The sequence below is a fragment of the Heliconius melpomene genome, chromosome 7 (assembly GCF_056956725.1).
Source record: "Heliconius melpomene rosina isolate 202511_hmr_F chromosome 7, ASM5695672v1, whole genome shotgun sequence".
Lineage (NCBI taxonomy): Eukaryota > Metazoa > Arthropoda > Insecta > Lepidoptera > Nymphalidae > Heliconius > Heliconius melpomene.
This window is the reverse complement of record NC_140395.1, coordinates 9,728,359-9,934,273: the sequence shown is the minus strand read 5'-3', so window position 1 is coordinate 9,934,273 and position 205,915 is coordinate 9,728,359. Positions and strand designations below refer to the sequence as shown.

The window sequence follows — 205,915 nt, the reverse complement described above, 5'->3', positions numbered from 1 at the left end:
ACTGATTACTTATATATATTTATTATAGGTGCATCAAAAATGTATAATTAGATAGACTGTTATAAATTATTACAGCAGGTCTACTGCTTTGTACTTTAAGTCACCAAAACTACTTAGCAGAACAAGAGTAGAGTATGTGGAAATATTATAGAGACCACTGCTATTATCAAAGTTACAATAACAAGGATAAGAAGAAGGTTAAGAAAATGAAATAAATGCCTATATTTTCAGAATTTTATTTCTATCACAGGTAATGTGTATCTACTTGTTAATTCTCAATTGACTTAACAGATAAATTTGAACTAAATAACAAATACATTTTATCTTTACGTATTAATTATAAAGTTATAATTATACTAAAATCGTCTGTTGTTACGGAACTTATTCCATTTTCTATTTGGATTCCAGCTGTTGTTAGTCCTCTGTGAATATTTCGTGTGTTTTTCTTGTATTTTCATATCTTTAAAATCTTTCGCCAACTGTTGTAGTTCCGTTGGGATTTCCTGAAAATAAACGTAATTTACAATTCAGTAGCCAAGTCTATTTCTCAGTAATGTCAATAGAAAGAATAAAATGGTATGACAATAATGTAATAGTTAACAAAAAGTTTAGTGAAACTGTAGGAATACAAATAAGAAATATATATATATTTTTTTTTACGCAACACCTAATAAAAAAGTCATAAATGTATATGCAATGCGGTGACACAACAGCCAAGTAGTATAATTAAGTCTATGCACAGCGGCATGGTGTCTAGCCGTAATTTCAATGTTTGTGTGTTTGATTCCCAAACAATGGAATGAATTATTTTTATTTTCTCACTATTTCCAAAAAACAAAGGGTTATGTTGAGTTACTCCACTCAGTACAACACACATTATAAGCCCAAAAAAATAGCTAATCTATATATATAAAAGGACATGTTCCCACTGACTGAGGTAAGACGCACGCACAGCCGTAACCGCTGATGATAGAAACGTAAAATTTGGTCAGATGTTTACTTTCGTAATCTGGACATCCACTAAGAAGGGATTTTGAAAAATTTTAATCCTAAAGGCATAAAATAGAGGTTGAAAGTTTGTATGTAATTTTTTTTAAATTGCCACCGATTTTTATAAAAATCCAATGAAATCAATTTTGTTGATTTATTTTCTATATACATATTATTTTAAATGTTTTACTTATATTTTGGTATATAATATATCTTAATTCAAATAATGTAGCTTTTTCTGTCTGATTGTGGTAGTTTGTTTTCACTTCTCATAAATCATGTTGTTGAATTGTTTTCTGTACACATATTATTATAAATGTTTTATTACCTATTTTGTTCATAATTATATTTTGATATAAAATCTATCTTAGTTTAAATAATGTAGCTTTTTCTATTTATGTCTAATTGTGTGATAAATCTTCATTTATTTAAATAAATTTACTATTTATTAATTATTCAACTTAGAACCTTAATTGACAGGCACAGTTTATTGTTTTTGTTATTTTTATTTTTACTCATGTAATATTGACAGTTGACTATTGGTGTCGGTTACAGATGACAAATTAATTTAATTACATAGACACTATTGTTTTATGTAATCATAATTGTTGATTTTTTTTTTCTCCTAGTGTATATAATATAGTATGTAAATTTCAGTTATAATATATATATTTTTATCGATGATCTTATGTAGTTTTGGTGTACTTATTCTTCAGTTGTTATGTTTCATTTTTACCACAGTCAATATATATATATATATATATATATATATATTTTAACTTTCTAGTGATTTTTGTTATAGAGTATAGAGTGTAGATACGAAGTACCGTTATTAGTTTTGTCCTTTTTTTTTATTATAGTTTTCTTTTTTTTTCTGTTTGTGTATGTAGTCTGTGATTGTAAGGTTTTTTATTATTACTGGTGTCTCTTGTAAGGTATATTGTATGTAATCTCCTACCGCTTTATTATTATTTTTTTTTGGTTACTGCTGGTGGTGAAGGGTGAATAATGTGATCTTTGCACATTTTTTTTTATATATATATATTTTTTATTTGGTACATTTATTATATTATATAAATTAGTATTTATATTTATTTTATATTTTTTTTTTATTATTTATTTTATTTAATTGTATATGTAATATGTTTGTTTATAATGCTTCATCTAACTCAAACGACGATTCATTTTGTTCTTTATCATCTTCATCTGTAAGTAGTTTTCATAGTACTTCCGTTCCTCTTTCCAATCTACTTGTCGACACATTTTCCAATTTTCCCAAGAATTTCAATGTCCTACATATTAATGCCCAATCCGTTCCTGCACATTATCCTGACTTATTAGCCTCCTTTGATTGCGCCAACGTGCACGCGATTTTAATTTCTGAAACATTCCTTAAACCCTGCCTTCCTTCCTCCTCCTTCTCTATACCTAATTTCCATCTCATACGTAATGACCGTACAGGTAAAGGTGGTGGTGGTGTAGCCATCTATATTCGCAACCACTTACCTTTCACAATTGTTAGTAAGTCTCCATCGCAATACTCTGAAACTGCTGAACATATTTTTATAGAAATTTTACTTGGTCGATTAAAGCTATTACTTGGGGTTTTTTACAGCCCTTCGCTACATATAGATTATTTTCACACTTTGGAGACCTTATTGGAGAAACATGTGCCAAGCGTTGATCACACCATAATTCTTGGAGACTTTAATACCTGTATTATTAAAAATGATTTACGAGCAAAACAACTCCTTAACATCATTAATAGCTCAAATTTAAAATTACTTCCTTCGAATCCTACACATTTTTTTCCGAACTGTGCCCCATCCCAACTCGATCTTATGATTGTTTCCTCCGTTGACCATGTTATGATCCATGGTCAACTTCCTGCTGACGCCTTTTCCTACCATGATTTAATGTATTTGTCTTATAATGTTCGTCCCCCTAAGCCCAAGCCATCTGTCGTCATGCGACGCAGTTTTAAAAAATTTAATAATGACGAGTTCTTGGTTGATCTCAATGACATCGACTGGAACGTCATTTTTAACACAACAACTATCGATGACAAGTTGGAGATATTTAATTCTATTTTAACTGAGTTCTATGACAAGCACGCTCCTTTTCGGCCAATTAAATTAAAACACTTACCCGCTCCATGGCTTACGCCAGATATTAGGTCACTGATGACTAAAAGAAATGTGGCGAAATCCAAATATAAGCATAATCCCACCGATCAGAATCTTTTAAGGTATAAGAGCTTGCGTAACCGATGTAGCAGAGTTTGCAGGGACGCGCAACGTAACTATATTGACTTGAGCTTACAAAACTTAAGCCCACGTAAGTTGTGGAAATTTCTGGAATCGCTAGGCATTGGCCGGCAACGTAAGGATTTGAATTGCAATCTAGACGTTGATGCCTTGAATAAACACTTTGCCTCAATAACACCTATGGACAACACAATTAAGGCAAATACATTGAATTATATCAACTCCTTGCCGTCTCCCACAATCGTTCCTTTTAACTTTGCTCCTATAACCCCATCCCAGGTAAGAAACAGTATCCTAGCCATCAAATCTGATGCTTCTGGTTATGATGGCATCAACCGCAAAATGATTATTTTGCCCTTGGAAGTCTTAGCTCCAGTCATTACCCATATTCTAAATTTTTCTATTTCCCATAACACTTTTCCCAGTTTGTGGCGCATTGCCCGCGTTATCCCCATACCCAAAACCAAATATCCAAAATCCTTCTCTCACTACCGTCCTATCTCCATCCTTCCTTTCTTGTCAAAGGTCTTGGAACGTATTGTTTTTCAGCAACTAAATCAATATCTATTTGACAACCATATATTATCCGAGTTCCAGTCTGGATTCCGTCACGGGCATAGCACAGTCACTACTTTGATTAAAGTTTGTGACGATATCAGACTTAGCATGGACAAACAAAATCTTACAGTCATTGCTTTGCTGGACTTTAGCAACGCCTTTAATTCTGTTGATACTGATCTCTTGGTTGCTGTTCTGCGTTCAATAAATATCTCTCCTGAAGCCACTGAGTGGTTCAGAAGCTATTTATGTGATCGGCAACAGTACGTTCAAGCCAATGACAAGTCATCTTCCCTTTGCTCTCTTTTTGCCGGTGTTCCCCAAGGTGGTGTCCCTCTCCTCTCCTTTTCTCCATTTTTATTAATTCAGTTTCCCAAAATCTATGCTCTTCCTTTCATCTATATGCTGACGACCTTCAAATTTACTTAGCCGCCCCGTTTGATGATGTTAGTGAGGCTATTCATAAGCTTAACGAAGATCTGCGGAATGTTAGTAGGTGGAGCAAATCTTTTGGCTTAACTGTCAATCCTGCCAAGTCACAGGTCAGTATTATTGGTGGCCCTAAGCAACTAAAAAAACTTGACCAGAATAGCCTCCCTGCTATACAGTTTGGCGGCGTCGATTTGAGCCTGAGTCCATCTATTAAGAACCTTGGTATTATTATAGACAATTCCCTATCTTGGTCAGTACAGATAGCTGAGGTTAGCCGTAAATTATTTGCCACTATCGGATCGCTCAAACGATGGAAATATTTCCTACCTATAAAGACCAAAACTGCTCTAGCTCATTCACTACTGTTACCGATTTTAGACTATGCTGATTCGTGTTACCCAGACTTATCTGAGGAACAACTAAATAAACTAGAGCGGTTACAAAATCTATGTATTAGATTTATCTTCGGTTTACGTAAATTTGATCATGTTTCTGATCATCGTCGTCAGCTTGGATGGCTTCCTATCCGACATCGCCGAAATTTCCGCATGCTGACTCTCCTCTATTCTATCCTGTACAACTCTCTCTCTCCCTCCTACTTAAAAGATCGATTTTGTTTCCTAGGTGCCGATTCACTTCTTCACCTCCACCTTAGATCCCGTTGTGATAATCTCCTTAAATTACCAACTTCCCATACCCTATTTTATTCCAAGTCTTTTACTATGAAATCTGCAATTCTTTGGAATGAACTTCCTACAGAAGTTCGACATTCCAAATCTCTATACAGTTTTAAAAATCGTCTAAAAGAGTACTTATTTAATTTAGTATAATAGTTTATCTTTATTTATTTTTTTAATATTATGTATATATTTTTGAACACGTTTTATGTATGTATGTATATATGTGTAAGTATATATTATTTTTCAATATTTGTATGTATGTATGTGTAAAGTATATAAATATTAAACACATTTTATGTAAGTTTATTTTATATTATTGACTTAGTTTATTATATATTATATAATAATTAATTATATTTCATAAGATTTGCACTGAGACGTTGTCCCCTTTCTCCTCATTACAATTTTTCCGTAATGTTTCAAAGGTTGTCTGGTGGAGATTGCTTAAAGCAATAAGACCGCCTTTGCATACGTGTTTTTCTTTAAATTTTATTTGTGTTGTTCTTTCTATATATTTCTTTTATGTGTGCAATAAAGTATATTCTATTCTATTCTATTCTATCATTGGACACGTGTTTCACGGTTTATCAGAATATACCCCCTAAACTGAAAATAATTTCATAAATATATTTAATAAATATTCGTATGATTCAAGCTGGCGAAGCCGCGCGCGTCCGCTAGTAAAATATAAAGTTAAACAAACCTGTTTAGCTTCTTTCAACACAGATATAAGGCTCCTGGCTTGGCGTGCATTGTCTTCAGTGAGTATAGTGTGTGCTACACCCTTGTTTTCACGACGACCGGTTCTTCCAATTCTATGTATGTAATCCTCCGAAGTATTTGGATAATCATAGTTAACTACGTGTGTGATGCCATCAACATCTAAAAAAATAATAATAATAGATTAAAACAAGAAGCAAGTATTAGAGTATTGTATTCTCATTAAATTAAAAGAAAACATTTAAATAAAAATAATGATATGATTTTATATCTTTATAAATTGTATTTTATAAAAAAAAAGTGTTTGTATTTAAATACATAATATGTATATGTATTATTTCTGTTATAATGGTTATTTCGTTAATATTTATTTTTATCTTTTCTTTATACTGGAACCTGTCACCAATATGAAACAATCACCAGAAGGCCTATTTTAAGGGAATATTCTGATTTCACTGCAGTATATCTTAGGGAATCTTTCCGTAAGATATACTGCAGTCTGCAGATATACAGATGGGTCCAAAAAGCTGAGGATCGAGTGTGGTGGCGAGAATTGGGGAAGGCCTATGTCCAACACTGGGCAAAAGATGGCTGTTGATGATGATATCTTAGGGAACAAGTCGGCACTCACATTTTCTATCCTTAAGTTTCTCAGTGAGTGCATAAAATTAATGTTTAAAGGTATTTTTTACTACTAAATTAAACTTATCTAAGCAGACATTAAAGAGAAAATATTTAATTACTTCTATAAAAAAAAAATCACATCTATCTCTTACCTAAACCTCTGGCAGCAACATCTGTTGCAACAAGGATATTAGTTCTACCATTTTTAAACTTATTTATGACAGTGTCTCTTTGCAATTGAGTTTTGTCCCCATGTATTCCGACAGCTGGCCAACCATTTCTTTTAAGAGTAATTGTCAAACTGTCCACAAATCTCTTAGTATTAGTAAATACAAGTATTTTACCAAAACCTTGCCCTGATATATCATGCATTATCGTTTTGAATCTGAAATAAAAGTTCAAAGAGCTAATAAGAATAAATTTTTTTAAGTTAATATAATTATTATTTGCCAGAGGCTTTTGTGACACATTAGGTCAGCATCTAACACAATGGTTGCGGGTTTGATCCTTGATCAAAAGACTAGCAATACAAATCGATGGGTTGAGTCGAATTAGTGTGTAAAGCAGTGAAGAGTGACACTTTTTTAAATAATGGTCATTAACGGTTAGGTCACTCCATTTTCTATTTATCTGTTAAAATAGTAGGAACCAATGATGAAGTACAAGTTTTACACAGAGTACTGTCTATGTTAAAAGTATAATAAGGAATATTTCCTTAAGTGAAGAATACAAACAAATAGCCATAGTACCACAAATAAATTAATAATAGCATATAAACAGAATCTAGCAAATTTAGGAATATGAAAATAGCAAATTACTTGTCCATTTTTTCTTCTTGATCACACACATGTATGTGTTGTTGAATGTTGTGGTTTGCCGATAGTTCTGTAGATCCTACATTCACTTGTACAAATTTACCAAGATAGTCTTTGGCCAGTTCCTGCACTTCCTGAGGCCAAGTTGCAGAAAACATCAATATTTGTCTTTCGAGTGGTACCCCTTCCAAAGCCTCACGTATTTGTGGCTCAAAACCCATATCCAACATTCTGTCTGCTTCATCTAACACCACATATTGACATTTGCTAAGATTTGTTATTTTGCTAACAATAAAATCATTTAATCTACCTGGTGTAGCTATTAGTATATCAACTCCTTCATTCAATTTTGCCGCTTGCGCTGTTCTACTGACACCCCCATATATACACAAACATCTTAAATCAAATAACCTTTCAAAATCTTTTGCAACTTCTTCAATTTGTCTTGCTAGCTCTCTGGTGGGAGCGAGAATTAAGACTCTTGGACCTCTACCTCGTCTTGCTTGTCTTTCTTTTAACTGGACTACAGCAGGCAACAGATATGCTAGAGTCTTTCCAGTGCCTGTCTGAGCAATACCAACAAAATTTTTGCCAGATAGAGCAATAGGCCATCCCTGGGCTTGGATAACTGTGGGTTTTGTAAAGCCTTGTGTATCTAAAAACCTTTTTATGTAATCAGGAAATTCACTATTATGAATATCTCTTAATGGTCTTGGTATGTCTTTACCAATTATAGTAATTTTATTTTCTATACAGTAATCTTCATCAGTGTCTTGTGCCGTTTGGGTTGCATAAAATCTTTTGTGACTGAATTTTTCAAAATGTAATTTCAAATTAATATTATCAGAAACGTAAGTACTATAGTCCACTTTAGTACTAATTAATCCAATAAGATATTGTTTTCCTTGTGAAATTTGCTTTCCATCTTTATTTATTCTAAAATATAAAATTAATTTAAAGACTAACCTTAAAAATGTGTAACTAAAGCAAGAAATATATAGTTAACTTACAATTTTACGAGGCCGGGCCGACGTAGAGAGTTTTTAAAGATATTAAGGGCCATATCTTATGCATATAGTGCACTTTAACCTGAATAATACGAAATAAATCACTTATATACTTAATATTACAATCCCGTGTTCATAACTTACTTCATAAAATAATAACCAAAACTATAACCACAGAACACATTTACTCATACTTTTGACTATAACCTAGGAATTAGGAATGTCCGATGAACATCGATCTTAGCTGAACGTCGATGTTAGCAGATAAAAAAATGATGTTGCATTAAATAAAACATAATTGAAATTTAGTCTAAATTTCAAAATTATTATTTTTACAGTCTATAATATTGGGACATATAATGCGTTTGTTTTAATTAAAATTTTATGTAATATTACAGTGCAAAAAAATATCGATGCTGACCGACCTCGATGTTTTTCTAACATCATCATCCCTACCATTACCACAGAGAACATTGCAATAGTCCATAATCTGGATTATTTACATATTGTTAAAAAAAATATTATCTGCATAACAAGTTAACAAGTTAGGCTGGTGTGGCGCAGGGGCACAAGACAAGGTGTGACTTAAATGGGATGGTTGTGGGTTCGACCTACTCAAGAAAATGATTTATTATTTCTTGATATTTTCATTTTCAATTCAAGTGGAGAACGGGGTGTCTTAACTTAACGGTTCCCTCTACCTACCCTGTTGTGCGCGGAATACAGCACGTAGCTGGTTTTTTTTTATGGACAAGTGGAGTTTTTGGTAGGTTCTTTATTTTACATAATCTATATATATAAAAGGACTTGTCCTCACTGACTGAGGTAAGACGCACGCACAGCCGTAACCGCTGATGGTAGAAACGTAACATTTGGACAGATGGTTACTTTCGGAATCTGGACATCCACTAAGAAGGGATTTTGAAAAATTTTAACCCTAAAGGGGTGAAATAGGGGTTGAAAGTTTGTATGGAAAAAAAATTAAATCGGCATCGATTTTCATAAAATTTTAAATTTAGATTTTCAAAAGTATTTAATTGAACACGTGTTTCATCGTTTTCTAGAATTCTCCCCCTAAGGGTGCAAATAAGGGGTTGAAAGTTTGTATGGAAAAATCTTTAAATCGCCACCGATTTTTATAAAATTAGAAATTTAGACTTAAAAATATTTCATTGAACACACGTTTCGTGGTTTCTTAGAATTCACCCCTAAATAAGTAAGCGAAGCTGCGCGCGTCCGCTAGTATGGTAATAAGAACAATCCCATTTCCCTCCGATCAGTCAACAGCTGTCACACCTGTTTTTTATATCAACATGTATAAAAAATAATCTACTGAGTACGCACATAAATAAAACTACTGAATAACTGCGTCAGATTTTACGTCGAAATATTATCAATAATGTGTGTGCATAAGCGTGTTTTTTAACTTTTGTTTGTTTAGACTACTGAAAAAAAGGTAATATCAACGTCAAGTAAAGTAATGACATTATCGACTGATTTTGACGTGCTAACAAATGCTCATTCGGCTCAAAGTACTCGATACCGTGCCCCTGGATGGTATCCGGGCGAAGTTGTAATTTAACACTAAGAACTTTGTTTTTTATCATTTTTATGGTGAAAACATGAATTCAAATAATGGTTCAATTTATTTTTCCATACAGAATTGATATTAAAAATGTCTTCAATTCCAATGTTTTAATAGTATTTTGCACAAATGATATGCATACTACACAATTCTTTCCCAGAGTAATCAAATAAAACCACGTTATATAGTAATGTTAGGTTCATTTTATTTTCAAATACAGATCAAACTGAATTGGAATGAATCACATTTTGGGGCATGAACATGCTAAGCTGTAGGATATGCATATATATATATATAAATCATAAATAAAAAAATTAGGACAGGGTACAACTCTTAACCTTTAGCTAATCCTCACTAAAATATCACAGTAAAAATTAAATTAATAACAGAGTCCACTCAGTTTCAAATAAATTGAAAATCAGAAATAAATACAAGATCAAGATATTTTAATGTATCAGTGATTAACTATTTCTCTAACACCAACAAAGAGACATAGCTCTTATCATTCATACACTTATTAAGTATTCCCATGAGGATTTGCTTAAATCTTTTAAATTAAATTATACTATTCAATATTCATTAAATCTCTTGTGTCCGCCTCCGCCATGTCCATTGCCCCTGCCAAAGTTTGATCCTCTCTTGAATGAGCCGCCTCCACGGCCACCTCCGTACCTGTTTCTATTCCATCCACCGCCACCACCACCACAACGGTCAGCCATTCCCTGTAGCTGAGGACTAATCACCTACAATACAAAAGAAGATATAAAAATTTGCATCTTATTGTAAAATATAAGTCTTTGTATAAAATAGGAATGTAATGATTGTCACAGCATCTGAGGATGGGATCCAGATAAATAATATGTGGACACCGAAGGCATGTAGCTGTTTTAATGTACCTCATACTTGCATTCATGTCACGTCACTGATAGGCGTACCCATGCCAAAGGTATGAGGAAATCTTACTTATCAAATGAATTAACAGAATGTCTATAATACATAATATGTCATTAAACTAACCTGGTTAGCTTCCTGTAATACTGATACAAGGTCCTTAGCCTGTCGTGAATTTGAAGGGGTGAAAAAGGCATATGATGTTCCTTTTGATTTTGACCGTCCAGTTCTACCAATGCGGTGAATATAATCCTCAGATGAATTAGGATAATCAAAGTTTATAACATATTTAATTCCATCCACATCTAAAAGGAAGCTAAGTATTAATGTATATAGTAATAATAAAGTTCATTTGAAAATTATTTTTGATCAAAGATTGTTATGAGCAAGAACCACCATATTACCAATCATTTTCAAAAAAAATTTTGTTTACACAAAGGTAACTCAGCATTACTTACATGAATGAGTTACACACATGAATCAATCATATAACAAATTTTGCCTCTCACTCAGAACCCTGGAGTCTTGCAAAGGGCGTTAATTTTAACAGATTGTACAATAATAGTCATTGCCCGCTTGAAAACTCCAATTTGGCCGAAACAGAAAACCCTTGACCGAAATAGATCATCTCAACTTGTGGTCAAGTTTTTCAACAATGCACTCCCTTATGTACTCAATCAATTCTTATAAACTTTTCAATGTAACGGTATTCAAGTGCATCACCAGGTTTTCAACACTTTCAAGTGTATCCGAAAATGACGGACATACTTTCCAGCTTTCCGGCCGAGGTTCCAGTTATAGTGAAAGGCACATTGAGGCACCATAAATATGACGAGTTATTGCATTCTCCAAAAGAAATACCACTGCATTAGTTTATCAACAAATCCAGTGCAGCTTGTTCAATATTTGGAAATAGTATTCAAATAGAACACAATAACTTTCCGCCAGTGCCTCTGAAATTATAAAACAAATTATCATTTTATTAAGTTACTTTGCATTATATAAATGGAAAAATATATATTCAATGTAACTTAATTTTCTATTTTTAAGTAGGCTTACCTAGTCCTCTAGCTGCAACATCTGTTGCAACAAGTATACTAGCACGACCTTGCTTAAATTGATATAAAACATCATCCCGTTCTTGCTGTGTTTTGTCACCGTGCATACATACAGCTGGCCATCCGTATCGTCTAATGTTTCTGGTTATGTTTTCTACTTTCCTTTTTGTTTCAACAAATATAATGGTCTTTGCACCTGGATCTTGACTTTGACCAATTTCTTGAAGCAGCACATTCAATCTAAGAATAAAAAAATATTAATAAAAATATTTGAAATATTTTACTGTATGTGTCTTCATTTAAATTAATATGTTCAGATCTTCTTAGAGGTAATTTTGTGCTATAATCAATGTTAAATTATTACTATTAAAAATCATCATACTAAAAGCAAATATAAAGAAATAAAATAATAAATAAAAATACATACTTGTTTTCCTTTTCATGTTCTTGGCACACATCTACAATCTGTAGGATATTGTGATTAGCAGACAGCTGCATGGATCCAATATTAATTTGTACATAGTCTCCCAAGTAGTCTTCCGCTAATTTCCTCACTTCTTTAGGCCATGTGGCAGACCACATCAAAGTTTGTCTGTCAGGACGAATTTGTTCTATAATTTTTCTTATCTGTGGTTCAAAACCCATGTCCAACATACGATCAGCTTCATCCAAAACTAAATAGGTACACCTTTGCAAATTAGTTGTTCCTTTTTCTAAGAAGTCAATTAATCTTCCCGGTGTAGCTATTACAATCTCAACACCCCTTTCTAAATCACGTGCCTGTTCTCTTTTCGGTGCACCTCCAAATATACAAGTGTTACGAACATAAGCTGCATTTCCAAAGTCACTAGCAACTTGTTGGATCTGCTGTGCTAATTCTCTGGTAGGCGCTAAGACTAGAGCTACAGGTCCATCGCCTCGTCTTACTGGCGGCTGGTTATTAATGTGTACAATAGCAGGTAGAATGTAAGCTAAGGTTTTCCCAGAGCCTGTTTGTGCAATACCAACTAGGTTCTTACCAGACATAGCAATTGGCCAGCCTTGAGCTTGAATCGGAGTAGGTTCATTGTAACCCATGCCTTTGATAGATGACATGACATAGTCAGGAAAATTTCCTTCTTCAAAGTGCTGGATGGGATTAGGGACCTCTACTCCACTGCTAGTAATTTCATGTTCATTTCTGTACTCTTCTACTTCATAAGGTGATCTACTGAGAACTGATTCTGGTGGATTATAAAAGTCTTTGTTGAATGGTTGCAATGACATGGAGTCCCAGTTAGGTCTTTTCATATTTTGACCACCTGAAAACTCTTTCTTTCCGCCATATCCACCACCTCCACCGAATTTAGATCCACCGTTTCCAAATCTTGATGTTCCATGTCCGCCGAACTTGCCACCTCCGCCGAATTTGGAACCACCGCTTCCGCCGCGGCTATTGTTCCAGTTACCGCCAGACCTTTAAGAAATAAGTTCATGTTAATTATTGAATGAAAACATCTCAAAAATACGAGTAAAATTATAATTTAAATAGTTCTGCATACCAATACATAATTTGAGATATTAATTTAACTTAAAAATTCTTTCGACAAGTCACCCACGTGTTATTTTGTTGGTATAAAGTTTTTAATAAGCAATGGAATGAATGAAAGTCTATTCATTTAAATATTATAGAGAGATAATTTAAAGATAGCATTTCCTGCGCAACATTATTGATTAAATTTATAGGCGTAGCGTCAAAAGTCGAGACATGCGTAATGCATTCGGACATTTTATCGATTTGGGTAATCCCAGTTTCATGTTAAAAGAATATCAAGAACATACAAGAAACATGAATTTTAGAGTATAACACGACTTTCAGATTAATATATGGTAAATAATAGAAATTTCAATATAGCATTAGTAATCACCGTAACAAATTACAAAATGGCCGAATCAGATTTTGGCATATAGATGTTAACCATAAGTCATAAAATAGTATTAATGTATACTACATTAACGTATTTAGAATAAATGCAGCAATTAAATACTTTCCACGTGTATAGGAACTTACAATAAGCATGTAAGTTGATATGCATGCAGTATTGATTTTTGGTCGGCATGAAGTGAAATTATGAAAAAAAAACAATACATGAGAAAAATATTAATAAATAAATAAAAATTATACACATTTCATAGTACTTACATATTTAAATTACAATATTGTCTGGTGATGATTTTGATTTCTTGAGATTTTAATTAGCAGGGTCCGTCTGAAAAAAATGAATACAATTCATATAAAATATAACAAAAATAGGTAATATTACAAAAATCACATTTTAAAATTAAATTTAAGTCAAAGTAAAATGTATTTAACATACATTTAAGGTAATTAGAAAGGAAAGGAAAGGAAATTAACTTAAAACTACACAGCACTGAACACGTCTCACCTCGACCACTGCTTTTACAAGAGAGATAAAATGGCCGACATACAATTACGTCTGCAGTTGAATGAACTACCAAATGAGATTGTGGTTCAGTTATTCCAGTCTTTCTTTTATTAAATTTTAGCTGTAGTCAATACCACATTTTACATTACATGATGTTTTAAATGTCTACACGCGAAGGAAGAATATAATTTTCTTCAAATAATTATTTTTAACAAAAATACTGATTAAAAAAATGTTGAATGTGTATGTAACAATAAATATTTTTTTGTTTATTTATTTATGCAAGTAAACATAATATATTTTATTTATTAACATGTAAAGAGTTTATTAAATAATATTGTACAAATAAAAAAATACAAATATTTTTAAATTAAGTAATGTAAGTAATGAATGAGGCTGCCGTGGCCCCAGGCTGTGACTGAAACGCGACCGTTATAGGTTCGATCCCCACTTGAGAGAATGAATTATTATTCATTAATATTTCTGCGCTCTGGCACCAAGACAAAAGTCCGATGTTGAGTTCCGCTACTTAACACTCAATGTCTCGAACGGAACGGAGTGTCTTAATACTACCTACCTCTGACCACCCTGCTGTGTGCGGGTGTATCCCGCATAAAGCTAATTTATGCGGGTAATAATAATAATAGCCATGAATTGTTACAATATAACAAAACATGCTTTATTTTATTATATAGAATTTCTCACTGTCTTTATGACGCCTGCTTGCTGTCTTACTAGACACTTCATTAAAATATTTCCATTCACCACTTACCTCTGAATACTGCAGGCATTGCGTGTTGAGTTGAGTTTCCTCGAGTAAGATCGAACTCAAAACCTGTATTGTACACGCTTAGTCACACGTTTGTATTCCTGCGAAAAGATTGGTCTCACAGAAAGTCTTTACTGTATCGTAGTATGTGATCGTTTCTGCAAAGTATCAAAAACGTCAGATTTTCTATTATCAAAGCTTAAGCGATTAATTGATTAAAATATTTCTTAAATTTGGTAGAACGTATACATACACTCACATACATTTGTACAATTTTTATACATTTTGTTTCATTTCTGTAATGAACGCTTAATTGTTTCGTACACTTAGATTTTTTATCTGTATCGGCCTGGTCTTTCCCCCCCTCTTCTTCCGTAATGAATGAATGTAGTTTTCCAAGTTCGAGTCAAAGAAAGTAAACGCTCACATTTCAATTCTTTGATTAAAAATAAAAATTAAATATCTACAGTGTTTTTAACCATAGTTTCTTTGTAACTTAAATTATCTTTCAAATAACTATGGCTATGCAACCACATAGCAAGAAAAGAGTGTGTTATTACTATGATAGTAAGTATAACAAAGTTTGTTGACCGCCAAATAATTAATCTCCTTGATAACTTCATTTCTTATTAGTCTTTTTGCAAGTTTGTCATATATATTTTATAACAGTATATGCGAGTCATTTATATGAAGTAATATCTCGGTGTTAAACTATCAGATCCATCTTAATAATTTTAGTGAATTGTGTGATTTGTCATTCGAAGGCGTCTGTAGTTCATACTGCAACGCTATTGGTCGATGCGAATTTGCTGTACACAGTACAGACTCGAATATGTCAAGCCTTATAATGGAACAAGTAACAGTTGACTAAAAAGTTAAAATTAATATTTATATAATCTTACCTTTTTATAAATTAAAATTATATTGTAGGTGACATCGGTAACTACTATTATGGTCAAGGTCATCCTATGAAGCCGCACCGTATACGTATGACCCACAATTTGTTGCTAAATTATGGTCTTTACAGAAAGATGGAAATATATGTAAGTTTTTCAGTATTTTTATATTTATTGTGTGGTTTGTGACTATATATGATTAAAAACAATTGAAAATTATAATAATTAAATAAAATCGTATATTATATATTTTTTTCAGAGACCACACAAGGCAACAGCTGATGAAATGACAAAATTCCACTCGGATGATTACATACGATTTCTGAGGTCTATAAGACCTGACAATATGTCAGAATATAACAAACAAATGCAAAGATGTAAGTTTACTATTTTTGTCAATGTAGCTAAATTTGCATACATTTTCTTTGCCTGCTTTATATATTTTTTTATATTTTCTGTTAAGTGGTAAAGGATACAGAATAAAATATTTTTCTTTTTACAGTTAATGTGGGTGAAGATTGTCCAGTGTTTGATGGTTTATATGAGTTCTGTCAATTATCAGCAGGTGGTTCAGTAGCTGCAGCAGTTAAATTAAATAAACAGGTAAGATATTGCAGAGTAACATATCTTATATGCTCTTAATAATATTTTTACGTTACATTAATGAAAGGCAGCTATTTTAAAAAAGGAAGTTATGTTTAAACTTATCATGTTAATTTACAAATGTATTTTTTTTATTCTTACTAATCATTCCATACTTTTGTTCAAATCTTTCTAAAATATAAACTAGGATATCTCTAGATATTTTATTCTTAACATGTTAAACACAGAAATAAATATGCATCTTCCCATTCAGGCCATGTTTGTCAGTGATAGTTGACAATTAGACTTTCTGTTTGGGCAATTTCAGTCAGTACTGACTCCGGTATTCTAGTATCTTTGATTCATTCATACACCTTAGGGCACTGCTATCAAACTTAAAGCCATATTTAAGTACCACTAAAAACTCCAAATAGAGATGCTTTTTGAAAAATGTAAAAGTCTTAGAAAAATGAATGTCCCTGTATAAAAGCAAATGAATGAATTAACATCAAAACATTTGCTTTGAATTTGGGTAGAATTGTAATTTTTGCTTGGCCTTAAGGAATAGTATGCTGTTAGTTAGCACTCAATGTGTTCATAGAATTTAGATATTTGCCCAGATTATTATTTCTATGTACATATCTTAATGAATGTTATTTTATAACTATTACAATCTCACAATATTTATATAATATTTAGACAAAATGTTGTATAATTACTTAACTTATTTTTCAGGCATCAGAAATCTGTATCAATTGGGGTGGTGGCCTTCATCACGCAAAGAAATCTGAGGCATCAGGTTTTTGCTATGTGAATGATATTGTGTTGGGTATTCTGGAGCTCTTGAAGTATCATCAGAGAGTATTGTATATAGATATTGATGTACATCATGGTGATGGTGTTGAAGAAGCTTTCTACACTACAGACAGAGTGATGACCGTTTCTTTTCATAAATATGGAGAATATTTCCCAGGAACAGGTAAAAAAGATGATTTCTTAAGCTCTATATTTTATTTCACGTATAGCAATTAGATATAGAAAACCCTAGAAATCAAGACATTATGTTCTCCTTCTGCCCAAATTTGAGCAATTGTGTGGTGTAGGCAAGCAATTTCTTTTTCCTTTTTTAAAATCTGCCTTCAACTTTCTAGCCATTATCAATAATAGATGTTTTGTCGTTATTCTTATTGCAGAAAGTACTTCCGTAAATATTTTCCTCCCTTCTTCAGTATAGTTTACCCAGAGTTTAGTGTCTCTGGTCACAGTATTCGCCATCATTTAAGTCTTGTCATAATTTCACAAACAAAAACCTCACACCAAAACACCGACTGGCCCTGTGTAAGGCCCAGGTTCGGCATCATATAGAGTATTGTTCTCATCTCTGGATTGGTGCATCCCAGTATTAGCTTGAACCATTTGATCTCGAACAATATAGATCTATTCGAATCATTGCAATAATCTGGGAAAGAATTGATACTTTGGCCTTGCGTAGATATGTCCTTGCTTTGCGTTCTCTACCGCATTTATCAAGGGGAGTGTTCTGGAGAACTATTTGACTTGTTATCTGCTGACAATTTTTCTAACATTATGTTACCATTTCAAATATCACACACACTATCTGGATTCATTCCATGGCCAGTGGCACTCCACTACTGTGCGGTTTCGTAGGAACTTCTCTCCACGCTACGCAACTGTGAAGTGGCCTACCTCCAGCAGTGTTTCCAGGTCGATAAGACATGGGTACCTTCAAAAAGCAGCAGCGTTTATCTCCCTCCACCTTATCGGCCGCCAACGCACCTGTAGCTCCTCTGGTGTTGCAGGGGGTCGTGGGCGGCGGTGATCTTGACTTACCATCAGGTGACCCGTACACTCGTTTACATTGTCCTTTCTATAATAAAGCCCCAATTTTAATGTATGTACTTAAAATATAAATATCTTTATATCTTAGATCTTGAGGCTTGTAAGTTATTAATTATTGTTTCTGTATTTTGTAGGTGATTTAAGAGATATAGGTGCTGGTAAAGGTAAATACTATGCAGTGAACATACCGTTGCGTGATGGCATGGATGATGATTCGTATGAATCAATATTTGTGCCCATAATATCTAAAGTTATGGAGACTTTCCAACCCAGTGCTGTGGTCTTGCAATGTGGAGCTGATTCATTAACAGGTATAATATGTTTTTAATACTGTAATTTATGTAGTTACTAATTTTATTTGAAGTTATTTATTAAAAGATATTATAATTTATTTTACAACACCACCTACAATCTTTTAAATGGTTGTTAATTTAGTATTAATGACATATTTAATCTAAAATTAAGATATTTTTTAAAATGAGTTTTATATTCATGATTATATAAGATATATCAACGATTTTCTCTTATTTTTATATTATTAAAAAGGACATATTTTGTTTAAAAGGTGACAGGCTAGGGTGCTTTAACTTGACTGTACGTGGTCATGGTCGTTGTGTGGAGCTCGTGAAGAGATTTGGTCTTCCATTCCTACTGGTTGGAGGTGGCGGGTATGTAAATATATAAAGATAATTATTATGCTTATGATCTTATTAATATTATGCTACTTACGTTTTTACTATGTAAAACTTGGCAGTTTTATATTTATGATATGATGCCTCATATATTGTGTTTTAATTTTGAATTTGACATAATATATAAATTAGAGTGAAACTGAAACTGGCTAAAAATAGATTTCAGTAAAATCAATTTTTAAGTTAGTTAGTTCTAGTTAAGTTGAGTTTCTTAACCTCTGACTTCTAAAAATTGTTTTATTCATAAAATTTATTTTTTAAAAAAATCATTGATTAGTTCTCATTAAATTTTATATTTATGTATGTTTAATGTTTATTTCAGATACACGATTCGTAATGTATCTCGTTGTTGGACTTACGAGACGTCAGTAGCTCTTGGAGTAGAAATTGCAAATGAGCTTCCATACAATGACTATTTTGAATACTTTGGACCAGACTTCAAACTACATATATCTCCTAGCAACATGTCTAATCAAAATACACCCGAATATTTAGAAAAAATAAAGAATAGATTATTCGAGAATCTTCGTATGCTGCCACACGCACCCGGAGTACAAGTTAGTGTTTTTTTTATATTGTCTTTATGTTCTCAAAAGTAACTTTATTTACTACTTTTTTTAGCTTCACACTGAATGTAACAGGGTAGCCGGAGGAAATGTTTTGCTAAAATACTCTGTTTTCCATGCACCCAATTTTTAGTGCACTAGGATTGAAGTGTTTTCGCCTACCCTGCTATATACAGGTTAAAAAAATATTCAAAAATTAAATATTAATTATTATTTTTAGGTACAAGCCATTCCTGAAGATGCAGTCAATGATGAGTCCGAGGATGAAGACAAAGTTGACAAAGATGAGCGACTTCCGCAAAGTGAAAAGGTGTGAAATATTTACTTTTTTTAGTGAGCCGAAAACAGCCTTTATTTTTTTATATTACTGTGTGACCTGAAACTGAACTGATTTAAACAATGAAATTGTTTTGGACTTGAATTGTTTAATATCACAATATTTGTCACCCCTGCTACATTTCATCAGGAAGAAAATAATCAAAAGTAAAAAAAAACAAATCAAATCTGCTCAACCATCTACAGCTAATTTCAAAGCTATGTTTCGTTGACTGTTACTTTACATATAGAGATAAAAAAATATACTATTATTCCAGGATAAACGCATAACTGGTGACGGAGAGCTCTCCGACTCGGAGGACGAGGGCGAGGGCCGCCGCGACAACCGCTCCTACCGCGCGCCGCAGCGCAAGCGCCCGCGCCTCGACAAGGACGCCACGCCTGCTAAGGATGATGTTAAATGTATGTATTTTTACTAATGGCTAGTTAAATGTATGTACTTTTTAATATGTATGAAAATTTGTAAAATTACAGAAGTCATTGTGGCGTAATAGAATATCGTGTGACTAAACACAATGGTCGTTCGTTCAACTCCCACTTGGAGGGGGGGAATGCATTATTTTCATTACCTTGCTCTAGTAACAAGATAAAGCGCGGCGTTTCGCCACTACGTAAAGTCTCAAAGATTGAGCGGTCCGAAGGGAAAGGAGTGTCTTGACTCCAGATTTCTTCTGCTTACCTTGCTGTATGGGAGATTCAGTGTGCAGCTAAAAAACACAATAAAAAAAATAAAAAACAATATGTTCCTAAATAAGTTGGATTATAGTGTGATAAAAATCAAGGACTGGAAGTATTTGTCTGACAAACTACAAAGGCATGTTTTTTGTCACGAAAGGTTAAATTAATAATTTGATTTAAAAACAAAAATATTATTAAAAAATATTCTGTAATAAAATTTTACTTTACATAAATTGGCAAAAATAATGCCCTCTTGACAAATTGTTTTTTAAAATTATATTTCGTGGTAGGTTCACGTTTTTACTATCGTCATAATCCTCGTCATCTTTAAGGGAAGAAAAGCATTAAAACAATTATCAATAAAATGTAGAACGTAAATAATAGTGTAATAATATAGGTAAATTTGATTAAAAAATGTTGCTATCATAATTATTTTATTGCAGCCGAAGATATCAAAGACGATGTCAAAAACGTAAGCAACTTGGAAGAACCAAAGAAAGAAGTGACTCCAAATGCCTGATCCGCGCGGTAGATGTTGCTATACTAGTGGCTTCATCCAAACTGCATCATACAAAGCAAATAAACGGTATTTACATGGATAAAGGAAGGGGGAGTGCAGTGCTCACTCCAGGATAGTCCCCTCAAAATTTGGAAATTTTACTGAATTGGATATTTTTATTTTGAAGTAAAAAAAAAACAAACCAAGTCTGAAAACATTGATGTCACATGACGTTGTTGATTATTACACAGACCCTCAGCACCCCTTACTCCCTCTCGCCCATGGAAAATATGCCTAGACTACTAGTGTATAGCAAAGAAGAGAAAATCACAATCGTTAATTTAAAATGAATTAGAAGATAAAAAAAAGTGAACCAGAAATGGAGGAAATGAAATCTACTAGTAACTCTTCAGAATGCTTTACATGTGTAAGTAAGGTCTTTGTACATAGTATAATTAAATTACTTTCGCGTATTTTTGTATTGTATTGAAATAAGTTAGTTGTAATAAGATGAATTTGGGTAAAAGATCTCAAGGTGATATGAATGTATTTGTACTCACGAAAGACGAAGTCTGCATTTAGTTTCTGATGTTTAACATATAACATTTGTTTATAAACTTCACGTTAGGTTATCAGAGAGAACCTTGTGTTAAGACACTGATGATGATGATACCCCAATGTTACCCTGATGTTACCCCACACCGTTCAGTTTTCGAGTCATTGCGTGTTGAGTGGTGGAACTTAACACCGCGATGGTTCTTACAACTGGGGAAATGAAAATAATTTATTCCTCTGAGTAAGGCTCACCATCGCATATTTTTTATCGTTAGATACTAAAAGTTAACGATAAGAAATGTATGTAATGTTAATTAAATACACAACTTGAACAATATTTAAAAGCGCAGATTCTACTCTTGTTGCCTTCAATATTATTTTATACACAGTTTTATAACATTTAAATACCTTTTCTATTGATGGTCATTGGTCATTTATAATGAAATACATTGCAAAAATTTTAATACAATTATCTGGCAAGAATCTCTCAGAAGGATAGCCTCTGCTTTTGCTTTTAAAATCGAACAACAAATTACTCTGTTCTAAACTTTCCGCCTATTTAGTGACATTGTGTGTAAATAAACACTTATATGAAATGGTCTACATTTCAAATATTTCTTTAAAAAAACCCTTGCACCCACATTTATCGACAATACTATTTACAATTGCACATGTGCATTACAATGTTTTAAAAATAAATTTAATAGATTACTTCGTCACATAATATTTCGAAATGTTAAATTAAGTAAATAAGTAATAATTAGTTCCTTGAGTAATATAATGTAACACCTTTGTACTTGGGCTCTGTAACTCATTTAAATTAGTGTTTTACAAACAGCCTTTTAATCTTATAGCCCAAAGAGACTGTTTTTAAAATTTAAACATTTTTAAAAATATTTTCAGTAGGATATTTTGTATATTTAAGTTTTTAATAAAACTGAGAGGATTTTAAAGGCTCTTTTAAAATACTATTATTTTCATTATGACATTTTATACAACTAAGTTTTTATCTTAATCTTAGTAATAATTCCAATTATTAAGTAGAGAAAGAAGATGTTAAATAAGTTTTATTTTTGTATTTAGAAATAAAATTATAATTAAAATTTTTTCCTAATATAGAAATAACAATGTGTTTCAAAACGAATTTTATATTAGGATTTTATTTTTTTTCAATTTTCAACAAAAATATTCATAAGTTATTGTCAGTATGAAAACTACTCAAAAATATACAAATATCTATACGAGATATAATTTATTTATATTGTAATAAAATATTTTTCTAATTGTAGATGTTTTATGTTTATATTTTACAGACCTTCAAATGAATCATTTAATTAATTTTTTTTAGTCTTATATAAAATATTAAGTTAATTATTTCATATTTTCTTTAATTGTTTTAATTATTCTTTAAATAAGTCTGGTAAACTCATACATCATATTTTGATATTACATTGACTACAGGAGAGTTGAATGTTAGTACTGGATTATTTATATTTTTACACAGTGACTGGCATTTTCTATACAATTATAATGTGAAATATTTTTGTTCAAATAAACATGTAAGTTAAGATTGTAAATATATTTCTATTTGTTGATTAAATTAATGTGTCGTAAAAGGAAATTTGTGTTTTTATCATTTACTAAAAGTAATTAAATTAATGAAACAGGTAAAGGGTATAGGTGTAAGTGAAACACAAACTAGTTGTATAGGTAATATATTGTAATTTAAAACAGATTATCACAACGCTCTAGACATAAATTGCACCGTAAAATAAAAGTACCTAAAATCAGTCTGGTACCAAAGAGCTACGAAACCGAATAAATTGGAATGAATATAAAAATACTATGAAATAATTTAGGAATAGTATAATATCGTACATCTACATTTGATTTTCAGTAACTTTACGTGAAAATTCAATAAAATACAGCCTTATGTTCAAAAATTTAAATGAATAATAATTGTTTTAATAGTTTACTCTAATGAACACTTAAAAAGTTACGGGGGCGAGTTTCTACATACGTTTACTAAAAAATCGTAAATTTAACTCTTACGCGAATGAAAATCTAAACCACTCGCCGTTTGAACATTCGTTATAAAATCACACGATCGATCCGAATTAGTCGACTATAATCTGTACACAAAGGAATGTAAAATTGGAAGATATCATGAAAGATTCGAAGAAATATTAAATATCCGTAATTCTACAATATTATATTTGTAAAACAAATTTGTGCGTAATTCGTAGGCCTTTATTATATTATGACTAGTAAGACCAATTAGAGGTTGGTGTCGGCGGCGCGTATGGCACACATTCCCGTGGCACCGTTTGCATGAACAATAACAAGCTATCAAACATCAGTAACAAGAAAGCTTATAAAATAATTCACAAATTGATTTCTGGAAGTCGATGTCTTTACAAAGGTACTCGAGTTACAACTGCACTAATTTAAAAAGTGTAAAGAAAACATTCAATAAAATATTTGGTACATATAAATGCGATAGAAGCAAAAAGCTGTCATGTTTTTAATTTATGACGGAGTTCGATTTGATAGGGAGTGTACCCCAAAAATTAAACTAATGTTAAATATACATAGATAATATGGTGAATAAAATAATGTTTAATCTATGCAAATTAAATAATACTAACTCATCACAGTGAATACAAAACGATTACAGGCTTGACTGGCTTACCTAGCGGTTACTTGGAGTTATTATAAAATATAACTAATGTTAGCAGATGTCGATAGACGCATTTTGAACAGTGTTTATAATAGTCTTGTATATTATAATAAAATTAAATTAAATCAACATCACGCTGTATCCCGCATATAGCAGAATACGCAGAAGGAACCTAGTGTTAAGACACTCCCTTCCCCACTTTTACGCTAAATGATTCGAGGCAATGCATATTAAATGACGTAGCTCAACGCCGGGCTTTTGCCTTGGTGCCACACCGAAGAAATTAAGATATTAATACAAGATAATTCATTCCCCGCAATGGCCATCGAATCCACAAGTCGACGCGTTAGTCATACCCTTGTGCCCTGCGCTACAACGGCCTCGAGTAACCATCTCTTTCGAAAAATATTTTAGTTTTAAAGTAATCGAGCGAACGTTTTCTCTAGTTTATCTTAATTATATTCATAAGGAATGCATTACATACACAAAAATGTAAATATAAATCCCGTACTAATTGACGTCAATATGGTTCAAATAGCTTCAAACAAAGTCCTTTGTCAACCACAATTCTTAGTACATCCATTAAATAAATATCATCAATATTTAAAGAAAAAAACGTAGGTACATATATAAACTACGGTTTCCCAGCTATCAATCCCGTTACTAAGTTTTCATTAGTTTCCTATGAATATTTTTCAAAAGTTACAGTGGATTAACTCTGAAAAAATTAAAATAATCAACCACCAACAGACATATAACATTAATTGTTTCGTAAGTAAAAAAATGCGTCTATCGCAATAAATACAAAACGTACAATAATACAAATCGCAATTCGCAATAAAGGAAAGGTCGATGTGAACTACAACTGTATGTATCGGTACAGTCTACTATGTCTAACTGGCACAATAGTGAGCACGAGAGTAAAGTCCGTGGTGACCCTGCTCATCTTATCACGGGGGCTTCATCACACACACTTGTGCTTCGTTCAGGCCTCTGTGCCTTCTGTAACAATATAGCTAAATTCATATATTTATCATGTATACATGTATATTTGGACTTAATGTATAATTAACGCTGGACTTCAATATTCCAGCTCATAATTTGTTAAAAGTTTTTTTTATTTTCATACCGAAACGGACGTTTTCCAAAATTGGTGACCAAATTACGTTAATTTCTTCTCCATTTTATTCTATTTCTATTATTCACTCTCTACAATGCTGATTAGCCAATAGTTTTGTCTAGCAAACACTAATTGTTTTTTTTATAAATTGAAAACGTTAATAAGTTTTCACATCATACTAATATTTGAAAATACAATAAACAAAAAATATATATAATTAGAAATTATAGTTTTCTACTAACCGGGAGTTAACGGATGATCACGCATCATTGAACCTGTAATATTTAATATTTTATTTATTTATAATATTTTTTTGGTTTCCATAAATGACATCAATTATCTTATTTAATAAGGATAAATATGTCATCAAAGGATTTAGGGCTACACCAAATATCATGCAGTTAAAAATGTAAATTAAAAAATATATTTGGCTTTTGAATTTTTTTTTTTTAATAACTAAACATTAATGTTGCTATGTGGTTTAAATACTGTCAAAAATCGATATTGCAGCTAATGTGACTATTAAGTAATTTTTATGAAGTGATCCGGTGCATTTAATTTTTCAAAAACCAAGTTAACTTTTACTGACATGCTCAGTTATCATTACTGATAATGTTATAATGACTATGGCTTTAGGAAATTATACGTCATGCATGTAAATTTTATTAATTGCATTACCAATACATTTTTATTACAATTATAAATTTAAGTTGAAATATATAATAATTATTATATTTTTTTTATTGTTTTTTCATGCATCATTCATACATAAAAGTTTGTTATAAATTATTCTGAACTATAAAGTCTTATATGTTATGGCTCAAGTCTCACATCAATACATACAATGAAAAGCGCCATAATTATGCCATACTTTAAATTATCACTTTTAATGCATAGTTATATCATTAACGAAAATTAACATATTAATTATAAAGAAAAAATTAAAATTAATATACAAGATTCATATTTCATATTTACATTATTGATCATAAGCAAAACATATAAAGCAGCAAGCATACCTAAGGCTTCAGTTACACTGCAACAACGCTATACAAAGCTATACAATACAATGCTAGTAAATAGCGTGTGACATGTTACTGGTTAGTGCGGCGCCGGGGGTGATGCCCACGATGCTGCCGCCCACGCACGCCTCCACGCCCTCTGTCGACCACCACCGAGATTAGACACTAGTGTTGTGTTTACATGCTTTACACGATATCTTCGTCATCGAATGAACATAAAGCTACCACTAGATCGGAAGGTAGTTCTAAATAAAAATATCGAAACATTCTTTATTTAAATAGACTTTTGCAAGCAATATGAATGAAAGACAAACATTTCGCTACTGGATACAAGGAAGGCAGTTCTGCTGAGAAGAGCCTTTCAACAGTTGCTTTTCTCCATACAAAATAGTATAATGGTAGCTATCCTGCATGAAATTTAAATGATCTTAATTCTACATATTTATATTATTTACTCACAGCTCCATTGATCCTTACATTTAATTATAATTGGATTAATTTTGTATATCTATTAGTTGGAGCTGTAGAAGGTATTATAGTAACTTAATTACAGTTTATGACGCCACTATCATTTATGGCGAATAAAATACAAATAAGAAGTTTGATGTTTTCCTGTTATTCATAAAATTTGTTTTGTACTATTATATTGTATGAAATGAGTTCGAAGTACTTTTAAAAAAGTATCATATTCAAATTATAATATCCATATGATTTATAAATACAATTATTTGTATGGACAACACATCAGATAAACGATTATTGAATCAAAACTACATATGCATTGTTGAGAAGTAATTTTCAATCTTTAAACAGATTCTTTAAAATGGATACTTTCCACATTTATTTATTCATATTAAAAATGTCATACAATATTAAGTTTTAGTCACGAATCTTATTTTAAATATGTCACAAGAATGAACATTCAAATTATTTAATTTAATAAATTCTGAAACAAATAAGTGCAGTTTTGACATTGAGCGTTTAAATTAATAATCTGTGACACACAAGTGTCAAGTGCGACACGTGCATGCAAGCGTGTAGGTGTATATACCTGTAGTGCAGAGCGCGGCGCTGTCCGCGTTGCCGCCGGCGACCGACCACGGCCGCGCCTTGCCGCCGGTGCGCGCGCACCCGTTGCCTGTTACACACGCCACATTCAACACGAACATGTATACAGACTATATAACCAATTATATATATAAAACATATATAATCTATATATTTACATAAAGAGAATGTTGGTTGTATGTATGTATTAAGAATTGTCTGTATACATAAACGTAAGGCTCGCTATACGCACACAATTAGCTAAGCGATATAGATCTAAAACTTTGTGTTACTTTAAATCACTCAAACGATCAAAGAATATACGGGGAAATTGAAGTGCCGACAGATGGAGGAGCGAAAGATCTTTTCCTTAATAAGTACCTAAGAAAAAAGCAAATTAAATTTTCTATTTGCGAGCGTAGAAAGAGCTTCTTTCACTTAATACAAAAGTTTAATCATTTAATCTGCTGTGAAAGGAAACAAGCATTTGTAAAGCAAAGTACTAAAGCTAATTGGAAATTTATTACATTTTAGCTGTGTTAAGGTATCTATTTATATTTCAGAATTTGTGTAAGGAAATGCGTTCAAAAACGAGTAAATATTATTGCAATACTTTCAATTAGAGCTTTTCTCATACATTTACTGAACACCTATGTTATATATTTTACGCTTTTTGGACTACAATAGTACAAAGTCGACGTGAGTACAAGCTGAGCGCACAGTGGTTGAGCAATCACTCCTAGCATATTCACACTTACAACACAATCACAACCCCATAAATACCGGCATAAGACACGTTGGTTATAACAATTATAATTCTATTTTGATAATTTTGGTTAAATTTATTAAATTATTGAACATGTAATTTTTTGGGGAAGTAGAATTAAAAATTAATATGTTTTTGTAATAACCTTTTTAATTTCAATATTTACTTACATATTTCGAGCAAACAATTTAATTTTTGATTTTATAATATTAAAAATATTATCTTAATATTTAATGTGCAATTGTGTATGCGTGTATATAAATTAGAAATAAGTAAGAAAGTATGTATGTGCAAAAACTAAATAAAATTCAATACAAATCAATAATGTCTTGTGCCGGTACTCATATACTTAGTGTATAATTATGAACAATAAAAGAAATAAATGTAGTTACCCATAGTATTAACGTTGTCCGACGACCGCGATGGCGGCGGCGTGGCGGGTGCAGTCTTAGTGCCCACATTATCGGAAGACTTGCATCGTGATACTTCTGTTATAAAATGTTAATAGATAGTATGTTAAAAAATAATAATAATAAGTAATGGTTGGTTATATGAAATCAGGTCTATATTCTGCAATGAGACAGGTAATACTAATAATAGTAAGAGTTCAGATTATTGTTCAATATAAGAATATTAAAAATTTATAACTTACCACATTCTAAAAGCACTGGAGTACTCTCTCCTGATGTCACACTATACCTGTAAAATCAAAAATGCATATTGGTATTGCAAAACATTTTGTGCTGAGCAGTGGAACCAAGTGGAAGTCTTAGAAAATTCTATAAAACAATGAATTTCCGTTGGATTGTTTCATTTCTCCGCTTTAGTAACTAAACAAACATGCAATAATTTTGAAGTACTGTCGTGACACTAGATGAGGTAGATGAAGCCTACCCTGGTATATATAATATAAAACAGAAAGAAGTAGTACATGGTGTCGTCGCGCCTCAGCGTGGGCGAGTGGCGCAGAGGCGAGGGCGAGGCGGGCGAGGCGGAGGCGGACAGCGACGACAGCGAGTGCAGCGAGCGCGAGGTGAGCGGCGTGCGCGCCGAAAGCGACGCCTCTTCGCTGCCCGGCGGCGTGCGGCACGTGCGCCAGAACTCGTCCAGCCCTGCGCACCAAAGAACACATACTACTGTTACACTATATACGTCTCACCGTCACGCGACCCGGTGGCCACGACTCGTCAACTGTAGTGTAGCATTCCATGGATTAAATCCACATATGATGTGGCAGGATGTGGAGTTCAGAGCAGTGCGTGGGAGTTGCGACCCAAAGGTTCCATTAGGGACCCATAGAATTAAATGCACATTAACACATAACTTCAGTGTCCAAGCACCTTTCTTTGCCAAACAAAATAAGAAAGATATTTGAAACGAAGCAGGATTTAAAATCACATACATTGGAATTCGTCCAAGTGCTATGAGATTAAAATTTTGCTACATTAGTATATAATTCTATACATTGATAACCATGAATTACGAAAAAATGTTCATGTTCAATAAATATTCATTATTTCCAAATGTTAAGAAACTGCTTTTATTGGTTTTATTATTTTTATAAATTCGTCTCAGAATGTATTTAAGTAATTGTAACATACCTTCATCTATGTCTTGTGACTGATCAGTAACTGGACGCGACGGTGCTCTTGTCTTTACTCTTCTTGGTCGACCTACAAAATAAAAATACAATCGATTATTTAGTACTTTTTCCTAATTTTGAACTGTTAGTTCTCACTTCTAATCTAAACTCATAACTCTAAAATAAAAATAATATATAAAATTTTAATATATAAATTCAAAATTTTCGTTTTACAAAACACATCACACAACAGACTAATGAAATTTCTATAATTTTCTTATGTACCTTTAACAAGATGCCGAAGTGTATGCGCGGGCAGGTCGGCCAGTGCGTCCGCAGCCTCCGCGTGCAGAGGCGGCAGCGACAGCATCTCATTGCTGCTGCACTGCTGCTGCTCCGCCACCGACTTGGGGCGCACTCGACGCCCGCGCTCGCGACGACGACAGCCGAGTGGCGTCGCCTGTAACCCGTGATACAGTGTTAGAGGCCTTTAAGGAGGATAGGGGGTGGGACAAGGGGGTCCAAAATTCGTGACATCACATGTTAAAATAAAATTTACTAACATAATTTCGGAGATGCTGTTTTATTTTACGACTCCTTGGTGTAAAACGCAAAATATGTGACTTCACAAAATTAGGGGTGTGTCTCGCAAATGTAACAAGTGGATCTGACAGAATAGGAGTGATCTTAAAATTAGTGTGACGTAAAATATGGATGGACTCTTATGGTTTTTGTTTATCATGAATATTATTATTGTTAGATTCACGACAAAGCAGAGGGAGAGTTAAAACACTTCGTTATCCAAATACCGCCCGATTTTCGAGACGTTGCGTGTTAATTAGCGGAACTCAACGCGTTGTCTTATTAACGTTATATTCTGTCATGTACAATGACAGACATGATATTGTTATGTACAATGTTAATTTGTTTAATATTTAAAGAAATATATTATGTATAGTTATTCCTTTTCCAACATTTTATTATTACGTCATATGTAAAATATAAGTATATCCAATAATATTTCCTTACCAAATTTAAATAATCCAATTTCTGTGATTGCATGAAAATCGAGTAATCTATTAATATTAACGGAAGGAAAAGACTAATAGCTTACGGCAAGCGAACACGTGAAGCAAGCAATAAGCACTGTGCAAGCATAATTTAAAATAACGCAAATGTCTTTTTGTTTGAAAGAATTAATGAAATTAATATTTTCACGCTTCGATTAATACGAGAATTATGTGAATTTAATTTGGCACCAAAAAAAGATGTAAAAATATAATTTTGTTTATACAAATGCAATTCAAATATAGCGGAGAATAAACATACAATAACAAGTAATTTACCCCAGAATGTGATATAGGTGATAGTAAGTCGGGCATGTCAGGGTCGGCGATGGGCCCTCGATCTGTGTCGGCACTTTCTACGCTCTCGCACGCTGATAGTGCTAGCCGTTCTACTGCTTCACTGAAATAATTAAATTGAAATATTAATATTTTTAGTTTTTTATATTTCTAATGTTATAAAAATACCAAAAAGAAATTAAAAATACTAAAGACCGAGGCTATTGTGGAACAGCAAGTGACAGTAAATGGGATGATTATATATCAATTATTTTCACCTTCATCATTTATTTTCCCTCCGTTTCCAGTTTCCGAGAAATTTTGACTAAAGTCCCGCCACTTACAGAACGACTGAAGTGTCTTAACGCTAAGTTCTCTCTGCCTACCCTGCTATATGCAGAAAAAAGATTGATGCTACTTTTATTATTAGCTTAAAATAAGCAAAATAAATTTATCCCATTTGTATCCACTGACAGTACACACAATAATATAGAATGCTACAATTCCTTACCAAGGTTAGGTCTTGGTTAGCTGTTAGCAATTCTGCCAATCACCACCCAGCATACAAAAATGAAATATGTAGTTTTTTCCTTAATGTGAAATAACACTTAAAAGTTAAAAATATTTAATAAATAGCATAATCTGTACTTTTTGCCAAAATATCATTCTTAGCAGAGTAGTTGAAATGATCATTGGGTAGTTGAATTTTGTAAAAATCTCTACAGAAATGCAAACAAAATATTTTCGATTTCGAATTGTGACGTAGTTTTCAAAGAACATGCGACTTGGTGATGAGTGCGTTCGGACGATAAGAAAAAGGCATGGGTTCGAGTCCTGCTACGTCAAAATTTTTATACATTTTCTTAAATATTTCGATATATGGTATATTTCACCTTACTTTAAAAAAATTAAAAATATAAAAATGTTTTACTTAAGCAAATCCTGCAGCGTGATATTACAGGGCGCCATGGCGTCACGTACTGCTTGTAACGTTACTAGTTCGCCGCTACCGTTGCCGCCCATAGCCGCGAACACTTCGCTGCATCTCTAAAAATACATTATTATTAAATTAGAAAAATAAAAATTGAGTGAATGGCTTTATTATAAAACCTTACGTAGGTTAGGATATAGATGTAAAATATGTATTATTAGATATTTTTATTTCGCTAAAAATGACATGGTTACCTTTAATAGTTTTATTTAAGTAATTTTGCATAATAATTAATTTATAACTTAAATTACATATATCTTGCAAGACCTTACTATATATGTACTTTAATTACATATTTAAATTACATATATGACCCGCTGTTGGTTTGTGGACGACTGCCGAGTCTTGCCAAGCGAATATATACACTATTACATGTAGAGTGCAGCAAGAAATTGACAAATAATACTTGTAGATACTGATGCAAGAGGTGGTGCGCGGCGGCGGCGGCGCGTTCGGTGGCGGCGGGCAGAGGGGGCGGGGGTAGCGCGGCCGCCGCCTGTGCCGCTAGCGCCGCCGCCGCTTCTCCACCCGCCCACGCGCGCTCCAACGCCAGCGCGCGCACTCGCCCGCCCTGCCCCAGCGAGTTGTTTGTGGCTAGCCTGTAACCACTCGATATCATTTAATAACAATACAAAAAGCAGCCGATAAATGTATCTTTTCTTATTTTCACACATCTCAAGAAAATACAAGGTAGGCAAAGTAGAGAAAGCTAGCGATCTTCAGACCCTAGTAGGCGTGCATTACTTCAAATAGAACTCCAACGGATAAATGTGGTTAATTCGACCACATTTGACTCCACAATGTGCCTAACCGACTCCCACTGCCGGGATTCACAAATATCTGGGTTATGGTCTTATCACTTGTTTTCATCATCACTTTTAATATTTTCTTCATGTTAATTTTAAAAAATCTTAAATATAGAACATATTTAACATACATATTTTTTATTTTGATATTCACACCACGTGCCCCATAATTTTCGGTTCCTTATTTTCCCATCCTATTTTAAAGTAATTGCGTTTTAAATGACGCTGCACACTGTCTTGTTACCAGAACGAGAAAATGCAAAATGAATCATTCCTCTGAATGGGAGTTGAGTCCCACAGACAAACACCACAGTATACAGTCAGGCGGTCGATGGCGACGGCCTACCTCTCATGCAAGTCGCGCCACAAGGCGGCGACGCGCTCGGAGGCGCCGCGCCCGCCCGCCGCCGCGTCGCAGCCCGGGAACTCCACGCGCCGCACTGACACGGAGCGACGCAGCGCGGTCGCTATGTCTGTTAGTCCTGTATCATACAAATATATATATAAAACTGTTAATGTATGTATTCACTTTTAAAATTCTCATAAATATTTTTTCAGCTTCACGCTGTAAAAGACATTCTTTCATAAATACGTAGGTAAAAAAAGTATATTTATTACTTGGTTTCTTGTGTTTTCAATTTATTCGGCAAAGAATTTAATGATCATTTTTGATACATTATAATATTTTTTTATCTTCACACTGTATCCGAAATATCTGCTACATGTGTGATACAGCATGCACAGCAGCAAGCTGTTCTTCTGCTGCCACCGAAATTAGACATTTTTTAAGGTTCAAAATATTATTCAATTAGATCATTACAAGCACTTTTGAATCGTCAATACACATACATAAAAATGTCGATAGAGTCACTCAGGAAGGTACGACAGGTTCAGAAGGCAGTTCTGCTTTGTTTTTTGGCGACATGTGGTGGAAAACTGTCTTAACACTAGTACCTGTACTGTACCTCTGAAACCCTCCAATAAATGTTACCTTACCTTGTAAACTAAAAGCGTTCCGGTCGATGTAGAGCGTGTGCAGCGTGCAATTGCACTGCAGCGCCTTGGCAAGCAGGCGAGCGCCCGCGTCACCCGCCAGGTTGCCGCCCACGTCCAGCACGCGTACGCGCCGCGCGCCGCCCAGCGCGTTCAACAGACCGTACAGGTCACTCTGCCAACACATATTAGTTACAGTAGCTGCCCTGAAATTAGCTATAGACGACTGCTCTGACTTCGTTTTAGTATTATTTCGTAGTTTTGATTATTTTCTCCCCAAGTGAAAAATGCAGAAAAGTTCAGAAAACTTTACTTCAGGGCTACGACGACTCGTCAAACGTACAGCATTATTTTCTTTAATTTTTTAAATGTTATTCCACACTAATGATAGCCAGATATTTTAGGGACCGTATAAAATTTTAGCTTAGCAGAAACCGAACTGGCTTATCTTTTACATAATAAAAAAATATATAAAATTGTTATAAAAAGAATATAATTTCTATAATTTTACCTTAAGCTTACAATCACTGAGATCTAAAGTAGTTAACGCCGTATCTGGCTCCTGGAGCACGTGCACTAACGCCTACGAACAACATTATTTTATATCTATTATTTTATGCTTACTTAATAATTAGAGGATTAGAAGCCGTCATGGCGCAATGGAAATGCTTGTTACTGTGACACAACGGCTGTAGGTTCGATTCCTAGTTGGTGGAATGAAATATTTCATTTTCTACTAGTGAGTTCTATCCCGAACTCACAATAACTCGCGTTTACAGTCACGCACTTGTGCCTCTGTGCCACAAGTGGCATAACAGTGTGATGCTATAAAAAAAATTATTATATATTTAGACAAACAACACACAAAACTAATATGATGATATAATACTTGACATAATGAAGAATATTTTACCTGTATTAAAGGTGGCGCATACGACCTTTTGCCTGTTAGTTTGCTTAACGATAGCTGTGTTATGGAGTGATTTTTTCCTATTGCACGAACTATACCAGATAATTCAAATTCCATACCTGTTGACAATAGGATTGTATTTAGTAAATTATAATATTATAATATACATAATTTGTTTTAACTGTAAGAAATCTATTATATTAATGATTATGTTTAAATATACGATAAGAGCGCTAGCCGTGAAAAGTTGCTTACATACTTGTTTCTTTTTTGATTTGAAACTGTTTAGACTGTACACATTCGGTCTGTACCGTTTTTCTTAAAACTATTTACATAATTTTACAACATTTTTTTTTAAATAATAACATTTATTAATTAACTTTGTATTATTATTTACTATAACTATGCTTCTTAATGAACATAATATTTATATATACTGACTGTTATCAGACAGATCCAACGCCTGCAAACATCTCACACCATGTATGCAGGATTCTAGAACATGCGCCGCTTGCGATGATGCCAATACGCCAGCCAGATTTAGTTTCACGCCAGCTGCACTCTCGTTGCACGCCAGTCCCAGAAGAAGGCTCCTGAACGTTGATAGCATTTACAAATACTTTAATTTTGTTCTAGCTTTACGCTTTTTCGCGCAAAACAGGATAGACAGAGGGAAACTGTTGTTAGGGCACTATTTTTTTAACATTGCGACCAATTTCGAGAATTTACGTGTGAAAGAACTCAATGCCATGCTGTATTTTACCGAGGCGGAGAAATGCAAATAGATTTTAATATGAGCAGGTATTGAACCTATACTAACTAAAATATATATAGTCGTTTATTTTTAGCTAGACGTTGTATCCTACGTATCACACATTGTAGGTAGAACTACACATAGTAACAACTTGAAACTACATAACAAGACACTCTATTCTCAAAGTTGGAGGCACTGTGTCTAGAATGATACATACTTTATCCTATCAGAATGGTGAAATAAAAAACATATTTAACTTCCACAGGTAGGGATTGAGTTCATATAATACGATAGTGCGCACAAAGTAGTAGACCCACTTAAGCGCGTCGGGCGGCATCTTGCAGTAGGAGAAATCGAGATCGGCGAGCGCGAGCGCGGCCGTGAAGAACTGCCGGAAGGAGGGCGGCGGATCGCGCGCGCGCCGCCCCGCGTACCACGGGTTGCGTCCCACCAGCAGCGTGGCCAGCCGCGCCGCGCACCCGCGCAGCAGCGCGCCCCACATCTGCCACAGAACAACAATACTTATGTTATTCCATTAAAGATTATTTATTATTGAAATTATTTATTTCCTTGACTGGGAATCGAACTCACAACTGGTTGCGTTTACACATGCTTGAGCCCCTAGGCCACAACTGGCCTCAAGTTACATACATACATATGCAATATTTAGAAATGATAGATAATGGTCTTTATCCGGTCATTGTGCCAATTAGGAAGATTGTATCGCAGCTATAATAATCATTTGAATCACTTATAAATGGACTTGAGCCATATAGGGATCGTTTTGTCAATCATCATAATCCTTGACTGCTATCGTACAAAGTGACAGTGACATTATGAACCTACTTTCAGAGTATTTAAGTAAATTTGCAAGTTAGTCATATAAATTATACCGGATCTGTAAATATATAAGAAAAAATGTATTTGGCGGCATTTAATTACGTAATAGAACTGTTTGTCTGTGCGCGTGTTTACACTAATCTCAAAATTGGCTTAACCGATTTAACCTGTGCCTACTCTGCTGTGTGCGGGCTACAGCGTGAATAATAATATATGAATAAAAAAGATATACCTTTTTAAAGAATGTTGATCGACAAAATTACTATAAATAGCTGTCTCATTGCATTGGCTGAAACTTTTCAATATACAGTGGGTAAAAAAAGTATTTGCACACCTAATTTTTTTGAAGTTACACCTAGAAAAACACAGAATGATTTCAGTTAATTATTGTATTTAATAGCTTAATCTATATATATTTAGAATTGATTATTAAAAATTCTTAGAAAACAGAAATAAAAAAATTAGATGGTAATAACACCTTTTTTTAAGTCAAATAAGTATTTGCACACCAACCATTCCCTAGATACAATGTTATTCCCGCAACATTTTGTCACTTTAGGTAAAATGTGAACATTGTATGTATACATGTGAACATCGGGAAACGTATTCTAATAACGAGACATTTGTTTAGTGTTCAGAAAAAATCTTGAAGCCAACATGCCGAAAGAATTTGAACTGTCGTTATCGACGCGTGAAGAAATTATTTTACTCCGTAATGAAGGTTGAAGTTATCGCCAAATCGGGTCAAATGTAAAGTTAAATTACTCGACTGTGTAGTAAATTATAAAAAACCGAGAAGAAATGGGTAGTGTTGAAAATAAGGAAAGGTCCGTTCTTCCGAAGAAGCTCAGTACGAGAGAAAGGCGACAAATTTTAAAATCGGTACAAAATAAACCATTTACAAGCGCTCAAAGCTTAGCAAATGATATCGCATCAAGTTCAGGTAAGGTTGTCTGTGCCCAAACTGTAAGAAACGTACTGGGTAATGGTGGTCTTCGTAGCAGAACAGCGAGGAAAAGTTCTTTCATAAGTGAGGCCAATATAGCAAAAAGACTAACTTTCGCGAAAGAATACTTAAATACCCCTTTAGAATTTTGGTACAATTTTATTTTTTTCTGGCGAAGGCAAATTTTATCTTTTTGGAACGGACAGACAAACATTTGTATGGCGCAAGCCAAATACTAAAATTCAGGCGAAACATGTGCATAGTACAGTCAAACACGGCGGTGGTCTTGTGATGGTTTGAGGCTGCATGACAGCAAATGGTGTGGGAAACTTGGCTTTTATCGAAGGAATAATGAAAGCAGTAGATTACGGTAAAGTGTTCCGCGATATTTTGTCTTGCAACGCATCAAAATTAGGCGTAAGTGAGACATACTACTTTCAGTAGGACAATGATCCTAAGCATACAGCTATGAAAACCTAAGGAATGGGTGATGTACAATGTTCGTAGAATGCTGAAAACTCCGCCATAAACGCCAGATATCCACCCAATTGAAAATTCATGGCATCTGCTGGATTAAAATTTGAGGAAAATGAAATTTTTAAATAAAAATGATTTGAAGGGTGCTTTGGTGGAGAAATGGGCTCAAATCTCGATTTAAACAACGTCCAAATTATTGGAATCGATGCCAGGGAGATTGCAAGCCATCACTGATGCTAATGGAATGCACACAAAATATTAAGTGTCTTTTCTTTCATTTATTATTGATTTTTTTTACAAAATACGTACAAGCCGGTTGGTGTGCAAATACTTATTTGACTTTAAAATATGTGTTTATACCGTCTCATTCTCTAATTTCTATTTTCTGAGAAATTTTATTAACCAATTCGAAATATATATAGATTAAGCTATTAAATACAATAATTAACTAAAAGCATTCTGTTTTTTTGTAGATGTAACATCAAAAAATTAGGGTGTGCAAATACTTTTTTTACCCACTGTAGGTATATTGAAAATTGTTTTAAAAATGATATTACTATTAGAAAGCGAAAGTAATGCAGATTAGTACATTAATTATTATATATTACAATCGGGCAAAGTCGCGAGCGGGTCTCTAAAAATAATATTTATGATTTACTTACGTTTTCAAGAGTTGTTTCTGTGTTAACCAAATTAAGATGTGTCAACACATTGGGTTGCGCTAGAAAATTATACAGGTTCTGTAACAATTAAAAACGATATCTTCAACGAGTTTTAATATACATTTTTTTAGATGTATAATTAATTCAATATTGAAAATTAAATTAGTAAAGTAAATTAAAAAAAAAATAAAGTAAATTTTAATAACTAGTCAAATGTAAATATTAATAATAATATTAGTACACGCGATGAAATGTCTTCTGCCACTGCTAGATTACGCTGATGTTTGTTATCCTGATGCTAATGAAGAGGTTCTCGACAAACTTGACCGACTTCAGAATATGTGTATTCGCTTTATCTTCGGATTACGCAAATTTGACCACGTGTCTGATTTCCGTCGACAACTGAATTGGCTTCCTGTGCGTTTACGTCGTAACCTGCACATTCTCACTTTGCTTTTTAACATTTTAAAGTCATCCTCTCCTCCTTACTTAAGGGAGCGTTTTCAACTGACACTTCCAAGTGAAAGACCTGTACGCTCATGTGTAACTCAAAGAAAGCTTGAGTACCCTATATGTAATACCTTTTTCTATGAAAAATCCTTCACAGTTCAAGCAGTGCACTTATGGAACTCACTACCTAACTCTATACTGTCGGGCAATCCATCTCTAAATACTTTTAAAATCAAACAAAAACAACATTTTCTTCATCTTAATTAGAATCTTTAGTAGTCGCTTTGTCTTTTTCTTTATTAATTTTCTTTTTCTGTTTCAACTCTTTTATGTCATTGTATATATTTATATGTTTGTATGTGTGTATGTTTGTAAAAGTATATTTATGTAGGTATAGGAATATTGATTAATATTATGTATATTTGTATGTAGGTTTATTATTATTATTATTATTAACATAACATTAAAATACCGCACCCGAATTATTTCTTATAACATCTCCTACATTCAAGGGTTTCTGGTAGAGATCTCTATTAGAGATAAGTTATCCTTTGTACACTTTTTTACCTGTTGTTTTAAGTTTTCTGTACATTCTATCACGTGTGGTACATAAATAAATGAAAAAAAAAAAAAAAAATGTCTTCAAATAACATTAAAAAAACATTTATAATGTATAGGTCTGTTCATTATTTTCAAAACGAGCCAAGATTAGATATAAGATTTAGAATTAGATTAAAATATAACCAATATATTATGTCAATGGTATTATTACTTACATGTACGTCGTCCTTTAGATTGTTATGCGACAAGTCGAGGTGTGACAGCGTGGACAGGTGGCACGAGGTGTCGTTGAGCATGACGGCGAGGTGCAGCACGCTCTTGCCGGTGAGGCCGCACTGCGACAGCGCGAGGTGCCGCAGCCCCTCCGGATTGTTGCACAGGCCCGTCAGCACACTTATTGCACCTGGGTACCAAAATTAATTTCAAAGTTCTTTACTTAAAGTATGAATAATATTTGAAGCGATTTGGGTATATTTTTTAATATGCCAGATTTATAATTTTTCCTTGTCATTAAAATGTAATAATAACACAAACTGTATCTAGACATATATAGCACCTTTGTCCTCAATATGGTTCTGCGACAGATCGACAGTGTGCATGGCAGGCGGGGCGCGCGCGCGGGCCATGGCGTGGCCAAGGCGCGTGGCATGGTCGTGGCGCAGGGCGGCGGCGCGCCACGAGAGGCGGCGCGGCGGCGGCGAGGCGGAGCGCAGCAGGCGCGCCACCGCCTCCCACGCCTCGCCGCCCACGCGCACGCCGTCTCCGCACACGCCCTCGAACCACGTGTTGTGCTGCAGCGCCATCACTAACGGGATTAGGTCTCTGCAAGCAAAACAAACATTGTCCCACTTGGAGCAGAAGAAGATATTCCGTTCATGCACCTCTTGCTATTTGCCGCGCCTTGTCTCATGTAATTCATTTCCTGAAGTGGGAATCAAACCTACAACCGTAACATTTACAGTCAGGTGATGTGCCTTTGACCACAAATGTATATATTCAAATAATCTCTGCGTCGTTGAAAAACAACACATTTTAATTATTACCTTTAACACATAAGTTACATTATAGCAGTGTTGATAAACAAATATTTAAAATTTCGTAAAGAAGCATACTTTTATATTTTACTATACCTCTGATCCAAGTGGTCAAAATCTTTTAAATGTAGCATCCTGATGTCATGCGCCAAGTATATCGTATCTATATCCCACGCAACTTCAGCTCTGAGGAAAACCATTCAAACTAGAACACACCTAATTGTATATGATATATACTTTATTATATATTATTTTTACCGTTGTATATTATATTATTTCGTTCATCCAATAAAAGGTAATTAATTGGCTCAAATAAAATGCCCTAATCTTATTTTGACGCTAAAAGATGCAACGTTTTGCACCTAATTATTGAAATTTTTTTTTTAGCTTGACGCTGTATCCCGCACATAGCAGAGTAGGTAGAGAAAGCCTGAGAACCTAGTGTTAAGATACTTTCATTCCCCGATTTACGCCTAATTTTTCTAGCATTGTGTATTGAATTCAACGCAGTGCTTCGCCTCGGCTGCCAAGACCGATCGACCTTTCTACACATCCCGAAACTAAACAACTTATGAAATTACTCATAGGTTTAGCATATATGTATTATCAGGATATGGTCAGATTCAGATCGAGTATCAGACTTTCCTAAATTTCGACATAACGATATGGATGATGGATGGATGGATGGATAAAAATAATGGTTAGTAGTATCTGTTCTAAATATACACGTACACATGTTTATCAGTTTACATGTTATCTCATTCAAAATTAAATTTTGGATATGATAACATGTACTACGAATTTTAAATAAAACATAATTTTAAGCATGACTCATAATATTTTCTAACAGATTAATATTTACTGTTAGTGTTAGTGAATATGGTTGAATAATATTGCCGAATCTTCATGATTCGACAATATTATCGATTTGATTTTTAGGATTCAAAATGGGTATGATTCAAATACACAATTTTCTATACAAACAACATATACAAAATATAGATACAAATCAATTTTTAAACACGCTTTACCATGCATAGCAGGATGGGCAGAAAGAACCTAGTGTCTAGACACTCCATTCTCGACTTTCCGTCCGAATCCATGTTTATGTGGTAAATGATGTAACTTACGCCACGATAGTCATAATCACGTAATAATATTATTCGATCTTCTAATTTAAATTCTTCAAGTTTATCGCTTGCAAGTGTGAATTTATTTTATTCTCACTACGCTCAATGTGTATTTTTTTAACTAAATCTAGTTCTGGTGGCCGTGAAAATTTAGTTCATGAAAAGACTTGTTGACTTGATTAACTCTAGATTACGACTTTTACATTTTAAAAATAAAGAAAATTAATTAATTGAAAACATTTTATCAATAAAAAAACCTCACCTAAAAGGAGTTTGACAAAGATCACACATTGCAGCATATTGGTTGGAAAAATCTCCACACGTTGAATGTTTCCTCGTACCGCTGACGTGTTGTAATGGAAACGGTAAATTTACCTGAAATTGACATAAAATCATTTCTCATATAACTATTTACAGTGAAATGATGTCGAAATCATGATGTTTAGAAATTTAAAGCCTCATTAAATAACGGTACTAATATTAATTGGTAAGTAACAAATAGGATTACAAAAGAATTTAGTACTAACCAATTTTTATGTAGCTCACGTCAAATATTTTATATGAATTAATGAAGTGAAACAGCACGCATATTTCCCATTACTAGATTTTGTCGATATTTTGGTTCAATAAGGTTACATATACTTTTACGACATATTTACATAATTTACAGTTACGAAAGCTAAAATTCGTGATTATATAAGTAAATATGTAATATTACCTAATTTTTTTAAATATCATTATGGAATAGGCGCGAAAGTCGTAACTATTGCAGTAATGTTTGTACCCATATCATTTGAGAAAATCTCGTTTGGAAATTGGGTATTAAAATTATTTTTTGAACTCAAAAGACTACTAACATACTATTAAAATACTTTTTGATCATAATGTTTACATAATCATATTAATAAACATGAAAGATTTTTTTAGCATTTAATGTACCTAAGGATCAAAACAAAAGTACTAATAAATAATAATTAAGAGGCACATGTTATTTTCATTGTACGACATACTTATTTTTTTATTGTTAACCAAACAGCATATAGTGCGGCAACTCAAACATACTAGGTATGGTATAATTAATAGTAATTAAAATAATCATGATGGAAGTGGAGTTAACGAACTAATTAAGTAAATTTAAATTACCACGGCGTAATGAAACGAAACTGTTAAAAAATTAGAAATTATATATTTTTTTCAACTTCACGCTGTATCCCGCATGTAGCATGATAAGCAGAGGGAGCTTAGTGTAAAAACGCTCCGCTCCCCACTTTTCGCCGACTTTTGGAGTCTCACTTTGCCTCGACACGAGAGCGGAAAAATAAAAATATTTCCTTTCCTCGAATGGGAATCGAACCCACAGCCTGACGCGTTTACAATAATACTGAGCAAACCTTTAAAACGATGTCCTCCATGGGCACATTAGGAAACAAGTCGTCAAACGCGGCTATCAAAGCGTGGATAGCATTTATAACACCTTCCGAAGAGCCTTCTTCGCCTGAAATTCGATATGTAATAGTTACTTAAGTATGCTGTTGCGTACGTTGTTTTCTTTTTTTTATACTTTCATTAGTTACGTCACAATAAAATGCTATAATATAATACGAGGATATAATATAAACAAAAAAGGTTTATCAATATCCACCGCATGATGATTCAGAGTTTAAAGTATGGTTTATCAAATATTGACCGGTCCTAACCGTTTAACAAGTAATTTTATTTCGTGAATATTATAAGTACCAGAGAGAGAGTTATTACAGAACCAGTTTAAGCATATTTACGTATCTATATATATAAAAGGACTTGTCCTCACTGACTGAGGTAAGATGCACGCACAGCCGTAACCGCTGTGCGTAGAAACGTGGAATTTGGACAAAAGTTTACTTTCGTAATCTGGACATCCACTAAGAAGGGATTTTGAAAAATTTTAACCCTAAAGGGGTGAAATAGGGGCAAAGTTTGTATGGAAAAAATTTAAATCGGCACCGATTTTTATAAAATTTGAAATTTAGATTTTTAAAAGTATTTAATTGAACACGTATTTCATCGTTTTCCAGAATTCTCCCCCTAAGGGTGCAAATAAGGGGTTGAAAGTTTGTGTAGGTTTTTTTAAATTGTCACCAATTTTCATAAAATTTGAAATTCAGACTCTTAAACGTATATAATTAAATACATGTTTCATGGTTTTCTAGAATTCACCCCCTAAGGGTGCAAATAAGGGGTTGAAAGTTTGTATGGAAAAATCTTTAAATCGCCACCGATTTTTATAAAATTTGAAATTTAGACTTAAAAATATTTCATTGAACACATGTTTCATGGGTTATTAGAATTCACCCTTAAATAGGCAAATTATGTTGCGGGCGCTTAAAAAGGAATAACGAACCGCAATTCGAAAATTCACCATTAATTAAGAACCTAATATAAATATAATTGGATGAATCATCTATAAAATACGAAAAAGAGACCAGCCGTGGCGCAGCGGCCTAAGCGTGCAACTGTAAACGCAACAGGTTGTTGGTTCAATTCCCACTCGAGAAAACTAAATATTTAATAATTTCATTTTCCCCGCTCTGGTAACGGGGCAAAACGCGGCGTTGAGTTTCGCTTTTATTTCAACGCTTTATATAGAAATGTAAAAAACCAAATATCAAAATTAGCGTAACACTATTCTAAAACAGATATTTAAAGGAAAATCCGGTATAATCAATTGCATGTAACAAATATGGGTGTTAATTAGCAAACAATAGTCAATTAATGTCTTACCTATAAGAATCGACACCGGCTTGTGTTCGTGTATGAGCGTTATGGACAGATGATTCGCCTTCTTACTCTCTAACGCTTCTATTTCCATTAAATGAAATCCATTGTCAATCTGTACACACAATCATTACAATATAAAGTATGATTATAAACATTTTATTGTTTTAATACAATAATAGCTGTGTTCATTCTTTTGAAGATATTTTATATTTTTTTATTGAATTTGTTTGCGTGCACATTTTTTGCTGTTTAGTTTACATAAAATATTTACATGAAGCAAAGCAAGGATAGTTAATAGTATTACAATTATTGTAAGTATAATGATAACTATTGGGAGTAATCTATACATATAATAAAAATGTAACTTATCGCTGTCTGCATATAAAAGTTAATTATATAGAAAAAAATGTCATTTGATTCGATCAAAGTAAATAAAAATAAATAATTAGGTTGTGCATGCTGATCTAAGGTAAAGGAAAAGGTTTAATATTTTAAGAAACATTTTGCTTTCAATTTAAGAGTAAAAAATTTATTAGGTTGATAATCTTTAAGTTGACTGCAAAAGTAAAGTAGGAGGAGAATGCAGGTTGTGGGATCAATTCCTACTCGAGAAAATTAAATATTTAATATTTTCATTTCTTCATTCTGGTTGAAGTTTGTTTGTGTTTAGTTCAACCACTGAACACACCTCCACATTTTGTTGGGGAGCAAAGTACCATAACATTAGGATGCTGCTTACCCTCCCTCATGGAGGATACAGCATGAAGCTATTATATTTCTTCATCATTAATTATTAATTTCTAAGCTATCATAGAAAAAAGTCTGGCATGTGTCATTAAAAAACATGTTAATAATGTCAATATCATTAGTTTATCCATATTGTAAATGTACAAGTAAATATAATTAATGAATACTCACTCTGGTTGGTACTTTTGTAGTTGTTATGAAAACCCTAAATGAAGTTACAACCTGAAAATAAAATGGAATATAATGATGTGCGATGTATAGTAACAATATATGATTATAAAAATAATTTATATAAAAAATTAAATATGTCAAGGAAGAGCTAATAAGTTATATCAACATAGAAGCATTCAATAATCCCACAGCATCCAAATTTAAGCTTTCTAAGCAATAAAAAAAATTACAGATTTCAATTAGGGATTTTAAACTTAAAGTTAAGAATGATATATTTTTGAATAAATCATTAGATGTATTAAAAAACTAAATGACTTGTACATTTTTTTTTAAATATATATATTTATATAGAAAAATTATGGTTAAGACAAAGTATCTTAAAATAGCAACATTGATGCGATGTGGGTGTAAGCTCCATAGGGACTACACATACAAACAACTAGTACATAGATATGAGACACACCTTAGTGACTCATGCTATTGTCCAGAAAATTGATCAGTTACACTGGTTAAAATTTATCATGTAGCATTGTGTATTACTATTTTATACAATTTTTTTATGCAACAATAAAAATGTTCAAATATTATATTAACGTGCTTAGTTAGTTAGTTGCTAATATAATGATACGGTGGAGTAATCACATAAGTAAATAAACACATTTCTCATTTTTTACATAACAGTATTACAAAATTTATCTTGATCACATTTTTATTATTTACGTAGTAATATTTATATACTTAAAATTAAATTAAACTTACCAATACACGATTATCCACTTTATCTCCTCTTGATTCCATACGAATAAGCGATTTATAAAGTATTTTAACATTTTTTCCTAAAACATTGCCGATGCTCTCTAAAACAAATAAAGATTCGATAAAAATAATATTTAGTAAGAGATACTGATACCGCGACATATTTGTCAACATATTTTTGTTACTAATATTTCATCTGATATTATTTGATTTTATAAATATACATACCGCTTAATTCATTAGATATTTGGGATTTTGTTGACATTTTCGCTATTTTCTTTAATGTCATCACTTTAACGAAAAATATATTTTCTTATAACTAACAACACCCATAATCGTTAGTAAAGTTATGAGTAAATATTACGAATAACTTAAGTTTAAATTAAAATATATCATTTAAGGAAAGAAAAATACATTTCAATTTATTAACTTATGATTTTAGTATTGACTAAAATTCACAACACCAATCACCATACACTCCAACTCACAGAATAAAAATTCTGCAAGTACGAACTACGACCTTTCAATTAAGTTACGGTATAGAGCATAGATATTACATACTGTACCATATTCACGTAAGGCTATAATAAATATATATTTTTAACAATATTGATATTTCAGAACTTTTTATTTTAGAAATCAATTTATATAAATAGATACATTAATTTTGTCTCTTAATTAACATGTCGATACCGTACACAAAATTCTTAAAAAATATCTACACTTCAAAATATTTATACGGTAAATAAATAACGTAAAAATATTTTTTTACCAATATTTAAATTACCGGCAATCTATATAAGTTAGGTATTCTATATAATATATAGAACACCGCAGGAGTCCAGGCAATGTATCTAATTCTATATAAACTTTCCTTTGTGCCGCCGGCAATATGTTAAATAAGTAGATCTTGGTCTATACTCATGTATTCGAGTTATAGATTCAGCAGTTTTTGAATATAAATATGTAGGTTAAAAACTTTTACACTTAAAAAATACTAAGCTTGCTTCTACACTTAAAACCCGCTTAATCTGTAGCTGCGGAAGCATTTGTATATATTTAAGTAACAATAAAAATCGGCATGAAATGCAAGCAAGTAAACAAGTCGGATCATGCTTATTGCTTATGCCTGCCTGCCAAATCTACTCCCCGACTGCACATTCAGTATTATATAGAATATTTCGTACAATATCTACACGCATTAGGTATTCTATACAATGGCGAGGTATTGTATAGAATACCGAATTATATAGACAACCGGTAATTTTACATGTATTATAATTTACTAGTCAATACAGATGCAGTGGTAACGTACGGTACAGTTCGTTACCGTTGTTGTGCGATGTAAATTATAATAAAACAAAATCATTACAATTACTAAATACAATCTGTGGAAGGTATGTTATAGTCAAAGTCATAATTAATCTGTCTCAGTTATAATAAAATAATCTTTGACGGAAATCTAAACAATAAACTGCGAAAAACAAATATACCTGCGTTCAACTGGTGGATATCATCTTCAGCAATTACTTTCATCTGTGGTAAATTTATACATGCACCACAGATTTTACTTTATGTAATATGTATATTATCTACAATATTTAGTATATGGTTTCTACAATTCTTATCTATATTTAACATTACATTGTTAGATATTAGAAAAAATCATATTATGTACCTCCCTACCTATTGGAGTCCAAGTTAATCATAAACTTATAAGATTATACTATAAGTTGGCTACGTAAAGGTATTAGAAATGAATAAAAATTATGAAAGATGTACTCATTGCAATCGGCGTAAATGGCTTGCGACAGGCTGTCTCAGAAAATGGTTGAAGCCAATGGAATGTAAACACTTGCAAAGAACTATTGACACTAAAAGAGATTTTAGCAATACAAACTTAGCAAACTCTGCAATTTTACCTGAAAGAAAATCTCCTGTCAACACGAACAAATTTGTAAAATTTTGGAAAAATAAACTTTTAATAACAGGTAGTGTTAGATCATTACAGAGATACTTTGGTAACAAGAACACCAGTGATGAATATTTGTGCAATTATAGTAAGAGAACTGATGTATCAACATCTGAAAAACAAATAATACATTTAAAAAGTGAATCAAAAAAAGATATTGATTTAGAAAATATGCATATGAAATGTCAACATTCTGAGGGCCATTCAGTACTTAGAGGACATCATCAGCATGCCTCTGTTGAGAGTTGTGCCATATACTGCCAACTGTCTAAGTAAGTCATATAATTTTTAATTTACATACATGTGAAATGTTATAATAGACAATATAAAAATATTGTCTATTATAACATTTCATTATATTGAATATATCAAATTTGATCAAGATCTCTTTATATTATTTTTTATTTTAATTCATGAAACATTGTTGTTTAAGACATGGTTGGTATTGGGGTGGAATAACATCAAGTGAAGCAGAAGAGCTTTTAGCAGGGCAACATGACAATGTGTTCCTAGTTCGCGACTCTTATGATTCAAGGCACATTTTATGTGTTTCATTTCGCTGTGTAGGACGTACTTTACATGCTCGCTTAAGACATGCAAATGGTCTTTTCTCATTGAACAATGAAACATTTGTGCCAGCAAATAGAATATCAGAACATTGTGCTACGGTAGATGTAAAATCTAAATTATTTGAAATGCCAGTAAAACTAGCAAGACCTTTGAACAGGTAAGAATACTAAAATGAAAAATACAATATTTTTTTCTTATATTTTTTCCAGCTTCACGCTATATCCAGCACACACCAGAGTAGGCAGGGAGAACCTGGGAACCTAATGATAAGACACTCCATTTCCCTATAAGACATTTCTGTTCTCCACTTTCCACTGATTTTTTCAAGCAATGAGTGTTGAGTGGCAGAACTCAATGCTATGCTTTGCCTCATTACCAGAGCAAGCAAATGAAAATACAGTAGAAACTCCAACTTACTGTTATTGATAATCAAATGTATAAATAAAAGCTTGTTTTGTGCATATGTAGCACAAAATTGCAACAAATACATATTAATGAAAATCAGCATTTATTAAAAAACACCTGCATAAATTACTTACTCATATACATCCATATATACATTTTCTTAGGTTTCATTGTATAAAATAATTAGCACAGTTGATAGTCAGGATTATCACGAAGCTGTAAAACTTAGGTCCAGGTAATCAAGTTGTTACTGTTAAATTATTAACTCCCCAAGTAGAAATTAAATCAAACCTACAACCATTGTGTTTATATAAATGCACATGTTTACCACCAGGCCATGATGGCCTCCTTTATATGATACTAGTTATTATTATATTTTATTTATTATTGTATGTTCTTTAGAAAATAATGTTAATGCCTTTTTCCAGATTTGCAAGATTAGATTCATTACAAAAGATATGCAGATTTGTAATAAGGCAGACTGTTTCAGAAGATTTATGGAGTAAATTACCACTTCCACCAAATTTAATAGCTTATGTCTCTCTCGGTAGTGACTACATAGCCACATTATAAAAATATAATTATTTAAAAATATATATAAATGTGCCTTAAACTTGTAGTGCACTTTTTGTATGTTAATCATTTTGTATTTGTGTAAGACATATCCTTTATGACTATGTAAAATGTTTATAAATTTTATACATAAAGTCTATTTTCAATATAATAAATGACTGTACTGTGATTAAAATCTTATATTTTATTTATAGCTAAAATAAAACAAAGATGTAAAAGGAAAAAATATATTATTGATACTATTGCAGAATAATACTATTGTTCACGCTACTGCCTCTTTGTCATAGTTACTTCATTGTATTCATACCTAACATATTTTTTGCCTGTAACAAAATTTAAATTGATCACTATGATTATATAGTCAAGAAAACATTTAATATGTGATTTTAAACATATAATATTTAATTATTTAAACAAATTTAAATGTTAATTCTTTAATAATATGTATTTATGAGAAAAGTTATGGGAAGGAATCAAGACATGCGCCAGCGTATCCAGTCAATTTAAAAAGTAGAAATTATAGTCAAGTTAAATGTTAAGTAAAGTGTGGGTTCCTTCACCGATAAAAGAATGGTAGATCTATTAGGGGGCCGAGTTCGCTCGTCATAAAGTTCAAGATTTAAATTTGACTTCATAGTTTTATACCACTAGGCACCAAACCAAATATCAACCTAATTGTCCAGTACAAGCTGGAAGAGTACTCTAACTTGCAAACATAATAAAACCTTAACTAACAAAAATTGTTAACAGTAAAATTTAAGAGGTTGAATATTATTCCGAGTGAAGGCAGTAACCCCTATAAATGTCCCATTCACATTAAACTTGATTTATTTTACATTTATAATTTTGATTACCGTGACGAAAGCTGCAGTTAAAGTTTGCGGTGCAACTGCAACTGGATTCATATTTAAAGCTATTTGAATCAATTCTGCATCTCTAATTCGTGATTTAACAAAACTTCTAGTTCCGGTACAGTTTTGTGAGGCATCAGTGAGGTAAAATAATTCTGATGCTTTATATATACCAGCCAAGCCCACTCGTCTAATGTACCAATTGAACTAAAAGAAAAAAAAATATATTTTTTATTTTTACAATAAAGGATGTTGTTATTAATATAATTTTATTAAAAATGTTTTCAATATAAAAATTCTTACGTCTACGCTGCGGTCGCCTGTATGATAGCAGATATCATCAACAAGGGAAAGTAGTGTTGCTAAACAATTAGGAACATTGTTTGGGAGAGCTTGTATTGCCATAGCTTTCGGCCATGTGCTCCTTGAATTAAAATATAATATTATAAAATATAGAACAAAATGTTTCATAAAAATTTGCGTCTCAACCATAATCTTACTTGTATGGGTCAATCATCAGAAGCCTTGTCATTATTGCGTTTTCAATTTCTTGAGCTGGTACTTTTGATCCTTTCAAATCTTCCCTTGGCCACTAGAAAACAAAATGTTTAAGTTCAACAATATTTCTTAAAATATATAGGTACCTACTTAACAAAGAATTTGAATATGATAATCATATAAAAGTACTTATATGAAAAATATATAAAATTGAGGCCGGCCTTGGTGCACAAAGTCTGACTGTAAATGCGACTGATTGTGGGTTGGTTCCCCACTCAAGAAAATGAAATATCCATTAAATTTGTATTTCCATTTCATCGCTCTGGTGTCGTGGCGTTGAGTTCCACCACTCAGCAATTGACCCAGATTTTTTTATTTATCTAAAAATATATGAAGTTGTCTCCATAATATTTTATTTTGTTAATTATTATCTATTCTACATTGAACCTAAAATTATCTACAGCATGTACAGTCAAGTTTTCCAACTGCAACAATTGTCTATTGAAAGAAATTTCATATTCATAACATTCTATCTTTACAACTTACGGTTTCCATTTCATCCACTAGTCTTTTATTACATGTGATATTAAAATAGTGCACTAAATCACCCCCTCCATTTGGAAATAACCCGTGAGCAATACCAGGGTAGCCTGCGGCTTCTGCTCCTTGTGCCAAGGCATCTATTGACCAACCACTTTTTGGTACAAACTCTAAAGCTTTGGTTAAAATACGGTTCTTCACATCTTCTTCATATTGTTTATCCTCTTGGTCAGTGGTAATGGTTTGCAAAACAATTTCTTTACTTGTCTGCACTTGGCAATATTTCCTAATATTTTTTTGGAAATTATTCACAGGAACTATTGTTATTGGAATAATTAATCTACAATTCGTTCTTAATGCTACAACAATAAAAATTAAATTAGTATGATGAGCAATATGTTTTTGTAAAAAAAATGATTAGCTTTTAAATTCAATAATTAAAAATTATTTAAATTAGCTTTTAAATAATTTTAATATCAGTAAGGAGGAGGCAAAATAAAACAAGTGATGCAATATATTTCTTAATTTTATTAAGAATAATGAATGTATGCATGATTAACTACAAGTTATTACTTTTGTTAACAGTAATACACTCAGACAAACGAGCAACTAAACCTTCTATCAAATGAAAGGCATTTAATGCAGAATGTATAATTTGTTTTTTATTCTCAATAGGTATTTTGTCCAATACATTTCCACCAACATTAATTGAGATTTCTGCTTGTTCTCTGGGCGATCTTTTGGCATCTTCTATATCTCTCAACTTTACTTCATAATGTGCTTTTGACATATTTAAACCAGTTCTTAAGTTTTTTAAGTAATCATTTTCTATGATGGCAAAATGACCCCTAATTCCAGTTTTGTTTAAGGTGTCCTTCAATGCTAAATATCTTAGAAAGTTCAAAGCAGATATGATTTGATCTGCTAGTTCAACTAAATCTGATTCAGCTCCATGAGGTAAATAACAGACTTTTTTCACTATACTAATAAGTTGGACGCCAGTAAAGCATTCTGGTAACTCTGATTCTTGAAAAGCTTTATCTATAGAATTCTTTAGCAAAGTTATTACAAAACCTATTATACCGGAATGGTTAGCTGTATCAAAAATAAATTTGATAAGAATACATCGACCCTTGTAATCAAATCTGTTAATATGAATTTCAATAAGTTTAACTGCCTCCTTCCGTAAATAATCATAACTTGAATAAACAGATATATTAACTAAATTTTTACATAAGCTATAATGCACTGAATTTGACAAAACTGTATGATTATTATCATTGGGGGAGGTGCTTAATATTTTTTTACATAAGGCTATACCCTTAGCAAGAGGACCATATTGTACAAAACTTAAAAGATGTACAACACAAAGTAGTGTAGTATCTGTCACATATGTACTAGAGTAGACTAATGGTATGGCAAAATCTGGAACTGAAAAGTGCCCTGATAACATAACATAGTACAGGCCTGATAATGTTGTCATATTAATTTTCTCTTTATGTTCATAAGGTGAGAGTTCCTCATCTGGAGAAACTTTGGCAGATTTTTCTTTTCCCATTTCTTTAAAATGAAGTTCTACATAGTTTAAAAATTTATATATATTTCTAATCAATGTTGAAATATTTTGTACAATTGTGTTAGCAGATGATCTGGCTTCACTATTTGCATTGGAATCTGGATCTAAATCTATATGAATTAATGGTGCACCAAGAAGACTTATTAGAAATGCAGCTAGTACTTCCTTTGTTCTCTGATTCGTATCTAATATAGTAACTCCATTCACAATTGGATTAAGAAATGCTGATAACAGAGAGTAGATTTTAATAATACGCCTAATATTATTATCACTGTCCAGTAACAATCTTTCTTTCTCTTCCAGTTGATGTTCTGGTATTGGAATATTTTCAACATAAGTACTAATAGAGTTCAAGCACCATTCTAATGATCTACCTCTCTTAGCTAATAGTTTAAGAAGCAGCTGTTGTAGTGGTTCTAGTAAAATACCAAATTGTGCATCATTTTTAGCGACTTCTATTTGTTCTATAAATTCTAGAAGAGCTTCTTCTGGTGTTGATTTATGGACTATGAGTGATAACAATTCCTCGCATGTTCCATATAATGATGGTTTTATTATCATTGTTTCATCTTGAATTTTACTAATTACCACAGATATTAAGTCCCAACAATTGTCTCTAAAGCAAGTAGCATATTTTTCTTCAACAGGTACAGCAAGGACTTCCTTATATTTACCAGAATCCAAAAGAGATGAAACTAAGTCGACAACATCTACATTTTGTTCCATGATGAAAGACGTGGAAAGAAAGCTTGTAATTCCAAACTTTTGGCCTCTGAAATTAAGTACGTTTGATGTTATACTTTATGTAAGAACAGCTAATTGGTCATGTTAAGTTCCAATGTTAGGATGTACAATCTTTGCTTGTCCACGATAAACAACGGTTTTTTTTCATCTCATATTTTTTTAACAAACACATACACAATGGTACAAAAAGTTTAAAATGTCGTTGAACTAAACATAATGATTCATAGAATAGCGGGAATAAAACAATAAATTATAAAACTTACAGCACATAACCCTCGGCAACTTATTCATTGTTATAATATTTATTCACTTAATATAAATTATAAAATAATGCCGATTTTTTATGTTTTGACTGAATATTGGATAACCTTCACAATTGACAATATTACAAAATACAAATATATATATAAGTATTTTCATATGACATTATAAAGGTATCGAGTTAAATATCGATTATTATTTATTGTTGAAATTTTCTTCGTAATCGTGTGCCTGGCACAGACCTTTAAGTAATAATTATTGTAATGATTAATTAGTAGCACTTTATAAAATATAAAAAATATATGAATTAACTGTGTGGATATATAAAAGATAACATTTATTGATTAGAAAGTAAAAAATTGATTAAATATATACTTAAATGTACTATTTTTTTGCACTACTTGACGTTGTAACTTATATTACATAAAACGACTCCATTTTTATTCAATAATGTAAAAACGTGCCTAATTTTGTGTATAATCATTCTGTTTTATCTTTCTTGTATTAGTATTACCGACACGACATGAGTAGCGAAACGCCACTTCTTGCCTCCACACCAGAGCGAAAAAATGGAAATATACGAATGTTAATAAATATTTCATGTGAGTATCGAACCCACAACCAGTCGATGTTACAGTCACACTGTCTCCTTGCGTTACGACTGGCCTGTTAACTTAAGTACTTTTAACAAATATTTTATGATGTACTTTGTTTTGAACTTCTTAAATTAGTGGTAGACTCTAGTAGTACTTTTATTAAATGCGCCTATTGCACTAAGCTATTTGTTATTTATTTAAATAAAATAAATATTCATATATAAGTAAAAATTACAAAAATCTAACTTAAAAGTTTTAAATAGAGTTTTAAGTTTATTTAGGTATGTATGAATCCATCGATTTTATTTTAAATTATAATCTTTAAAATATAAATGTCTATTGACCCCATTCGATTTTTTTATTTTATTGGAATTTTCGCCTACCTATTCAATAATTATTTATGAAAAAAAGAAGCTTGAAAACTTGAAATTGACTGCTTGACTTTGATTTGACATTTGACATGACGTTTGTAAATTAACAAGAGTCAAGAACATTGATAATTTATATTTACTTATGTTTAATTCTTTTCTTTAAAATGTTTTAAAAGTAAAACGCGGATCTTCGGTATAATATATAATATTCTTATCAATTTTATCATATATCTATGATAATAATAAATTTATTGTAACAATACTTAAATACACAGTTAAATATTTTAAATGTCAATAACAATCAAGTGTTAAATACCTACAATACTTTAGTTTTTATGTATAATAATGGCCACAAAACAAAGAAATATTTTTTCTAGAACAAAACCTATATTAAACATTTACAGTAATGTTGATCAAGAAGGCAAAGAGGTATTCTTGCTCATATTTATATTCCTTAATAATTGCTTATTTAAGTATTCTTACAAATTTATATTGTTATTGTTAGGTTGAAGTGAGAGAAGATGCTGAACAACTCGTAAAATGGCATGAAATATCTGATGCACTAGTAGCTGCAGGATATTATAGAGCCCAATTACAAGGTCTATCTGCATTTGATAAAATTGTTGGTGGTTTAAGTTGGTGTATTGAATTATGTGATATTGATATGGACATAAGCCTATTATTTGAAGAGAATCTCACTATTGGTAGAAAAATGTATGAACTAATAGATCTTATTTAATTTCTTACTTGAGTAGATTTGTCTCATAAAAACATTTTATTTTGTAGAGCTTTAACAGAAAAAATTGTAAAAGTCCTACCTAGTATGAAGTGCCCTTATATTATAGAACCTCATCAAATACAAGGTCTTGATTTTATCAATATTTACCCTTTGATACAATGGCTTATTAAATACTCAAGTGAATTTAGAGATGCTAAAGAAGATGAATTAAGGAAATTTGCAGTAATGCAATATGATAAAGATCACATTTTTGAATCAGACCGTATCCATTATATTCAGAATGAGAAAATGTTGAAGAATCTAATTGCAGTACAGGTAATATTAAAAAAATATTGTGATTTTTAAATAAGCTTATATATATAGTCACAACAGCATTCTGAAGACAATCACAACCCAATTAGATTGTTCTATCCAGTAACATTGTATAGAAATGATAATGGGCCAAATTAAATAATATATGTATAAATAACATGACTAACATAATTAATAAGTAAAATTGTTACTAACGCACTAACACTATATAGATATTAATCTGAAATAAATTATATTTATTTTATTTATTTTATTTATTTAATAAAGATTTTGTATTTTAGAATCTATATAAGCCTTCTAGAGTTAGGAAAAGGAAAGGAGGTTTACCATCAAATGAACTTGAACAAGTTAATTCAGTTTTATCAGAATATGATCAGCGAATGCTGATGCATGTACCTAACAATAAAGATGATAATCAACAGGATGAAAGCTTAGATTTTCTGGTAAGTTTCTTATGTATTTTTCAATTTATGTTGTTATATATCATTTTAATATTTTAAATTAATTTTTCAGTATGATTATGAAAAGAACTTAGCAGATCCATCAAATCATACTACTGAAGTAAGTTAAATATACCCTACATTGGTACAAACATGTATGTGTATACAAATTTAAAAATAAACAAACTTTACAGGCAGAGATACTTCCAAAAGATAAAGAAGATGAGAATGTTTCAGATACAAAAATACATTATGCTGTATTACAATCTGAACTGACTGGTGATTTGCCCAAAGAGTTGGAGCAAAGAGAAAAGGCAAAATATTCTGAAGATATAAATAGATTAAGCAACATTATAAACAATATGGAAAAAGACATAGATGAAGTAAGAAAAGACCATGAAAGCAGGATGGAAAGTGCAAAATCTAAATACACAGATATTATTCATAAGTTGCAAAAAATTACTAGAAAGTTGATGAAAACAGATGATTATAGGTAAAAAAAATATGTTTTTATTATATCTATTGCATTGAGTGTTGAGACACTTGAGGCATTGAGTGTTGAGTGGCAGAACTCAATGCTGCACTTTACCTTGTTATGAGAACAAAGAAATGAAAACATTGGATATTTCATTTCCTCCAGTGAGAATTGAACCCATAACCTTGCGTATATAGTTGCATGCTTATGCCCCTTCCCCCATACTGCCTTCTATAAAAAATATGTTTTTTTTCTCAATTTTGCACTGTATCCTGACTATAGTAGGCAGAGGGTATCTAGTGTTGAGTGTGTAGCTAACCCACCACCGTCACATTTACTGGCACACATGCACGATCCACTGCAGTACGCCAACCAAAAAATATGTTTGTGTGTAGTATTAATTCCATTCTTCACAAAGTATATTGTATTATAATATAAACCCTGAGAATTATTGCATGAGCAATGTCACAGGTTGTGAGTTCAAGTCCACTTGTGGGAATGAATTATTTTCTTTTATCCAAATATTGATCTGAATTTTTTGACAGTGATAAGAATGTTAAAGATTTTTATAAGTCACTAAAAGAATTGGCAAAAGAGAGAAACGAAGTCATGAAAGTCATAGAACATCATGGAAAAGAACACAATAAACTGGAAGAAGAGTTGAGGTAAGATTTATAAAAATTTTGACTCTTTTGATATTTTTTGTATTTTGAAATATGTTTCACTACTTCGATTTTTTTTGTAAGTTATAGCATAGATAAGTTACTAATATGTGCATAGTATAAATAATTTTGGTAGGTGTCAATTCATGAGGTGGAATATAAAAGCGCCATCAAAAAATTAACTTCATTTTTTTTTACAATTAATTTTTACAAATGGATCGGGCCATTTATGATGAATATCAATATAAGCAAACAGACTCGATAAAATAATCTCGTTTATTCACTTACTTTATAAATTTTATTAGTATCTTCTTAAATTCTACGCAAAAGTAATACTAGAAATATGTGTAAATAAAATTTCTTATTCAAAGAAACAATAGAATTCCACAATAAGCGTGTCTTGCGTTTACTTTGAGGCCATTTTGGATGTTTGCGTAGTGTGTTGTTATTGAGTTCAAAGATATTTTTTTTATAAAGTTTTAATTCTAAAACTTATGCTATCTTTAAGAAAAGACTTGTTTAGCTTCACGCCATACTTAGGTAGGTAGAGGGAACCTAGACTAAGACACTCCATTACCTCCTTACCGCCGAGTTCTGGACCCATTGCGTGTTTAGTGGCGGAACTAAACGCCGCGCTTTTCCTCGACACCATAGCGAAGAAATGAAAATAGAAATTTAAATAAATATTTCATTTCCTCGAGTGAGGATTGAACCCACGACCAGTCAATTTTACGGTTATACGTTGTGACCCGGCGCCACAACTGGTATAATCTTGTATTAAACTACTTATTAGAAAAAAAAAGTAATTAAAAAATAATTATCAAATTGCTTGGAATAATTCAAGAAAAGCGGACCATCACTGTCGCTGCGTTTTGGGCTAAAAATCTCGGAAAAAATCGGGACGTCTGGCTCCGGTGCAATCTAGTATTAGGACACTTCCGTTCCTCATCTTCCGTCAAATTCCAGACGCGCCTGGTGCTGAGTGGCGAACTCAACGCCACGCGCCAAAGGAAATAGGCGTTTATTTAGAACCATAGTACATCAGCTAAACTATAAGAAGTAGTAATATACAGCCTTCATAAAAAATGTTAATCGTGATAAGAATTTTTCATTGACATAAAAATAAACATAATCTGGAACAGCTGAAGAAGAACCATTATAGCATTTAATATAAATATAATTAATTATGATAGGCAGTTTTTGTTGACAAGCAAACAAGATGTTGAGAATTGAAGCCGTCGTGGCGCAGTGGCACAGCGTCCGACTGTAAAATAAATCGTTATAAGTTTGATTTCCGCTCGGAGGTGTGATGATTATATTTGATTGTATTGGAGAAATTATATTATATAAATAAAGATATACTAAGTAAAGCGTGGCTTTAAGTATTTCTTCTTTTTTTCCAAGCCTTAGGCCTTTCAGTTCACAATGTAGGGAAAAAAGAGTCAATGAAACATCCAGAATTTAGCAGAAAGTCGAGAACAGAAGTATAATAATACGAATGGGTACCCAGATTCCCTCTGGGCTACAGCGTGAAAAATAAATAATATATAAAACATTTGAGAATCTACTCTATTAATTCTCAGAACGGCTAAAGAACCGAAAGCACCGGTAGAAGAACAGCCTCTAACTCCAGCGGAATTGAAAGAGTTCCAAGAGAGAGAGAAAAAGTTAAAAGATTTCATAAGAAGTGTAAGAGTAGAGTTGGGACACTTAAACCGACAAGTGTTGAGATACTCTGTGGCCATCGATGAAGTGCCCGGAACAGCTGAACTGTTGCAATACGAGAAGAGATTTGTGGAGCTGTATAATCAAGGTAACAATATTTATTTTTTTAATATAATTATTTTTTTACTATGATTATAATATTTAGATAATATTGAAATTACTAGTAGTATACTAAATGTTTAAAAAGATAATCAGGCCCATTAAAAATTGCAATTGTACTAACGTCAATTGTCAGGAATTATATAAAATAATTATATTTTCATGTATATGTATGTATTATATTAATCATTATCATTATTATTTCAAATATACGTATTTGAAAGTGAAGTGATTTTTTTTGGCTAAATGGGATCGTAACTGCTATGACCACCTAATTAGTATTTCGCCTTTACATATTACTACGTACCTTATTTTATTTTTATAATAATTTTGTTCACTTTTGTTGCAGTGGCATCTAAACACAAGGAAACGAAACAGTATTATATATTTTACAACACTCTGTATGAAGTTAAACTTTATACATCTAAAGAACTAAGTTTACTTAATTCTATACTAGACAATTATGAAGAGTAAGTGTGGCCCTATTTTTTTGTGTTTTTTTCTAGGGTTAAATATATTTATTTCTTTACCACCTATTTTGGAGATATTGCGTAGAGGAACTCGGTAAGGCGCGGTGTTTGATTCCGTCTCGGTACACAATGTTGATCATTCCCTATATAATGAACAACAACAACAACAACATAGCTTCACGCTTTATCCCTAGCGTGGTAGTCAGAGACAACGGAGCACCAAACGCTACGGTCTCTACATACCTCTTTCGCCTCGCCCACTGTCACCAACCTCTTCATACATGCCCTCCGGGGGATCCTCATGCTTTTTACGTGACTTTCCTCCAGTATCATTGAAACAATGAAAAATTATCTAAATATATATTTTTTTAAATTAAACATATTATTTCCCTGAAAGAGGGTGAAAATCACAACTATCGTTTGAATGTCTGGGATTTTTTATCTCTTATTTGAAATTCAAAAAATCGTGTAATCCATACCTATATTATAAATTCGAAAGTAACTCTGTCTGTCTGTCTGTCTTTTACGCAATCAGGGCCAAACCGCTAATTTAATTGTGATTAAATACTCATATAGAGATACTTGAGGGTCTCGGGATGAACATAGGATACTTTTTTTCTCATATTTGTAATATTTTCGATATATACCAATATATTAAAATACTTATTAATTTCACATGTAATTTATTCCGCCATATTAATAACAACCGTCGTTGCTAAGCAACGACTTGCAAAGTTTGTTGTTAGAAAACGTCACCCAAAATGAGCTTGCTTAACGCATCCCTCTATTGAAAATAATTTCATAAATATATTTAATAAATATTCGTATAGTTCAAGCGGGCGTAGCCGCGTTCGGGTCCACTAGTTTTTTAAATAATCCGTCGAAGCGCAGCGTTAACGCGACGATTGTGAGATCGATGAACAAAACATAGCGCGGCATTGAGTTCCGTAAATCAACATGCACGGGGAATCAACATGCATGAACGGAGTATCTTAACATTGATTCCCTCTGGCTTATCTGGAGATCCCTTTTTATGGGATGTACGCGTACGCGAAACTAAGAAATACAAAAGAACATTATTTTTGTAGCATGTATAAATTTATTATTAAGATTGCATCATCCAATGATTCATGGTAACTGTTACGATAAGTATTAGTCATAATATTTAAGAATGAAAATAGTAAAAAAAAATAATTACTATAAAAATATAATATCGCTAATAATATTTTTATATTTTTTTGGGATATTCGTGTTGAGTGCTCATCTCATAATTACATGAAATGAAAATAATTCCTTGCGAGGAATAGAAATCGAACCCAAACAGTCAAACTCTGTGCTCTGCTTATTGGGGTATTTAATATTTTTTTTTATAAATATTTTAGAGTCATGTCTTCAACACGAAAGAGAGAAGAATTTATGTCTCAATTCGAATCTATAGTTGAATGGGTGAACCAAACTGTACGTAAAGTTGAGCAAAAGTTTAAGTCCGAAAAGGAACAAAAAGTAGCTTTACACGCAGAATATTCTAGATTAATGGACGTCCAACGACAATACGCAGCGGCATTGAAGAAATTGGCTGAAAAACATAAGTTTGGCAGACATGAGGATCAATGAATATGTATGTTAGCATGTTAAAATATTTGTAAATAGCTATTATATGGTAACTAAGCCTTGGATTCGTTACCTTATAGTAGATATTTACGAATATGCTTTCTTTCCAGAAATTTCCAAAATAGTGGCAAAAGAAACAAACAACTTTAAACTAATATTGTATTTTAAAGAATTAAAATGATACCTTTTTGACACCGATTGGCCAGTTCTTAAGACTCGACAGGGAACACTTTTTGTATACCAATACCTATTTAAAACAGTTTATATAAATGCATGTTTCAATTCAAATGTTAATTTAGATTTTAATCAATTATAAAATTTATTTATTTATTTATTATAGAAGTGAATGCACATAAAAATATTAATTCGAAAAAGCAATGAAAATGATAGAATAGGTATGACATCAGTTGTATGGTAAAGTTATTTATTAAGACAAGCTTATTGCTTTATAATTGTTAGCTCTTGAGGAAGTGTTTATTCTTGTATATGCAGTGGACACAGTGACGTCACTGAAGGGACCGCGTTATTGAGAGTTGTCGTTAAATGAAGAGAAGAAAAAGTACATATTGTGTTTCTATCATATCTTGATTAAATTTTTGTAACTTGTTAATTTCATACTTAGAAATTTCAAACATGCCAAACGCCCTGAAGTTAGGCTTTCTGTTCTTTTGCGCATTGTTCATGTGGGGATAATATGATAGAAAATAAGACAAGTCCTAAAATTCACACAAGGGTACAATAGGGTAACAAAAGTATGTATACAGTTGCAGTTGTTATTGATTTTGGCAACTTACAAAATGTAATATTATTTTTATTATTTTCTTAACAATGATAAATGTGAATTGTATGGAAAATAAGTTTAATCAACGATCACCAGGGATTTCCACGCTTCAGGAAGTTATCGTTAAATGAAGTAACGTTCCATGAAGTTTACATTTTATGTGTTTTATCACTATTGTATCTTTGTAATTCATTTGCTTGATTGCTTTCGAGATTTAATAAAGTTTTTTTAAATACGAATGTAGAGAAATATTGGTCATTATATTAAATTTCCTTATTAGTATATCTGGTCGCTATAGATTACTTTTGAAAAACAGCATTATAATGAACAGAATGTTTGATGCCCCAGCCACAAATATGTTAGACAAAAACTTCAAGGTGACCTTGAAATCTCAATAAGTACTAAGTTAGGTGTATTTTTTGCTAACAGCGTGATTCGGCTTTGAATGATTGAAACAATATTATAATTACTTGATCCATCTCAATTTAGGTACAGTGTTCCAGGATTTCTACAAAAAGCTCTGCCTACTTTTACATGAAATCCGTTTTACAACACAAACGACTGATAAGTGTTTTTAATATTATTTGTTAATTTTATATGGGAAATCAAATAAAATGTTTATAATTAAAAATATTTTTTTTATTTCAATAATACTAATTACATATATACATACAATAGAAACCGTTTGATCACAAATAATTATCATCGCTCGATCGCGACGCTAACTTAAAACATTGAAACCGACTATCGGCCTGCAGTTGCAATACAGACGTATGACAAAACATGAGCATGTCACGAGTCGCGACTAACAATGGACCATTATCAAAGGGTGACCACACTGCTGTGTGAATGGCTTTTGTGCGAACTGCTGTGACCGTGACTGTGGGATTGATGGGAATTACTACTGGTTTTCTTGTACATGGTGAAAGATATCAGCTCCCGGTTGGCGTTGGTCATGGCCATGGCGTGGGAGACCACGTCGTAGCCCAGCAAACCGTGGATCCGGTTGACCACCACCAGGGTTAGACCTTTTTGTGTAACGCGAACTGTTCTCTCCAAGTCCGATGATGTAGCTATCACCATGCCAAATGATGAGTTTAATTCCTGGAATTATTTTTTTTGTAATAATTAAATGTATAGTAAATGACGTCTATTTTACAGTTGTTTATAGAGAAAGATTGATGTGTCATTTAAATAAAATTATTCGTTTAAAAATGATAAATAAAATATTAGAAATATTTTTCATATTTCTTTATATTAGTGGACACTATAATACGGACGTCATACAAATCCTACCTATATAGGTAGGTACTGTATTTTATCACAGATTTTATTTTAAATTGATTACTCATGCGATGTAAACGGGAAATAGAAACGATCTTTCTTTTGTTATCCTCCAATTTTTATTTTTTAAAAATAAATAAACTTAAAAGCAAAAACACACCCTAACTAGCGCTGTCCGCTCTTCACTTTTCAGGCCGTAGACCGTAGCACCTTCATCCTTGGACAGATGCGGTGCGCTGAGGCTGCCCATAACCATTATATACGGCATACTTGTTAATGTCTTTATTTGAACACTCACAACACCACCGACGGCTCCGTTCGAATTAAAATTGTAACTATAAAAAATATGGTCGACTAGCAAAGTTCATTGTAGCAATGTTTAATGTTTTTTACGGCGTTTAATTAAATATGTGAGTCGAGTGAGGAGAGAGCTCTGAGCAGTGAGCAGTGGGCACAGCGACCGCGGCTCGACAGGTTGTGGACTCGTGTGTGAGTGAACTCTGCAGGCACTCCGGCCGGGCCTGGCGCTGTGTGTGTACCACGTACGTGACCGCTGACGTCGCCGCGTGGCCTTCACGGGTGCTTGACTGCTTACACGGCTCGGACTCGCTACTAACTTAAGCGAGTATTTATACATCTCTCTCAATTCTGAGATCTATCATCAGATGCTGCTTATATTCACAGATATGTAATTTACCAATGAAAACTGCGTCTTAAGAACTATCTTAATATTTGAGAGTGGTTTATAAATTGCCTTAGTAATGTTAGCAGTAAGCTGCCGTGCCGGTACGAAATCATGACGGCAATCCAACATGTCGTTATTTATTCCATGCATGCGGGGAGTACCTGCGTTATGCAAGATTGTATGTTTTATTTATAAATTCAGCGTAAAATATCTTATTACGTATGTATTTAGTTCGTATGAATTTTTAATATAGTCAAAACGTAATACTGTGTACTCTCTGTTGAATTGTTTAGCAATAAGAAATAGCTATGTGCGACAAATCGTTTAAAGTAGCTATAGAGATGTACAAATGTCATATACTTATTTAATTTTAAATATTTAAGTATATCAATTGAATTAATAAAAAAAAGATAGAGACAACAGAGTGAAAAACAAAATAAGTAGGTACAGGTGCGTAAAATTTGATTACATAGCTGAATAAGAAAAATAATGACAGCTTCATATGTCGTTAGTAACTTCAAAACACTGCTTTACAATTATTACCATTTGTTTGATTTTTTGAATTGTAGAGTTTGTATACTTACAATGAGTCATTCTATGAGCAGTCCGCGAAACATTCAGTTAAGTATGGAATGTTTATAAAACTTATTTAATTTTATGTAGACTGGGTAAGTAACGTCACTATATTAAATCTATAACTTTTATTTAGTTTTCGAGACCTACCAGAAAGCTCGGCTGGTGTTTGTCCAGTCGATGGCTGAACTGGCGACGAGATCGACTAATGTCAAATGCCTGGAGAGCGCTGGGGTTTTAGGTAATAAATTGTTAAAATAAAATTTCTGTAACTATCAATTTAGAGCAACATTTTGAGTTGACGCTATTGTGATATGAAGATGAACAGTTTGGATTTTAATATTCGTTCGGAGAAAAGAAATAATAAAAATTACTTTTCTACAAATACTTACATGAAAAGTAAACCTAAAGTAATAGTGTTTTATTACAAAAATATCTATTAATAACTTGTTGCCGAAAAACTCACTCGAAGAAATGAAGTATTTTTTTAAATTTATATTTCCATTTCATCGCTCTGATGTCGAGGCAAAACGCGGTGTTGTGTTCCGCCACTAAACGGAATTCATCGGGAAGTGGGGAACGAAGTGTTTTAACACTAGGTTCCCTCTACCTACCCTGCTATGTAAGGGATACAGTGTGAAGCTGATTTAATTTGATTTAGGATAGAACTAATTTCTACAAATCAATTTTTTTATAAGTCGTAGACGTAATTAAAAGTAAATATGTTCGTAGAGTTGCTCCGTCCCCTAGTCTCTGACACGTGCAGCACGGTGCGGCAGTGCGCGGTGGTGGCGGCGGCGCGCCTAGCGGAGCACGACGAGGGCGTCGCGCAGAAGGTGCTCGACGGAGGCATGCTGACCATCACTCTTGAAAATTTACATAAGTATAACGTACGGTTATGTTGTACTTACTTATGTAATTTGTGTGTAATGGTCTTTTTTTAACGTTACGCTATAACTGTATCCCGCACTCAGCAGGGTACGCAGGGGTAACCTAGTGTTAAGACACTCCACCTCGACACCAGAACGAAGAAATGAAAATATATGAAATATTTCATTTCCTCATTTAATATGTAATACCTACTTAATGCAACTATGGAGAAGTTCAGTGGTAAATAAAGCTATCTATAATTAGATCTACCGGCATTACATAATAGTTAATTTTACAATATAACTGCATGCTATTTGTAAAGATAATCTTTTTGTATCTTTTTAACGGAGTAGGCAAATAGGACCTAGACTTAAGACATCTATCTCTCATCCCTATTTTTTGGCGTTTTATAGACTTTATATGTTTGTTAATTTGGCGGCAAAAGTCAAAACCCAACGTCTCGCTTTATCTAACCGTTCCGGGGATATAAATATATATATTTTTTTAAATTTAGCCGCATCGCCAATATTTTTTTTATATTTATTATAGAACTATTTTCTGCATTATAGGTTTACTACAAACGATCTGCCCTGTATCTCATCAGATCCATAGCGAAGTAAGTGTTCCTTAGAAAACTACTCTTAGAAAATATAATATTTTAATGTGAAAAAGAAAAAAATACTTATGCATATATTACAGACATAACGAGGAATTAGCTTCTACTATTGTCAGACTTGGGGCACTAGAACACATTGTTTCGTGCTTAGAGGATTTTGATACCCAAGTAGGTATATTTACATCACTATATATAATAGTATGTACCTAATGTAGGTCTGTCGTAATATATTTTATAACAAAATTCTAATTTTGTTTTTATATAGGTTAAAGAAAATGCAGCGTGGGCATTGGGTTACATTGGAAAACATAGCGAGTATATGGCAGGACTTGTTGTCGATGCGGGAGCTTTGCCGTTATTAGTTTTAGCTTTTCAAGAACCTGAAATTAGTTTAAAACAGGTGTTTCTGCAGTTTAACTAATGTAAAATTACTAATGTAAACTAGGAATATATGTAAGTGTAAATAATATTTTCTTTTTCAGCTTCGCGCTGTATCCCGCACGTAACAGAGTAGGCAGAGGTAGCCTAGTGTTAAGACAATGCATCCCCCAATTTCCGTCGAATTCTGGACATCAGGGCGAAGAAATGAAAATGTTAAATATTTCATTTCCTCGAGTGGGGATCAGACCCACAACTTGTCACGTTTACCGTCACATGCTTGTGCCCCTGTGCCGTTCGACTGGCCTCAATAACAGTATTTTTTTACATCTCTAGATAGTAGCGGGTGCTTTGGTCGATTTAGCGCAGCACAAACCTGAAGCGGTGGTAGACGCGGGTGCAATTTGTCATTTAGTGCGCTCCCTCGAAAATCAAGATCCAAAGCTAAAGGTTTTTAAATTAATGTACTTAAATAGTTAAAAATATCAGTAAATCATATGTAAATTTATTCTTAAAAAAAGTAGATGAATGAAAATTTAGATACTTCGACACAAATATGTAGTGTCACTACACTGCGTTTCACTCTTTGTTAAAGTATCAGAACTCCTACGTCTAAGATTTTTTTAAAAATGATATTTTTTATTTGAGACCGTCCTGACACAGTGGCATCGTGTGACTTTAAAAGCGAAGGTTTTGGTTTCAATTCCCATTCGAGCGATTGAATTATTTTTATTCTCATTTTCTCGCTCGATTTTCGTCTCGAAAATTAGAGAATGGAGTAGGGTTTTAACAATAGGTTCAGGATGCCGGCTTATAGGCAGGATACAGCGGAAGCTAAAAATATATATATTTATCATATTATAGCGCAGTACCCTATGCGCACTAAGCGCGATAGCGAGCGCGCGGCCCGAGCTGGCGGAGGCGGCGGTGGCGGGTGGCGCGCTGCCCCCCGCGCTGCTGCACACCGGCCACGACGCCGCGCCCGTGCGCCGCGCCGCCGCCTGCGCCATACGGGATGTCGTCAAGCATTCTGTTGAAGTTAGATTGTATTCGTTTTTACCGTAACGACAATTTTTTCTTGTTCCATACGTGCCTTTTTGGATTCACTTTTTTTTTTGTAAATATACTTTCAATGAAACATAATGACACTTGGGACTCATGCCTCGGTCCTCGGCTTTACGAGAACCCTAGTCTTTAAAAATAAATAAATATATATATATATATATATATATTTACCATTTAAGTAAGACTAGAAGTAGAATTCAAAAAAATTAACAAATGGTTCCTCCGAGTGTATGTCACTAATTATCAATTATTTTAAACTGCGGTCGACAATTAGATTGTACTTGTATAAGTATGTCCACTTTACTCATTACTCAATTATAAAAAAAGATGTATGCATGTACCATATTTGTTTTCTTTTTTTTTTCATGCAACAAATATGACTGAATAATTAATTTATCAGATGAATGCTAAAAGTGCAATTTCGTCTTCTGACTTAATATTTCATTTATAATTCTAGTTAGCACAATTAGTTGTTAATACTGGTGGATGTGGGCCTTTGGTTGAACTGCTATCAGAAAGCACTGGAGCTCGAGTGCCTGCGTGCATGGCTTTAGGCTACATTGCTGGACAATCTGATCAGTTAGCAATGGCTGTCATAGAATCAAAGGTTATTATATAGATCGATTCTGTCTATAACGAAATAGTCATTCAAAAATAAAGTGAGATGTAAAAAAAAAGAGAACATAAGAGTTAACACACTCACACTTCTCCACATTTTGTCTATCAGAGCATGGAACTTGATATAAATATTAATTTAAGTCAAGGATCCCTCTTTGCTTACCTTGACATTGTGGAATAGTAGCTTCACACTGTCGTATAACACGTGAAACTGTAAACAGGTGGAATTGTCACCGAACGATTTACGGAAACAGCATATATGGTAAAATATTTCAAACCCATACCTAAAGAAATGAATCAAGATGCCTCAATAGTTTGGACTTAGTATTTTGTTTTCATTTTACGATTTTTATCCATACCTGTATTTCGAGTGACGCAATTACGCGTAGATAGCAATTACGTAAACACTTACGACTACAAAAATACTGCTAAACGTTAAAAAAAAACTTTAATCTTTAAGAACTTTATCGCCAATTCCTACGACTCGATTTCGGAATGAGGCGTTCGCGGCGATGTCGATGCGTGCGATGTGAAAAAAGTTTTTTTTTATTTTTAGGAGAATTTTTTGAAATTGTATTAGGCTTTTATAGTTAACACAGTGGTTTCATTTAATGTATCGCTAACACTTCCACACTGTAGAATATAACATTTCCCTCAGCTGAGTGGGAATTAAACCCACAACCATTGCATAATGTCAGATGCTGTCCTACTGCAATACAACACTCATTGTAGTTCTGAGTAATTAATAAAATATTACTTATTATTTAGAATCTATTAATTATTATATTACATATTTTTATATTAAGTCAGCATTATAAATTGACTCAGGCAGTGATAGTGTTGGTAGAAATACTCCAGAATACCGAAGCAGAGGATGCCGAATTGTGTGCTGTAGCATGGACTTTAGGACATATAGCAAAGCACTCACCACAACATAGTCTTGCCATCGCTGTTGCTAATGCTCTTCCAAGATTGTTACAAGTACATAATTAATTATTATTATATTAGCAATAGATAAATATATTGTGTGCCTATAATTTTATTTTCTCATATCACATAACAATATTTTAGTCCCTACAATACACCACACTATTACAGTGAACTAACTGTACAGACTATCTGGATATCTCCATATAGGGAATCCTAGGCTCTAACTATAATATTCTAGGATTTCGTAGGTTTATGCCGTATCATGCCGTACCCCACATGTAATGGTAGGCAGAGGGTACCTAGTTTAATGTTTTTTTATTAAATAAAAATATAAATAATAGATTTCTTACATTTAGTTATACACAAATCCAAAATCATCTGGAGAAGTGAAGGCTAGAGCATTATGTGCTTTAAAACAATCATTACAATGTTGTTTGCATCGGCCAGCCCTGGAACCATTATTACATGCTGCCCCAGCATGTATTCTTAAGTATGTTTTAGCACAATATGCAAAGGTATGCAAATTAAGTATTATGAAGTGTCTAATTTTATTTTTTGATATTAATAAGAGAAATAGGAAATATCACAGATCCTTAATATAAAATATTTGTTAGGTTTAATATACAGGTCCATCATCTAAGTTATCATCTTCATCTTCATAATCTTCACCATTGTCAAAGTAGTTGTTAGCATAATCAGTTCCGTCATCTATCTCTTCTTCCTGTTCTTGTTCATCTTCAAGTTCTTCATCATTATCTTCATTTTCTTTTTTCACTTCTTCAGTTTCATTACTTTCCATTACATCATTCGTATTATCTTGCGATTCTTTATTTTCTAAAGTTTGTAGTCTCTTAGCTATATCGACAGGGTCATTTAATTTTCGCTTTCGGGCTATAGTTCTAGATCGTCCTGCGTGTGGTCGCAGCTCTGGTGGCATATTAGCCCACACACAATCTAATGTTTTTCCTTTCTTTGCGTCTAAAACAAGAAGTTTATACTTATCAGAATATCGTTCAATGCCATCAGTTTGCGTATTTGCTTTGACATATGCCGGAGACTCGTGTAAATATTCTATAAATTGATCCCTTACTATCACCATGTAGTCAGTGGCTGCATCACAATTTAATGGTAACGGTTTCGCTTCTAACTTTGGAAATAGAGGTGGTGGAGCTAGAATTTGTGGATTGTTATCCCCTCTGTTTATGCCGAGAGTTTGCATCTGCTCGTGCGTTAATGATCTATTGTTACTGCCTCTGCCCCTACCTCTTCCTGCCATTTTAGTATATTATTATATATTTTTTTTATTTATAATGAAGTATTAAATTTACTTTGAAAGTTAAGAATTAGGTTAGATTTGTGTTGTCGTTTTCGCTATATTTTTATTGTTAGTTGTCACTTGTCAAACATGACAGTGACTGCTGAGCACAGACCACGTGACACTGGCGAAGTGATTTTGTGTTCAACTGGCACGCTCGGAACGCCATAATAGAAAGAACAGAACAGAGCACAGACCACATTTACTGCTGAGAGGCAACATTCATAAATTCACGTTTATAGTTTGTGGCAATTGTTAAGTGCTATAATTTTATTCGAATTTCTTTACTCTTGACAGATACTACCAAATGACGCTAGAGCAAGGAGAATGTTCGTAACAACTGGTGCTTTAAAGAGAGTTCAAGAAATCGATACAGTCCCAGGGACTTCTTTAAAAGAATATATAAATATGATAAACAGTTGCTTTCCCGAAGAAATTGTTCGGTATGTTGTATGTCTTGACGAAGACGATTAACACAACGTTTTTGACTTCCTCTTAAATAATTTGTATATAAATGGTGAAATCTAGTCGATAGTCAATTAGCATATACAACTAATCGATAAAATAAATGAAATTTAATGAGTACTTTTATTTAAAGGTACTATACACCTGGATATTCGGATTCTCTTTTGGACAGAGTAGAAGCGTACACTCCTCAGGTTAATACTTTTGTTGATAATGTTAAGAATTATATTAAAAATTTATAAGACAGAAAGGTTCTTAATACTACTTTAATAAATTCAATTATTTTATATATACTTATAGAATATAATGCTAGTATATAACATGATTATGTAAACCAACTTTTAATTTTACAGATTCCAGAATTATTTACAGATAGAGTACCAAGCGATTGTCAAAGCGAGTTATCTGTAGACAATGAAAAATGAAATAAGCTATTGTTTATCATTAATTTATAAATTACACAGTTGTTGTTTATAAATTACACAGTTTTCTTGATCATTGTCCAAACTAGTTTTTGAACTCTAACAGTTCTTCCTCCTATAGCAGTTGTTTCTATGGCCATTGACTGACTGATGACACTGTAACTAATATACAATTATTTTCTAAATAAATTTAAATCTTGTTCATTCAAAAGAAAACACATAAATAATTAATTTGCTTACTTGAAATCTGTTTCACATAAAAAATTTAAAAGCCGCACGCCTGGAATATCAGCTTCAAAAGAATCCCCTAAATTATTGCATCGTGTATTTTTTCCAATTAACTTAATAAGTAATTGATGAACATCGGTTAACGGCAAGCCCTATAAATATTGTTATTACGTTGTATAAATATGTATATTTTATAATCAATATAACACATGTTTGCAATTTTACTCTTTATTGTTATTTTCTTTTAAAAATGAATCAAAGAAATTTTAATTTTATGATGGACTTTTTTCTTTTTATATTAAAATGTGATTGTATTGAGAAATATTTTTTTAAGTAAAAAAAATGTATTACCATTATTTTACATGTACTTTCTTCAGGTGACTCAAATTCGGTAACAACAATATAATGCATCGTGAATAAACTACAACTATTATTTCTAAAACTATGTTATGAGATTTTTGAAACAATATATACTAAAAAACAACGGATGTGGTCATATTATGGTTAACGTTTTCTGATATGAAAATAACCACTGACATACATACCAAGTATTATTGACTTCATTTTAACTACTTTATTTTTAAACTTCTCAAGATATTAAGATTCGTATGATGTGCAGAAATATGACAACATTCAATTTACATCCTACCCTACGCTTCTGTGTGCGGGATACAGTGTGAAGCTGAATTTAAACAATGCTAAATTTTTCATACAAAGTGTTCAAACTCGTTCAAAATATCTGAATTTATTGTTTTTTTTTTTTATTACTGGAAAAAGGACGTTTAAAGGGTTTTAAAAAATAAATATAAAACGAAATTTATGGCAATAAATATATTAAGTTTTATTAATTCTATTATATTTGATGTATAGTGGTCGTTACTATAGACATTGCTCTGTTCAAATGCTTTACAACAAACATTAGACTCGGAAAATTGTTACCTGAAAAGAAAACAACTAATTAAGACTAAGAAATGAGCATATTAAATGATTTTGTATTTTAAAGATTTATCAGTTTTATAATATCTTCAAGAGATTGTTCTAGATATATGCTTGTCATATAAATCATCATTTGAGAATCGTTATTTAATTATGAGATACAGTCGCCGAAACCAATTAGTGCTAAATTGATAGAAAGTTTTAAATTCATAACTACAAAATCACTATTAAAAATATAACGATTGGGGACTTCTATTTTGGTGTAATAACACCAACACTACTTATTAGTAGCTGTTGTTTAATCCTGCGAAGCAGATCGACAAAAGACCTCGTATTAATAATAATACTTTACTATTAATAATAAATATTACTTTACTTTCTGCCAGAATTAGACGTTGGATGTAAAGTGGCGGAACTGGCGATGCGCTTTTTTACGTTAGAGTGAGGAAATGAAAATAATTCACTCTTCAGCCAATTCTCTATTGTAGCCAACTTAATTATGGTAATAATAAAGGGGCTTGCAAATTTGTTTTACATTTACATTTAAATATTTTACCTAAATCACCATATTTTGTGACCCTTGACAATTTTTTTTGCTTGTGATGAACATCAGGAAATGGTTAATTGATCTGTAACAAAAAAAAGAACATTATTAAAAACAAATCTTATGTAGTTTGACATGATATTTCATTGGAATATTTCAGATATTACCATACCATATTTTCCCCATGATTCAGTGAGACAGGGATAACTTAGTAATTCATCAGATAAAAATTAATTTTATTATATAATCCACATCTCCTTTTTAATAACAAAACAATATTTTTATATAAATTGAATGAATCTAATAACAAACATATGCCAATATGCTTGTTGCATCAGATTTTTCATTTTGTATATTATTGTCATGTAGGAAATAACATGCAATTTTAAGTAGAAAATATTGTTTGTAGTTTTTATTTGGATAATAATTATCAAATTTGATCTTAAAGCATAACTCTTAGATATGTCTAGATAAGCAGTAAAGGAGACGATATTTATACACACTTACCATATTAAAATGATGTGTACACATGCCAATATATTACATGTGATGTGTGATTAACAATCATGTAGGCCATTTCCTTTAAAGTAAAAATAATTAATAGATAATTTAGCTAAATGCAAAATATTTTCGAATCAATGTTTTTAGTCAATTATTCAGTTGTTACCATACCATATTTTCCCCACGATTCAGTGAGACAGGGATAACAGTAATTCATCATTTTAATTAAAATTATTTAGGTAAATATGTATTATTATCGATATTTAAAACAAATTTTATAGTTTAATATTTAAAAAAATATATATACTTACCATTTATTGTGATTACAGTCGACTGGAATTGATCTAGAAAGAAAAGAATACTGATATAAGTTTTAAAATTAATTCCACATATAATAAATATACAAAATCCATATAATCAGCAAAAATAATACATCAACAATTATTATGATATATGCTTGTTAAAGTCACCATCATTTAATAGCTTCAAAACAAAGATATTTTTTTATTTCAAAAATAATACAATTATTATATACCTTATTAAAATATACCATGCTTTATAAATATGGAAGTCACTTTAAATGATTTAATATATCTGAAACAATAAAATATTAAATCAGTAAGCAATGAAGCTTAAAACGGCAAAAAAATAAAATGGTGTAAATATATCAGAAAAATTAATCAACATCAGTTCAGAAGACTAGGGCAAAATAATTGTCATCATTGAATTAAAGATTTTAGAAAATGGGTAAAGTAGTAGCATTATAATTATTAACTTTACATATGATTTCATACAAAGACAATGCAAAAATGTACTAAACAAATAATAAATTATGAACATGACTAGCTGGAAAATTTTAAAAAAAATATTTGTTTATTATTAATTTTGTTATTATTCAATAAAATTTTACATTTCTAGTAATATAATAAAGTTGTATAGTTTATTTGTGTTATAAAACTAATCTCTGACAATACCAGATGAGTTTAAAAAAAAGATATGTTTTTATATGACTATAGCCTCTCTACTCTTACATTACACTAAAGATTTTGGTAATTAAAGATTGAATAATTAGACAATAAAAAATATTGATACATATTTATTAATTATGTCAAATAATAAGACCCCTAAAGTTCTCGTAAACAAAGTTACAGATACAAGTAGTGATTTTTGTAAAAGCTCAAACTCTCCTCCCCTCAAAAAAAAAACGATATTGAATTAATAAAAATGTATTAACATACCATGTTAGAGTTAGTTATTCTTTGTTTTTCAAAGAAATAACGTTTATTTTTATCTGAATATATCTGAAACAATAAAAGTACAATTTAATATGCAAGTACAGATTATAATTGCTGGTTAACTCAATTGTAGTGTAAAATAGAATCAGAAAAATCAATCAACAGCAGTTCAGACTGGGGCAATATAATATTCATCATAATAGTAATATGCAAATAGAAGTGATTTTTGTAAAAGCTCAAACTCTCCTCCTCTCAAAAAAAAAAAACGATATTGAATTAATAAAAATGTATTAACATACCATGTTAGAGTTAGTTATTCTTTGTTTTTCAAAGAAATAACGTTTATTTTTATCTGAATATATCTGAAACAATAAAAGTACAATTTAATATACAAGTACAGATTGCTGGTTAACTCAATTGTAGTGTAAAATAGAATCAGAAAAATCAATCAACAGCAGTTCAGACTGGGGCGATATAATATTCATCATAATAGTAATATGCAAATAGAAGAAGTGATTTATGTAGAAATAATGACATTAAAATTTTCAGTCTTGTTTGTTTCATACTGCATCTATCTTACAATATGGTAGGCAGTATCTATCAAAACACTATTCTAAACATCCCATCTAAATTTTTATTTTCCCACTTTTGTCAGGTAGAACAAGAGTAGCAAAATGAAAATAATTTATTTCTATGAGTGATCTATGAATGATCAAACCATCAATCTTTAAAGTTTTAATATTATCATAAATTTCTTATCCTATGTAACTTTCACTAAGCAAATATATGTTTCATTTACATTTTTTACTCACCTTTAATGAGTTTTTTTTCAACCACCATTTTTACCTAAAAAAAAAAACGTATAAGTTAGCCATTGCAAATACATGTCACTAAAAATTTCTTAAGATAAATTAAAATCAGAAAAATCAATCAACATCTGTTCAGACTGGGGCGATATAATAATCATCATTCAATTAAAACTTAACACAAAATTGGAAAGATAAAAAAATATATATATTAATATATTTTCAAATATTATTTTTAATGAATAACACCAGTTATCTATGTATTTTTTTATTTATATTTCTGATTAAATTATCGTCAAAAAATACCTTAACATGTTAAATTGGTTGCAAGCTGATGAACAACTCCACAATCCATTTTAGAATCTGTAACAAGTAATAGTTTTAGTAAGCTTATTGTGGTTTGATTTGAAAAGATTGCATACTTAAAATACTATTTGTAACATTCAAACCCTTGGATTTTTAGCTATAAAGCCAAAGATCTTACACAGAATGTGTTAATGTTCCTAGCCAGAGTCAAGCATGCCAGTTGATATCTGTGCACACATCGGCTTTGGTAGGGTAAAAAAAAGCAATAAACAAACAACAAAATAAAGTTTTAAATGACTAGGTTAAAATTTAAATATTACATAAATATTGACATAATGTCTAATCTAGAATTATAAAGCAAGTATTTGTTCACCTTCTCTTTAATACAGGTTTTAATAATGGCTTCCTTATATTTCATTGAAGATTAATTCACCAGGACCTGAATATAACAAAAACAATATAAGAGGAAAAAGAACATGGAAAGGTAATTTTTAAAGTGAATAAATATAATTTCAGTACTGATCAATCATCAGAAATCAGCTAGGGGCGATACAATTTTACATCATATATTTTTTAATGAAAAATAAGCTAATCTTGTCTGTCCGTTGTTGTGTTACTACTAGACTAGGTACATGTAGACATGTAAAATCTTTATTTAACGAAGTGGTTTCATTTAAAGTGGTGATGACAAAAACACTCTGTATATTATATAAAAAAATAATTTCTATTAAATATTATGAACTTACCAAAAAAATAATTATGATCCATGATAGGCTTCGAGTTCCATAAAGTTGATAATTATGATGATTAGTTATCTAAAATAAAAAAAATGTATTTATCCAGTGTTCAATTTTAAATGCCATATTATTGTTTGAAACTTTTAATAATGTAACCCTCAACCCTTAGATATACAATTATAAAAAATATATATCTTACACGGAGTGTAAATACTGTTCCTATCCAGAGTCAAGCATGTTAGATTTTGGCTAAACATACATCGGCTTTGGTAGGGTAAAATCCTTAGGTTAGTAAACAATAAATTTTTCAGATTATTGGTAATTTTGATAACTAAAACAGTCACAAATGTGACTAATAAAACCATCACTGAAGTTTGATAAATAGAAAGAATAATTATGTGTAATGACTGTCATTGTTTGATATATTTGCAGTGTTTATGCTAACAACAAATACCAATAGTGTCATAATTAGCCTCTAAAAAATTATAATATGAATATTTATTTACCTTATGTTATTCACAACTTCATTATTGGTGTAGCTCGACAAATACTTTATGAAGTATGTGAACACTGGCACGAGTCAATCTCGCGCATGTACAGTCGTGTGAATAATGTTAAGTATGCAAAGTGCATTTCACTGTATTTTAGTGTTGTGATTGGGCTCGCGGGGCAGCGGTGCGGTGTGAGCGGGCACGTCCACGTGTAGGTAAGTGTCCGCGCGTACCTCCCATGATTCATAAACGTCTTGTCGATCTATAGTTGCTGTGTTGCTTCAGGAGTCTGTAAATAAATGTATTGTTTTATATATGGACAAAATTTCGCTTTTAAAAAATATATATATTTTTTAAAATATAATCAGTGATTTTGGTATTTTTGTAATCATAAGTTCATACGAACGAGACTATTTATATTCATCATTTTAGAGCAATAATTAATATTTATTTAATCTTATATGTATTGTAGAACTGACCTCAAAAAACTTTTAAGCACTGTAATTTTCACAAAACATTTTTTATCAGCTTCATGCTGTATCCCGCACACATCAAGGTGGGCAGAGGGAACCTAGTATTAAGACACTTCATTCTTCACTACACATACTTTAATATATTACATCTCAATTCAATTGTTTAATTTATAATTTTCGATGGGTAATTTGAGAATAAGTTTCAAAATATTATGTATTTGAGAATAAATCATCAGTTTTCTTAAATGTACAATTAAAATACATTACATTAGTAACGTTTGAGTGATTCATTTATCAAGTACAGATTCAGATCTTGACTTGATACATTTAAAATTTCATTTAACATATGTTACTTGGAATTTGTAAATTTATGCTTACCTTTTAATAATTTATTAGATCTTTAAACTGATACATCAAGTGGTGAGCTGATACCTTAAAATAAGGAGATTTATATTAGTAGAATTGAAGGAAAAAACATTTAGGTTATCATTGCTAAGTAATTTTTCAGTTGTTACCATACCATATGTTCCCCATGATTTAGTGAGACAGGGATAACTATAGTATTCATCATTACAATTTATTAAAAAACATTCATTTATTGACATCCTATTATAGAATATTATGAACCAAAAGTTGCATACTAGACGATAATAATATTCTAAAAAAAAAAAATACATAATGATATAAAAAGATAATATGTATATAATAGATATAAATATTAAACATCTATTACTACACTGTTAAGGTTAATCAAGTCTTAGCAAAATAGAACAACACTTTGCAAAATAGGCTGATAAATTATTATTTTCTATGTTCATATTATATATAAAAAAAATCTATTACATATATTAAAACTTACCAAAAAATAAACATGTTCCTTGATTGACTTCCGAGTTCCATAAGGTTGATGAAGATGATTAGTTGACTAAAATAAAAATTTTGATTATCCATTGTTCAATTTTACATGGCATATTATTAATTCAATTTTTTAATAATGTAACCCTCAACCCTTAGATATACAATTATAAAAATAATATATCTTACACGGAGTGTAACTACTGTTCCTATCCAGAGTCAAGCATGTTAGATTTTGGCTAAACATACATCGGCTTTGGCAGGGTAAAATCTATACTGTTATAAAACAGTTTACTTTTGCCTGTTAAATAATGCAGAAACTCAGTGTATGAACCTATGATATTATTAATTATAGGCTTGACAGATTTAAGTGAAACTTTTTACATAAGGCCCAGACAAGATATAAATAATTTTGAAGACATACACAAGATATACATCTGATGTAGAACTGTAATAGTTCTTCTTAACTATAAGAAATAAAGTTTGCTTAAAGAACAATATTTTATTTAAAACAGAATTATTTTGATACTCACATTGTACATCAATTGTATCTTGATATTGCCGAAATAAATTTTCATGTATTCTAAAACAATAATAAATAGTTAATAAATGTTGTATTGTTATTCTTAATGTTAGTAAGCAATAAACTTTTCAGAATATTGGTATTTGTAAAATCATTTAATTCATACGAACGAGACTAATAAAATCATCATTTAAGTTTGATAAATTGTAAGAATAATTATGTGTAACCATTGTAATTGATATATTTAGTTATCGCACAGCATTTGATTAATTGTTTGTGGGTTCAATTCTCACTTGGAGGAATATATTATATTAATTTCTTCCCACTGACAACAAGACTGCACTGCCTTGAGTTCTGCCACTCAACACTTACTCCCTTAGCAGACTGCTAAATATAGAATATAGTGAGGACCAAAAAATATATATTTGGAGCATTTATACTATTAAAAAATAGGCAAGTGACATAATTAGTCATTCTATCTCCAAAAAATTAACTAATATGAATATTTATTTACCTTATTATATTATTAACATCATCATTATCGGTAGCTGCCCTGCTTCTGAAGGCTGTAAATAAATGTATTGTTTTATATATGGATAAAATTTAGCTTTTGAAAAATAAAAATTAAATTATCAGTATTTTCGGTATTTTTGTAATCATAAGTTCATACGAACGAGACTATTTATATTCATCATTTTAGAGCAAATATTAATATTTAGTTAATTTAATATTATAGAACTAACCTCAATAAGTTGTCTTTTCCATTTTTTTCTTACATCAACCTGAAAAATAAAAAAGATTAAGTAAAGAACAAACGACTTTGCTCTAAAATAGCCAAGTAACTCACCTTAAATAACTGCAAAGGTTTTTGATTGCAATTAACAGTTAAAACAATAATACATAAAAAATGTAGCTTAAAGTATTTCTTTATTTTGATTTGTCCTATAAATTACACTTTTTTCAGACACAAAACAAGAATTACTTCTTTGCTGGTTTCTTGGCAGCTGGGGACTTCTTGGTGCGTTGTTTCTTGGCTGGAGTTTTGGGTACTTTCCTCTTGCCAAAGACACCACCGCGCGCCGCTTTAACTTTCAGACTCTTGAACACTGCTGTTCTCGCACGGTTTCTCTTACCCCGCGCGGCATTTAACTTAAATCTATCAAAGTCTGACATATCGGCGCGTTTTTCTTTGTTGGCCAAATTCTTTGCCCATTGACTGTCTGCCCATTTTTCGTTAAGTTTAGCGTCTGACCAAGCTTTCCTGACAACACGTGTAGGTGCAGTGAATGGATACTTAAGGCGGAACTTGGTAAGATGGAGTTGGTTAAGACGAATTTGTTGTCGGGGTACACCGCTACCGGGTCCGTCGACCAGTGCTCGTGTTTGATCGATCACATCGACCACACTCACCAACTTTCCCTTCAGGGAACCTTCAGCAACCAGGGCAACTCGCCCCGGTTCAACGTAGCGCTGGAATGGCATGACGTCCTGAAAAACGAGTAAAAACTATTCATATCTAAAACATTCACTGAACTTTATGCTAAGAAATCACAATCAAAATATAAAATCGGAAAGCGGTTGCAATACGATTGGGTTGTTTATAGTTAGACAAATATAAATCACAATGTGAGATATTTGGATATTAACTCTAAACAAAGCTATGACACGTTTAGAACACTTTGTTGATATTGTATTGATAATATTGAATATAAAAATATTTTAATGAATGCTAAGATTCATATGGATTTAAAATTTCTAACCTTACAACGTCCTAACAAACACGAATCACTTGAAAGAAAGACTTGTGCTACAGACTATGAGAAAATGTTTCATTGCTTGTCAAAACATTGTGGGTTGATACAGATAATAAATATATCGCTGATAGTATATTTTTATAAAAAAATTGTGTATATTTTAAATATCATAATACATTTAAGATAATATATTTTTTTACATACAATAATTTAAATATACAAAATACACTTCCAATTGAATTATCAAAACAGTTTAATGTTAAATAAAAAATAACAACATAATTATATAACTCATATTGTGTTCGTCAACTTTTTGAGCAGAATATTAATATAAAATATGTAAATTTTATATTTTATTTCCACATCATGTTGTAATATTTTACTCATATAATTTTTACAAAATAATCTAAATATTGTAAGCTAATTAATATTTTGTTGCTTAGCAACGTCATTGGCATACAAAGAAACATTGAAGACAACAATATATTGTTATTCATACTAAACTATGCGTTTAAAATATTATAAAACAATTTTTGAGGCGCAAGTACGGTTTTTTTATATATATTATTTATTGTTAATTTTATAATGTAAAATATTGAATATTAATTTTAATTTTACTATTGTGTGTTATGTAGGCAACCGATAGCCCTGTGGCAGATATTAGTTGGTCTCCAAACAATGTTAAGTTTGCTGTAGCTACCGCGGATCGCCTAGTATTATTATTTGATCTAGATGGAGCACGACGTGACAAATTTAGTACGAAACCTGCAGATCCAGCTGCAGGAAAGAAATCTTATGTTATAACAAGTAAATATTTTCATTTTTATTCTAATACTTTCTTTTTAGGGTTCTGCACCTTATTAGTTAAAAACCCTTATAGGATCACTTTGTTATCAGTCTATCAAGATATCCCTGTGATCACCTGGAGGTGTCAAGCTGAAAATAATAATAAGCGGTGAATCAGTACTTCTGATATTTCTTTATAGATTTTGATAGAGATTCAGTTTACAAGAGTACACGATACGAAATCAACTCGAAATGCGTTTTCCCACCCTCCGGACAATGAAACGTCAATTGTCAATGTCAGCATAGGCGGGCTCGGCTATATGGAGGACATGAATGACTCATGACTGGCTTGGCTGTTGGCTGGCATGGCTTTGGCTGACATACGCGGCTTAACGTTACACTTGTTAAGGAAATATTCAGTTGTACATTGGTATTTTATATCGATTAAGTATAATAAAACATTTTTTTCACCCATTTAATTTATCAAATGGAATAAAAGACTGTGACTTAAGAATGATTGATTATTCATTAGTATTTATAATTGTTACAATTAAATATACTTATTCAATGTATTATATATTTTGAATAGAAATAAATAACATTAATCCTTTGGATTCTATTTCTTCTTATTTATTGGATTTAACTTTTACATAGATGCTTTTCTATAATTTTCATTACTTTATTTTTTGTTTAATAATAAGTAATATAGATGATATATATTACCGTGGCCGTAACGCGTGGCGTGACGCCGTAGTGGCCGCATTAATAAAAACGCTACGTAGAGTTCTGCCACTCAAGACGTAATGTCTCAAAAATTCGGTGGAAAGTGGACAACGAAATATCTTAATATCCGTCTGTCTATATTGCTATATGAATTACTTTACAAATAGGTTTGGCGTTTAGTGAGAATTCAGAACTACTCGGCGTAGCGCAAAGCGATAACATGGTTTTTGTATATCGAGTTGGTGCGGATTGGAGCGGCAAGAAAGTTATATGCAACAAGTTTCCTCTCACTGGCGCCCCATTACAGCTGTTGCCGGGAGAGAATGGCTTTTATACTGGGACAAGTGACGGTAAAATAAGGTATAAAGGGAGACATTTCTTCAACCCAAGTTCTACGAAACATTTTAGAATTTATGTTTCACATATTTATTATTTAGATAAAAAATAGGACTCAAACCCGCGTCTTTTGCTTTTCTTGAACTTCGAAGTGCAAGTTCGAATCTTGCTATGTTAATTTTCTTTACGTCTATTAAAAGTGCTATTTATAATTATTGTTGTTATTTATAAATAATCGTCGTCGTCGGGGCAAAGCGCGGCGTTCTGCCACTCAAAATTCAATGTCTCCAGAATCCGCCGGAAGGTGGAGTGTTTTAGCACTAGGCTCCCTCTGCCCACCCTGCTACGGGATACAGTGAGAAGCTGAAAAAACATATTCGTAAATTTAGTCATAAAGACGTTAAAAGTAAACTTAAGCTTTGTACTTTGCACTTTTAGTAATAGTTATTGTACCTAAATAATTGCTTGTAATTTAAATATTTTTTCATATTACTAGGTTATTAGATTGCAAAACAAACAAAAGTTCAAGCTTATGGTCAGTGGGAACGTGTTGCGTGTCTTTGGCGAGGAGCAATGGTGGTGAGACGACGTTGGCATCTGGCCACGTGGACGGCACCCTGTACCTCAATGGCCGTTTGTTGTTGCGATATGCTTTACCTCCAACCGCTTTAGTTTTAATACCGCCATATGTGAGTTGTCATTTTTCAAATATATTCATAGGTAAGGTATACCTATATAAAGTTAAGTCTAAGTCAAATCGGTGACAGTTATGGGGCAAGGGCATAAGCGTGTGCCTCTAAACACAACAGATTGTGAGTTCAATTTCTACTCGTGGAAATAAAAGCACTGACGAAAGACATTGAGTTCCGCCACTCAACACGCAATGCCTACAGAATTGAAATATCGACGGAAAGTAAGGGGCAGAGTATCTTAACACTAATGCACCCTTTGCCTATCCTGCTACTGAATTAATTTAAACTATTCTGCCTGTGTGAAAAGTAATTTTTTACTCGTATAGTACTTTATTACCTGTAATTTTATATATAGATAATACTGGGCTCATGTGACGGTCGTATATCGGTATACGAATCTCAACGCGGAGGATTAGTGCGTAATTTGGAGCCCACCTTACCGCCTGATAGAAGGGATCTAATTAATGCTATGCTTAGTCCATCTGGTCAGGTAAGAACAAAAGTATTATTATTATGGTAGCTATGTTTTACAAGTTTACAATATTAGATTCGTGCAGAGAAAATGAAATAAATGAAGAATAAACGTTTACGACGTAACTGGATATCTACTGGTCTTCGTTTACTTTACTTATGAAATGATTATAAAACCTGGAGCTACGAGTAAATGTTGAATAATATATAATTTTTTGTGTCTAAAACAAATAAAGTATATTATAACTAGATATTTGTTCTAAAATATTATTTTGTAGAGTATTTATTGTATTTACAAATAACTGCCACAGACTATAGCATTCGGCACATTCGACGGATGCTTGATAGGTGAAGTGAAGGAATCAGGAACCTTGGAACTGTCAACCCTAAATATACCAAATTTATATGCGGCAAGAAGTTTGGCGTGGAGCGGCGACGGGACCAAACTGGCCGTCGCTTCGCAGACGGGGGCCGTTTTACAATATGAAGCTGTTCTTAGGTATTATAACACTTTATTTTTTTTTATGTTACGCTGTCCCGTAAACAGCAGGGTATGCCGAGGTAAGCTAGTGTTAAGACACTCCATCCCTCATTTTACGTCAAATTCTAGATTCATTGCGTGTACAGTGGTGGGACTCAACGCCGCGCTTTACCTCGACACCAGAGCGAAGAAATGAAAATATTAAATGTCTCGTTTACTTATGTAGTAGAGTGAGACTTAATTTATATTAAAATTAAATAAAAAAAATATGCACTTTATAATGTTATTTATGTGATTTTTAAAATGTTTGAACCTATTAATTGATAGTTGATGGCTGTGAGATGGGCTAATAATAGTTTAGTATATTTGTCCAATTTTGAAAGATAGAAGGTTGAATTTTACCACCAACTTAAAACTAGAATGATGCCTCTTCTTATCAGAGCGAGGAAAATGAATATAAAGCACTCAAAACCGTCGCGATTACAATCAAACGGTGTCTTACTACCCCCGGTATGAAATAGCTGTTAGCGTACAAGTGGGTAGATTTAGGTGAAAAAAAGACAATAAAGGCAGTGGAATTGTGTCAAACGGACACAGTTGCTTGTAGGCAGAAGCCCCGATTGTAAGGTATCTAGTGTGTAGTGTTGTTATCGAGTGATACATGTCACTTATTGTAATTACGTGGAACCTCTGTCCGAGTACGTTGGGTACTCTAATAGGCCACGATTTCTTGATAGTACTATACATCAGCTATATTTTATTTTAATATATCTGTCAGGCGATGGACCTGGCGTGACATAATAGAAGTGCGTCACGTGAGCGCGCGCACCCTCCTGCTCACCCGCGTGGCGAGAGACGCGCCGCCCCTCACTGTCACCACTAAACTGGCGAATGATATCTATAATGTTAAGTTTATAGGTAATTATTGTTTCCAAATAGATACTTAGATTAGATAGATTATCTTTTTAAATAAACAATAAAATAATAATATGTGACCTATCTACGTACTACATGAAATGCATCTTTTTTAAAGAGATTTTCCTTGTATTTTTATTTTTTATTAATGTTTATAATATAAATTGACAGGCAATGATTGGTATGCGGTTTGTAGGACAAGCAGTAGTCTGATTCTTTGTGACATTGCACGCGGCTTGACCAGCGAGGTTTGTTACCTACATTAAAATTTTTGTTACCAAAATTATTTTTTCCTACAGTACATAATATGTTAGGGAATTTCGAAATTCCCTTTTTTTCGAAATTGGTTATTGAAAAAATGGTCTTACTTTATAAATTGCTTCAATTTTATGTAGAGTCAAAGCTCTCTTTCAAGTTTTGCCTAACCAGACCAAAAAACCAACACATTTTAAATTGAATCCGTAACCATCGTGCAGGTCACATATGCTGACGTTCTCTATTTTTGGCGGAACCCAACGCTGCGTTTTATCTTCTAACCAGAGCGGGGAAATGAAAACAATTTATTAGCCCGAGTGGGAATCAAACCAAAAAACCTCGCGTAGTCAGACGCTGTGTCGCTGAACCTCGATGGCCTCTTCATAATGAATAATAATAATTTATCACAACACTTAGATACCTTGGAGTGGTTCCGGGGAGCGCATATACGCGGCCGTGGGCGGCGCGTGTCTGTTGCAGCGCGCGGGCTCCCTCAGCGTCGTGGAGTACGGACTGGACCGCGTTTTGCATACGGTAGGTGTTAGGGGACTTGTTGGATTTTTATGTAAAATATGTATTTACAGTAATTTTACTTTACTAATTAGTTTTATAAATTTACATTAAAATTAACTCAACTTACATAATTAAATTTTAAGAAGAGCATAACAATGAACGATCTATTTTACCGCCATCGTGTTCGACTGTCAGCTCGAAAGAACATGTCCCGTCAGACGCATGACCATGTATTATTTTTTTGGTTGTGAAATATGATAAGCATAAAATATATTTAGGTAATTTTAATAATTATTAATCAATATTTTTTTATCTAATATTTCCTTTCTTGTAATGTTTTTTAATAATTGTTTTTAAATAATTAACTAAGAAGTCTACATTTACTTGTTTTTTTTTATTGTATTAAATATTGATTTGATACCATAATTTGTGTGCACTTGTTAGCAAAGGTATTAAATTGTAGAGAAATTGAATTATATAGAATATATGTATTAGTTAACGCTCTAACGCTGTAAGCTCAGTACACTGTTAATGAAAGACTACTAGGATTTTTTAGTGTGTTTCATTCTATTTAATAATAAATTTGTTGAACTATTTTATTTCTACAAATAGTACAGGTATGTTGTATTGTAGACCTATAAAAAAATATATCTCACACAGGTGCGTACTGAGCGAGTAAATCCGCACGTGCTAAGTGTTCGCATCAATGAGGGACAAAAGTTGGACGGTGAACGCAAGCATCTCGCTTATTTGCTAGATAGGCAGACCATTGCTGTTGTCGACCTTGTTACAGGTACCTATTCATAATGTTATGAAAGAAAACGATCTCAAAGAGAAAAAAAGAACCTAATGTCAAAACACTATGTTCACTACTTTTCATCTCATTTTTGTGTTTACAAACACGCAAGGTTGAGTGGCAGAACTCGCGCTTATCGCGCTTTGCCTAGTTACCTGAGGAAATAAAAAAGTTAATTCCCCTCTAAGTAAGAATGGAATCCAAACCCAAAAAATATGAAATTTTAAAAGGTCATCAATTGGGTCAATGGTGGCACGAAGCGCGCGTGGACTGGCTCGAACTGAACGAGAGCGGCCACCTGCTGCTGCTGCGGGACACGCGGAGGCGGCTCGCGCTGCTGCGACTCGATAGTGGGGAAAAGGTAATAGGAAAAATATTTATTTTAAAAAGCGCATATTTTTGTATTTTAATTTAATTATTAGTGTGTAAAATAACACTTTAAAAATGTTAAATGTTAATTTAATTTGATTTCGACTCTTTTGAAGATGATTATAATTAAAGCTTTTTTATTTGTTTATTAAATATTATTATAATAGTATAATATATAGTATAATATATTAAACAACTTTTGCTTTTTAATTAGCGAATTATTTTTTTATAATAAAATCATTTGCAGGAGATAATAGCAAGTGGCGTTAGTTTTGTGCAATGGATAGAAAACAGTGACGCAGTTGTAGCTCAAACTCCCACTCACATACTTATTTGGTAAGTGTCTCTATTTCAAAGAGAGTAATATTAATTATTATATAACGAACGTAGAAAATCTTTCCTGTGACATTGTACGATCTAGAAAATAGTACGAGCTACAAAGCACTTATCTAACTTTCCTACATATATCTCGCAAATGTACCTAGGGATTCCCTGCTATAGTGAAGCAACAGCTTTTTAGCAGTGAACCAATACTTTTGGTAAAAAGACGTCAAAGTAAAAAAACAGTAACTACAATCACTATTAACGCAATTTTTTGGGTTTTTACCTTACCTTATAACCAGGTACAGTGCTTGGGAGTCACAATGTGTGGAAATGGCGGAATGTGGAGGAGGAACGGCTGTAGAGGTGGCAGCGGGTCGCAAGTTGATACTTGAGGGTGGACAGCTCCAGTACGTGGAATTAGATGAGCATCGCCTTGCTTTTAGTGAGTTTTAACGATTGAATATCCGATTACAACGAAATAAGTGTTAGTAGAAAGGTGAATGAATCTCTTCCACAATATAACTTTTTAAGATGATCATTATCAGCAAAAAAAGAAATTCTTTATATTTTTTTTCCTTATTTCAACTTTGTTAAAAAACGATGTAAATAATCCTTTGAACATTTTTATATTTCTCAACCCTAGATACCGCGTTACGCAATGGTGACATGGAAGGTTGTGCACAATATTTAGACGGTGTCGGCAAAAGTGCAGATATAGTTCCGTTATGGCGACAATTAGCTGAGCAAGCGCTTAATAATAATGATGTACAGGTAGGTGAAATGAATCTTAAGATAGATCTTAAGATAAATTATTTTATGAAACTGAAAACCAAAATGTAGCTCGAATAATTAATTTATTTCATATTACAGTTAGCGGCGAAATGCTATAGGGAAGTGGGTGACGAAGGTAGGACATTCTATTTGGATAAAACTATCGAGTTGGCTAAGAGTGATGGCGATGGGGATATTTTACAAGGTATTTTTTTTTAAGTAATAGTAAAACCCAATTTCCAAGACATACACTGTGCTGGACAGACACTGTGTGCTGCACTACGTCGGCCTCTATTTGGCCGCTATTTGGTTGAATATTTATAATTATAATATAGATGATTCCTACATATAAGTCTAGCGTTGAATTCTATTACAAATTACATTATTTTCACATTTTCAAGAAAATTTATGATTAAATTTAGAAATTAAATTGTTTGGCAACTAAATACTGAATAATATTTGACGTCTTCGTGGTGCAGCACCACAGCACAGTACAACGGCACACACAACGTCTATAAGTTTGATTCTCACTTAGGTGGAAAGTGTAAATGGAAGTTTTCTCGCTCTGGTAACAAAACAAAGTTAGCAAAGAGTCGCCGAATTCAACACGTTTTGTGCGGTAGGTGCGAAAAGAACGGTGTGCACTATTTCACAGCGTGAAAAAAAAACCACTGAATAAATTTGACATCTTTTAGGCTTAAACAGTCCAACAGTAGAAGCACGTCTCGCATTATTTAAAGGAGATTTGCCAACTGCGGAGGAGTGTTACGTGAGAAAAGCAAATCAGCCGCAACTTGCTATAGCAATGTTTAAGCAGTTCAACAGGTGGACGGACGCCATTGCACTCGCTGAAAGGATTGATAGAGCGTCCGTTGCCACGTTGAAACAACAATATATGGATTACTTGATTTCCACGGGTAAGTAATAATAAGATACTTAAAAATTAAGGTAACCTTGGAAAATAAGGTATTTAATAAAAGATAATAGTAAAATACCCTAACTCTAGCTGGTCTATATTGGTCATATTCAAAAAAAAAATTCTTCGTTCTATTATAATTCGGCGGGATCAATTATGTAATATGTATTACATTTCCTCGCTCTCGTAACAAGGCAAAGTGTGGCGATAAGTTCTGCCACACAATACGCAATTCTCAGAGAATTCAACGGTGCGCGTAGTGTTTTAACACTAATTTTCTTGTATCTGCACTGTTAAGCATTCAGCGTGGAGCTGATGAAAAGGACTCCAACAAAAAGTTTTCCGTAACATAAAATGAAGAGTGATCTTACTGCAGGGCGCCTGGGCACGGCGGGCGCCGTGCTGGCGGGCGGCGGAGACGCGCGCGGCGCCGTACGGCTGTGGCTGCGAGGAGGCCGCGCGCGCCGCGCCGCCGCCGCGCTTCTGCAGCATCCTGCGCTGCTGCGCGACGACGACGTGCTGCACGCTGTGTGCGCGCAGCTGGTGCAGGTACGTTATTGTTTTTTTTTACAGGTTTATATTGTAAATAGCCTTTTCCTAGAAAATATAATGCGAAATTTATTTCAATTACATAGTATTTAGCATATAAAATTTAAATATAATATTAAAAACATTTCATTAGAAGCGGCGAAGCGTGCAGCTTCTAAACACCTGACAGATTTTCAAATCTAAATGGATTAATTTAATAATAGGTACTTCGTTCATAAATTTTATTACTTTTTTAAAACAACTTTTATGCAATTTTTTTTAGGAAGAGTGGTGGGAGATGGCTGGTGAGCTTTCGGAACGCAAAGGAGATACTAAAACTGCTGTAGAATATTATGCGAAAGGCAACAACTACGCTAGAGCTGTTCAACTTGCGAGAGAGGTTCATTTGTTATTTATTTTTTCATAATTAAATAATTATATTACAATTTAGGCAGAAAGTAATAGCGTGCGTGCGAAAGTAATTGAGTGACAATTTAAAAATAATTTGTAATAAATGTTGTATTTTTTTACATTATATTACACATTTAGGCGAGAATCGTTATAAGTACGTTTTCTAAGTAAATGTAGCAAGTTAATAAATAGCACTTGAGCTTGCACGTGGTCACCCAGGCGTGCCCCGCGATGGTGACGGCGCTGGAGGGCGCGTGGGGCGCGTGGCTGGTGGCGCAGCGCCAGGCGGGCGCGGGCGTGGCGCACCTCATCGAGGCGGGCCGCACCGTGGACGCGCTGCACGCCGCCATCAAGGCGCACCACTATAAGAAGGCGCTGCAGATTTTGGAGGTCAGAGCATTGTAGGTGCAGTGGCGTAACTCAACACGGTGTTTGTCTTGTTAACAGCAAGAACAAATGAGAATAACTTATTTAATCTAATAGGAATCGAATCCACAACAGTTATGATGACGAAGGGAAGTAGATTATCTATGATATCATTTTGTTTTTTTTTTGGCAGTTTCATGATTTTTTGTATAGTAGTATGTAAACTGACTACTACCTACTACAGTAAGAGGCTATCTCACTAAATAGTAATAAATATTAGGTATAATTTAAATTCCCTTAAAGTATAACTGAACGAAATATATTGTATTTCCTGCACTAAATAAATGTGCTTTACTTAATACCAGGTAATAGATGACAAGAGTAGCGTCCGGGAGCAATGCGAGCAACTTGGAGACCACTTTATATCCACACAAGTGAGTTAAATCTTCTTTTTGATTTTGTTCAGTTAGTATTGTGAGAAAGTTGCAGCTTAGATTTGTAGCCGATAAGTAGAGCTTGAAAAGTTTTTATTTATCTCATGCTTGAGACAAAAAATGACATTTTTTTTTCATATTCATATACGTCATGAAAAAAATCAGCTTCATGCTGTATCCTGCACAGAGCAGTAGGCAGAGGGAATCTAGTGTTAAGGCACTCCGTTCTCCACTTTCCGCCAAATACTGGAGGCATTACGTGTTGATGGCGGAACTCAACGTCGCGCTTTGCCTCGGCACTGAAGAAATGGAAATATACATTTAAAAAGCAAAAATTATTGCCTCGAGTATCGGATCTAACTCACAACCAGTCAGTTTTGGTAGTCAGTTGTGGTAGTTCAAACCACAACGTTTACAGTAACCCTGTATGACGCAAAATCTTTTAAGAACGCATTTAGATGAAACTTTACAGTACTGTAGTTTATACATCAGAATAACACGTAGGCTTCATTTGATTTTATGTAATTTGCTTTGCTTTAAGCAGGCGAAGCCGCGTTTTGGACGCTAGTGTAATAGTATTTTGTCATTCACAGGATTGGGAAACAGCAGAACGTGTTCTGATATCCAGCAATATGACGGAACGTTGCGTTCGCGCTTATAATAATGCTGGTAAAATCACAGATGGACTACGTTTAGCTGTTACTCATTTATCTGAGGAGGAAACTAGGGAGATATACTTACCTCTCGCCTTACAACTGAGGGAAGGCGGCCAGTTGAGAAAAGCAGAACAAGTTTATATTGGACTGGGGAATCCTGATGAAGCTATATCTATGTATAAGGTAAAGTATGGTGATGTTTGGATATTTGAATAATATTATTATTATTAGTGTGCTTGTGTATAAAGATGAATGTAAAGATACATCGTGCAGTTTTGTTCAGGTAAAAAATATACATGTCTACAGTTAAAAATCTATATTATAAAATATTTTTTTGACAGTCGGAGTAGTTTTATTATATGGGTTGTGTTCATGAGGGCTAGAAGCGCCTTCATCAATGCACCACAGCGTACACGTCTAATATTTTATCGTGTCGTTTGTTTTTAATTGTGAAGAAAAAAATACAGGCAGCACTCCAATCTAATGGAATGAAAATGGAATTGGGTGGAGTCTAATGGCTATGCATCGTGTTTTCTGTTCGAAGCAAAATATTTGTTTCTTCATTCCAAGCGATTATAAACCTAAATATTTTATATTAATTTGGTACCTCCACATGATATTGGGAAGAGTGATACAAACGTATGTATCTATACCTACATGGACAGACAGACAACAAAATGATTCTATAAGAGTAACTACCATATGTTCCGATGATTAACAAAAACGTAATGAATAAAACATATAACGAATGTTTAATGAAACACAGGAAGCGTCTCAATACGAGTCCATGTTGCGCCTGGTGGCGGCGCACCGGGGCGCGCTGCTGGAGGCCACGCGCCGCCACGTGGCGCAGGCGCTGCACGCCGCCGGCGACCTGCGCGCCGCCGAGACGCACTACGTGCAGGCGGGTACGCGTGCCTTACAGTGTTGTGAATGTAGCAGGGTGGGCAGACATTGGGTAGTAAGCGGTGGAACTCAACTGGTCTTTCTGGTCTTATAAAATTTACATAATTCATTCCCCCAAGTGGCAACCGCATCTATAACCGTCGCGTTTACAGGCAAATGCTGTTCCGCTGTACCACCATCGTCCCATCTTTTTACGCTCTTTACTTAATGACTTTGCTGGCACTTTTCTCTCTTAGTGCTTTACTAAGCACTGAACTTTCCATGAACATATTTTTTTTTTCTGTCACTGAATGAACAGCATGCAAATTTGGAATATATTTTTTTCCACGACTAACGGGTTCAGTTAAACAAAGTTGTTGCTTTTTAATTATAATATCAGTATAGAATCTATACTATAGATACTTATAGCTCTATAAAAATTACATATTTTTTTTAAATAAGGTGACTGGAAAAATGCAATACAGATGTATCGAGCCAGTGGCCAGTGGGAAAACGCAGAGAGGGTAGCGCGGGCACATTCGCCGGCTGCAGCACAACAGGTGCAAATTATATTGAAATTACACATATTATTTTGATATATTAATATGACGTCATGCGGTCTTGTAAATAAGAAGTGTCAATTGATTAACGGTACCAATATCAGTACTAAACATATTTTTACTTATTTTTATTATTATACTTTCAGTCTCAGTTTTGAGTTAAGTGGTGAAAATTAACGCCTCGCTTTGCATTTTATCAAAGCGAAGAAATGAAAATATTATATAATTAATTTTCCTGATTGGATATCGAACCCTAGACCGTCGTCTTTACAGTCACATGCTGTGTCTTTAAAAAAAAATTGACTGTTTTATTTTATATTTTTAAATGATAGGTAGCCCTCCAGTGGGCCGCAACGTTGGCCGCCGCGCCCGCCGCGCGTCTGTTAGCTGCTCGTGGCCTCGCCGCCATAGGAGCGAAGTGGGCATTACAAGCGCAGAGGTAAATATTAATTACTAGATAAGTTAAGCAATTAAAAAAAAATGTAAAGTATTTTTCTTAATTCTGACTTTCTTGGTAATGATATTAGGGCCATGGTAGGAAAATATAAATTAAAATATAAAACTAATAAAAGCATGTCATCCATCTATTCAGATGGGATATAGCCACCGAGCTGAGCTCCTTGGGCAGTCCCATAAGCAAGCGCGAGATAGCGCGTCACGAGGCGGCGGCGCTGGCGGATGAGCAGCCGCACGAGGCTGCGGCCGCCTTCCTGCGCGCCGCCGCGCCCGACGACGCCGTCCGCGTGTGGCTCGACAAGGGGCAGTACGAGCGCGCGCTGCAGCTCGCCGAGCAGCATGCTGCCCATATGGTGTGTACAGCCTTTGCGTTTGTGTGTGTGTGTTTGTGTATTGTGTAGAAGAAACGCTTCTTGCATGGCTTAGACTGGTTTATACCTTAGCAGCGTCGCATATTTGGTTCTTAATAAGTGTAAAATACAATTGGCATTATCATTGTACGGGAGAGAAGATTTTTTATATTTCTTATTTATATGTAATAACAGACAAAGTCAAATGATTTTATTGTAAATAAGATGTTACAAGCTTCACATCTTCACTAATTGTGGTTTTGTCAAAAATTATAGGTAGAAGACGTGTTAGTAGCAGGTGCCCGTGATGCGGCTGAGAGAGGTGACCTAGCGCAGTTTGAGGCACTGATGATTCGAGCGAACCGGCCCAAGGAAGTTGTACAGCATTATAAAGAATTGGGTAAACTTATGCTATCAAAAATATTAGTCTTAGAAATTGATAGGTAATTAGAAGATGTAAAAAAAATAATAAGAAAAAGTTTTGTACAGAAAAGTTGGACGTCAAGTTGGTTAACTGTGACCTCTATTGGGTGCGTACGCAAGTGCATTAATATTTGTACTCATGCACACTACACTACTACATGTTTACTTGATCAGTTGGTATTTTATTTACAAGATCGTATGACGTCATACCAGCGTTTGTTTCGCGTATCTAAAAATATATAGATAAATAATTAAAAACTCGCTTAAGTTTTAAAATTGAAGTTGTTATTTTATGAACTAAAACGAACATTTTACTAATTGCTTATTGTTCATTTTGTATGTTCGCAAAGAAAGTAAAATATTTAATGATGATTATTTTAACAGAGTTATGGGAGGAAGCCCGTCGTGTCGCCCGCGAGTACTTGCCGGACGGAGCGGAGCCGGTCCCGCCTGCGGTGCCGCCGCTGTTGCAACGCGCTGCTGACCATGCGGACAGGTTAAACATTTTTCAATTATTTATATAAATTCAAATTCTAAATACTTAAATATATCTCATATATTGAAAACGAAGGTAAATTAAAAATTAAATTAAATCAGCTTCACGCTATATCCACACAGGGGGAGGCAGAGGGAACCCTGTGTGGCTGCTTTCGGCCCTCCCTCTATATTTATAATATAACATTGGCGTTACGTAAACAGAGGAGAATGGTGGGAAGCAGTAGAGCTGCTACTAAAAGCGAGCGCGGCGGGGGCGGCGGGCGGCGCGGTGCGGCTGGCGGAGCGCGCTGCCCTGCGCGCCGCCCGGCTGGCGCGCGACCGCCTGCGTGATGCGCAGCGACGCCGCGCCGCGCACCTGCTGGCTGACGCGTGAGTCATGTGGATGTATATTTTATAAATAGAGTATACTTTAGATTAGTAGGCATACTATATATTTTATAGAAAGCCTTCCCCGGTAGTAGTGAAAATCAACAGGTCCATGTATTGTAACATTAATAATTTCAACAACCAAAAACACGGTTTTTTCAACAGAAACACACTCTACACTCACACACACACACTCTAATAACACGAATGATAATGCACACGCTCGATGTTCTTATTAGTAAGCAGTTCAAGTTTCCATCAGCCGTTTTCTACTTCTATCACCAGAAATTACACTTCTGTCATGTAATCAACATACAACTGTCAAGGTTCACGATGATACAACAAGTAGAAGCGTATATGTAATTCAGATTCTTATATTTTGTTTTGAAAAGTTCAAGCGGATGATGGCATAAGAAAGCTCAAGAAAAGAAAAGTACAGTTAGGAAACCAAACTGTATAGAATGGAAGTGTCTATGTGATCTGATGATGATGTACATCCACACCGATTTCGGCGATGGCGACTTCTTGCATGTCTCACTTTATTTTATTTTATTTTTGGTGTGATCTATGTTACCTACTAAAGGACACTAAATAGACGGAATATCCAAAAACTTTAGAATTAATTTGATTCTCAGTTGCACACTTATATACCTATTCCTATTATGTTAATTGGAAATAATAAAGTGACAATACATAATAGTTGTCGATTCGATTTCTTTTCGTGGAAAAGTTTATATATAAATTAAGATTATATCAGCTTCACGCTGTATCCCGCATACAGCGGGGTAGGCAGAGGGTATATGTTAATATATATTTGTGCACATAGGTTTGCAGAAATCGGTCAAAGTGATGTCGGGGAACAACTTCGTGCGGCCCTATTGGATGGCGTAGAAGAAGGTGACAATGGCACCGGTAATAATTACGTTACATATACAATATTTCAAGTACTATTTGAAATCGTAGTAGTAGCAGTACAGCTACCTCTAACCACTCGCCTCACAATGTCTCTAAAAGTGAGCAGAAAGTGGAAAACGAAGTGTTAACACTAAATACTTTCTGCATACCCTGATAGAGGGTAATACAGCATGAAGCTAAAACAACATTAAGTATCTTTTTTATGAGTAGATAAAGATTGAGAGGTCTTTAACAACTCTATACAATATTTAGCATTTACATTTAATTATATTTTTTTGGCTCTAGGATAATGAATTCCTATTTTCTTTAAACTTTATTTATAAATTCTTATTGTCATTCAGAAGCTGGAGCAACAGCAGATTATGAAGAAGAAGAAGAACAAGAAGAGCCAAAGCCACAAATAGAAGAATCGGACTCCGATACCTCAATATTAGAGAAGTTGGCGCGAGCGGGACAGTGGCAGCGCTGTTTGGTACAAGCGGGTTCGAAAGCACCACACTATGCTCTTAGATATGCAGCGCATTTGTTCAAGACACATATGGTATGTGTATATTTTAACATGTTTATAAATTAGTTTTACCATTTTTAAAGCGTTAATCCACATAAAAGATAAAAAAAATAGTCTAGAAAATATGAACATTTAGATTTAAGTGTCTCGACTAATAGTAGGTTAATAATAATGTATGGCAATTTAATTATTATGAATTATTTTCACGCAATATATCTACTTACTACTAGGCATGTGCTAGTTCGACTCACCTTTGAACGTTTCTCTATTGCAATCATAAATAAAAAACTGTCACATTAATATAGTGTTAGCGTACAAGTGTAAATATGGGTAGATTTAGGTGAAAAGACAATGAAAATGTTCACCTGTGTGAAACGTGAATAGAAATTGACATTGTGACGTCGGAGACGCTCGAAGTTGTTCGTGAATTATCGGGGTGTTTTAAGTACTAAGTGCAATTTATTTATTTTAATTAAAAATAACTTATTTTACAATTATTTAATAACAAACAATAACTGTTTTAATAAGAAATTATAAAAAAAATAAAAATAATCTTATTATAAAACTAATAAGCTATAATTATTATAACACTTTAAAACAACTATGAAACTTTTTCATTGTTAAGATATTGTCTTTAAAATGATAATGTTATTAGAACACGCAAGCAATTCAGATTAATTAGTAAATAAATTATAATTTGTACAAATATATTATGGTGTTAGAAACTATTGGAAACATTAAATAAAGTGGGAAAGGTAATGAATTAAAACAAGGCCTCAAATAATTATTAAACAACCAAACTGAATTATCTAGCAGTCTAATAACAATATCTGGTTCTAAAGAATCCATCGGGCAGAGTGACGTTAGCGATCCTTTTCTTTCGGTCGTCGTTGACAGCCCATAAAAGTGCCAGCCACTAATTAGAGTCGTTCTTATATAACCTCTATGGTCATTATTTGATTATTTCTAATAATAGAATAATAGCTTATGATATTTCGTCTTCCCGCTCGGATGAGATAAAGCGCGGCATTAAGTTTAACTAATTGTAATATAGATGGCGTTGGATGAAGTTAGATCGCGCTATCGTTACGTTCATATCGAATGCATATTATTCGTGGACTTGGGCCGTTTTTTGCTTTGTCTTACCTAAAGAGCGAGGAAATTAAAATATTTATTTTTTGATTAACAGCTATCTGTATAGATATGCTGTTATAAAATTTAGTTAAATTATCGTTTAGTCCAGATCCAGAGTTCCCCAAACTTTTTAGTGTCGTAGACCCCTTGCCATGTTTTTCCGTGTTGGGTAGACCCCTTACTTACCTGATATTGATTTCCTGTAAATTTCTAACCGTAGTGAAGTTTAGTACTTAAAACTTTAAGTAAAAACACATGTTACACACATTAATTGAATTTAAATTAAGACTACTCAAAATAAAATTTTGTATCTGTTATGTAAAATATACGTAAGAATAAATAAACATAATCATAAGTAAATAGGTACTATTAGTGTATGTGTTGAGATGGACCCCCATTTTCATTTCATGGGCATTTCATTTTCATTTCATTGTAACTGCATCAATCGTGACCTATAAAATAAATGTCTTTTGATTGATTCATCCTTTATCTCACGGTGTCTCGTTTAGGATATAATTTTACATTTTTTCGCGAGAGAACGGCATTATATCATGTTTTTTTTTTATATAGCGCACAGAAAATATGGACATAGAAAGTGAAGAAATACCGGAAGTGCTAACACAAGTATTAGAAACTCTCCGTCAATATTTAACAGAAGATAACCTGATATCAAGTACAGATACTCAGTTAGCTAAAGCGGTTTGCAATGAGATTTTAGTCCGAATATCTCTCGCTCCTAAAGCTTTTACTGCTATGAAAGATGCTGGTTTCGTGATGGTGGTCGCTGGTGCTGATGAAAGAGTTCTTCAGGTACCTTCTATATATTTTTTTCTACTACTACTGCATATGACAAAGGGCACTCAATATACATGTAGTGTAAGTTATATTTTATAAAACTGATTAAAAGTTAACATCTTAATATTATAGACCCAACTTTATACTGTTATAATTGTTGTTATTGGCTTTAATATTTTTTATTTCATCGTGTAGGAACACAGATGATAAAATATTGATGGTATACAACTTTTTTTACTTTAAGGCGCTAACATTGTTGATGGGTTTGCACGTGCCTCAGATAGCGTCCAAGGTAGCACGGGCTTTGCCCCGTTACACGGATATTATTGTAGCTGATGTTGGTAAGATTCATATTTAATTAATAATTATATTGTCAATAGAATTTTATAATAAAGTTTAACAGCAAGAAAATTGCTTAGTTTTATGCTATGATAGCTTCAAGCTACATCCCGCAATATTAGGGGATAGGCAGAAGTAGAGCTTAGTGCTAGACTTTCTAATTTTCCGCGGAATTCTTCATAAATTGCGTTTCGAGTGGCGGAACTCGATGCTACGCTTTGCCTTGTAGAACACTCTGCTAAAGCGAGGAAACGAAAATTTTGAATATTTCATTCCCCCGAGTGGGAATAGAACCCACGACAGCCTTATAGATATATTGTGTGATACCGTCAAAAATATTATATTTTGTATTATTCAAAGCTTTCTATATATGCGGCGAGGCGATCCGCGCAGAGGGCACCGGCGGCGCGCGGGAAGCCTTCGTGCTCCTCAACCACTGCCTCGACCTCGTGGAGGCAGCCGAGGAGGACGCCGCACACCTCATTGATTATAATGACTTTGGTATTATTTATACTGTTGCGATATGTTTTGTTCTCAGTCATTGTTTTATTATTATCATTATTATCATAGTTTCCCACTTCTTATCGGAGTCTCATTGCGTATGAGTAGCGTAACTCATTGCCCTGCCTTCTGAATTATGTTCATGTTCCCTCTGAGATGATCAGAATATTGCTTTAAGTTTCGAATTCGCATGGAGAGCAAATAGCACATTATCTTGACACTATGTTATTTCTATCTACTTTATTATATGCGGATAAAGTGTAGAGATGAAAAAATTATTTTTATATAATGTTCCAGAGTGCACGGACTGGGCGCGGACGCCGCTCACGTTGGGCGTGGGTGCGGGCGCGCTGGGCGACGCGGCGCTGGCGGCTGCGCGCGACTGGGTGCTGGCCGTGTCCATGGACCAGCAGGTCGATCAGGTATTAAATACAACTGTTGTAACTCATGATGCACACTTCATCACTAAATCAAATAATCCGATGTACTCCGCCGCCTGTACGATGTCCCAGTTTATTAAGTGCGGAAGGGGCACGCAACTAACTCTTAAGCTGGGCCTTACCTTAGACCGGGCGATGCAAAGTCTCCCAGCATAAACAGTGCACGCAAGTTGAGGTTCGTTAAATACACTCTAGTGTAGCCTTACTCTCAATAGACTCTCTATTTGTATATCGTGAGGTGTGTTTAAAATTTGCATTATTAGACTGTTCCTTTATTTTCCACAAGTAAGTTATTAACAAAAAAATACAATTTTTCATAAGCTAAAACACATTTCCAAAGCATAGCAAAATTTAATTATCCTTGTTATTATTTCTATAATATATAATTATACATATTATTAAAACACACTTGTAGACTCTACCAACGGACAGTCGCGGCTTGTACGCTTCGTATGTGGGGGAGGAGCCGTGCTGCGTACTCACCGGACATCCGCTCGCCTCTCGTCTGGTCACTTTCCCTAACGGTTCGTAAATTGACATAAAGTTTCTTGTAGTCTAATATTTATTTATTTATTTATTTTTATTTATTTATTTATTTTAAATTGGGAAACAAACAGCATTTACAATACTTTTTAGTATAATACATATCTATATTCCACCTGCCAATAAAGTTTCCACTTATACATGAAACATGGAGTGAATATGTTGCTAATTAACAATTAAAAATTAAATTTACGGTCCAAAAAGAAATAAAAAAATTAGATTTTTACGAAGGAAAAGGTTAAGATTTACATTAGGTTAAGATTTACAGTTGAATTTTGTTGAATTTTGTCGATAATTTTACACGAAAATTGTTTCAAATTGTTATGAAAAATGTCTATATCACTAAAGCAATCATTGTATGCCCTACAAGATCTTAGTATAAAACAATTTTGGGCATAATTGGTTTTTCGAGCAGAAATTTAAAAGGTGTTTCTAGATCTGGCACTAAAAGTTGGACATTTTATGTGAATATTACTTAGTAGATAATTGGAATCTATAAGATTTGTAACAATTTATACAAAAAAATTGATCTCTATATCCTCTTCGTTTTTTTAATGACAGTATATTTAGGTTTTGAGAGCTATCTAATTTAAATTTGTAAAGTAATCGCCGTATAAATTTATTTTGGACACTTTCAATTGCAAATATATATTTATCATACTGTGGGTTCCAGACAGGCGAGGCATACTCTAAGTAAGATCTAACATATGAATTATACAAAAGCTTAAATGTATGTATGTTCTTAAAATCACTCCCCTGTCTAAATATAAAATCGAGCATTTTATATACTTTTCCTATAATATTCACAATGTGTTTGTCAAATAAAAGACCGGCGTCCAATAATATACCAAGATCCCTAACAATGGAGAGTCTTGATATTTTCCTGTTGCGAATCAGATAATCAAATAGAATAGGAGATTTCTTTCTACAAAAACTAATTACACAACATTTGTCAAGATTTAGAGATAACTCATTAGACGCGCAATATTTATCGAAATTGACTAGATCCTCCTGTAGTTTAGTGCAATCCTCATGATCTCTTATAATTTTGAAAATTTTTGCATTATCGGCATAAAGAAGTGTCTTAGAATGTTCAAAAGATTGTATAATATCATTGATAAAGATGTTAAAAAGAAGAAGTCCAAGATGGGAACCCTGTGTACACCAGAAGTAATAGGCACAAAACTAGAAGTGAAGCCCCTCACAGCCACAGCTTGAGTTCTATTACGGAGATAAGACTCAATCCATCTTAGAAGATCACCATGTATACCAGCTTGTTTAATTTTGTGAATTAACAAAGAATGTGAAATTTTGTCGAATGCTTTCGAAAAGTCAGTATAGATAACATCAACTTGATACCCACAATTCATAGCGTAGAGGACTTCATCTAGAAACTCACAGAGGTTAGTTTCTGTGGAGCGTTTGTTTATCAAACCATGTTGTTGCGGGATTAGTCGGGGACGTATGAGAGGAAATAGATTATCGTAAATATTTTTTTCTAATAATTTGGGAATAACAGAAAGTTTTGATATTCCACGATAATTTTTAACATTTTGCTTATCACCACTTTTATAGACGGGGACAATAATAGATCTTTTCCAAATATGAGGTAAAGACCCCGATTGTAAAGATTTTGAAAACAATATGTGTAATGGAACAGAGATTTCGGAACTGCAACATTTTAAAAATATAGGATGTAATTTATCAGGCCCTTTAACGTTAAAATATATTGGTGCAGGTCGTTGCGCGAACCGGGAGTGGTGGTCGCGTGTGTCAGGTGCGGCGCGCTCGCCCGCCCCCGCGCCCCTGGCCCCCGCCGCGGCGCTGCTGCAGCACGTGGCGCACTGGTGCGGCCCGCCGGACTACGAGCGCGTATAGGCGGACCTAAGCCATAAGTAAGAGTGTGATATTGTACGCCAAGGAGAGAGAAGAGCAATGTAGGATACATTTCGTGACGTCACAATTCAAAATATTGTCGGCGTTAGTGCAGTACCTTTTGCAGATATAACTTTTTTAATAGTAGTTGAGAATTGAAATTGTCTTAAAAGCTACGTAAATACTTTAAGTACTAGATTGTACCAACATGGAGTTACAGGCTTATTTAACATTGCACCATTAATTAGATAGATGAAGACAAAAATATTTTACCAAATATTGTAGTCACCAGGTCCTGCAAGCTGTTTTTATTTCGTCAATTATTTGCGAAATTTTTTTTTATATAATAGTGAGTATTTTAGTTTACAAGGATGTAGAGGTCAATGTGGCTGGCTGAGTTACCTAAGGAAAATAAAGACCATTCTTTATACTGCTATAATAAACTCATTTTATTATCACATTTATTTTAATAATAATAATAATATATTTGACACTTATATTTTTTTACGAACTAAGATTCGTAATTTATTTCCGCTTTCACAATGTAAACTATACAGTGAAGACGTGTATGATTGAGTGAATTTATATATTAAAATGTCAAAGTAATTTGAATTGAATTACTTTTCCAAATGTTGTTACATTGCGAGAACGGAATATTGAAATCTCATGTCTACGAAGAGACATTAAGCTACTAATATATTTTAGAAGAGCTTCAAGTAAGCTTCAACGCAGATCCCATATACATAATATATTGGTAGAAGTAGGTACTATGTGCATGTATGTATTCGATAGGATTTCGTGGATCGGGTCCATTAGGCACAACAATATCAATAAATACATTTACATTTATATCTTAAGAAGATTTCATTTCCATATATACTAACATAGTAAGCGTAAATTAGTTGATCGATACCGAGGGATCGGTTAGAATAATATGTATGTATCTAAATTTTATTCGTTATATGTATAATTTTAATTAAGTATATTTTCACAGCTTTCCCATACTAACTGAATACAAAATTATAGTGTAAAAATATGTATATTTAGAACGATAAGTTTATCTACTTGGATAGGGGGATATATAAAATTTTTAATATATTAGAAGTTAGAATACTATGTCTCTCTCTTAGGAATTGTACGATCACGAAGATGCTTAAAATATTTTCAACTTTTCATAAATATTTATAATATATATATGTTAATTATTTATACCAGATATCATAGAGCTCCACATAATCTTAATAATAAATCCAAGCTATGCCATTGGCATTACTTGCCAATTGAAAGTGCTTTATTTAGACATATTAAGTGTAAGAATTATATAAAATAGAAAATTGATGATAGTATTGTCAAGCAATTCACTAAGATACGACAGTGGAAGAACACAGATTTTGACAAGATATATATATAATATTACATTAAATTCCGCCGATATGTAAATTGTATCTAACATCAATAAAAATATATTTTTCATAATATTACATAAGCTAGGCCTGTGGTGATTTACATACATTTATTATAATTTCTGGCTACAGTATGGTATGACAGAATATTATATATCACTAATTTATAATTATTAGGTACATTCATTTTATTAAGGAAGTGGTGGAGTTCAACGGCCTATCAATATATGAGTGCTTAGACATTATTTTCATATATTTTAAATATGTAGATAATAATAAAATACATTTAGAGATAACGATATATGTGTATGTTGGCGTGTGTAAGTTAAGGTTTGACAATACGGTATGGAAACGAACGATAATAAGAGGAGGTAGCAGGTAAATTGTACATACATTATATGTATTATAAATTATATCTTTTAATGAATATAAGATATACTTAGGTATTATATAACTTAATATATACTTTAAGATATGAATTTTTGTTTATTGAAAAATATATAACTTACAAAATATGTTAACATATGTCGCATTGGTTAATATGTTTGTTAGATACGTGCAGTGTTTCCTCTCTATTGATTATAAAAGACCGATATCACGAAATAGTTGTGCGTTGACAATTTTGAGAATGTTTCAACACTATATACAGTATTTAAGAATATGAAGAGATAACGACGTCGCGTCGGTAGATTATTTATGTAGGGAAATTTCACTAAAGCACAACCTTGGAAGAATAGTAACTAGACGCACTTACTTACTAGGATCACTTAAGAGATCTATAATCGTATAAGGCAAGTGTCGAAGTTGGGGTTATTTAAGATGTACAAAATTTTTTACTATAATAGTGTTACGTAAAGATAGATATATATTATATATAATAAGAGATATCTATATAATATTATTTTTCTTAGCTATGGTTACACCGAGTACGTCACACAAAGAAGTTTTAGATATCTATTTAGCTAAGTAATTACAATGACTGAGCTAAATCTAGTTATTATTCTGTAATGAAATTAAAACAATATGTATATGAAAGGTGCTTAAGATCTATATTAAATATATTCTATATTTTTGTAGGCTAGTAATAAAATAGGCCCTAAATAAAATCTGATATCATGTTTATATGTCTCGATATGTACTGTACTGTCATGTGTAAACCTAACGCTGGAATGTAAATATTGCTACACAGATAACACACAAGTATCTACAAAATAGTATACTTTAAAATATCTACACAAATAATTTCTACAAATTTTATTTCCCCGGTAATTTTTGTCAGAGTTACCAGCTTCAAATAGTAGTTTAAAATGTGAGGTCGAGTTTTAGCAATGAAAGCGAGTTTATAAATAAACTCCATTTCATTTGTTTATATTAAATCCTTTTTAACAAAGATTTAAATTGTAAAATATTTAAACTTGACCGACATTTTCTAAATGATTTATATCAGTATTTAATGATTTTTATCAAATTGTTACTTATAAGAATAAAATTACATTTCATTATGGTTCATCAATATGTTCAGGTTGCTTGGGGCAGCAAGTGTGGATTATACGCTTTAGCAAGGATGCCGAACCTTCGATTTATGAATATCTCATACCTACAGGCGTTATAATAAGACAAGATGCCGTTATTGGCTACAGACAATAATAAAAAACGTAATCAAATATTGATACAGGATTCGCCATCGAGGTTCGCCATCCTTCTCTATGGAGATAAATTACTCTTCGGGACAGAGAACTGCCGTCGCTGAGCTCAACTAATTGCGGCGCTCGGGCGACGGCTCGCGAGATCAGTCGGGCGACTCGTCGGTCGCCAGCGATGTGGCGGGGAATAGTGGGTACCAGCCGTAAGTGCGTTGAGGCAGCGACAGCTTGTCGAGGCAAATCTCTGCGCCACCGAGAGCCAAATTGTGTTCAAAGCCACCACAGCGCTGCCAGAGCATCACTACTAGTGTCCGTCCCAGTGCTTCACTTGCCTGGGAAGTCGTAAAAAATAATGACATATTTAAAAAATAGTATTAACTAATTATGTATTATGAAATGACATAAAAAACACGTACCTGATATTTCAAGGTTTGTTTGAAATGTGGCTCAGTGGTACGACGCACTACTCTCGTTTTGCGCTTAAGCAACCACTTGTCCCCATCACGAAGGTAGCATTTCACGTACGAGTCCGGCACCTCTCCGTTCACACCATACACGCGACGTGCATGAGAGATCTATGAATTATATTATAACATTAATATATAATATTTTCGATTACTTACGATAGAGATATGAAAATAATAAAATTATTAAAAAAATCAACTTTATGTAGGCAGAGGGAAAATTATAACATGTTTTGATACAGTAATAGTAATAAACAGTTTGTAAGATTATTAAAAGTAGTAGTTACCTCGAGTTCTAATTGTCCCTTGATCATAATAATGCTGATGTTTATCTCGGCGTGCAGCGGCGGCAGGTGCGTGTTGCGCGGCGGCAACTGCCCCGGGCCGAGGGGCACGTCGTCGTCGTCCGCCACCGCGTCGCACGCGGCCGCCGCCGGCACCGCCGCCCACATGCTGCCCTTGCGCCCCGTCGCTGTGCCTGCGCCCACAACAGAGCTACCCACCACCCACACGCACCGCCAGAGACCCCTCCCACCGGTGCGAGTAGTGCAGTATTGTTACATTATATTACCTTGTCATACTTTTTTTAAAACATTTTAAATAAAATATTCTCAAATTTTTCAAAAACATACACGTCTCGCACCGCAAGGTTGGGCCATCTTTGGATGGTGATAAAATCTATGGATAACTACAACGATGTGAGCGACCCACATCGCGCGGTCGTATGATTGTGTCGAAACAGTTATGTCTATCGTTCCGACACATGAATAAAAATGAAATCAGAATAAACCATCAATCAAACATTTAAATAAACAATACACAAAAGAAGCACGTCAAACAGCATCGTGCTGATGTCAACAGTCTCATTAAAGTACATAGATTTTCAAACGGTTCCTATCCTAAACACAGAAATGAAAGAAGAAGCATTTAACGTGTGCAGCCAAAAGTGTATTCGAGTTACTAATAGTTGCTGGAAGCGGTCTTGAAATCGTCTTTATGATAAGCATTCCGTGTCATGAACAGCGTTTGTATTTGTAAGGTACAGAGGTAAGTATCGGCAGCAACCACCTCTTGCGGTGGACGCGGACATGTCCGTCTTCTGTGGGTGCTTCGTGTACGTCGATACGTCGTATAGTACTGTGTAATGACTGTGACCTATGAGTAAGATATGTACAAGAAGTCTAATAGAAGGCGCATTGTAACAATGAATGACAATCGCAAAGGTAATGAAGTCCATAATATCCTAGGCGAGAACAATGCCATCAAGAATGAACGTAGACGGGCAGTCGGACAGACGGTACACAGAAACAGATGAAGTGAGCGTGATCGCCCGCGGCCGGGCATGCGTCGGGACAGACAGACACAGTGAAGATGAGAAGCGTCGGGCGCAGCCACATTCACGGTGCGGGCGCGCGGCCTCGCGCAAGCTATGACCCATGCTACTACTTGGTCGCGGGACCCCACTCTGGTTCTAGGCCGAGACCTCTAGGTCTATAGAAACAGATTGGGGCACGTCGGCCGTCGGACGTCACAAGGGGCGCGTGCCGACACCTCGCGGCGCGGGCACGGTATTCGCTTACCGAGGTGCTAACGGTCCGTCGCTGCTGACCAAACAAGCATAACACGGTACAAGTCAGTACTCTCAATGTTCGTATAAATTAGGTGGGCGGTAGGAACTGGTGACAACTAGTAGCGATCGGTGGTATTAGTGTTTTTCTATATATAGCGTTACAGGGCATCAAGGGTATACAATCCTATAAATTTATCATCTTCAAATCAAGCTACTGCAATAAGGGTAATTGGAAATATTTAATTCAATTGTTTTTCTTTTATATTTTAAAGAAGTAGCATCTTTACAAATACATACTGATGTCTTGTTGGACTTGAATTTTAAACGTAAAAATGGTAAATTCCAAGTTACATGAATTGACATAAACAAAAATAAGAAATAAAAGTAAAATCAAATATTTCGAAACGTATCGGAGGAGTGATTTACAACAGTGATGGTACTTACGTCTGGCGGTAGAGCCAGAGAGCGACAGGGTGCGTCCCAGTTCGCCCTTGACGGCGCGCAGAGAGCGCAGGATGTCGTCGGGGTCGCGGCGCACGCAGGACGAGCGCCGGCGCTCGTTGCGGCGCGAGCACACCGGGGGCTCACTGGCGCCATCTGACCAAAACACGACATGCCAACAATGTTTATATAATTACTAAATTTTGGTTACTTTACCTAATACTACTATAAAAATAAAAAACTGCCATAAAAATATATAAATTAGTTATTTTATTCAATGTATATTTTAAAAAATATATATGATTACATTACCTTTATCCTGTTGTTGGAATGAAGATCTTCGTGATCCAGGTAAAGATCGTGAGAAATCTTTACCGAGTTGATAAACCTCCACTTCCAAGGTTTCCGACTGCGAGGAGCCCCGGCGTGAGCCCGCAACCCAAGCGTGGTCAGGATGGAGGAGAGATGCGCATTCACCAATTGAGTCCACATCATCTGGTGGTTGATTTAAAAGACATTTATAAGCTCCAAGAAAGATAGCGGCTAGTAATATAAGCGAATAACCATTTTAATTATTTTGTTTTTTTATAACTTGCAAAAGTGAATATTTTAGTAATTGCTTAAAAACAGAACAACCCATTAAAAGTAATATGTGAAAAAGTAAAACCTGAAACAGATCGTTGAGAAGCAAAGTCGCCTCTACGCAACGCTCGGGCGCCAGTCAGAGAACCGCGAGGTGAGGCATTGGCTGAGCGAGTACCGCGCTCTTCAAGCGTCCACCAGACTGCCCGCTCTTCCGCAAATGCCTTCTCCAAATCCATCTAAATTAATAAAGAATATAGTCAGAATGTTGAAATTAATAGTCGGTCATGTAAATTATTCAGGTAATATTAATGAAGTATATTTACGGTGCACTCTCCAATCAGCACAGGATCGATACCGGGACATGCATCCCAAAGTGTGAGTTCCAACGCACGACCAGCCAAAAGGTCTGCTGTAAGTCCACCGAAGCCTAATGTTGCATTCCAGACTGGAGTGCAAGACGCTGAAGCTGGATCTGTTTCAACTGGTGGACAGCTTTCACTAAAAATATTTTCACATTTAAAAGTCAAAATTAAAATATTATATTTTTTAAATTTATTTTATAATATTCGGTGTTTTCTATTAACATAATTATGATAAATTTAGTGTAAGCAAAAGAAAAGTTATGAAAGCAGTATACTCACAGAGATGGCAATAGACGTATTCTTGCAAATGCTTCAGGCTCGTCACCATACCCTAGAGTGTGGTCGCGAGGAGGTAGATCATCTGCTGCGATGAGAACTACCACAAGTTTGCGAATCTCAATTTCGAACCATACTTGCAGCTGTGCTCGTGCCGGTGGGCGCTCGCGGGCTCGTTCTGCTCGATCTTGTTCCTATATAATTCAAATATTGGTTAGTTTATGTAATAATTTTTAATTTGTATTTGTTGTAATTACAATGTGACCTGATGTGAAATGATTACATTTCTAATTGCCACATCAGTATTACATTATAATTTTCTATACATGAAGCTTGTAAATGTTGTTTCTTTTCAAATATAAACAATGAGACCGGTGAGGGCAACTAGGGGTCAAGTCTTGCGGGTATTTTTGATTTGTATGCAAGTTCTAAGTCAGATTTGTAGGAAATGCATCATCATCGACACATGCAGCAACGGCTAGCGATGGTTGTAATTAGTCAGTGAGCAAGTAATTTATTTCTTAATGCCATTTATTATTTGCAATATCAACTATAAAACGCGATGAAAGTATACAGTGTTCTCGCATTTCTCCATTTTATGCGCAAATTTTCATTAAAATAACATGCGTCGGGCTGAGGCATATCTATTCAAACAATAAAGTAATAAAATCTGACGCGCTCATCCGCCATGCACAAAGCTTTATCATGCTAGAATTGAATAGACAAGCCACGTTTTTTTGTTTGAGTAAATATAACTAGAAAAGTAAATTAGATTATATATCTTATCAGATCGTTAACCTACATCATTATTAATAGATCTATTAAGGATTCTGAAAGTTAAAAACGAATATCATAAACTATGTTTAGTGTCTATTTTTTCTACGTCAAATGCAAACATTTTGCGCAGCTAGCATACTACACATAATATAGGTTATGTGCCTCGAGTTTAAAAAATCTATGTTTTCTGAATGATGAGTATAAACTGAAGGTATAGAGGCAAACATGTACAGGTACAGACGGAAAAATTTAAAAAACAATTTATTACATAATATATATCGAAGTATGTAATTGTAAAACAATATTTACACGTCAGAAACTACGTCATAGTAAAAAAAAACAAAGAATAGCCTGTGTATTGTATCAAACACGCAAACGCTGATGCCGAAGTACGAGGAGTGCTCTCAACCAGATCGATGCACGTATCAAATAGTGCAAAGTCATGCATTTCCAAACGGATGCATACTGTCGTAACGAGGCTGGACATTCAACTACTAAGAGCACAGCGGTTATGTACATCGTGTCGTTCGCATCACGTAACACTTTAGAAGCATCGGTGCCTGTCGCTCAAGGTTTTGCTTTGCTTTGGACCACTTGCACTCCAAGCTCCTAGACTATTCGTTGACAACTTGCAAACGTCTCGGTACTTTGTGCATTACACTACACTAAACAACAATTTTTTTTAACACTCGATGCGTTTAATATGAGACGGTACAAACGGATTTTTCAGGGCTGCGGTTCGCCGACAACATATGACGTGTACTGCGATCAGGTCTTCGGCACTTCTTGCACTTTAAAACATCTTCTATTTTCGATGCCGCTGTCTTGTATGTTGCATTCAATTAATTACTTTAAAGAATTGTATGATTGTGTGGAAATGTCTAGCGCGTCAGTAATTTTGTGATGGGTGGATTATTGTTTTATCTTTGAAGCTAAAAGCGACGACGGCGCTAGCTGCACTACGCTGTCAATCGTCCATATAACAAAATGCTAGTCATCCACGAGTATCCTAAATATGGTAGTCGATATCGGGATGAACAATATGCTACCATCGAGCACTAAAACTCAGCGTTTGTCTACACTTACTGAAAGCATTGCGATCGATCCTATCGTCATTTCCCGATCATTCCCTACCAGTCCACCCGGCGGCGATGATGAGTTTATGAAATTGGTCGGGAGATAGAAAAAATAAAAATCTGAAAATAAGTACGTAGCATTTTTTCATACACTTAGGGTAACATCATATAAACGATAACGTATAAGAAAACATAGACAACAAACAAATTAAAAATATAATTAAGTATATTAGATTAAACAGGATTGTTCTTGTCCTACTTAGTAAAAGATTAACAAAGGTAAAGTACTCCTACATCGTATATAGAAACTCTAATCTCTTACAACTAGTCTAACATGAAAGATGTGAATAGTGCTACATTATCACAGCAGATCGTAGATTCAAATCTTAGACGGTGTGAAATATGGAAATGATAAATGTTATATTATTTATTGTTTTCCGGAATCGACAACTTGTATCGCTTGAAAGTCTATAAAATTTGTGTTTTTGCGAAAAGATACAAGCCCTTTCTCTAAATTTATAAATATATATGACTGATCTGTAATTGAAAATGTTAGACGTATCTAAGATTTGAATAATAGCAAAAATAATATTCCAGATGTGTCCTAGCGTAACTCCTGTCACGATCACGTTTAAAGTAAAATAAATATGCATCAAAATGTAATTATACATAATCCTTTAATTTAATTGTAATAAGTAGTGAAATTAAAAAGAACTTTGACTTTTGGATCGTATAACAATGTAAATATTATAAGCGTCATTGCAATATGCAACATATGAAATATTTTATATGTACACATAGTTAGAAACAATGGTCCAACAATCAAAGGTACACAAAGAGAAACAAATTGTCCAAGAAGCGCAATTTAGGCACTGAGTGATAGTCTCTACCAGATTCATGAACGAAGGTTCGGTCCAGCATCTCATAGATTCACAACACATATTGTTACAATTAAAGCCTAGATGGATATTATACCGGGGTTTTCGGCAATTTCCTTCGCGTTGGTGATGATGGAGACTTGTCCGTATCCGGTTCTGTGAACCAAAAAAAATTAATATTTTAAAACAGCACAAGCTTAATTTTAAATTAATAACATACGTATATTTATTCATAAGTGGATAAGGAAATATTAAGTAGGTCATTATACATACATGTGAAAACGTGAAAAGTACAAGAAAAAGATTTAAGATAAGATTAGTAAGAGTGTAAGAAGTAGTCGCAAGCCGAGTGTCAATAAAATCAATGTAAGAAAAAAGAAAAATGTAATGAATTGTAATAGTGTTTAAATTAGTCTTAACAGTACGCAGTTACTAACTTATTATTACCATTTCTTCATTGAGTCAACCATTTCAAGTCAAAACTTAAGTCTTTGATTAAATAGTAATCCAAGTAATGTGTGCCATAGTAGCTGAAAAGACAGTGAAAGTAGTAAAGATAGAGAAGAGAAAGGTAGCAGTAAATAATATGAAGTACACAGATATCAAGAAAGGAGATGACAATAAATAAATTTCATAGTTTTCTAAAACATACCGTATAATCCATGATGGTGATGTTGAGCGAGAGCGGGTGGTGGTGGTGGGTCATCCAACTGCGGCGCAGGCTCAACGAGTAGATCTACGGTGTCACCACCACGTTCGAGTACCGCGCAGACTTCTTCAAAACTTCGTTCTGTTAATGGTACGCCACCCCATTCCAGTACCTAATAAAATAACGAATTAATTTTTTTGTTATTATATGTTCATATATTTAATTCATTGTAAAAGCAAACCCTTTTGCTTTTAATTTATATATTGTGATATATTTTTTTATAAAACAACTTTGTAAAATTGCCTTATCTCCTTGTTGAAGTCCAGCAAGATCAGCAGGGCCTCCTGGTACAGTCCATACAATAACTGCTTCACGGCGGCCACTGGCATCAGGTTTGCCACCTACAACTCTCATGCCGAATCCTCGCGCTGCAAGTTAAGTTAAGTGAATTATCATTAAATTGTTTGCGTTTGTTATTTAACTCATGAAATGCACGGAAGAAAAAAAATATTTTAAGCAAATGGTAAATAGGCTTTTTGTTTAAAGTTGAAACTTGCTGTGAAAATTAGTAGTATTTTGTCTTTTTCACATTTCTTATTCAAACAAGAAAATAATATAATAATTTAACTGTTATTTGAATGAGTTTAATACTCACATCGATGGCCCTTATCATTAGGATCCCGTCGTAAAGTCACGCGCCTCGGTGTACGATCATCGACGTCGTGTATTACAATCTTGATGGCCTCTGCATCTACCGACATTTGTCTTGCCGCAGCGGCTGCAGCGGCTGAAGCTCCTGCTTCTGGGTCTGAACGCGATGCGAGAGCTGCTATAGCATTTAGTGCGCCAGTTCTTTGTTGCAAGGCAGCAATATCGGGACTGAAAAGTTATTAGTAAGCATATTTTAATATATTTTTGTAGGTAGTTTCATTGAAAGTGTTTAAACGGTAGAATATTTTTTATCTTTATTGGTAGTCTATATTCAATGAGCTTTAAAAGGACGCGTAATTTTTTTTCTAATGTATGATATTCTCCGTATTCTGATGATTTTAAAGATATTGAAAGTTGGCAGAATGTAATGATGATATTTTAATTATAGGCATTGTTTTAACTATTACATACGCCAACGATGTCATATAATAATTTAAATTTCATGAAAATAGTCATGGGTAAAACAGAAATAAAGTAAGCATATATTCAAGCATTACATACAGCTGGCTGCCCCGTCGCCTGATGGGCCTGTCCTCGTCGACGCTTAAGCCACTGATTTGTGGTGTGGAGTCAGTCGCGTCGGGCTCGGGCCGGTAGGAGCTGCGACGTGACCCCCCTCCTACTACGTCTACCGCTGACGCCCTATATCAAAGTAATTACTTTAATTGTTATCCTTTCACTTGGATTAAGATAAGCGTTATCTGTAATTAAGCATTATTCTCTTCATTTATGTAACATCTTTAAATAAATAAATAAATCTTTCATTTAAATACATATATGTTATATATATATAATGTAGTGACCAAATGAATGAAATGAAATGAATTGACCAAAATATTTATGTAAATTTTTAGGTAAATATTTTTTTTTTAAATACTACTATTTTATTTGCTGTTAAATGAAACATAAAACCTGACAGTTATTTAGCAATGAGTGCTTTTCGGTGTTGAGTTCGTAAAATGGGACAAGTCGTTCCAATTTTATGAACGTCTCTACAGTTGACTAACTTTGGCGATCTTATATAAGTCTGCTATGAAAATATTTGAATAAAGATAGATATTTTAAGATTCGGTATTTGAAATTTTATAAGGCATAAAAAATGTTAGAAGTTTCTTTGTCAAAATATTATAATACCCAATTAAGTGTTAATTGGGGGTAGCCAAATAACATTTGAAGTCGATATATAAAATCGAAAATTTGCCTATTAAAATTGGTAGGTACTGCATTAAGCTTTTTTTTGTAACTGTTTATACAATGGTTGCCATTGTACTGTACTGTTATAATCAGGATATAATATTACCTTCTAGACATCGGCGGCGGTGCATTCAGTGCTGGCGACGATGCATTCTGGTCTTCATCCACAGACCGCTGACGAGGGGCGGGCGCGCGCACCGAGCGGCGTCGGACAGGCGTGGCCGTGCTCGGCCGACGCGACTCTGTATTTGGAGTCACACTGCCGCCACCCTTTAACTGCCGCAGTGGCAGCGTGGTTAAAGATAAATTCACGATGTTGTTGGTTATAATGATTGATGATTATGAGGTCATAAAAATATAGGTCATATAATTATATGATATACAAAAATCATACGCGTGAATGACGAGTCATTGTGGCACTTCTAAAACTTATATATAATTGTATTAACTAGTAAATGTACTTTCCAACATGCTCTTCCGTTGTTAATAAATAAAATTGACAATTTATATTTTATGTTAGGCTTGATAACATTCAGCATATGCCTACATCAAGTAAAAACAAACATTACCTTTTCCAATTCTTTGAGTGATGCAGGTGACACGTCAGAGTGTCGTCGTAGTTCGGGCGAACGCGGCGGGGCTAGGCCGCTGCTGGAGCCCCCACTGCCAAGCCGTGCTTCAGAATGGCGACGTTGCAAAGCTTCCAGCACGGGCACCTCGAGAAGCGAGTCTGTGCTGTCTTGCGCGGCCGGAGGGAGTCTAGGTGCAGCTTTACGACGGCAGACGGAGCATCGCCACGAATTCTGTCAAAATACCACTTTATGAATATGTTCGAGTACTCTATAATCAGTAATAGCATGGTATGAGAAATATTATAAATTTATTAATCCAAATTAATATTATTTTAAAACACTTTAAAAACTTCAAAGTATAATATTTTTAATTATTTCTATATTCATCTTACTGCCTCCTCGTCACTAGCCGGCTTGGAATACGATGAGCAATCCTCGCAAACTCGATGTTGACAGCCGTTACACACGTGGAATACTTCACCGGGCTTCAATGCTTTCAAACACACGCGACAAGCGCCAGCACGTGACGGAGCCTTGCCTGCCTCTCTATATTTTAGAAAATATGATATAGGCAAATTATATTGTAAAATATTCAATGATTTTAAAGAATTTATAGAAATTATATTCATGTAATATACTTAAATTATATGATAATATAGGACAGTACCGTTCAGTTTTGGCAGGTTGTGTGGTCGGCGGCGGCTGGGCCGGTGGCGGCGCAGGCGTTGGTTCTACAATAGGTTCCGTCGCCGTGCGAGGCCCCAGTTTAGTCACTACGAAAAATACTATAAGTTATTTATAAATTATTTTTAAATTAATTAATAAATAACGTTAATTTTAATTCATTCATATCTACTTATAGTAGAACATTTTTGGATATAAAATAATGTTTCAATTTGAACCAGCAGCTCGAGACTAGCGCTTACAATTCTTCAGTTTTATAATAATAGTATAAATATATGGTATAAATGGAATATTTCTAATAATTTTAATTAAATTAATAATGAACTAAACTTAATATAACGTTTTAAGTTTAATATTGAAAGGAGAGCACAATTTTTCATATGGTATGCGTATATGGTATAAACAGGCAAGTTAGTACCTATTATTTTAATTTGATTAAACATAAATATACCAGAAACATAATTATCATACAATTAATTGTTTTCAAATAACAGAATTATACGTGTGATAATATTTACTAGAACATAGTAAAGGATTCCACAGAAATAGAGAGAATACAAATAGATTTGTGGTTTGTTTCTACCTCCCTATTCTGCGGAATGTATTAACAACGGCGCGCCAGCTCGGCCTCGTGGGAGGCGAACATTCGCGATATTCCTCCATGAATATTGAGAAATTCTCATAAATTCCACTCTGCTTGTATCAAATACTGTGTACTAGACAGACAAACTTTAATAATATCTCAAAAACAAGTTATACGCAGAGCCTCAATGGTTTATTTGGATTAATATCTACATGTGATACGTTCGAAAATTTAATTAAGCAGACTGCTCTGTCAAAACTTTATATTGAATGTGAACACATTTTCGTTTATATATAGAATTCCTGTAACGATAATTACTAAAAATAATTATAGTTTAATTTAAAATAGATCTTTCTCTTTTATCATATTATAAAAAGGTATTAATATATTTTTATCATGGTACCAGTGAGATAGAGAGATATTTCTCTGTTATCACAAGTACACTTGTTGCTTACGATGTAATTAATTTACATTTTTATTTCATTCCTCTAGAGACGAAGTGAGTTATATACACTCAAATTGCCCGAATTCCGGCAGTACCTGAGGGCTGGGTTACTTATTGTAGGGGCTGAGTAGATGATGTTAAAACGCATTACCCCATCCGTTGGGAATAAGCTCGGCATATTGATTTTTCACTAAACATTGGCTAAGAACGCTCTTGGGCATTCTGAAAGTAGATTTAGATAGACAGTTTAGTTTTACTTCAATTGTTTTATATAATAATTTATTGGTGTCATATTTATTACTTTTTAAAATTGCTTATGTTATTTCATAACATGAAACATTTTTAGCTTCACGCTGAATCCCTAACAGAGCAGGATAGTGTTAAAACACTCCGTTCACATTTATTACTGTTCCGCACTTCCCACCCAATTCTGGGTGTATAGCTTGTTGAGTGACGGAACCCAACGCCTTCGAGCGGGAATCGAAACCACAATCTGTCACGTTTACAGTTGCACTTGATTGTTTTTAAAATTTTTATAATATAATTTTTATTGTATACAATTAAATTAAGTTTAACTTTCGGCAAAACCTTAATCAGCTAGATGGAGTGACGTAAGATCTAAAGATTCTGGTCAACATAAATCAGGAGGCCAGGGAATAGTGTAAATTGAAAAAAATTTCTGGGCAAGGCCAAAGATCACCAGCATCTGTCGCACTTTAGAGTGCTGATGCCATATTAATCAGTTCCATGGTGTAGCCCGCTATACCAGAGCGAAGAAATGAAACTGTTAAATATTTCTGTGGGAATCAAATTCACAACCTGTCGCGCTTATAGTCACTTGGGCCACGATTGGCCTCAATATATTACCTTTACAATAGCAAGGTTTAACTTAAGTGAGATTAAACAGTTAAAAATATAAATAAAATGGTACATTTTTGTAACATGGCGATATCGTACCTAAATTATACATTCAAAATTAAACGAGGTGCCGTTAACTTAATTACGTATCGCACTCAAAGTTTAAACACTATCTAACGTAATCTACGTAATTACTTTAAATGTAATAACGGAGTACTTATGTCTTTTTAAGCTCCATTTATTTTTTAAATAGATTTAGACAATATTGTTAGGACGGACGGAAGCGGTTAACGTTTTTAAAATAAACACGATAAAAACACATACCGTCTATATGTTTCCAACGTACTCGAACAGAGGTTCCACGTAATTACAATAAGTGACATGTATAACAACACTACACACAACACACACACTCAATAACAACACTACACACTAGATACCTTCCAAACAGGACTTCCGCCCACAAGCAACTGTGTCCGTTTGACTCTTGTCTTTTTCACCTAAATCTACCCACATTTACACTTGTACGCTAACAATATATTATTTAAATTTCTTTTATTTTCATTTTGTTTTATTTAAAGAAATTTTATATATTGTCGCTCAATACGCTTTATTCTGGCACCATCAGATTGTCGGCTAAAAATTTAAATATGTAAATGTGCAATATGCATATATGTAGTACGAAGTTATGTATAGTACATATAATTCATAATTACTATTTTTTAAGATAATAATTAAATTAATTATAAAATTTTCAATTAATGAATTATACCCAAAGTTAGTTACCCGTCAATGGAAACTAATTACTGTAAAATACAAATTACCAGGCTGAGTTAACCTGAAATTAAATTAGGCAAGGTTTCCGCTAGTTAGGCAATTCGAGGTAAAAGGTCATAAGCAACCTTAGTCAAATACCGTGTACCAAAAGTAAGTGGTATAATTCTAAAAAGTATAGGTATTAAATTACTATTTTTCGAACAGTTTTGTCAGAAAAAGTGGGGTGTTATAAAAGTGTATAATATAAATGGATAACAACAACTATAATGTAGAAATTTGAATAATATATCTATCGTCTAGTTTTTATTTATGTGCTCTGCCAAAAACGCAAAAGATGTAAAAAACAAAAAAAAATACATTAAAACATGACAGAGTTAGAGAAATTAAGATATAATAAATAATATTATACCTGTGGACGAGCATTGCCTTTAATAGGTTTGTAAATTAAAAGAAAACAACATTATTATTTTGAACCGTCGAAAAATATTGTTAGAAAGATGATAGACTTCCTTTTATAAATATCGTAATAAATTGAAATTTTTCATAAATCAATTTTACGTTATCGCGTCGTCGCTTTATTGTTTGTAATGTCTGTGCTTAACAAAAATAAATATATTTTTTGTTATTTGAAAAGATTCTTTTTACTTTTATTATATCTGCTTTTTTAAATAACATTTTTTTAATTGATTTCTATATATTTTTGGGAACAGGTTTTAGGGGATCGTCGATAGAAAACTTGCCCAACATTTCAGCAATGGCTGGCAGTTTCATCCTATATATTTACCATACTAAGGCTTTCTAGGGCACTCCTCCCAAAATAGTTTTGTGGATTATAAGATGAGGGATGGAAGGAAAATAAAGAATTATTAGATGTGATGGATGATAGAGATCTGGATGTTATTTATGTGACTGAGACCAAGCGATAGAGCAATGATACGACTAATTTATTGGGTAGCCAGGTCACTTTCTGAGCCGATGAACCAGAGTGCAGGTGAGGGTGCCACGGAGGGTGTAGCCTTCTCGATTGGTTAATGTAGTATAGGCCAGTATCCTCAGCTCCATCAGGCGAACTTGAGGAGTTTTGAGGGAGTGTTAAGGTTGTTCTAAGTTTTTAGTATTAGCGTATGCCAAATTAATAATATAAAAACTATAATCAAGCTTAGCTTCAATACCATGGCGTACTTAATTGATTACTGAAGTTTCATAATATCACTGTGTTAACAAAATATTTTGAGCAATTAATGTTAGATGCAATATGTTTCGACTTCATTTAAATTATTATCTTGCAAACTTGGTACCAACTGAAGGACTTGGAAACTTGCTCCACATCATAACTCGACACTTATAAATTGTAATTAAGCCAATGTTGTTATCCAACGTATGTACGGTACTTTGATTAATTAATATGAAGGATTATTGAGAATATCTAACTTTTGTATAATAACTATTAGCTAATCAGATAAAAAGTGTGGTAAAAAAAAAAAAAAATATAAAATGGTAAGTTATGAACGTTTTTAGTATTCTGGCGTACCATGTAAGTGCAAAAAATCTATATACATATACCTTTTTACTAATATTATAAAGCTGAAGAGTTTGTTTGGTAGAAGGCATTAATCTTAGGAACTACTGCTTCGAATTAAATTCTTTTCGGGTGGAATGATTGAGAGAGGTAACTATTAACGTGATGTTATATAACATGTTACGAGGTAACCTAATGTCATAATTAGTTTTGGCACTAAGATATTTCTATTTCGCCACGTGGGTGAAATTGCTGTTAAAAGCTAATAACGATACTAATTACTAGTCTAGCCATTATTTATTAACATATATGTATAAATATTTTGATTTCCTCGAGTGGGAATTAAAACGCAAGGCCTCCTGAATTCGTCGGAAAGTGAGGAAAGAAGTGTCTGAACATTTCTATTCACCGCTTTCCATCCATCCATTGAACAACATTTAAACTTCCAGGCTTAGGAAGCTAAAAAAATAACATACGCCTATATTAATAAAGAAGTATTCTTCTTCAGACGTATTTCTGATTATAAAAAATAAAAATATTTATTAAATAAAATATTAAATAAGACTATAAATAAAATGTTACTATACAAATTTGATATATTTACTCGGCGATTACCTTTATCCTGCGCCGTGAGTAGCGACGACGACAGAGTTTGACGCAGCTTACCAAATGTCCCAGGTGTTTCTATTTGCCCTGGCATTGTCGTCTCCTCCGTTGCCACCATCTATAAGAAATAGAAAGAAAAATTAGTTCCATATAATTTATCTATAGGCATATAATGAAATTAAATATAATTTGTATTGTAAACAAATATAGAGAGAGAGTTGGCATGTGTCAATTCCAATTTTATAATCCAAACTATCATTAATTATTATTATGTTCCCCGGATTCTGGTATTCATCGTTATAATCATTTTGAAAAATTTGGCTATAATACGAAAACGGGTTTAAGCGGGCGAATTCGCGTTCAGATCAGTAGTTTTTATATAAGAGAAGAATATTCACCAAAATTAATTCTATTACATTTGAAACAAGAAAGATTACAATTCAAAAGAAAAATTACATAAATAATTCAAATGAATACAACAAGGAACTCAAGTCGTAACGTAAAAGGGAAGTATCTTAGGAAACTCATATCAAGAAACGAGATGATGCAGACCGATAAAAAGGCGTACAAAAATAACGACCCAGTAATATTATCGTAAATTTGATGGAGAGCAACAGATGGCGACCGGTGTTCAGGGAACACGGGAAAATATTGTCGTCTCTGAATTTTGTCGTGAGGTTTTTTTTATTGCCGTGACTTATCTTCGACTTCCGTTTATGGTATTGAACTTAACGCATTTTGGGATGTACTCGTACGTCGTATACATCATATTTTATTGTAACTTGTGTCTGTTTATTTGGTATCACAGATGGTATGTACTTTATTCTTTGTCTCCAGAATTCTGACAATTCAAACAGAAGAGCCTTATTGGAAAGGGAGCATAATACTAGGGTCCCAGGTTCCCTCTGAAGGATATAATAAGTTATTGACAAATTAAGGCTAAATTGTAACGTTAAATGTAACTGTCACATCAAGTTATTTTAATATAGATAGATAAAATTCTTTATTGCATACACAAACTATAAGTACAATAAAAAAAAAGAAAATCGATAGCTATAGTAATGTAACTAGCATGCAAGGGCGACCTTATAAAGCAATTAATTTCACAACTATTACCAAAAAAGATACTATATAGTTAAAGAAAAATATATAACATATTAAAAAAAAAAGAAATCTTAGCTCTGAAGAAATTCTACAATATTCAGTTTCAGTATAATTTCAAGAGAAAGAAAAAGATTATACAACGCCCCAGGACGGAGGTTGTAAAACGAACGCGTGGTAATGGAGATGAATGTAGGAAGGCTTTAACATCGAGTCAATCGTTATAGTCCCGGAAACCGGAGGGGGGAGGCCGAACACGAAACGGTCGTTTAGGTACTTTTACAACGCCAGAGGTGAGACTCGTTTGATAGCGGCATAAACTAGCGGCCAGTGACGTTACCGGGAACTTTTAATAGGAGTCGTGAGTTTCAAATGGTACGAAAGCAACGATTGCTACCTTTAAAAGGGTCTCCCATGTTCAATGTCTAAATTATTTTTTTGTGAAGCGAGTAAGGTATAATCTTAACGAGTTTATTATGTTTTTTTTAACAGAAATATATCATAATCTCGTAGTTTTTTTTGCTGTAGTCTCATCATGTAAATTAGTTTTTATTTTATGATGTTGCAATATTAAAAAACGTTTACGTTTTTTCAGAGTTAACCCTACTGTTAAGATATTTCGTACTTCACTTAATTTAACAAAGGGGAACTAAAAATAATTTAAATCATTCCCCCGATTGAGTATCGCAAGCAAATCCATTGCATTTACTGTCAGACGCTGTATCATTGCCAGGTAACTTCCTTGATATTCTATAGTTTTCTATATTTTTCTGTAATATAATTAATTATGACCCCTGAATAATATTTTAGTATATAAATGCCGTATGTTTATACATCATCATTATATGTAGTTATGGCGCGAATTGTCACAGGACTATCTCCATTTTAGTATTATTAAATTTTATGGGAAACTAGCAACGTCCGTGTCTCCGGCGCCTGAGGTTAAGTTGATAACGAAGTTTACAGTTGCAATCATATTACCGTTCTATGATGCAATGGATCTCGGCGAACTATGAATAAATTAATTTTTAACAAAAACAAAAACCGACTTCTAACAACGAACTAAAAAGTGAAAAATAATTATATAAAGATTTTATAATTTTGAAGTCGGTGCCAAGTAAAACAAACAGGCTTAGTAATTAGATATTGTAGTAAAGGTGTTGTAGCATTAGTTTGACACCGACTTCAAAATTATAAAATCTTTATATAATTATTTTTCACTTTTTAGTTCGTTGTTAGAAGTCGGTTTTTGTTTTTGTTAAAAATTAATTTATTTTACGATTTTTAGTGATGGGTAGATCTTAAAATGATGCTTCTTGAACGAGTGGTGATGGTGGTGGTAGTGGTTGTCAACGAGTGGTTGTGATTTTTCTATGTAAAACTTCATTTAATTAGCTATTATTTTTGTGCAAAGTTACATTTTGGTATATTGACAAGAACAAACATAAAAAATATTCGGGTGAATTCGGAATCTCCCTTTTTTGAAGTTGGTTGAAAATGAGAACATCCTCTTTTTTGAGATTGGTTGAAAAGAAATGCAACGATCAGGAATCTCACTTCTGACATCAATTTAAAAAGTTTTTGCTTGTAACTATTACAGTATAATTAATTTTTGACCAAAAAAAACAAACTTTCTCAATTTTCTCCGGATTCCATAATCGAAACCTCACCAAACTTTCACCAAATTATCCTTGAAGTGTATCCTTTCAAATAAAAAAAGAATCATCAAAATCGGTTGGCGCGACATTGAGTTATTCGGCTATTAGTCGCGCACATGCCTAATGCAAATTTAAGACTTATGTGATTTTCTCATGGATACCATTGTCAGACATGGACCAAAAAAAAATGGGACCATTCGGGAAGCTATACCTTTCAAATAAAAAAAAAAATATCAAAATCGGTCCACCCAGTTAAAAGTTATGAGGTAACAAACATAAAAAAAAAAAATAAAAAAAATAAAAAAATAAAAAATACAGTCGAATTGATAACCTCCTTTTCTTACAGAAGTCGATTAAAAATAGAATTTTCCAGCTTTGTTGAAATTATTAAATTATGAAATCTTTGTCCTTTTTTTAAGTGACTTAAAAATATGTATCTATATAATATTTTACGGGATATTGAGAATTGAAAGAAAGAAAGAAAGATAGAACCCTGTGTCAAGAGACTTGGCTATACACTTTTCGCCCGTATTCGAAACACCGTGTGTTGGTCTGCAGACCACAGAACTTAACACCGCGCTTTCTTTCTTTACTAGAAATGAAAATAAATTTATCCCTCAGCGCGCAATATCGCACACTATGATCTTAAATCTCATTGCCCTTTGTGCTTATTAATAAACTAGCGACCCCGGCTTCACATACCTGAACAATAGGATTATTGATTTACTTAATATTATTTAAGTGTATTTCCGAAAAATAGCTTAGTTATTCTATTATAGTAAGACAGATAAATCCTGAGATATCCCGCGTAAATTTCAGGATTAACAATAGCCAATATTTTTCAGAATTTTATGTATTTTTCGGAGAAATTTTCATAAAATCGGTTCAGCAGATTAGCCAAAATAAGACACAAATCGATAGAAAAAATTTAAAAATATTATTTTGTCTATAATCGTTATGTAAATACCTATAAAACACAGTTATGTCAAAATCACAGACAGATACTCGAATTTTATTTATACGTATAGATGACACAATAAAAATAAATGATTTATTGAAATAATGAATAATTTATTGAAATGAATAAACATTTCAATAAATTATATTTACTATCGACATTTTCAATTTGTTGTTGTAATCAAATCCAAATGATTTTAGATAAAGTAGGTCATGAGCAATCGGTGATCATGACCCAGGGGCGAAGTGAGGCGAGGGCGGCGGAGCAAGGTGAGGGCACGGCTGTCCCTGGATGACCCACTTGTTGCCTTCTATTTACGTTACACTTCCTAATTATTAATAACACTTGTAGTCTTCATAAGTGATAGTGCCCATACAGGTTTATGATTTGCAGCCGCTCTTGGAGCGATCAATAAATTGACGCACACACCCTACAGGTTGCAACGTGTTTAAAGCTTGAAATCTTCGGTACATAAAGTTTACTGTCATCGATTTTTGTTATTTTTAGTCACGCTAGTGACACAGTATATGAACATTTAGTCTGAAATATGTACCTGCCAATACAAATAGAAGTGAGCCTGAAATATTCTTTTATACATATTGGAACCTAACATTTAGATATTTAAGCTTAAATATTAGACATATTTATTATTAATATAAATTATATTAATAAAATGAAAAATTTACAATTTATAAAAAAATATTCGATTCAAATTAATTTAACCTAAATTTGCTTTTATAAAAAGTACTACCATCAGTGGCTACTAAATAAGATGCGAATTGATGTCACTCGGAAGAATATATTGAGGTCAAACAATAAAATAAAAAAGATTACACCTAATTAGGTGAAACTTTGTAAAAAAAACCATCACTTGTATTTTAATAGCTAGAACAAAGCATTTCCTAATAAAGAATTTTTATATTATAATACATACACTACCACAGACATTTCTTATTAACTAGTTTATCTATTTCACTAACAATAAACAAACAGACAGCAGCCCATTAAAAACTAATCAATGTTATACATATATCACGTACAATCTCCATTAAATTGTTATATAGACAGACATATTTTGGGACGAACATATCATTACAATGGGATCCCACAGCTATAAGTGAAGTTCAAATGCCTTCTGTTCGACGGCAGTGGGCGGAGGACAACAAAGGAATGTAATTACGCGTCACCGGCATACACGGTATTGCTCTTTTTTTCCTTTATTTTTACTGTTTCAGTATATTATGTTTTACGTGAAATTGGATAGGAATTAATAGTGAAAAAATGTTGTTTAGAACGAATAGTTCGTAATAGATTGTATGATATTTTTTGAAATAGGTTGGTAGATTTGTACCTACATATTTACTTACTTCTTAATAAAAATCGTTAGCTCGGGGTTATATTTATATTTACTTTTAGTAGTCCAGTGCATAGTATTTTCGTTGGCTTTATTAAACCCAAAAAATTGAGAGTGAAGCTATTTTTTACTAGAATCTTATTAGGTAATGAGTGTTTATGAAAAATTCTCTATTATCGCTGAAAATTTTATCGAATAACTTACATCGGATATAATACTGTATTTAAATTTTAAAACAAGAAGTAAAATAAGATGTATCTTATTTTACGAAGCAAATGTATATACTTATTTACATACTTCTAATTACTTTCGAGCTTGCTCAATTTCTGGAACTCTTTAAATAAAAGAAATAAAAAGTTCGAAACTTTTTGCATAAACTCTGTAAGGATTCTCTACAAAATATAACAATTTGCATAAAATGGTACAGAACTTTATACTTACGGAATTTTTTATGCAATGTATTCGACAGGAAAACAATGAGACCGCAAGTTCATAGCAAACAAAGAGCGGAAAAACGAAGGAAAACTAATTTCAGTGATTTACTGTTTCGCGGGGTGTTTCATCTTGTGGAGTTACCCTTCCAAAATCACATTAAGGCAGTTCGGGCGGCCGCTCCCAACAGACGGATGAATCTAAATCTGGTGCGGGCCGCGTTTCTTCTCAAATCCACTTTAATCCTCCTTTCACGCCGTTATCCTCCATTGACAACTTTAATACGATTCAATATCTCAACCAACAAATACGAACGTGTTTTTATCTGGTGAGAATACGTTGTTAAAATGAAATTCTCATTCGAGGCAATGAAATATTTTAATTTGTCGCTTTGGTATTGAGGCAAAGTACGGTGTAGAGTTCTGCCCCTCACCACGCTATGCCCCCAGAGTTCAGCGGAGAGTGGGGAGAGGAGTGTTTTAAGACTAGGCTAAACGTTTAAAACGTGAAATGATAAAAAACTTAGTATATCTAAGCTTAAGCTGTTATAATTTGCCAACTTCTTCAATGAGAAAGTTTCTGTACATTTTACAGACAATACGGCATTGTAAATATTCCGATGAAAACCTTTAAACATTGTTCGTGAGTTAACAGCGCTCCGACAACAAAAGATGGCGTGACCGGTGGACATGTGTGCGATCGCTGTGCAATCAGGCTCGTGGTCTCCCTTTGTTTATGGTGTACGGGGTCGTAGAATACTGTCCTCGCTATTTGGACCTGGACCTAAATAAATGATTGAATATCTGAGCGATCTTTAGATATTTTATTATATATATGTTATAATGTTTATTTTTGACATTAGGATATAAGACGAGATACCTACGCTTTCTCAGATTTAGTAATTAACTATTAAACATATTCGTTACGTATTATGTAAAATATGTATTTTATATAATATTTCAAATAAAATTTCATTGAAATTATTCTTCAATTGTATATTGTTAACCGTAAAGGTTGACTAAAGTACTCAAAGAACTTAGTGGAACCCAATAAACTAATTTTGAAATAAAATTTTAGAGAACTGTAGGAGTAAATGAAGCAAAAAAAAACATCTATATTCTATATAAATATTATAAAGCTCAAGATTTCGTATTGTTGAACACGATTATATTAGGAACTATTGGTTTGTAAAAAAAAAAATATTAGATATGTTATTTCTATTTTACCACAAGGGCAAAGCCGTCAGCAAAAGCTAGTCACAATATGAAATGTTAGCTACAGGTAGGACTGTAAAAATATTGTAATTTTTCCATTGTTGCCCATCCAACATGGTATTAACTACATATTATTTCTACCAATTAAAACATTTAAGGTTCATCGGCGAAAGCCCGTATCGATTTTTAGCATCAGGATATTCAATATTCCCCCGAAAGGGATTTGAACCCATTAACTTTGCCAAAAATTGTAATAGAAAAAGAAACAAATAAGTATTATAACATACGAGTATCCTAAGAATCCTTGTAGACAGACACGTTTGTGGTATAAAATAAAAATGTTTATAGTTAGCTACACTAAAACAGAAAGTATATCCGTAGAGGCCCTAATTTCCGTGGACTAGGCTGGAAGTATAATTTCAACGGATACGTGTCCTTAGAACATCTTACATTCATCTTCTGATTTTAATCCATCACGTCGGGTGTTTAATGACGAGATATCTCTCGTTCGTACTATATCCGTTCATATTCACTGCTTTAGTTATAGGTACATGAGAACTAATTAATGTAACAAGCGCTCGTAATCTGTCTCTCTACTTCGAATTCAAAATAGTTAATTATTTTGTGTATTTTGTAAATTGGAATTTGAATTTTAGTTTACTTAAATAGTCGCGCGTAAGTGAAGATGTAAAATGGAAATTCACATTTAATGAAACCAGTTTTTATTCAGCTTACGCTAACTAGGGGTACCGCGTGAAGAAATAAGGCAGAGGCAACCTAGTGTTAAGATACTCCGTTCTCCATTCTCCATTGATTTTCGAGTTATTGTGTGTTGAGTGGTGGTTTACCACGCCGCGCTTTTGGATTAGTACCCGAGTGAAGAAATGAAAATATTAATAATTAACAACTCATTCCCCCGAGCGGGAATCGAACCCATAACTGTCACGTTAAAGTTACATGCCTGTGCCCCTACGCCACAGTAATTTAATTAAAGCAAATACTTAAAAGGTAATAAAAAATAGGAAACTAAATTAAAAATAGTTTACGAGTATAAAGTGCACTACCTTAAAAATGAAGGTTCACTATATTATTTACTTTAACCGACGTTTCACCGTTTTTACCTATATAGAGCGTAAATAACGAAGGAAGTACAGAAACGAATAAGAACCAATTACGACGGAGACCGCTGAGAAGTTTGTTTTCATTTTTAAAACGGAAAACAGATAATTTTATGTAAGAAAAGAAATTTATGTTGTGCGAATATATAATAGAAATATGAAAAAAATATAGTCGAATTTATAACCTCTTTTTTTACAGAAGACGATTAAAAAAAAGTGATTTGGTTAGGTTCCATAAGTTATCAAATAGAAAAAATAATTAAAAAAAGTATATAAGTGTAAGTGTGTTATAAGTGTATAAGTGTATCTGACTATATTTAAAAAATATTTTTTATATATAGTCAGATACTTAATTACTTAATTAATTAAAATATCTTTATAAAACTAGTTAAGTAAGTATATTGAATATTAGTTCCGTAAAATTAGTTGTTAAAATAGTTCGCACTGAGATGAAATTCGGTGGAGAGTTGTAGAGTTGGGTTACATCATTTCTAATAAAATACCAAAAGCTATCATCGACCCCCATATACCTATGCTTAAAGTCATTCAAGGTCAAAGGTTAAGGTTTTCAGTCTTTTTAGATTTTTAGAAAAGAAAATGAAAACGTCTTAAACTTTGACAAAACATTTGGTTGAATAATGTGGTTAAAAATCTTAAAAAATTGGCACTTTCTTAATATTTTTCGCTATGAACAAATATACATGCGAATTTTTATAAAATGAGATATTTAAATAGTTTAATTTTATAGAAATAATGTAAATACTAGTTACTTCTTCCCGACTGCTAAAGCAGGGTTATTGTTTTATTAAAATACTAGCGACCCCCTTGCGGCTTCGCCCGCTTTTACTACTGGATTATTCATATAATGTATGTTTGCAAAGCACTTAAGATAATGTGAAAATTAATTAAACTCTAATGCAACCCGCATTTTCGTAGTTTCAATAAGGATTTTTCAATTGTTTTACACAGCAAGCAATAGTTTTTTTTTTCGAGCTTGTGATTAATGCTGAAGAGGGTATTCTGTCCCTGATGAAAAGCAAGCACTACGTGGCTGCCTGTGAGGAAAATTAAATAGAATGCATTGGCCGGGAATGGAACCCGGGCCGCCCGCGTGGCAGGCGAGCATTCTACTACTGAACCAGCGATGACTGCTCATGACGCGCTTGTATAAGCAAAACGTCGCGGGGCGCGTTTCGCAGCAAGGATGTTTTGATATTATAACAACTTCTAAAGTACTTATTAAAATGAAAAACAGTAAAAGACAGTTTTGATATACATTAAATGGCCAACGGCACTAATATACTTATTTATATGCTGAGAGTAAGGGATAAGTAAAACTTGAGTCGGCACAGCTGATGAGTCAACGGCGTGATGTGTCAACAATTAAATGCGTTTTTCTCTAAAACTATTCGCAATTTCGAAATAGTGTAAAAAGCAAATTTTATCTTCGTTTAACGTAGAAAATTAATAAAGTATTTTAAAAGATAAAGATTAATACCATTATGGAAAAATATCCCCCCCCATTAAAAAATATATTGAAATTACTATTTTTAGACAGAAATATGATCACTACACGTTATCCTTAAAAGATAAAAATATGCTGTCGCGGACTTTTTTGTAGATCTTATTAAGAGGAACAATACTCCAGTACATTATTTTCATATAGTACTTACCATTAAAGCAGCGCATGCGCGAACGTGTCTCAATGGGTAGGACTTTAGACACATTTATCGTATTTATGTTAATTTACATAAGAATGTACAAATAATAAACTATATATAAACCTTCCCTGCAAAATACTCGACCTAATGGTGAAAACCGCATAAAAATCCGTTGGGTGGTTTAGAAGAAGAAGAGTTAGAAAGTTCAGACAGACACGAAAAGCGACTTTGTTTTATAAGATATAGGATAGGATAAGCGGTACAACAAAAGTACTGTACAAAAGCGACAAACGCTTATTACAAATTTAATAATTGCTTTGTAGTGTCGTCAAGTATCCACGTGCAAAATGTCTGCTGTTTACAGAAAAGATAAATTTTAATACGTAAATTTTTCATGTTAGAAACTTTAAACCTTTTTAATTAATTTGTAGATTTTTTTCAGCTTTACTCTGTATGCCGCAGATAGCAGGAAAAGCCAAGGGAACCTAGTGTTAAGACACTCTCCGAATTTTCGAGGCTCTACGCCTCGCTAGCCTTTTGTTGAAAATTTTAATAAATAACAATTCACTCCCCCAAGTGGGAATTAAACCGATAAACGTCGCATTAAAGTCACACGCTTTTGCCCCTGCGTCACGACGGCCTCTAGTAGATTTGAATTATTAATTAAAAATGTAGAGTATCTACGTCGCTTTTACACATGTACTACAAATGTTTTCAAATACTTGTTAAGCAGTGGTTTGTTTATTTATTAAATACTAGTATCAATGGATGCTTTTATTTATCTAATCTAAATGTTTTGAGCACAAATTTAATTCAATGACAGACATTTCAGTAATATTTTTCTTAAATATACTCTTATATTTTTTTAAAATCTGTTATTTGCACGCTGTATCCCGCACGTTGCAGGGTAGGCAGAGAGAATCTGGGAACCTAGTTTTATGAGACTCCGCTCCCATTAACACAATTCCGTTCGCCCCTTTTAAACATTATTATTTCATTTCTTCCAGTAGGAATGGAAAAAACAACCTTTCCATGTTTTTTTTCCAGGCACAGCTTGTACGAAATTTAAACTATACGAGTATATAGTTAGAGAAATAGTTTCCACTAGAAATAAAGTTTTAATAATGCACAGAATGTAATAGATTAGCCACAAAGCTTAGATTACTATACTCGTAGCAACAAAGTGTATTGCCAGCGGTTTACTTTGCGTCTGAGAGCGTTATACGACTGCTTTTAAACACGCTCGAACGATACCTTGCAATTTAAATATGCTTTATTTATTCATGCCGGGAAAATAAAATCAAAAGGTTAAAATCAAATTTATCTCGTTATAAAATTGGTGAAAACATAAATCTTCAATAAGCGACCTGAATATACAAAAATCGATATCATTACATATGTATCGATATTATATCGATATTGCGAATGTATTGCTGTCTTTTTTATTGCTGTTTCACGAGCGATATAAATTACGATTGGTTAAAGTATTCATTCACATTTAAAACACTAAAGTTCACTTTCGAGAGTTATAACGTGAAATATTACTTTTGAACATTTCTATTAATTCAAGCAATCTTTTCATAACTGGTGCTTAAAATTAATTTAATGGATGGGAGCCCGCTTCGCTGGCTTTTATTATTATTATTGGCGTTATTGCTAGTATCATTATTATTATTATTGTTAATACAATGATTAATTAATGATTTATTGTTTTAAAACAAAATATTTGATTTCATATATCATTGTTCATATAATACACTCATATAATTCGTGCACGTGTGAAAGAAACTTGCCTAAAGCGACATTAAAATATATATATACCTATATATGTTCAATACTATAGGTATAAAAAACAAACAAAATAAAAAAATAAACAAATTATGTTTTTATGATTTTTTTTTTTTTAATGATTTTTCATTCAGCTTCACGCTATTTCTGAGTAGGCAGAGGGAGTCTATTGTTAAGACACTCCGCTCCCCACTTTTTGTGTATAAATACAAAATAATACACGAGGCATTGTGTGTTGAGTGGCGGAACTTAACGCCGCGCTAAAAGTAGAAATATATTAAACATTTTCTTTCCTCGAGTTATAATCGAGCCCGCAACCTGTGGCATTTACAGTTCGCCCGCCTGCGCCACGACTGGCCTCAATGGCAAATTTATTTCTGAGGGAAAATTATAAATTATTACGTAACATTTAACCAAAACAGGTGAAGTATTCTTTGTTTTTTAATTTAATTACATTTAACATGAAAATGGTACACAAAGCATAGCATAGATAATGAGCTAAACTTTTATTTTAAACAGTGTATATTTAAATGATATAACAATTATGAATAGTTTTATCTTCTGGAGCATGGGAGATTAGGCAAAGAGAACAAAATTTATCAAAGAATTCAACGAATGTCATGAATGTTTCAAAGAATATATTTTAAATAATAAACATTTTTCATATTTCTTATTTTTCCATAAAATAAAACTAGAATGACAACAAATACAAAACAGTTTTAGTACTTCAGTTCGTTTACACACTGTAAACTACAGTTTTAGTACTTCAATCGTTTAATACATTATAATTAAGCTTTTATATATAGACAGACAATCCCAGTAAGATAACAAAAGGTAAGGTGTTATAAGGTTTTATAAAAGCTCACTGAAATTCAGCTTTTGTGCAAATACCGTAATCCGCTCTCCAACCACTCGTCCGGGCTACCGGGCTACCGGAGCACTACGAGTAAATCAATGTGCCCGTGCCGACTCCGACGTGTAATCCTCTTTAACGATCACTATCAAATATTTAGGACAATAACGGAACTGACGGCTTAATACATATATTTATTTTTACGTAAAAGGGGAATAATATATTAAAAAATAATACTATTATTATAAATGTGAATATAACTTTGTCTGTTACGCTTTCACGTCAAAACTACTCAACAGATTATTATGAAACTTTGTACACATATTCTTAGGGGTATTAGAAAGGACATAGGCTATTTTTTTTTGTTTTTGTTTGACTCTCTATTATTAAATATTATAATACCCTTTGCAAAGTTGCCACTTTAATTAATTTAGGAGATAAACGAAAAAAATGAGCTAACAAATAGCATTAATATAGACCAGAATATACTTTTATTAATTAATTAAAATATTAGTGAATCAATTTTAAATTTTTAAATATAAATTATTATAAAAAAATACATTTAAAAATATAAAATAAAACCACTCTTCCGAGGGGACAAGGGTCCAAGCCATCGGTGGCTAGGGCTCCAGAGAGAGGAACCTCCGCACAATGCGCGCCGTCTCAAGTAACACTGCCTTGTGTATCCGGTTCTTGATCCAACAGCTAAGCGATAGCCTCTTATATATATTTATTAAGTTGTTTATAAGTGATATACTATATTCTTATATTAAAAAAACTTTACTTTGAATTATTTACTCTTATAGAAAAAATTAACAATTAAACGTACTCGGAAAAACTGCCCAAGCAATCTTAAAGCGAAAGCCTTTTATTTTTATACAGCAGCTATGCTTTTCAATTCACTTAAATATATCTTTTATTTTTCTACATGCTCAGTGGATTAGTATCCCACCGTAGTACACACTGACGTTGTTGGATCGATACCCATTCGTGCAAGTAATAATATATTTATTTTTGCAGTTTCACGCTTTATCCCACATTTAGTGGCTATATCTAGGGCTAGGCAGAGGGAGTAAGTGTAAAGCCCTCCGCTCTCCATTTTCGCGGCCGAATTCTGGATGCATTGTGTGTTGAGTGGCGGAACTGAACGTCGCCTATATTTATTATACGCCTTTTGTTTCATGTCAGTCTCTATTAATTTAATTAATAGAGACTGACATGAAACAAAAGAATAATAAAAAATAGAATATAGATTATTTTATTTAATGAAAAGAACCAATGTAAGAGGAATCTTAACAATATGTCTTAGAAATGTAAATGTTGTATCATTGTTATCCAGTTTTAAAAGATGAAACTCCTTCTATTCGAAAGTGAAAAGAGTTCAGCCTCGAAATTTGCCAAACAAGGGACCTATTTGTATTATAAATTTTGCTTTGTTTGTCGAAAGAACGGGAAATTGAATTTAAAGTTCCATTCCATTTTGCGGCGAAATTTTTCCTTTCATATTTTCTGCTTACATTACACTATAGAGTTTATAACGTAACCTCTTATTAATGCTTATAATGTCAAACGAAAAGTTATGTTTTAGTAAAACATTTTTCTAGTTAAAATAAAATAAATGAGGCCGTCTTGGCTCAGGGGCACAAAGATGTTTCTGTAACGCGACGGTAGTGGGTTCAATCAATCGGTTCAACACGAGGAAATTATTAATTATTATTTATTAATAAGATATTAATAATTGTTTCTCCTCTCTGGCACCAAGGCAAAAAGACCAGACGTTGAGTGGGGAACAGAGTGTCTTACCAATAGGTTCCCTCTGCCTACCCATCTGTATGCGGGTGCGTAAAGCTGATTTAATGAAAAAAATTAAAAAAAAATAATTTTACTATCTTAGCGGTTACCACTACCTTTATATGTTTTCATAAAAAAGGAAAAATTACACCATGAACTTTTGCCACTAAAAATATAATTTTAATGATTAGAAGAAAAATGAAGAATCACCACTGTTTGGTCTTTGTTTTTCGTTAAAAGTATAGACATTTCATTTACTTCTAGTTTTACCTATACTGATAACGTGGAAAGGGAAAATTTAATTTACTCGAAACTTCTCCAGTGGAAAATTCTGTTTGAATATGCACGCTTTGATAAACTGTACTTTTATGCAGCATGTTGCTCTAATAGAACCTTTTAAGTGGGTCGCCAGCGCCGACTACGGTCTTTCTGTGGACAAACGCCGCGCACCCACGTCCCGTCCAATTTCAAGTAAAACAGAAAAAAAGCCAATCTAACTATAGATTTATATAATTTGTTCGAGTTTCCACGTTCCGGTACTTAACTCGACGTACCACTGAAATTGGAAAACGTTTTCTGCCTTCATATTTATAACGATAAACGATTCTCCGAAGAATAAACAAGAGTTAAGGGTTCCATTGCTAAAAATAATATATTTGAATCTTCAATAGTATATTTTTAATATTATTTTGTAATGTACTATAATGTTATTTTAATATTATAAAATACTTTTAATTTTAAAATATATATATATATTTATTTATTTAATTTTTTGTTTTATTGTGTAATAATTATTACATTAATATCAATTTTGTTTTATAATTCAGCTCAAATAAGTAAAAAAAGTACTTTATCTAGCTATTAGTTAAAGTATTCTTATAATTAGTATATTATTGATATAGTAAATACATATAAATATATTCGACAGACGTATTTATTTCACCGCAAAATTTATCGGAGAACAATTGAAGTAAGTCAACCGAATTAATTTGTATTGTCTCTATTCATTGCGCACTCGCTACGCTACTTTACTACGCTACGAATAGATGCTACGTAAGTAGCTACGAGTGTGCTACGGCGATATCGTTCTCAGTAATGTAAAAACAACTTAATTTAAAGATAGAACTTTGAGAACTTTTTCAATTAAAAATTAAGTGTGTGGTTATAACGCAGATGTTATATTAAAATAAAATAAAATAGAAGGTATAATTTAAATTAAATATTGAATAATTTCAATACTAGAAATTATATTTTTTGAATGTACACAAAGATTGTCTACTATCAAATATTAAATATAAATATTATTAAATATACTTTACTTGATATTATTGGAGCAGCTCAGTTGGGATATGACTTCAAGCGATTGTTGTTAAGTCGAATAAAAATAATAATTTTTATGATTAGATAAAATATATTTTTGGGTCTTCCTCCTCAGAATGCAGAATTCTACGCGTGAAATTGACTTATAAAATCGGTCAAGCACGAGCTGGACACATCCGCCGAGGGTCCTGTAGTCCTGAGTGGTCCTGTCCAAAATTTTCGGTTTCTAAGTTCATACCATGGAATAAAGCTAGCTCTTCACGCTATGAGAATAATATCGCTTGCAAAAAGCGAGACTTAATGATAAAAAATGAACATTTTGTCATATATTATGACATAAAGACATTAGTCAATGTACGTACATCGTTATGACTGGCATTTCATTATTAAGGACAAGAGGATAATATTATATAGGCGGAGAAACGTAACAAGAAATATTATTCAGTAGTGATAAAGCGACGGCGTTACTCATTGAAGCGTTAATTCTTGCAGAGAAAGAGTATGCAATACTTATTAGATTCTCCTTTAATAACTTATATAATTATACAATATCTATTAGAGGCCAGTTGTGGCGCAGGGGCAAAAAGTGTGACTGTAAAGGCGACTGGTTGTGGGTTCGATCCTTAAGGAAATTAAACATTTATTTAAATGTATTCAAATTCAAATTCAAAATATTCTTTATTCAAATAAACTTATAATAAGCACTTTTGAATCGTCGAGTGAACATATGAACAAAAAGCTACCACCGGTTCGGAAGGCAGTTCTGCTGAGAAGAGCCGGCAAGAAACTCAACAGTTGCTTTTTTCAAAGTCAATGGTACAATCTATTACATTAGTTGGCAACTATCCTGCATTACATTCAATAGACATTAATTCCATACATGTTTGTCCTCTAAGTATTCTTGTCCTCTAAGTATGTTACGACACTCAACACGCAATTCGGCGAATAGGGAACGGAGTAACTTAACACTAGGTTCCCTCTGCCTACTCCATTGTGTGCGGGATATAGCGTGAAGCAGATTTTTTTATATTTTAAAATATCTATTTAATGTAAAATTGTTACATTACAGCAAAATGGGCAATCTACTTCCTATCGACCGATTGACCTAAAATTTGGTACACACCTTAAATTCTGGTGTCAATATAAACTATATATCTTTTTAGTTATATTGCAATTCCTAGACGGCTGTCATCACTTTAAGGGCTTTTGTTTTAAAATAGCTATTCTAAGCCTATTGACGTGAAATTGAAGTCTCACATTGCGGGTACACTAAGAGGATGGGAAGGAGGATTAGTTATTTTTTATACCCTGGCATATATCATAATAAGTGGTTTGGTGAGAAAAATATATAAAGGAACCTTGAAATTGGACAAAACAAAAATCAAGTTGGTCACTCGGCTAACATAAGGGAGGTTGGTAGCTTGTTGGAGTTTCACATGTGATCTCTAGTCAAGTCAAACCTCACATCCGATGACTTGGAATCGGAATGGAATGGATAAAAACACAATATGCCTCCAGAACTCGACGGAAAGTGGGGAAGGGTTCCTAACACTAGGTTCCCACTGCCTACCCTGCTATGTGCAGAATAAATCGTGTAGGAAAATAAGACGACAGGCCAAATTTTAAATATAAAGATATTTTTATTTGTTTAAATTCCAAGTTAATCAATCAAATCAATCAAAAAAGCTACGTTTTGCAGCTTATCGAGCATTTTTTAATTTCAGTGCACTGAAAGCAATCAATTAAGAATTTATAGTCTGAGTCATATAATATATATTATGTATATTTTTTTACTGTATAAAAAAAACGTAACAGTTAAAAGAATTAATTATGAATTAATTGATTATTATTAGCGCTTTCAATGAGAAATAAACAGATATTAAAATCAATATACCAAAATATTTATGCTCAATAAATTGGTATATAAATATTCAATTATAGAGCTGAACCAATAACTAATATTTGAAAATCAAATAATATGTTTGAATTATAAGCCGGGCCGTCCATATAAAAGTAGATTCCATTTTGTCATTCATTAGGTACTACGAATTGCGTGCTGTTCGTATGGAGTTTAAGCAAACATTGTATATTGATATTATAATATTATTCTACAATACTTCTACATTTAGTATGTATGAGCTAATCCGAAGACTACATATCTTCGGAATAGCGGAATCTCAACGTTTCCACTCGACGAAGCGTTAATTCATCGCAGGAAGTGTTAGTGCGCATTTTCACCGTCTACGAGTATATGCCTATAAGCGCGCATTAATAAATTTATTAAACAGAACAAGCTTACTATGTATATATGTCTTTAAGTATATGTATGAGCTTAACATACAACTGGCTTATCCTATTTAATAATATCTTTTATTTTCGTGGTTATTAACAATTTATCGTGCATATTTAGTATTAATAAAAATTATTGGAATCTCTCCTTGGAAAATCCGGACGTTTTGAAAACTCATGGATAGACCTAGTCCAAAAATGTATAAAACAATATACATATACCTACTCAGTTAATCTGGTTAAAGAGTTTTATTCTATTTAGTTTAATTGTATTTATAGGTTAGAATTAAACTTTAAACTGATATTATTACAAGAACTTTTCTGAATACTGTCACGATAATAATATTTCTAGTTAGCTTAACATTTCCTGTCACAGTGCCTAATGAGCCCTCATCATTTTCCTTCCATGAAATAGCGGTGCTAGTGGACGATAAATGCACATGCAATTAAATGGAATAAAAGCCAGCTTACGTATTAACTCATTCACTTCGCTGCCGTACAGTCAATTTTATTATATGCCATTCAGACTTTTCTTTTGTTTCATTTATTGTTGTATTTTGATGAATAATATTTTAGCAGTTACTAGCGGAATTAAAAACAAAGGAACTCTAAAATGCTTTTATAAAAAAAATGGTACAAAAGTAGCTGGTCTCAAAATTATCATATGTTTTTTATATACAGGTAGCTTCTAAAATAATAAAAGATAGGCTTGCAGCTAGAAACCCATTAGTTTTCTCTGATTATTAAAATGTGTTTTAACAGAAACGAACTTTTTCATCTTTATTAAAATAGTTTACCCTGACAGCATTTGTTGATATGATTTTAAAGTATTTTTCATATATATGAGATAGATTCACTTGTCAAATTTTAAAGTTGTAGGGAAAATGGTAACTATGACATGATATCATTGTTTAAGTGGCAAGAGGCAAGAGGTGTTGACACTAAAACAATAAATTTTTTATTTATTAACTTGAAAAACATCTAAAAAACCCATAAAATTATATTATTGAAATATTAAAAAATAATTATAATATATTAGATTATTAAAAATATATGAATAGAAAGCAAGTATTCGTGTTATATTTATATTCGTGCCCGTGACAACTGGCAAGTGACAACAGACAATAGGCGTTAATGTGATTCAAAATACATGTACTTACATGTATGTACTTATGTAAATTAAGCCCACTAAGTCGATGGTAATCGTAATCCTTCGTATTATATACAGAAGTGCACATGTTACAGCGATTACAGAAAAAGAAGATTATACAAAAATTTAATTATAAAAATTATAAAAGATATTACAAAAAAAGAAGAATTTCTTTTGCTCTAAAGATTTCACATAAGACATCTCAAATGTGCTACGACTGTAATATATTATAGCTTCATGCTGTATCCCGCAAATATCTGTGTTGACAGAGGGAACCCGAGAACCTAAAGTTTAGGCACTCCTTTCCTATTGAGACACGTTCCCCATTTTCTGCCGATTTGGAGATTCCGATCTCAATTATAAAGCTGTATTAGCGTACATAATTATATTACAGTTAACTAAGCTTACGAGTAGGTACATGCAGAATAATATATTCGAGATGAAACCCCAACAGTTATTCAGCAGGTTATGATTTAGTAAATCCTAGCGGCGAAATTTGAATAGAAGCCGAGATAGTTCAACAATACCCAATTATCAAATAATAGTGATACTTGGCCTTCATCCAACTACAAGCTCTCATTTCGACGTAATAATATTATTGAAAATGGTAAATCAGATAAAACTGTAACATTATACATAGTCTATAAAATTAAGATTAAACTTCTGATTATAAATAAAAATATTCACATTATATGTAATGTATTCTAAATATTAACTTTTTTTTTGTCTATTTTAGCTTCAGCACTGTATCTCGCACATAGCAGGGTAGGCAAAGGGAACCTAGTATTGAGACATGCCGTTCCCATTAAGATACTTCCGTTCCCTACTTTCACTTGAAATTGAAATCTGTTTCGTTTCGTTCTGTAGCTTTTAACATGATAAGCTTTTTAAATATAGGTATGACGTAATAGACTATTAACACGGCGTTGGGTTTCGTTTTAAAATCCAGTCTCGAATTCTAGTGAAAGTAGAAGTATGACATACTGCAAGGTCTTTAAGTCGGTAGGTTCTATATTATCAACCCTGCATAACCCAGAAACAGAAATCTATTTTAAAAAAATATATTAACAAAACTTAAATATCGTTAAAATAATTTAAAAAATTAAAAATTGCAATCTGTTTTAACAGCAAAGAAGATTACCACTATATCCGATACACGTTCAGATATTGAAAACATACAGTACTCTTTTATTTCCTTTATCGTCATGAAAAATCAACGATGCATAAACCGGCGCGAATCTTTCTCGGTAGAAGAGAAAACTGCTCTCTAATGAGACTCTTTTCATATTATTTTCTTATCGAAAGTGCTCTAGAAATGTTGGAGAGTTTTACTGGGTTTTTTTTATCAGGTTTATATTTAAATCTCGAGTTTTATACGATTGACTGTATTATTGTATTATAAAATATTATAATTAAGCTTCTTATGGAAATTATTCGTTTAGTATTAGTTATATATACTTTATTGACAAAATATTTACAATTTATTTCTATACACTGCATGTTTAATTAGTTTTTATTTGAAATCTTCACACAAGATGCTTTGAAAATGTGGCCGAAAGTGAGGAACGGAGTGTCTTAACACTATGATCCCTCTGCCTACCCTATAATATGCGGGATACAGCGTGAAGCGTGAAAAAAAGTAAATAAAATTTTACAAACTCATAATAATAATTATTAAAATAAGTAAGATGAACATAACGCCTTCGCTTTGTTCAATCTCAAAAGAACACCGCACGGAGGGCTTTGTCCGTCCTAAGTCGACGACAGAAAAGTAGGTCACGATTATTATGACATACACATCACTCATCAAAATTCATGCAGCATTCTTTACACGCTGCAATAAGCTTTCAACAGCTACTTTTCAAGATTTTTGTTCTTTTTGACATTTTTTTTGTATTTCAAATGAGAGGATTTTGAGAGAATGTGAAATATTCACTACTTTCCTTCATTATGTTTGTATAGTAAGGTTTTTTCTCCAAGTAAGAATAAATGCTAAAAATTCTCACTCAATGCTTGTATTAGAGAACGGTATATCAAATAGGTTTTTGAAGCTTAAAAAGCTTTGTAAGCATATATTTACATTAATTTAAATTGTCCAATATAATAATTATTATTTGTACTAAATTGCAATTAGACTAATGTATTTGCTTCGTAGCTTGAGTGGCTGTGGTTTCAAAATTATTTGTTAATCAATTTACATTCAAATAATATCAGTCGTATAACCGAAATGTTATTTAAACACGCCTATTAATCATTGAAAATGCTTCTTTAAATAATATACATACAAATCATATATATATATAATATACAATAAAAAAGTCAAATATAGTAAATTCTAAAATAATTCTAAAGCTAAAACAGTCTAATAATATTAATTAATATCTCTAAAATACTCACTTTTTTCATAAAAGACATAACATTTGTAGGCAGCATGGTGGCGGTTCTTTTTTCTCACTTCAAATCACATCATCAACTCAAAGGTAATATAAATATTCTTTCACTTCACTCAGTCGGGAATTAAGACGTTGACACTAATACACGACATTTCCTTACACTTTAGTTCACACTTCACAAATCGCGAAAATCTGAAACAAAGGAAATTAGGTTCAAATATTATATTTTCAACGTTTCAAAGTCAAATTAATATACGAAATATATTCTATTTCGAAAAATTGCTATATTATTAAAAAATGTATTAATTAATTACGTATTAAGGTATATAATTAGTACCTATTAAGGTAGATCTAGCTATATATAGAAGTAAGGGCGAGACTGATCAATTTGTCCCGGCCGCTCGGGCTGGGGAGCGGAGCGCGAATGAACAGAACTAGCGCATTCAACAGGTCTCCACTTTGTTACCGTATAATTTAGAATTGAATGATTTTAATATTCATTCAATTTTAATAATATATAAATATAATCGTTCTAGAAATTACTATCTAAATAAATAAGAATAATTCGAGTTCGATTTGTAACTTTATTATTTAGTTTTAAATATATTCTTTTTATTTTCAAGCGAGCCTCATGAATGTTTGTCCATGGTAATTGCTTAATTATATTGAACATTTTCAAATGAAAGTTTGTTAGAAATTGAATTATAAAACATTGGAAAAGTAAGAGGAGATGGAGGAGATTTTGTTAGGTATTAGTTTCCTTTTTTATTTTTTAGTCGGAAATTTCGTATTTTTAGGCCTTTTGGCAGAGTGGGATATGGTCTGACTATAAAGGTGATGGTTATGGGTACAATACCCAGGAGTATCGGGAAATAATACGACTATATTTAAATTATTGTAATTTCATCGCTCTTTCAAAAAGCGGTGAATTCCGCTACACAATCAATAATAGTTCGAATTAAGGCAGAGAGTACCTACATATATATAGATCGGCTATGCTATGGAAAACAGTATAAAATAGAGAAAATAATTTAATTTCAATATTTCAGGGCCAAGTAAGCGGAGCGATGAGTTCGACCACTCAGCACGCAATGCCTCCATTCGGCTGAGGGTAATCTTAACACTAGGGTTCCTGCTATGCGCGGGATAAAACGTGAAGATTAAAAAAATAAGCTTATAAAATTAACCATGTATTTAGATGTTATCATAGAATTATGTTGGTAACGTAAAAGTATTTTGCGAGTGTAGTAAATATTTGATATTTGTAATTATACCTCAATTTATTTTGAAAAAACCTAATATTTTAAAATTATTAATTTCCTCAATTTCACATATGTTTGTAATTTACTTTAAATTTGCATAGCTATAATTTTATTTAAGTGCAATGTCCATATGCATTTCTTTTTTTTATCTTTATACTGCTCCCTCTTTTTTTTGGGTAGATAGAATGGACCAAAATTACATCACTATATTCTCTATTTTTCTTTAATTGTAGAGACAATGCCCTCTTTCTACATAAATTGGTTAAACGGAAATATTGAAAATGTAAATCACAAATAGGCTATGATGGTCATATAGATTATGACAATATTACTACAAATTTATTTCTTTAATATATTTACTAAATAACAATAGATGTTGGTAAATGAAGGCATTGTTAATATTCATAAATATAAGGTAAATCCAACACTAATAAAGCCACGGACCCAGAAATAATGGCCTCCATGCCGCACATTCTAAGAAATTTCCTCAATTAAGACTTGAGGTGCTTTCATTGCAAATTCCACAAAACAATAGTTTGATATTTAAACATTGCTTAATGTTTTAAAACAAAATCTTAATTATAGTAAAATATTAACTAAAAATTCTATATATATACCTACGCATTGAATTGATATTTGTAATTCATATTTTATTATTATTTATTATTATATATAGTACGTAAATGTTCTTGCATATTTCCTTTTCAAAAGGATTTTTTCCAAATGAAATTGTAACTGAAAGCTTATGAAAACGATGGAGCTCGTTACTTATGCGGAACGTGTGTCTAAAGAAAGTCAACTGTGACAGATATATAAAATTGATAGACGAAGGGATAAGTGAGTGTTCCCATGACGACACTGCTTTTCCTTTTTGAAGCACAGAATAGTGCGAGTTAAAATAAACTTGCTATAAGTACCTATTCATTTGAAAAAGTAAATGGAAACTATATTTCTAATTTTTCGTTGTCTTACGTTCTACGAGTATATAATGGAATAAAAAGAAGTTACTCAAAATGCGAGAGTATCTCTAGCTAACACTATATATTTGTATTCTACATGCTCCTTTAACTTTTACAGATATCGCACAAATTCACCATCCTGTCAATATTAATGTAGGTATAATATATGTACCTATACTCCTCAGAATAATATTAGAAGGATACTACGACTATATTATTTTTTCTTATAATCAGCTACATACAAGAAATTCTTGAATCTTTGTGGGGTTTTTTACTTTTCTATAATTTCAGCGCTTTTTTATAATATGTTATTTACTTTTTTTATAAAAAAAAAATTAAAAAATCAGCTTTACGTTGTATCCCGCACACAGCAGGGTAGGCAGAGGGAACACTGTTAAGACACTCCGTTCCCCACTTTCTGCCGAATTCTGGAGGAATTGTTTGTTAAGTGGCAGAACTCAACGCCGCGCTTTGCCTCGACATCAGAGCGATGAAATGGAAATATAAACGTAAATAAATACTTCACTTCCTCGAGTAAAGTGATGAAAGATGAGTGAGTGAAGAGTAAAAAAAATTTTTTTAATTAATTTTTATGACCCTACTACAAAAAAAAGGTATGGAATGCATCAACGTTAGTCTAGTAAATATGCTTAGCTTGCTCACCCAAAAATTTGGAAAATAACGTTACAACTATTAATCTAATTCCAGAGACGGGAGGTTACCCTGAAGATGCTTAGTACGTTTTAAGTAAAGAAAAAAAAATCTATATTATATTTATTTTTTTAAATATTAAAGAATTTTACTAAATACTTTGTACTTAATATTAGAACAGTAGGATAGTCTCCAACGCGGTGGAGACTGTGGAGGTAGCTCCACACAAATGAATGAAACCCAACACCGCACTCTGTCACGGCCAGACCTCTGAAGGGATCTGTATTTCAATGGGAATATTCCGTTCGCATTTCACAATCACCACGTTGCAATTGGCAGTGTTAGTTAGTGTTGAAACAGCTCTGCGACAGCGTCTGTTTTTGAATTCTTACTCTTGTTTTGTCTTTTAAAAAGTAAAGGACTTGCGCCATTTTGTAAACTTGGCAAATTGAAGTCTTTGTACAAATCTACTACTACATATACTTACTTAGTTGCGGTAAACTTCCATAGGTGACCTTGATTTCACGAATATTATTTGCGAGTGTGTCAAATTAATTGACTTTTCCTTATATCTGCAGCTGCCATTTTATCGACAAACATAAGTATGTACATATTTTTCATGCATGATATAAGTATGTCAAAATAATATTTATTATAATCTTTACACACATATGCTTAGGCCGCCTGGGGTCTAATTTTATCACACTGAATACTAACAAGTAACACAAATACGCCAGTCGTGGCGCGGGGGCACAAAGTGTGACTGAAAAAAAGTCTAGAGTAAGTGCAGCGTAGAGTCCCGCCACTCAACACGCAATGCCTCCAGAGTTCGGCGGTAAGTGGGGAACGGAGTGTGTTAGCACTAGATTCCCTCTGCCTACTGATACAACGTGAATCTGATTTGATTTATTCATCTAATCTATTTTCAAAACAGACCTGCATACAAACGATTCATTTTCATTTCACTATAATTTAGCTGGTTACACGGTCAAAGCCTAGAAGCAAATTACGTAAACATTTTACCAGGACATTGAGCGCGATATTAAATAGCACGGGTAAGTCGATTACAAACGGCTATCTCGCGGGCTTGGCTGCTCTGCCAGTTCTGCGCGGGATTAGTGCGGGTAATTGGACCTGGAAGATTTAGTTAAAACATTAATACCCCTACAAGTCCTACCCTACAAGTGGCCTTTTTGTCACCCGTCTTCGTAATTTTTACATTATAGGAATTAAGTAGTTGAAATTACTTGAGTGAGGTTTTACTGAGTGTCGCCTATTTCTACTTATATAAAATTATTTTATTTCGGTCGAAATAGAACATAATATGGGATTGTATCTAAATTGTTTCACATTCAGTGGTACAGCCCGCGAGGCGTAAGCTAAGCTTTGTATTTGTGTGAGTGTGCACAGATAGTGTAGGTGTGACGACGGCATGAACTGCTCGCTTGGTTTAAGCCGGTTAATATCGTTTTTTGTCTACCGTTTGGTTTACCTATTCCTCTTGTACTGGTAGCTACGTGATAATTCCGATTTGGGCACCAGACTATTCTAGGGTGGACACTGCCTATCCGATAAAATAAGATAAAATTTTGATTACCACTTTATTTTGTTATATTTCCGTTAATAGAGACCAAAATACTCTCTCAAGTGATTAATGCATGTATAGTGGGATTCAAAACCACAACCTGTCACGATAGCAATCGCACGCGTATGCCCGAATGAAAAGAAACAAAAATAGCGAACGAAATTCAGATTAGTAAATAAATAATTGCGCAGTAGTTCAAGCGGACAAAGTCGAGAGCTTGTCGCTAGTGTATTCTTTAAGACAAAATTCTTTTTAAAGAAACCCAGTGTTCAGATTTCGTTCTCCATTTTAAGCTGAATTTTGAAGAGATTGTGTGTTAAGTGGCGGAACTCAACGCCGCGGTTTGCCTCGAAACCAAAGAGAAGAAATTAAAATATTAAATGTTTTGTTTCCTTAAGTGGAAAACGAACCAATGGAACAGTCACCCCGTACGCCACGACTGACCTCAAGTTGGGTAGGGTCACCGGTATGTCCAGTAGTACTTATGATATGAAAAAAATAAATAATAAGCTGGTATAATCATTAAAATTTCAACACTCAACTCATTATATAAAAAAACAGATTTAACTGTGAGTTACAACATAAATTTATTAGTAGGTATTAAAATAATATAATTATATATAAATAAATATGAAAAATTCAATACGGCTATTACTAGGAACATAATAAATATAGTTTTATTGGTGGCTTGAATAATAATGCTGAATAATGCAACATATTTTATTATACTCACCATTTTCATCACATAAGGTATCATAACAAATCCATTGAAAGTTACATTATTAATATATTAACTAAATTAAACAAACTGCTGACAGAGACAGTCAGAAATCGACAAATGGACTTATATTATTGGCAACTTAAATGAAAAATTTACATTAACTAATATTCATATCACAAAAATTAATTACTTAGTGACACCATAGAAAGGAAAACCACAAGATAAAATAGAATTTGTGCACTTAGGGATCCAGTGAATTATATATAAGCAAATATATCAATATCCATTGGTTTTTTTTGGTGGACCTGGTAATAGTTTATAAATAATTGAGTGTTATTTTTCTTGTAAGAAATACTATGCATATATTGTAATATCTTGATTACAATTGAAAAGTATTTGATCTAAAGTTACAGAATTATTAACAAAATATTGATCTGAATTGAGAGATTGCTGTATTTGCTTGCATGATTAAAAAATAACAAAAAGGTTCTTAGTTTATTTATATAACATAATCTATTATACTTATTATGTAAAATTAACTACACCAAAATCCAATATATATTTTGTTTTAATTATCATTAATTTAATCATATAGAAGCAGTTAAGACAATTTCTATTTAGATATTACATATCGAAAATAAAACATATTTTCATAATAATTCTTGTAAATCTTGAACAAACTTGTTCATAAGTAAATAAAATTGGCATCTATAAATGCAAAAATGCTCTTAAGAAGTCCGGTGAGAAAAATATTGATGTATTTACTTCTATATGATTCAATAGGTACAATAAGAGGAAAAAATAAAAAGAATAGATATGAAAATTCACTGCAATTTATCATTTGGTAATTTCTATTTATATAAATATTGAATTGTAGCTGTTACATGTTTAGACATTACACAAACTATATGCTAACTAATTTATGCCAATTAGCTTCACTAAGTATCAATTATTACTACTTCATATTAGTTTTTATACAGAAATATATTTTTTTGGCACTTTCATGCACATGTGAATTATAATTACTATCCTGTGTTTTTTTTTATTAATATATCATTTGAATATATAATAGTGAAGCTAAACTAGCAAATTCACACCACAAGACAAACATTCTTCATAATTTTCCAAAATATAGTATGTAGCTCATGAACCACAACTTGTAAATATTTTTTAAGAATCTGAGTAACCAAAGACATGATTCGATTTCCAGAGAATTAAATATTATATAGAAGTGTTATAATATCAGTACATGATATAAACAAATAACATTTTAATTGAATTTAATAAAAAAAAAATTAAACTGTTCAATTGAATCATATAATAGCAAATACATATTAATTTCAACTTAATTTTCAAAGTAAAAAATGCAATTTCAGCAGTAGGTAGTTGCAATGATTTAGTAAGCATGAATAGGAAGTACAAACTAGGTCACACCCAACTTCCTTTTGCATAACTAAGTGTTTTTTTTTTTAATTTCCAAAACAACATTATGTCTTATAATGAATTGGTTGTAATCTCTATATATAATAAAACAGTAAAAATATTTTGTCTGTACATTTAATATTTTTGACTGAAATGAATAAAGGGACACTTAAAAAGATTAATAGAATGCAAAAATATTTCTTTTGAATTTTTTGTCTGTCTGCCTGTATGTATGATCACGCTAATCTTAAAAGTACTGAACCGATTTACTTCAAACTTTCACCAATCGCTTTGTTTCAACTCAAATTAACATCTAAAGTTTGTATCATCAAAACTGGTACATTGCAAAAAAAAAGTTATCGGCATTCAAATGAACTCAAGGCACGAGTTTGCCTGCAAATATAAAGCAATCTATATCTATACTTATCCTTATAATAAATCTGTATTTTTAACTGACTTTCAAAACAATATTTTGATATTGGGTTATTCAATTCAATTTGGGTATTTTTTGTAATGTGCAATCATTACAGTTATTTTACAAAGAATAATATAAATCCAAATCATCCATCAAATAATATTACATTTAAGGTTTTCTGAACGAGTAAATTAGATTAGTTATTTACATCAATACATATGACTGTCAGTCGTTATTATAAAAATATGTTTTAGTTATTTTTCTAAATTTCTATTTATTTGCTTTTATATGATTCAATTATTTGCAAAATAATAACATTTCAAATCCCTAGTACTTAATTCAGTCTGTAAAAAATTAAAACATTATATTCTGCAATATATTTTGTCAAAGTCTTTTACCTTTTATATTTAACTACAACCTGGACAAATTACACCAACATCATAAGCACTCGTCATTTATAGACTGTAAATTTTACCACTCAGCATCACCATTAGCTTTTTGGAAAACATAATCTTTGCCTGATAAATTCATAATACCATCTTTAAGATAGAATTTCCATTTGTTACGGCTCCGAGTAATCTTATCATATTGACATACTACTACATTTTCAGTATCAAACATATCTCCAGTCTCTTCTTCTGATACATCATCACCTGAATTGAGTGGTTCTTCCTCGGCTCCTCCACTTTCATCTCGTTCTTCCTCTTCCTCTTCAGCCCGTTCTTCTGCAGATTCTTCATCTTCATCATCATCTCCCCCACCATCCTCCGACCCATCTCCAACATTTGACCCTTCATCGTCAGATGAGTCTAATGCCCCATCTAAAGAAAATGGTGCAGCACCACTACGACCTCCTCCACCACCATCAAACTCATTTTGTTGACCCGCTAATGCAGAATTAATGTGTTGCTGCAATAAAGTAGCAGCTAGAGGTTGAGGTAAGCTTATTGTTGCATTTATAATGGGACCTGTAAGCACTTGGTGAAGCTTGTTACCATTAAGTGCAGAGGCTGGAATTTGAATTGTAAATGAGCGTGGCTGTGACCCAGGCACACCAGGTTGCGCAGGTAACGTAAGTTGTACTGGAACTTTGTTGTTAGGATCAAGCACATGATGTGGGTGAGCACTTGAAGCAGGGGCACCATGTTCACCGCTGGAATGATGACTCGAGCCTGGTGGAGCCGTTTCGGTTCTTTTTGGTATTAAATGACTTCCATTTGCCTTTTGAAAGTTTTGCAATGCCGGCGGTGGAGTCATAGTCATAGTCGAGACCTCTGGTTGTGGTGGATCCATGGCTCCGCTGGCTGCAAGTTTTGTTTTCCATAACTGCTTTAACTCTTGTAAAATCTGTTCGTCTACACCGTCATCAAGGAAACAGTCCCGCACTCCTGCTATTACATCGTCTACTACTGTACCGTACAGTTTTAACACGGACAATTGGCTTGTCATTTTTGTGGTCTTAAGCAAACTAGGTAATACCGTGTATATCACTCAACTAAAATAAAGTGGTAATTCTTTACAAGTAAATAATAGTTTAAGTAATAAGAAGTGCGCATCGCCTTTTGTATTCAAGTCTCATCTCAATGTCAACCCGTAATTGTACAAACTATATAGCCATTATGGCACAGTATAATATTTGGTGTACACTTCATATGATGTCTTCCAACTTTCAATTCCAAGGATATTAAGAGTAAAGAATTAGATCTGCTATATATCCAAATAAATAATTCTACGAAAAACACTCAACATAAAATTTTGACAATCGACTAAAACATAACCTAGAAACAAAATGCAGACTAGTATGCCAGATTATAAAAAAATTGTCTATGGAAACGTTCGAACCTCAATAACAGACTGTGACGTACGGCGCATGCGCGAGGACAGCGCCGCGTTGCTGTTTCTGTTTAGCCGATATATAAGTAAATGCCCCGCCCGTTCCTAATCGACGTTAGTTAAATAGCTTATTTTTTTTATATACGTAAAATAAATAATAGATCAATTTACCCGAATAATCTAATTTATTTTAATTATATGTAATATTTACTATTTACTAGCTATTGAATTAAAATATTATATTTTTTTCATATTTATAACATTCAATCTCCTTTGTGTCACGCAGATATAATAATTAAAAATATAATACAGCTTGGAATATATACTTCATGCAGCTTCAAAAAGCAAAAATCTAAAATTAATCCCTAAAACAAGTATAAAAAATTAAACTCATCCAAAACTGGGCGTTAAAAACTTTATTTTACATTAATTACGTAAATAATATAATTTAAAAAGTAGTAGTTTTAGAAAATATAATATATTTTCCGTTAGAAGCCGTCGTGGCGCTGCGGCATAAGGTACCGCGTAAGGTAAGGTAACGCGGCGGCTGTGGGTTCGATCCCCATTCCAGGAAGTGAAATATTTATTTATCTTTATATTTCCATTTCTTCGCTCTGGTGTCGAGGCAAAGCGCGGCGTTGAGTTCTGCCACTCAACACGCAATGCCTCCAATATTCGGCAGAAAGTAGGGAACGGAGTGTCTTAACAACAACCGTAGAATGAAATGAAAAAAAAAAGAAATTTTATAAAAAGACGTGTTTTAGACTTTAGAATAATCGAATACTTTATTCATTTTTGCTATACCTACATATACCATTATACTACGAATGTATATCTTGATATGTCTTTATATATTTTTTGCCGCAAAAGCAGATTACATAATATATATACATAAACTGTAAAAAAACCTAGTGCCAATATTCTCCGTATGCACGATCTCATTAGAGATATTGCGTGTCGAGTGGCAGAACCCAGTGCATTTATATCAAGAACTAAATAAGAGAAAACTCGAAAGACAATTTAGTACGAATAATGACACATTGTTCCAGTAGGTACACCGTAAACTAAGACTGAAGTAAAGCGAAAAGTTAAATGGAACCGCAACAAACTCCGATTTGAAATGTTCTCTGAAAACAGTCTTAAAGTACCTTTAGATTTCTGATATTCGGATATTTATAACTACATATTAATTTGTACTACGACTACCTCATGCAAAGTATTTTTATAGTTATATGAAATAAGATACGATAAAGAGATTCAAAAACCAGTCAAGTGTGAGCCGTAGTCGTCGTTGCCCACCTGTTTCTGTACCAATTTCAGTATTTCAATGGCAAGTACAACTTACGTATATAAGTTGAAAAACGTAAGCTTGCTTTGCTAGCTTTGATAATTTTATCTTCAAGAAAAATCTTATTTGTACTGCAAGTTCTCTCCTTGCCAAATTTCATAATTGTATGTATATGGAGAGTACCCTTTAGATTTTAATTAAACACCGAATTTCATACAAAATTCAGCAAAAACGATGCATAAATACTTGAATCTTTTGATTACGTTGACTTAAAATCTTAATTGTTTCTGTGTTCCAAGGAACCGTAGATACTCATTTTAACTTTTTTCTACGTGATCTCGAGATAGATAGACCTGACTGAAAAAAAAGAAGAAAACATGCTCAACTTTTACACATACACTAAATATTTAAGTTATTAATGATAATTGTAAATAGCTTTTAAATCGAATAAACGTAACAAGAATCCCTTTTTAAGTAAATAAAATAATTAAGAGTAAGTAAAATGCCATAGTTGTTAATAGTTCAATTTTGAAAACTGAGCACACTATAAATTTTTCCGTCCAACGCCACTACTTTACAATAGTTGACAAATCCAGGACGTAGAAATCCTGTAAATTAATTTATTATCATAAATATTTTTTTAAAAATCTGTCATGTGGTAGTCAGACTTGCCTATTGAGGGTTCCTTACTAATTTCATGCCAACAGACATAATTAGGGTTCGGGTTTTTCATTTGAGGTACAGAACCCTAAAAACATGACTGTTTTTTTTTCTTTATTAACCATTTAATTTAACAAGTAGGCAGATATGGGTGCCAAGCTATATTATTTATATAAGAGAAGTGATCGTGCGATCGATAAGCTCGAGAATGTTATTTCATTACTTGCCCACCTGAACTATCTCATAAGCTGGTCCTAGCCGCAGCCCCCACAAACACATTATGTTATGGGTTTCGCAAATCACATTGTTATACCAAACGTAATTGAATTTAATTCAATGTTCAAGAATAGTCTTCTAGCCTGGTCTGGTCTTTCTGGTTAACTGCGATATAGAATGTAGTCTCTCATAATTGAGCATTGCTTACTAATGTGTATCTTTAATTTTTATAATATACCTTTTTTTGAAATCGAATTTAAATAAATAATAAATATATACATATATAAGTATATTATATGAGTAGGTACCTACACATTCTCTCATTTGACTGGTTAATAAATTATATTGATATACTACCCACCTGCCCGGCTACGCGGCATGGATAACATTCGGGTTCTAATAATATTATCACTTTAAAAACAATATCTATTATATATTGAAAATCAAAGATTCAGTTAATTTATTAAAACTTTTGTCAGCAAGTTCGCAATTTTGTCGAACTAAATACTTTAAATTGATATAACATTTTATTTATGAACCGATTGAAATAAAACACAAGCGTGCAAAAATGCACATACAAACAAACAAAAAAAGATTGTTGTTTTTGATTCTATTACATTGATACCCCCAATAAAATATTTTCTTATTTATCTCCTATGTATAGACAACGATCAATAAAAGTTTTATCGTATTATGTATAGATTTATAGCCTGAAAAGTTACTTCAGGGTTACTGAAAAATATTCTTTTCTCATAAAGTTGAAATGTGCATAGAGATTAATATTTTAGTTTGGTAGTATATAGTGACGTTAACATGACACAGAAATATAGTGAACGTATTGGGTAGCACAATAACGTATTGTGTAAATAAAAGGGGAATGCTATAAATTTCATATGAAATCGAAGTACTAATATCAATGAGGCCATAATGGCACAGCAGCATAGCGACAAACTATAAACGAGACGTTCGTTGGTGCGATTCCCACATTGGAGAATAAGCTATTTTTAATTTTCTCGCTTTGGTAATAAAACAAACCCTACCTTTGAAATCCGCCATCAATGTTTGGAAAATTAGGCGATGCTTGTAGAACGGGATTTTTAATATTATGTACCCTCTGGCTACCCCGCGGCATTACGGGAAACAGCGTGAAACAAAAAAAGCATTTCTTTAACATAAAATTACACATTTTATGGAGGCATCAAAGCGATCAGTAATTACACAATGTTCCAAGTCAAATACGTCATGTTAAATGTATAACTGAGCACTGTTTCTCACAACAAAGGGTCGTTTCGGAGGGTTTGTTTGTTATATTTGGAAAAACTTTTGATTTGCGTTTTGTATTATAAATTACGCGCGGTTTATGTTTATAACGACACGAGTTATTGTAGAAATGAAATACCAACATTTTATTCTAGGGTAGGCAGAGAGAACCTGGGAACCTAGTGTTGAGACAATCTGTCCCCATTAAGAACTTCCGTTCTCCACTTTCTGGAGTGAGGCGAAGACCGGAGGCGAAACTCAACACCGTGCTTTGCCTCATTACCAGAGCGAGGAAATGAAAATATTAAATATTTCATTTGCTCGTGTGGGAATCGAATCCATAACCTGTCGTGTTCACAGCAACCAAAACAAGTACCACAACTCACACGAATATAAAATTTACGTAGATATATCTATAGATAGAATAACTAAAGAAAAATATACAACGTTAGTTGCTTTTTAAGTAAATAAAATTTGTAAAGGTCGGTGAATTCAGGTGAGACGAACGCTGTTGCAATCGTTCTCCACCGACAAACTACTCATATTTTATTTGCATAATTCTCGTATAGATAGAATGTAGCCGAAATATTCTTTAGAAACGCCATATTGCACTTCAACTTTATTTACTAAATTTTTTAAATAGTTTGCTAGTTTGACTTCGTAGCAAATTTATTTTTTATACTTGTCTATATTCTGTAGAATGGTGAAGAATGAATATGTAATACAATACTCTGAGATTCTATATTTAATATTTATTTTACTACCTTTGTTGTAAAAACGTAAATTCCTCAATATCGCATAATATGCTCGTGCGGTGCACGCAACAGCAGGCGATGGTCGTGGATTCGATTCCCAGTCGGGAGAAATTATATTTAAATTATTTTCAATTAGCCGCTCTGATAAATAAGTACGTCGTTGAGTTTGCCATTCAACACGTAATGCGTAGAAATTTGGAATAGAAACTGAGTGTCTCAACACAAGGCTATATCTGCCTAGCCTGCCTACGGGAAATGCGTGAAGCAATTTTTTTTAACTCATAAATTTCTATACCAGATATATCAAACAGATACAAGAATTCTAAACGAATATATTATATTCACATCACATATTATGAGGAGATTGAACTAAGTTACTCTATGCATATTGTATAATACAATAAGCCATTGCGACAACTTTTTAATACGTAACAAATTGGAATATTCATTTGATATCTAGATTTATATATTTATATCCCAAACCGAATCCCATTAAAGCAAAAGTTCGAGGACTTCCGAAACCCCTTCATCAAATCTCTATAGAGAGACCAAAAACAGGGTTGCACAAAAACCAGCGGGTATTTCCAACGACGACACAGATTAAACTATACAGAGGGTGCAGAAAGCTTACAAAGGCTGCCTACAGTTTCGAGAGCGCATGGAAAACGAGGATTTATATCAGTAAAAACTATTTGCGTAATATAATTAAATTTATGTCAGTTATGCTGCGGTTTTAAAAGTTATTGTTACCAGTATATATTACACAAAATTTAGATTTACATTTGTTTTGGTATTTCATGAAAATATATGAGGTGGCACAGGGATGCCAGAGTGCGACTGTAAGTTGGGGGTTCTATTCCTTTGCGAGGCAATGATATATCTACTATTTTCATTTAATCGCTCTAGTAGAGAGGCATTCACTTCCGCCGCTCTACACGCAATGCCTCTACAATTTGGCTGAAAATGGGGGACGGAAGTATCTTAATGGGAACGGAGTGTCCTAACACTTGATTCGTAGATTCACTCTGCCTACTCTACTTGTGCAGAATACAGCGTGAAGATAAAAAAAATAAAATAGATTGATAGCTTTGTTGTAATAAGGGTTCCTCCTTCCTTAAAAGGTACGGAACCCTAAAAATATATAATAATTTAAAATATACAACTATATATATTCTTATATATTATAATCTCGAGGTAGATTACTTTTTTTCATTTTTGAAATAAAAAAAAAACACGGTACAAATTTATTATTATTTCTATTGCTTTGTATATATGTATTTTACGTCATTACGTTTATTTGAGATAAAATTATAACAAGTCTTCGTAGTGCTATTATAACTTCTTCACTCATAAAGTTAAGCTATTAATAGGAACTTTTTTATATAATCCTATCGCTATTCTCGGCACGGAAATTTATAGAATAATTTTTCCTCGTTTTAAAATAACTCTTAAAAGCTTATCATAAATTATTTTTTTCTTCTCCTTGTCCCTGAGGATGATGAAGCTCATCGTAAGTATGGATTCATGTATTTTATAATTTTAAGGCTATTACAATATTAAAAATTAGAATAGAAAATTAGACGTTTACAATATTAAAAAACTATTTTGTAAGTATACTACGCATTTTTGCGCTTTCATATTTAAACGTCATGTATTTCTCGTTTGTAGGATAGTATTGTAACTAAAAACGATATTTCTCTAAACGGGCCGAAAAAAATATCTATAGTGCCTATTGGTACAAGTAACCGACAAGTTGCAATGATCCACACTTCTTTTTTGTTATCTAAAATAATGAAAATCTATTGTAATCTTTAAGTTTTCGCACTAAATTATAATGTTAATGTACACACTTCCTACTAGCATCTAGTATAATATCTTTATTTTTCTTTTTTTTCTCTTCAAATTTATTTGTAAATGTAGAATTAATATAAAATTCATGAAAATATTATTTATCTTATTTTCTTTTGATATGAAACGGAAAATATAATGAAACTACATTTCTTCTTTAGTATTCTAAAAATACAGCCATTGCACCTGCTCTTTTAGAGAAAATAATTTCACAATTTATATAATTAATTTGTAATAAACTAAAATCAATAAGAAACATTCGTAATTTTCAATATAAAACGCCTACACCTAGACAATTTATATTCACAAATAAGCAAATGGATAAAAAGATTTTACGAAAAGATAAAGAAATCTGACTCTTCTCAAGTTCTAAGAGGCATTATATACTCCGCCCCTATATCGTTTAATTGTTTGAAGACTGAATACGTATTTAACCCCTAGTAACATACTATTAGGGTTTTAAACGTAATAAAAAAAACAGCTTCACGCTGTACAAAGTGTTGCGTGTTGAGTGGCGGAACTCAACGCCGCGCTTGCCTCGACACCAGAGCGAAGAAATGGAATAAATAATATAAATTTGAATAAATATTTCATTTCCTCGAGTGGGGATCGAACTAACAACCAGTCGCGTTTACAATCACACTTGGTGCCCCTGGGCCACAACTGGCCTCTAAACATAATCCTCCGTCTCATTTAACTTTTTCAATACCTTCTATTATGACTACAAATTTAGAACATTTGAGACATAATTACACAACTTCCAATTAAGAGAAGTTGAGTTATGTGAAGGATTGTGTTATTAGAGTTTTGGCACGAAGTCATGATTTCAATAGTACGTACGTGATTCAAAGATTGTCGTAAATTATTCTCAGTATATGTTTCCTTTGAAGAGATATTTTCCTGTAAATGTTGTTTTTTTCATTTTTTAGAGTGGGAAAGTGGGGCTCTGGAATGGGCACTAGACTATTCTGGGGTAGGCACGGACCTCCCGGCTCCCTTATTCCTATGCCCATGGCTGTGATATGAATTTGTCTATATGAAAACTGTGCTAGCATACTCGTACTTATATTTACTCCTTAAATATCATAAACCCTCCGAATAGCTAAAAGGTCGGAATCCTGAGTCAACACACAATTAACACGATAAAGACATTCCGAGTCTTTAAGGACTACAAACAAACCCGGGCTGGGCTAAATAAAATTAATAACCAAACATTTATAACGCCAACGGCCGTTGCGTTTTACTACTTTACGCTAAATTCTGTCTAAGCTTGAAAGGATTTAAATCTTTAGATAGCAATGAATCATTCTATCAAGGGGGTATTTTATTGGAAGAAGGATACAAATGACTTCATTAAATACCGCCTTTTACACTTTCGAGCTTTTTAAGGCGTGTAGCCTCTTTACTTTGTGCTCAAATTGACTGTTTATCGCGAGCCAAGGCGTTATGCAGAAGCTTCCATTCACGAGCAAATATAAAACATCCGGCGAACGCGTACCTACAAACAATAAAATCCCTGCAAAATATATTGGTAAAATTATTTTGACGTTGACAAGTCGTAAAGTAATTTTACAATATATTAAATTTAGTATAGTGAAACATAATATATGGGGAAAATAAGGAATCTAGAGGTAAGTTACTTCGTTCTCCGCTTTTCACCGAGTTCTCGAGGCATTGCGTTTAGAGCGAGTATATGAAAATAAGTGAGAATCGAACCCACCACCTTACATCCACTGCGCCACTACGGCGTTTAAATCGCTCGTTCAGGCTGTAATATACAGATGGGGTTGGGTCAAAATGAATGGCGGAAATGGAAGCAATAGTTCGAACTGAAGTACTCCAGCTAGAGGCAGAAATTACTAATCTCGATCGGCAATAGACGATGCAGACTTGAGCTAGATAGTTTTGATTGATAACTTGCCCCAATTGGCGTTTTATAATTGAATTTTTAAATTTGAAATCCTTTATACAGAATGCTCTACTTAAATAGGTTCTATTTTTATAGAAGTATTTTAAGTACTAAACACATAATACCATGCCTAGGGGTAGCTTGTTTTCAAATATAGAACTATATTACATATTTATATATTTATATCAGTTTACTCTTCTGTGGGCGTGATACATATAAATAGCTGCACTCAATATCAATCAATATGCTTTAGGGTATGATGAAGCTGTTGCTAAAATAATAAAGTTCTATTCCCGTCACACATACAGATATTTTTTTAGCTTCACGCTGTATCCCGCCCATAACAAGGTAGGCAGAGGGAACCTGGGAACCTAGTGTTAAGACGCTTTGCGTCATTTATTTATAATATTTATAACCGATTAAACCCTATCTAATATTTCTTGGACCCAAAATATGATTTTACCCGAAAGCTTGAATAACGACCTATTAATTCAATCGTTACTCGTCTTAGGTTCTTGTGGCTATTAGGGTGGTTACGCTCGGTGTTCAAACTAATTTATAATTTTGTATATAATAAATAAAAAGTCTTAATTGTCATTGCAGAGCTATAATATGGAAGAACCAGTAGTAAAAAAAAAAAAGCATTATGTTTACCTTTATTTAAAATTTTAGCAAATGAATTTTTGAATTATGGGGTTTCTTATTATTTCCTATAACTATTGAAATCGTCTTTTATGTTGAACCAGCTATATAATGCACTTAAATAAAGAAAATCCAACACTATGACATATGATAAAACATATCATTTTGAAGTTTAAGATATCGCAAGAAAATTAGCTGAAAAAGCTGTTAACTAAGACTTTTTTAATGTATTTTATGTTCCGGATACAGTTCTTACGTTACGAGAAAAGTTGTATTAAAGTTATTTGTAAGATTAGTAGTAGATTTTCTAGAATTTACCGAATAAGAACATATATTTTTATCTTGCATTATTCGTGTGCAATCCGTAATGTGCTTGACACTTTTAAGTAACATACTAACAATTAACAATGTATAAAAATATTCAGATATTTTTTCATAGAAAATAGTGATAAGTGAATGTACCCTCTGTTTTTGTATCGAAATAAAAGTTAACCTTGAGTGATAATTTCAACCCCCAATCGAAAAATAAATTAAAAAATACATTTACCAACGTTTCCCGGCGTCGAGTTCTACCACTCAACAAGCAATGTCCTCTGTACAATCTGTACAAACCTCTGTGCAATGTATTCCAAATAGCCAAAGCTAGAAAACGTTTTGAAAATAAAAGTAAAATCTTAAGGAAATCTTTTTAATGAAAAAAAGCAAAGATTTAACCTTTGAACTTTTAAAGGAATATTACTATGCAGACTTATGTATAGAGATAAAACGGCGGTGCACTCTAGCAATACTTACTCCGCAAATAATACTAGTATTTCTTTTCAGATGTTGTAACACTTTACAAATGCGCTAGTAAGCATCGTCGCTATTAAGAAAGAGCAAAGAGGAAAGGCTGGGGGTATATACGAACAAAAGAATGGGCGAAACTTTGGTTTAAAATACAAAGAGAAATAAATAAGATTTTAAATTAAATCTGCTTCACTAGGGACCGAACCTAGTGATAAGGCACTCCGGTCACAATTTGTTTGTTGAATGGGGAAGAAATAGAAATATGAACTTAAATAAATATTTCTAGTGGGGATTGAACCCACAACCAGTCGCATTTACAGTCACACACTTGTGGCCCGGCGCCACGACTGGCCTCAAAATAATATTAAAGTGAACTAGGCGACACGAAAATAATAATTTCCTTTCATCAATGGCACCGACCGGTCGTAAATTACAAGGAAAGCTTTACAGTTGACGACAAGACAAAATCGTGACGAAGCTTTAATACTGGACGCCGTAGTACTGCAGGGGCACAAGAGTGTGACTGTAACACGACGGTTGTGGGTTCAATCCTCACTCGAGGGAATGAATTATTATTTATTAATATTTTCATTCCTTTCCTCTGGCATCAAGGCAAAAAAGCTCGGCGTTGAATTCTACCATTCAACAGGCAATGCCACGAAAAATTCAGCGGAAAGTGGGGAATGGACTGTCTTAACACTAGGTTCCCTCTGCCTACCCTGCTTGCGTGATACAGCGTGAAGCTGATTTGATTTAATTTAATTTTAACTTTAATACTGGGATATGTTACTTGTAATACTGTGTTTAACTTAACATATAAATTAGCTTATTACGCCAGTGGCTTCTTTGCCCGTTAGTTATTAGAATATTTAGATGTTTTTAAATAAATAAATGTGATATACAAGTTGTAATATTTTACTATAATTTTGCATGATTTATTGATTATTATTTTTGATAAATATAGACTTATTTTTATTAATAACATGTAGTATATGAAAAAATGATCAATATATCAACTAGGTCATGTTTTATCTCAATACGGTACCCAAAAGCACTTCGTTGTTTTATGTCAGAAGCAGGCTGCTCCAAAACCTTTTATTTTTTAACTGATGATTCTTTTTCATAGCAGTTATTTCAATGTTTCCAACTTTCTATTTTAAAATAAACATTTTTGTGTAATATGTTCCTTTTGAATGGAAATCATATATTTTTTCAGCTTCACGATGTATCCCTTCATGTAGCAGACATAGGGAGCCTAGTGTTATGACACTCCACTCTCGATTTTCTGCTGAATTCTGGAGGCACTATATGTTGAATAGCGGGATCTCAACGCTGTGCTTTTGCCTCGACACCAAAGCGAATAAATTAAAAAAATAAAAATTTCATTACCTCGAGTGGGAATCGAACCCACAACCTATTCCATTTACAGCCCAGATCGAGCAAGTTCATATATATGTAAAGTGTTAGAGCTATATAGCATCTAAAACATTACATATATAGGAACTCGCTTACTTTACACTTAGTACTGTAACATAGTTCACTTAGACATGATGAAAATTTAACCTCAACTAAAGTTCTAGCATAAACAACGACTGCGCTCGTGAAAATCCTAATTTATTGTTCCATTATGTAAAATGTTTGCGATCCTCGTTTCCTTTAGCTTTGGAAAAAAATATCAAATAGCACTTAAATTACAATGATAATAGACAATTTAAATATAAAAATCCTACAGATTAGGAAGAAGCAGGTATGTAAAAAAAACCGGTAAAGTGCGAGTCGAACTCTCCCACTGAGGCTTCTGTACCAATTTCAAGATAGTAGGTTAGGTTAGCAAAGTACAACTTATAAAAGTTGGCATAGTTAAGTTTTGGGTATATGCCTGGTCTTCACAGACGGACAGAAGAATAAAGTGATCCTATAAGGTTTCCGTTTTTACCTTTTGAAGTACGGAACACTAAAACAGAATTACTAGTAATATACTAATGTACCATTTTATGTAGATCTCGTTTACGTATTGCTTTTAACAGTTTAAAAATATAAAATTAATAAAAATCTGATCTATTATTACGAATTTGTAAAGCTTGCACTAACACTGCAGTTTTCCAAATGGATAGTCTAACATAAACGGATTTCGACATCATTTTAAACACGAACGCAACTTATATCACCTAAATAACGTTTCTGTCGGTGGGCTGATGCATAAAACATATCGATTGGGAGCTTCCTCGCTCGCTAACAAAATACCAGGCTACCTTTAAACATACCAGTACTCGTTAGTCACATCAGCTACAATATTATCTTGATTAAAATTACTCCAAAATAATAATAATAATTACTAGTATTTAATATATATAGTGTGTATCGCAGCAGATTGTAAATGCGACTGTTGTGATTTCGGTTCCCGCTCGGGCGGAAAGAATTATTTTCATTTCCCCGCTCTCCTCGCTATGAGGGAAGGTCAAAAAGCTCGCTCCTAACAAAGCCTTTGAGTTTCACCACTCAACACGCTATGCCTCGAAAATTGTTGGGAAAAGTTGGGAACGGAATGTCTTGAGACAACACTAAATTACTTCGGCCTACCTAGTTAAATGCGGGACACAGCTGTAAAAAATGTAATGCATTATAATGATTAGAGTAAAATGTATGTATTTATACAACACAAATTTAATGGATCGCACTCACAAAATCATCAAATTTCGTTTAATAAAATACATTTTATAGTTTTATTACATAATTTTTCTTCTATTCAAAATAAATAATAATATAGCCCTTAAAAATAAAAACGTATATCACGTGTATGACAAGGACCCATAAATGTTACAACACTAAATGAATCTGTGAACAGGGTAAAGCCTCTTGTTTCGTTATGAGAGATTTTATTAGCGGCGAATATTAAATCAAACTCTTATACTTAAAATTTAATTTTATAAAGATGGATGAAGCTTTTTAGATATACATACGTTACCTTGTCATATTTACCAATAATAATATGCTGGATCTTAATTATCTGTAGTATGCTTGTATGCTATGGCAACATTCTTTGATAGGCAACCAAGTTTGTTAGTAAATTCTATATAAGTTGGGATATATTTCCTTTGAGGTAATTTGCTATAAAGGGGACCCTGAAACCTACCAAGCTCTACAGTATTAGTAATAGATAATTGCTAAAAGTTAATTCAATAAAATGCATTATACGAACTATAGTTCATATACATAATCATACATACATTTTGTTCCTCACTTTTCACTAAATCTATTCAGCTAATCTATTGAAGGGTGTCGACGCCGTAGTTTGCCTTGGTACCAGAGAGAAGAAATGAAAGTATAAATAAATAATAATTAATTCCCACGAATGGAATTGAACTTACAACCGTCGCATTTACATTCACACGTTTCACGGCGGCTTCTATATTAATTTATCTAAGGCCCTATTTATAGGGCCTCATGTGACGCGTATCGCGTGGATTAGAGTTGACAAGTAGACTTGACAAGTAGGCTGAGGTTTACAGGCACGTTACAAGTTAATTAAGGAGATTTGTCAAGCAATAAGCCCGGCAGATGCTACACCACGAGCCGATCTACGCATTTCCTTTCTTATCAGCAATAATCTACAGACACTTTGTAACTCGCGCAATTTAAACATAAATCTTTTTCTCAAAATTATGTTCAAAAACTTTCTCCTTTATTTTAATTAAAGTGTACATTATGTTACGAATATCCTTTTAATATCTAAATTAGTAAATATATTATATTGAAATACGTATATTATATTTTAGACTGGCAATTTAAAAGTAACGTTAAGGATTTTGTATCGTCCTCCATACCTCAGACAAAGCTTAATGATTTTATACTTTTAGATTATTATATTAAATATTCTTTTATCACGCTTTCTTTCTATATCAGAGCAACAGAAAAATGTTACAGTAGATTTTTTACCTTGTAATCGGATAATTTGACGAGATTAAAAAAAAACTTTATTAAAGTGTTGCCAAATTTGTATGAATATTTTTACATAACATGAACGACGAAACTAATGAATCAAAGAATCATAATTTCAGATTAACAGAGAGATTGACTTAAGTAAGTCGGAAAATTGATGTAAATAATAAATGAAGTTTCTACCCTTTGTCTAGACTGGGATCAACTGGGCTGAAGTGACAAAGCCAACATTTCATATAAGTTTGTAACTTTGTCTTTACGACGCACTACTTCGATGGATGTTAGTTTCTGCCACATTTAGCCTGCTTGGGATCAAAGTTTAGGCTAGGATGGAGGGATTTCATTTATTTGTTCCTACTTGAGCCATTAGAATTATGAGTTATATTATTATATTAGTTCTAATATTTGTTTAGATCATTATTAAATTATGAGGCTAGTCGTGGCATAGGGGCATAAGCGTGTAACTGTAAAAACAACAGGTTGTGGGTACGATTCCCACTTGAGGAAATAAAATATTAATATTTTCGTTTCTTCGCTCTGGTGTCGAGGCAAATGTCCGCCACTCAACATGGTACGTCCCTAGATACAGTCATTGCGTCATTGCGTGTTGAGTTAGACAGTTAAAAGAGTTGATTATAATAAGAAAAAACCAAAACTGATTCTATTGAATGAAATATTTCAATATTCTATCCCACATATGTATATGTACGTACATATATTTCAAATTCCTATTACATCTGCACGCTGCTGCCTTTTCCCGCGGTTGGCTGGCGATACTCGTATAACAGTCGGACTAATGTGCGATAAATAATGTGATAATGATATCGGTTTTTGCAAAACTGCCTATTATTGCCAACTGTGTCGGGAATGCGATAGTAGATTACGTACAATATAGCGGTTAGCACAGGTGTGTGTAGGATCGAATATTCTGCTACTGTGTTACTGAAGTATAGGAATCTTCTTTTTTTCTTTTTTTCTTAAAGATAGTAATCTATATATATAAAATCGAAAGGTCACTCACTCATCACGAAATCTCAGAAACTACAAGTGCTAGGAATCTCAAATTTTGTATAGGAGTTACTTATAGGACGTAGGTGCTCGCTAAGACGGGAATTTGTAATATTCGACTTCTAAGTGGTTGTTTTTGGGGTTGAAAGTTTGTATGAAACTTCGTTACTAATGACATTTGTCTTTGTCATTCGTTACTAAATGCTAGGAGTCTCAAATTTTGCATAGACGTCACTAGGACGTAGTCATGGAGACAGAAATTAATAATAACATAGTTCACGCGGGTGAAACCGCGAGCGGGTCGCTAGTCTATTATATTTTCAATCTATCGGCCGTCTTGGCGCAGCGGCACAACGTCTGACTGTAAACGTGGCGGTTGTGTGTTCGATTTTCATTTAGGGGCATGAATTATTTTTACTTCCTCGCTCTGGTAACAAGACAGATCGCGGCGTTGAGTGCGTCTGTCACCGGTAATGCCGCGAAAATTGGACAATGTGTCTTAAACAACTAAGTTTACCTTGCTATGTGTGGAATAGACGGTCAAGCATAAAAAAATCTATCCTTGCTCTATTTAACTAGGCTGAGAAAGAAAAATAATTTAAATATGGTCATTTTTATTAAATTTTTCTAACAATAACTGTGAATGTATTTATTAATATAAATATCAAATATTCAATATTTTTTCGCTGTCATCAACCTCCTCATGTATGCCCTCTGGAGGATCCTCATGCTTTTTACGTGAACGTACCCGCTTACTCCATTATTAGCGATACTATGTTTTCGAAAGTGAACCGAGGTCTCCCATGTCTCTTTTATCATTCATTCTATAGCTATCTATTATATTATACAAAAGGTAGTGTATGCTGATATGTGAAACAAAAATAATCTTGTAATTATTTTAAGCTTTATGCTATTTGTATCTTTTGTTCTGTTTGTATCTTTATGCAGACGACACAGCGTGAAGCTGATTTTTTTACTATGTATATAGCTATATGTATATAAATATAGTAAAATGGTTGAAATTATTTCCTAAATTAACTCGTGCATCTCTTTTTTTTTATATTATTTCAATTACCTTCTTTGATTCTTCAACTATATCCAACAATTGACTTAAGAGGATATTTTTTTAAAATAGATGTAAAAAGTAATGTAGCACTACTGCTAAATATTAGAATAGAATTAAATTATATCTGAAACACGAGTAGTTATTTGGTCACAGAAGCAAATGCATATTGGGAAGTTTGTTATATTAAGAGTAACCTTATAAAGATACTTCGAAGCCTCTTAGTGCTTTCTAGGCTTAACTACTATGACCGAAGAGGCACCGTTACATAAATATAAAATAAACCATTTCGGTACCAATAGTTATTTAATTATTTAGTATTCACATTTGAAAAATAGTATAAATAAATAAAAAAAGTGTTTTATGTCATCAGTTCATAAATAAAAAAGTTATATCAATTTACTTTCCCACGCAGAGGAAGTCGCAGGCATATCTAGTGTATAAATAAAATGATGGCTTAAAATTGATTGATTTTTATTCATAACGCATTGAGAAATTACCCATTTTGTAATTCCGAATTTATTATCTTTTATTTTTTATTATATTTTAACCGACAATTTTTTGTTAAGACGAAGAAGTAAGAAGTTTTTTTTAAGTTCTATAACCAACCTATATTTTTGGTTGAATAACCTCAATAACCATTTGTAAGCGGGCGATCACTACCAATATGGCAGCCTCGTCTAGCTCATACTCTATTTTATATATTCAACCCACGAAGTAATTTGTCAATATATTGAAAGCAACCTGATATATACTAAAATATTTTCTCGCGTATCTTTGTTCTTTTTAGATAATAAATATACTGGAGAAAAACTGTAGTGCCTATTTGATAACGAAGTGTCGTTTATTAAGCTCATATTACGATTAGTAAGAATTATGTAAAGCTTTCATTCATAGAAAAAAATCGGTTAAGTGCGAGTCGGATTTGCTCACCGAGGCTCATTTCAGAATTATAGGTCAACGGGAAGTACTGCTTATAAAGAACTGCGGGTATATTCACTCATTTTGTATAAAATGTAATGTAATAAGTTTGTAATGATTTTTTCAATGAATTTTATATAAGTTCTCCCTTTTATTTTTTTTTCCATTGTCTGAATTGTAATTTCTACCTACGGGTACTACCTTTCTTTTCTTTCTACCTACCTATTGGTTTTAATTACGCGGCAAATTTCATATAAAATACATGAAAAACGATGCATAAATACTCGTATTTTTTGATTTTGTTGACTTTTGCTTCTAGAGAACTTAAGTATTTGATGTTGATTTCAGCTTGATACCAAGAAAAATTAGATATTGACAGACGGACAAACGAACAACAAAGCGATCCTATAAGGGTTCCGTTTTTTTATTTGAGGTACGGATCCCTAAGACGGTATAAACAAAAAATTGACAGCAATAACATTAGAAGTTCTGAAATGTACATTGGAATTGAACTTTTATTTTGATTAAATTAATATTCTGTGTGAAATTGATGACTGACACAGTTTCGTACATATCACTTCATATCACGTAATGGAGGCTTCCAATTTTTCACAGTATACCTTGTGCCATTTATATTGATTAATAAAGTATATTTAGTATTTGTTTTTTAAATTCATATGATTAATAAGATTTAACAACCTTACGATGATGATGTGGTGCTTCTCAACTGTAATATTTGTATCACATACATCACTCTTTGTCTAATTTATAGAAATTGTGAAACTGGAAATTTAGATTTTTCTGGAAATATACCTATAGCTTTTTCTCTATGAATCCATAGTTCAACCCGAAAACTGGATTCGATCTACAAAGTACCTACCCTAGTCTTCCGATAATAGAAAAAAATACAGCTTTGTAGATCTAACAGAGCGATTTACTCAAAATATATGTGTAATAATTTTTACTCTAACTTATTTTATTTTCATATACGAATATGGCAGCAATTTTATTTCAACAAATATTCTATATAAAGGCTGCTAGATACAAAGAGCGTTGTAGTTGACAACATGGAGGAAAATAATGTTTTCAATAGGTATCGACTGGAACTATTTCTGATCGTAGCCACTATTACAGTGCATGAAAGAGTCGATTTTCGTGACGCGACCTATAAATAAAGTCTCTTAAATGACAAGCTCACTAAACGAACGCTGTCAACTACTATATATACGTCATAGTTGTTTCAACGATCCAAACATTTTATAAAATAATGTTATATTAATATAGTTAAATAAGATTTTCATTTTTTTTATCTTTTTTTCAGCATTACGGTTTATAAAGCGGTATATCATATATAGGAGAGTACGGAGAAAAAGTCTAGAGTTAAGACACTCGATTTTCTCTTGTACAATTTATAGTAAAGAAAACATTATATGTGCTTTATAGATACTTTACTATAAATTTCACACATCTATTTTGCCCTTCACCTTTTCAATTGTAAAAAAATATAGCGCAATGAAATATCAAGTTTAAAAATGCAATTAAAATGTCAACATTTTCCCATTAGTGGCGGCTAGAAGTGGAATCTCTAGCATTTAAGAGCTTTACACTTGTCATTTAACAACAGAAATATGTGATTTATAATTCTTTATACGTAATAATTTTCAAAAATACTAAAATTACAAGATTTATATTGTACAATTGAAAAAAAGGCTAAAATTAGTACTTTTTCAGAAGTACGAATTCACGTTAGATAAACGTTAGTTAAAATTTTACTATCTTTTTACTGTGTTAAATGTACATAATATATGTATATGCAATAATCTAACATAATTTAAATATATCTATAATTTATAGTAAATACATAACAAGCAGTCTTAAGATCCTTAGTAATCTTAATAATTAATTAAGTTAAATTATAAAAGATTTATTCAATGGAAGTTACATAGTGTTCCCTCGAGAATATCAAGGAGAGCTGTGAGTGAAGTTCACTCAAAGGAGACGAGAATGCTTATCGCCTGAAGACAGGATTATGTCAGTTTCAGGTTTACTCACGTAGTAATTGGATTACCTACAATATTTTCACTAGCCGACTTCAAAAAAGGATGGTTCTAAGTTCGTCGTCTATATTTTTTATCAATTCTTTATGATGCATACGTATTTTTTTTCACTTTTACATATATTTCCTTTTGTTTAGAGAGTATTTATATAGCGAGTAATAAATAATTTATAAATAATGTATTTTCTGAAATTATGTTACAATTAAGTATGTATAAAAATTGTACACCTAATTGAATGGTTAATAACTATAATTTTAGGCGTGGTATGCGGTATGCTTATTTCCTTTATATTGTATTTTCTTTTTATTTCACTAGATATTCAATTCTAGAATATAATAATCTAGCTAATTAAAATAAATAAAATATAAAGCAAGTATTCTCATACCACAAACGTGTCAGGCGCACACTGGGTTACGTGCAGGTTACGGGCCAGACTGGTTACATAATTCCCAGCTACGAAGTGAGCGGCGATGACGGCGGCTCCACTTTTGTGCCGTCGAGCACTCGACCCGAGTGTCGACAGTCGTATAAATGCCTGTGAAATATGTGCTGTTAAATTTATACAACAATTGTAACTGAAGTCTTTCTAAAAAGTTGAACTTTTGCTAACAAAAAGTTAACAACTGTATATTGAAATGCGTATGTACTACTTTAAGTTTATAACTTACATATTAAAAATGTATATATATATACACATAGACTTGAATATTTGATATTAATATCGACTTGACACCGCCACGTGATCTCGAGATAAATGGTCTTGGGACAGACCGACAGACAACAAAATAAGTGTTCCGTTTTTACCTGTTGAAGTACGGGACCCCAAACAAAATGTAAGACATATGTATATCGACCAGCTCTTAAATAACATTTCAATCATTAATTTTATTGTACGGTCTACAGCGTAATAAGCAATAAGAATGTAATCCAGTGTACTGTGTACAAAACAAGCGTGCAATGAAGTTAATGGGTAAAAGTCTATTAGTAATAAAAGCCACCCTAACCGCGCTAATAAATCCGGTACATACGTGCAGGGCACAAGCCATCGATACACACGCTGTCTCCTACTCGTATTACATTCCGGGAAACCTGTAAAACCTTTAAATCATTAACCCGAATTACTTAACAATTGGATGATTGTCTATAATAAGATCAAACATATAGTCAACCCATACCACGAGTCCAGGCGACTGGACCGACGACTACGATCGAAAGCTCTGACGCACCCAAGGGGAAGCCTATGTCCAGCAGTGGACCTGAACAGGCTGATTTGATTGATTGATACTATGGGTATGTCCTTCTTTTCTTATCAAGTTATCTTTAAAACGTTTTGATAAATAAAAAACAAATTGGCAATTATGAAAGCTCATCAACTTTAACCCGAGGTAAAATTGAAGGTGAAAGTGAAGACACACATTAAGTGCCTGAGGCAACTTTGACCGCAGCAGTTACAGTAGGTTACATCGCAGTGATTAATGTAATGTTATCTGGTGTCGAGGCAGAGCACGGCGTTAAATTCCGACACTCAACACGCAATACCTCCAGAATTCGGGCGAAAATAGAGAACGAAATGTCTTAATACTAGGTTCCCTCTGCCTTCACTGATGTGCGCGGAATACAGAGTAAAACCAAAAAAAAGGAAATTCACCGTTGTTAATCAACATGTTTATCAAAATTATAATCTTGTAACTGCTATCAAGCTTAACCATATTAAACTAAATTATAATTGGACGTCAAATTTTATTGCATAAATTACTAGATTGACGTGACCTAACTTAATTGTACGTAACAAAGAGCAACCTAACTAAACAGAAATTGTTCAAATGTGAAACATGGATTTATTATTCATTTATAATTAAATCAGTCGTTATAAAAGCTAATTGAAATCAAATATGGTCCGGTCCACCTACACATTTTCTATATTTAAAATAGATATTTATTTGACTAAATATACAACTTAGAAGGTCGCTCATTGTTCATAGGTACTATCATTATTATATAAAACTAGCTGTCGAAAAAATCGTTGGTAACCTTTATTACTTTTTGAAAGCTACTGCGATATTTAAATCTATTTCAATTTTTATTTATTTATTTATTTTATAATTCAGAGTCATCATTGGAAAAAGGAAAACGAACGCATAACTATCGCGTATACAAACACTGTGTAACTGTGATTGTGACAATAGGATCAATTTTCATTGATTTTAATGTTTCAACGAAATCTGCTCACTATACTTGAATAAATGCTTATGCGCAATTTCTTAATTTGCCCTATTATAGCTCTCCATCAAATTTTACAGATTTTATATATTTATACAACAGACAAACAAACACGACATATTTTCGAAAAAGCGACATGAACTGTTTGCTACATAGATTTGTTTTTAATTCGCCGCGAGCGACGTTCTTCATATTCTTCATGATGATAAACAACTCTAAAAAGCAATGGCCACATTATTATGTAATAGAGAAATATTGATTGATAATTGATAGTTTTTATTAGATTAAATATATTTTATCTAAATCTGTACAACTAAATTTAATATAAATTATTATCTAACAAACAAACACGAAGTAATTAATTATAAGATCAGTTATTTCGCTGATGAAAGGGACGAGAGCCGGCCTTACTTTACAAACTCGGTCACTTATGCGAGCCTTTTGACCCTTGAATATAGAATGAGCATCAATTACAAAGTATTCTTTATATAAACCACGTGAGTATGTACTATAAAACTTTTTCTATTCAATAAACTGCATAGTAATGATATAAACATATTTATATAGATCAGGAGTAAGGAAGTAAGATTATAAAAAAAATAAAATAGAAATGCAGTCGAATTGAACTCCTTTTCTTACAGAAGTCGGTTAAAAAGTAGGCAGATCGAATTTAAAGTCGCAAGGTGATGTCATACAAAGATAGACAGAAGTAGGTAAAAGCCTCAGAAGCCAAGCCAAGCCTGACCCTCAACCGGTTTGCTACTAATGGATGAACAACAAAAGCGAAAACTGAAATATCCGTTCCAAAGCACTATTTAATAGCAGTCTGATTGGAAGAAAACTTATTGATAACGATCACTAAACGTGGAACGAATCTTTTTCTCATTTATAGACATTTAATTAAGAAAGGAAGTTACACTAAAATACTTTTTAGAAAGATACACTTTTCTTTCCTAAGTGTGCAAGAAGACTTTAAAGGTGATTAGAAAGTTTAACTGAAAATTGAATTCTTTGTTACTAGTGTTTAGTTGATATTTCAGTTTTCAATATGATAAATTAATAACGTAATGTCAAATATTTGTTTATACCAGATATCATCACTATCTCTTGCCAGAGAGAGACAAGTGAGAAATTGTAAGTGACTATTTTCTTTTAGTCATTCTAAAAAGACAATGCACGGGGTTGAGTTCTGCCACTTAATACTAGAATCTCTCTAGAAAAAATCTGAAAAAAATCATCTTCGATGTACATATTAATTATTGTAACAATTTAGTCTCAAATAAACATTTAAAAGTCTATATATATTCCAACGACTTTTTCTTCTATGTCTCGCTTCCATCATTCGATCAATATGTTATTGTTATCAAATGGTCTTGTGGGACCTGTACGTTACGTATTACCTATGTAATACGTAATACGAACGTAAGCAAACCGATCAAATAGAAAAAATGCTGCAATTTACTCACTATATGGGTGGCGTATGTCAATTTGTGTATTTATGCGAGACCCTTCTGTCAGCAACATTGCCTGTGAATTTATTCGAAGGTCTAAGAGATAGTGCGGAAAATAACTCCCTTGCCTATTGGTGACAAAAATTCGGTTTCATTATTATGAAAGCAAATTTTTTGTCATAAACTATACTAATACGAAATACGGGACAATTATCTGTCTATAAACTTATCTACTTACAATTAAATAACCATTGTCGTGCAGTCGTCACGTGATTTCAATGGCAAATGAAACAAATAAATTATTTCAAAGAAATAAACAGACAGTAAAATATCTGATGTATTTTCTTTTTGTTTGTTGTTGTTTAATTTGAAAAACACAATTCGATTTAAAATTATAATTTATTTGTATTTGGTCATAATGTAAAAAACTTATAAAATTATAAAATAATTAAAGTTATGAATATTACTAGCGAACCAAACGTGGCTTCACCCGCTTTAACTTATTGTTATATTAAATTATTATTATTATTGTTATGTTAAATCTTTACATAAATTGTAGCCTCTATGCTATGCTGATGTAGAGCTGTAAAGTTTCATCAAAATTCATTATATAGTCTTTGCGTGAAAGTCGAACAAATTTTCACCACTAAATTCAAATTTATAATATTAGTAGAATATGTTTTTTTTTTTCATATAATCAGTAACTTAAAAGGTTTTTTACTCAAATTTATTAAAACCAATTTGCATATTTCATTTCCCGCGGTGGCTAGCAACAACTGGTCTTTATTTCATTTTCTGTTAATCCTATTGTATGCGTTAGACCAGAAAATCACTTGAAATTTATCTCCATTGGGCAACTTTATGACTTGATTTTGATAAACGTTCATTGTCAGGGTCGGCCTCCAGGGACATTTTGGGTAATATTTTATAAAATGCAAAAATAAGGTAATAAATATTCAGACTGTAATAACTTCCTCGGGTCTTAGTTATAATGTAAATTAATTTAAGATTTGTGACACGACTACAGGTCACCGTCCCAATTAGTAGTTTACTAATGATTTGCCGGTATTATATAAACATGGCTATATCTTATTTTAAAATATAAGTTTCTATATACAAACGTACACGCTATAGTAAGTTAAAGCATATTTTCTGAAAACAAAACAAAATATAAAAATAATCTCTTGGACCTGGCTGGAAATAAAGCGAGAAGCTAAAAAAACTTCATAAAAGTACCTTCATTCTAAATTTAAAAGTCTCGAAACATTATTTGACAATGACAGACAATAAATGATTGACGGACACTAAAATATTATCATCATTAGTCTTTAAGATTGATGTCTCTTGCGCAGGGGATCATTTTTACCCTCAGGTAGCTAATCGAGGTTCGGAAGTATTGGAAAACTCGTTAGAGGCATCGAACACCAAGTTAATTAGTAATTTATAATGTGACGAGTACTAAAGTTGATGATACAGTAAGAGTTCCCAACATAAAGATTTCTCATTAGTAGACACTACACATGTATACGTAACTAAGATTGCTTTAATTGATAGACTTGCCGGAGGCGACTAATTAACGCGGTTTATGTACGAAGAGCTAACATGTGATCTACTTTGCTTTGAAGGATTGAGATAGAATTTATAATAGGGCTCTTTTTCATTCTTCTTACAAGTATGTATAGTTGCTAGAGAGCTAGAGTTGAGCATTCAGTTAATTGATTTTATGTATAACAAAATATGAATTGTTTTTGCTTATAATAAATAGGTCATTTTACATACATATATAAGTCCGAGTCGGACTCTCCCACGTAGGGTTCCGTAGCAATTTCAGGATTTTAGGTTAATGCTCATGTGCATTCATTTTGTATGACATCTGCTGCATATTTAAGTTAACGAAGCTAATATTAGTTTCGGCGCAGTGCCACAAGCATGTGAAAATTTAAGCAATTAATTAATGAAAGAAGATTAAATATTGTAATTAATAAATCAAAAAATTAATTAATTACTCAACAATAATTCAAATAGCGACATTATTGATACAACATTTCAAAATTACGTCTACTACCAATAGTCATAGATGTGTTAAAGACATTTAACAATTGAAGCAATATATCCTAAAATATTCTATTTAAGATAATATAAGAGAATTCGCCTAGAGTTATATAATAACTTAGTAAAACAGAGCCGTGATTTTTGTTTATCTACCAACTGAATAATTATATATGGCTATAAGATACGTTCGACGTTCCTTAAAGTTAAAATTGAACAACTCTCTAAAAACAACTTTTCTCAAAGATAAGTATTACTGCTTAACATTTTTTACGTATGAAACTTTTACTTGTTATTTACTTATTTTCTCACAATATCTACACAAAAATAATATACTTAACATATTGTCGTATGTACATATATATTAAGTCTTAAGTCTTTCATTATTCCGATGAAAGAAGACGCATCTATTAAAAATTTTAGAAGTACTTATATTAAGTAGCATTAGCAAACATAATAATGAACCGACGAAATTAATTTGATTTTCAATGAGATTCAAACAGCCGATTGAATAAATCAGAGCTTTGCAAGAGAAAATGATGGAAGAAATTTATAACCAATTAAAGTCATCCCTTAGAAAGTAATAGTATTATTAATTAATATTAATTATTCGGCTATTAAATATGTCTCTTTAGTCTATACATTTTTGGCACTTTTCAATTTATTATTTTATAATTGATTAAATTTTGAAATAAATTATGAAGCTTTACTAAATGAACAAAATAAGTTTTCCTCTCGGATCTTACTTTGTACTGTTAATTATTTAATTGAATTCAAAAGGCCCGATTATTACAAAATATATATAAACTAGTGGACCCGGACGCGGCTACGCCTGCTTGAACAATAAGAATATTATCGCGTCGGTCATACTCATATTATGCCGCCCGTAGGCTAGATCATTTCGAATCAGTGACATCTTCTTAATTATTTATTAGTATGTTATACAGTAAACTATAATTTCAATCTAGAGGAAATGCTGAAATTGACTCTTATATTTATTTTCATAAGGATGAATATCAAAATGTCGCGGTAACGGTTGCGTAGCGACGCGACGGTAGTTATTAACATGGCAGAATAAATTGCATGTCAAATTAGAAAGTACTTTAAAATATATTAGTTTATATGTGTAATGTAATGTTATATAGCCTATAGCACTTCTGAAGAATGCAGCTTTCATACAAAACAAAAACAATGAAAATCGGACCAGTAGATCCAGAGATCTTAGCGTTCAAACAAACAAACAAACAAACAAACAAACAAACTCTTCCGCTTTATTATATTAGTATAGATATGAAAATATATGAAGTAGATTTAGATATATAAAAAAAACAATCTATACTTATATGTAATAAAATTCATTAATAAAATAGACATACATATACTAAAACACTGCCCCGTTATATTATTCGGTTGACTTTTCAAGTTGCAGTAGTGTTTTCACGGAGCATTTTCATCTATTAAGCTGTAGTGGCATTTATGCATTCAAAGATGACTTCCTCTTAACAAATTGAAGGCAAACCAAATGAATTTTAAAATTCTTAATAAAAAAGTAACTATTTTTTAGTAATAAATTTATATTTTATTTATTTTTTCATAGAGTTTTATAATCTTATCAATTCGTATACGTTACTTGCCATGCGTAACTAGCAAAAACTTCGGCAATGATTATTATTAATTTAACGAACGGACAAAAGCCATTTGCATATAATATTCACGTTGGCCCGTAATATATGAAAACATTTATTAATATCACGAATATTACGCTGGCGTCACAGCATTCTATAAATTTAATATGTTCCGATTATCATAAATACTCACGACGAGAGATGCCATCAAGTTCAGCAAATTCCACAACTTCATCGTCAGGGCTGACTGATCAATTCTTATATTAAGATTAACGCCACCACTAAGATGGTATAACATTTTTTTGTTTATTTGCTTTACTTTTTTCTTTTTTTTTAGAAAATTATAATAATGGATAATAAATTTAACATGCGATATGTTAAATAAAATGCATTTTCTTTTGTAAGTGTGGAATTTTTTTACAATTAATATACCCAAATGCGTAATATTTAGGTTCCTCCATTCTGCGTTATTCTATTAAGAATAAGATTTAGACCGATCGTGCCTCTCTATCGATTGTCACGCTCTCGCTCGCACACTCGGATCAGGCGGAACGTGACAACGGATCATGCTTTTCGTTTTTTGGGACGGAGTGTCTTAACATTAGACTCTCTCTGCCAACCCTGCAACATGCGGGATACAGCGTGAAACTGAAAAAACACAATAAAGTAGAGATTACTAGCTAAAATTTTCATATTATTGAGAACGTTATATTAGAGAGTACATGCAAAATATAATCCACTTATATTTAAAACCATTACTTCATTTCCCCTGTGCATACAATAGACTATTTACATTCACTTGAAATATTTAGATTAAGCAATATTTTATTCTAACTTTTACCGAGGACTTCATATATGTAAGAGCTTCCATTGAATTTGAAAGTAAATTCTTCCATAATTGAGGCCAGTCGTGGCGCTGGGACACAAGGGCGTTACTGTAAAAGCGAATGGTTGTGGGTTCGATTCCCACGCGAGGAAATAAATTATTCAACATTTTCATTTCCTTGATCTGGTAAATGTGAATTCCTTGAAGTGTTAAACGGAGTGCCTCAGCACTAAGTTCCCTTTGCCCACCCTACTATGTGCGGGATACAGTGACAGATATCGATTTTTATAAAACCTGAAATTTAGACTTAATAATATTTTATTGTACACGTGTTTCGTGGTTTATTAGAATTCACCATTAAGGGTGCAAACAAGCAGGCGAAGCTGCGCGCGTTCGTTAGTATTTATATATTTCTTTCATTATTTTGAAGTATATAAATAGAAACTCTAATGACTCGAGGTAGTCATGAAGGTGGGTAGTAGAATCCAACAACACATTTTACTTTAAACATAAACGGATTAGCTTTAAGCCTACGCAAAAGTGTTAGGCTATTTTTTCCGTTGTCAAAGTTCACGTCCTATTGAATTAAATTGTTATAGTTTAAGAATTTATATTATACTCGTATACTGTTAGAAATCGGAAGCCGTTAATGAATGGAAGTATTATGAAAATAATCATAGAGTCTATGCTATTTTAATATCCTTGAACTTTCTTTCAGTAATAATACAGGGAGCACCTATTGTTTCGACCTCGTTCTTCGTTTCCTTTTATTTAAAAGGCAACGCGCAATAGATAAGGTACCCAAGGGCAAGTATGAAATTTTATATAACATTTCTTAAATTACAACATTTTACAGCATAGATATCAAATGAACATGGCTCTATGGTCAATAGTAAGATTTACCTTTATTTAATTTTCCATTTTTTCATCTTCTTTCCCTTATTTTTATTTAAATATATTATATTTTTATTGATAAGCGACATTAATAAAATAGAGTGTTATTAACTTGAGGACTCGTGTACCAAATGGCGAAGCTATAAAATGTCAAAGGTCGTGTGATATTGAATGCAAGTGAATATGCCGTTTCAACGCATAATATATCCGCCCACAGCTCGTTCCATTGCTTTCCGACCCTCATTATCGCTGATGTCACAAATATCATATCTGATTGAAATATGATTCGAACTGCCGATAAGAAGCATTATGTTATTACCTTATTTCTTTTGTTACTACCTTCTGGTTCACGGTTTATTCTGTGCATTGGCAGAGAGTCAAGGCACTCCGTTATTTGTCCAAACTGTGGGCATTGCGTGGTGAGTGAACGCCGTTTTTTGTGTTACAATAAAAGTGTTTATTTGATTTTATGTGGTACCTATAACAGTAAAAAAAGGTTCTTTTTCATTTTTGTGTAATTATCTGAATAACATATATCTTAAACAGAAGAAACGGCACGACCGACTTTGATGAAACACTTAAGGACAAAAGATCTAGCCCCATAAGCACAGAGAAGGCTCACTAAAAAATATGGTGTGTCGCTATTTCTGATAAAATACAATATTAAATATATAAGAACAATTCATCAAAAGCTTCTTCTTCTTATGCTCATACTGCTACGTTTTAGGGAATGTACATACTACTACATAAAATAAAGATTAAATATATATGAAAATTAGTGCAAAATTAAATTCACAAATCTGCTCGGACTATCACTCTTGGGAAATACCTATGGAAATTTTGTTACATCTTACATTGTTCGCTGCACTAAATTTCATACATAAATTTAAGTTTTAATCCCTAGGCCTCAGTTTTGGACAACTTTACAACGCGATTCCTGTTCGAAGTAATATTTAATTAATAAGACCTCAAAGACCGATTCGTTTTACTAAAACAAATATAAACTAAGACGTAGATCAAAGTAGCAATTTACTTCCAAATCAATATTCTCAGTGAAGTTATTACAGAAGAGTAAATAGCGATAATATAAACTTGAAGCTCTAATTACTCTTATTACATCTCGTTCAAAGAATATGTATGAATAAATAAATCAAAACCAGCAGGGTAGGCAGAAGGATCCTAGTGTTAAGACACTCCGTTTCTGAAGGCATCTCTTCTCAGCAGAACTGCCTTCCGAACCGGTGGTAGCTTTTAGTTCATATGTTCAATCGACGATTCAAAAGTGCTTATAATAATTACCTATTTGAATAAAGAATATTTTGAATTTGAATTTGAATTGCGTGTAGAGTGGCGGAACTCAACGCCGCACTTTTTTTCGACACCAGTGCGAAAAATTTAAAATATAAATTTAAATAAATATTTCATTTCCCCGAGTGGGGATCGTACCCACAACCAGTCGCACTTAAAGTTAGACTTTGTGCCCCTGCACCAATACCCCTCTCAATATGTACGAGTATATATATTGAGTAAAGTGGTTTGAATGCATTTTGCAAATATTGTATCATCATTTTAAGTTAAAATATTGGTTAATTAATATTTTACAATATAATATGATATAAAAGAAAATCTCCTGTTTGAAATGGTTACTTCATTAACTTAATGGATCACATATGCACATCACGATCTGGGTTCGAATGACGAATAAATTAAAAGTTAAGTCTACGTTTAAATTGATTTCAAAAACTCGTTAACATTTAATATGACTTTTGCTAAAATTAAAAAAAATATATCTCAATTGGTCTAAAGTTTAAATACATTATTATTTTGCGTTTTAATGTAATTTACATTAAACACAACTTGAACGCCTAAACCACTGATAAATTTTTAATGAAATTCGGTCATAGAGTTGATCTTGGAGAGCGACATGGGTTAAAAGGGAAAAATAAGATGTTACATCCACACATAATATGGTTCACACGTCCAGACATGTCATCACTCCACATGGATACGTCTATTACCTATGTCTATTATTAAATGCTGTGTAGACAAACAGCAGCTTTGAGTGAAGACATTGGTAAACAAATATGTAAATTTTTGAGCACTCGCGAACGCAGATGCCGACATACACAAACTTCGCCAATGCTAATGAAATTACCGCGATTGGAAATATTCGTTACCTCACTAGGTAACATAAAAAAACATGAAACCTAATTATTGAATACTTAAAAATCAGCTACATTTAAGTAGAAATTGCCTTACCTTATAAAATTGATTGGTATTTGGCATACGAATATCAAAAATCAGAATCATATTATATGGAACGTAAAAGAATAAAATTGTATATTTGAATGTGATGGTGGAAACAGTTTTGACCCAATTTTGGCTTATAATGGATAGTAAATGGAAATAGGATGGCAAGGATCACAAAGTTCACGCGGACAAAGTTTCGGGCTTTTCCTAGTTATTATATATATAATGTCGTGCTTAATAAAAAGATTAAGATAGCTTGTAGATGTGCACCGCTTATGTCGACATTACAGTCACATTTATTAAATTATATTAGCTTTAAGGTTCTATTTAACGTGACACGTAATTTAATCTATTCCCAGTTATAATAGACAATAGTTGCAGCCATTTCGATTATAATCCATGGCATAGTTCCCGCGTAATATCCTGAAATTATCTCATATATTAATACGTAATTTTGATCTACATATCTAATTTTAGTTAAATCAATTTAGAAATTTAATCGTGTAACATATCACATCAGTGTTATTGTATAATCTAATTTAATCTAGCTTCACGGTAACGTTCACGTTCGACACTGTACACTCATCTTGCATTCCATCTTTTCTTCATTTCTTTTAAATACTTCTAAAACCTCTAGAACCTTTGTCTTACTCGCATTTAGGCTTAGACTATTATTGTGACAATCTTCTTACAGAGTGGTGACTAATGCCCGTAACTCGGATTCTAATATCATCATGCAATGAGCCCTGCTTCCTCTGCGTACAGCAATGTTAACTGCGTACATCATATGCGTGAAAAGAAAGATTTATTTATGTATTATGTAAAAAGCGTTATATTTATCATTTAACATTGAAAATAGCAAAGTAGTGGAAGTAATATAGTCGTAGTACGGCACATGTAATAGGGTAGGCAGAGGAATCCTGGTACTAAGACACTCCGCTTCAACCCTCCCTCGAATTCTAGAGGCATTGCGTGTTGAGTGACGGAACTTAACGCCGCGCTTTGCCTCGATACCAGAGCAAATAAATGAAAATATTTCATTTCTTCCAATGGACAACCTGCCACGTTTACAGTCACACCTTTGTGTCCCTAGGTGACGACTGACCTTATCCGTAGTAATAAATAAAATAACCCAAATATAAATATTAACAAAAAGCAAAATAAATATTTATAGCAATTGCATTCCCCGCAACCATAGCCGGAGGGTTGCAACTAATGTAGAAATAAATAAATACTGTGGTTATTTAGGTCCGCTACGTGATGGCTACGAGGCCGATACATGGATACTCTGTGATATATATATACGCGAGTCATGGAATGAGCCAGAATTCATTTTGAAACAAAAATCAATACTAGACCAAAATAAAAATCAATACTAGACCAAAGGCATTAATTAATTACTTTTATTCATGATAACGTATAAATTGTATTCCATAGTGTATTGGAATAAGCTGTGTGCGTACTGCGTTAATGTTTGTTGTAATATATCTGCTTGGAAGTAAAAATGAGCACGTAAATAACTTTAAAACGTTTACAATTTTTATCTTTTCCCTAAATACTAGTATGAAACTGAAGTTTCCTTGCTATATCATTTTTCAGTTCAATTAAGAGATTTCTATGGCACTGTAAATATTATACAATTATTAATAAAGATTATTCGTTGAGGTGATGTGTCCTCCTATCATCAGCTCACCACCATCAGTACAGTAATGTGATGCGAATATAATAATTATTATAAGAAACCAATATGTGAGTACATTCTTTCAAATAAAAAAATATTTTTAAAATCGGCCCACAAATGACGGTAAAATTGACGGACACACATTAAAAAAATGTAATCGAATATTGAACTTCCTCATTGTAGAAAAAGACATTGGTTAAAAAATAGTTATTGTTTCATATTTCAAAAAGTTTTGTACTTGAAATTCTCAGATATTGTTATAGTTAAAACTTTAAACTAATATTAAAAGCCTTAGTAACTCAATTAATTATTTAAATTGAATATTCAGATTGGACCAGAGCGTGTTGTCGTATAACATGAATTGTATGAATTTCTAAAACGTTTCAAATATGTGTGAATGTTTAAAGTGTGTAATACAAATTGTTCCCATACGACGTGTACTAAGCTCTCTCTATTCTGTTATTTAAACTACAAAGTTATGAAATAAAAAGAATCATCAGAGAGGACCTGGGAACTTAATTTAATATTAGGTTACTTATTTTGTATGGAAGACAGTTCCATTCCACGGGAATTATAGGGCATTGGGTGTTAAGTGGCGGCACTCAACGCCGCGATTTATCTCTTTACAAGAGCGTGGGAATGAAAATATAACCTGTCGTATTTACAATCGCATGCTTGACCGCTGCGTACCGACTGGCCTAAAACTAATATTATTCGTAAAATAAATAAAACAAACTTAAGTGAAATAAAAAAATATATAGAAAAGATAATTCCATTAATATTAAAGAACAATATATTCGTAGTGTTCTTTTACCTAAAACGTCAACGTTAGCGTTCACCTGAAAAGCCTTCAAAGGAAAACAATGTTCTAAAGATTGCGTCCGGTAAACGTCTTACGAATTACTTACAAAGTACATTTTATTTATGGATGACAGAACATTTAAAAGCCTTACATAATTCGTAACTTACAATAAATATTAAACCTAAAAGACAAAAATCCGTCATGGCGCAGTGCCACAAGAGTGTAACTGTAACGCGGAGATTGTGGGTTCGATACCTACTCGGGGAATGAATTATTATTTATTAATATTTTCATTTCTTCGCTCTAGCATCAAGGCCTTGAATTCCTCCACTCAACACACAATGACTTGAAAAAATTAGCGGAAAGTAGGAACAGAGTGTCTTAACGCTAGTTTCCCTTTGATGATTTGATTTGAATTATTTACAATAAATAAATTCTTTCTTCCAATATATGTAGCTTAAGGAAAAGATGAATTTTGCAAAATAAGGAAGCACTTAAACAAAAAAAGAAACAAATAAGAACATTATGTTAACATTTGCTGACAACACTCAGAGGAAGTCATGTATGTATTGTCAATCCAAATATGTAGCTTCTGGCGATATAATGTGATTTTTATTGGAAAATTTTGATTTTTAACAAGGAGATTCCATTCCTGAGCACAATGCCTATGGCAACAACGTCCGGTACCTATTGATCAAATTCATCATGTTATACTTACTATTCACAACCGTATTTTCTGAATATTTTCCTTCTCTTCTTCTTCCTCTGATGTCAAAGCGCGGCGTTAAGTTCCGCTATTCAACACACAGAACCTTCAGAATTCGGCGGTAAGTGGGAAGCGGAGTGTCTTAACACTAGGCTCCCCTTGCCTACCCTGATACATGCGGAATACAGCGTGAGTTTACAAAAAATCATTATCCATTGCTACACAGCCTGTGTCTAATGACACTAGATAAGGAGTTTGCAGGCGACAATCGTTGCCTTTGCCTCATTTTGTGCTTATGGGGCACTTCTTCGTAGCCTAATCTGTAAAAAGTCGTATCGTGACGACAATTAAATTAATTCTAGCATGAATGACAATTTCCTACACGTTTACTGTTATCGTTATATCGTAGTTGTTAAACTCTATCCTTTAGATAAAAGAAAGTTATGAATATTAGTCGTTCGTATGTATACTAGAGGCCCACTTGCGGCTTCGCCCGCGTACCACCTATAATTATATTATTATGCTGCATTTTATTTTTTTATATATATAAGATTTATTTTAAATCATTATAATTACTACTTTAGTTCTTAATAAATATTTTTATTATTATTACAATATAAATAAATACAGTGTTTATAAAACAGACAGAGAACGCAGTGTAACTTTAATAAGAAAGGTTCATGTCGGTAAAAATAATATAAACCTAAATATGCTACTCTATTCCAGCTATTTTGTCAGAAAAATATCTATAAGCTTTTCTTATTTCTACTTGGAAGTAGAGAGTAAATACCTAGAAGGAGTTATTTATGCCAACTGAATAAATATTTTTCAAAGAATACAGTCGATAGCACTTAAGTGCTGAGGGCGTTTAAATATAAATACTGAATGTGAGTTAATAATAACCCATTTGTAAATTGAAACTCGGTTCCAGCGACACGTCCGCCTAACGCAGATGTCCGGAAAATTAAATTTGCATTGTTTTCACTGTGCATTTGTTGTGCAATGAGATTTATGCGTTGCCTTTTGGTTTTGAAAATGGCTCCGATTTTTGTAGATTTAAATAAAAAAATCGATATCCTTTAAAAAATATATATAAAAATACACTGTACATGCACACTTGTAAATATGTACATATTTATGTAACTTTGAAGTTACGCTTTTTTTATTAGAATTAATACAAAAAGTCTAGATATAAAAGTTTAAATAGCTAGCTTTACGCTGTATCCTGCACATATAGGCACAGGATAGGTAAAGGGAACCTGGGAACCTTGTGTATGACACTTCGTTCCCATTAAGATACTTTACAGATTGTTTCGAGGCATTGCGTGTTGAGTTGCGGAACTCAAAGCCACTCTTTGCCTCTACACCAGATCGAAGAAATGAAAATATTAAATACTTCATTTTATCGAGTGGGAGGGAATCCTTATTAAATTTAAATACTAGATTTTCACAAAACGAAAATTACATAACGATTTTCTTCCAACGATAAAAACTCAAGCATATAAACAAAGAAGACAAATACTAAGTATAAGGAAAAACACTTACACAAACCACTACGATATACCTCAGCCTCAGACCAGAGAAAGCTTTTTCGCTTCGCTCATTTGAAATGTAGAAACGTTAACGAGTGTGTAATATAATACTTTTTAGCCTTGTTAGTAAAAGTGTAATGAAATGAAACGCCTTCTAAATAAAAGATGATTCTCATAAGAAGCATCCCGACTCCCGAATGGAACAGTAATGGCGGCCACTCAGAACCCCCGCGTTTAGACTAACTTCCTCTTGAATATTTAATGGCGGTTGCTTTGTTTGCTTATATTGAATCTAATTTTTGAAACGTAGACAGCCCGTCTGACCTCTGTCAGCGTCCCGCTACGCCAAAAATAATATCCAGGTTAAATCAAAACGTGTTAATAAAATACTGTTTTCTCATTTTCATTATTTGATTTGTTGATTTTCCGAATATTATATAATTTTTTCCGGTAATTTTTGGTTAAAGTGGCTGCAAATAGACATATCTGAGTTAAGTTACGGTGGTATTATGATAGGCTTTATGTGGTTCACTAAATCTTAAATAGAGGGATAACAAAATCTTTTGAGTGCAAAAATTTTAAATTTATCTAAAATTTCGCCATTATTACATTTAATGACTGTAAATAGATTACTTATTACGAAATACAAATAATAATAACATTTAGATAATTTAGATAAAAACATTAAAGAAAGTTTAATTTATTTTAGCTTCTCGCTGAATCCCGCACAAAGGCAAAGCAAAGTTAAAACACCCCGTTCTTATTAAAACACATCCGTTTCCTACTTTCCGCTGAATTATGGAGGCGGAACCCAACGCTGCTCTTAGCCTCGTTACCCGAGCAAAAAATGAAAATATTAAATATTTCATTTCCTCGAATAGGAATAGAACCCACAACCTGTCGCGTTTACAGTTGCACGCTTGTACCCCACAAATGCCCTCTTATTTAATTTGATATGCAAAATATTAAAATTCAAAATAGCCATCTGGGCTAGTAAGTGTCAAAAGGCACGGCCTTGACCGACTTGTAAAACCTATATAGCGTCTACCTCAAACCGCATACAATTTGCTTTTAACAGAAACACATGATTTACACTCGTCAAAGGATGTATGTATGTATGTACTTTGTGTATGTAAGTGAAATGTTGCCTGAAAGCTTTTATCGTGTCAGTATTGTCACAATTTTATATGGGTAAGTTGATAAAATCACTATATTTATTCTCTACTAATGGTGAACGTGTGGCTTCGCCCGCTTGTACTAGACAATTATTTATTTTCAATTTACTTTCTCTTTTTAATGACAATATTCATACACCGATAGTTAAAATTTTAAGCGAAGTTTGCAAAATAGAGTAGAGAAAACATCATTTAAATCGGTTAAACTATTTCTAAGGCGTTTCGTAAACTTAAATCTAATAATCCTCAAATTGGTACAGAAGCCTCGATGGGCGAATCTGAATGGCACTTAACCGATGTTCTTTTTTTTGTCAATTTCAATTTGTTATAAAAATAAATATGTAGACAAATATTTTATATTCCAAAAATATTTTATAATATTAATTCAGATATAGATAGATTAAATTATAAAATTTAAATAAAATATGAATTTCAAATATGAGAAATAAATTGAATGACAGTGTTGATTTGAACAAACGTAGTGTGGCATCAAAGAGATTTCAGTGTGGATGTCGTATAAAGCCAGCTCTTGGGAATTAAAACTAAATTGAATACCTTTTATTAAAACTAAGCCATATTATATTATTGAAACCGCACAATAAACCTATGTATTATATTAACCATATTAACCATAAATAATTTATTTATTTAAATCATTTATTTACATTTATTTATTTAAATCATTTATGATTGTGTATTAAAAACAAAATAAGAGCAAAAGGTTCAAACTCAGGAACGTGCGTAGGGGTAATTATGCAGTGTAGATATATGAAACAGCAACATATGTATAGAGAAGTATAAGTAATTTAAAATTTTATAAAAATGAAGACAATATAAAGCCAACACAAGAAATATATTATTATAATCTTGTTCCCTTTTACTCTGTAACTTTTGGTCTTCAGAAGTAAAACCTGAAACGGTGACCAGCATAGCATCATTATTAATGAAGGCGACACTTGTGTTATTTGCATAAAACACCAGCCGTCCCTTTATAATCCCTTTTAATAATTGCTAGTGAAATATATGATTTTGCTGTTACTCACATGAAAACTACTAATAAATTCTCTTTATAATCACAACGCTTATATAGTGTTTTCTTTGTTATACGTTTTTAGTCAGATATATTCTTATTCTTATGGTCTTACCACCGAGGACGCAAAAGATCGTGCAAAGTGGAGCAGGTTGAGTAGGAAGGCAGACCCTGGTAATAGCAGGGATTAATGCCAGGAAGAAGAAGAAGAAGTTAGATATATTCTTAAATCACATCTGAAGGAGATGGCTTAATATTTGTCAAAGAAACTCTACTCCTACTCTACTCTAACTCTCTCCTATTTGACGGTAATACAACATAAGTCTGCCAATCTCAATAAACCCTCCAACTCAGGTAGCACAATGTAAGAGTAACAAGATACGCCATCGGATGTCACGGCTTACTCCGCTCTACCGGTACATAGTCACGTTATTAATTCTAGAGTCTACTTTGTAACTTGAAATTGGAAAATTGCTGTCAGGTGCTATAATGAAAAGTATGTCGAAAAATATTTTTAGTCTATTTAGACAAAGTATTTTTCGATATGCCGTCGCCGGTGTAAATTCAGAACACAGCTGATATATTATATAACACCTTCAATAAAATACAGTATTAGATATACTTGTTTCTTTATTTTTTTTCAATCGGTTTAGTGCAATCAATCAGTTTAGTGCAACACAGTAATCCTATAAGGGTTCCGTTTTTTCCTCTTGAGGTACGGAACCCTAAAAAAATATGTATCTCATACAAATCATCCATTCTATATGTATTTCATAATTTCTCGATATGAATAAAATTTCCTACTCTTTATAGCTTCGCTATCATTGATTTCCGCATGGATTATAAAATATTACGACGCAAGCTTGTTAAAAGCTTTTCGAGAACATTTTAATGTGCTATTAAAGAGGCAAATTGATTTCACTTTAAAGTGATTAAAATTTTACAAATTATTTTACATGATTATATTTAAAAGATTTGAAACGAGCACTGCATATTTTAATGAAAACAAATGTCTAAATAACATATACACCTTAAAAGGTAATACATTTAGCTGTAATAATTTAAATGTAAGAAACTTACTGTATGATTAATTTAATGTTATTACCACTGGTGGATCTTAATAAATAAATAAATAAATATACATTATGAGACCAGTCCAGTGACGCAGAGTCGAGAAGGAGAGTTAGAACTATAAATGCGACTGGTTGTGGATTCGATCCTCTCTCGAGGAAATTAAACATTCATTTAAATGCGTCCAGAATTCACCGGAAAATGGGGAACAGAGTGTCTTAACACTAGATTTACTTTGCCTACCCTGCTGCTTGCGGATTACGGCTTCAAATTTATGCCTAAGCACCTACGTATATGTTTAAGTAATAAGAAATCACTCTTAACGTATATACTGTATACATATTTTATTAAGACATTAATAAAAGGATAATTGGTTTTATGATGTTTTAAGAAGAACTATTCATCTAAAATATACGACCAAAGCTTAAAGCCTGCCGTTACATGGAAGTTAGGTGCTGTAATTACCTTATCGTTAATATTCTGACCGCTCACGGGGACACCAAACGAATTTTACTTTTTATCAAAATTGTTACTTCCATTTTGCCTTTTCAAACACCGATTTCTTGAGAACTTACCTTTAGTTTGAAGAGACTGAAAGATTTTTAGCGTTGTTAAGCTTGTACGAAAAAATCGTAAATAATATGAGGTACTGAAGTACCTACTAAAATTTTTACAAGTAGTGAGAACTTTCAGTACAAATAAACCTTATTGACTGAAAATGGAAACTATGTTTATATTTTTTATCTGTAATAAAAATATGTATGGGTATTCAAATTGCTTGAAATAATTTTCGACGCAATTGTTAAATATTTATTATGAAAGGAAAACAAAGAGCTTAATTTTCGCATATCTCGAATTATTTAATTTTTAAGCAGCAATGAATGAAAATACTATTTATCTTAAATTTAAATGGTTGTTAAGTTATTGATATATTATGTTCATAAATATATCCTGTTTACCTTTTTAGTATAATTACACTACAAGACCTATGTAATGAGAAATGAAGTAAAAACTAATAACTTGAAGCACAAAATAATTGATATTAGTTTGTTTGGCCTCGACTACGATCATTAAAGAGTAATTTGCAGTGTAAATTAATACTATTTCCCATTACATGCTTAATATCGTTGCCTTAATTTTGTTTTTCTCTTCTATTTTTTATTTCATTAAGAATTACTCAAAAATAGAATTTATTTTCAAACTATAACTTAAACTTAAATTTATGGCATAGCAAAGAAATACATTTAAATAAACATTTAGCTAATTATCCTACAAAATTGCTTAGTAACTACAATAAAAAGAAATATCTACACAACAATAAATAATATAAAAGTTTTTAATTACTTTGTATGAAATGGCTAATAAAACTGAGAACAGATTAAATAGATTTCATTGGCAGTGTTTTAACGTTGATTGTTATAAATTCGACGCTTACACCCTATTGTGATATTAAGTGCCGATTTAAATTATAAATCAGCTGCAGGGTGTATTCCGCACACAGCGGGGTAGGTAGAGACAACGTAGAGTGTTAAAACACTCCCTTCCACATTTTCCGTCGAATTCTTGAGGCATTGCGTGTTGAGTGGCGGAATTCAACGCCGCGCTGCCTCGACACCACAGCGAATTTAAAATAAATTAAATAAATATTTCAATTCCTCGAGTGGGGATCGAACCCACAATCAGTCGCGTTTACCGTCACACACTAACTTTAAAGTATCAAAATATTTTACAATTGAGTCGAAATCGTATACCATTGGAAGTTTAATGTTAAATGAAAGCATTTTTACTAAAGTGAGATGTTTAATGGAAAAACTTTTAATGGGATTTGATGAACGAAACGCTTCTAATATAAATATCTTAAAAGCAATTTTCTCCGTCACGGAGCTCATTTCTTCTTCATCTCTTTGCATTGATATAATTCATGTGACATTCTATATAATTCTTTCTTTTTTTTAATTTATGATTTTCGATTGAGGCGTTATCTCTTGTTTTCTTAATGAAGGTCCTTCTTCGCACCGGTAGTCCAGAAGAAAACACTAGAGGGTGGGTGTATATGAAATATTCTAGGTACAGTGATTTATATCTATAAGAATATAGCCTATAACATATAGCCTTCCTGGATAAATGGACACTCTAACACAAAAGATAGTTTTCAATTTCAACCAGTAACTTAGTTTAGACTAGCGCGTTTAACCAATAGAACTCTTCAGCCTCATTTTATTAATATACATTTTTATAATTTCGCATATCGCAATAGACATAGCAGATAAGGAACGTGAAAACCTACCGTTCAGACACTCCGTTCCCATTAAGACACTTCCGTTCCCCACTGTTCGCCGAATTTTGGAGGCATGGCGTGTTCAGTGGTGTTTAACTCCGCGCTTTGCTTTGTAACCAGAGCGAAGAAATAAAATATTAAATATTTGATTTCCTTGAGCCCACTCAATTCTCAAATCGAACCCACAACCGTTTAAATTCGCACACTTGTCCCTATCGCCACGACAGACTTCGATATTAATATTATACATTAATTATTTATTTATTGTTTTCTAAACACATGCCATTAATTATTTCCATTCATTTGAAATATAAAACAAACGTAAATTCAATTAACATGTAATTTTAATTTGTAATTGGCTGTTGAATGTCAACATGAAGTTTAACAAGGTTGATGTCGCGTACAAAAATTAATGAACTTCGTCGTCCTTGCCCCAGGACTCACAATGTTTGCTTTTTCATCAAAGTCGTTATATTTACTTTTTACCGATCATAAAACGACGGGATACGTAAATAGATGCCTTAGGCTAATTTTACTAAATATTTAGTAAAATTAATAGAGTGTAGTGTTTTTTTAATGTCACGCTCACAGCAGATTGGGCAGAGGAAACCTAGTGTTACGACACACCGTTCCCCATTTTTTGCCGAATTCTGGAGGCATTGAAAGTTGAGTGGTGGAACTCAACGCCGTCCGCCATTTTCATAATACTACCTTTCCAGGGGCAAGTGTGCGCACGCATTCGTTTACCCGCAAACATAACCACAAATTACGCTTACAGACATCCTTGGGGATATGTGTTATACAAACGTTAATCAACCTACCTACCAGTACAATAGATCACGAATTCGCAAGTAACGGAGTTATGAAAAACTCTAAAAATATCTGTTACAAAACATAACGATATTCATATTTTATTTTCAAAGTTTCGAAATATTGCAAAACTGAAATATTACAAAAAAATTGTGCATCCGATAACAGGATCTCGTTTCGTAAAAATATTTTTTACGTAATTTACATTTTTTTAAAGAGTTCCTTCCATGAATAAAAATGTTATTTTAAAAAGAAATTAATATTCATTTTACCTAATATATAAGGTCAAAAGCTTATATTTTAGGTATCCATATGTATTATACAATATGTTAGTTGATCGTATTATTTTACAAGGTAGGTACAGGTATTTTTTTCTCTCTAAGAGCACCGACATAAATTAAAAGACAATGGCCCAAGTTTCGACTATAATGCCAGATTGGATAGATTAAGGGTCCGTATAAAAGAAGAAGCGACATTCGATGAGAAGAAATGGGTCACATTTTAGTCGTTTTCTTTCTTTGCCTGGCTATTTGCCTTTGTTCATTCTTAGAAACTTCCGATTCTGAGATTAAAGCTAGAAAGTAGGAATCCCTTAGTTGCGTCCGCTAACTTATCATATGAGGGACTGCTTTGAGATATATAATACGATTACCTATTTATAATAGATAATTTCCTTACTTAATTTTTATATTTATTAATTCCAATGGACCCTATTCACGTATATAGAGATCTTTTCCCGTGGGGGATTTGACTCTTTTGGGGTGGACATGGAACACCCAGGCCCTTATGTAATACTCATATAATAAATACATTAATTTTATATTTTTTTCGCCAGAAAGAACAAAATTTTTAATTTATGACTTTATGCAGTCAGTTATTGATCGCTCTCGGTGCTTAATTAAACATCTCAATAGCTATCTCAATACTTTTTTATATTCCTTAAAAAAACAGTAAAATGTACTATTGCACTCTATTTGACGACATTCTACTTGTCCTTTATGCTTAGAGAGTTTACAAATTATTTTCATTTGCCGGTTCATTTATGTAAAGTAAGGTGGAGAGGTCCGCCGCCTAACGCGGAAGGGGTCGAAAGTGGAAAACGAAGTAATATATCACAAGTCTGTTTTCCTAGTGCAGTAGAAATGCGTAAAGATACTTTAAAAAGATTATAATTTTTTTTTTTAAAGAATTAAACAATATTTGTTTTTAATAATTGAATACATAGAGTATCATCTTATTTCAATAATCCAATGCTGGAATTATTGAAGAAAGATTCATTAAAAATATTTATCATAAAATAAACAACACAAACTTAGTTCATCGTGCTGCTGTAGACATTAATTATTTCTATTACCCTGCTCTAGTAAAGCAGCAGTAGCACATAATGCGGCATTGTGCCTGTCTCTTATTGGGATGGGCACCAGACTATTCTGAGGTAGAATGGCCCACCCGGACCCCCCTATTCCTACGCCTATGTGGAGAACCGTCTCGACTCTTCAGGAAGAGAGTCGAGACTCTGCTACAAACGTAGGAAGGGTACATAGGAAGGGTAGCGTAGAAACCCAACCCTACAAATCAAGAAAAAGCTTGAAGCTGTTTTTTTTATAAGCCTAGTAGTAATAACTTACAGTTTTCATCAGCTAAAGTTGTAATTCTGACTCGCATGCAATAAACAAAGTGCGTTATGTCAGCACTAGCTTTAAATTACATCGAATGCGTTGACTAACTATAGGAAGATTGATGATTATAGCTGCCATTCCACATATACAGGATTCTGAACTCATCAATCAAGCGGAAATGTTTTCATCTGTAGTTGCATGCATGCATCGTGTTATATGTATGCGCTGCTCCTATTCAATTCTCGTTTGTATATTTCCACCTGTCACAGTCACAATTTTGAAATAGATATTGAATAGCGTATCTCGATTACTTTGGTTTTTTTTTTTAGTTCAGCGTTCGCTATTGATAAGAGTTTTTAATTTTTACTTTTTTTTTTATAATGTCAAAATGTTACTTTTTATTAATAAAATTTTAGATGAACTGGTCTTTTTTATTACATATATATATGACACGGATACGATATCAAGCAAAGGTAATATAGTATACTAAAACGTTCATAAACTAGATTATATACACACCTGCCAATTTATCATTGGAAAATGTATTGAATAAATGTCATATTGTCAAAGGACAATAGGGACCAATACATTGGGAAAAAATAAGATATGTTTTAGGCAGTCGCTTCGTAAATATTGTTACAGAAGATAAAAATTCATGCATAAAAGAAACAAAGGTTATGCCGAAGCTAATATTATAATGTCCCACGTATATCTCCGACCCTTTTATCCCTTTAGAGCGCCACACGAGCCTGATGAGCTATAAGATGAATGGCTCATAAGATCTCTCTCTCGTCTACTCATAATCTTGGGTTATATATTAAGTTGAAGAAAAATTAATATGAATACATTTACTGAAGATGAAGCTACTTTCTTTCTGAGTTTACCTTATAAATGATGCTGTCTCGAATCCGATGTAAATTGTTCCTGAAAGAGAAAAAAATATTATAATTTCCATTTGAAACTTCGCTTGAAATGACAGGCAAGTATTGGATGCTTAATAGTATTCTATCTGTCAATAATTTAAACAATATCGATTAATCATCTACTTTACTTTTAAATTATGCTTAAGAATAACAAGATTTTTTAATAAAATGTTTTTTTTTGCTATATTGCTAATCTTGCTTTCAAAAACAAAACATACACATATAATATTAATATAGAAAAATACTGTTGGATTTGAAATACAATTGAAAAATTAAATAACATAACCTAAGAATTTAACTTCGTGCATGTGATATTCCATGAAAATAAGATACTTGCATTTAAATATAACTAGCACCTGCTCAAAGAGATAATATAGGTAAAATTGATGTGATTTTCTTGTTCTTATAAATTACAGGTAGATAAGTGGTGGCAGGTTTTCAATGATGTTTAACGGCCGAGAAGAATTCACCTCACGTAATCCGCCTAATGGTGCCACGTTTAGCAATTTAGATATCGAGGCTCCAAGCCCTTGGAATTTATCAAATAAGAAAAATATAAAAGTATCGTTATAAGAATAGTTTTACATTTAAATATAGGTATTACATTTATATAAAAGTTTTATATAAGATTCTTAGAATAATAAGGATTTTACAAGGACCTTAAATTACATTGGTATTATAATAAAAAGCTAAGTAAAATGAGTGTATATACCAAACCATACATACATACATATACATTTTTTGAGGCATTGCGTATTGAGTGATGGAACTTATCGCCGCGCTTTGTGCAAAATTTCATAACAGGAGGCCCACGGAAAATAACCTATAGATTTTGATTACGCGGTGAATTTAATACAAAATGCGGCAAAATCGATGCATAAATGCTCCTATTTTTTGGTTGTGTTGACTCAGAAGCATGATTTTTTCTGTGTTTCAAGGCAAAGATATTATTTTAATGTTGAAACCTCCACGCGATTTCAAGATAAATGGCTTGGTAGACGGACAGGTGATAAGGGTTCCGTTTTTACCTTTTAAGATACGGAACCCTAAAAAGAGAAAAGAAGAAGAATTATTAATACAAAAAAAATATAAGTATACAGTTAATACACACGTATCTCATAACAGGACATATGAGCATCAATGAGCGGTCACAATACACACCGTGCGTATTCAGAGGCGACCGACGTTCGGCCGATTACAAGCCACGAGTCGGCTTTCACTATTATTGGGGCACACGGGACGCCCGGTGCTTACCAAAACATGTGTCCAACGAATCGATAGCTCCTGGACCTCGTGCCTGTATAGCACAAATTGTTAAAGGATCTATGTTGTTTTATATGGCATACAGTTTAAGAAAAAAAATATTATAAAAGAGGCTGAGAGGCCGTCGTGGACAGGGGCACAAACAAGCGTGTGACTGTAAACGCGACGGTTGTGATTTCTATTCCCACTTGGAATAATGAAATTTAATATTTTCACTTCCTTGGCAAAGCGCGGCGTTGCCCGCCACTCAACAAGCAATGCTTCAGGAAATCGGCGAAAAGTGAGGATCGTAAGTAAGTTTAATGGAACACTAGGTTCCCAGGTTCTCTCTACCTACCCTGCTATTTGTAGGATTCAGCTTGCAACTAAAAAATTATAATATTACTTTAGTTTCTACTAAAGTATTTTTGGGGGAGACGTCTGAAATGTCACGCGAAGGAGGCTTTCTATTTAAAGTCTAGTTGTCGCTTCAGGCTGAAAGTAGTTTATCACGATAATTTAATGTTTCAAATTAAAGTATAAAACAGAATGTTATATCTAAGTCTAAGTGTAAACTAAATCTACTCTCGTAGACTTAAAATATAGAGTAGAAAAAAATCTATATAGAAATTATAATTTGATTCTATATAAATTTTACATAAATATATATGTTTTAAAACAACTATTTAATGCATTATTATTGTTATTTATTTTTTAAATTAAGAACACATTTAAAATACCTTATAAACCACAAAACTATGTTCCCCTTAGCGTGAATTGAAGATAATTGTACGTGTAAAGTTACCTCGAAACTTTTATGGAAGGGTTACTTTATTACGGAACGTAAATGAGAGAGTTTAATTAGTTTTAATGTCCACAATTACACAAACATATAGAAACAACATGTTATTTCCTTTGTTTATTTGTAAATACTATGTAACAATAAAAAGTACTAAGTGTTATTTTTTTTTTTATTTATTTTAATAATTTATTTAACGCACAAGTTAGTATAATTGAGACCCTCGTGGCGCAGGGGCACAAGGGTGTGACTGTAACGCGACGGTTGTGGATTCAATCCTCACTCGAAGGAATGAATTATTATTTATTAAAATTTTGCAGCTTTTCTGGCATCAAGGCAAAAGCCCGGCGTTGAGTTCTGCCACTCAACACGCAAGGGCTTGACAAATTCGACGGAAAGTGGAGAACGGAGTGTCTTAACACTATGTTCGCTACCTACCCTGCTGTGTATCGGATTCCCTGCTGGGTATGGGACGTGAAGCTTTTAATCTGATTTAATCTGATTTTATTTATTTTAGGTTAGTATAAAAATTCTAAATATAAATGTAGGTTGCTTAACAAAATTTAATATGAATAACTTAAATAGGGCAACGTTATTGAGCTCATATTTTAGTCAAAGAGGAAAATATTGAAAGCGTTCTTACTTCTAAAAAGTCACAAGTAATTGAATGAATCATTACGTATTCACGAAAATTTAAAAAAAATGAGCAATTAGCAAATGAGGCTTTTGATTTGCTACGCCAACTTAATAATTAAAACACACTGAAATATTTAAATTAATTTTGATAGCTGTTTAACTCGTACTACATTACACTGACAGCGTTACTTGACGAATAATGAATTCATTAAAACATGAGGCCAGTCATGGCGTAGGTGCACAAAGAGAGCACACGTTCATATAAGTAATGGTTAGAAAAAACCTTTGGACAAAAGCAAATTATTAAATAACTATTTCCCTTTTGTTAAATATCTCTCTGTTAAATTATTTATATAACAGTTGCAAGAGAAAATTAAGTTAAAAAATTTAAGAAATAATCAAATTCAATCAGCTTCACCCTGTATCCCGCACGCAGCAGGGTAGGCAGAGGGAACCTAGTGTTAAGACACTCCGTTCCCCAATTTCCGCTGTATTCTGGAGTCATTGCGTGTTGAGTGGCGGAACTCTACGTCGCGCTTTTGCCTCAACACCAGAGCGAAGAAATGGAAATATACATTTAAATAAATATTTTATGTCCTCGAGTGGGGATCGAACCTACAACCAGTCGGTTTTACAGTCACACTCTGTGCGCCTGGGCCACCGCTGGCCTCAATAAAATGTAAGGTTTAGTAAAATCAGTAGTAAAATCAGTAATAACATGCATATCTAAGTATATCGTAAATTTTCAAGTAATTGTATCGTTGGATTTACGACAGAGATAGAGGCGCCTCACTACAATGGCCTAACCCAAAATGCTTATTTACACGGAAAGCCTGTTACCTTTATGTAAAATTACAGGACTTATTCTCTTTGTAAAAAATGTTATTTATATAAAAAAACATTGCCTACGTAAATTAAATAAATATTTTATAAAAATAATAACTTACATTTGTACTATTGTACTATCTTTTTTTAAAAAATAACAATGTATATAATGTATGGCTTTTCTAAGCTCTTTTTTAAGCCAATATTAAAAAATTAAAGTACAAAAATATTTATATTTATTGTATTTTCTTTTATACAGGTAAGTACAACATATTACTTACTATATTTTCTGTTTAAATTGAACCCGACAGAAAGCTGCGACAAATCACAGGCGCTTTATTTCTATGATAGAACCCGACGACCTTTCATTTACATACACTTTGCCTAACACCCATAAACCTCTTTCTTAACGTTGAAAAACATTTTGTATTGCACATTCACTATAGGAACTTCTGAGTAGCTTGAAAAGGCTCTTTAAATAAATTACTAAAAAGTGACACTAAAGTAATTTGTGTACTTTAATAATCGAAAATTATGTTTCTAAATATAGAGCAATGAGAGAAATATGACATAACATATAAAATTGTGTTATAAATTTTGGAATATTAATTTATTCTATCAATTCATTTTAATTAAATATATATACTTAAAGGAAATTGAGTATTTGTTAAATAATACCATTTATGCAATCAAATAGCTCTATCAAGAATAAAAAAGTGAAAGTTTACCCAAAGTGTAGAAAAGTGCCACTATAAAAATGAATAGATTCCATAATATTTTAGTCGAATTCGAAAGGGGCAATCAATATCGATTTAGTTCAGTCGCAATAGAAAAGTAATGGTGGAAATGAAAAGCCCTTTTCCACGTGGACGAGAGCGATAAAAATCGTCCGATCATCGCCAGCCCGGACACAGGGCGGGACGGCGTTTCGATTACAATTTTGATTGTTACAGCACTTTACCCTTGACCAGATGCGGACACTGTCGAACGAATATTAATGAATGAACTCAACTTACTCACTCAACACGCAATGCCTCCAGAATTCGACGGAAAGTGGAGAACGGAGTGTCTTAACACTTGGTTCCCTCTGTCTAAACAATAGGGTTGTTTGCGGGATACAGCGTCAAGCTGATTGAATTTATATAATCAAAATGAAGACCTTCATTAGATGCCTCGAAAAATTCCGTGCAAAATGAGGAACGGACTACATTCTCTCTACCCTGCTACATGTAGGCTTGAAGCTGTTATTTTTTAATTTAATTGTTAGTTTGTGATTTAAGTCCGTCTTCATATTTACTTTTGAGGACTTGGAAAATTCATTATAATAATAAAATAGAAGATACAATTTCTGAGTGTTAAATAAAAGAAGGTGTGGAAAAACAGCCTCGAGAGATTTTTCTTTTTGTTTCAGAATAAATGCGCGACACAATGAATAAAAATTGTATTCCGAGCAACGGCAACGCAACGGTACAAAGCTTCCAGCGAGAGCTAGTCATTTCTTTTGTTTTTAGGTTTTCCATTAAAATTTGTTATAATATAATATTTAAAACTTTTACATCAAAACTTTACTTAATTAAATATTTAAATATTTTCTAGTGTTTCTTTAAAATAATACATATAAAATTTGATTAAAAAAACCTAACCTAAACGAATGTGGTTTTAAAAAAACATTAATAAAAAAAGTAAACTCAAATTGCATTAGTAAAATGATTGAATTGAAGTCATAAACGTTGTTAATGACATTAATGAACCACATTTAAATTCTAAATGAAGTTCTAAATTATTCATACCAGTCGGAGCTGCCGTCTGTGTCGCATTTGATTCTCTCAATTAGGTGTCTTAACAGACCTTATCAGAATAAATAAGAAATTTGCGAACAAAGTCCCGCGGCGAAGTGTTCGTAAAGCAAGCAGGTCATTAAAGTGAACAATTGAGGCGACGTAGATTGAGATTTCAGAATCCATTTCATGATCTAAATCGGAAATCGGAACCTCACGTACATTCGCTGGGTTTTAATGATTAGAAATTCCACGGCTATAATATATCTTTCGGGGTAAATTGAGGATTTTTTCTTTTCTTGGCCTATTTTATTTTATGTTTTTAAATAAATAATTAATTTATGGTTTTTTTAACGAGAGATACGTAAATATTGGTGATTGTTTCATTAATATTTTCTAATGATCTTTGAAACAATACAGCTTTAAGTTGTCTTCTTATTTTATCAAAAAAGTTTAATTATAAACAATATATAAAATATTTTTCTTATAAATTACCTTTAATTATTTTCAATGAGTATATTTGTTTAGCAAATATCCTAATTGTTATCATGCATTTGAACCAGACAATGAATAATAAATAATGTTGAATGTGACAACATCTTTTATCTTCTAGTACAAACATCCTAAAGTAGATTTCCCATAAGAACACTCGTAAGGGGGATCACGTTCACTTTATATGAACAGATTAAAACGTACAAGAACTTCTGTGTACCTCGCGGTCTGTATAAATCTATTTTGATCTAAGTTTCTAATACGTATAACGTGGACTACATTTCAATCATTAGAGTCGATACAAAATATGAGAATATTATAAACACAGTATTTCAATTTTTTTCTACTAAATAAGTTTTAGGGAACGGATATTTAAAGAGTTCTAAATTAATTTTTTACCTTATATCTTAATTAATTTTCGAATAATCCGTATTATATATAAAAATGTAACTTTTATATATATTATGTACAAGTCTTATTTAGTAAATAAAACAAAAGTGACAAAGATTTAAAATATTTTTAAGTACACCCACCCCTCCAAAGATAAGCCTACTTTACTGTCTGGAGTATCAGGAGCCACTTAGCCTTATCTCTTTATTCTACCTTCAGCCGAACATTAACAACATGCTGCTCAACTCTCAACTTAAAATATGGCAGTCGTAGCAACAAAAAATGTTACTTACTTGAGACCTTAATTGTAGACATCAAAAATATATACCAGTGGACCATTGTAAGTAATTTAGTACTTTTATTTTCTTTTTAGAATATCTATGTTTTTAACACTAGGTTTCCCCTGCCGGCTGCGTGCTATACAGCGGGAATTTAATTTTAGTTAGTTGTCTTAATGCACAAATGCGTACTATTTTATTATTTATAATTTATTTATGGTAACGAAGTATAAGTTTCAAAACGTTAGCTTTCCATGTTTTTAGTATGAAGTTGGTGTTTAATCTGCACAAGACTAGAACTGTAACTTATAATAAGTTTTCAACCGTAGCGAAATGTACAATACCGTGCTCAGCTCAGCATGGAATTATAAAGGTGCATCTAAGTTTCTTCACAAACTATTAACAGACTGGAAATGTTTATCTTAGTAATTACAAACTTCTAATAAAGGGATCTCTTAAATGTGAAAAGAAGAGAAGCACTAAAATGATTTTACTCGCAAATACTCTTTCCTCTTTGTATACTACGTTGAAAACAAACAAAAATCTCTTATAAAGTGTTTTCATCGTTTTTATTCCTTGTATAAGCTGCTAGCTATTTTATTAAATAAAACTCCACGGTTGCGATTAAATGAACCGCAGAATTTTAGTCTCGACAATAATTAAAACTAGTACTTACTCAAAGGGCCCCCACGGTAATAGTCATAACCATGTATATCATTCATTATATTCTTTACCTTAGAAAAATAGTTTAACGATATCCTTAATTTTTGGTCAAGCTATAAATGGTATGTTAGACATTTCATTATAAATGAAAACATTTTACTATTTACTCTAATGCGTGAAAGGATAAATTAATGTAAAAATATTTGTTCTAGAAAATGTAAAAATTTTGCTTATATTATACAAAAATATATACATACAACAAGTATTACGTAATCTCTTTTAAATAAAAAAAATCCATAATTAGATATCTAGGGAAATCATTTTAGTGAAAAAATAACTGTGTCTACTCCACCCATTGGAAAGCTAAGGTCGGATCACATTTGACCACCTCTAGTGCCTTTGCTTCATCCAATAACTTTCACATCACTATTGCCACAGTATAGCCAACATATTAAAAAAAATATATCATACAATATTATTAAAATAACAGGAAATATCACAAAGGTTGTACTGTGTAAACATTAACCGTATGAGAGAGAAAAGCGGCCGCTCACAAATCACTGTCATCTGATAAACGTGATCTATTCATTGATATGCTTAAATAAATTTACATAAAGCAAAAGTAAGGGGACTGGAAACTTGCTTAATGCCTAAGCTTATTTCGGGATCACTGGCAAGGGTCTCTGTCTTAAGAAAAAATACCTATAGATAAAAATAATTCATTTTAAAGAAGTATATATACTTTGTGAAAAATAGTGTAAAATAACAGTCAAATATATTTAAATAATTTGAATTATGAACTCTCTGTATCGTTACAATACAAACACTTCACTCTTTTAAAGCTAATGGGATCGAAATTATCGCAATTTTTTATTTCAGGCTCACAGGCTTAACTTGCTTTTGTTTCTTTTTATACAATTTTTATTTCAATTGTAAAAAAGTGACATTAAATGTTATTGTTGTTATAAAATAAGAAAAAGAAACTAGAATCTCAATATTTACAAATAGCTACAGTATACATTTTTTAATGTTATTAATAATATTTACATCGTAAGATGGTTTCATTACTTTAAAATATTATACAGGTACACACGGGGTATTTAGTATATTACTCCAAGTCATACTTTATAGCCATACCACTTTATACCCCACGTAGCTTAATAATTCAAGCTCCAAAACTTAGACCGTATAACGGATTATAGAAATTACTTGGTGTTTGTTGGCCTCCTACTAATCGTATTGAATTGTTTCTCTTTGTTTAACTGAATAATTCATTAAATATCAAGGATAAATAAAAAATATACATTTTCTAGTTAATGTATAATTAATCCAAAACATTATATTATAATAGGGAGAAAGAAATAAGACTAGGAAATATCAAAATGGATGCAATGCATGATTTAAGGTTATAGTAATATTTGTGACAAAAACAAATATTAATTATAATATTGAAGTACCGGATATATAAGTTATTAAGAGAAATAATTCCAAATCTATTTAATAAATCATTAAAAAATAGATTAGTGGGTGTATTCATCGGACCTGTGTTAGTCAAAGTTATAATCTAAATAAATAATGTACTAAAAGTTGAGAATAAACTGGAAAACCGTAATACGATATCTTAAATAAATATATTAAATTATCAAACGACGTACGGGTGCTTATATCAACAATACATTATCTAATATGGCAACACATTCAACAGGTAAACCGTTGTAGTGACTGACATCCGTCAAGGGAACGTGCACAGCTACGGCGCGCTACGGAGCGCTAGTGCGGCGCGTGCGGCTACGACGCGCGAGGGTGGGCGGGGGCCACTCCGCGCCTCTGCGTACCCGGGATAGGTCCTACTAAGGAATAGGGCTACTTACGGGAGCGCCGGGCTACGGGGCGACGGAGTGCCGATAGATCAACACTTGTGACAGCGTGTGAGGCCGCGTGGCCGGGCTGCGGCAGACTGTTGCTCCCGGGGCCGCTTCACTTGTTACGTGCCACCCGCCGCCCTGCACGACGCCCCCCGCGCTCGCCCGCCGCGCCCCGGTCACGCCGTGCGACTCCCCCGGGCGCGCCACCCCGCATCCGCTCACCAATATCACGGGTCTTTCACTTTGCAACGTCCTTACCTTACCTAGGCGAGGTACATATCAAAGTCTACCTTCCAAATCGAAAACGCTTCAAAACCTTTTGAATGAATATCATTCATTCAAAAGGGTTGGCTTGATGAATTATATTAATACTGAAAGCTTCCTTGTTTTTATATTAATAAGTCTGAAATACCGACATCCTCCTGAAATTTGCTAAATGTACTCTATAAAATATTATATATGCAAAAATTTCTTAATTCTCCTCAAAGGCTCCGTTAAAAAGAAAAACATCACCAAATGGTCGTTAACAGTTAGGTAATACATTGAAAATGAACATTACTACTTATTCTTGTAATTTTTTTACTAATTTTTTTTTTTTAAATGTATTATAAGATATAGTGGTCAAACATTATCGCTTTTCACTACAAACAATAAATTAATCATCTATCTGTGTGAAATTTCAAATAGTAGGTAACAATATAAATTATTTAAAAGCGACATTTCTTTTAATCAGCTTTAAAATACCCCCCATGAGTCATGCCATATCGAGCTTAACCTTGACTCAAAGATTAAGTAGGGCACGACCTGCAAGGATACTATTGCAGTAAAAAGAAATGGACAAAATTTCTAGTAAGTTAATTATTTTACGCATATAATGTTTTTTTTATAAACAACATTTAATTTATAAGTTTCAAAAATGTTCTATTTATAGACATTTTCCAATATAAAGGCATTTTAATAGACTGCTCCCCAAAAGCTCCAAAACTTAGATTGTGTCCAGCACGAGATTTAGATGTTGATCTTATTATTATCAGTCTACAAGACTTGCAAAATGATAATAATAATTTAGTGATAAAATTGTCTTTATATGCCTGTATAAATGAATCTATTACTGTGAGTTAGAGCACAACTTCTTCTAACAGTGTTAGATGAAAACTTAAACGTTCGATTAATAGGGTAAAATCACTAAGTTTGCTGACTTAATTAGTTACCTTCATGTGTGCCCTGTGAACTTCGCTAGAGTCATTTTAGAGGAAAACTTCTGTGTCACTTATAACTACGAAGTTTCTAACTTGAATGATTACAACTAGGCAATGTTGACTAATGGCCCATATTTTAAAATAAGAACACAAAATTGAAATAGATTAACACTACTATTTACAGATTAACAATAATATCACTGTCACTTTTAAAAATTGAAAAATTATAAAGAAAAATTACGCCAAAAATGTTAGTTTTTTTCCTATAACATTATTATTAACCTTATATAAATAATTATATTTTTTAATGATGAAATGATTAGTTCTCATTAGTTACTATTACTGTTATTCATAAGCTTGACGACGACGAGCGAAAATAAAAAAAAATATTAAACTAATTAATAATTTAATAATGAAAATTTTGTAATAAAAAATCTATTTCAGTGTAGCTACTCGCATCAATATCGTAAATGTTTATCCTTTGTGAGATTAAATGTTAAAATAGTTTTGTTGAACCGTTATTAACTGCGCTGCGATGCTACAACGTATTCCTTTGAGTTTTTAAATATTTAATCAAGTTTCTAAAAGCATCGCTAGTTTTACTTAATTAAAGTCCATTAATCTAAATTAATTTACTGTGGAAACAGATTAAATATAAAAAAGTGAAAAATAGCTAGAGTTAATGTCATAAAATACAAGACGAGTACATAATTAGATATACAGAATATTAGATAAAAGAGAAATTAAAAGAATTTTTATGTAAATAATTATATTTAAAAAAATATATTTTCTATTCATATTTGTATATTAATTAGGATAAAATAGATGAATTAAAAGATTTCTTTCAAAAGAAATCGCTGATCCTTTTGAATATTTAATTAGAACATTCCTTTATAAGGCAGCACGCTCTTCAATTTATATATGTGATTCTTTTGATCCGTATTTGATCTCTGAATTTCTTATAATATTAAATATACCTACTGGCATGCTATTTATTTTAGGGTATTTGTAAATATTAAGTCCATATATATGAAATTGGTAGAAACAAAAAAATCGAAAGTTTTTCAATATATATGTCGGAGAAGACGCGTAGTAGGTATCACAAAAAAAACGATGTCCTGACGTTCCTCCGACGATATCCTGGTCTTTGGTTCTACTCATATGTTTAAACATAAATACTTTTAGCAAGATAGTTACAAATAATAACTGAAATCATAAATACCTAACGATTTCAAAAGTAAACCAATTATGAAGGGTTATAATTGTAAACATAAATAATAAGTGATGAATAGTCATATCAATGGTGGATGGTAGGTATACCTAAGGCATGCATGTATCTAAATAAGGATATTTTCCTAACCGACCAATTTATAATAAAAAGTTAAACATGAGGAGACATCTCTCTGCCCATAATAAAATGAGAAATATAAGTGATAATACACTTAATAAGAAATATAAAAGAACGATTAGCAAGCTAAAATATAGAGGGAAAATTTCAATTTTATCTTACAATCGACTAAAGTTGTAATATGCTAAAATATACAATAGCCTTACACTTGGTTTAAAATGGAAAAGTTTTAATGTAAGGTAAACTGTGCACCTTCTTCATAGCGTCGAAATATCATACTTGCTCTAAAATAAAATTAATTAAAATATTCTTATAGAGGGATGCAGCCATAGAGATCATATCTACACCTACATCAGTATTTCTAAATATATAATAAACACATAATTAGAATAAATTTCTTAATTTATTTACTCGTACATATTATTAGAAAAGTTTCGAGCCATTCGTGGCATAAGAACACAGGACATACACATACTTCGCCCTGACCAAGTCAAAAGCCTAGCGTAAAGTAGCGTACAGAGTGTCTAACTCTAGATTCTCTCCGCCTATTCTACTTGAAGCTGATTTACCATTAATTTATTATTATTATTAAAACAACATAATTTGTTGAAAACGTAAAAAAAATAATGACACCTCACCTATTTAGGTTCAATCAATAGATGAGCGACGTCATCCCCGAGTCGTAGGTACCGGTAGGTCCCGATAATCCGCGGAGTGGAGCCTCGAGCACGTCTCCGTCGAGTCGCATCGAGCATGCAGGTCACCAATCACTCGCTTAACATGTATTACTCAGCTCGCAGACGTAAACCCAGTTTATAAAGTACTGTGAAAGCATCGTGATTTGGTTTTTATATATCGCTCT

General features: G+C 32.7%; 15 protein-coding genes and 2 non-coding genes across 33 annotated transcripts; 5 read left to right on the top strand and 12 right to left on the bottom strand.

The window, feature by feature from the left end:
* Nucleotides 1–220: 220 nt before the first annotated feature.
* Nucleotides 221–8,301, bottom strand: LOC146537804 (ATP-dependent RNA helicase p62-like). The gene is made up of 5 exons (XM_085188713.1): nucleotides 8,097–8,301; nucleotides 7,090–8,022; nucleotides 6,424–6,656; nucleotides 5,631–5,809; nucleotides 221–503 (listed from the first exon to the last, which is right to left on the bottom strand). The coding sequence occupies exons 1-5, from the start codon at nucleotides 8,147–8,149 to the stop codon at nucleotides 357–359; spliced, it is 1,545 nt and encodes a 514-aa protein (XP_085044839.1). The 5' UTR covers nucleotides 8,150–8,301; the 3' UTR covers nucleotides 221–356.
* A 1,560-nt stretch (nucleotides 8,302–9,861) lies between these two features.
* Nucleotides 9,862–14,134, bottom strand: Rm62 (ATP-dependent RNA helicase Rm62). Of its 3 annotated transcripts, none has more exons than XM_085188706.1 (6): nucleotides 14,054–14,134; nucleotides 13,810–13,876; nucleotides 12,055–13,083; nucleotides 11,629–11,867; nucleotides 10,696–10,874; nucleotides 9,862–10,421 (listed from the first exon to the last, which is right to left on the bottom strand). In XM_085188706.1, coding segments are annotated over exons 2-6 (1,623 nt in total). In that variant the 5' UTR covers nucleotides 13,812–13,876; nucleotides 14,054–14,134; the 3' UTR covers nucleotides 9,862–10,247. The 3 variants fall into 3 exon arrangements, with proteins under 3 accessions (XP_085044832.1, XP_085044828.1, XP_085044833.1); XM_085188702.1 differs by having other exon boundaries at nucleotides 13,985–14,068; XM_085188707.1 differs by lacking the exons at nucleotides 9,862–10,421; nucleotides 10,696–10,874 and adding an exon at nucleotides 11,318–11,522 and having other exon boundaries at nucleotides 13,985–14,071.
* LOC146537803 (small nucleolar RNA SNORA57) lies at nucleotides 10,498–10,632 on the bottom strand. The gene has a single exon (XR_014878176.1). It is a non-coding gene; the product is annotated as a small nucleolar RNA SNORA57 (small nucleolar RNA).
* A 1,068-nt stretch (nucleotides 14,135–15,202) lies between the features above and the next one.
* HDAC1 (histone deacetylase 1) lies at nucleotides 15,203–23,107 on the top strand. The gene is made up of 11 exons (XM_085188700.1): nucleotides 15,203–15,389; nucleotides 15,753–15,865; nucleotides 15,978–16,095; nucleotides 16,221–16,321; nucleotides 17,036–17,279; nucleotides 18,295–18,471; nucleotides 18,726–18,828; nucleotides 19,175–19,409; nucleotides 19,639–19,728; nucleotides 20,012–20,156; nucleotides 20,876–23,107. The coding sequence occupies exons 1-11, from the start codon at nucleotides 15,341–15,343 to the stop codon at nucleotides 20,950–20,952; spliced, it is 1,452 nt and encodes a 483-aa protein (XP_085044826.1). The 5' UTR covers nucleotides 15,203–15,340; the 3' UTR covers nucleotides 20,953–23,107.
* A 78-nt stretch (nucleotides 23,108–23,185) lies between these two features.
* LRR (capping protein regulator and myosin 1 linker 1 leucine rich repeat protein) lies at nucleotides 23,186–46,551 on the bottom strand. Of its 7 annotated transcripts, none has more exons than XR_014878159.1 (29): nucleotides 46,260–46,551; nucleotides 46,035–46,132; nucleotides 45,276–45,326; nucleotides 44,361–44,469; nucleotides 42,992–43,095; nucleotides 41,863–41,975; nucleotides 40,567–40,656; nucleotides 39,993–40,258; nucleotides 39,652–39,839; nucleotides 38,426–38,503; nucleotides 35,818–36,002; nucleotides 35,188–35,339; nucleotides 34,750–34,865; nucleotides 34,348–34,419; nucleotides 33,840–34,011; nucleotides 33,190–33,325; nucleotides 32,444–32,636; nucleotides 31,978–32,093; nucleotides 31,050–31,170; nucleotides 30,733–30,753; nucleotides 29,989–30,163; nucleotides 29,723–29,794; nucleotides 29,053–29,233; nucleotides 28,774–28,820; nucleotides 28,514–28,609; nucleotides 27,360–27,446; nucleotides 26,306–26,447; nucleotides 25,529–25,561; nucleotides 23,186–25,168 (listed from the first exon to the last, which is right to left on the bottom strand). XR_014878159.1 is itself a non-coding variant. In XM_085188692.1 (29 exons), exons 1-29 carry the CDS (start codon nucleotides 46,318–46,320, stop codon nucleotides 25,152–25,154), a joined length of 3,213 nt encoding a protein of 1,070 aa, XP_085044818.1. In that variant the 5' UTR covers nucleotides 46,321–46,551; the 3' UTR covers nucleotides 23,186–25,151. The 7 variants fall into 7 exon arrangements, 5 of the variants coding, with proteins under 5 accessions (XP_085044818.1, XP_085044822.1, XP_085044820.1 ...); XM_085188692.1 differs by having other exon boundaries at nucleotides 26,385–26,447; XR_014878160.1 differs by lacking the exon at nucleotides 27,360–27,446.
* A 286-nt stretch (nucleotides 46,552–46,837) lies between these two features.
* On the top strand, nucleotides 46,838–50,649 carry LOC146537799 (uncharacterized). The gene is made up of 3 exons (XM_085188701.1): nucleotides 46,838–48,275; nucleotides 48,437–48,730; nucleotides 49,407–50,649. Exons 1-3 carry the CDS (start codon nucleotides 47,788–47,790, stop codon nucleotides 49,549–49,551), a joined length of 927 nt encoding a protein of 308 aa, XP_085044827.1. The 5' UTR covers nucleotides 46,838–47,787; the 3' UTR covers nucleotides 49,552–50,649.
* On the bottom strand, nucleotides 49,765–54,247 carry LOC146537798 (ubiquinone biosynthesis protein COQ9, mitochondrial-like). 2 transcript variants are annotated; one of them, XM_085188699.1, is made up of 6 exons: nucleotides 54,024–54,228; nucleotides 51,447–51,799; nucleotides 50,903–50,994; nucleotides 50,706–50,826; nucleotides 50,406–50,609; nucleotides 49,765–49,874 (listed from the first exon to the last, which is right to left on the bottom strand). In XM_085188699.1, exons 1-6 carry the CDS (start codon nucleotides 54,049–54,051, stop codon nucleotides 49,839–49,841), a joined length of 834 nt encoding a protein of 277 aa, XP_085044825.1. In that variant the 5' UTR covers nucleotides 54,052–54,228; the 3' UTR covers nucleotides 49,765–49,838. The 2 variants fall into 2 exon arrangements, with proteins under 2 accessions (XP_085044825.1, XP_085044824.1); XM_085188698.1 differs by lacking the exons at nucleotides 49,765–49,874; nucleotides 50,406–50,609; nucleotides 50,706–50,826; nucleotides 50,903–50,994; nucleotides 51,447–51,799 and adding an exon at nucleotides 51,949–53,788 and having other exon boundaries at nucleotides 54,024–54,247.
* Nucleotides 54,248–55,059: 812 nt separating this feature from the next.
* Nucleotides 55,060–62,933, top strand: fidipidine (coiled-coil domain-containing protein 93). 2 transcript variants are annotated; one of them, XM_085188685.1, is made up of 11 exons: nucleotides 55,060–55,417; nucleotides 55,494–55,702; nucleotides 55,775–56,042; nucleotides 56,321–56,482; nucleotides 56,553–56,600; nucleotides 56,674–56,972; nucleotides 57,500–57,619; nucleotides 59,200–59,429; nucleotides 59,790–59,910; nucleotides 61,293–61,528; nucleotides 61,632–62,933. In XM_085188685.1, the coding sequence occupies exons 1-10, from the start codon at nucleotides 55,334–55,336 to the stop codon at nucleotides 61,522–61,524; spliced, it is 1,773 nt and encodes a 590-aa protein (XP_085044811.1). In that variant the 5' UTR covers nucleotides 55,060–55,333; the 3' UTR covers nucleotides 61,525–61,528; nucleotides 61,632–62,933. The 2 variants fall into 2 exon arrangements, with proteins under 2 accessions (XP_085044811.1, XP_085044810.1); XM_085188684.1 differs by having other exon boundaries at nucleotides 61,293–62,933.
* LOC146537796 (uncharacterized) lies at nucleotides 62,927–64,220 on the bottom strand. The gene is made up of 2 exons (XM_085188689.1): nucleotides 63,747–64,220; nucleotides 62,927–63,406 (listed from the first exon to the last, which is right to left on the bottom strand). Exons 1-2 carry the CDS (start codon nucleotides 63,852–63,854, stop codon nucleotides 63,125–63,127), a joined length of 390 nt encoding a protein of 129 aa, XP_085044815.1. The 5' UTR covers nucleotides 63,855–64,220; the 3' UTR covers nucleotides 62,927–63,124.
* A 507-nt stretch (nucleotides 64,221–64,727) lies between these two features.
* Nucleotides 64,728–72,193, top strand: LOC146537794 (uncharacterized). Its single transcript, XM_085188691.1, has 14 exons — nucleotides 64,728–64,896; nucleotides 64,981–65,085; nucleotides 65,577–65,734; nucleotides 66,284–66,330; nucleotides 66,414–66,498; nucleotides 66,596–66,730; nucleotides 67,045–67,158; nucleotides 67,573–67,746; nucleotides 68,231–68,380; nucleotides 69,220–69,372; nucleotides 69,678–69,836; nucleotides 70,934–71,079; nucleotides 71,235–71,295; nucleotides 71,455–72,193. Exons 1-14 carry the CDS (start codon nucleotides 64,761–64,763, stop codon nucleotides 71,524–71,526), a joined length of 1,695 nt encoding a protein of 564 aa, XP_085044817.1. The 5' UTR covers nucleotides 64,728–64,760; the 3' UTR covers nucleotides 71,527–72,193.
* Polr3G (RNA polymerase III subunit G) lies at nucleotides 69,419–70,698 on the bottom strand. Its single transcript, XM_085188686.1, has one exon. It carries the CDS (start codon nucleotides 70,595–70,597, stop codon nucleotides 69,938–69,940), a length of 660 nt encoding a protein of 219 aa, XP_085044812.1. The 5' UTR covers nucleotides 70,598–70,698; the 3' UTR covers nucleotides 69,419–69,937.
* Nucleotides 71,546–72,238, bottom strand: LOC146537793 (uncharacterized). Its single transcript, XM_085188690.1, has 3 exons — nucleotides 72,103–72,238; nucleotides 71,764–71,903; nucleotides 71,546–71,685 (listed from the first exon to the last, which is right to left on the bottom strand). The coding sequence occupies exons 1-3, from the start codon at nucleotides 72,160–72,162 to the stop codon at nucleotides 71,580–71,582; spliced, it is 306 nt and encodes a 101-aa protein (XP_085044816.1). The 5' UTR covers nucleotides 72,163–72,238; the 3' UTR covers nucleotides 71,546–71,579.
* A 3,640-nt stretch (nucleotides 72,239–75,878) lies between these two features.
* LOC146537792 (small nucleolar RNA SNORD31) lies at nucleotides 75,879–75,945 on the bottom strand. The gene has a single exon (XR_014878174.1). It is a non-coding gene; the product is annotated as a small nucleolar RNA SNORD31 (small nucleolar RNA).
* A 4,121-nt stretch (nucleotides 75,946–80,066) lies between these two features.
* Nucleotides 80,067–81,076, bottom strand: RpL14 (ribosomal protein L14). Its single transcript, XM_085188688.1, has 2 exons — nucleotides 80,919–81,076; nucleotides 80,067–80,646 (listed from the first exon to the last, which is right to left on the bottom strand). The coding sequence occupies exon 2, from the start codon at nucleotides 80,638–80,640 to the stop codon at nucleotides 80,137–80,139; it is 504 nt and encodes a 167-aa protein (XP_085044814.1). The 5' UTR covers nucleotides 80,641–80,646; nucleotides 80,919–81,076; the 3' UTR covers nucleotides 80,067–80,136.
* Nucleotides 81,077–81,373: 297 nt separating this feature from the next.
* On the top strand, nucleotides 81,374–104,910 carry Oseg2 (intraflagellar transport protein Oseg2). Of its 3 annotated transcripts, none has more exons than XM_085188676.1 (36): nucleotides 81,374–81,456; nucleotides 81,548–81,719; nucleotides 82,589–82,781; nucleotides 83,254–83,446; nucleotides 83,805–83,939; nucleotides 84,232–84,419; nucleotides 85,180–85,319; nucleotides 85,488–85,564; nucleotides 85,989–86,105; nucleotides 86,745–86,877; nucleotides 87,111–87,241; nucleotides 87,497–87,585; nucleotides 87,873–88,015; nucleotides 88,217–88,344; nucleotides 88,444–88,549; nucleotides 89,040–89,261; nucleotides 89,637–89,809; nucleotides 90,072–90,188; nucleotides 90,419–90,589; nucleotides 90,931–90,999; nucleotides 91,593–91,838; nucleotides 92,422–92,563; nucleotides 93,003–93,100; nucleotides 93,433–93,539; nucleotides 93,693–93,909; nucleotides 94,183–94,306; nucleotides 94,714–94,825; nucleotides 95,029–95,196; nucleotides 96,020–96,105; nucleotides 96,453–96,649; nucleotides 98,321–98,560; nucleotides 98,790–98,886; nucleotides 99,245–99,385; nucleotides 99,683–99,807; nucleotides 100,241–100,349; nucleotides 102,107–104,910. In XM_085188676.1, the coding sequence occupies exons 1-36, from the start codon at nucleotides 81,418–81,420 to the stop codon at nucleotides 102,244–102,246; spliced, it is 5,085 nt and encodes a 1,694-aa protein (XP_085044802.1). In that variant the 5' UTR covers nucleotides 81,374–81,417; the 3' UTR covers nucleotides 102,247–104,910. The 3 variants fall into 3 exon arrangements, with proteins under 3 accessions (XP_085044802.1, XP_085044801.1, XP_085044803.1); XM_085188675.1 differs by having other exon boundaries at nucleotides 96,450–96,649; XM_085188677.1 differs by lacking the exons at nucleotides 81,374–81,456; nucleotides 81,548–81,719 and adding an exon at nucleotides 82,010–82,128 and having other exon boundaries at nucleotides 96,450–96,649.
* On the bottom strand, nucleotides 102,668–202,611 carry Fife (regulating synaptic membrane exocytosis protein fife). 5 transcript variants are annotated; one of them, XM_085188678.1, is made up of 21 exons: nucleotides 202,513–202,611; nucleotides 193,500–193,539; nucleotides 141,401–141,588; nucleotides 120,326–120,434; nucleotides 115,512–115,617; nucleotides 115,237–115,390; nucleotides 114,842–115,075; nucleotides 114,379–114,548; nucleotides 113,580–113,720; nucleotides 113,023–113,246; nucleotides 112,671–112,795; nucleotides 112,371–112,539; nucleotides 111,816–111,874; nucleotides 108,991–109,181; nucleotides 108,673–108,847; nucleotides 108,432–108,585; nucleotides 108,077–108,259; nucleotides 107,768–107,920; nucleotides 106,041–106,231; nucleotides 105,706–105,864; nucleotides 102,668–105,621 (listed from the first exon to the last, which is right to left on the bottom strand). In XM_085188678.1, the coding sequence occupies exons 3-21, from the start codon at nucleotides 141,434–141,436 to the stop codon at nucleotides 105,436–105,438; spliced, it is 2,919 nt and encodes a 972-aa protein (XP_085044804.1). In that variant the 5' UTR covers nucleotides 141,437–141,588; nucleotides 193,500–193,539; nucleotides 202,513–202,611; the 3' UTR covers nucleotides 102,668–105,435. The 5 variants fall into 5 exon arrangements, with proteins under 5 accessions (XP_085044804.1, XP_085044807.1, XP_085044806.1 ...); XM_085188681.1 differs by having other exon boundaries at nucleotides 114,379–114,542; XM_085188680.1 differs by lacking the exons at nucleotides 193,500–193,539; nucleotides 202,513–202,611 and adding an exon at nucleotides 168,982–169,102.
* Nucleotides 146,560–150,226, bottom strand: TfIIA-L (transcription factor IIA L). Its single transcript, XM_085188683.1, has one exon. The coding sequence runs from the start codon at nucleotides 149,858–149,860 to the stop codon at nucleotides 148,883–148,885; it is 978 nt and encodes a 325-aa protein (XP_085044809.1). The 5' UTR covers nucleotides 149,861–150,226; the 3' UTR covers nucleotides 146,560–148,882.
* Nucleotides 202,612–205,915: the final 3,304 nt, after the last annotated feature.

Coding starts and splice junctions, on each gene's coding strand:
- LOC146537798 (XM_085188698.1), bottom strand. CDS start 53,742: ATGGAACAAAATGTAGATGTTGTCGACTTAGTTTCATCTCTTTTGGAT.
- TfIIA-L (XM_085188683.1), bottom strand. CDS start 149,860: ATGACAAGCCAATTGTCCGTGTTAAAACTGTACGGTACAGTAGTAGAC.
- LOC146537793 (XM_085188690.1), bottom strand. CDS start 72,162: ATGCATTATATTGTTGTTACCGAATTTGAGTCACCTGAAGAAAGTACA. Junction 71,904..72,102: donor AAAGTACATGTAAAATAATG/GTAATACATTTT, acceptor CAATATTTATAG/GGCTTGCCGTTAACCGATGT. Junction 71,686..71,763: donor TTATGTGAAACAGATTTCAA/GTAAGCAAATTA, acceptor ATTGTATATTAG/TTACAGTGTCATCAGTCAGT.
- LOC146537796 (XM_085188689.1), bottom strand. CDS start 63,854: ATGCCGTATATAATGGTTATGGGCAGCCTCAGCGCACCGCATCTGTCC. Junction 63,407..63,746: donor AGCGGACAGCGCTAGTTAGG/GTGTGTTTTTGC, acceptor AAATAATTCCAG/GAATTAAACTCATCATTTGG.
- Polr3G (XM_085188686.1), bottom strand. CDS start 70,597: ATGGCAGGAAGAGGTAGGGGCAGAGGCAGTAACAATAGATCATTAACG.
- Oseg2 (XM_085188675.1), top strand. CDS start 81,418: ATGCGTTTAAAATATTATAAAACAATTTTTGAGGCGCAA. Junction 93,910..94,182: donor AGCAGCATGCTGCCCATATG/GTGTGTACAGCC, acceptor CAAAAATTATAG/GTAGAAGACGTGTTAGTAGC. Junction 94,307..94,713: donor ACAGCATTATAAAGAATTGG/GTAAACTTATGC, acceptor TTATTTTAACAG/AGTTATGGGAGGAAGCCCGT.
- RpL14 (XM_085188688.1), bottom strand. CDS start 80,640: ATGCCATTCCAGCGCTACGTTGAACCGGGGCGAGTTGCCCTGGTTGCT.
- Rm62 (XM_085188706.1), bottom strand. Junction 11,868..12,054: donor GAACATGAAAAGGAAAACAA/GTATGTATTTTT, acceptor TTTTATTCTTAG/ATTGAATGTGCTGCTTCAAG. Junction 10,422..10,695: donor TATTACAGGAAGCTAACCAG/GTTAGTTTAATG, acceptor TTTGTATTGTAG/GTGATTAGTCCTCAGCTACA.
- LRR (XM_085188692.1), bottom strand. CDS start 46,320: ATGACATTAAAGAAAATAGCGAAAATGTCAACAAAATCCCAAATATCT. Junction 44,470..45,275: donor CTACAAAAGTACCAACCAGA/GTGAGTATTCAT, acceptor TTGTGTGTACAG/ATTGACAATGGATTTCATTT. Junction 43,096..44,360: donor GCCGGTGTCGATTCTTATAG/GTAAGACATTAA, acceptor ATCGAATTTCAG/GCGAAGAAGGCTCTTCGGAA.
- Fife (XM_085188678.1), bottom strand. CDS start 141,436: ATGCTGCCTACAAATGTTATGTCTTTTATGAAAAAA. Junction 120,435..141,400: donor TTATGTCTTTTATGAAAAAA/GTGAGTATTTTA, acceptor TATTTCTTATAG/ATGGTGGCAACGGAGGAGAC. Junction 106,232..107,767: donor CTCTGGCTCTACCGCCAGAC/GTAAGTACCATC, acceptor TTGTGGGCGCAG/GCACAGCGACGGGGCGCAAG.
- HDAC1 (XM_085188700.1), top strand. CDS start 15,341: ATGGCTATGCAACCACATAGCAAGAAAAGAGTGTGTTATTACTATGAT. Junction 16,096..16,220: donor TAACAAACAAATGCAAAGAT/GTAAGTTTACTA, acceptor TTCTTTTTACAG/TTAATGTGGGTGAAGATTGT. Junction 18,829..19,174: donor CTACTGGTTGGAGGTGGCGG/GTATGTAAATAT, acceptor TGTTTATTTCAG/ATACACGATTCGTAATGTAT.
- fidipidine (XM_085188685.1), top strand. CDS start 55,334: ATGGCCACAAAACAAAGAAATATTTTTTCTAGAACAAAACCTATATTA. Junction 59,430..59,789: donor TGTGGAGCTGTATAATCAAG/GTAACAATATTT, acceptor CTTTTGTTGCAG/TGGCATCTAAACACAAGGAA. Junction 59,911..61,292: donor ATACTAGACAATTATGAAGA/GTAAGTGTGGCC, acceptor TAAATATTTTAG/AGTCATGTCTTCAACACGAA.
- LOC146537804 (XM_085188713.1), bottom strand. CDS start 8,149: ATGGCCCTTAATATCTTTAAAAACTCTCTACGTCGGCCCGGCCTCGTA. Junction 6,657..7,089: donor CAAGAAGAAAAAATGGACAA/GTAATTTGCTAT, acceptor CTTTTATTTCAG/ATTCAAAACGATAATGCATG. Junction 5,810..6,423: donor TGTTGCTGCCAGAGGTTTAG/GTAAGAGATAGA, acceptor TTATTTTTTTAG/ATGTTGATGGCATCACACAC.
- LOC146537799 (XM_085188701.1), top strand. CDS start 47,788: ATGAATAAAAATTATGAAAGATGTACTCATTGCAATCGGCGTAAATGG. Junction 48,276..48,436: donor ATATACTGCCAACTGTCTAA/GTAAGTCATATA, acceptor TTGTTGTTTAAG/ACATGGTTGGTATTGGGGTG. Junction 48,731..49,406: donor CTAGCAAGACCTTTGAACAG/GTAAGAATACTA, acceptor GCCTTTTTCCAG/ATTTGCAAGATTAGATTCAT.
- LOC146537794 (XM_085188691.1), top strand. CDS start 64,761: ATGACAGCTTCATATGTCGTTAGTAACTTCAAAACACTGCTTTACAAT. Junction 67,747..68,230: donor TCGTCAAGCATTCTGTTGAA/GTTAGATTGTAT, acceptor TTATAATTCTAG/TTAGCACAATTAGTTGTTAA. Junction 69,373..69,677: donor CTCTTCCAAGATTGTTACAA/GTACATAATTAA, acceptor TCTTACATTTAG/TTATACACAAATCCAAAATC.